Here is a 288358-nt window from a genome sequence, read left to right as displayed (position 1 = left end):
AATTACAGGTCAGGAATCTTGGGATACTGATAGACATCACTTATTTTGATCCTGCAAAATCACAGCCTTTAAACACTGCCTTTATCACCTGCGGAAACTAAGAGATCTCTGCATATATCAAGAAGACAAGTCTGATCACAGTGACCCAAAATGTCCTGGCTCAACTATTCTAGGGGGTCTTTTTACTAAGGTGTGCTGAAAAACGGCCTGCGGTAGCGTAGGCGCAGGGTTGGGGTGCATGCAGGTCCATTTTCAGCGTGCCTGTAAAACTAGCCTTTTTAAAATTTTTGTCAAAATTGGACATGTGGCAAAATCAAAATTGGTGCGCGCTCATTTTGGGTCTGAAACCTTATTGCCAGCCATTGACCTAGTGGTAAAGTCTCATGCAGTAACCGTGCGATAATGACCTATGAGCGTCAAATGCCACTTGGTGCGCGTCTGAAAAGAAAAATTCTTTTTCAGATGCGCGTATCTTACGTGTGCCAAAATTGAAATTACCGCAAGAGCCACGAGATAGCCAGGTGGTAACCCCATTTTGGCGCGCATTGGGCGCACGTAGACGCTTATGCGTCATAGTAAAAGGGCTCTTAAATGTCCTATATATTGGTAAAACCAAAAACAATTTGCACCAATGCCAATTAATTCAAAAAGCTACAGCACAACTAATAGAGGACTGTAAGTGGCACAAGCACATCACACCCTTCCTGCAAAAACTGAACTGGCTACCAGTACCCTATAGTGCCAAATTTAAAATTCTATCTATAATTTTCAAAGCCCTCAGACAAAATGGACCAAAGTATATAAAGATTAAAATTAGCCCTCTATACACCTTTGAGGTCTCTAAGGTCCTCTCAAGGAGGATCATTTTCTGTGCCCTCATAAAAAAAAAAAAATTGTACAATGTGATACCTTCAAATGAGCCTTCTCAGTAGTCCCCACACCTTGGAACTCACTCCTAAAGAGGCTATGCCTAACTCGACTATCTGAATTTCAGGAAGTAGGTGAAAGCCTGGCTCGTCTCCCAATTCTCTAATGCCTCTGGTGAATTATTATCCACGCAAGCTGCATGTAGACTAATTTCCTGTACAAATGCTGGCTAAATTGAAGGCAGATTTTTTTAAACCCGGGCTTGGGCTTCTTTCCTCCCCCCCCTCCCCCCCCCAATGAAGCCCTGCTTGCTGTGCAGTCAGTGTGCATGGTGGTACTGGTGCAAAGTGCTGGACAGAAGGCCTAAGCTGGCTCCTGCACTGCCTGTTGGCCATGGGAGGGGGGGGGGGGGGAATTATATTTGGAAATTCTTTTTCTGTACAAAGAATTTGACTAGTGGCAGGGTTGTTTTCTTTATCAAGGCTAACATTAATATTTAGGGGGTCTTATGTAATATATTTGAAACTGATATTTGTGTTCTCAAATTAGAACAAAATAATTGAAAGGAATAGTGAAAATGTATTAAGCATGTCTGATTTAAAAAAAAAAACAAACACAAAAAAACCCCTCGGCAGCCACAGCATGATTTCCCTATTTTATGCTACATTAATTTTTCAGTAGCAGAAACTGTGATACCACCAGACCATTTAGATGAGAAATGAGGCAAATCTTAGCATTGTTTTCAAAACGTGACTTCAATTCATGGCGTTTGCATGCAGCATTGAAATATGAGCACACCAGTAATGGAAGGAGAAAATTCAAGATTTTCCTGGTGTTCCAGCTGATGTTGTATGAGAAACCCAAGAATTCATTAACATTGTATGGACTGAAAGGGCAGAATATAAGTTCTGAAAATCAATTAAAGAACATTTTTGTCATAGAGCATCTGTATGACGCTGGGTCACTAGAAAAATATGTTTTGTTTTTATCCTTTGATTAGGTAGGTCAGGGGTTCCCTATGTAGGGGATCTTTAATAATCCAGCTTGTTTAGTTTTCCCAGTATGTCTATTGATGTTCTACTGCCCACTGCAATATTAAGGGCCCATTTTACTAAACTGCGCTAGTGATTCCCACACAGCAAATGTGACAAAGCCCATTCAAAGTCATATTTGCTGAGCCGGGAATCACTGACGAGGTTTAGTAAAAGGGGCAGGGGCCCTAAGGCTTTTGTTTTTTTCAGTGTAGACTCTTTGTTGTGTGAGTTTTGGTAGTTGGAGCTCTATTATTGTAGATTTGCTCTGTAGGATTTTGTATTACATCACAGTGTACCTGGTACTGTTACTGAGATCAACTCCAGAAGCGAAGCCAGGTTGACGGCGCGGGGGGAGCAAGAGTGGCGTGAGAGCAGACTTATGCCGGCGCTGGCGCAAATTTTGAATGCAACACATTGAGAAAAAAATAGGCGCCAGAGTTGGCAGAACTCCGTTTGGGGGAGCGGCCGCTTCCCTGGCATCCCCCCTGGCTACGCCACTGATCAACTCGGGAGATGGTGCTGGAAATGTTTTATTAAACGTTTAAACATTTCCAGCACCATCTCCCAAGCTGGCTTGCCTATTAGTCATCCTCTACTTCTGTTTGATTTGGTTTGCATATCGTGGAGGTTTTTTCCTGTTTGTTGTTCCTGGCTGTTACTGAGATGACACCACAATCAAGGTTTTTTTTTTTATATGCTGAATCTTATGGCTTAATGACCCATTTCTTCTCTGTACCTGTTGGGGGAGGAGTTTTGTATAATAATTTTATTTTGATGTTATAAACCATGTTGTGGTTCTTGGTTTTTTTCTTCTTTTTGTTCCTTGATGTGTGAGCATCTTGCATTTTTTTTGTTGTTTTGAAGAACATATAGTTACATTTAACACCATTCTCATTCAGTGTGCAATGTATGATATGTTTATATTAGAGTCCCAGGCTACATAATTATTATTATTATTACATTTGTATCCCACATTTTCCCACCTATTTGCAGGCTCGATGTGGCTTACATAATACCGTGAAGGCGTTCGCCCAGTCTGGTAGGGAGATAGGTACAAAGTGATGTTGTGGTAGAATAAGGTACTTGTGTTTCGGTACTATGGGGGTTGTACAGAGGAAGATTATATAGTGTCCAGTACAATCTTTGGTTTTGCTGTGTTGCAAAGATTAGGCATTTATGTTGGGTCGGTAGGGTATGCCTCTATGAACAGGTTGTTTTTTAGTGATTTCCTGAAATTTAGATGGTCGTATATTGTTTTCACGGCTTTTGGCAGTGCATTCCATAGTTGTGTGCTTATATAGGAGAAGCTGGATGCATAAGTTGCTTCGTATTTGAGTCCTTTGCAGTTTGGGTAGTGGAGGTTTAGGTATGTTCGTGATGATCCGGTTCTGTTTCTGGTTGGTAGATCTATGAGGTCTGTCATGTAGCCAGGGACTTCGCCGTAGATAATTTTGTGGACCAGGGTGCAGATTTTGAAGGTGATACATTCTTTGATTGGGAGCCAGTGCAATTTTTCCCAAAGGGGTTTGGCACTGTCGAATCGTGTTTTACCGAATATCAACCTGGCTGCTGTGTTTTGGGCGGTCTGGAGTTTCTTTGTGAGTTTTTCTTTGCATCCCGCATAGATTCCGCTACAATAGTATGCATGGCTTAGTACCATTGATTGTATTAAATTGTGAAATATATCCCTCGGGAAGAAAGGTTTTATATGTTTAAGTTTCCACATTCAATAGAAAATTTTCTTTCTTATGGAGTTTACTTGGCTCTCAAGAGTAAGGTTGTGGTCGATTATGACACCGAGTATTTTTAAGCTGTCTGAGATAGGGAGGGTGTGGTCTGGGGTGTTTATGGTTGTGAGTGTATACTTATTGTGTGGTGATGAAAGGATGAGGCAATGAGTTTTTTCAGTATTCAGTTTCAGTTGGAATGAGTTTGCCCATGAGTCCATGGTGTTCAAACTGAGCTTGATTTGATTAGTGATTTCTGTCAAATCGTGTTTGAAGGGAATGTAAATTGTGACATCATCTGCATAGATGAACGGGTTGAGGCCTTGATTGGCTAGGGATTTGGCCAATGGGATCATCATTATGTTGAAGAGTATTGGTGATAGTGGTGAATCTTGAGGTACTCCACAGGACACTTTCCACGGTGGTGATATGTTTGAGTTTGACTTGGTAGGTTCTGGTGGTTAGAAAACCCTTGATCCAGCTGAGTATGTTTCCACCAATCCCGAAGTGATCTAGGAGTCTTAGTAATATACTGTGGTTTACCATATCGAATGCGCTCGACATGTCGAATTGGAGGAGAAGTATGCTTTTGCCTGTAGCTATTTCCTGCTTGAATTTGGCCAGGAGAGTAACAAGCACAGTTTCAGTACTATGGAGGGAGCGGAATCCTGATTGTGACTCATGCAGTATTGAAAACTTGTCCAAATATTCAGTGAGCTGTTTGGTCACCAAACTCTCCATCAGCTTGACTACTAGTGGGATAGATGCAACTGGGCAGAAGTTGGCGAGATCGTTTGTTTTGTTCTTAGTATCTTTTGGTATTGGGGTGAGTAGGATGTTGCCATGTTCCTCGGGGAACAGACTTTCTTGGAGCATGTAGTTTATGTGGGATGTGAGGTCTACTATGAAGCGATCAAGGGCAGATTTAAGTAGATGGCTAGGGCAGGTGTCCAGTTTGCAGTGGGTACTGGAAAACCTACGAGACGCCTGTGAAACTGATTCAGCAGTGAGGTGGGCGAATTTTGAACAGATACGGTCTGCTGGGTATTCTCCAAAGGTTGGATCTAGGCTGTTGATGAAGTTTTCAATGTCGTTGCTGTGCTGAGGGAGTGAGTTGCGTAAGTTTGTTATTTTTTCATTGAAGTATTTGGAAAGATTGTCTGCGGATGGGATGTCTTTGTTGGTTGTGGTGATTGGTGTGGTATCAAGTAGCTTATTTATGATTTGAAATAGTTTCTTCATGTCTTTGTAATCCAGTTCTATTTTAGTTTTGTAATAGGACCTTTTTGTCTGCCTTATAGCATATTTGTACTTTCTTTGTGTTTGTTTCCAAGCGTTGAATGTGTGTTCATCTTTTATTTTTTTCCATGCACGTTCGAGTTTCCTGGATTGCGTTTTGAGTTTTTTTAGTTCATCATTGAACCATGGTATCGAGCTTTGTCTTCTAGATCTTCTTGTTCTTAATGGTGCTATTTCATCTAGTACGCTGCTGCATCTTGAGTCTCATATAGAGAGGTAGTGCATCGAGTCAGTTCGTGCTGTCCAGTCATTGTCATATATCTGTTGCCAGAATACTTTTGGGTCTATTTGGCCTCTTGTGCTGTAGGTTGTATGTTCCTGTGTGCGGTGTGATCCCTTCTTCCGCCAGTTTAGGGATAGGTTTAGTTTGTAGTGATTGGTCCAAGGTGTTTCTGTCCATTTGATGTCTGTTATTAGTAGGTTTTGATATGAGTGGCTTGCATGTGTGGCCATTTGAGATCCCATGAGTAGAGGAATTCCTTACATTCTCATGCGTTGGTAGAATTTGGATCTTCTAGGTGCAGGTTTATGTCACCTAGTATTAGAATGTTGGAGTTAGTTACACAGGTGTTTGAGATGAAGTCAGTGAAGTAGGACTGGCTTTCGTGCCAATTACCGGGTGGTCTGTAAAACAGGATGCGATTCAATTGATCAAGTAGGGATTTGTTGTGGATTCTGTTTGAGGCGATTTCAAGTTGGGGTGTTATGGACTCGGCTGTGATCTTGGTGGTGAAGTGGGAGCGGTAGATTAGACCTATACCTCCGCCTCTCTTTTCCTTTCTGGTCCAATGAGTGATTTTGTATCCTGGAGGGCAAAGATCGAGGATTAAACTGGTACAATTTTTTTCTGCATATAAATAGCATTTCACAGTTTGTTTGTATTTTAAATTATGAGGTCAATATTCAAATAGGACATACCACACTAGACATAAATATGAATCTGATTTCATAGACCATGGACATGCAATATTTATTAGATAGTATAAGTCCTGCACTTCAACATCCACAAGAAGACTTTTTTTCTGAATTTTCAAAGGCAAAGGCAGTTTACTTGCAGTGCCTAGCTGAAATCAGAAGTCATGCCTCAAGGCAAGAGCCTTTGAACTGGCAATCACTGTTTCTGGGAGGTGAAAGTGATGTTCCAAAGGAGAAATTATTTATTGTAGGGCTGAAGATATTCAGTAGAAGAACTACTGTGGCTTGGGCAAACAGATGGGCCCTTTTATTAAACTGCATAAGCCTCTACGTGCGCCTAATGCATGCCAAAATGGAGATACTGCCTGGCTACCATGTGACTCTTGCAGTAATTTCATTTTTGGCACGGGTCCAATATGCGCATCTGAAATATTTTCTGACACGCCTATCAGACGCTCGCCAAGTGGCATTTGGCTCACCTAGGTCATTACTGTCTGGTTACCATGTGAGACTTTACCCCTAGGTCAATGGCTGGCGGGAAGGTCTCAGACCCAAAATGGACAAATGCCAATTTTGATTTTGCCACACGTCCATTTTCAGAAAAAATAAAAAAAATCCTTTTTTACAGGTGCACTGAAAAATGGACCGGCGTGCACCCAAAACCTGCACCTACACTACCGCAAGCCATTTTTCAGTGCACCTTAGTAAAAGGACCCCAGAGTGAAAAAGAGGGTTCACCTTTAGGAGAAGATGGAGAAAGAGCAGCAAGTGCCTGCCGTGCAGAGTTAGGGAGAGATAAGAAGAAGCACTCACAAAACCAGAGGGCTTGGAGAGGGAACCAATATGGACAGAGCCTGAGACTAGGTCACAGTAAAGGCCACTCAAGGTCACTGACAGCAGCCCTTGATTGGAGAGAGATAGTCACGTGCATCTGCCAGGAGCCAACCTATCAAAGCATAGATTTTAACAAGGAGGTTTTAACTGAAAGGAGTCGGCGGGAGCGTGCTTGGCCCATTATCTGACCTGAAACCAGTAGCCGGAGCTTGATGCCATATTGAGTCACCCACGCAAACACTTATTAGAAACTAGTAAAAAAAGGCCCGTTTCCGAAACCAATGAAACAGGCGCTAGCATGTGGCTTTTTTTGTGTGTGTGTGTATGTGTCACAGAGTTATTTTGTGTGTGTGTGTGTGTATGTATGTGTGTGTGTGTGTGTGAGTGTGTGAGGGTGCGGTGTGTGTGCAGGTTGTTGATGTGTGTCTTTTTTTGTTTTGTTTTTTGCTTGGGGGTTGTGGGATGTGCTGTGCTGTGCTGTGCTGGCAAAGTGGGTTGGATTGGTGTGTGGCTTTGAGGGTGTGTTTCTGTTGTATTGTGTGTGTGTGGTTTTGTCTGTCAAGGAGGTTTGTGGAGGGGGGTCTTTCTGTTGGTGAAATGTAAATGTGGTTGTAGGGGGGTCAGCCTTTGCTGAGTGGTGGTTTTTTTTTCCAGGTTTTTTTTTTTTGTGTGTTGTGCTGAGGCAGCAGTGTTGTTTTAGATGGGCGGAAGGTAGAAGAGCACGTTCTTTGTCTGTTGGTATTTTTTGGCCATTTCAGGGCTGCTGTAGGGGAACGCTGGAAGAGAAATGTGCTATTGGAAGCAGTGCCATCTTTTTCCATTGGGCTGGGGTTCTGGGCATCCTGGAGGTGGGTGACGGCTTGCCTGAGGACGGGGATGGTTGTTTTAAGTTGGCGGAAGGGAGAAGAGCACGGTCTCGGGCCGTCGGGGGGTGATCCGGTATGTTTGGTCCATTTCAGGCCGGATGCAGGGGAATGCTGGAACATTTATGCGCAGCAGGAATCAGCGCCGTCTTTTTCCGGGTGCTCGGGGAATCCCCGAGGTGGGAGACAGCTTGCCTGAGGCTGAGGATGGTTGGGCACGTCCTTGGCCGCTTCGGCAAAAGGGGAAGAGGAAGGGGGTGGGGAGTTACCTGCAGCCGCTTGAGAAACCATGTATTCTTTGTTTGTTTTGTATTATTAGTTTGCATTTATGTTGAAGAAAGAGTGAATGCCTTTCAAATGATGGAGGTGGTGCGTCGGTGTGCGTTTGTTTTGTTAGTTTGGCAGCCAGTCTCCAGCGATTCCTAGGCAGGTAAGGAGTACTCCTCCCCCTTCCTTGGTCGCTGTTTACTGCTGGCTGGGTCGCAGGTAATCCTTCCAGCTGGGCCGCAGCTTGTCCTGTTTGCCCACATCCCAGATGGTGACGGGCACGTTGTTTTCCGGCTCCTCCGACTCCATGTCAAGCGATCCCAAATATAGTCTTTGCTATAGGCCCTCTGGCACTCTTCAGTACTGGCATTAGGCATTTAAAAATTTCTCCCCCCCCCCCGGTCTATTTTTGCACATACCCACAGCAGGAATATTCTTCTCTCGTTCCAGCGGTGGTTCTGTGCTCTCCGTGCTGCACAGATAATGAGCCATTCTGCTGGGGAATGCTCCTCCCTTATTGTCACGTAGTTTCCTCTGATTGGTCCATCTTACGTTGCCTAGTGTTGCCTGGGAACGGTGTTGTGATGGTCCTTTGTGTTTCAGAATGTTGAGGGTGTTTTTTCTGATTGGTCCGTCATGCGAGGGCGGGGCAGAGAGACATGGTCAGTGTTGTGGCTTCACCACCATGAATCCATGAACCCTTCAGGGAGTGACTGAGTGACTTCAGAACGTTGTCTTCAGAACGTTGAGGGTGAGTTTTATTATAGTAGATAAGGACTGCTTATGCGTAGCTTGGCATGGGCCAATAGTTTGCTTTACTTTGAGTGTATCAAGATGTTTATGTTTACGTTTATGATAAAAATTTAATATTCTGTCTAGCCAGTATAGATCACAGCGGTTTACAGTACAATAAAATTTAAATGGAGAGGAATGCCATTTAATTAAATAGAGAAGACCCAACCATATTCTCTTAAAAAATATATATACATATATATAGTAACATAGTAAATGACGGCAGATAAAGACCTGAAAGGTCCATCCAGTCTGCCCAATAAAATAAACTCATTTTACATGATTTGATTTGTCCCTGCCTTTCTCAAGTCACAGACCGTAATAAAAATATACAGAGTGCTACTGTCTTCACAAGAACAGAAATCTAACAAATTCTGAATTCCTCTTGTCCTATAATATTAAATGCCTGTCTAAAATAGAAACTTTCAAGCATGATCTTAAACTTTACTAAATCCATTTCTACACTCAGTTCTTTTGGAATAGTATTCCATGAGGAGGGTTCTGTACAGGAAAAAGCCCTTTCCCTTGCCCAGTCTCCCCTCACTTTAGTTCTAGCAGGTACTACAACCTTAAAATCTTGCGAAGACCTAAATACTCTTCCTGGAATATATGGAATAGTCAGATTATTTAAATATGATAGTTTCAAACCATAAAAGGTGTGGAGGGGCATAATTGAAAGGGGTTTTGGAGGGCTCACATTTACCACCACAAGTGTAACAGGTGGGGGGGGGGGATGGGCCTGGGTTCGCCTGCCTGAAGTGCACTGCACCCACTAAAACTGCTCCAAGGATCTACATATTGCTGTCATGGAGCTGGCATAGAGGCTGGCAAAAAATATTTAAAAAAAAATTTTTTGAGGGTGGGAGGGGTTAGTGACCACTGGGGGAGTAAGGGGAGGTCATCCCCAATTCCCTCCGGTGGTCATCTGGTCAGTTCGGGCACCTTTTTGTGGCTTGGTCGTAAGAAAAAAAGGACCAAGTAAAGTCGTCCAAGTGCTCGTCAGGGACGCCCTTTTTTTTCAATTATGGGTCAAGGATGTCCATGTGTTAGGCACGCCCAAGACCCTCCTTCGCTACACCTCTGACACCCCCCCCCCCCCCGGGAACTTTGGTCGTCCCCGCGACGGATCTTGCCAGGTATTTGTGACCTGGATTGGCCACTATTGGAAACAGGATACTGAGCTTGATGGACCTTTGGTCTGTCCCAGTGTGGAAATACTTATGTACTTATGTACTAGTGTTTACACATGTAAAGTACATGTGTATTTGGGACCATCTCTGGAGTGCTGTATGAAACCATATACATGTTAATTCCACCAAAAATGGTTACACAAAGGTACTCAAGCATTTGGTGCTATGCTCAACTTCCAAGTTCCTTTTGAAAATTGACTCCTATATAGCTTGGGAATATGTTGCTTTCTTTGTTTCTCGTGACAACCACCTGACTAGTGTTCTGAGTGAGGGGATTCCCTGTTTTCTAACTGGAGCTCTACAAGGTTCCCAGGTTTTGGGTGTCTTAGATCATCCTTTGCCTCAAGTATCAGATTGCTTTGAGCTGCCTCTGATATCCACATGATTCCTACCACAAGACTTTCCCCAAGATGGGGGTGTCAAAACAAGAAGCTGGCCAAGAGCACCACAACCCCTTAAGCTGTCCCTGTCGGAATCCCACAGACTATGGATTCTCTGACTCTGGAACTTGTGTTTAAATAAGATATTAAAAGTAAGCTCATGAACCGTGATTAGCTCAGCAGGGGAACCATTCCTTTGATCTCATCTGAACAGTGTTTTTGTCCTTTGCTTTATTTGTATTGAAAGTCTTAGGTACTGGTGACTTATAAGTTATAGGGCCTTTTACTTGAATATTCTGTAGGATACCATTGGCCAGATACCATGACACCTAATGACCATTTGGAGAATAACATCTAATATTGCTGACCTCAAGTGGTCAGATAAATATATTGCAGCTTTCTTTTGTTGCAGTTCATTCAAAGTGAAACTGATTTGGTTAATCACATTTCTTACTATCTATAGGAAATTCATATTGTGTAAATAAATATACCAATATTTTTTACACAGTGTAATATACTGTATATAAGGATACTGGATTTGATATATCACCTTTCTGTGGGTTCAACCAAAGTAGTTTACATATGTTATATGCAGGTACTTTCTATGGTCCTAGTGGGCTCATGATCTAAGTTTTATACCTGGGGCAATGGAGGGTTAAGTGACTTGTCAGGGTTCACAAGGTGCTGTGGTAGGAATTGAAACCAGCCCCCAGGTTCTCAGCCCACTGCACTAACCATTAGTCTACTCCTCCACTCTTGTACTGTATATGTTATACATTTTTCCCCCAGTACTTGCTGGGAAGGAGCAAGGTGGGTGGAGATATCATTGTTGATAATTGCGAAGAACAAACAGAGAGGCAAATGCCATTCATCAGCTACGGCTGTGCTTCTCAACCCAGACCTCGGGGTACACCCAGCCAGTCATGATTCCGGGATACCCAAAATGAATAAGCATGAGATAAATTTGTACGCACTGCCTCCTAGGTATGCAAATCTCTCTCATGCGTATTCATTGTGGATCTCCTGAAAACCGGAGTGGCTAGGTGTACTCTCACGACTAGGTTGAGAAGCACTGAGCTATGGAAGAGAACCCAAGACCTCTGGCACTGCTGACAGAACTACAGTGGTGGAAATAAGTATTTGATCCCTTGCTGATTTTGTAAGTTTGCCCACTGACAAAGACATGAGCAGCCCATAATTGAAGGGTAGGTTATTGGTAACAGTGAGAGATAGCACATCACAAATTAAATCCGGAAAATCACATTGTGGAAAGTATATGAATTTATTTGCATTCTGCAGAGGGAAATAAGTATTTGATCCCCCACCAACCAGTAAGAGATCTGGCCCCTACAGACCAGATAGATGCTCCAAATCAACTCGTTACCTGCATGACAGACAGCTGTCGGCAATGGTCACCTGTATGAAAGACACCTGTCCACAGACTCAGTGAATCAGTCAGACTCTAACCTCTACAAAATGGCCAAGAGCAAGGAGCTGTCTAAGGATGTCAGGGACAAGATCATACACCTGCACAAGGCTGGAATGGGCTACAAAACCATCAGTAAGACGCTGGGCGAGAAGGAGACAACTGTTGGTGCCATAGTAAGAAAATGGAAGAAGTACAAAATGACTGTCAATCGACAAAGATCTGGGGCTCCACGCAAAATCTCACCTCGTGGGGTATCCTTGATCATGAGGAAGGTTAGAAATCAGCCTACAACTACAAGGGGGGAACTTGTCAATGATCTCAAGGCAGCTGGGACCACTGTCACCACGAAAACCATTGGTAACACATTACGACATAACGGATTGCAATCCTGCAGTGCCCGCAAGGTCCCCCTGCTCCGGAAGGCACATGTGACGGCCCGTCTGAAGTTTGCCAGTGAACACCTGGATGATGCCGAGAGTGATTGGGAGAAGGTGCTGTGGTCAGATGAGACAAAAATTGAGCTCTTTGGCATGAACTCAACTCGCCGTGTTTGGAGGAAGAGAAATGCTGCCTATGACCCAAAGAACACCGTCCCCACTGTCAAGCATGGAGGTGGAAATGTTATGTTTTGAGGGTGTTTCTCTGCTAAGGGCACAGGACTACTTCACCGCATCAATGGGAGAATGGATGGGGCCATGTACCGTACAATTCTGAGTGACAACCTCCTTCTCTCCGCCAGGGCCTTAAAAATGGGTCGTGGCTGGGTCTTCCAGCACGACAATGACCCAAAACATACAGCCAAGGCAACAAAGGAGTGGCTCAGGAAGAAGCACATTAGGGTCATGGAGTGGCCTAGCCAGTCACCAGACCTTAATCCCATTGAAAACTTATGGAGGGAGCTGAAGCTGCGAGTTGCCAAGCGACAGCCCAGAACTCTTAATGATTTAGAGATGATCTGCAAAGAGGAGTGGACCAAAATTCCTCCTGACATGTGTGCAAACCTCATCATCAACTACAGAAGACGTCTGACCGCTGTGCTTGCCAACAAGGGTTTTGCCACCAAGTATTAGGTCTTGTTTGCCAGAGGGATTAAATACTTATTTCCCTCTGCAGAATGCAAATAAATTCATATACTTTCCACAATGTGATTTTCCGGATTTAATTTGTGATGTGCTATCTCTCACTGTTACCAATAACCTACCCTTCAATTATGGGCTGCTCATGTCTTTGTCAGTGGGCAAACTTACAAAATCAGCAAGGGATCAAATACTTATTTCCACCACTGTAGATAAATCTTCCCATTTCAACCCCCCCCCCCCCCCCACCCTCCATGGCAAATTAAATTTTGTCTGGCCAACATCCAGTTAAGTAGAGCTTGAGGCCTTAGGGGGCTGTGGTTAAAGTTTAACTGGACAGTCATCACTGTCTGGCTATTAGGCTAAACTTAGCTATACAAGTCTAGCTGCCAGCAGAAACCATCCTATGTTTATCAGATATCTTTATCAGGTTTGCCATTGTCTGGGTATGTTCAGTAGCACTTAAGTGTAATATTAACTGGATAAAGGATATTTGCATTTCTTTCCACAGATCTGTGCCAAATCTTTCAGATTACACACATATCTTTTAAGAAAGCTTTCACCCTCCTCAGCCAAAGTACCCCAAGAATGAACTGAGCCCACAGAAACAGTGACACACAGTGAAACTAGTTTCAAAAGAGTTTAAAATGCTTATTGATTAACTTATGAGTGTACAGGTTTCAGGACCAAGCAGGAAATATCTTACGTTAGTTATAGGCAGTGTGTTTTTTCTAGCGAAAAAGGTGCCGGTACTCAAATGCCAGGCCACCCATCAGGGTTGGGGTGATCACTGAGGGACCCACCCCACAATATCCAGGCCCCCTGCAACCAGTCACAGAATCTATGGCAAGGCAGAATTTGTTTGTAGAGCCTGAGCTCTTTCATTAAATCTTGGGGACCATGGGTCAATTTTAGGAGACAACGGAAAAGGTTACAGTACTCAGTACCCCCTCAAAAAAGCCCTGGTTATAAGCTATCAGTACAATACAAATTGAAGGAAAACATGCACACACAGCAGTGAGGGCAGACCAAAGGTTTTCAGTATTCATTTGATGAAGGCCAACTGGTGTAACCTTGGCTGGTGCTTTGCATGTTGAGGATTTCACACCTCACATTCATTTTCTGAAAACCTTTTTGGAACATAGAGGGCAATATTCAATCCATAACAATTTTTTAAACGCCAGCCACTGCAGGCTTTTTATACCCAGATATTCAATGTTGGGTATAATGTACCCTCCAGCAGTTATCCAGGTACTGGAAATACTGGTACCCAGATAACTGGATAATGTTCATTACCCATTCTTGCCATCAAGTTGCCTACATCTCCTCAAAGACAACCAATTTGTGAATTCCTTCTGCTTCCATGGCAAAATGTGCTTCCACTAGAGACTGTACCTTATTTTGCCTTGTCCCATCTCTCTGGAACGCTCTCCCCAAGTCACATCACGTAGAATCATCCTTCAAAAAATTTAGAATGGCTCTGAAGATCCACCTTTTCCAAGAGGCCTTCAGTGAAGGGCTTGGTTGAGATGTTTCCACCAGGATAACAACTTTCTATACAATAGCAATGGCAGATTGTTTCAACCTTTTTTTTGCTTTATCTGTTAGCTCTATGATTAATAGATTTCCTTTTACTCTGTCCTTTCATGTTATGATATCCCTTTCCTTTTCTAATTATAATTGATTGTAAACTGTTCTGTTATGTGCTCATGAAGAGTGGTATGTCAAATTTAATAAACCATAAACATCGCAGACTGAAAATGGCCCCTAACTGGTGTTGAGGGCAAGCCGGCCGTGGTGCTGATAGTCCCTTCGCCCACAACAAAAGCTCACGAAACAGCTCTTTCAGAATCAAGCAACACCAATTTTATTATACTTTTTTCAAAACAAGCACAGAGCAATCAGTGGAGTTAGCCCAGCAGTATCCAAGGTAGTACATTCACTACTACAGCAGGCAGTCCCCTTCTCTTTATAGACATTACATTCACCAACATCTGGAACAGCTTTTTCAGGTCTAGTTTCCCTTCTCTCAAGGGCTACCATGCCTCATGCCAACTTTAAGCTCCTGCCTAATTCCCTTTACTTTCTGGGAACCCTCCTCCTTCCTTAGGCAGCAAACAAACACACGATTCCACTTGCCCTTGTCTTTCAAACACACAGTCCAAAGTTAACCTTGAGCACTGCTCCTGCTATCAGTTCAACTTTCCCAACAATCAAATGTCTCAAAACATTTCAAGGAAAACCTTCTTGGACAATACCTTCATGTGATCATACCCTGGCCACTCTGTTCCAGGCTGGGTCTCTCCCCACACTTTTCATCAGGCTAGGCTTAGCCACATTCCTAGGTTCTCCCCTGCCTTTTAGGGAATATTTGACTGATCCAGCTTGTGCTCTGGGGTCCTCACTGTCCCAGGTTAGGTAGCCCGCTTACTTTCTCACTAGCCAGCTCTTAGGAAATTCCTTCCTTCCTCTCTCCCTGTTTGTCTGCAAAAACCCTTTTCTAAGGCTGAGGAGGACTGCCAGCAACATCTAGAACCCCACCCTTCTCCTGTCTCAGGGAGATGACATCATCAGCCCTCTCACTTTCTAAGAGCATAGGGCTAGACTACATTCAGCTGAGCTGGTGTTAGCAGTATTGTAGGGGACAGTCCTTGAGACAGCCCTTGTCAGGCGAAGCATGATCATATCGGATGTAGGTCCCCTTGTGTCTGAAAGAAGCTAAAAATCTTTAAACTAAGTATTTGTGGTAATCACTTAATGGCCAAGGCGATAGAAGCGCTCGTTTAAAGTGATACTATTATATTTAAAGTTTTCAAAAGTTATACTAATCAGTAAAATTTACTATATCCTTTACACTGATGAGGAGCTGGGTGCTATAAATCTCACAACCATTGAAGTAGGTCAGCGAGTTGCACCGCTGAGGTGTTTTGGATTAAACATCTTTATTTGTTGAAGATAGGACATATTTGGATTATTGGGTGTGGTATATGAGTCCTATAATTATTCTTTAGCCTTTATTATTTTAACATTTACACATTGAATGCGTGCATAAATGAGAACACACAGATGCTCACTTTCAAAGCACATAGACATCTCAAAATGCTCCAAAAAATGTCTATCTGCCCAAAACATCCAAGTAGCAATTTTGGAAAGGCAGAAAAAAAAAAGGTCAAACACTGCAGATCATGTTGGGGCAGGTAAGAGGCATGTTTTGGGCAGGACTAGGGAGGAGATAATCGAACAGGAAGAAATATCCAAGTCTTAAATTTAAGACGTCCTAAGTTAGACCTGTTTCAATCACATCCAGGATGAATAAAAGTTGCTCTGATTGAACATCTGATCACTGTAGGGATTAAGGCATGACCCCTCTATAATTCCCCAATGGTTACTCTCTCCCTTCTTCTCCTCTCCCTTTCCCCCTGAAAGTGAAACTGGAAATGAAAACCAGGCACTATGACAGCCAGGGCCGGCGCTAGGGTTTCTGGTGCCCTCCTGCAACCTATTAGTTGGCACCTCCTACCCATCCAGGGATGGGATCACTATGGGGTCCTTTTACAAAGGCACGCTGAAAAATGGCTTGCGGTAGTGTAGGTGCGGGTTTTGGGTGCGCGCCGATCCATTTTTCAGCTTGCCTGTAAAAAAGGCCTTTTTAAAATTTTTGCCGAAAGTGGACATGTGGCAAAATGAAAATTGCTGCGTATCTATTTTGGTTCTGAGACCTTACTGCCAGCCATTGACCTAGTGGTAAAGACTCATTTGGTAACTGGGCGGTAATGACCTACACGTGTCAAATGCCACTTTGCATCCTCCCCTCCCATCCATGTCCAGCGATTCTCTCCCGTGCCCTTCCTTCCCATCCATGTCCAGTGATTCTCCTTTGCCCCTATCCTCCCCTCCCATCCATGTCCAGTGACTCACCCCAGCCCACACCTGCCCTCCTTTTCAGTCCCCGAGTTTGAGTTCCAACCCCAGCCCCACCTGCCCGCCCTCTTCTCCCACAACATCCCCCTGGAGGTGAGCCTGCTGCTTTCACTGCCGCTGCCACTTCAACTTGAGGTAAAATAAAAGATTTAAACGCAGGGCAGCAGGAACGAAAGGGGGAGATGAGGTTGGGCAGGTGGGGACCTAGAGCTGCCTGCTGCTGGGGCTGGAACTGTGAGCCACCAGCAGCGGTAAGCATGGCTTGTGGCACCCTCCAGAGGTCGGCGCCCCCCCTGCCATGCTTCCCGCACTTACTGGGTTGCACTGGCTCTGATGACAGCCTCAGGTGTTAAAGGCATTCTGACCAAAGCAGGAAGTAAGTTTGTGGAGTAACCTAGTGGTTAGTGTAGTGGAATTTAAACCAAGGGACTCTGGTTGAGATCTCACTGTAACTCAAATTTTTTTTTTTAATTGTGAGCCCTCCAGAAACAGAAATATACCTTCTGTACCTAAATAGATAGGCCTTGAAGTGGTGTACATTCAGGTACAGACAGCAGGTATTTTCCTATTCCTGGAGGGCTCACAATTACAAAATAAGGTGGGATTTGAACCCGTATCCCTTGGTTTATACACCACTACACTAACTACTAGGCTACCTTTCTGCTCTGCATAGCCATCTGTATGGCTGTTTTTCTCTAACTGATGCTAGGCAGATATCTCTGTCCTTGGTTTTCTTGCTGTTCATAAGTTGGATATTTTATTTTGGAAAATGGCTATTCATTATGGACATTCTCGCACAAAAACGTCTATTTCACAGCCATTTTAGAACAGAAAATCTGATTGTTTTACTGTTTGAAACTAGCTGTAAGATCGATGTTTTTTTGGACATTATGAGCAGGTCATCCTGATTCTGACTTAGATGATTTTTTGAAAGTGTCCTTCACATATTTGAATATTAAACTTTGTGCCATTGGTGTACGTGGATAGATGTAATGAAGGACATTTTGTTCACAAGCCATTTCCTGAGGTAGACTATTTCAAAAAATGACCATCCTACTTGTGTGTAAAGTATATACTGGCTTGTTCCTTGAGTTTCTGTGGCCTGCTTCTCTTGTCCCCACAAAGCTGTAGCTCTAGATGATTACTTACTCTGCCTTTTGGTTAAGGTGGCCTTGCCTGAAGCACTCTAATAATCATCTTTGGTGAGAAATTCCATTTGCCATCACTCTCTCTTGTCTATCACTCAGCTGGTATCTATTTTAGTCCACATGTATACCCTGGAGGAAAGGAGAAACAGGGGTGATATGATACAGACGTTCAAATATTTGAAAGGTATTAATCCGCAAACAAACCTTTTCCGGAGATGGGAAGACGGTAGAACTAAAGGACATGAAATGAGATTGAAGGGGGGGGCAGACTCAAGAAAAATGTCAGGAAGTATTTTTTCACGGAGAGAGTGGTTGATGCTTGGAATGCTCTCCCGCGGGAGGTGGTGGAGAGGAAAACGGTAAAGGAATTCAAACATGCTTGGGATAAACATAAAGGAATCCTGTGCAGAAGGAATGGATCCTCAGAAGCTTAGCCGAGATTGGGTGGTAGAGCCAGTGGTGGGAGACGGGGCTGGTGGTTGGGAGGCGGGGCTAGTGCTGGGCAGACTTCTACGGTGTGTGCCCTGAAAATGACAGATGCAAATCAAGGTAAGGTATACACAAAAAGTAGCACATATGAGTTTATCTTGGGCAGACTGGATGGACCATGCAGGTCTTTTTCTGCTGTCATCTGCTATGTTACTAATTACTATGTTACCACCTTGGGACCCTCTCTAAGGCTGCTTCCGCAAACGACTAAAGACTTATCTCTTTGAGAAAATTTATTGCAAGGATCAAAACACATGAAGTCCATACACACTAACAGAAATGCATCAATACACTTTCTTCTAAATTCTCTTACCCCGAATATTCCACCCACATATAAAATTACTTTACCTTAAGGTTTTCGTGCTATTGTCCTATCGCCCTATCTTTTCCCCACTGTAACATTCCATAGTTTCTACGCTCTAAATGTTGTTTTGACTTGACTTTGTCTTCCCACAACTCCTCATAATGTAACCCATAATTGTACTGTAACACATTGTATTTCCATCATTCACAATGTATTGTAAGCCACATTGAGCCCGCAAATAGGTGGGAAAATGTGGGATACAAATGCAATAAAATAAATAAATAAATACATACATTTATGAGTGGAGGAGCAGGTTGCAGACCTGGGAAACTGGGTCTGATTCCCACTGCTGCCTGACAGCTGGCAGTGGGTTGAGATCCTAGGGAACCAGGTTCAATTCACTCTGCAGCTCCATGTGACTGTGGGCAAATCACTTAGCTCTCCATTGCCCCAGGTACAATATATAACTTAGATTGTGAGCCCATTAGGGAGAGTGCAAAGCACCTGTAATAGAAATTGTAAACTGCATAGTTCTTCAGGGATCACTTGCAGTATATCAATTGCTGAAATTAAAAACCTCCTGTGCAGGCCAGTATCAAAAGCTGGTGTACCATTAACCTTTTTAAATAATAAATGCATGTAGAAAATGGTTAATAAATCCTTTCACAGAATTATTGAAGGCTAAGGGCCCTGTTTACTAAGATACGTTAGTGTTTTTAGCCCGCCTAACTTAGTGTGTGCACTAACCATATTGGCGCCTATAGGGATTTTGTAGGCACGTACGTGGTTAACGTACATACATGGTTAATGCATGTTAAAAACATTAACGCGTCTATAGCGCTGCTTAGTAAAGAGGGCCCTAAGTGGGGTAAGTTGAATTTGCATTTGAGAATGACCTTTCTATATGCGGCTTTCTACATGCGGTCACTTTTGGTCTTGGGGTATTTACATGCTGGGTAATTTAACATTTAATCTGATATATCTTAAACTGGTAGAATACTTGGCATTGCACAGGTAAAATAGAGTAAAAGTTATGATGAATCAATTCTGTCAAATTATATTAATACAGTATATTTTATTGGAAATACTTTCCAATTGTATGGAAATCTTTTGGAACAAACAGACCTTTAAAATATTTATAAGTAACATACATCTTTATTATAATCATTCATTTCCTGCTGAGGTGGAGAAAAACACTTGCCTTCACCTGCAGCTGAAAACAGCATGACTGAAGAAGCTGCTGTGCAAAGCTCATTTTTGAAGCGTTTTTGCCTACGAAGCGAAACACAAAGCTAATTTATAAACCAACGCAGAACTGCTTCCAACAGCACATTCACCGTGAGGCTGACTCTTCTTGTGCATGAGTCGTCACACAGTAAACACACTGCTGCTGTTGCCCTGCCAGACACTTGACCGATACTCATGCTTCAGAGCCCTGTGTGTTCCAAACAAATTGTGAAAAGCAATACAGAAAACAAAATTTAAAAAAAAACCCACCAATGGATGTTGGAGTTTATCCTCTTAATGTATTGCCTAAAAGCTACTGGATCTTGGGCTTTATTCTTTCTGATGCTAACCTTTACGCTTTACTCACCATGCTGGGCATCCCTGCTCTGTTTCCTCCCTACCCACCTCTACCACATTTAGGCACCTGCACCTTTAGTAAGTGGCAGTAAGCCCGGCAGTAGTTCCCACCCCCAGCGCATGCCATTTCTGGTGCTACAAAAATATTTTCTGTTTTTGTAGTGCCGGTGTTTACCGGACGGTAATTGAGCAGTACTACGCACTGCTGGGTTAGCATAGGAGCCCTTGTTACTACCTCAATATGAGGTGGAAAATGCTCTCCCCTGAAATGGCAGCATGGTAAGTGGTTCACTCACTGCACGGCCAGTTCTTTATAAAAAAAAAGAGACAGATTTTATACCCACTACAGTAAACGGGAGACTCAGCGTGCATCAAAACCCCTTTTACCGTAGCATAGTAAAAGGACCCCTCAGGCATAAAAATGTCTTAAGTGCGTGTGTTAGTGGTTTACCATGGGGAGGGAATGCCTTGGGAGCCTGGGCTCCCGAACTTTGGGCTTAGGACCCCTCCAAATGTGCAGCACCCGTTGAATGGCTGGCAGGGATGCCGAAGTCCCACCAGCCTAAGAAATTGGGCTGCCAAGCCACCCCACTCCTCCTTTTGCTGCTAAGGTGGAATCTAACATCAGGTAATTATGACTTGGATTATTTTTTCCCAATGTGAATCACTTTGCATTTGTCATATGGATGCCCAGTCTTCCAATTTTCTAAGGACTTCCTGCAGTTTTTCGCAGTCTGCGTGCATTTTAACAACTTTGAATAGTTTTGTGTCATCTGCAAAATTTAATCACCTCATCTATCATTACCATTTCTAGATCATTTAGAAAATATGTTAAATAGCACTGGTCCCAGTACAGATCCCTGGGGCACTCCACTATTCACCCTCCTCCACTGAGAGAATTAGCCATTTAACCCTACCCTCTGTTTTCTATCCATTAACCAGTTCGTAATCCACAACAGAACATTAACTTCTATCCCATGATGTTTTAAATTTCTTAGGAGTCTCTCATGAGAGACTTTGTTAAAAGCTTTCTGAAAATCTAGAAACACTGCATCAGTGAGCTTCCCTTTATCCTACTACTACTACTACTACTACTTAACATTTCTAGAGCGCTACTAGGGTTACGCAGCGCTGTACAATTTAACAAAGAGAGACAGTCCCTGCTCAAAGAGCTTACAATCTAATAGACAAGTGAACGGTCGGTCCGATAGGGGCAGTCAAATTGGGGCAGTCTGGATTCACTGAACGGTAAGGGTTAGGTGCCAAACGCAGCATTGAAGAGGTGGGCATTAAGCAAAGACTTGAAGACGGGCAGGGAGGGGGCTTGGCGTATCCACGTGTTTATTCACAACTTCAAAGAAATGAAGCAAATTGAGGCAAGACTTCCCTTAACTGAATCCATGTTCACTGTGACAGAGTCATAGTAACATAGTAACATAGTAGATGACGGCAGAAAAAGACCTGCACGGTCCATCCAGTCTGCCCAACAAGATAACTCATATTTGCTGCTTTTTTGTGTATACCCTACTTTGATTTGTACCTGTGCTCTTCAGGGCACAGACCTTGTAAGTCTGCCCCGTACTATCCCCGCCTCCCAACCACCAGCCCCACCTCCCAACCACCGGCTCTGGCACAGGCATAGACCGTATAAGTCTGCCCAGCACTATCCTCACCTCCCCACCACCAGCCCCTCCTCCCAACCACCGGCTCTGGCACAGACCATACAAGTCTGTCCAGCACTATCCCTGCCTTCCAACCACCAGTCCCGTTTCCCACCACCGGCTCTGGGGCAGACTTATACGGTCTGTGCCAGAGCCGGTGGTTGGGAGGAGGGGCTGGTGGTTGGGAGGTGGGGATAGTGCTGGGCAGACTTATACGGTCTGTGCCCTGAAGAGCACAGGTACAAATCAAAGTAGGGTATACACAAAAAAGCAGCAAATATGAGTTATCTTGTTGGGCAGACTGGATGGACCGTGCAGGTCTTTTTCTGCCGTCATCTACTATGTTACTATGTTACTATGACTCTGTCCCATTAAACCATGTTAAGAACATAAGAAACATGTCTAGCCCAGTATCCTGCTTCCAGCAGTGGCCAAGGAAATCTGTTGCTTCTAGAAACACTGCCATGTAATGGATTGTTTATCAGTATTTCTTGATACAGAGATCCTTTTAGGGGGGAGCTTTCATTTCTCTGCACCCATTGATCAGGAGGGGAGGGGCATCTGTAGCAGTGAGTGTTGAGGATTTTGATTTGGGGCAAAGATGCCCATACTGGAGAGAATGGGATGTGGTGAGCAGGGGTGATATGGACTATATTGTAGAGACACAGAGATACATCTGTATTTTCTGACATATTGTGTCATATTGTAAAAATGCTGCCATTAATCATTTTTTATTTATTTGTTACATTTGTTTCCCACATTTTCCCACCTATTTGCAGGCTCAATGTGGCTTACATTGTACAGTAGAGGCGATCGTCAATACCGGTATGAACAAATACAAAGTTAGGTTAATGGCAGGGTAATGATCAAGTGTGAGAGGCACATTGGGGGTTATAAGGAATAAGGGTTAGGTTATGTCCGGTACAAACTTATATCTTGTTGTGTTGCGGGGTTAAGGCATTTAGGTTGGATCGTTAGGGTATGCCTTTTCGAATAAGTAAGTCTTTAGGAGTTTCTGGAAGTTTAGGTGGTCATATGTTGTTTTCACGGCGATTGGTAGTGCCTTCCACAGTTGTGTGCTTAAATAAGAGAAGCTGGATGCATAGGTTGATTTGTATTTCAATCCTTTGCAGCTTGGGTGGTGGAGATTTAGGTATGTTCGTGTTGATCTTGTTGTAGGTCTATAAGGTCTGTCATGTATCCCGGGGCATTGCCGTAGATGATTTTATGAACCAGGGTGCAGATTTTGAACGCGATACGTTCTTTGATTGGGACCACTGTAGTTTTTCTTGTAGAGGTTTGGTGCTTTCAAATCTAGGTGTTCTTATTTATTTATTTATTTATTTATTTATTTATTGGAATATATTAACCACCTTTATGAAGACATTCACTCAAGGCGATATACAGCAGGTACAGTTTAACATAAAACTTACAATTTTGTTACCAGCATTACAATAGTAAAATAGCCAGATGTAAGCATAAGTACAATCAATGAGGTACATTTGGAAACAGCAAATTGAATTCTAGTAATAGGACTAACATGAAACAATATCAGAAATATACACATTTAAAAGCACTGCAGAACAATCATATAACAGAAATATGATAATGCCAGTACAATACAAACAGTATCATAACAGACAGCAAGGAAGAATACTGAAAGACACTATTGACAAAATATGCACATGCATACTGCCTACTTGATAAATGCCCCAAATTACATGATAAAAACCCACTAGACTGGTTCATTGAGTACCTCATCAAACACATCAGATACATGTTTGACAGAGGTCAATTTCCAACAGACAAAGGCGACATAGTATTCATACTTATCTCCAAAAACACTACCAGCAACATCAGTAATATCACAAATTACAGACCAGTAGCCTCAATAACACTACTGACCAAAACAATGGAAGGTCAACACAGCAACTAACGGAATACTTGGACAAAATTCTCAATTCTTCATAAATCCCAATCAGGTTTCACAGGGCCGGTCTTAGCAAGTGCGGGGCCCTATGCAGACCAATTTGATGGGGCCCCACCCTAGTCCCGCCCCCTAGCTCCGCCCCCTCCCTAGCTCCAGGGCCGGCCACCCCTCCCTCCAAGCTCCCAGACCGCTCCCTCCGAGCTCCAAGGCCCCCAGCTCCAGGGCCTCCCTCCCTCCCTCCCAGTCATTTTTTAACATCCCCCTCCAAAATCCAGTACTAGGTATGCTGAGAATACAGAACACTCAGGACCTATAGAGCAATTCTACCATACCATAAGCAGAGATTTCTACTAAATCACACAAAGAAAAGGAAAACATCTTAAAACACTACAGTGAGCACTAGAGCATCAATTCACCTATTGTAAAATGAAACCAGACAGAATAGTACAGATCGTCGTCGATCCTGCACAGTCAATGCCAAGTGAAAGCCATGTCTTTTTCATAAACACAGATACACCCTAATCCACTATATAATAAGTAGTAATATTAAAACTTTCTATTTAGACAAAAATTAAACTGAACCCCCAAGATGCCAGACTCTGCATACAATGCAACACCACAGAAACAGAAAATGTCCCCTAGTACTGTGCAAAATATAAAGACAGCAGATGTAAATTTGAAAAAAAAAACTAACAAATACCAATCACCACTTTTTCAAATTAACAAATAGAAATAAAACAAATATAGAAAATAAAATAATACCATTTTATTGGACTAATAGATTTAGCTTTCAGAGGCCAAAACATCCTTCCTCAGGTCAATATAGTATAGTACTATACTACTGTAACTGTTACAGTATCCTATCCTGACCTGAGGAAGGGGGTTTTGTTCTCCGAAAGTTAGACAACATGTATTAAAAATGTATTAAAATTAGTCCAATCAAAAGATTACCTTGTTTACATGTTCTATATTATAAACATTTATTAACACATCTACAATACTACTTTATCCTAAAGCAAAAAAATAAAAATATATATTTTATTTACAGTTTGTTGTCTCAGGTTTCTCCTTTCCTCATCTTCTTTTCACTGTCTTCCTTCCATCCAGCATCTGTCTTCGGTCTCTTTCTGCCATCCAGTGTCTGCCCTCTCTGCTGTCACCTCCATCCAATGTCTACCCTCTCTCCCTGCCCCTTCCATCCACATCTGCCCTCTATCTCTGCCCCTTCCATGATCCATCCACCATCTGCCCCTGTCTGCCCTCTCTCTCCCCCCCATCCATTCACTGTCTGCCCTTTCTATCCCTTCCATCCACTGTCAGCCCTCTCTCTCTCTGCCCCTTCAATCCACCATTTGCCCTCCCTCTGTCATCCATCCAGGGTTTGCCCTCCCTCTCGCTCCCCCATCCAGGATCTGCCCCTCTCTCCGCCCCTTTTTTTCAGCCCCCAGTTCCAGCCCCACTATCCCACCAGTCCCGAGCTTCAGCCCCCCAGCCACTTCTCCCTGTCCCCTTTTCAGCCCCCAGTCCCCAGTTTCAGCCTCCAGTCCCAGTACTAGCCCCCTTATCCCACCTACCCTCCTTTTCAGCCCCCAGTTCCAGCCCCCTTCATCCACATGCCTTGTATTAGGGCCCCCTTTTCAGAACCATTCTCCCACCTGACCCACGCATGCCCCATTTTCCCACCAGCCCCAGGCCCCATATGGCCCCTTCTCAGACCCCAGTGACAGTCCCCTTCTCCCATCCAAGAACCCCAGTCCCCTCCCCACCCGTCCCCTTCAACCATCCAAGAACCCCCTTCCCGCCCCCTTCTCCCATCCGTGATCCCCTCCCCAACCCCAGTCCCCTTCAACCATCCAATAACCCCCTCCCCACCCCCTTCTCCCATCCGTGAATACCCCTCCCACCTCAGTCCCCTTATCCCATTCAAGAACCCCAGTCCCCTCCCCACCTATCCTCTTCTCCCATCTGAGAATCCCCTCCCCAACCCCAGTCCCCTTCAACCATCCCCCTCCCCACCCCTTCTCCCATCCGTGAATACCCCTCCCACCTCAGTCCCCTTATCCCATTCAAGAACCCCAGTCCCCTCCCCACCCGTCCCCTTCTCCCATCCGAGAATCCCCTCCCCAACCCCAGTCCCCTTCAACTATCCAAGAACCCCCTCTCCACCCCTTCTCCCATCCGTGAACCCCCTCTCCACCTCCCCATTTGAGAACCCCCACCCTACCCTTCCCCCACCTGAGAACCCCCACCCCCCACCCTTCTCCCATCTGAGTCCCTCCCCCCCTCCCCGACCCACCTACCAGCTGAGCTCCATTCTACCGCCCACCACCCTCACTGCCTTTAAAAAAACAATTTGGAAGCGTCGGAGAGAAAGTGACAGGCAGCGCCTCGCGTCTGCCCTGCTACTAAAAATCTCTTTGATGTTGTTCGGGCCTTCCCCACATTGAGTCCCGCCCGCCCTCACGGTAATTGGAAGTTACCTCAGAGGAGGGCGGGACTCAATGTGGGAAGGCCCAATGACGTCGAACAGATTTTAGTAGCAGGGCGGGCAGACGCGAGGCGCTGCCTTTCACTTTCGGCGCTTCCAAATTGCGTTTTTAAAGGCAGGAGACAGGAGAGCAGCGACTCGGAGCACCCCCCCCACCCGCTGACATCGGGGGGGGGGGGCGGACCGCCCCCACCATGCCGCCGTCGTGCATCGGATTCGTTGAGAGGGAGGAGGGAGGACAGAAGGACGGACTGGAGCTCGGGCGGGCGGGGTGACCTGAGGCGCGCGCGGGGCCCCTCTGAGCGCGGGGCCCTATGCGGCCGCCTCGGTCTCCTCGCCTTAAGACCGGCCCTGAGGTTTCAGACCACAATACAGCACTGAAATGGTCATAACCACCTTGATAACAAAATTCAAAAGCATAATATGCCAAGGACAAAACGTATTACTACTACAATTTGACATGTCAAGTGCATTCGACCTAGTAGACCACACCATACTAATGACACTGCTCAACAACATAGGAATCAACAGTACAGTAGCAACATGGTTCAATGCCTTCCTAAAGACCAGATCCTACATTGTAAAGATGTCCAACCAAACATCAGGGTACCATAGGGATCGCCAATATCACCAATACTGTTCAAAATAATGATGGTGCTACTCAGAAAAAAACTGGAATTAATGGGTTTCAACCCATTTATATATGCAGATGACATCACCATCTTCATGCCTTTCCAAAACAATATCACAAACATACAGGACAAAATAAAGAAAGGATTGGACCTCATTGAAGAATGGGCAACAACTTTCAAACTCAAAGTGAACAGAGAAAAAAACAAATTCCTAGTACTATCCAGCCCACACAACCCCACATCCTACCAAAAATTCACAATCAACCAACAAACATACCACATCGAAACACAACTTAAAATATTAGGAATCATTCTCGACAAACACCTAACACTGGACAATCAAATATCAGCAGTAACATCAAAATGCTTCAGAAAACTATGGAAACTGAGAAGAATAAGAGACTATTTCCCTAGACAATCTTTCCAGATACTGGTCCAATCAACGATACTATCACAACTAGACTACTGCAATGCAGCATACGTAGGATGCAAGGAAAACACACTAAAATCACTGCAAACAGTCCAGAACACGGCAGCAAGACTGATTTTCAAGAAATCAAAATATTTTATTTTTATTACATTTGTACCCTGCGCTTTCCCACTCATGGCAGGCTCAATGTGGCTTACATACAGGTACTTGTTTGTACCTGGGGCAATGGAGGGTTAAGTGGCTTGCCCAGAGTCACAAGGAGCTGCCTGTGCCTGCAGTGGGAATTGAACCCAGTTCCCCAGAACCAAAGTCCACCACTCTAACCACTAGGCCACTCCATGAAAGAGCAACCCCACTGCTTGAAACAATACATTGACTACCAGTCAAGGCAAGAATATTTTTCAAAGCGAGCACCCTAATCTTCAAGATACTTTTTGTAATTGCACCCAAATATATGCTTAACATGATTGAACTATCCTCAAGAAATGCCAGCCCAGAAAACAGAAACTACCTACTCCTACATCTACAAAACTATCTAAACAACAGGATTTAGCTACCTGGGATCCAAATGGTCGAACTCAATACCAAAAACCATAAAAAGAATCACAAATCTCCTCCAATTCAGAAAAGAAATGAAAACCTACCTCTTCAAAAAATTCTACAACTAATCATAAAGATATCATTGCCTTCCTTTCAAATCTACCTCTTCAAAAACTATATGAATAAATATCATCAAAACTCTACAACTGAACACAAAAGCTACCTCTACCCTTTCCACTTCAAATGTATCTTTTCAAAAACTCTATGAATAACCACACGAACTATATATGCTCTGTCCACATTGCACAACACTATTGTAACTCCACCAAAATGTAAATTGTAAACCACTTTGAAATGAAACTTGTGTTGGGATAATAGTGGGATACAAGAATGCATAAACAAAAATAAATAAAATAGATATAATACCATGTCAGCTTCCAAACAATGGAACACTTAATAAGCACACATTAGAACATTTGAGTAACATAGATATGATGTTAATGTTGTTCCTAAAATACAATGAGACATCCTATTATGTAGCCAGGGGCCAAGTGCAGATATATAGATGGGGACAAGATGACTAGTACAAAGTCAATTGGGATAAATAGATGAGTGGCTAAAGTAAAGGAAAATTCTATGTACAGTTAAGCAAGATATGAGGGACTAGTCTAAGTTACAGGGTGTGCGACAAGCTAGTCTAGGTTCAGAGTGAATGTAAGATCAGACACCATATGTATCAAAGGCTTAGGAGAAGAGCCAGGCTTTCACATGCTTTCAGGAGTAGAGGTAGTCTCGAGTTAGATGTAGCCCCTCTGTAAGTAAGTTCCAGAATGTGGGGGCAACTGCTCATAGTAGTAACTGCCTCCACCTAAAATTGGTACCTACTAGGTATGTGGATAGGGTCAAGCAACACATGATCAATATGTCAGGCAATCAAGGACATGGTCATACGCAGGGCTCAGCTTAAGGCAAAGAGTCAACTGCTTGTTTCTTCTAGGGGTCACAGGGGCTATTTTGAGGTCAGACCCCCAACGGACAGGAGGATTCCAGGTAGCCTGGGGGGGGGGGGCTACAAAGTGGGGGGCTAAAGCTGAACCTATCATTTACTTTGGGGGGGGGGGGAAGGAGGAGGGATTGGGACAGGGGGCACCAAAACTCCTCTTGTTGCTACCTGGAAGTTAACCAGGCACCAGCCAATATTTAGACCGGTGCCCGGTTAGCTCTGCGGTAAAGTTAGGACAGCCATTTTGCTGTCCTAAAGTTATCCACTTAGCTGGTTAGTGGACTAAATTATTCTGCTAACCAATTAAATACCGGCTCTTCCCAGACTCCACCTGTTGGCCACCTTGGCACTAAGCAGACAGTATAGGGGCCGTTAGTGATGATATTCAGTGGCACTGTTCAGTTAAACTGCTGCTGAATATCAGCATGTAGGCGGCCTCTCCTGCCCAGTTAAATCACTTTGAATATTGGGCAGTCAGATATTTGGGCGACCTATATAGAATTATCGTCAAAATGCTAACACTAAGAACTGAGAGGGTCTTTTACTAAGGCGCACTCACGTTTTTTGGCATGTGCTAAAATTGTGGGTGTGCTAAACATTAGAGACGCCAATGCTTTCCTATGAGCGTCTCTAACGTTTAGCGCTCCCACAATTTTAGCGTGTGCTAAAAATGTGAGCGCGCCTTAGTAAAAGACACCCTCAGTGTATTGAATCAAGGATGGACCTCAATAAAGCACCTGTCCATGTTATTAATCTCTATAGATATTTGTTCTCCAGTGTTTAAAACTAAAATATTTCTGGGATATAATGAGATCCAATTCAGATACTCCAGCTGTAATGTGGATGATGTAATCTATTTTTTCCAGGCTTTAAGAAAGAAATGAGTCAGTCCAGGGTTTTATAAACTCTTGTTCCAAAACATTTGGGGAGTTTCTTATTACTAAACATTAAAAATAAATAAATACAACATTTTGAAACAGAAGCTTAAAAACCGAAACAACTTATTCCATATCATGTCAAGCTAGGTGAACGTTCTGACTGTAGGTCATTGGACTTTTATGTCTTTTTCCCACCATCATTGCAGCACATTGGGAACTATCAGGCTTATTTTCGAAAGTGATCACCGGCCATCTTCCGACATAAATTGGGAGATGGCCAGCGATCTCGCAAAAGCAGCGAAATCGGTATAATCGAAAGTGGCATTTTTGACACCATCGCCGCTTTCCTGTCACCGCGCCGGCAAAAGTTCAAGGGGGCGTGTCAGCGGCAAAGTGAAGGCAGGACATGGGCGGGCATGGGCGTGGCTACCAGATGGCTGGCTTTTGCGGATAATGGAAAAAAAACAGCGTTAAGCAGTATTTCACCGGGTTTACTTGGTCCTTTAATTTTCACAACCAAGCCTCAAAAAGGTGCCCCAATTGACCAGATGACCACTGGAGGGAATGGGGGATGACCTCCCCATACTCCCCCAGTGGTCACCAACACCCTCCCACACTAAAAAAATAAAAATAAAAACCTTTTTGCCAGCCTGTATGTCAGCCTCAAATGTCATACCCAGCTCCCTGACAGCAGTATGCAAGTCTCTGGAGCAGTTTTTAATAGGTGCAGTGCACTTCAGGCAGGCAGAACCAGGTCCATCCCCCCCACCTACCTGTTACACATGTGGTGCTAAGTGTTGAGCCCTCCAACCCCCCCCCCCCAAAACCCACTGTACCCACATGTAGGTGCCCCCCTTCACCCATAAGGGCTATGGTAATGGTGTAGAGTAGAGTTGTGGAGAGTGGGTTTGGGGGGGATTTGGGGGTCTCAGCACCCAAGGTAAGGGAGCTATGCACCTGGGAGCTACTTGTGTATTTTTGTAACATTTTTAGAAGTGCCCCCTAGGGTGCCCGGTTGGTGTCCTGGCATGTCATGGGGACCAGTGCACTACAAATGTTGGCTCCTCCCATGACCAAATGCCTTGGATTTCGCCGGGTTTGAGATAGCTGGCATTTTTTTCCATTATCGCTGAAAAACAAAACTGGCAATCTCAAACCCGGCCATCTTTTTCAAAAATATGGTTCCGGCCAGCTGTTGCGCGGCCACCAAAATAGATCGCCGGCGACCTATTTCGCTGGCGACGTTCGATTATGCCCCTCTATGTCTACAGGGTGATAAATTCCCTCCTAGCCAATGTCCTAGCCTGCAAATGTTTTTGCAGAAGGACACTACATGGATGTAAAACCTGCAAATTGTCCCAGTCAAGAGGATACACACATATGAAAGCATTCACACAATGGCTCCTTCATACACATGGAGAGGCATAATCGAACGGGACGCCCAAGTTTTCCTGAGGGCGTCCTCGCAGGACATCCCCGCAAAGGGGCGGGGAAACCCATATTATCAAAACAAGATGGGCGTCCATCTTTCGTTTTGATAATACAGTTGGGGACACCCAAATCTCAACATTTAGGTCAACCTTAGAGATGGTCGTCCCCGGTTTTCGGCGATAATGGAAACCGAGGATGCCCATCTCAGAAACGACCAAATGCAAGCCCTTTGGTCATGGGAGGAGCCAGCATTCATAGTATACTGGTCCTCCTGACATGCCAGGACACCAACCGGGCACCCTAGGGGGCACTGCCGTGGACTAACTGATGCACTAACTAAACAGAAAAAGCCCTTCCCTTACCGATCCCTTAGCGATTCGGAAAGGAATGGGCATGCATGAAGGAAATCGCATGCAAATGAGCTGCTCACTGTAAGCTCCCCAAAACCCACTACCCCTAACTGTACACCACTACCATAGCCCATACAGGTGAAGGGAGCACCAATTGGGTACAGTGGGTTTCTGGTGAGTGTTGGAGGGCTCACAGTTTCCTCCACAAGTGTAACAGGTAGGGGGAAGTAGAGGCCTGGGTCCACCTGTCTACAGTGCACTACACCACTACTAGACTACTCCAGGGACCTGCATGCTATTCTAATGGACCTGAGTATAACATCTAAGGCTGGCATAGACGCTGGCAAGTAATATTTTTAATCAGATTTTTTTAGGGTGGGAGGGGGTTAGTGACCACTGGGAGAGTTAGGGGAGGTGATCCCTGATTCCCTCCAGTGATCATTTGGGGCACCTATTTGTGTGGAGGGGAGTAGTAGCCTAGTGGCTAGTGCAGTGGATATTGATCCTAGGGTAGTAGGTTCAATTCCCACTGCAGCTATTTGTTATAAAAGCAGGTCTAGCTCAAAACGTCTAAATTTTAGTCCTGGATGTTTTTGTTTAGTTATGGCTGAAAAAGTCTAAGTCTTAGGAACGCCCAAGTCCGCCTTGAACACACCCCCTTGAGATTTAGATGCACTTCTGATGGACTTCAGAGAAAAACATCTAAAAAGAGGTTTCGAAAATACTGATTTGGACGTTTTTGTGAGAAAAACATCCAAATGAAGGCTTATGTTGCTTTTTGGACGTTTTTCTCTTTTGAAAATGAGCCTGATAGTCACTTTATACTCTGATCCGCATGTGAGATTTTGATAAATTGGGAACTTATGGCCTTCTTTCCGATTCAACGTGGTACAAGGCATGGATGTCCCTTGTCCCCCTATTATTTGTATTAAGCATAGAGCCCCTGATTCACCAGATTGCTTCAGATGCTTCAATTTTAGGTGTGGGCTTGAATGGACATGAAATTGAAAACCTTAGCCTTTGGGGGGGGGGGGGGGGGGGGGAAACAGAGATTGTCAATAGAAGTTCTACAGAAACCTAAATTACACAGGGGGATTGGGCTGTTTAGTATCAGATACTTGACAATTGCCAGTAGCATACGCCATACCTTTGATTGGCTTAGAGGTACAAATCACTTTTCTGTCCCTTCCTTGGAGAGGGGCTTTTTCTGGGATTCATATGAGTCATCTACTACACAGTACACATCCCCTGCCAACAGGAATTTTTAAGCACTATCCTATTTACGAGGCAGGTAGAAGGCGTTGGCTTTGTCATCACTTTCATTTTTCGGATTCAGTGACTCCTTATATGATAATCTGTGATAACCCAGCATTTCCCCCGGGACAGGGCCCTGGTATATTTTCTCAGTGGAAAGTAAAGGGTATCAAATATGTATATCATGTGCTAACTGAGGAGGGCAAGATTAAATCCCTTTCTGTCCTACAATAGGCATATAAATTGCCCCCCACTCGTTACTATGCATATCAACAATTACACCACTATCAGGCTTGTTTTCGAAAGAGAAGGGCGCCCATCTTCCGACACAAATCAGGAGATGGGCGTCCTTCTCTCAGGGTCACCCAAATCGGCATAATCGAAAGCCGATTTTGGGCGTCCTCAACTGCTTCCAGTCGCGGCGACAACCAAAGTTCACGGGGGCATGTCGGCACCGTAGCGAAGGCGGGACTGGGGCATGATTAAGAGATGGGCGTCCTCGGCCGATAATAGAAAAAAGAAGGGCATCCCTGACGAGCACTTGGCCGACTTTACTTGGTCTATTTTTTTCTTGCGACCAAGCCGTGAAAAGGTGCCCGAACTGACCAGATGACCACCGGAGGGAATCAGGAATGACCTCCCCTTACTCCTCCAGTGGTCACCAACCCCCTCCCACCCTCAAAAAAAACTTTAAAAAAATTTTTTGCCAGCCTGTATGCCAGCCTCAAATGTCATACCCAGCTCCATGACAGCAGTATGCAGATCCCTGGAGCAGTTTTAGTGGGTGCAGTGCACTTCAGCCAGGCGGACCCAGGCCCATCCCCCCCCCCTACCTGTTAAACTTGTGGTGGTAAGTGTGAGCCCTCCAAAACCCACCCGAAACCCACTGTACCCACATGTAGGTGCCCCCACCCCTTAGGGCTATGGTAATGGTGTACAGTTGTGGGGAGTGGGTTTTGGGGGGCTCAGCACCCAAGGTAAGGGAGCTATGCACCTGGGAGCAATTGGTGAAGTCCACTGCAGTGCACCCTAGGGTGCCCGGTTGGTGTCCTGGCATGTCAGGGGGACCAGTGCACTATGAATTCTGGCTCCTCCAACGACCAAAGGGCTTGGATTTGATCATTTTTCAGATGGGCGTCCTCGGTTTCCATTATAGCCGAAAACTGGGGACGACCATCTCAACATTTAGGTCGACCATCTCTAAGGTCGACCTAAATGTTGAAATTTTGGCATTCCCGACCGTATTATCAAAATGAAAGATGGACGCCCATCTTGTTTTAATAATACGGGTTTCCCTGTCCCTTCGCGGGGTCGTCCTGCGAGGACGCCCTCATGAAAACTTGGGTGCCCCATTCAATTATGCCCCTCCACGTCTCAACATTACAATGGACTGATCTGACTGAAGATGTTGAGACGTGGAGGGGCATAATTGAATGGGGTGCTCACTTTGGGCCCGCAACAGAAGGTTCCCCTAACCTTCCATCACCCCTTTCTCCAGGACACTACAGCAGATATCAACTACATATCATTGGCTAGCCGCTGGTCTAGAGATCTACAGAGCATAGTTTCCTCCCAGTTGTTGCAGAACTACATTGTGAACTTACATAAATAAGTAGATAACCTGCAGCACAGAGACACTCTGTACAAATCTGTGATGCGGTTGCATGTGTACCCAGTGGGAGCAAGGCAGAGAGGAATAGGCTCACGAAGGGCCTGCTTGAAATGTACACCGGGCAATGCTTCCTTAGGGCATATGTACTGGCACTGTCCCCAGGTGCAGTTCTTCTTGAAGACCATATTTAGAGAACTTCATCTGTGGTGGTCTTGTGACATAGACTTTTATCTGCTGCTCCTTTTTGGCTAATATGTCCCAGGCAACCCTGTCCCAAGAGGGCTTAAATGCTTTTTGTGTACCACTCTGCTATTTGGACTTAAAACCATATTATTTGCTTGGCTATAGCCAGATCCTCTTGCACCTCCATGTTGGAGGGCTTACATGCTCGAACATCTAGGAATGGAGCATAAGGCAATCTGAGATTTAAATAGCACTGTGGGACAGACCTTTGTAGAAAAATGGGAACCATTCTGGCTTACTCTGCCCCATCAGGTGCACAGCAGACTTTTGAACTTTTAAGAGACTATTAAGATAGTCCTGCTATGTTCCATAACTTTCCTGTTGCATTTTCAGCTTCTCCTAGGAATGCTTTAATGGGAAGGGAAGGGGAGAGGGATGAGAGGTAATTCATGCCTGTTCTTGTATCTGATTTGTTGCTTACTGTATTGTATTATAATTCTTCCTAACAAAAATGATTGCAACTTAAAACTACACATTATTACATGTAAGTCCACTTCAAAGGAGACCACAATGGAAGTCAAGAGAAAAAACAGGTTTCAAGTTACTCCAAATAACCACAGGTATGAAGAAATAAACAACTAACCTTTAATCAAAGTGCCTGCTTAAGGGCCTCTTTTATCAAGCCGTGTTAGCGTTTCCTGTGTCGCAATGCCGACGGAGCCCATTCACAGTGAAAGGGCTTTGTTGGCATTACCGCACCGGAAACCACTACCGCGACTTGATACAAGAGGCCCTAAATCTAATTATAGCAACATTAATCCATTTTCTGAACATTAAATTTATCTATTAGAAAATGCCCTAAATATATATTTCAGTCTAAACAATTTCAGTTTTTTGACCCCAAGCAATTAGAGGAATTCTTGCTTAGTAGAGAGGAAGTTCAGGTGGTGGTATAGTCCCATATGTATACTGTTTAACAGCTTTTGAGAGAAGGTTCCGTGACAAGTGCTTCATGAAAAATACTAATATGTTTAAATATTTCCTTTAGATTAATTAAGTAATCTTACATCTTGTTTTGATTTTCTTAATATTGAGGTCGATAAATAGTTGAAATTTACTAGTTTTATTATATGTTTAAAAAACTTATTTCTAATTTGTGTATTATCATTCATGAAGGTGAAATTATGTATGTTAAAGCTTAATAAAAATGGGAAATTAAAAAAAAAAAAAAAAAAGAAAATGCCCTAAATGAGTAGGATCTAAAAAAATAGGAGTTGTTTCCATATGTTACCAGACATTTACAAGGAAATTTCAAGGAAAAGGAGGCGCCCGCTGCCAAAAATTTAGGCCTCATCTGGGTCTGTCTGGAAACATCAAGAAACATCATTATTGTTTGACCACAAAACAGCTAACCTTTATTTTTTTTTAGGGGGGGGGGGGGGTAGGAAATAAGTCTTCAATGCCAACATCTTTTGCGCCTGTGTTTGAAATGAAGCCAGCAAGGTTGCTCTCTTTATTATATTATCATGAGAGGATTCCAATAACTTAGACAAATCTAAGCTATAATGTAAATTAAGTGAGTCATAGGGCCCCTCCTGATTGGCTATCTTAGATGCCCTAGGCAAGTAATACAAATTACTAATTGACAAATTCTCCCGAGAGCTTGCACACTTCCTTGATATATATCTAGATAATGAGTCACTGGAAAATTCAAAAGTCTTAAATTACCACTCTAACAACTCTATTTGCATATCCTATATAATAAAACGCACCTCCAACATTCTGAAGCCGAGAAAGTGAAGCCTTCAAGCCTTGAAGCATTCCTGCAACGTTCAGGAACTATGTGTCGTCAATTGAGGAGATGGAGCCTTACAGAGCGCATGAATGCTTCAAGGCTTGAAGGCTTCACTTTCTCACACACACACACTCACTCTCTGTCTCTCACATACACTCTCACACATTCTCTCTCTCTCTCTCTCTCTCTCTCTCTCTCACACAGACTCACACACACACACACTCTGTCTCTCACACACTCTTTCTCTCTCTCACACAGACTCACACACACACTCTGTCTCTCACACACTCTCTCTCTGATACAAACACACACACACACTCTCTCTGTCTGTCTGTCTGTCTGTCTCTCTCTCTCTCTCTCTCTCTCACTCATTCTCTCTCACATACACACTCCATCTCTCACCCACACTCTCTCTCTCTCAAACATACACACTCCGAGGAAAGGGGGGCATGGAACACGCTTCCTCCCTCCCTCATTCATGCCACTTTCAAATAACTATTGATCCAACACCTTTGTACACTTATAGGGTTGTGCCGCTGTTAAATATGCCATCCCCCACCAAATGTCTTAACATCCCTTTCCATTGCTCTAAGGATAGAATCTGCTGTGATTTCCAAAACCAGGCAAGCATCCGTCGTGCAGCTACATTTGTACAGGTTTACTAAAAATGCATCCAATCTCACTGCCCATCACCAGAGATGAAAGCTTGTACTCAAGGCTCTACAATCCCCATCTGCCAAAATAATTCCTCTTGTGGAGACTCCAGGATCTCTCTACTTCTAGAAGACCCTGCAATAGGGTTGCCCCAATCAACGTCTGGCATATTAAAATCACCTTTCAGTAGTACTTTCCCTTTCACAGCTATATTTTGAACATCTTCAATAAAATCTCTGTCCTGTTCGTGTAGTAGGCCTGTATATCACACTAATGTAAATACATTTTCTATTCTCTTTTTCCATATTGATCCACGGTGCCTCTTCCTTACCCTGTAGGCCCTACAATTGTGTGGCTTTAATATTATCTTTAACATATACACAGCTCAGAGTAAACTGACTGCCTACCTAACCGTAACTCAGGAATGAGCAAACAACAACAAACTTTGCCTGAACCCAAATATAACAGAGATTCTTTGGGTACCAAACACAAGTGGACAAATACCAAACTTCAAAATACCTTTTGGGAAGTATGAACCCCACCCCCCCAAACACACACACACCTAAAATCACAGGTCAGGAATCTTGGGATACTGCTACACTCATCACTTACTCTGATCCCACAAATTCAAACAACCTTCAAAAATTGTCTCTATCGCCTACGGCAACTACAAAATCTCTCTCCATATATTGAAAAGACGAGTCTGACCACAGTGGTCCATGCCATGATAACATTACGACTAGACTACTGTAATGCCCTGTACACTGGCCAAACCAAAAACAGTTTGTATCAGCTCCAACTAATTCAGAATGCTTCAGCATGACTGATAGAAGACTATAAGTGGTGTGACAACATCACACCCTTCCTGCAAAAGCTACATTGGCTACTCTATGTTTGATTTTCAAGGTCCTCAGACAAAATGGACCAGAATACTTAAAGAATAAGTTAGCCCTTTATATACCTTTAAGACGTCTAAGGTTCTCTCAAGGATCATCACTATCTGTACCCTCATCAAAAGAAATTGTACAATGTGATACCCACCAGCGAACCTTCTCAAGAGTAGCCCCCATACTCTAGAATCTACTCCCAGAGAAGCTATGTATAACTCAAGACTACCTCTACTTCAGGAAGCAGGTGAAAGCCTGGCTCTTCTCCCAAGCCTTTAATACATAGGGTGACTGACTATACACTCGTTCTGCATCTGGACTAGCTTGCTACACACACTGTAACTTAGATCTTGCTTAACTATACAACAAACTTGCCTTGAGTTTTGCTAACCACCAAATTATCCCAACCGACTCTGTACCATGTATCTTGTTCCCATCATATATCTGCTTTTGGTCCCTCAGCTATATGGTAAGCCATATTGTAGAAACTCTCTAGCATCATATCTGTTAGTTAAATGTTCTAATGCATACTTATTAGGTGTATCATTAGTATTATACTAACATTTTATTATATCTCTGGTATTTGAATTCCAGTACTGTTAAATGTGTACATTTTTGATACTACTTCATGGTAGTTCTATTATTAGGTTTCAATTTACTGTTTTCAAGTTTACCTCTTTTATTGTATTTATGTTTATTCTTGATTATTTTACTATTGTTATGCTGTTAACAAAATTGTAAGTTTTATGTTAAACTGTACCTGCTGTACACCGCCTTGGGTGAATCTCTTCATAAAGGCAGTTAATAAATCCCAATAAATAAAATATAATGCTACTCCCCATCTCTTTCTTTCTTTCCTGAACAGATTATAGCCTGGTATTACTATATCCCAGTCATAGTTCCTACAGCAATACTGTTTGACCTGTGGAGAACTCTCTGCGGAGTCCCCAGTGGTTCAAAGAATGCTGCTATAGGAGCTGTGAGACTGCAAAAGAAAGCTGCAATCCTATGCGCAGAAAGAAACAAGGGTTTAGCATAGCACCAGGTAAATATAGAGGGGAGCGGAGGGGAAGAAAAGCCAGGAGCAAGAGCAGAGCCTAATATCCTTGGGAGGTGACAGCCAGACTTGGGGTATCAATCAGCAGTGACGTACCAAGGGAGGGGCGGTGGGGGTGGTCCGCCCCGGGTGCACACCGCTGGGGGGTGCCGCGCGTCTGTCGGCAATGCTCGTTCCCTGCTCCCTCTGCCCCGGAACAGGTTACTTCCTGTTCCGGGGCAGAGGGAGCAGGGAACGAGCATTGCCGACAGGCGCGCGGCACCCCCCCCCCCCAGCAGGTAAAGATGCACCCGGGGGGGTGTCATTTCGCCAGGGGGAGGTGTCCGTCATTTTGCCGGGGGTGGGGGGGTCGCAACGGCAATCCACCCCGGGTGTCAGCCACCCTAGGAACGCCACTGTCAATCAGCAAAAACATTGGTTGGGACAGGGACACGGTGCCATGTTGCCACTGCTGCCACTCTCCAAACACTTCCCCCACCCCACCTCCAATTCTAGTGACTAGCACTAAGACCCCAATGCTCAAAAGTTAACGCGGGCACTAGAAACCATTAGCACCATACTAACACCTGCACTTACTTGCACAGAATGTTCAAAGGCCTGGAGCGTGGGAACAAATGAGTGCACAGACGAACAACACAGGTAGCATGCTAATGTAGTCAAGCTCATGTTAATGAGGTCATTTTGTATTCCTCCCCAATGCTCAGAAAAGACCATCTGAAACAAAACTGCCTTACCGCTGCAAAAAAATAACACCAGGTTGGAGCAGGCGTTAGGCTGCTGGAAGAGAGGATTTGTCATGATTCTTATGCTTCTCTCATTTATCCTTCTGCGAAATCTGCTGGTTTTGATTGCTTTTTGAAGCAGAAGGAAGTCTGTGCAAGCCCTTAAGCACTGGTCGTGAGAAACAGCAGACCCAAGTGAAAGCACACATTGGCGTCTGTTTCCTATGTCGAAATATAAGCGTTCAAGCTAAAAAAATAATTTAAAATGCTAATACTTAGCCTGCAGAAAACAGACCCCAATATGTGCTTCACGGGTTTTACTAGGCGCATGCACACAGGAGCCAAACTAACCATTGACGTCTTCTATACATGTGCCAACCACAATCCTCCCGCTGAATTCCCTAATGCTCAATGCTATGAGCACGCCTATATTTGCATCTCATTAGCATTGAGCCTTAGGGCGTTGTTCTTCTGCGCTGTTCTGGTGGTATTTTTACAGTGCTATTAAGAACAGGGCTGGAATTTTGAGCATCGGGGTCTAAGAATCATTGGCTCTTATAGATTCAGGAAGAACCATTGCAGTAAGCCCAGCAGGGGTGCAATAGCAGCATGTTTTATACCTCCTCCCCATTCTAAGATGGGATGGTCCTGCTGCCAGGAGCATACTAGGATATTAGGAGGAAGCGCAAAGGGTCCCCTACATGTAAAAACCAAAAGCAGACTTCTGTTGTTTAAAGGGCCACCACTTGTGTTTAGAAAGATGAATACAATTGCTATTTTATACATACATATATGGGCCCCAGACTGGATGTGTTGAAGCACACAAGATTTTGAAAGAAGAATTCTGACTTTATACATGGCTATCTATTTAGTACTCTTATACTGCCTTTTTCCCTAAAAAAAAGGGGTTATGAAGCAATTTAGGTCATAACACACAATACATCAATACAGCATATTATAACAAATATAATAAAAATGAAAAATCCTTCACTACCGTCCTATAACTTGATTAATTTGGAAGTCTTGACACAACAGTTTTGCTTAGTTCCAAGCAGGGCCGCCAACTGAGACTGAGCCAGGGCAGGGGCAATGGTAGGACCGCCCCACCACTGCAACTCCACATACCTTGGCTAGCGGGCATAGGCGTAATTTGACTGTTTCATTTGGGAGGGCAAAGAATGGGCGGAGCATATTAGCATATCATTTGCATATATACATATGCAAATGAATATGCTAATATGGAGGAAGGAATTGAAATTTACAGGCAAAATATCACAGATGCACATTTCAAAAAGCTGACACATTTCGATTAATAAATTATGAATAAAATACTTTATCTACCTTTGTTGTCTGATCATTTAGTTTTTCTATTCGCTTTGGTCCCAGTGTCTTCTTTCCAGTAGGCTTCCCTCTGCTCCCCACCCTCCCAGTCCCATCCATCTCTTGCTCCTTCCCTCTGCTCCCCACCCTCCCAGTCCCATCCATCTCTTGCTCCTTCCCTCTGCTCCCCACCCCTCCCAGTCCCAACCATCTCTTGCTCCTTCCCTCTGCTCCCCACCCCTCCCAGTCTCATCCATCTCTTGCTCCTTCCCTCTGCTCCCCACCCCTCCCAGTCCCATCCATCTCTTGCTCCTTCCCTCTGCTCCCCACCCCTCCCAGTACCATCCATCTTCCCTCTGCTCCCCACCCCTCCCAGTTCCATCCATCTTCCTTCTACTGCCCCCCCCCCCGCGAGGTCCAAGATCGTGACTCCGTTTACCCCCTCTCTTCCTCCCTCCCTCCCTCTGGCGCAGGCAACAGTCTTCAGCTTTTTCAGCGTTCCTGGCAGCGGTAGCGACGTACACGCTGCCTTCAGTCTGCCCCGGAAGCTTTCTCTTCAAGTTCCTGTTCCCACCTATGCGGGAACAGGAACTTGAAGAGAAGACTTTGGGGCAGAGCCAAAGGCAGTGTGTACATCGCTACCGCTGCCAGGAACGCTGAAAAAGACTGCTGCCTGCGCCGGAGGGAGGGAGGAAGAGAGAGGGGTAGACGGACACGCTCCTCTCCGTCCGCTTGGCTTCCCTGCCCTCTCTGTCTGCGTCCCGCCTTCCTCTGACGTCAGAGGAAGGCAGAACGCAGACAGAGAGGGCAGGGAAGCCAAGCGGATGGAGAGGAGCGCATGCCTGCATGTGTTTTTTTGTTTTTAAACTAATGGTGCGGCGGCGCCTCATCGTCATTTGGGGGGGGCATTGCCCCCCCTCGCCCCCCCCAGTCTACGCCTATGCTAGCGGGGGTCCTCAGGCCCCACCAGCAGAAGAAATCTTCCTCCAGCGCTGTTCTTCACTCCGCCACATTGCCTACCCTGCCCCTGCAGCTGCTTCTGCTTTTCCCCTCACGTCGCGCATGCTCAATTTCATCAAAACCGAGCATGTGCAGTGTGAGGGAAAAAGCAGCCGCAGGGCAAGCAATGTGGCAAGTGAAGAACAGCATTGTAGGAAGACTTCTGCTGGCGGGCCCTGGGGACTCCCGCCAGCCATTGGAGCCGACTCTGTGGGTGCTGTGGGTGCTTGAGCACCCCCAATATTGAGAAAATTCCTTATATGTGTCCAGGGAGGGGTTATTTTCATTGGGCTTAGCACCCCCAATAATTTTGAAAAGTTGGCTCCTATGCCGCCAGCCAAACCAGAGGCCCCAGCCTGAAGCCCTGCGTCTGCTGAGTCTGCTCCTCCCTTGCCTCTAAGGAGGGCCCGGTGCCGGAGTTTTCTCTCTCCTGCTCCTGTTGGGACACAATCACCTGGGTCCCGCCAGGAGCAGGAGAGAGAGAGATACCCCAGCACCAGGCGGCCAGGCCCCCTTGGAGGCCAGGCCCAGGGAAGTGTCCCCCCCCCCCCCACACACACACACACACACCCCACAGTGACCCTGGTTCAAAGTGAAATCTGCTTTTGCAATCCTTGCCTAATAATTCCTGTGTAGAGATGTCAGGAGATCACTTTTCCTATGGCACCCAACAGCACTTCACCTAGCCCTCCAGCACCCGGCATTCCAGGCCCAGAATGCACAGCCCTATGATTACAAAGCACCGTCTCTACTAAGTATGTCAAAGGACGATCGTGGCCAGTGCATGAAAGGCAGCTGTGACAAGAGTGAAAGCCTATGACAGTCTGTGACAGGGTGGGATAAGATGGCAGGACTTCCAGCACTGGCCACTCCAACCTTTCAGCACTCCATAAAGCCCAGCAGCTCTGCAGTGGCTGTTGTGCCAACCCCTCCCCTCCTCCCCCCCCCCGCCCCCATGTTCGCAACCCTGTAGTGGATTAGTGGAGGACCAGGTTGGTGTTCCGAGCTGAAGGTACTGCCTGCAACTGTGCTGTGATTTTAATAGAGACCAAAAGGGTTCTGAAAAAAATTGAGGATTAGCTTCTGCATTTCCCATGCAGGAAATGAAGCTCTGGGGCATCTGTGCTATATTTGCACTGTGATATCAGTAGTTCAGATTGCTTCCAGTAACTAAGAAATACTAATGTGTCATTGCTTTGCATAATGAAACCGGAAGAGTTTGTCTGATTAGTTACAAGAAAAGAGAAGAGATGCGGACTTTGTTTCTTTTTGTAATCCCAGAAGCAGATACTCAGCTCTGTCAGTTTCACTTTCACTATTTCTGCTTGCTTTTGAGCAAGTGCTCTGTATAATTTGTTTTATCCCAGCTCTTGCCATTCTGAAGGGTGCAATTCAGCGGTGTTGGTGGGTAGTGTTGTGTTCAGTTTTGGGCATGGAGGGACTGCTACTGAATAATTAAGGGCATGCTTCCCCAGGACATATTATTTCATTCCTTTAAATAGCAAGCCTGATTTGTTTTTAAAACCTTAGAGAAAGGCACAGGCTTTACCACTGATCCAGTGAAATCTGGAGGGAATGCCTCAACTTTCAGAGTAGTAACCCACTTCTTTACCCACATCATTTGTCTTCTTAACCGCTAACAGAGTTAGCCCATAAGTGCTGTAAAGTGTAAGGGTCACGTATTTGATATACTGCCTTTTTGCGGTTTTACATGTGTTTTGTCCCTTGTGAGCTAACAATCTGATATTTTATAACTGGAGCAATGGAAGGTTGAGTGGCTTTGCCCAGGGTCACAAGGAGCCGCAGTGGGAATCAACCCCCAGGTTCTCAGCCCACTGATCTAACTATTTGACATTTTTGTCTTAGGAAAACCTCAAAATCATCTTCAAAGAGATGACATATTGTAGGATGGAGACAGCAATGGCCTCCTGAGTATGCAGCTCCTCCAGTTCCACTGTGTCTAAGGTGCCTTTTGTTATTGATGAAATTCAATTGTTAGAACATGAAATGTGCCATTGATGGGTTGGCCCCAGGGCCTGTCTAGCCCAGCTGCCTGTCTACTACTACTACTACTTAACATTTCTAAAGCGCTACTAGGGTTACGCAGCGCTGTACAATTTAACATAGAAGGACAGTCCCTGCTCAAAGAGCTTACAATCTAAAGGACACAATCTAAAGGACTGTCTCCGCCAGTCATCACTTTGGGTAATTAAGAAGTAGAGAGGTGTGGTAGCCCTAGTCCACTTTTAAAGGTAATCAATAGAAATAAAGCAAAATAAAACATAGAAAAGAAAATAAGATTATACCTTTTTTATTGGACATAACAATACATTTCTTGATTAGCTTTCGAAGGTTGCCCTTCTTCGTCAGATCTGACAAAGAAGGGCAACCTTCAAAAGCTAATCAAGAAATGTATTAAGTTATGATTAAAAAAAAAGGTAATTAAGAAGTAACCAACAAATCTTAATGGGGAAATTCTTTTTGTGTTGCTCACTCACATAAGAAAAGATGGTGATTTCTTAAGTTTCACAAAAAAATTAAGTCTAGTGACACAAAACAATTACTTATAGTTTCATAGAAACAATGTGTAAGGAGGTAGGTTATTACAAAAAAAAAAGAAAATGAAAGTGTGGTGTACAGGATCATTCTTTCTCATGCTCTGTACAAAGAATTTGGCATAAGCTGTTGCCTTTCTTGGGGAACATACTTAATAAGTCTCTAATACCTTCTCCACTGGGTGTATTATTTGGGAAATTGGAACACTGTGGCCCTATTTCTAAGGCGGGATGTTTCCTATTATATAAGGCTAGGTGGTGTGGAAAAAATGTATTATGCAAAACTGGATTCATGATTATCCACCGTCTTTTTGGTAGTGAACAATGTGTTTCATGCTTTAATGCTATTTGAGGCACATGATGCAAGTCTAACTCTTAAATGTCAAAGATGGTTCTGGTTGATCTGGGGATATACAAGCTCTTCCATCACATGCCCATACTCTGCTCCTTAATAACTTATATTTGTGAACATAGGTTCTTTGTGCATGTCCCTTTTGTGATTTTGTTTTGGGAGGAGGGGGATTAGTGCTGGGATGGAAGGAGGGGAAAGGGAAGATGGGTAGGTGGGGAGCGTTAGGTTGTTTCCTTGGAGGTAGGGGGGATATAAGAGTCAAAGCTTCCTACTTCCTCGTTTTATTGTATTTCAGTTCTGTTGAAATGTTTTGTCTTTTATCTAACTTCTTGGAAATGTGTGCAGTTTTCCTACTGCTATTTTGCATTGTTCCCTGAATAATTTAATGAAAAGATTATACATAAAAAAGAAAATGAAAATATGGAACATGTTCAATAATAGAAATCATCAGTAGGGTCATACAACCATGCACAGTCCAATGGTGGTGGCCAGTCAGAACCATTTATATAATATTTGTACCCAGTCCATCTGCTGATTGATAAGGCAGATTCATGGGGCTACAGAATAATTCTTGCCTTTGAATCTCCCCCTCATTCCCTCCCTGAATCCCCTGGACCCTTTCAATCTCCAAGACCCTGCACAACTGCTCACTCAGTGCCAGTTGATCCATTTCTCAGTGAAGGGGTTCTTGTAAACAACTCCAGAGCACACACTTCCCATTACATTAATGCATGCTTTCCCACTCATGGCAGGCTCAACATGGCTTACATGGGGCAATGGAGGGTTAAGTGACTTGCCCAGAGTCACAAGGAGCTGCCTGTGCCTGAAGTGGGAATTGAACTCAGTTCCTCAGGACCAAAGTCCACCACCCTAACCACTAGGCCACACAACAGGGCTTGTTGTGTGTAAATACCTATACATAGTTAATTGCGGATCACACATCAAAGAAAAATACTGAGACATAACTTCAGGAATCATATTGTGTCATAAATCAATCAACATAGTCATAATTATGAAAAAAAACACATTATAAATATACCTAATTATACCAGATATTCGTGAAACAAGGTTGTTTTAAGAACTTTATGAAATAACTGGTAATTCCTGAGTATACACATTTCTAAAGGTAGAGAGTTCCACAAGGAAGCAATGAAGAGAAGAGTTAAACATCTTAAATCTTATTGAATAGACTGCTGGAAAATTTAATTACATACGATTGCATGTTGTCATATTAGTAATCAAAGTACCATGCAGAAGCTGGCCAAGATCTTATAAATACAGTGGTGCATCACCATAGATCATTTTAAACACAACTGTAAGTAACTTAAACCTGACCCTGGCTTCAACCGGTAGCCAATTTAGCCTAATAAGTAAAGGAGTGGCTGGTGTAAATCTACCTATCGAAAAAAAATTAGCTGTGCCACTGTATTTTCAATAAGTTGCAATCATATTTCAAGCATCTTTGGGCAACCATTATATATGATGTTACAATAGTCTAGGGTTAAAGCCTGTACTAGTAATCTAAACTTATCTCAATCAAAATAGTTTTGGATTGTTCTCAGTATCCTTAATGTATGAAATGATTTCTTAGAGATTTTACATGTTGAGAAAATGTTAATAGACTATTTCTACTCTTAAAACTCTAAAACAGAAATCAAATCAAAAAGTATTTGTTCCAAGAGAAAACTGTAGAGGAAACTTAGCAGAATCAAACAAGCCTAGCCAGAGGAATTTAGTTTTTTCTAGAGTCAACCCGAGTCTATAAGTTCAAAATCCAGTCCTCTATAACTTGTATACAAATTCCCAACTCTCTCAATGTGTTCCTCCAATCCCCTTTTACTGGAAGAAACAGAGTGATGTGGAAGGGCATTTTCGAAAGGGACATCCAAGTTGCGATTTGGACGTCCTTGCAAAACAGCGAAATCCAGGAGCGGGAAAACCCGTATTTTGGAAACAAGATGGACGTCCACCTTTCGTTTCAAAAATACCATCAGGGACGTTCAAATCCTTAAATTGGGATGTCCCTAGATTTGGTCGTCCCTAGACATGGACGTTTCAGTGATTTTCGAAACCAAAGACATCCATGTCAAAAATGACCAAATGCAAGCCATTTGGTCGTGGGAGGAGCCAGCATTTGTAGTGCACTGGTCCCCCTGACATGCCAGGACACCAACCGGGCACCCTAGGAGGCACTGCAGTGAACTTCATAAATTGATCCCAGGTACATAGCTCCCTTACCTTGTGTGTTGAGCCCCCCAATCCCCCCCCCCAAAACTCACTGCCCCCAACTGTACACCACTACCATAGTCCTTATGGGTGAAGGGGGGCACCTAGATGTGGGTACAGTGGGTTTGTGGTGGGTTTTGGAGGGCTCGCTGTTTCCCCCACAAATGTAATAGGTAGGGGGGGTATGGGCCTGGGTCCACCTGTCTGAAGTGCACTGCAGTACCCACTAAAACTGCTCCAGGGACCTGCATGCGCTGTCATCGACCTGAGTATGACATCTAAGGCTGGCATGACATATTTTGAAAGATGTTTTCTGAGGGTGGGAGGGGGTTGGTGACCACTGGGGGAGTAAGGGGAGGTCATCCCCTATTCTCTCCAGTGGTCATCTGGTCATTTTGGGCACCTTTTTGTGCCTTAGTCGTAAGAAAAACAGGTCTGGGTGAAAACGTCCGTCAGGGACATCCTTGTTTTTGTCGATTATGGGTCAAAGACATCCAAGTGTTAGGCACGCCCAAGTCCCGCCTTCGCTACACCTATGACATGCCCCCTTGAACTTTGGACATCCTTGCGACGGACTGCAGTTGAAGACGTCCTAAATCGAGCTTCGATTATTCCGATTTGGACGTCCTTGGGAGAAAGACATCCATCTTCTGATTTATGTCGAAAGATGGATGCCCTTCTCTTTCGAAAATGAGCCCAATCGTCAGCATAGACAAAGAATGGTATCTTTATCGTATCTAACATCAAACCCAGAGGTTGGAGTAACAATTGAATAATGATGGATGGGGACTCCTGGGGAACTCCACATCCTAGGGTCCAGCCCATAGATGAGTTACCTGCATTTGCACTCTATAATGACGAGTGGTTAAAAACCTTCTAAACCAGCTCAAAACATTATCATCTATCCCTATATCAGTCAACCTGGACAACAGAATATCATGGTCGACCAGGTTGAACACAGTAGATAGGTTGAATTGAACTACAATTACATTTTGACCACGGATAAGCAACATTTTACCATGGGCAATAATAGAGGTAATCACTGTTTCAGTGCCATAATTTTTGCAAAAACCTGACTGAGATGGATCCAATTACTCGTATAACATTTTTGAAACATATTTTCCATTATTTTTACAAATAGCAGGATCGAGGCAATAGGTCGATATTGCTGACCACTTGCAAATCTCCACTAGAATTTTTAGAATTGGTGTTAAGTGCAATCCCTCCCCTTAGTGAAAGGAGAATGTCAATGGTGACAAAAAACGTCATTAGCAGACTTCATTATGGACCTGGATCAAGACAGCATGTAACTTCACTTTACTGGACAAACTCAGAGCAACCACTTGCAAGCCTTTGGTCTACAGTACCTTCTTCAAAGTAAACTTCAAACAATATTTATTGTTCTTCAAGATGTTTAGTTAAAAGCATTCTTCTTCCTGTTAGGAATTCTCTTTTCATGGTCTATAGTACAGTTGTGCTCTCTATACACTGAACACTCCTCTCTTCATCGGTCAGGAGAGGATTCCTCTCTTCCAAGACCTCAGCTGAGTTAATTCTCACCCTTTAGCTTTGCTCCAGTCCCACTCTTCTGGGCTCATTGATGAATACAAGGTGGCAGAAATAGTTCCTTGTGGAAAATCCTCCAACCTTTAACATTTGCCCTGGATTCTGCTGTCCAGGCTAATACCAACAGACTTCCCTCCACTGGGAGTTCTATTCTGCCCTGGCAACTGCTCAGCATAATCCTTGTTTTTCCTTTACTCATAGATCAGTGGTTCTCACACCAGTCCTTGGGACATGCCTAGCCAGTCAGATGTTCAGGATACCCACAATGAATATACATGAGATAAATTTCCAAGCACTACTTCTACTGTATACAGATCTATCTTATGCATATTTCTTATGGATATCCTGACAACCTGACTAGCTAGGTGTGTCCTCACAAAGACTGAGGTAGTTCTCTGGAGCCCACCTTTTACAGGGCTTGAGGCTTTCCATTCTTCAGAGCTCAGCTTGCTGTTGGGGGAGACAGAAAAAAAAAACCATAAAAAGACATTTTCCCTCCAAAACAGGGGCCTTAAATGACTTAAGGAATCTCCAAACTCCTCCCCCAGGCATATCCTAGTTGGTGCCCTGGTGAAGCAATCACAGGGCCTAAATCCCTTACATTGCTTCCAGGCCAGTTCCACCCATGAATGGGCAAGAAAGAGAAAATTCTTCTCTATATTGCAAGGGTTTTAGAGACCTTGGGTCACATGTCCGTTTATTTTATTTATTCTATTTATTTAGTGCATTTGATATACCACTGCGGCCTTCACATAGGCATACAGCGGTTAACAAGTACAATTTTCTATACAGGTTCTAGTACTGTCCCCTAATGGCTCACAATCTAAATATATATAGTGCTTGTAGCAATGGAGGGCTAAGTGACTATAATTTAGAAAAAATTATAGCTTCACTGTCACTTATCTGCACAGAAGTCGACAAGGGTGACTGGCCAGTCCAGAGCCCACATTTAACGGTGGAGAGGGGGAAGTGAGCAGTTCCCCACCTCAAATATCGGTCTGGGCGGCTGTGGCACGCTTTCTCACCCAGGTCACTGGTAAGAGGAGTGGGTTGTGTGTGTGTGTGTGGGGGGGGGGATGGGGGGGGGGGGGGAGAGCTGTGTGGAAGCAGCAGGACTGCTGCAGTTTTTTCTGAAAGCTGCGGGTCATGGGATATTGGGTGGTTTTTGCCAGGTTGGGTGGTTTTCCCATGGGGCTTCATTCTGAACTAAAAGATTTGCCATTTTCTGCTGGCCCTGACCGCAGCTCCACTCCTCCACGTGGCCTGCCCTGCCGGCTGGAGGAGGCAAGGGGCAGGACAACGGCATTGGCTGTGGTGGCGGCTCCCTTCCTCCTGATCTGCTCTCAGTCAGAGTGAGGCGAACAGATTATCAGGGGACACGCCCGTGGCCGTAACCAGAGGAAGATGGAGGCAGCCGGTCCCAGACTCAGGAGTAGAGAGCTGCATGGGAACGGGGTTTGCGGAAATCCCGTGGAACCCGTGGGATTCCTGCAGGAACGGAAGCAGTTCTGTGGGGTTTCCGCAGGGACGGAAGCAGTTCTGCGGGGTTCCCGTGGAAGTATAAGCTACACTTGCACCAGCCTCTCATCTACCGAGTACCAAGTTCTTTGAGTGCTGTCTCCTCCTCCTCCTCTTCTTCCTTGCTTTAACAGCACAAATGTGGAAAGTATTCCATTAAGAAGGTGATAGAGACACAAATGATGATGGAATTCAAAAAGGCGAGGGATGAATTGATATTGAGTCTTTATTTGCTGTCACTTACTTTGTTACAATTAATCCTCTTTGCTCCCGGGCTGATGTGCAGACCTCAGCTTTGACACAGGCATGAGCATCTGATGTCACCTGACCTACTGGTATGTGCATGTGGTGAACTCTCAGCACACAGTGCCAGTAAATCAGAGACAAATCTTACATGTGCACACCAGAGTGTTCCAAGTTTCAACTTCCATTACTTCCTTTCCTATAGTGCTGTGGCTTAAATCCAGAGAGAGACTGAGGGAGCTGACTGGAATTTTCTTTTATGTACCATTAAATTCTTACAATGATGGGTGGGGATGGGTTAAATTCTTGCGGGGACGGGTGGGGATGGGTTGGGATGAGTTAAATTTTTGTGGGGATGGATGGGGATGGGTAAGATTCCAGTGGGGACGGGTAAGATTCCAGCAGGGACAGGCGGAGATGGGTAAGATTTCTGTCCCCCTGCAACTCTCTACTCAGGATGAGGCAGAAGAAAGGAAGCCTGAGTCAGTCACTGGGGAGTGGAAGGGACAGAGCAGAGCCATGATGAGCTGCTGCAACCACGTTGTGCTTTGTTGGTAGCATTTTTATTTAATCTCATATTTTGAAACTTGCCAGCTTGTGCAGCATAGGGATGCACGCAGAGGACATATAGTAGTAATTTGTTATAAATTGTTATCAGTGTGGCATTTGGAGGGGTTGGTTATAGGGATACCCTAGCACTTTTTTTTCTCCTAATACAGACATGTTATGAGAGTCAGGTCCTCAACAATCAGTTTCTATTTATTTAGTTATTTACAACATTTATTTACAGCTGTGGTTACTTTATTAATATTCATATCGAACTCATTAATATTCATATTGACCTCATTAATATTTATATTAATATTGGGCTGGAAAAAGTTTTGCAACAAAATCTTCCCCATGTCTTTGTGCAGAGATTGGGGTGGGGGAGGGGAAGAAGGACTGAGAGACGCCAGCACGGAGACGTCCATTAGATTGTGTAAGCTCCTTTGAGCAGGGAATGTCCTTCTTTGTTAAATTGTACAGCGCTGCGTAACCCTAGTAGCGCTTTAGAAATGTTAAGTAGTAGTAAGCAGTAGACGATCCTTACTGCGGATAGTGCATGGGTGTCCCCACCCCCACCCCAAAAATCGGCCGTGAATGATTTAGTCGGTTCAGTTCCCGCGTCACAGGCCAATTCTGGCAGGAAAGGCTCTCTCTTCCGATCGCAGCGGGTGATTGAGGGGGATGGAAGGGTTTTCCCGACATGAGCTGTGTCAGTGACTCCTTTGTTTCCCTGTATATACTGTGGCTCACACGGAGTTCCCTGGCTGTCAGCTCTTCGGGGAAGGGGGTGCGGCAGGGGTTATTTCCGGGAGGAAAGGGAAGGCGGGGTTTTATTTAACAGGAATGGGCTGTCAGGAAGGAATCAGCGGGTTCTCGTCCCGTCCCTCTGCCTCCGCTGCTCAGTGTCACAAGTTCAGAGACTACGACGTGGACGTGCTGAGATCGGCTTGTTGGTAGGTACTCGGGTTACGGAGGGAGAGCACAGGAAGTGCCTTGGGGCTCCCCGAAGGCCTGGGCTGGGGCACACTTTGCTCCTGGTGTGTGCGATCGGGTTTTTTTTTCCTCAGTAGACAGGATCCGGCCAACAAATCCGGGATCGATACGATGGATGGATGGCTGCGACAAGGACCTGGGAAAGAGCTACCAGGGTTCGGGCAGAAGTGTTTATACTCACAGGATCTCTGCTGCCCGGTGCTGCCAAAGCCACTAACCCCCCTGAATTGAAGCTGCTAAACAGTGGTTCCCAAACCTGGTCCTGGAGGCACCCCAGCCAGACAGGTGTTCAGGATAGGCACAGTGAATATTCATGAGCGAGATTTGCATGCACTGCCTTCACTGCATACAGGTCTCTCACTTGACTATTCATTGTGGGTATCCTGAAAACCTGACTGGCTGGGGTGCCTCCAGGACCAGTTTGGGAACCGCTGCGCTAAAAAATAAAAAGCCTGGTAATGTGGATGGGAAAGATGGAAATGACAAGTTCTTTTATAGTATTTATTTATTTATTGTATTTGTACCCCACATTTTCCCACCTTTTTGCAGGCTCAATGTGGCTTACAGAGTATGGAAATGAGTACGTCATTACATGATTTAAGAAAACAGTCGATCATAAGCTGAGGTGAAAGAGGAATTTAGGTAGAAGGTGTTAGGTAAGGTCGTGTGAGAAGTGTTTTGGTGTACTTGGGTGGTTTAAGGAATGATTTGTTTCATTGAGGGTGACTTTTGTAGGCTCTGTTGAAGAGATGTATGAGCATGATATCGTGTCAGCTCTAGACACCTGTTATTTTAAGTTGAAATGTACCTTTCTTTATCCAATGTATGCTGAAAGCTGATACTTTACATTCTGAATATTAATTTTTGCTGATGAAAAATTCCAAATAAGTCGAAAGGGAACAATATGAAATTGCACGATATGTCCGTGTTGATAACTAAGCGCATAACGACAGAAAGACATATTTTAAAAGACCAGGTAGGGAAGCTGAATAGTGATGGGGTCACGATTGTTTTCTGTTCTGTCTTTATGAGCTTTTGAGGGATTTTATTTATTTATTTATTTATTACATTTGTAGCCCACGTAATTGCTTACATAGTACCGGAGAGGCGTTTGCAGACTCCGGTGTGAACAAATACAAAGTTATGTTATGGTAAGATAAAGTTCATGTGGCACAGCCACATTAGGGACTCGTTCAACAGTAGAGTTGTGTTATGTCCGTCACATAATTTGGTTTTGTTGTGTTGCCGGGATCTGTCATTTAAGTTGGATCGGTAGGTTATGCCTTTTTAAAGAGGTTAGTTTTGAGTGATTTCCGGAAGTTTAGGTGGCTGTACATCGTTTCAAGGCTTTAGGTAATGCGTTCCACAGTTGTGTGCATATGTAGGAAAAACTGGATGCGTAAGTTGATTTGTAATTAAGTCCTTTGCAGCTTGGGTAGTGCAGGTTTAGATATGTTCGTGTTGCCCATTATTCCCTGGATTCTATAAACGGTGACTAAATTTGCACGTGCAAAACCAATAATTGGTGTCAGGGGCAGGCTGACAGTAATCTGGGGATGGGACAAGAGCCTGAATGTGAAAGCTACTTTTTATGACATGAACCCTGTGTCTATGACCATCAAGTTCACAGAGCAAAACTTGTGCTGCAGAAAACCTTGCAGGTTTTGCATATGTTGCTCAGCTTGTGGGACAATTTCTGGTGTACAGTGGTTGGTTTATGCTGCAGCGGACAGATGAATATGAGAAAACCCCATTTTCCAAACCACACACCACCAGCTTGGACTAATGAATATCATTTTAATAATGTGGGGGTGTTGCGAAGTGGCCTGTGCCTATTTTTAAATGAAAAAGTAGTTTATTTATTTGCTGAAGCACTTGAAATATTCTTAAAGGGAAAGGGACTTGATACACAGCCTTTCTGTGGTTTCAAAGTGGTTTACATATTATATACAGGCACTTATTTTGTACCTGGAGCAATGGAGGGGTTAAGTGACTTGCCCAGAATTACAAGGAGCAGCAATGGGAATCTAACCCAGGAACCCAGCTCCCCAGCGTCATAGTCCACTGCACTTACCACTAGGCTACTCCTCCACCAAGTACGTAGTGCTTTGTCACTTGATTATTTTTAAAAAATACTCCTAATTTATAAAATTGTTTATTTGTCATACTTCATGTAATTTTCTGTCATGAATTATACTTTTAAAAGTGCTATTTACATTAAGATAATATATGATGCTGCCTGTATACATAGACGACAAAAGAATCTCCAAGGGTGAGACTGACGTCGGTGCTGGGCAAAATGGTAGAGACTATTATAAAGAACAAAATTACAGACCATATTCAAAAGCATGGATTAATGAGACAAAGCCAACATGGATTTAGTGAAGGGAAATTTTGACTCACCAATCTACTACATTTCTTTGAAGGGGTGAACAACATGTGGATAAAGGGGAGCTGGTTGATATTGTGTATCTGGATTTTCAAAAGGCGTTTGACAAAGTACCTCATGAAAGACTCCAGAGGAAATGGGAGAGTCATGGGATAGGAGGTAGTGTTCTATTGTGGATTAAAAACTGGTTAAAAGATAGAAAACGGAGAGTAGGGTTAAATGGCCAGTATTCTCAATGGAGAAGGGTAGTTAGTGGGGTTCCCCAGGGGTCTGTGTTAGGACTGCTGCTTTTTAACATATTTGTCCCTTTAGATTGTAAGCTCTTTGAGCAGGGCCTGTCCTTTTATGTTAAATTGTACAGCGCTACGTAACCCTAGCAGCGCTATAGAAATGTTAAGTAGTAGTAGTATTAGTAAATGACCTAGAGATGGGAGTAACTAGTGAGGTAATTAAATTTGCTGATAACACAAAGTTATTCAAGTCATTAAATCGCGGGACGATTGTGAAAAATTACAAGAGGACCTTACGAGACTGGGGTGACTGGGCATCTAAATGGCAGACGACGTTTAATTTGAGCAAGTGCAAGGTGATGCATGTGGGAAAGAAGAACTCGAATTATAGTTACGTCATGCAAGGTTCTACATTAGGAGTCACAGACCAGGAAAAGGGATCTAGGCATTGTCGATGATACGTTGAAACCCCCTGCTCAGTGTGCCTGCGGCGGCTAAGAAGCAAATAGAAGGTTAGATATTATTAGGAAAGGATTGGAAAACAAAAATGAGGACGTTATAATGCCCTAGTATAGCTTCATGGTGTGAACCGCACCTCGAATATTGTGTTCAATTCTGGTCACCGCATCTCAAAAAAGATATAGTGAAATTAGAAAAGGTACAGAGACGGGTGACAAAATTGATAAAGGGATGGGAACAACTTCCCTATGAAGAAAGGCTGAAGCAGCTAGAGCTCTTCAGTTTGGAGAAAGACGCCTGAGGGGAGACATGATAGAGGTCTATAAAATAAGGAGTGGAGTGGAACGGTAGACGTGAATTGTTTGTTAACTCTTCCAAAAATACTAGGACTAGGGGACATGGAATGAAGCTACAAAGTATAAATATAAAACGAATTGAAGAAAAATTTGCCTTCACTCAATGTGTAATTAAACTCTGGAATTCTTTGCCAGAGAATGTGGTAAAGGCAGTTAGCTTAGCAGGGTTTAAAAAAGGTCTGGACAGCATCCTAAAGGAAAAGTTCATAGACCATTATTAAATTGACTTGGAGAAAATCCACTGCTTATTTCTGGGATGAACAGCATAAAATGTATTGAACTTTTTGGGATCTTGCCAGGTATTTGTGACCTGGATTGGCCACTGTTGGAAACAGGGTGCTGGGCTTGAGGGAACATTTGGTCTGTCCCAGTGGGGCAGTACTTATGTTTATTGTAAGTAGCCTCTAACTTTCTGTCTTTATTACATTGTCTAATTTCTTTTTAAACTAAACTGTTTGCCTTACCATATCTTGTGACATTAAATTCCAGAACTCAACTATTTAAGTGACGAGGCAGTTCCTTGTTGTTTATATTTCAACATTCTGACTAAGAGTTTCGTTCGGTGACCCTTGTTCACATATTATGAGACACTGGATAATGTGTACTTATTTATCTTCCTTTCATGGCTTAGTATACTTCTGTGTGGTCTCCCTTTTCCAAACTGAAGAGACCACATTTTTTTTGATTCTGTCTGTGTACTGAATTTGTTCTGTAATCTATATCCTCAGGGCCTAGATGCATCAACCAAACGTTAAAAATCTAAATCGTAAAAGTGCTTAACGAATTTCAAACAACGAAGAATGCACAAAAAAAACAGCTCAGAAATGTTCGGTGCGGTATTGAAAAGTACAATGTATCAAGCGTTCGTAATCCCCGTCGTTAATTTTGCCCCTTAAGCATGCACAGAGCAGCCACAAACGTATTAAACCTACGTAGGTTGCTTAGGTCAGACTGGGGCGTGCGAGGGGGGGATCCCGACCTGCAAGCTTTTAGCTGTCTGATCTAGCAGAAGAGTGCAGTTGAAGATAACTCTAAAAAGAACGACCCTCGTAAATCCCCTTTTGTAACAAAAGACCTCTTTGCAGCTTGTTTACAGTACTGGGAAAATTGGCTTCAGGGGATAGCAGAGAGTGTTAATTTTCAAAGCTGTGGGAGAAGGGGAGAGACAGGATTTTTAAGCTGCAGGGAGAAGCAGTATGTTTTGTTTTGTAATGATGCAGGGGAAAGCAGAGACCCACGTGTTTGTGTTTGTATCTCACTTTTCTTTTTAAACATGCTGGCTTGGATTTTTATGGTGCAGGGGGCAGCGGAAGATGATAGCTCAGGCCTTAACGACAGGTATGAGCGCACAGTAAAATTTCTGACGGTAAATGATTCGTTGCAATCATCGGTATGGTTAGTGCATTCTGAATTGTCCGCATTTCAATGGTAGTTTCTCCTTGCATTCCATTTTCGTTAGCTCCTTGCTTCGTAGGAAAAAGGCCTTTAATGCATGCAACGGTTAGGAATTTCCTTCGTTAAAGGGTTGTTAGAGGGGTTGTTAAGGTTTAGTGCATCTAGCCCTCTGTCCTTTTTTTCCTGCCTCCTTTCTATCTCTGCTAGGTATTCCATGTCCTTCTGTGATGAGGATCAGGTTGGCGTACAAATGCCTGCCCAGTATAGAATAGGATCAATTATGCACATAACATAATTAGCTAATTAGCACTAAATTGGCACTTCACTGGAGATAAGTACCAATAATTAGCATTAACAGGCAAGAAACGCTACAGGAATGGTATGGGATTTGCGTTACAAGACGTATGAGGAGAGACTTGCTGACCTGAACATGTATACCCTGGAGGAAAGGAGAAACAGGGGTGATATGATACAGACATTCAAATATTCGAAAGGTATTAATCCGCAAACGAACCTTTTCCGTAGATGGGAAGGCGATAGAACTAGAGGACATGAAATGAGATTGAAGGGGGGGGCAGACTCAAGAAAAATGTCAGGAAGTATTTTTTCACAGAGAGAGTGGTGGATACTTGGAATGCCCTCCCGCGGGAGGTGGTGGAGATGAAAACGGTAACGGAGTTCAAACATGCGTGGGATAAACATAAAGGAATCCTGTTCAGAAGGAATGGATCCTCAGAAGCTTAGCCGAGATTGGGTGGCAGAGCCGGTGGTGGGAGGCGAGGCTGGTGTTTTGGAGGCGGGGCTAGTGCTGGGCAGACTTCTACGGTCTGTGCCTTGAAAATGGCAGATACAAATCAAGGTAAGGTATACACAAAAAGTAGCACATATGAGTTTATCTTGTTGGGCAGACTGGATGGACCGTGCAGGTCTTTTTCTGCCATCATCTACTATGTTACTCACGTTACTATGTTACTAATTAACAGTTGCACACATAACTAACTTATGCCTTTATTCTGTAAACTAGTACCTAACTTCTCTTGTGCACAATTCTATAGGGGGGCGTGGCCAAGGGTGGGGCATGGGCAGGGCATTGGTGTTCCTAGGATTTAGGTGCAGAGTTATAGAATACTGACAGTGGTTAGGCATGAACATTTACACAGCAGGCGTTAATGCTCGCGTCTAAAGTTAGGTGTGAAAAACAACTTAAGCTAGTATTCTAAGAGCAGTGTTTCCCAAGTCCGGACCTAGAGTATCCCTTTTCCAGTCAGGTTTTCAGGATACCCACAATGATTATGCATGAAAGAGATTTGCATATAATGGAGTTCATGCATATTCATTGTGGATATCCTGAAAACCTGACTGGCAAGGGGTACTCCAGGACCACTCTTGGGAAACACGAATTTGCGCTTAGTACACATCATCCCAGAGCCTATTTGTCTCAGTAATTCTTAAAGTAATGTGGCTGTCAGGGGCGTAGCCAGACTTTGGCGGGAGGGAGGTCCAGGAGCCCGAGGTGAGGGGGCACATTTTAGCTCCCTCTCCCCCCCCCCCCCACATACACACACACCATTTTTGACCCCCCCCCCCCCTGCCGCCACTGCTGCCACCACCATCCTTGACCCCCCGGCACCAACCTTTCGACTCTCCCCACCGTCGCCAACACTCCCCCGCCGCCTGTTACGTGCAGGACTTCAGACTCACAGAAACAGAAGCCTTGCAAATCAGCAACGCGGCCGCACCGGAGAAGAGGACCTTGGGCTGGTGGGGGTTGGGGACCCCCGCCAGCAAAGGTACCCGGCGATGGCAGCGGGGGGGGGGGGGGGGGCAGGACCAAATCTACGGGGGCCCATGCCCCTGTGGGCCTCACTAGCTACGCCCCTGGTGGCTGCCAATGGTTAATCCACTTTAAGTTAACAAATAGAATTAAAGGCATTCCCTAACTTAAATACATTTTGACAAGCTTTCCAAGGCAAAACTTTCTTAAGGTCTGGTATGAGCAAAAAGATGAATAATGTCTAAATATATATAGGAAACATGAAAAACATTCCAGTGAGAGTGTCGAGGGAAAAGTAGTGCGTGAGGGGGATGAAGTGAGAAACAGGGAGAGGTAGTGTGTCACATCCCCTCCCCACCTATCCCTGGAGTCCATCATTGGAATGCTTATCATGTCTGTCCTGTCTGTCTGTGCTGTCTCTCTCTCTGGATCTATGTGTATGTGTGTGTATATGTATAGTATACAATACAGTTTGGTCATCAGACCTTCACTAATCTGACCATCAGGCATTCTAAACAGACCCCCTGGTGACATCATTGCAGCTTTTTACACTTTCCTGACATCCAATCCACTGGAAGGGGCAGACCTACTCTGTTTGATTTGCTCCTGTTTTCACTGCAACACTTAGAAATGATTGCCTTTGCTGGCTACAGAGATCCTGCTTTCACTACAGCACTTGAAATACACATTTTCAATGTATTCCATGTTATCCCGACCTTTCGTTTATCTGACAATGGGGCTGGTCCTGGTTATGTCCAATATCGAGACTGTACTTATTAAATATAGATGTGTGTGTGTGTGTATGTGTTCATGTATATATCACCTTATTTATTTTTTTGTGTTTTATTTCTACTTATTATCAATATTGCACATTATTTGGACTGTTGTTGTCTGAGAATTATCCACAGGAATCCAGATCTCTTTTGAGTGGTAAAGTCCCTACATTTTCCATTTGCAGTTATCTGTTGTGAAACTCATCTGCCACTTTATTGCCTCCTCGCCCATTTTTATGAGGTTCCTCCTGTAGCTTTGTCTTCTGAAAACAGTCCCAGCCTGTTGTGGCACAGATAAGATAAGTTGTGGGGGCCAGGAACAAGATTCTTAAATTCCCTTACCTCTTAATTGTTCTGTCCTGTTTTGTCTGTCCTATTTAGATTGTAAGCTCTTGAGCAGGGACTGTCTTTTCTTGTTTGGTGTACAGCGCTGCGTATGCCTTGTAGCGCTATAGAAGTGATAAGTAGTAGTAAATCAGTTGGGGGGGAAAGGGGTCTAAGTAGGGTTCTGGGGGGAAAGGGAGGAAAGAATGGAGGTCTGTGGGAAGGAAAATAACAATCTTAAATAATGAGTCTGGGAGCCCCCACCCCCACCCCCAGAGCTGCTTGAGGTCCTATGCAACTGCTCAACTTGTCATGCTTACACTGGCGCTGATGAAAACTGATCACTTAGTCATACGCTTTTGCAACCTCAACTAGTTTAGACCCTGAAATGAATTTTACCTTGTCCCATGATTTTTAAATTGAAATAAGATAATTTTACAAGAAATCTTCTTGTTACAAAAAAAAAAGTAAACATAAGTAAATGAAGCAAACATTAAAAAACAAAGAAATGCAATATACTATAGCAGCCAGGGCCAGTCTTAGCAATTGCGGGGCCCTGTGCAGACCAGTTCAGTGGGTCCCCTGCCCCTACCTAGCCCCACCCGTTGTTGACAAGATGTGCTTTAAAATTTTTATTTCAAATAAAAGACAAATCAAGCAAAACTTGTACAGAAAACTAATTCAAAATAGCACAATTGTGTCATAGGAAACCTTTGGGTTTAAAAGCAAAACCATATGCATGAAGGACTGGATAAGTGAATTAAAACAAATGCCCTTAATAGTTAATACTTTGTAGCAATAATGATTGAATATTCACATAGGAAGCAGCCTGAGCCAAAGTTTATTTTCCACTGAACATAATTAACATTGTATGAACTTGGCGGCTAATAGTGTGCTGTACTGGACAATTGGCATATTTAGACTGACTCTGGACAGTTCTGCATGAAGGAAACCCTTCCTCATTATTCAATACTTCTGTGTGAAATAGTAATTTTAAAAAGGCAAATGTGTTTTTTATAATATACCACTGCATTCCACAAAGCAAAAGGAGCAAGTTCCATATGCCATCTTTTTCTTTTGGTGTAGGCACAGGGAAAAAAAAGATGTTAAATGCTCCCAGGTCTCAACCTAATTAATGATTTTAAAAAAAACTGTACTTATCCATATATAAACACCTCACGTTCTATTGTCTGACGTCACTGAAGCCAAGGTTGTAAGTTCGAAGCTCTGAAGCCACGAAAAACACAGTCTTGGGGCCCCGCCCTCGCGTCAAAATTATGACGTTGAGGGCGGAGCAATTCACTCACATCGACGGCGGCCAGGGCGGCGCAATGGCGTCTGATGACAAAGGTGCGTTGGGTGGGGGGGCCAGAGTCACACATCGACGGCGACCACGGCGGCACAATGGCGTCACTAACAACGAAGGTGCATTGGGGGGGGGGGGGCCAGAGGAAAGCCTTTCTAGCGCCCGTTTCATTGGCTCCAGACGGGCCTTTTTTACTAGTAAATAATAGTCTAATTGTTAAGCACGTGATACTCATAATATCTGTTTTGGTGGCCCTTTACTAGGTGAAAACATCAGAATAGAGTGAGTCCCTATAACCAGCCCCTCCAAATGACACAATGATTACAGTTTAGAACTAATTAGATGAAACCAATACTTCCTGGCCCTGATTTTGACTCCTCTCACTCCAGAAATGTAATACGTATGTACTCTGTTCTCCAATTCTAACTTTCAGCTCTGTAAGACTTATGGCTCTATGTTGCCCAGTGCTTCTGTTCTCCCAGTGACCTGGCCCTCCACAATTTAGATTCAGGCCCCTCAAAATTGTGACACCATCTGTTGCTGTGGTGGGGGGAGGGGAGTAGCACAACAGCAGCCCATGGAAAGTGCTACTGACTGGTAGGCCACTGGTGAAGGACCTTCTTTGATGCTCAGAAGCAAACGGGGGCGTAGAGGCCATGAACAACAGACTAGCACCTGCATTCATGAGCACGAACACTCAGGCTGTAGCGTGGGAAACAACAAGCACGCCAAAGATTAGTGCAAATAGCATGCCAAGTAGTCAAACGGAGGTTAATGAGGTCATTTCCTGTTCCTCCCAGAGCAGGCATTAGGGTGTTTGAAGGGAGGATTTTCATGTGTCTTTCTTTAAATTCTGCCATTTTATTCTTTAATTTTGAAGCAGAAGGAAGCCCGTACAAGCCCCTAAGCACCAGTAATGAGAAACAAATGCACGTGAGTCTGAGCATACCTGAAAGTGAAAGCTCACATTCTTGCATGTTCTCTGCATTTAAATATAAGCACTCCAAGTAAAAATAAAATGAAAAGCTTGTATTTAAAGATGCAGAAAACAGATGCCAATGTGTACTTCCATGTTCGGGTTTGTCTGGCACAGGAGCTGGGCGTACTGTGAAACTCTTCTGTCCATGCACCAAGAATGTCCCCCCTCCTTGCTTTCACCTTTAATAGTGATATGATTTGCATGCCATTTCGTTTGAGCATTTGCAAGCTAATCTTCGGTACTGATCGGCAGTATAGTTTCTGCGTTGTTGGCTTATTGCAGGAGTCTGAGCATCAGCGAGACTTGGGGACCTGCCGCTGAGGTAGTGTGGGTCACAGAGGAGCAGCATGGAGAGCAGTGCAGGGGGGGTTTCCCCCCCCCCCCCCCCCACCCCCCCCCCCCCCCCCCCCCCCCCCCCCCCCCCCCCCCCCCCCCCCCCCCCCCCCCCCCCCCCCCCCCCCACCCCACACACACACTTTGGGCTCAGGGGCCCTCCCTCCACCAGATTCAAGGTCTGGCTTATGGACTGTATCTCCCATTTTTTAGTTCAAACATTCATGATTCTGCTGCACAACTTCTATTCCGCCAGTGTCGCTGTGTTCATATTAGCCCTCTCCTCAAGTCACTTCATCGGCTCCCTATCCATTCCGCATACAGTTAAAATCCTCTTATTGACTTACAAGTGCATTCACTCTGCAGCTCCTAAGTACCTGTCCACTCTTATCTCTCTCTACACTCCTCCCCCGTAACTCCATTCACTGGGTAAATCTCTCTTATCTGCATCCTTCTCCTCCACTGGGTTCCTCTTATCTTGCTGCACCATATGCCTGTAATAAACTTCCTGAGCCGGTATGTCAAGCTCCATCTCTGGCCATCTTCAAATCTAGGCTAAAAGCCTACCTTTTTGATGCTGCTTTTAACTCCTAACCTTTACTCACTTGTTCAGTACCCATGTTTTATTATTCCCACCTTAGTAAGTCCCTTATCTCTTATAACATAGGCAACCGAGACCCTTGGGCCCTGGGTATTAGTAACAATGCATAATAATCATTGAGAAACATGGACATTTCTTAAACATGGCAAAACTTGGCCGCAGCTTTAATTTAAATTCAAACAGCTTTATAACATAAATCCCCAGGTATACCCAAGCCAATCAGCTCATGGTTTAGTAGCCAACCCAGTCCGCCGTCACAGCAAGACTGACCAATCGTAAACCGAGCTCCCCGCCGTGCAGCAAGGGATCTCAACCGTAAGCGTAGCTATCCCAGCTGTCTAGCTTACACTATCAGGCTTGGGTACCCCGCCAAAGCTGTGACAATTTTTAAACAGTACAAATTCCTATTCACTTGGGGGGGGGGGGGGGCGGGATGCTGGCTGGTGCTCGGGACGCCGAAGAGGCCGTCCGAGCTCAGCCCAGGGGTTTTAAACCCCCCTCCTTTGTGCCAGCCCCTCACAGCATGGACTACCTGCGAGGCGGGGTCCTGACCTCTCCCCCTCGCTCGCTCCCCGCTGGTTAGGGCATGCGGGCCCATTGGTGCACGGCGCCATGTTAATGTCGGCTCCGTGCACCGGGGGGGGCACTTCACCTCGCTTTTTGTCCTGTTTGTCTGTCCCTAATTAGATTATAGCTCTGTTGAGTAGAGACTGTCTCTTTCATCTCCAGTGTACAGTGCTGCATACATCTAGTAGCACTATAAAAATTCTAAGTAGTAGTAGTATTATTACTCTCCAGCTTCCTTCCTATTCAAACTGTGGGCTGTTAGCAGTTAGCAGGTTAGCAGGTCTGAAAACAGGATCTCCTGATCTATCCCTCTTCTTCTTTAGGACACTTGCAGCCTTATTTTGAAAGTGTTGGGCCCCCATATTTCGACCCAAATCGGGAGATGGGCGCCTTTCTCTGGTGGGCGCCCAAATCGGTATAATCGAAAGCCGATTTTGGGCACCTTCAACTGCAATCTGTTGCGGGAATGAACAAAGTGATGGGGGTGTGTCGGCAGTGTGGTGAAGGCGGGACTGGGGCGTGTTTATCGGCCGAGCAGAGATGGGTGCCCTCGGCTGATAATGGAAAAAAGAAAAGCGTTTTTAGCGAGAAGTTGGGTCACTTTTTCTGCACCCTTTTTTCTCACGAACAAGCCTCCCAAAAGTGCCCCAACTGCCCAGATGACCACCGGAGGGAATCGGGGATGACCTCCCTGACTCCCCCAGTGGTCACTAACCCCCTCCCACTAAAAAAAAAGAACTTTAAAAACTTTTTTTGCCAGCCTGTATGCCAGCCTCAAATGTCATACCCAGCTCCATCACAGCAATATGCAGGTCCCTGGAGCAGTTGTTAGTGGGTGCAGTGGACTTCAGCCAGATGGACCCAGGCCCATCCCCCCCTACCTGTTACACTTGTGGTGGTAAATGGGAGCCCTCCAAACCGCCCCCAAAACCCACTGTACCCACATCTGGGTGCCCCCTTTCAGCCATAAGGGCTATGGTAATGGTGTAGAGTTGTGGGCAGTGAGTTTTGGGGGGGATTTGAGGGGCTCAGCACCCAAAGGAAGGGAGCTATGGACTTGGGAGGTATTTTACTTTTTATTTTAAATTGTTACAAGTGCCCCCTAAGGTGCCCGGTTGGTGTCCTGGCATGTGAGGGGGACCACTGCACTACGAATCCTGGCCCCTCTCACGACCCAATGCCTTGGATTTGTTCATTTTTGAGCTGGGCGCCTTTGGTTTCCATTATCGCTGAAAAAACGAAACTGCCCAGCTCAAATCCGCACACATCCAATGCATTTGCCCGACATAAACCATATTATCGAAAAAAAAGATGGGCACCCATTTCTTTCGAAAATACGGTCTGTCCCGCCCCTTCACATATCCGTTCTCGGACATAGACGCCCATGGAGATGGGCATTCACGTTCGATTATGCCCCTCTTGGTGCCTCAGGGGACAACTCTGTGCTAAGCTGGATACCCCTGATTTTTCTTACTGTCATGTGAAAAACCTCTGTAAACCCTAGAGGACAAGGCAAGTTCAGTCCTTGAGAGCCCCAGACAGGTCAGGTTTTCAGGATATCCACAATGAGTGTGCATGAAATAGATTTGCATGCACTACCTCCCTGGTATGCAAATCTATCTCATTCATGTTTATTAAAGAAGTAGACCAGATTTCTTTGGATGGAAACATCAGTAACATTATTTGATAGAAATGATGGTATATTTGGAGTGAGTCCATGGGTATAAGTTCTGTAACCTGTGAAACAAAGTGGACAGTTCCTATAGGTTTGAGTGTGGAATGAATGGTGTGGATGTGGTGACAGCGGATCATAGGCCCCGGTATAAGAGGCTTGGACAGGCTAAGTCTCCCCTGCTGTGCTCTGAGAGGTTTAAATTGTTGATTTACCTTCATCCTCACAGCAGGAGCTGCAGTGAAAGCCCTCTAGCCTTGTCCTGTTGTAGAAATTGGTTTATGGTTTGTTTACCTTACTGCTGGGAGAGGGGGGAGGGGGGAGGGGGAGGGGGGAGGGGGGAGGGTTGGCTGGAGGTGTCAGGGAGATATTTAAGGAGGATGACTTCCTGACATGCACTGAGGACAGATAGCAGCAGAATCAGAAAAACAAAGTCACCAGACAACAAAGGTAGAAAAGATCATTTTATTTTCATTATAGTGTTTGGAATATGTCCACTTTGAGAATCAGGTGCTCAATATTAAAAGTTTATATTTATTTACTTATTTATGGCATTTTATCCCACATTAAACATGAATTAGGGTGTTTTGTGGCTCTTCATGAGAATTGTGATGATATGATCCCTTGTTTCATATTGTTGACGGTCTGCATTTTCTGTATGGGTGGTATATTGGTGTATTAGGTTCTGCCCAGTGTAATATGTATGGTACAGTAAGATTCTGAGTGTGTTTTGCACAAAGTTGTGCATAGTGTTTGCAGTTGAGCGATTGTGGTTAGTATATGCTTTGAGCAACCACTTTATTCTTTGACATATGATACATATCTAATATCTACATTTAATAAAAGGTATTAATTGTGACTTATTTTTATTTATTTATTTTTTCTGTGTGTTATCAGACAATTATGGATTTAAGCTCTACCCCTGGCCCCACCCCTAACCCCACCCCCTTTAGTCTCCTCAAACAGTTGGGCCACCGACCGCCTATGGCGAGGATATATATTGAATTTTATAGAAACATAAGAATTTTATTGTGTTATGATGTGTTTTCAATAAAGAAACATAATTTTATTTGTAAAGCATTGTAGCTACTTTGGACTGGTATATGCATATTTATTGTGGATATCATTAAAAAAAAAACTGACCTGCCCAGGGCTCTCAAGGACTTGAACTGCCTACCCTTGCCCTAGGGGACAGTTGTAGACCAGACTGGCAACCCCTGTGCTTTCTCTTTCTCCCTTTTGCTTCTAGAGCCCCAGAGAGGGAAACCTTCCCTGGGTAGATTTAATACCTTTCTATCTGGACTCCCTCCAGAGAGGAAAAAGCCTAAATCTCTCCCATACCTTTAGGTTTTTTTACTTTCCTCCAAAAGCTAAGGTATTGTTACTATTGGGCTGCTTCCCCAGAATAGACCAGCTCCTTATTAATTTTCAGCTGGCAGAATGTTCCTCCTGCAACTTCCTAGGAAGACACATCGTTAACTCCTATTCCTGGTAGAAACACTGGAAGTCTCTATATAAGACTTTATAATTATGCATTATACATGTTTAATTATAACAAGGCACCAGTGCTGAACCTTTTTTTTCCCCTGTGGTTGCAATCACAAACCACAGAAATTCCTCCCACCCACTTTTTCTCTTGCCAACTACTATTATATCAACCTTTCAAATCACACAGACTTTCCAGAGTTTGACAAAGTGACGCTTGTTTTTCTACCTGCTCTAAGCCTTCCCCCTCAGTAGGGGAATAATAACTTGCCTACTTCATCTTTTTCTCACCAGCACTTGCTAGTAAATGCAGGGTGCAAGATAAGAGAATATTATCTGATATCTTCTGTGGTTTACTTGGTGCGAGAGAGCAAAAGAGTGGTTGTGAACACAGATAGATGTTTTAGAATGATTTCTTATTTCTTGTATTTTTTAGATGTGTTTTGCTTAAAGCAAGAGCACCTATTCCAAGGTTTGGTCCATCTGCCTATCTGTCCTTCCATGGTCTGCACATGTGCAGAAGGACCCAGAGGGAGACAGAGCAGAAAAATAGGCAAGGAGCCTGTGTCCCACCACTTGAAAAATGAAAGTGCTGGTGGCGATGTCCGGGCCCTGCCATTCAAAGCAAAGGCCTGACAGGCAGGGCCGGATGTAAAGTGGGAGCACTATTAGGCAAGGGGGAGCATCCTTCCCTCCCATCCCCATTCCCATCTTTCTTTCAGTATTTATCCCCTCCTGAGTAGACTCCTCACCTTTGCAACTTGGCTTAGCCATCAGTGGGCTCATGCAGCAGAATTCAGATCACAGTGTGCAAGCCCACCACCAGTGACAGGGACCTGCAACACTCCGCCCCTTCCCTCATGGGCTTCCTGTTACCATGACAACTAGTCACAGTAGCTGAGCTGGTCTAAATCCTCCAGGTTGAAAAATCAAGCTGTTTCTGTTCTATATAGTGAATTTGAAGAAAAGGTCTAAACTTGATGAACACAGAGTTGCCAAAACAACTCTGCAAGAAAAGTTTTCAAAGGTTCAGATTGGGGGAAGGCTATAAGAAAAATGCATTGTATTTGGATATCCCATGGTGCACTGTCACATCCATAAAGTAGAAACAGCTGGTACTTGACACTGCCTCAATCAGGCCAGACATCTGTGGTTTAAGGAAACTACTTCAGAAGGTTAATGTACACAGTATTCCACAAGAGGTCTCACCAGATAGAATGTAACATGGAATGCAAGGTAAGTGAGGCAGGGGGGCACTAATGTTTGGGAGGTACAAGGTAGGAATGGAGACTCTCCTGCCATGTTCCTGCTTACCATGTTCAGGCCCATGCTTCAGCCCTGCCACACCCTGCTCCCTCCAATAAAAAGTCATCAAAGGGGACTGAACATGGCACCAGATGGCAAACCTCTTCCATTTAAAATTGTAGGACCTTCTATTAGAATCTCTCGTGGAAGCAAGGATAATCTGACGTTCACTGTCAGGTGCATTCAGAGAAACCAAGATTACTCTTTCAATACCCAAGCTGTGAGGACAAAGGGACACAATGTTGGGATACAACAGAGTTTCCCGAGCCTGTGTGATCAGTGTTGGAGAATTTCCTAGTGGCATGGAACTAATCATGGAAAGTTGATGGGTCTTATATATTTAGGTACAGTAGGTATTTTTCTGTTTCTGGAAGGCCCATGATTATTATTATTTTTTTTTTATGTAAATGTGGAACTTGAACCCCGGCGAAAGGACACCCCCCCCCCCCCCCGGGTGCATTTTTACCTGCTGAGGGGGTGCCACGCACCTGTCGGCTTTGCTCGTTCCATGCTCCCTCTGCCCCGGAACAGGAAGTAACCTGTTCCGGGGCAGAGGGAGCACGGAACGAGTGGAGCTGACAGGCGCGCGGCACCCCCCCCCCAGCGGCGTGCACCTGGGGCGGACCGCCCCACCGCCCCCCCTTGATACGCCACTGCTGCTTTGTTCAGAATTGCCATAATACCTGAAGCTGACATAGAGCCTGGTTTTCCTTTCCAGTTTCACTTTCAGGGGAGAGAGAAGGGGCCAGCAACGAGGATTAAGGAGCAGTTATACCTTAATTCTTGTTGCTGTCCCCTTCCCTTTCCCCTCCAATTGCTGTTCAATTGGAGCAACATTTTGTAACTTGGACATAACTGAAACAGTCTAGATAAATACATCCTTCTTTTTAGACATGGACATTTCTTCTCATTTGAAAATCCCTGTTGGTCGTCCTACTTTTGAGACCTCCCTAGTCTCACCTAAAACACACCCACAACACGCCCCCTCGCTATTTGGATGAACTGCAGTGCGAAACATCCAAATTCTGACTTTCCAGAATCAGGATTTGGACATTTTTAGCAGATGGACTTTTTTTTAAAGGCATTTTAAGGCATCCATCTACTTTGAAAATGAGCACCATGGAGGGGCATAATCGAACGTGGCCAGCCATCTCTAAGGTCGGCCATCTCAGAAGGGTGGGAGGGGGTTGGTAACCACTGGGGAATAAGGGAAGGTCATCCCCGATTCCCTGGGGTACCTTTTTGAGGCTTGGTCGTGAATAAAAAGGGACCAAGTGAAGCCGGCGAAATGCTCGTCATCACCGTTTTTCTTTTTTCCATTATCAGTCGAAGCCGGCCATCTCTTAACACGCTCATGTCCCGCCTTCGGTACACTGCTGACACGCCCCCCCTTGAACTGTCACCGGCTCCGCGATGGAAAGCAGTTGAAGCTGGCCAAAATTTGCTTTCGATTATACCGATTTGGCCGGTTCTGAGAGATGGCCGGCCATCTCCGATTTGTGTCGGAAGATGGCCGGCCTTCTCTTTTGAAAATGAGCTGGATAGTAAGTCAAGGGCTGAAGGGGTAGAATACAATATTTGCAGTGGTGTTTCCAGTTATGAATGGTGTCTCATAAATATCATAGGTTGCTCAGAGCATGCATTATTTTCCAAGATTTGTTCCCTTTTCCCACTAGTGAATGGAGTTGCATAGCCTTCTCCTGAGGGAGAATGTTTGCTAACTCTTTATTTTGTGCACAATGTTTACAAGTCAGTGCTCATAAATAGTTAGCAATCTGAAAGAATTTCTTTCCAGAAGACTCCAATGTCCAGGCTTCTCTGCCTTTGGAGCTCTTGGCCCTTTCGTGAATGGATTCAAGAAGAAGTGAGAAAAGAATGCCAGAAAAGCTGAGAGAGGCAAAGATTTAAAAAAAAAAAAATCAGGATGGCAAAGGGACATGCTGAGAGATAAAATGGCTAATGTGCAAAGTGAGGTGACAAGACTTTTTACAGGTATACTGGGAAGAGGAGGAAGACCAGAGGTAGAACTGCAAGACTCAAAGGTGCTGAGGACTGATGTGTGGAGAGTGACAAAAAAAAAAGTAGAATACTAAGCAAATATTTCTGTTCCAGGCTCACAGAAGAAATCTTGGAAAAGGACTTCAGATAATTGTTTAAAAAGCATATAGGAATGGACTAGGTACCACACCATTCGCAGAAGAAAGCATTTATGAAAATCTTGCAAAACTAAAAGTGGACGAAAGCCAGGATACTGAGAAGACTACAAGAGGTTCTGGCTTCTCCTTTACAGGATGACTTTTAATAAATCCTTGGAGAGGGGGAGAGGGGATAAGTTCCACAGGACTGGGCTAATATGCAAAATTAGTAACAGAGACGAGGTGGGAAACTACAGGCTAGTAACCCTTACCGTGGTGGTGGGAAAAGTAATGGAGATGCTGCTTAAGGAAAGATAATGAATTTTCTAGAATCCAGCAGATCTTGCCAAACAAATCTGGTTGATTCTTTGACTGGATGACCAGAAAACTAGATTGATAGCATGCACTGGATGTGGTCTACTTAAATTTCAGCTAAACCTTTGATACTGTTCCTCACAGAGGAACCCAGGGATGGGTGCCAAGATGATGAACTGGATCAGAAATTGGTTGACTGACAGATAACAGAGGGTGGTAAATGGAATTCATTCAGAGGAAAGATAGGTGAGTAGGGGAGCGCCTCAGGAATTAGTCCAGGGATATTGCCAAAGGATTAGCAGAATTCCCTCTTTGCAGATGACATGAAGATTGCAACTGAGTGAACACCCCAAAGTGAGTAAGACAGCATGAGATGCAATCTGAGAAATATGGTCTAATGCTTGACAGTTAATGATTCATTTTGGGTGCAGAAATCCAAAGGAGCTATTTACAATAGGAGGGCAGAGGCCAATGTGTATGAACCAGGAGAAGGGACATCAGAGTGATAGTGTGTGAGGATCTCAAGGTGGCAAGGTATAACCTACATAAGAACATAAGTAATGCCACACTGGGAAAAGACCAAGGGTCCATCGAGCCCAGCATCCTGTCCACGACAGCAGCCAATCCAGACCAAAGGCACCTGGCAAGCTTCCCAAACGTACAAACATTCTATACATGTTATTCCTAGAATTGTGGATTTTTCCCAAGTCCATTTAGTAGCGGTTTATGGACTTGTTCTTTAGGAAACCGTCTAACCCCTTTTTAAACTCTGCCAAGCTAACCGCCTTCACCACGTTCTCCGGCAACGAATTCCAGCGTTAATTATGCGTTGGGTGAAGAAAATTTTTCTCCGATTGTTTTAAATTTACTACACTGTAGTTTCATCGCATGCCCCCTAGTCCTAGTATTTTGGAAAGCGTGAACAGACGCTTCACATCCACCTGTTCCACTCCACTCATTATTTTATATACCTCTATCATGTCTCCCCTCAGCCGTCTCTTCTCCAAGCTGAAAAGCCCTAGCCTCCTTACGTTAAGTGAATAAATACAACCTTAGGCTAGTATTCTATAATGGCATTTCTGCGCAGAGCTGCCACGGTAGAATTGATGCTTAGTGCCCAAATGGTTGGCGCCTAATCTGAGGAGACATTTCTTGAATTTATCCCTTTGTGCCTATATCATGCACTCTTAAAGAAAGCATGCACTATGTGCAGATAGTGCACACTATTACCTGAAGAACATTAGTTTGAAATGACTGCCCATCCTTAATTGACAAGTGCCTTGCAGTCGTGATTGTAAGGTCTAACTTGTTGAAGATTTTAAGGTTTTAGGAAAAGTTGAGTGGTATGGGAAAGGAAATGGGGCTTGATATACCGCCTTTCTGAGGTTTTTTGCAACTACATTCAAAGCGGTTTACACTTCAGGCACAGGCAGCTTCTTGTGACTCTGGGCAAGTCACTTAACCCTCCATTGCCCCGTGTAAGCCGCATTGAGCCTGCCATGAGTGGGAAAGCGCGGGGTACAAATGTAACAAAAAATAAAAAAATAAATAAAAAAATATATTCAGGTACTTATTTTGTACCGGGGCAATGGAGGGTTAAGTGACTTGCCCAGAGTCACAAGGAGCTGCAGTGGGAATCAAACTCAGTTCCCCAGGATCAAAGTCTACTGCCTAACCACTAGGCTACTCCTCCACATAGAGAATGTATAATGGAGCATTGAGTGGATGGTGTTAGGTGGTGGCATAGGGGACTGGGTGGCTGGGGTTGTAGGAATTATTATGTAATGGGTATTATTGTATTTTTATATACATCACTTCAGGTCTGATAGAGACAGTAACAAGTGTAAACAAGTAAACAAATAAAAGAAATAAATTACATTGAGAAGGTTAATGGTCAGGTCCCAAACGCTGCAAACAGCAATTGTAAGTATCCTTTATGAATATGTTCTAGCTGCACTGGGTATACTTTTTAAATGCACTGAGAGCTTTTTTGGGGGGGGGGGGGGGGGGTCATGTCACTGAAAAATACAGCTGCAGCAAAATCAAACCACTCGATTTGAAAAAAAGGTTTCTACCAGGGTACTGGGAACCGTACAACAGTGTCAGGACTCAAAAAAAAAACAGCAGAAATTTGTTAAGCAGGAAAAACATGAAGTCTTGATAGGGTTCCTCAGTAACATGTGTATGCGTCAATATTCTACCTGAGCAACTCTGTAAATATTCATGTATCTTGCAGAGAGCATATTTGCAAAGTGAGTGTACGCATGAGCAGAGCCAGGACCCAGTATGGATGGGGCTCACACACGCACATTATCAGCATTTAAGTGCAACATTTACACCAGCTCTATGGCGTCTGTAAGTGCACAAGCTAGTATCTGTATAAGAATTCTTATGTTTTTCTATACATTTTTACTGGATTCCATCACTATGTTTTTCAATAAGCTGTTTCTAACATTATGCTTAACAGTTCATAACTGCACTTATCTTTCACATCGGCACCACTTTATCAACTTCCTGTTGATAAAGTGTTGCCGATGTGAAAGATAAGTGCAGTTATGAACTGTTAAGCATAATGTTAGAAACAGCTTATTGAAAAACATAGTGATGGGAATCCAGTAAAAATGTATAGAAAAACTAAGAATTTCTTATACAGATGAAAAGTGAATGTGGGTTGATCTATGAAGATTTGCGCCTCAACCATTTTTCCTGGATGGATAAAAGAACATTGAAAGTTGTGTTCATATGGTGAGAGCAGCATTAGTATCTGATGATCCCCGAAGAAATATTGCTACAAAGTATTACATTGTTTAAATTGATATATAAAGAAGAGGAATAAAGATAACAAGAGTAGTTGAAAGATTATGGTGGTTTGGGACAAGGACTATAGTATATTGTTTTGAAAGTCCCCACACATGAAATTGTGGTCTATTCAATTGAATAGTTCTAGAATAAGCAGCATAAATGTATTGTACCATAGGCGCCTGGAATAAGAGGCTTGGAGAGGCTAAGCCTACCCCCCCTGCTGCAGCAGAATGATCAGCTGTGGATTCCAGCTGCTCTGAGGGGATTAATTTGTTGATTTACCTCAATCCTCACAGCAGAAGCTGCAGTGAAAGCCCTGTAGCAGTTGTAGAAATTGGTTTATGGTTTTGTTTGTTTACCTTACTGCTGTGAAAGCAGGGGGGGTTGGCTGGAGGTGTCCTGGGTTGCCAGGGAGATATTTACGAGGATGACTTCCTGACCTGCACTGAGGACAGATAGCAGCAGAATCGGATACTGGGCCAGCATGATCAGAAAAAGTCACCAGACAACAAAGGTGGAAAAGATCATTTTATTTTCATTTTAGTGTTTGGAATATGTCCACTTTGAGAATCAGGTGCTCAACATTAAAAGTTTATATTTGTTTACTTATTTATGGCATTTTATCCCACATTAAACATGAATGAGGGTGTTTTGTGGCTCTACATGAGAATTGTGATGATATGATCCCTTGTTTCATATTGTTGACAGTCTGCATTTTCCGTATGGGTGGTATATTGGTGTATTAGGTCTGCCCAGTGTAATATTTATGGTACAGTAAGGTTCTGAGTGTGTTTTTGGACAAAGTTGTGCATAGTGTTTGCAGTGAGCGATTGTGGGTAGAATATGCTTTGAGCAACCACTTTATTCTTTGACATATGATACATATGTAATATCTAAATTTAATAAAAGGTATTAATTGTGACTTTTATTTTTATTTATTTTTTCTGCGTTTTATCAGACAAATATGGATTTAAGCTCCACCCCTGGCCCCACCCCTAACCCCGCCCCTTTAGCCTCCCCAAACAGTTGGGCCACCGACCCGCCTATGTATTGTACTGTTTTGGAATCTTGCCAGGTACTTGTGACCTAGATTGGCCACTGTTTGGTCGGTCTGTCCCAGTATGGCAATACTTATGTATAAGCATAGGCTGCTATCAGGTTCCTTTCAGCATCTATATATAGGTGCTGATTTCTAGAATTGCTGTTTAAATGGAGACTAGAGGAATAGCACAAAATTATTGGGGGCTCTCAGGATTCCCTCCTACATTTGCTCTTTAGTGGTATCTCCTGAAAGTTTACAGCTTGATAAGTGATTATCCTCAGAATATTCACAGTAAGTGCCTCAGGCTTGTGATCCGAGGGAAAGAGGGGGGTGCTGCGGGACCCAAGCAAGAGATAGGTAGGGTTCAAGGGTTGTGCTTCTGCTGGCTCTTTTTAATGTAGCCAGAGTTGTGGAAAGTGCAGTCCCGTGTAATAACAATATATCACCTTCCACCCTAAGAGTTCACATATGACTAATTTTCACATTACATACTCCTACATAGGAATTTCCATTCTTTGGTTGTTGAACTCCCACACCTATACTGTTGATATCTTTCGCTGTCAGCAGAACCCAGGGACCATTCTTACTTCGTGCTTGCTTAGATTTGTTTCTTTTCAAAAGAATTTTAATCTGATAAGACAGAAGGCAAGATTATACCTATTTATGAATAACATCTTTATCACTATCAGCACACAAGATACACCTCCAAGTTTGGAGTGGCTATATGTGCTGCTTTGACATGCAAATTACTCATGAAATTGTCTACGTTGTGACCAAGAAATTGTCTTATAATAAAATAATCTAACATTAATAAAACAGGTGATACGTATTATTACTCCCATATTATAACTAATCATTCAAAAGTGATTCATTTTTTAAAGCTGTACACTTAGATACTAGATTGTCAAAAAAATGTGATATGTGGAGGTAATATCAGAATACATTCAGTAATTACATATTTATGTTGTTTTAGGTTCCAATGGGAAAATGGAGAAGACTGTTCTTATCCTTACATTTCTCTCCTACTGGTGTTCGATAAACGGTAAGAACCTAGATATTGTAGGCTTCTGTGCCAGCAAGCTTGCAGTATAGTATATTTTCATTTTGATTGTATATTTATTTCATTTCAAACTACTAGCAGGGCTGCAGAAATCTTGTGGCTATAGCCAAACTACAACTTGAAAAGTAGTACTCCAGCTTATCATCAAAGAGTTAAAGCATGAGAAAATCCTAGAATTTGCACCAACTACCGTAGGTGTAAGCCCTACCAGACTGGGGACCTTGCTGATGCCATTTTCTGCTGTGTGGCAGATCAGGGGCACAACTTCAATGAGCAGACACTGGCTTGAAGTTTGACTTACTTGGAATTTGTTCTGGGTTCCAGGTCAGGACCAGGAAAACTGGGAGGCTGTTGGCACCAAAAATCCACTTTATCTACATCTCCCTTCCCAGTAGGTCAGCCCGGGCTAGATATTGCTGTGTACCAAGGATTTACTGAAAGTCTTAATAGGTTATTGGTAAAACTTAAACAATGTCAGAGTAGAAAAATAATTACAGTCACTCAGGCTTCTCTGGGGCTCTCTTCTATATCTGGAGAGCCCCTTCTCTTTTACCCCTGTCCCAGAATAGCTCATGAAGCTGATCTGAACTCAGGTGAGATCACAGATGCAATACCTTGGCAGCTCCTGTCCCTCTGCATGCTCTTTTCAGGATCAGGGGCTCCTTGCTGCTTCTTCATGTTCCAGAGATGTTTACTTTCTCTCACACCTTCACTCTTCGGTTAGCAGTGGTATGCTGACTCTTCCAATCATACCTCGCTCTTCCTCAGGGGTGTTGTCCCCTACATACACCTTTGTGATACAGTGGCTTGGTCACCCAAAGAGAGGTGAGACCCTTTGGCCTTAGTATTTATACTAGTTTCAAATTCCTTTCTAGAGGTGTCCTCTCACTATTACCTCACTGGTGCAGTATCTTCCCTGTTCTGGAAACTGCAAGTACTCTAACTGAGCCACTAGAGGTCTCTGCATTGTAAACAAGGCAGAGCTTCAGGGGTCTGATGTCCAGTGAAAATATGGTTGCTTGGGTTTAAGTACAGTTTCAGTCCAAAAATACAGGCGCATAGAATCAGCATAAATTTTACTAAATTTAGGCAGCCAAAATATCAGATATTCATGCTCACATTGGCTGGTGTTTAACAAAATGCTGACTGCTAGTGACTCAATACTGAGCCTTTAATCATTATCCACAGAGCTACTGTAACCAGTATTAAAAATATATATTTTTTTAATTTTACCAGTCAGGGAGTGTCCTGGAGCTCTAGGAAGGTGTTCCTTGTTGGGGAGTCTGACCCGTGGTGTTCTTGGCTGCCCTAGAGATAGAGAAAGGCCAACTGAGCTATCCTGGAAAGTCTCTGGATGTGTTGGAGCCTAGTTTTGGCCCAAAGAATGCTGCAAATGCACAGTGACATCGGTAGTGATGTCACACCTGCATGCGCAAGAGGGCAAAGAGACCCGATAGCTCGGAGGTACTCCAGAGCTTGGGGAGCACTGTACCACCACCGATTTTAAATAAAATAATGTGGGGGGACATTTGTTTGACCCATAAAGGGTTTGTTTGATGTTGGGCTTGCAATCATGATGCGACTGGAAATTCATGCATGCGCGAATTGCACGTGAATGGTGTACCTTTAATTAAATTGGCCTCAGGGGTTGCTAGGAGAGTAAGGGGGTGCCAGAAAGCCCACAGATGACCCCTAATGGAATGTAAATTTGTACATGCGCAGTGAGGTTGAAGAGACCTGCACTGATACCTGTCATTAAAAATCACTGTTTAAAAGTTATATGAAGTGCTTGCAACGTTATAAAATTAAAGAATTCAGGTGTGTAAAGCTAGCAGATTTCTACTAAAGCTTTATTTAAGTCCTGTTTTTATCAAAATGCTACAAATTTAAAGTGTTCCATTTGGGGTTTTGATGGTCTTAAATGATACAGATTATAACATAAATCAAACTACCCTATCTCTTCTAGGAGTGAAATTAGAGAGGTGTTCTCCATTAAGCAACCACAACCAGGCCAACAGCCAGTCAATCTCCAGATGATTTCTCTGTCAAATAGTTGAAATCTTCATTAGGGCCATAGATTCCTCTCACATAGTCAAGTATGCTTTTCTCTGTATTAGGATTCTTTCACTTGACCTCTTTCTTTCTTCTGCACAAGAGCATGCTCAGTGGTCATTTTACATCTGCATCCTGAAAATGGCAAGGACATATCAAGATCAAGAATAGATATGTAGTATCATATCATACCTTATGCTATGTTTATCTTGTTGGGCAGACTGGATGGACCGTACAGGTCTTTATCTGCCATTAACTACTATGTTACTGTGTTAGATAGTGAGTGGTCTCCATCAATAAACGTCATCAGATGAAGCTATGCTGAGAAAATTAAATCAATAAGCTATTACTGGTTTTGTTGAATGTGTACATGTGAGGATTTCATTAATTTAGTCATGGACTTTTGATTTCAGCCTTATTCACAGTAGAGATCGCAAGATCTGTCTATGTCACACAGTATGGCAGTACGGTGAACATGACCTGCACATTTCCGGTGGCTGGCGGCTTAAGGATGAAAGACTTAAAGGTCTATTGGCATCAAATATCTTCCTCACAAATGGTGGAGAAAGAAATATATGCAGTGGACAGTGGGAAGGAGAACCTCACCCTGCAAGACGTCAGCTACAGAGGAAGAGCAACGCTGCTGAAGGACGAACTGTACAAGGGACAAGCTGTGCTCGAGATCAGCAATGTGAAGCTCACAGACGCAGGAACCTATCGCTGCCTTATCATCTATGGAGGAGCAGACTACAAACAAGTCACTCTGCAAGTGCAAGGTAGGGAACTGGGATAGGATTAATTAAATAAATATTTTGTAGGATCTTGATGCTTTGTTGTTAAGACCCAGGCAAGCAAGAATGACTGACTTTGCTCAAGAGAGCAAAAGGACTAGAACCACAAATGTGCCGTGGATCAGTGGTGACTGAAAAATATTAGCAGCTGCGTGGATAGTATGTAGTTAGTGCATGAGAGAGTGCTGGTGGGTCTGTTCAGTCTGCAAACTTCATAGTAAGCCTTCTTCAACCACTACACTAAAATTGGAATGAAACAGGAAAATTAAACTATGTGTAGCAGGGCACTATAGTGTGTCTTGCTATGTAGTGGCAGGAGGAACATTATGAGTCCCTGCTCCAGAGCAGTGCCAGTCACACTAATGAAAGAGTGGAGGAGCCAAGATCTTCCTCCCCAAAGGAGTCCAGTACGGGAGGATCTGGTCCTTTCTTCCTCTAGAGAAGGTCCAATAGGAAGAAAGGTGTAGTGTGCAGAGTGGTGGGTTTCCCAGAACTATCAAGGCCTTAGCCTTCTACCCATGAGGCTAAGGGGAAGAAGTGAGGTGAAGGGAGAATTAAAGTGTGGAGATGGGTTGTAATCCTGAAAATCCAGCTGAACCCTGGGTATAGTGTTCCTTGAGAAAGGAAGAATCATCAGGGAGATCTTATCTTAACCTCCAAGAGAAGTAAGGAGACTGAAGCTGCAACCAGTTCCATATCTGAACTGGGGAAAGGATTGCAATACAGAAGTGGTGTGAGTACATACTGGAAGCTTGTGAGATAGAAGGTAGGACCCAAGTCCTGAGTGCATCGTACTTACCTAGTCCAGAGAGGTTAAATATGGGGAGCATGTGAAAAGGAGCAAAGAACATTTAAGTCCCAGAGAGGAAAGACTTTATCTAAGAACTAAAAATCTGCACAGTCTGCAAAGGGAGAGAAAGAAAGAGAGAGAAACACAAACAGATAGAGGAGTTGGATGGTGGAGACCAAGGTACTTCCTATGCCCTAAAGCATATTTAGATCTGAGAGCAGTTAGGAAGCAAGTGGGATTGCTGAAGTCCCTAAAGGGAAAAAGGCACTAAAAAAAGAGGGTTGAAAACCCTGCAGCCAGTGAAGGTGTCTATGAGATGCAGGAGACTAGAAGAGAGAGCACACCTCAGAGGAGACTATCAGGCTCATTTTCAAAAGAGAAAAATGACCAAAAAGTGACTTAAAGTCTGCATTTGGACATTTATCTCACAAAAACATCCAAATCAGTATTTTCAAAACCTCTTTTTAGATGTTTTTCTCTGAAGTCTGTCCGAAGGATGTCTAAATCTCAAGGGGGCATGCCAGGGGCGTGCTCAAGTCGGGACTTGGGCGTTCCTAAGACTTGGACGTCTGTCAGCCATAATGGAACAAAACAAAGACGTCCAAGACTAAGATGTTTTGAGCTAGACCTGTTTTTATAACAAATAGCTGCAGTGGGAATTGAACCCATTTCCCCAGGATCAAGGCCTGCTGCACTAACCACTAGGCTGCACCTCTACTGCAAGTGGTGTCCGAAGTGACCAGATGACCACTGGAGGGAATCAAGGATCACCTCCCCTTACTCCTCCCCCAGTGGTCACTAACCCCCTCCCACCCTAAAAAAATGTGATTAAAAATATTACTTGCAAGCCTCTATGCCAGCCTTAGATGTTATACTCAGGTCCATTAGAATAGCATGCAGGTCCCTGGAGTAGTCTAGTAGTGGTGCAGTGCACTGCAGACAGGTGGACCCAGGCTTCTACCTCCCCCTACTTGTTATACTTGTGGAGGAAACTGTGAGCCCTCCAAAACCCACCAGAAACCCACTGTACCCACATATTAGTGCTCCCTTCACCTGTAAGGGCTATGGTAGTGGTGTACAGTTGGGGGGTAGTGGGTTTTGGGGGGCTCAGCAGACAAGGTAAGGGAGCAATGGTGAGATGTGTACCTGGGAGCATTTTATAAAGTTCACTGCAGTGCCCCCAAGCATGCCCTATTGCTTTCCTGGGATGTCACTTTTCCACTATTCTACCTGATGCCAAGCTTTCTATAACATCTGAGCCTTGTGTCTATTGTTTATCTTTAGATTTGGGCTTTGAATTCAGATCTATAGATGAAAAGGAGGTCTCATTACATATATCTAAATACCAGAGTGCTATTTTTCCATAATTCATAGCAAGAGTGTACATTCCCTAATTACCTGTCCCAGTGTAAATGAAGCTTTTACCTCCTCAGTACATGTAAATGGTTTCATCCCTGTGTGCATTCTCTGATGCCATGTGAGGCTGTCTTTCCAACCAAAGCTTTTAGCACACTCAGGACATGTAAATGGTTTTACTCCTGTGTGTATTCTCTGGTGCATTGTGAGGTTTACCTTTTGACCAAAGCTTTTACCAGACTCTATACTTGCAAATGGTTTCTCTCCCGTGTGGACTTTCTGATGCACTTTGAGATTTACATTACAACCAAAGCTTTTACCACACTTAGGTGAATGGTTTCACTTTATTGTGGATTTTCTTGTGTATTTTGTACATTTTGCATTTGGATGTATTTGTTTGAAAATGGACCAAAAAATAAAACATCCAAATCACAAAACATTTTTCCAAACAGCATTTTCAAAAGGAAAAGATAGACTTTTTTTTGTAGAAAGTGACCTTTCCTGTTCTGATTTTGGACGTTTTACAAAAAAACATCCAAATTCAGACTTAGATGTCATATCTATAAATGCCCCTTCTGCATTTGACTTGCCCAAAGTCATAAGGAGCAGCAGTGGGAATTGAACCCATGTTGCCAGGATCAAAGCCCGCTGCACTAACCATTACGCCACTCCTCCTCTGTTTTGGATGTCTTGCATTTAGACATGTTTTGTTCGAAAATGGACCAAAAAAAGGACATCCAAATCACAAAACATCCAACTCACAAGACGCCAATAGCATTTTCGAACACAAAAGATAGACATCTATTTTTTTTTTACAAAATGACATTCTTTCCTGCTCAGAATTTGGATGTTTTTGTAAAACGTCCAAATTCTGATGTATTCTATCGAAAATGCCCCTCCATGTACTGTAAATACTTTGCATACATTTGATACCTTTTGCAACTATCTTACTGTAGTATGCTGCCAAAATGTGCTTTACTTTACTTACGGACTTCAACAATCTGAATTGCCTCCTAAGCAGCAAGACCTTAGAGAGAGAGGAAATAGAACTCAACCAAGTTCTTATCAACTTACCTGTTCTGGGCCCCTGCTCCAGAAAGGTACCAATCGAATCTGAATAGGGGTGGTTTATTCTGAGAAAGTGCCCAATAGCATTGAACCTTGAGATTTTGGAGGGTAGTGTAAAACTCTGAGTTCAGGGAGGAGTTTTGTCTTTCTCCCCATCAGTGGGTCCAGTAAGGAGAAGTTGTGAAGCCTCATTGAGTGGATACCCCATTCTGGGGCCCACAAGAGCCTTAGGTCCCTGCTCAAGGGCTAAGGAGAAGGAGAAATCAGCACAGGGGTTACCAGTCTGGTTCATAGCTGTTCCCTGATGCACAGAGTGCCATAAATAAGGAGTGATAGATCATAGAAGAGATCTGATCCTGATCTTCTGAAAGAGAGAGTAATGGAGTGAAACTGCTGTCAAAAGACAATCCTTACAGGGAAAGGACCTGAAATCTGGAAGCAGTGGATCTGGTTAGTGCTGATACCTTAAAAAGACAGGAAAAAGAACTCAACCAAGGTCTTATCAATTTACCTGTTCTAAAGTGAAAACAAGCACTAGGGAACATAGAGCCACAAGGGAGAGAGGCAAGATATAAGTATGTATGGAGCATAGAGGAACGTTTTGGCACCAAGAGAGAGAGAGAGAGGAGAGATATGTCGTTCTTAACCACTGCCCAAAAGACCAAAAGTAGAGAGGATAAAGATACCATATAGGAGGGTAAGGATTGTTGCATCCATCCAGTAAGATGCTTGAGTCTGAAGCAGAGACGAGAGTACTACACATCGGAGATCAAGAGTAACCAATCCATTAAGACTTTTTATAACTAACTTTGTTCTTATGAATTATTTGTCTTAATGTTTTTTTTATCCCTTCTTTTGTATATACACTTACATTATCAGAGAGCCCAATAAATGAGAATTTTATTGTAATTAAAAACAGTCCTAGTTACCTTTTTGCCTTTGAATGTACTGTGCTTATCTATTATTAACTATTACCTCTTGTGCATTGAGAGAGCATGCAAATTATCTAATACATATTCATTGTGGTATCCTGAAAACCTGATTGGCTAGGTGTGTCCCGAGAATGGGTTTGAGAACCCCTGTCCTAGATAGATAGATAGATAGATAGAATTTACAAAGTTTAATATTTCAAAGTATTATGTCCAGTTATGCATTTTTATAGTATTTTGCTGGGAGGGGTTGTTGAGATGATCATGTGTTTTAATTATCAAAGTCTTTGGAGAGGAGGACAGTTCAGGTGGGCTAGAGATCTGAAAGTTAATCAGAGGGAGTGAGGTTGAGGGGTCTCCTGGAGCACCTTGCACTGGCCCTGAAAGTACAGTGCACTCCGGATAAGGGCAAGGCCTTGGGACTGAAGTTTAACTTTCACATATTTGATGTGATTCTTTCTGGATTGTGTCTCAGTTATCACACATGTTACTATTTACACAGCCAGTACAGCACCATTTATGCATTAGTAGGACAATAAACAATTTTGTAAAAACTTCAGTTAGCTAATCACACATAAATGTAGTCAAGACAGCATAGCACCATTTATTAATTAATAGAACAGTAGTGACAGCGACACACCAAGAGGACAGCAAATAGTCTGGGCAGTTGAATGACCTTCCTGTGCAAATAAACAGAGTAGGGTGTCCTCCGACAGCGATGTTTAGCTGAGACACTGTCGTTTTTCCTTTACCATTTGGACCCTGAAGCAGCATTGCTCAATTAAGCCGGAGCGAAATGCTGGCCACCGTAGGTCTGGGGGACTGCCTAGAGCGAGATATGTGACTGCAGGATATTTATTTTTTATTTGTTGCATTTGTATCCCACCTTATCCCACCTCTTAGATGATTGTATTCAAGCTAAGTACTTTATTTTGAAGCTTTGTGCTGAACTGAGCATGTTATGTGCCTGCAGAGCAGATAACTACATTACTTTGAAGCTTGGAGCTGGGTACACATTTGGAAATATTAATCCTTGCATGTTTTTTGCATTTTTGAAGTTTAACATGGAAGGATATAGGAAGGTTTTTAAGCCAATGATGAGGAACAGATCATATTGACCGAAGTACAGGTCATTTTGATCGACTGTAGCTCTTTAGACCCATTGGTCAGGAGCTCCTTGAGGCTTTTTCCTTCCATTAAATATAACAAGCTTTTCTTTTCACATATACTTTCCATTATTGTGGGTCACCTGTGTTGTTTGTGGTTAAGATTTTGGATTTTTTGACTCCACATCCACCTTGTTTGCTGTTCAAATAAACGGGACCAGTCAAATGTGTTCATGTACGTGGAACATGTGCTTACAGCTGGTGTGCTTAACCAAAGCGATTGCCCATTAAAATCAATGGTAGAAAAACCCATTAAAATCAATGGTCATCAACTGGAACACCACCCCAGGTAGCACCCCACACTACGATACTACATCAATAATGAAAAACTAACATTCCACGGTAAACATTAAACAGTTAACTTGCTTCTTTACAACTTTTTTTTTAAGAACCCTCCCAACTCCTTCCCCCTTATCCCCCCACCCCCTGTCTCCAGGATTCACGCATCTCCAGATGTACATCCACCTAGTAATCCAATAAACCCAAGGAGGAACTCAACGCACCTATCACACTTTGTGTAGTCAGTTTGGACTTATTTTCTTCAGGGGCTTCTGTTCTGGCACCAATAAAGATATTAAAAAAAAATCAACGGTAGAAAAATGAGACCGAAACTCTGTAGTGCAGATAAGCAGAGTATGCATATACCCGACATGCGCATAAGTGGAGTGTATTGTACTTAAAATTTTGGTGATGGTGGTGATGATGCTGATGGAGGTGGGAGGCTGTAATTCACAGTTAGCTCTGAATGAAGACCTGTGATGCGATTTAATCCTAGCTGGGGCAGATTCCAATTGTGTTGGAAGGACAAAGTAGCTGCACGATACTGTCAAATCAAAATAAGCAAGGAAATTTCAGGTCCAGTATAATGTCACATTATGGGCCCTGTTTACTAAGGTGCAGTAGTGTTTTTAGCATGTGCTAAAAAATACCACGTGCTAACCGTGTAGACGCCCATAGGAATATTATGAGTGTCTACACGGTTAGCGCACGCTAAAAATGCTAATGCACCTATAGCGCAGCTTAGTAACCAGGATCCTATATTTGGATTTTGTAGCAATTAATTGGGAGTATTGCCTTATACACGGACAAAGGAAGTACAAGAGTTATGTTTCTTTGTTCTTTTCTTCCAGTTCCATTTAGAAAAATAAACATATCAATCTCGGGGCAAGAAAAAAGAGAGTTAATATGCCAGTCAGAGGGCTACCCTAAACCTGAGGTCATGTGGCAACATGAAGGGCAGGACCTCAGTGACAAGGCCAACACAACCTACAGGATTAATCCTGAGCAACTGTACGAAGTGACCAGTGTGCTGAGAGTCAACACAACAGTAAACGCCACCTATCGTTGTATATTTTGGAACAAAGAACTCCAGGAAAATTCATCGGAGAGTTTCAGCTTCTCAGGTACGTCTTTTCAACCTACAGGAAAGATTTAGAAGAGAAAATTGATCCCATAAAGTGATAGATCTCATAGGGACATGTCTTGACGTTTTTGTGTGTCAAACCAAGATATATTTTATTTCATCATGTAGTCTAATATTAACCAAATGTTAATCAATGAACATGGAAATATCTACAAAAATTAACATATTAATTTTATAATATAAGATTTGCCTCTTAAAAATCTGATTTAAGTATTAAGCAGCACAGAAATCACATATAATTAAATGAATAAAGTTACCTTATCCGTTTAATTTTATGCATATATTTGGCAATCCTATTTGCCCAGAGACATACAAATTTAAATGGATATGTTATTCATTTAAAAAATTCTACCAGCTGTTTGTGTGATCCAGCTTGGATGAATAACTTATCCAGTGTGTGACTGAATATTGTCACTTGCTGGATAACTTTTAGTCACGCCTCCAGTCCATCCCAATTCATGCCCTGATAAAATGGATAGCTTAATATACATGAAGACAATAGCACACAATATTTGCCTATTAACATGCATTAAATGGCAGTATAGTGTTGTATTACCATAATGTGCATAGTTTAGGTCATAATGATGTTTGCAAAACATACAAATGCATGCAAAGCACCTCATTATTATGTAAATTGAATAATGCAGTTGGCATGATTTTTTTTCTGCCCTTAAGCTTTGGGCTGCTAACCCAGGACCCAATGCTCCTGGGCACTATCTTAAAGGAGCCAGAACTTTTTAAAAATTAATAGTGCTTTCCTCTTAAATACACCTCCCCAGAGATTGCCCCCTCCCCCCCCCCAGTGGCCATATTTTGAACCTAGTGCCAGCAGAGGCAGGATCACTCCTGCTCTGGAAATTCTAGACCATCAGGGATTCTAAGAGGTAGGCATTGGGGGGGGGGGGCTATGGGGGTGTCTAAGGGGGGTGTCTTTTCAGAAGGAAGTTCTCTATGGGGGACTCTTGGGAGTACTTTTTGGTGGGGTGTCAGGGTGAGGGGTGAGGAGAAGGAAACACTCTTCATTGTTGAGAAGCTATGGCCTTTTTAAGAAGGTTCCCCAGTAGCATCAGGCCATGAGTTAACAGCCTAATGCTCCTGGGGAAGATGAATAATGTAGCTTAAGTTGCGTTATTCATGTATGGCAGAAATCAGTAACCGGAAGTACTGAGATACAACAGATTAGTGACTCTAGTGGTAAACTAAGGTGCAGTAAAACACCAGCTTTTATCACACGTTAGAAGCCTTCTCTATGATTAACATAAATGGTCAAAATTATCCTTTTAAGTGCCTGAATTCTTTTAAAAAATCACTTAAGTGGTTGGCACCTGCTACCAAATGCATAAGTGCTTTTGAATATTGACCTCTTTGTTTTTGAAAAATTTTATAGCATGGGTTTTGTGTTCTCATTTGCAAGCACTGAACCTTGCGGCACACCGCTGGTAAGATCCTGTTCCTCAGAATGAGCTCCATTTACAACTACCCTCTGTTGCCTTCCACTTAACCAGTTCCTAATCCAGTCAGTTACTTTAGGGCCCTCATGGGCCGATGATCAGAAGCAAACAGAGGCGCTAGAGGCTGTTAGCGCCATACTAGCACCTGCGTTTGCTACCCATCGGATCTCCAGCCCCCCCCCCCCAAACCTGTGTCGGGGAGTCAGGGGGGACCGGAGGTCCACCGGACCTCCAGCCCCCTTTTCGCCTTGCTTGGAGCAGGGGTAGATGGGGTCTGGTGGTCCCGTGGATCTCCAGCCCTTGTGTTTGACAGGTCTGGGTTTTTGACAGCCCAGACCTGTCAAACAAGTGTGGGAGGATGCGCTCAGGCACAATCCTCCCGCACTTCTACCCCATGATCAGAGAGAATTGTGTGCTTAAATTTGCAAGCAATTATCTCTGATCATAGGTGCGGTAAAGCCCCGGGCTGTTCCAGCACTATTTTTAGAGCGCAGTTTGGAACAGCGCGGGGCTTTTGATCATCTGCCCATCAGTTAATTTATTAGTCATCTATCAGGAACTGTGTCAAAGGCTTTTCTAAAATCTAAATACAGCATATATAGTGCTCTCTCTTGATTCAACTTTCGTTACTGAATCAAAGAAATTAATCAGATTTGTCTGACAAGACTTGCCTCTAGTGAAACCATGTTGCCTCGGGTCCTGTGATCCACTGGATTCCAAAAACATTGCTATTCTCTGTTTTAAAAGCGTTTCCATTAATTTGCTTACTACAGAAGTCAGATTTACCAGCCTGTAGTTCCCAACCTCTTCCTTCCACTTTTGTGGAGAGGGACCACATCTGCTCTCCAATCCTATTATTAGGAAAGGTATGGAAAACAGGTGTGAGGATGTTATAATGCCATTATATCGCTCCATGGTGCGACCGCACCTTGAGTATTGTGTTCAGTTCTGGTCGCCGCATCTCAAGAAAGATATAGTAGAACTGGAAAAGGTGCAGCAAAGGGCGACTAAAATGATAACGGGGATGGGACGACTTCCCTATGAAGAAAGACTAAGGTGGCTAGGGCTTTTCAGCTTGGAGAAGAGACGGCTGAGGGGAGACATGATAGAGGTATATAAAATAATGAGTGGAGTGGAACAGGTGGATGTGAAGCGTCTATTCACGCTTTCCAAAAATACTAGGACTAGGGGGCATGCGATGAAACTACAGTGTAGTAAATTTAAAACAAATTCGAGATACCTTTTCTTCACCCAACGCGTAATTAAACTCTGGAATTTGTTGCCGGAGAACGTGGTGAAGGCGGTTAGCTTGGCAGAGTTTAAAAAGGGGTTAGACAGTTTCCTAAAGGACAAGTCCATAAACCGCTACTAAATGGACTTGGGAAAAATCCACAATTCCAGGAATAACATGTATAGAATGTTTGTACGTTTGAGAAGCTTGCCAGGTGCCCTTGGCCTGGATTGGCCGCTGTCGTGGACAGGATGCTGGGTTCGATGGACCCTTGGTCTTTTCCCAGTGTGGCATTACTTATGTACTTATGTAATCCCCTGGGACCACTCCCGACTCTAGGGAAGCATTGAAAAGGTCAGCCAGCGGACCTGCTAGAACTTCCCTAAGTTCCTTCAGTACCCTTGGTTGTATGCCATCCGGTCCCATCGCTTTGTCCACCTTTAGTTTAGCCAGCTCTTCATGAACACAGTCCTCTGAAAATCATTCAGGGACTACTACCCCTCTGTTCCTATATGTGTTTGTCTTCTGTGGTTCTGCTTCTGGCCCTTCAGCTGTGAACATAGTACAGAAATACTTGTTAAGCAATTTCACCTTATCTTTATCAGCGTCTACATATTCCTCCCCTTCATCTTTGAGTCTCACAATGCCACTTTTGCACTTCCTCTTATCACTAATGTATCTAAAAAAAATGTCTTGTCCCCCCCATTTTACCATATTGGCTATTTTTTCTTCCATTTGCATCTTTGCTTTGGGAGAATCTCTGCAACTTTAGTTGAAGGGTAATAGTACATAAAATCTTCAGTGCATGCAAATCTCTCTCATGAATATTCATTGTGGGTATCCTGAAAACCTGACTGGCTGGGGTGCCTCCATGCAGTGGCATAACTAGGTGGGGCCACAGGGGCCTGGGCCCCCCCCCCCAAATTTTGTCCGGGCTTCTGGTTTCACTTAAAGGAGCGTGCAGGACGTGAAGAGGAAAAAAGAGCAGAGCAGGGAACGTGGCGGCGCCGGAGACCGGTGCTGAAGAAGGCTTCAGCTGGCAGGGGTTGGGGACTCCCACCAGCAAAGGTATTTGCTGCTGTGGGGTGCGGAAGGGCAGTGGGGGGAGCGGTGAGGCAGTGGGGGGGAAGGCATTGAGGCAGCAGACTAAAATGTGCCCCCAACCTCGGGCTCTGGCCCCCTCCCACTGCGAGGTCTGGCTACGCCCCTGCCTCCAAGACCAGGTTTGGGAACCACTGGTGTAGGTGATAATTTCAGATCTATGTACATTATTCTGAAGGGAAAAAGTACCCATCAGTAAAGCAGGCCCAAATCTGGGGGCAATAATCACAGCAAGGTTATGAGGTCAGTTCTGCTTTGATTACTAGTGCCATCTTTGTGAGTAAAAGGTACCCATAGGGTATGCACCAATGCAAGCTGTTAGATCATTGTCCGTTTAGATAGCAGTTCTATAAGTGGGCACCTCCTCGTAGATGCCTTGATGCTGCACAGGGAGTGCCTTTTCCATAATGGCATCTGGTCACCCAGATTGTAACTCAGCGTCCGTATACCTTACATTTAGGATCCAGCATTTACATCAGCCTTAGAGCTGGCATAACTGAGTGTGCCCAAATGCGGCAAGAGAGTGTAACTGACAGCATTCTATATGTTTTTATGTGTACTTGGGAAACATGCCCATGTCCCAACCAAGCTCTGCCCATGGGCACGCCCCCTGTGCATTTGTGCACTCTAAGCGCCTAACTTCAGGCACCTAGTTATACAATCGCCCTTTTTAGTTTTTTTTAGATATGACAAAATCCTTTCAGCTTTCATCATAAAATGGAGTGGGCAGGTACAAAAAAAAAAACCTCTGGGTAATGAAAGATAGTCAGGGTCCTGGTTTCTGTGGTCACAAAATCTGTTTCTTCCCATGGAATTTGCCAGCCCTTATGGAATAGTGGATGCTTCAATGTTAATTGCTATTCTGTATAAATAAAGGGGAAACTGGAGTTGCACTGCCAGTTTGTATTAAATCAAATGCTCTCTCAACCCCTGCCCCCACCTCCAAAGCTAATAATTCCCTCTGCTTTGCTAAAGTGAGTTCCACTGCGACTGTTCAGAAGACTAAATTAACTTGGACAGATTAGAGCAAGTTCATGTCTTTTGCACAGCTGTCACATGGGAGCTTCAGCCCAGGGCCGCCGAAAGCCAAAGCCGGGCCCGGGACAAGGCCGCCCCCGGGCCCCCCACCCCCACCCGAGGTCATCGTCGCCGCCGGGCCCCCCCCTCCACCCGCTACCGGACCCTGAACTAACCTTAAACGCCTCCTTCCTTTCCTTTCACCACCTTCGCAGCAAGCAGCAGCAGGGCAGACCTCTCCTTCCTTCCGTGCTCCGCCCTCGCGGACGTTACGTCAGGCGAGGGCGGGACACGGAAGGAAGGAGTGGCCTACCCTGCTGCTGCTTGCCGCAAAGGTGGTAAAAGGAAAGGAAGGAGGCGTTTAAGGTTAGTTAGTTCAGGAGCGACGGCGGGCGGGCCTGACTGCGGTGGCGCAGGGCCCGGGGACTTTTGTCCCCCCATCCCCCCCTCTCGGCGGCCCTGCTTCAGCCCTGTGGTTGGTATTTTTTTCACCTCTGGTCACCTGTTCATTTGTTTTTAGCTGAGCAATAGGCTGTGAAACAGAGGTGCTACACTTATGTGAAAAGCACACTGTGTGAAGAAACCAACAAGCTTTCTAATCAATGTTTGTTTGTTTTCCTTTAGACAAAGACAACTTGAAATCCCCTGGGATCTCAGAGCAGAAAGCCTATTACGGAACAATGCTGGCAGGATGTGTTCTTGCTGTATTTTCCCTGGCACTTCTTATATGGATGCAAAGAAATGGTAAAGTGTGAGCTTTACTTTTATTTTCATGAATAAAAACCTGCAGAGGCCACCTTCACACACATTTCTGCTTCCATAGGAGATGTATAGAGTCTGGCCTCACTGCTGCTTATGGTTCCACATTTATCCTGAAATAACTAATCCCACTTAGGCAATGGTTTAACCACCTTGGATTCATTATTCCAAGAACTCATTAAAACAGCATATGACATTAAAAAAAAAAGCTCAACAAAAACAAAACAGGATCTGCTATGAACAGGACAAAAGTTTTAAAAAAGGGGGAGGAGTAGTGTGATCAATATGACTCTTCCAAAAACCAGGAGATGTCATGAAGGTGTAAGAGTCTTTAATCAATGTTAAAACAGGACTCAACATGGCAAAGTGCCCGCATCAGGAGTCTAAAACACAACAAATAGGAAAACAATAAATACAATCTTATAGAAATGTGGAACAAATTACAATCATATAAAAAAATACAATCATATACAGTGAAACCTCGGTTTTCGTTGACTTCAGTTATCGTCGGTTTCGGTTTTCGTAGATTTTTTCAGTGAAAAATTTGTCTCGGATTTCATTGGTTGCCTCGGTTTTCACTACTAATTTTGCAAAAACAAAGGGCGACCCACGCGTTCTCCTGCTCATTGTGGCGTTGTTTCTCATTGTGTGAGCATCACCCCGCATGTCTAACGCAACGCACGCAAGATAAAATCACATGTGCTCAAATCTCATTTTCCCTGTTAAGTGTTTCCCTTGCTAATAAGTTATCCCTTTCCCTTTAGCTCCATCATGGGACTATATTTATTCTCTATAAAATGTGTTTTTGGTATGTATTTTGGAGTATCTAGAACGAATGAATTGGATTTACATTGATTCTTATGGAAATAATTGCCTCGGTTTTCGTCTGTTTCGGTTTTCATTGATTCTTTTCGGATGGATTATCAACGAAAACCGAGGTATCACTGTATATATAAAAAAATATACAAAATATAAAAAAGGGGATACAATCATATAAAAAAAAACATATAATAGAACATGATATTGAAAACAACCACATGAGATATGGAGGGAGAAACACTGATATCCAACATATATTGGAGAACGTTACATCTAATGATTAACATGGTATAAAAATTCAAACAGGACATGATATCATGTATGGATAACGTTACACAGTGCATTTTTGGTAGCGAAAAAGGTGCCGGTATTCAAATGCCAGGCCACCCTTCAGGGGGTGGGGTGATCACTAAGGGACCCACCCCACAATAGCCAGGACCCCTGCAACCACTCACAGAATCTATGACAAGGCAGAATTAGTGTGTAGAGCTTGAGGTCTTTCATTAAAACTTGGGGACCATGGGTCAATTTTAGCAGACAATGGAAAAGGTGCTGGTACTCAGTACCCCCAAGTACCCCCTCAAAAAAAAAAGCCCTGACGTTACATAAATGTGTGCTTGTATATAATGGTTTAACTTAAGGAGACCACTATTTACATGGTGTGGGGATTAAAACATAATCCACTAATTAAATAGTAGCCATTTTATTTTGATGCCGAAATAATATCTAAGATGCAAACCTCTTCCCTGATGAAGAAAATTCGAAACCTGGCCAAGTTGGCGGAGGTTTGAAGTTGGAGAATCAATGTTACATACAGCTATTTAAAAGCTAAGTTATATTTATATTTATTTGATTTATTTGATTTATTTGATTTGCAGTTCATTATTTGAGAAGTTTGAACTTACTATATAAAGACTTTTAGATTTGGTTAATTAAAAAGTAATAAGAAAACGGGTGGAATTATGACGAGTTAAACAGCACCATCACTATATTGAAAAATGATTGGATGGTTGCGCTGTTAAAAATTTTGAATATCCCCGAAAAAAGATACTGTGAAAAATATTGGTTATAGTTAAAAATGATTTAAACACTAGGTGTTAGGGACTATTTAATTAGTGTATATAATGGTTAGCATAATATGAAAAAATAAAAAAAAGCTCCACAAGGCCCATTCAGTCTGCCCAAACTGAGCTTGCCTTTGCAGTACCACAGATTAGATCTCTTTGCAATATCAGCGACTTGGGGAGGGATCTAGCAAAACTTGGAGTGGTCTAGAATTTAACAGCTGAAATTTAATGCTAAAGAATTCAGGGCCATGTATTTGGACTGTAAAAACTCAAGGGAGCAGTACAGTAAAGGAGATGAAGTACTTCTATGCACCAAAGAAGAGCGAGACTTGGGGGAAATAAGGTGGCTAAACAAGTAGAAAAGTTGATGGCAAAAGCCAGAAAGATTCTTGGATACACAGGGAGAGAAATGGCCAGCAGGAAAAAGGTGGTGAGACCCCATGTAGAGTACTGTGTACAATCCTGGAAACTGCACCTTCAAAACAATACAAACAGGATGGAATTGGTCCAAAGGGTGGCTACTAAAATGGTCAGTGTTGCCAGAGAATGTAGTAAAAGCAGTTAGCTTAGTGGGGATTAAAAAAGGTTTGGATGGCTTCCTAAAGGAAAAGTCCATAGACCATTATTAAAATGGACTTGGGGGGGAAAGCCACTGCTTATTTCTAGGATAAGCAACATAAAATGCATTGTACGTTTTTGGGATCTGCCAGGTTCTTGTGACCTGGATTGGCCACTGTTGGAAACAGGATGTTGGACTTGATAGACCTTCAGTCTGTCCCAGTATAGTAATACTTATGTACTTATATCATAAAGCATATGGGACTAACTTCTACAGTGGGGGAAATAAGTATTTGATCCCTTGCTGATTTTGTAAGTTTGCCCACTGACAAAGACATGAGCAGCCCATAATTGAAGGGTAGGTTATTGGTAACAGTGAGAGATAGCACATCACAAATTAAATCCGGAAAATCACATTGTGGAAAGTATATGAATTTATTTGCATTCTGCAGAGGGAAATAAGTATTTGATCCCCCACCAACCAGTAAGAGATCTGGCCCCTACAGACCAGGTAGATGCTCCAAATCAACTCGTTACCTGCATGACAGACAGCTGTCGGCAGTGGTCACCTGTATGAAAGACACCTGTCCACAGACTCAGTGAATCAGTCAGACTCTAACCTCTACAAAATGGCCAAGAGCAAGGAGCTGTCTAAGGATGTCAGGGACAAGATCATACACCTGCACAAGGCTGGAATGGGCTACAAAACCATCAGTAAGACGCTGGGCGAGAAGGAGACAACTGTTGGTGCCATAGTAAGAAAATGGAAGAAGTACAAAATGACTGTCAATCGACAAAGATCTGGGGCTCCACGCAAAATCTCACCTCGTGGGGTATCCTTGATCATGAGGAAGGTTAGAAATCAGCCTACAACTACAAGGGGGGAACTTGTCAATGATCTCAAGGCAGCTGGGACCACTGTCACCACGAAAACCATTGGTAACACATTACGACATAACGGATTGCAATCCTGCAGTGCCCGCAAGGTCCCCCTGCTCCGGAAGGCACATGTGACGGCCCGTCTGAAGTTTGCCAGTGAACACCTGGATGATGCCGAGAGTGATTGGGAGAAGGTGCTGTGGTCAGATGAGACAAAAATTGAGCTCTTTGGCATGAACTCAACTCGCCGTGTTTGGAGGAAGAGAAATGCTGCCTATGACCCAAAGAACACCGTCCCCACTGTCAAGCATGGAGGTGGAAATGTTATGTTTTGGGGGTGTTTCTCTGCTAAGGGCACAGGACTACTTCACCGCATCAATGGGAGAATGGATGGGGCCATGTACCGTACAATTCTGAGTGACAACCTCCTTCCCTCCACCAGGGCCTTAAAAATGGGTCGTGGCTGGGTCTTCCAGCACGACAATGACCCAAAACATACAGCCAAGGCAACAAAGGAGTGGCTCAGGAAGAAGCACATTAGGGTCATGGAGTGGCCTAGCCAGTCACCAGACCTTAATCCCATTGAAAACTTATGGAGGGAGCTGAAGCTGCGAGTTGCCAAGCGACAGCCCAGAACTCTTAATGATTTAGAGATGATCTGCAAAGAGGAGTGGACCAAAATTCCTCCTGACATGTGTGCAAACCTCATCATCAACTACAGAAGACGTCTGACCGCTGTGCTTGCCAACAAGGGTTTTGCCACCAAGTATTAGGTCTTGTTTGCCAGAGGGATTAAATACTTATTTCCCTCTGCAGAATGCAAATAAATTCATATACTTTCCACAATGTGATTTTCCGGATTTAATTTGTGATGTGCTATCTCTCACTGTTACCAATAACCTACCCTTCAATTATGGGCTGCTCATGTCTTTGTCAGTGGGCAAACTTACAAAATCAGCAAGGGATCAAATACTTATTTCCCCCACTGTATATATGGTGCCGAAAACCCCCACTCAGTTCTATTCTATAAACTGTGCTTAAAGATAGGCGTGGTTTATAGAAAAGCACTTATGCCCAGGAACTGTGACTGTATTTACACCAATGGAAATGTAGTGCGAATGCTCACATCTAAATTAGGCATGGATCCCACCTTATTCAATAATTATGCACGTAACTTAAAGGAGCACCCCCGATCTACTCATGACCCTCCCATATCCGCATCCCTTTTTTGACTTGTGTGTAAAATTTGAGCATGTATCCTGCGCCTAAATTTATGCATGTACATTTTAATTAATTCTAATTAGTGCCAATAATTGCTTGTTAAAAAGCCAATTATTGACGCTAATTAACTTCTTATTCAATTAAATTGTGTGTGCAAATCAGGGACAGACTTAAAAATCTCAGTATATATACTTTGGAAGAAAGGCAGGAGACGGCAAATGTGTTTTTGTCTTCTTTGTTGGAAAGGGCCCTGTTTCAATGACCAGTGGTGACTGAGGTGGGATGGTCAGATCATGTTGTCCTTACTTCTATAATGCAGGCACAGCAAACAGGAAGAAACCTCTACAAAACAGCAGCACAAGCAGGAAGGAGTAGAGGCTGGCCAAAGGACAAACCGCCACAGGAAATGTTGTTTAATCACACTTTATTCAAAGGTCTGTTTGAAGCACCAGCCAAAGGACCCGACACTGGCTGAGTTTTGCCTGCCTCAGGGGTCGCAGTCAAACTGTGTGAGCACAAGAAGTGTATAGTAGCTGGTACAAAAAATATTTGTACTGGCAACCTCTTGCTAGTTTCTAGTGCTGTATTGTAACCAGACAGGGAAAAGATTGAACTGCTCCTGCTGGCTTTTCTTGTGAGTACAAGTATCTCTGCACCAGGGGCACAGCCAGACCTTACGGTGGGAGGGGGCCAGAGCCCGAGGTTGGGGGCACATTTTTAGTGCCACCCCGCCACCCCCCTCGCCTCGCAAACAAATACCTTTGCTGGCAGGGGTCCCCAACCCCCACCAGCTGAAGCCTTCTTCAGGGTCGGTGTCCGGCGCAGCCGCGTTCCTGCACTACTCTTCTTTCTTTTTGCTCCGCCTGTCCTGTGCACGCTGACGCTCCTCAGTTTCAAGTAAAGGAGTGTCAGCGTGCACAGGACAGGAGGAGCAAGAAGAAGAGTAGGGCAGGAATGCGGCTGCGCCGGAGACGGGCGCCGAAGAAGGCTTCAGCTGGCGGAGGTTGAGGACCCCCGCCAGCCAAACCAGGGGCCCGGATGAAATTTGCGGGGGCCCAGGCCCCCGTGGCCCCTCAAAGCTACGCCCCTGCTCTGCACCAGCTGCTATACACCTCTTGTGCCCACAGAGTTTGACTGCGACCCTTGAGGCAGGCGGTTTTCACAGCTGAAACACAGCCAGTGTCAGGTCCTTTGACTGGTGCTTTGAATAGTTCTTTGAATAAAGTATGATTAAACAACATCTCCTGTGGTGGTTCGTCCTTTTGCCAGCCTCTACTCCTTCCTTCCTGCTTGTGTTACTTTCAAAATGTCATTGGGGGATAATAATGATTTTAAAACTAAACATATACCTCTGGTGCAAACCCATCCTTTGTTTGAGCTTACTGATTTGAAAGATAAGTGGATTTCAATTTTGTGTTTTAATGAGGATTTGACAGTGAAGGAAGCTGCTGATGTTTGGCATGGCCCACTGAGAGAAGCTTGAGATACTATAGTGCCAATATGGGAATTAAAAATTAGAGGGGAAGGGTAAATCTAAGAAAAAAGTTGCAGAAATCAGAAAGGGCATGGAGGAAAACATGAAATGTTGATGATTATGAGTCGTATAAGGTGAAATTGTTGGAATATCTGACTGTGATAATGTGAGAAATACTTATTATAGAGAGAGGATAAGAAATGCAATGATTAGACCAAAGCATTTGTTTCATACTGTGAAATATTTGACAAAGGGTAATGATGGTAATGATTGTGAAGGTCTGGGGGCTGAGGAATTTGCACAATATTTACTGCTAATCATTTTTTACTACTTGTCGTTTCTATAGTGCTATCAGACATACGCAATGCTGTACACGTTATATGCAGGTACTTTCTCTGTCCCTAGAGGGCTCACAACCTAAGTTTTTGTACCTGGATCAATGGTTGGTGAATAAGATGGTGATTTTGGAAATCAAAATTGGAGTTGGGAATGAGGAATTGTGAAATTTCAGTGGTACAGATAACTGATTCCTGTTGGGTGAAATTTCAAATGGTGACCGACATGAAGGTTGAAGCTATTGTGTGAACTCTGACACCAGCTGAATTTGTTGTGGATCCTTGCTCTTCTCTTGTTATTAGGGTAACTTGCAGGGCCTATAGCGCCAACAATGAGATTCATTGTGAATGCATCAGACTGCTCAGGGATTTTCTCCATAGTATTAGTTATCAATAGAAATCAAACAAAATAAAACATGGAAAAGAAAATAAGATGATACCTTTTTTATTGGACATAACTTAATACATTTCTTGATTAGCTTTCGAAGGTTGCCCTTCTTCGTCAGATCGGAAATAAGCAAATGTCTGTCAGCTACCACATTTGCTTATTTCCGATCTGACGAAGAAGGGCAACCTTCGAAAGCTAATCAAGAAATGTATTAAGTTATGTCCAATAAAAAAGGTATCATCTTATTTTCTTTTCCATGTTTTATTTTGTTTGATTTCTATTGATAACCTTTAAGAGTGGACTAACACGGTTACCACACCTCTCTCCATAGTATTAAAATTAGCTACAGTAAAGCCATCATTAAAAAAAATATTACATTACATCAGGGGTTCACAACCCAGTCTTTGGGGACACAAGCCAGCCAGTCATGTTTTCAGGACACCCGCAATGAATATGCAAGAGATAAATTTGCATACAATGGAGGCAGTGTATGTAAATTTATCTCATGCATATTTAGGGTGGATATCTTGAAAACCAGACTGGCTTGGTGTGTCCCGAGGACTGGATTGAAAACCCTTGCATTAAATCAAGGATTGGCAGGAAGTTATAGGCCAGTTTCAGTGATGCCCATGGTAGGTACAGTGATTGAGAAAGTAGTTTTGAAACAGTTGGGGGATTATGTGGATACCAGGCAAATACTGGATCTGTTTCAGTACAGTTTTAGGAAAGCCCACAGTGTGAAGACACTGTTACTTTCAACAATGGATGAGATGAGAAGAGGAATGGATTATAATAATCCTTATTGCCTAGTAACGCTTGATGTCTCTCTTTGGCTGTTGATATTGAAATGCATTTGTCTAGATTAGGTGAAATGGGTATATGTGGGGCTGTGTATGATTGGCTTGTGTCTTATTTGAATGGTAGTCTTATGCAGGTGAAGGTTAATGGGATTGTATCTTCTGTGTATCTGGTCCAAATGGGAGTGCCATGGCGGTCCAGTTTACTTGCTCTCCTTTTCAATATTTATATGTCTTCACTGGGAAAATTATTCCAAGAATTACAAGTGAGTTACAGAATGTTGCTATTCAGGGTTTTTCCCGTTAAAGGATTGAAGTGATGATACTTTTGGAAAATTGAAATTTTGTTTAGATAGAGTGGGTCATTGGATATGAGAGAAAAGGTTGGCACTGAATTTGTCAAAAACTGAAATTATGGTGGTGGGCAGGCAGGTAAACTTGCCCTCTCCTGTTGTTCGTTTGCTGGGAGATGTATCTGTTCCTCTGAAGATGTAGTTAAAGAGTCTGTGTGTATTTTTAGGCTCCCACTTATCGACACAAGAACAGATAAGGCAGGTGGTAAGATCTTCCTTTTTTCAGTTTCGCATGATTAGTAAACTAAGACAGACACATTCCCCCAAATTCTATATCTGTGTCCTGTGGTGGTTGTTGGTGAGCCCTTAGGTTCCCGGAGGCCTGGTAAGACCTCCAAGGACCGCCGTGCACCCCGAATCTTCACCCGCGGCGACCGCCGTTCACCGAGGGTTGAGCCCTCAGCTGCAGGCGGTCAGCAGGACTGCTGGAACCGCGGGGTGACGGTCGGCCTGGCTGGTAGTCAGCAACTCAGTCTCTAGAGGGCAGCTAGCAAGGACGGCTAGCGCAGGAAAGGACACAGTCTCTGCAAGGGCTAGCAGGGAGGGCTAGCTGGAAGAGGAACGCAGTCTCTGAAGGTGGCTAGCAAGGACGGCTTGCTGAAGGAGACACAGCCTCTGAAGGTGGCTAGCAAGGACGGCTAGCTGAAGAAGACACAGTCTCTGAAGGTGGCTAGCAAGGACGGCTAGCTGAAGAAGACACAGTCTCTGAAGGTGGCTAGCAAGGACGGCTAGCTGAAGAAGACACAGTCTCTGAAGGTGGCTAGCAAGGACGGCTAGCTGAAGAGGACACAGTCTCTGAAGGTGGCTAGCAAGGACGGCTAGCTGAAGAAGACACAGTCTCTGAAGGTGGCTAGCAAGGATGGCTAGCTGAAGAAGACACAGTCTCTGAAGGTGGCTAGCAAGGACGGCTAGCTGAAGAAGACACAGTCTCCGATCCACTGTGTGGGCTTCTGACGAACGAAACGGAAGCACTGGACTCCTTCCGTTTCGTGGTTTAAATCCCCCGCCCGTCCTTCCCCTGCCAGCAGCTGGAGCCAATCCCCCTGGCCCAGGCAGGCACAGGAGGCCTGGATTGGCCAGCCTGCTCGGCGGGCGGGGTCTCCTTATCGATGCGCCAATCCAGCGCGAGTAGGCGGGGCTGGCTCGCGGGTCCTCTCCAGCGAGGAGGACGACGCCGCCAGCGCCGCCATCTTGGCCGGCGTATCTCCTTCTCCGAGGCCGGCGCTTGCCCCAGCGGATCGCCGGCCTCGGAGCGGCCCGCGGCAGCGCCAGCCCCGTCGGCGGCTCGTCCTCGCCGCCCCGGATCCCGCGGCCTCCGTTGGTCCTCGCCCCCTACTGCGGGCCGGCAGGTAAGAGCCCGGGACGGGACAATCTGTTGCCTTAATTTGTGCATGCTAATCTTGGTACTTAACAACCAATTAGTGACACTAATTGGCTTTAATTAGAACTTACGCGCACAACTTTCTAGGTGTGTTCTACAATGCAGTGTGCATAAATTCTAATACGTGCAGCCAAAAAGGGGGCATGGCCATGGGCATAGAATGGAATGGGTGAGTTGTGGGCATTTCAAAAAACTATGCACACTATTATGGAATAAACACAATCTGCGCCTAACTTAGGCTCAGATATTTAGGCCTGATTTTAGATGGCCTAAATGGGTGCGCCAAAATGTTAGTCACAAGAACAGCTTGTGAACATATTCTATAAACATCTATCTTTAAGCGTAGTTTATAGAATCATGCTAACCGTGTGATTTTTCGGTGCTAATTTTTACGGCACCATTTATAGAATTTGGTCCTTTATGCTTATTATTTTAGAATGGTCGTACAAGATCTGATATTGACAAAAAATTGATTATTGTATGCTGTACTTGGGTATTGCCAAGGCACTTTGCAAAGCTTTAAATTCAGGGGCAAGGATGATAATGGGAAGTGCCAAATTTGATCATATAATATCAGTGTTCAAGCAGTTGCATTGGTTATCAAGTTTTATATAAGATACTGTACAAAATTTCGACCTTAGTTTATCAAACTTTACATCAAGCTGTCCTCTGGCCTCTGCGCCAGTTAAGATCTGAAAATGCGAGACAACTTTCTGTAGCAGTACTGAAAAATATAAATTATGCAGATACTAAAGTAAATGCCTTTTCAGTGGAATAAGCTCCCTGGGTACAAACCTCCTGCACTTTAAGAAATTATTGAAGACCCATCTTTTTTTGCAAGCTTTTCTCAATATGTAATATGTGATGGTGTATAATTAAGAAACTAATGATCTATCTTTTTTCTGAATCATATCCTAGTATGTAAATGCTCTTGTGGGTTTGATATTATGTGCTTGTTGGTGTGATATTATGTGAATGTATTCAGGTTTTGTTTTTATTTGTTTAGTTATGTTGTGGGATTTTATGCCTATTTTTAATATGAGCCACTTACATATAAGCAGGTTATACATTTTATAAATAAATACCTTCATGGCATAAATGCACAGGAGGTGAGTTTCTTTTCACTGAAAGGAAGCTGTTGAATGAGTGGGCATAGGATGAAGGTGAAAAGAGAGTAAGACTCCGGAGTAATCTAAGGAAATACATCTTTACAGAAAGGGTGGTGGATGTGTGGAACAGCCTCCTTGTGAAGATGATGGAGACAAAGACTGTATCTGAATTCAAGAAAGCTTAGGTCAAGCACATAGGACCTCTAAGGGAGAGGAAGGGATAGCAGATGGTATGGATAGGCAGACTAGACAGGCCATATTGTCTTTACCTGAAGTCATTTTCTTGTTTCTATGTTTACATCTTCACAACCAAAGACCCTGTATGCTTATGTCTGTACTTTCTAGGGGCATGCCCAGAAACATTTTTTCATTTTGCTTTGTTTGTTTGTTTTAGGGAGGGCCATTTCTTGTTTGTTTGATATTTGTTTAAAATGACATAAAATACATTAAAAATGGTATCAAGTCCAGCATCTCCCCTCACCTGCCTGCTCAACCAAAATCTTCATATTCCCTCCCCCTTTATTAATTCGCTTCACCTCATCTTCCTCAGCCACAGCTCACAGAATCCAAAGAGGCCAGAAGGGATCTCCATTTGCCCCTGCCTCACTGGTGCCCTAATACAAATGACAATGGCCTGAGTTGAGCCAGAACAATTTTGAGGTACAGCACTGGTGCAGCATGAGCAACTAGGGATCAGTCCTGCCCCATCTGGACTCCCCAGGCTCCAGCTATCAGTAAGAGGCGAGGAGGCAAGAGGTCTGGTTGGATGGATGCCAGTTCAGGGGGGTTTGAAGGATGGATTCTGGGGCTTTTTTTTAAATTTGTGGGAGAGGGCTGGGGCTTTCTGCATTGTTAAATGTTACAAAAGAAATAAAACTAACAAAAACAAACTTCTGTTTGTTTATTTTCCTTTTTTTCATTTAGAAAATGAAAGGAAAGAAAGCAGGAAATGCTATTGCCATTTCGTATTTCATTATACTGGTAGAATATCCCTAGTGCTTCCCCGAATTCTGTTATTTCTCCACACATGAAATGAAAGTTGTCATACCTTACAAGATCCCCACACAGTAATCTCACACAGAAGGGGAGTCATATTAGACAAATAAGACCTTATGCTCCCAGCTGAGCAAAAACACCGACGGGGGTGAGGGGCAATATTCAGCTGGCGAGAGGCAGCCTGCATAAGTGCCGTGGTCAGTGCTGACCCCAGATATTCAATGCTGAGCCATTTCCGGTGACTGGCATTGAATATCTAGGGGTTTTGGGCTGGTGCTAACGTAAAAGGCTAAGCAAATATTCAGTGCTGGCCTGTTAAAGTTAGTAGCAGGCAAAGATAGGACTGCTATTTACGTGGTCCGATTTGCCCGCTAAACTTAGCTGGTCAGCGCTGAATATTGACGGCTATTGCGTGATATAGCTAGTTAACTTTTTGGTGCTGACTGAATATTCAGCAGAGATAACCAGTTATCCTGTGCTGAATAGTCACGGTTAGACGCAGAAACACTGTTTAACTGGTCAGCAGCCGTTTCTGGCTGGTTAAATAGCTTTGAATAGCAGGGGTTGATCTTTACCCACCTTCTCTGAAGCAAGTGCATATGAGTCAAAGGACCCGACACTGGCTGTGTTTTGCCTGCCTCAGGGGTCGCAATCAAATTCTGTGGGCACAAGAGGTGTATAGTAGCTGGTACAGAAATACTTGTACTGACATCCCCTTTCTAGTTTCTAGTGCTGTATTGTAACCAGACAGGGAAATAATTGGACTGCTCCTGCAGGCTTTTTGTGTGAGTACAAGCATCTCTGCACCAGCTGCAATACACCTCCAGTGCCCACAGAGTTTCAGTGCGACTCCTGAGGCAGGCGGTTTTCACCGCTGAAACACGGCCAGTGTCAGGTCCTTTGATTGGTGCTTTGAATTACACACATCATAATTCTGCCCCTGTTCCACCCAAACTGTGCCCCAGGATCAGCTACCAGTGGCTTGCATTGGAGTATGTGCTATTTTGTCACTGTACATATACTACAGGGTGATTTTTAAAGAAGCCTTTTCCTGCTCGTAAACCAGCCTTTACATGCAGAAAAACTTCCATTTCCTGCATGACCAGCGGCGTGTGTATGAACATGCAGGCTGGTAAAATGACACATACATATGCACTATTCCCCTGATTTCTGTGCAAATTTAGACATATTCACCGATTTGTGTGTGTAATTTAATCAAATAATAAGCCAATGAGTGCCAATAATTTGCTTATTAACAAGCAGTTTTTGGCTTCTAAAGTGTAAAGTTAGGCACAGGATCCATGCCTAAAACTTACTTGCGTTCCTAAAAAGGGGGAGCAGAAATGGGAGGATGATGGGTGTTTTGAGTGCAGAATTGGGGTGTGGCTTCAAGTTATGTGCATGACAGAATAATGGTGCTACGTGTGTAGATTTAGGCGTAGGCGTTGGCATTGACACTATGTTTTCATTGGTATAAATGGTCATGCATAAATTTACATGCGACTCTCCACTTAAGCGTGTATTCTCTAAACCGCGATGAACATTAGGGGCAGCTTATAGAATACCATTTAAGCAGGGTTTTTCGTGTCAATTGTGCAGGCGCCATTTATAGAATTTACCCCTATGTGTAGGCATTCTTACGTGTGAACTGGAGGTGGAATTGGGATGGAGGTGCAGTGGACATGCGCTTGTATAAAATACAAGAGCACTCAGAGAACATGCATGCCTTTATATCTGTCTCAGAACAGATGCAAATTTGTGTATGAGCATTTGTGCTGTACTGGAGCGATTCTAGGTGCCTCACTTATAAACTCACTAGAGGGGCATTATCGAGAGGGACGCTGAAAAAGTTTTGCTGAGGACGTCCTCGCAAAACGTCCCGATAGAGGGGCGGGGAAACCCGTATTATCGAAACAAGAGGGACGTCCATCTTTCGTTTCGATTATACTGTTGGGGATGCCCAAATCCTGAAATTTAGGTGGTCCTTATTGATGGTTGTCCCTAGACTTGGTCGTTTCTGATTTTCGGCGATAATGGAAACCAAGGACGCCCATCTCAGAAACTACCAAATGTAAGTCCTTTGGTCGTGGGAGGAGCAAGCATTCATAGTGCACTGGTCCCCCTGACATGCCAGGACACCAACAGGGCACCCTATGGGGCACTGCAGTGGACTTCATAAATTGCTCCCAGGTACATAGCTCCCTTACCTTGTGTGCTGAGCCCGCAAAAACCCACTACCCCCACTGTACACTACTACCATAGCCCTTACGGGTGAAGGGGAGCACCTAGATGTGGGTACAGTGGGTTTTTTACTTTTGCTTTTAAGCACACGAGAGGGCTCTCCATTGAGCTGCGTTTTCGCGATTGCTGTGAACGGTGATTTTCTTTATATCATACGCTGGGGCACTGAATTTGATTTCAAGTACATCTCATTGTGTCCCCTTCCTGACCCGTGAAGCAGGCGCTGTTTAGTGCCGAAACACGGCCCGTGTTGGGTCATCAATAAAGAACCTTTATTGTCTCAGTCTTGAAGGCCCAGTGTTGCTCTTTTTTTGTCTGGGTTTTTGAGGGCTCACATTTACCACCACAAGCGTAACAGGTAGGGGGGGATGGGCCTGGGTCCGCCTGCCTGAAGTGCACTGCACCCACTAAAACTGCTCCAGGGACCTGTATACTGCTGTGATGGACCTGAGTATGACATTTGAGGCTGGCATGACATATTTTGAAATATGTTTTTTGAGGGTAGGAGGGGGTTAGTGACCACTGGGGGAGTAAGGGGAGGTCATCTGGTCAGTTCGGGCACCTTTTTGTGCCTTGGTCGTAAGAAAAACAGGACCAGGTAAAGTCGTCCAAGTGCTCGTCAGGGACGGCCTTTTTTTCCATTGTGGGTCGAGGACGTCCATGTGTTAGGTACGCCCAAATCTCGCCATCACTATGCCCTGACACGCCCCGGGAACTTTGGCCATCCATGTGACGGAAAACAGTTGGGGACATCCAAAATCAGCTTTCGATTATACCGATTTGGGCGACCCTGTGAGAAGGACGCCCATCTTCCGATTTGTGTCGAAAGATGGGCGTCCTTCTCTTTCAAAAATGAGCCTGACAGTGTCTTTGCTGCCCTTATAAAATAGACATTTTTTTAAAACTTTGACATGTTTCATCTAAGGAGTGGCCTGGTGTGTGCAAATTTATTTTCGTGTGAACAAGTTTTAAAAACCAACAATTTTTGTGCACCAATATTAGCAATATATTCCTGTATATAGCACAAAATAAAACATTTTTGTGAGCAACCATGTAAAATCTGTGATTGATGCTCCTAAAATGTATGAGCAATCACTCATGCTCTCCGCTTAGAGAGAACATTGATAAGCAACCTTTTATAAAATTACCCCCCACACACACATTGATAAAATTTATGATGTGTCCTAGTTTGACTCATTGGAACACTGCCTTCAGTACACATCACCCCCCTCTTATTCACTTTAAGCAACAAAGAGAGCTACAAAAAGAATAAGAGGAAAGTGATGTTAGGCAACTGATGTAAATATAATCCCACAGTTGTTTTGTTAATAGTTGAGGTTTTATTATTTGTTCTTTTTTTAATCCTCTGAAGCTTCTAGAGATCATGAAAAGTCAGGATCATGAAAGACGCACAGGACTTTGTTAAAACTTGAAAAGACGCATTACAACCCTGTGATGACTTGTTCCTATCATTTCAGCAAACAAAGCACATTGTTCCAGTTCTGGAGGCCTTTTTGTGCTTTGCTGCTTTGTCTTATGTACTTTTGGACCCTCTCTTGTTTGCTGTCTTGTTCCTGTCGTTTGCCATTTTGGAAATAGTGGCATTGTTTTTGTTTTTAAATAGGGCACTGTAGAAAACCTACCACGTTATATAAAGACAGAAAAAAAACCACAGGCTGCTTTGTATGCGAGAGAAATCCCTCAAACCACATCTGGAAAGTTATAAGGAACTTCTGCTTACACCTTACCCACAGCATAGAAAAGGAGAATACAAGTAAGTGCCATCCTGCACTGGCAACACAGTCAGAAAGAGAAAACAGAGTTGAGTTGGGTGGATTTGCTCTTATTTTGAAGAAAACAGCATTCACAGTCTTTACATTCCCTTTTGCAGCTGAAGATCACAACATTAAGATACCCATAGAGCGAGAACTGAAAATGCCATGTAAGTACTTCACTTGCTCGACTGTGTGTGCTTTTGGGGAAACGGCTTCAATTCATAACTTGGTACTTCTGAAACTAGAGCAAATGATTGGCCATCAAACCTGCTATGGGATTTCTTCTGCTAGGTTGACATTGCAGTGTCACTCTGAAGAAGGGCCCTGCAGTCACATGCATCATCTCCTTTGCATAGCTCATATGTTGGTTCAGTGAAATGTAGCACAGCCCATTGGAGCCGACTCTGTGGGTGCTGTGGGTGCTTGAGCACCCCCAATATTGAGAAAATTCCTTGTATGTGTCCAGGGAGGGGTTATTTCCATTGGGCTTAGCACCCCCAATAATTTTGAAAAGTTGGCTCCTATGGCACAGCCTACAAAGGATTCAGTCTAACCTGATAAATTACTGTGTACAAATGAAACCAATTTTGTCTGCTCCACGACTGCCATCTTGTACCTGTTCAAAAGGCAGTTCTATAACTAGGTGCCCGTGGTTTTGTGCCCCTTTTAAACGCAAATGTAAGGTTGAGAAAACAACAAGGCAAGCAGTCCACAGAATCCAATATGGAGAATAGAAGAGAAGCAGAGCACATGAAAAACAGTCTTTATTTCCCTCTTTTAACTCCAAGGGAGAAACATATAAGCTAATCTGTCACAGCAAGGTTGTTTGATTTACCACAAGCTAACCCAGGTTGGAGATACTGATGAGTACATTTTTCCTTCATCCACCATTTTCATCCTCTACTTATAGGTTCTGGTGTGTATGTCTTTATGAATAAGGGCCCCTTTTACCAAGCTGCAGCAAAAGGGAGTCTGCGCTGGTGTCAGCCCTTGCTTTTGATGCACGCCGAGGCCCCCTCTTACCACAGCTGGTAAAAGGGTAGTCTTTCTTCTCTGCAGGAAATGGCCATGCAGCAAGTAAAGAACTTGCCGTGCGGCCATTTCGGGGGGGGGGGGGGGGGAGCCCTTACCAGTAGCGTAGCCAGAGTTTAATTTTTAGATGGGCCTGGAGGTGGACTGGGTGGGCACAGGCCTCGCATTTCCTCTCCACCCGCTACCACTCCCCCCGCCCGCCGCCGCTGCCACATTTCCTCTCCATCCACTACCCCCCCCCCCCATGACAGCCCCCTGCACATGGTCAGTTCTGGTCATTTTTACTGACCTGAAGCGCCATTCTCCCTCCAGCACCGGTGATTTCCATAGCTAGCCTTCTGCCAGCGCGCGTCATCGGAGCCTCTTCTCAGGCGCGTCCCGCCTACTCTGCAACTTCCTGTTTTCCGCAAAGGTGGGACGCAGGAAGTTGCAGAGTAGGCGGGATGCGCCTGAGAAGAGGCCCTGACAACGCGCGCTGGCAGAAGGCTGGCTATGGTAATCGCTGGTGCTGGAGGAAGAAAGGTGCTTCAGGGCAGTAAAAGTGAGCAGACCACGTGGATGGGGAGAGCAGGCAGAAGAGGCTGGGTGGGCCTGGAGCAAAAGTGGCTGGGCCTGGGCCCATCCAGGCCCACCCGTGGCTTCGCCCCTGGCCCTTATTGCCACCCATTGAGGTGGTGGTAAGGGTTCCCATGCCAACCTGGTGGCAGCCAGGCAGCAAGTGGCACTGACACCCCCTGCATTACAAAAATAAATATATTTTTGTAATGCCAGATATGATGGCGTGCTGGGGATGGGAAGTACCGCTGGGCTGCTGCGGTAGCCCAGCAGTATTTCCACTTTGTAAAAGGGGTCCTAAGTGTTGTTTTTTCCCTTTTTTGCTAGTTTCTTTTTTTTTTCATCAGTTTGATGAGATTTCACACCAGCTGGGTAAGCCACCCTCTCTTTTAATGTTATCCTTATGCTTTTATAAACTAATGTTTAAAAATGACATACATTTTGATATAATTTTTTAGCTCTTGTCTATCTTATTATAAGGAGGTTTACTGCTATTTTTATATGTTATTTATAAGTATGTTTTCATGTTCTTGTTAATAGATTTATACTTTTATGTGTATGTTTTTTTTTACTAACATTAACTGTATGGATGTTTACAGTATTCATCTGCCCCTGAAGCAGCCATTTGGCAAAAAACGGCCATGTTGGGCAACCTTGTTTAGACCTGGGACTTAAAAGTGGCAAATAAAGACTGTGGGGCTGATATTCAGCCGGCGGTGGTCAGCACAGTTAAAGGCCGCTGCCAGCACTGAACCTGGAAATTCAATGGCGCATCATATGCGGCGATCGGTACTGAATTTATGGGTTCATTTTTGGCCGCTGGAACTTAAACAGTTAAGCCGATATTCAGCACTAACCAGTTAAGTTCCTAGTGGTTAAAGATAGGACTGCTATTTATGTGGTCTTGTTTAACCGTTAAACCCAGTGCTGAATATCGACACTGACCAGCTATATCGTATGGTCTGCTCTTCTATTCTCTACAAGCAAATGTAGGGAAAATTAGCACTTATGCATACAAGTATCCTAAGTGCTATGCCATAAGACCATGTATAAGTGCTATATTGCAAAACTGTAAAGTGAATATACACATGGGTGATACTCCCAGTTATACACATAGGGCTTGATATTCAGCTGGCAGCAATCAGTGTTGTGCTGACCCCTACTGACATTAAAACCCGAAATTGAATACCAGGCCATATTCAGGTACCAGAACTGAATTTCCAGGTTCCCAGAGCCAGCTAATGCATAGCCAGTTAAGTGCGATATTCAGCACTTAACTGGCTATGGGACACTATATTTATTTATTTATTTATAACATTTGTATCCCACATTTTGTCACCTATTTGCAGGCTCAATGTGGCTTACATAATTCCGTAAGTGGTGATTACCAGTTCCGGATAGGAGAAATACATAGTTAGGGTAAAGGGACAGATTAGGTTAGGTTACAAGAGGAAAGTTCGTCCTATGATAAGAGCTAAAGGTAATAGGTTAAACTTCATTCATGACAAAAAAAACTGGAACAATTAGGATCATTAAACTGGAAATCAAGATAATTAGCAAAAACAGTTGAGATATAAAGAATACATGTTGTAAAGTTGCGTTTTGTTAATTTGAATTTATGATGAGTTGTTATTGTATGCTTTCTTAAATAAATAAGTTTTCAATAGTTTACGGAAGGTCACTATGTCGTGTGTTATTTTTATGGATTTTGGTAATTCATTCCAAATTTGCGTGCATATGTAAGAGAAGCTGGATGCATATGTTAATTTATATTTCAGTCCCTTACAGTTTGGGTAGTGGAGATTCAGGAATGTTCGTGATGAGCTGGTAGAGTTCCTGGTTATAAAGTAGGACTGACTTTTACGTGGTCCTATTTATGCAGTTTAAATATCAACTGGTCAAGTGTCGACTCCACCCCCCAAACGCCCCCAAAATAACCAGTTTTCAGTTCAGCACTAACCGGTTATTTTCAGTAGCATTAACTGGTTAAGTGCTGCTGAAAATTAGTGGTTAGCTCTGAACAGGTGATTTAACCGGCCAGGATCCATTTGCCACATAAAAACGCTGGCTGGCTAAATTGCTTTGATTATCGACCCCATAATTTACAGAATACTGTAAGTTGCACATGTTCTAGCCACATTTAGGTGCCCGTACATACGCCAGCCATATGGCTACTGCAAGCGCATAAATGTAAGGAGAACCAACACACGGTTACGCTAATATTCTGTAACGACACCTGGCCGACTGGCTGTCATTATAGAATAGACTTTTATCATGCATTATTAGGGCACCCAGGTATAGAACTGCCCCCTTTTGTCTGGAAGCCCACTCTTCCCTGTTATCCCATTCTACACCATTAAGGATACATTCCAGCTTCCAAACATAGACCTCTTGTAGGATATCACTTTTTATCTAAGACAGCATTTCTCTTCCTCTTTGGTTCTCCACCATCCTGAGTAGACAAGTTTGCTTAATCCAAACCCTGTACCCTCCCAAGGGTCTTTCCACCCAACTTTTTAATAATTGAAACACCCATCAGAATTAGTGAATAGAGTATACAGCACTCAGTGTGTGTTCTCCACCTTCTCCTCATCCTAGAACAGGCTGTCTAAATTTAAGCACCAGGGACTAGATTCTATATATCACACCTTCATGACCCCCATACCCTGCCAGACCAGGTATGTGGGATTGCGGCGGGTGTGGACAGCAGCATGGAGGTGGGGCAAAATGGGCCCCCCACTTTGGGATCAGGCTCCCCCCCCCCCCAATCGAGGTCTGCCTACGCCTCTGCCTCCTGGTGCCTAAATGGAGGAACCCAGTTGTACAATTACCCCTATACGTGTATTCAAATATTTTAGAACATACGCACATTCATTGCAGTTCTGCCCATTGCTCTGCCCAAGCTGTGGCCTCAGGAATTCAGCTGGCATATAAGTCTGTGCTCTTTTGTCCACATGCTTATTTATATGCACGTATAGTACTGTACAATTTTATAAAAGGCTTTTCCACAAATAAAGCAGACTTTATAACAGGTAATAATGTGACCCGATCAGGATTGTACTAAGCCAGAGTGGTGTCCAGTGTAACAGCCTCTGGCACCCCTCCCCCACTTCATTATCTTCAATCAGAGGCGGCAGTGGGCTGGGAACAACTTTTGTCCCCCTTCGTATCTGCGCCCTGTTGCACAACCCTTGGTACAGCTCTGGATCTTATAATTCTTGTATTATATAGTATACTCTTGCTACACAGCAATCTGTCATTTTAGTTCTAGCAGTGGACAAGTACATCGACTCCAGGTCTTCTGTTTCCTGGCACAGGGTGGGTGCACTGCTGAGGTGGCACGTTGTTGGTTACTAGAAAGTTCCTACAGTGACGCCAGGCCTACGGCTGGTGTAACTGTGGACAGCTAAATTTTAGGCATGCCGATGCTGGGCTATGCCAATATTCTTTAATGGAATCTGGCCGCCCAGATGCCACAGTATAATCGGCTCTCACCATGTGGCTTCAGAGTGCCCAAAAGGAGGCACCCATTTATAGAGTTCCCTCATTAACGTCCTTCCATTTCTTTCAGCTACAATTTATCTCCTCCTCCCAGTGCCTGGTGTGTGAAAGATTTATGTTGATTCTCTTGCTACAATTTATTCATGTCTTGATTTTGTTTTCTGTGATAGTTTGACTGCACCTCTCACTGTGCCGGCATTTAACAGTGCAATATTGTACGTTTTCAGACTACCTAGTATAAATGTGAAAAGGGCAGACTTTTTTTTATAGTGATTTCAAAGAAAGAGTGGGATGGAAGGAAGGGAGAAGGTTTTTATTACAGTCGAAGAATACAAACACCACTTTTATTCTTTCAGTATCAATGGATATTACAGACGCCAGTGAGAGGTTATACATTCCTTCTGAAGAAAACAGAGCATGTGAGTACACAATGTGACAAGCAAACATCATTTTTCCATGTATATGAGAACAAACAGTTCAGTTCAGTTTGTTTATATTTATTCCTGGACTTGATATACTGCCTGGACTTCAAACAAGGTTAAAGCGGTTTACATTAAAAAAATATAAAAGAATCAGGAAAGGCAGAAAGAGACTCCATTAAAACAGGAAAGAACACAATTGGACAGATCACACGCATACAAGAGAAAAAAAAACAACTAAAAAAATGACAAAATACATAATGCATTCTGTGTTCCCATACAGCCCTCAAGTTGAAGAATAATCAATCCAATGGCAGATTGAAAGCGAGTTTAAAGAAGTAGCTTTTCAGGAGTGACTTGTACATAGGCAAGGACAGTTCAGATTTGATGTACAGTGGGAGGTTGTTCCAAAGGCTGGGGGTAGAAAAAAAGAATGCAGAAGATCTATTGGACTCATAGTGGGCCTGCCTAGGGGAGAGGGGAACGAAGGGAATGAGCGGGGATATACAGAATAATTATTGAACAAAGATAGGGAGGACAGCCAATATGAAGAGCCTTATGGGCAAGAACAAATGTTTTAAACCAAGATTGATAGGCTAGAAAACGCCAGTGCAATTGTAAAAATAAAGGAGTAACATGGTCAAATTCCTTGGTTTTCGTTAGGAGGTGGGCAGCTGAGTTTTACAAGATGTGGAGTCGGCGGAGGAGGGATTGGGAGATGCCTGCATAGACAGTATTATAGTAGTCTAGCCAAGAAATAATGAAAGTATGAATGAGTGTGTGCATCGAGGCAGAATCTAAATACTTATTAATGGAATGAAGCCGACGTAATCAAAAGAAGCCTCTTTTTACAAGTTGGGACACCTGGGGTTCAAATGAGAGACGTGAATTGATAATTATTCCCAAATAAGGTAAAGCAGAGACTGGAGACACAGGAAGATTAAAAAAGTAAGGGGGATTGAAGATTGAGGGTGAAACCCAGTCACCCAACAGACAGTGTTTTTGGATGTGTTTAGTACAAGCTTGTATGAGAAAAATCAGTTTGAAAGCACTTGTAGGGCTGAGTGCAATGGCCTAGATCAAGAGAAGAGAAAGAAGTAGGGTAAATTAGTAGTATGTCATCTGTAGAAAAGGAAAATTGATGTTATGGTCTTGAAGTAGAGTTGCCAGAGGATTAAGGAAAATATTGAAAAGTAAAGGAGAGAGAACAGAACCCTGAGGGACCCCACATTGAAGAGGGAATTCCCTGGAAAGGGATGAGCAAACTGATACAGAAAAGGACCTTCCTGACAAAAAAAAGATGTGAACCAAGCAAGTACAATGTCCTAAATACCAATAGCTCGTAGATGCATAAGAAGTAGAGAGTGATCGACCAAGTCAAAAGCTGCTGAAAGATCAAGAGAAACAAGGAGAGCCTTATTCCCTTTGTCTAGAATAGAATGGAGCTCACTAAGAAGACATGTTACCGTGGTTTCGGTGCTATGATTAAACCGGAAAACAGTTTGTCTATGATGGAGAGTCAACAAGTCAGTAACAAGATAATAACTGTTTGAACACAAGTTTTTCTGTTATCTTAGAGACTATGTTAAGATTAGAAATGGGCCCATAGTGAGAGGGCACCATAGAATCATTAGATTAATTTTTCCAGAGTGGTGTCACAATAGCTGTTTTCCAAGAAATTGGGATAGCTCCCGTAGCCATACTGGTTAAGACCAAATGAAAGAACAGAGAGGACAGGCCATGTTGAGGCAGTTTTAGCCAGCTAGAAGGAAGCAGATCCAGAAGACAAGTTGTGAGATGCATATGACCCAGCAAATTTGAAAGGGAAATGAGAGATGAAAATTTAAACAAGTCCCAGATTATACTCAGTACAGAGGAATCAGGTGTCATCAAAGAGGGAGAGGTCTTGGGTGGGTTTGTTGATCAATGGTAAACTGAGAAACCTTGTCCAGGATATACTTGCCAAAGGCATAAGCAGACAGAAACAGGAAAGGGTTGGGGTTTGAGCCAAGTTGGTGCTCAGTGAGATACAAAACAGTATGAAATAGATCCCTAGCAGGGCACTTAGAATCCCTAAGAAGAGCAAGATAGTAATTATGTTTGGCTAGTTGAATTTCCAAATGATAATGGGACAAAGCCAATTTAAATGCCTGGAAAGAGGTGGCGGAATGATAGCGATGTCAGCGATGCTCAGTTTTCTAGATGGAGAGCTTTTTAGTCTAAATACCACTTTACCAACTAGATCCAACAATTCCCACTATGAATTTCTATCATTTTGAAATAAAATATATTTATTTACTATTTTGTTCTATTTTTAACATGTATTTTATATTGATATACTTACACTTTTTGTTTTGGGGGAAAAGACCTCAGTGGCTTTAATGGCCCGACTTTCTAAGCATATTAAAAAGCCTCTCAATTTCACCACCTTCACTGGTCAACCCCCCCCCCCCTACTTATCTTTAGTTGACCGTATTTATATTGTATCATTTATTATTTACAATACTTTATAACTTTCATAATACTTTCATTATATTTTTCTAACACAACACAACGATGCACTTATCTTTTTCCTAAGGCTCTATGGAGCCGTCCGTTTTGCCACTCTGGGCTTCATCAGGAACCTACGTAAAACCCCTTTTATTTAAAGGGTACTGAACCGTGCTTTGCCTTATCACCTACAAAATAAAAACGCAAATAAACAACATAGTAAGATCTATTTAAAAAACTTCTCTGGTGACCACGCAACATATGATTACAAATTCTTACCTTACTGCACATCGAAGCCTTTTTTTTTTACCAGCGGACGGTATAGCAGGATAAACATAGCGCTAAACGGAAGTGTTATGTGAATGAAGGTACTTCCAGGATTAGGGGTATGCTTCTTTTAATAGCGCTGGCGCCATGTTTTCCTTCCTATACCGTCTGCTAGTACTAAAGGCTGTGGTGCGCAGTAAGGTGAGAAGTTGTAATCATATCCTTAGTGTGGTTGCCAGAGAAGCTTTTTGTTGTTTATTTGCGTTTTTATTTTGTAGGTAATAGGCAAAGTACAGTTCAGTGCCCTTTAAATAAAAGGGGTTTTGCATAGGATCCTGACGAAGCCCAGAGTGGTGAAACACACTGCTCCATAGAGCCTAGAGCCTTAGGAACAAGATAAGCGCATTGTTGCCTATGTGTTATCAAAATATAATGAAAGTATTATGAAAGTTATAAAGTATTGTAAATAATAAATGATACAATATAAAAAAGATCAACTGAGGATAAGTAGGAGGGGTTTTGACCACTGAAGGTGGTGAAATTGTGAGGCTTTTTAATGTGCCTACAAAGTCAGGCCATTAAAGCCACTGAGATCTTTGCCCTCAAAACAAAAAGTGTAAGCATATTAATATAAAATACATGTTAAGAATATAAACAAATAGTAAATGAATATATTTTATTTCAAAATGATAGAAATTCATAGTGGAAATAGTTGGATCTAGTTGGTAAAATGGTATTTAGTACTTTTGATGTATATCTGTATTTCCACGCGGGGCCATGATGATCAAATCCCATGCACTATTCTGAACAGCACTGGAAAATTAGTGCTGGAACAGTGCAGGGGATTAAAGCCCTCATGATCAAAACTAGTAGCATGCAAATTTATGCACTCTATTGGTTTTGATCATCCTGTGGGAGGACTGTGCCTGGGCACGCACCCAAAGCACAATCCTCCCTCAGGAGTTGTTTGACAGGTTCGGGCTATGAAAACTAAAAAAAAACCTGGACCTGGCTAACAGGACGTCCACCCCCCCCCCCCCCCAACTGCCCCGACATCCGACAAGTTTCTCTGGTGTCTTCTTCCCCCACCCCTGGACACGGGGGGCTGGATGTCTGGTGGATCTCCAGCCTCCCAACCCCCCCACTGACACAAGGGCACAGGGGGCAAGGGAGCCACTTATTCAATCAGACAACATGGTGGCCAGGTCAGAGTGAAGAAGTGGTTCTTCACAGGAGTTACAATTCTGTGTCGTATCACAGTACCATTCTGCTAGCTTTAACTATGGGCACTGGAAAACTCAGTGGCAGTCTTCACAGCGCAGTGCTGGGAAAGAGGTGCATGGCTCCGCATGAAGTTTCTGAAATGCAGGAGCAAGTGCAGACAAATGCAAATGTAAAATCTCCTCCTGTCCCCCTCCTCATCATGGAAAAAAACAATATAGACACAGGCAAACTAGGAGCTATCATATAGCATGTGTATGATCAACTGCATTAACAGATTCAGTAGCTATGAAAGTCAGGAGTCCAGTTTCAAAGCATCCTTCTGCCCTCTTTAAATTCAACTAGGAGGGCCCTGATGCCCTGAACCAAAAATGATACTGCTTGGCTTCCACTCTTACTGTAGGTTCATGCAGGTTTCTTCATTGTGTGCTCTCTTGATCAGTCATTTTTCTTTTTTGTCTCACATTGTAGACCCACCAAGAGCCCCTGTTAATAAAGTTGAGGTTGATGTGCACCACGGACAGGGTGAGTAAAAAGCAGTAAATTATGTGGGTACTGGAGCTTGGTAGAGGAGTTACTCTTACCTGCCTGTACGTGGTCTGCACTGGATTTGAAAATAACCCACCAGCTCTTGGAATTGTGTACATCCGATGCAAAGAAATTATGGGGTAACAATTGTACATGTACAGTCATGGAATATAGGAATTTAGAAAAAAAAAAAAAAACCACTGTCAGAATATGTGGCCAAAATTTATCTCTAAAACTTGAGAAGGGACTGTGGCATTTTGGGTGCGGGGACAAACGTTATGCTAATAGCGGCAATATTTAGCTGCTTCCAAATAATTTATCTGTTTAAGTCTGACCTCAAAACTAGCAGTTCTAACTTTAAAAGAATAACTTTATATCTATATAAAGTGATACTGGTAAAGATATATACAAGATAGGGCTAAATTCTATATATGGCACTGATAGACATTAGCAAGTAGCACTATTCTCAGAGTTGGGTGCCATTTATAGAATAGTGTTTGGCATCGGCATCTGTGCCTAATTTTGGGTGCGAGGATTTACACCAACTGAAACCTGGCGCAAATTCTCACACCTAAATTAGGCTCAGATCTCCCTTATACTGTAACACTGCGCACTAATTCAAGGAACACCCCTAATCCACCCATGCTCCTCCCATCCTCTAAACAGCAGCAGAGGCCTTGCTTGTGAGTACACTAGGACACTTCGCTGCATGTATTGTGCTGGGTCACCTCTTCCTTTCCAGGCAGTTTGGCACATTGATGGCATCAGTACAGCTCTGTCATATCTTGTGGTTTATCGATCGTAGGCTAAACCAGAAGTTGAACTAATGGAGCCCCCCTTTCCTGAATATGTATGCACAAGACAAAATACCAATGTCCATCCTCTTGGCCTTCCCCTGGCATCATGGGGAACATAAGGTACATGGATTCTTCCAAAAGTGCCATAAGTTGATCTTCGCAGACCCCCATAAGGTATCCTGCACATCAAGTGTGGATCAGACACAAAACATTAAGGTGACAATTCCATAAAATGGCGCCTCATTTTAGGCACCGCAGTGGGGCACACTTAGGGGCTCTTTTACTAAAGGGTTAGTGTGCGGCAACGGGCTTGCCAGGCTACCTCAGGAGTAGTTTCCACCCCCAGCGAGGGCCATTTCCATTTTTGTAGCGCCAGTGCTTACCCGGTGGTAATCGGATAGTGCTATGCGTTGCCCAGTTACCACCAGGATAATGTGGGAGCCCTTACCATCATCTCAATGGATGTCAGTAAGTGCTTCCCCCCCAAAATGGCCACATGGCTAGCGGTTGACTTACTGCACGGCCATTTCTTTTTGAGGAAAAAAAGACGGCCTTTTATTCACTGTGGTAAGAGGGGGCCTCAGTGCACATCAAAAACACGTACTGATGATAGCGTAGGTCCCCTTTTACCGCAGCTTAGTAAAAGGACCCCTCAGTCTCAATTCTATAAAGTGCACTAACTGACCAGCTGACCACTGGAGGGATTATGCAATGATCCCTCTTTAAGTCCCCCAGTGGTCACTGACGCACTCCCACTTCTCTAAGATGTGATAGTGACAGTACATACCAGGCTTTATGACATCTTCAGAAATTATGGCCATTCCTATTAGAGCAGCAAGCTGGTCCCAGGAGTAGGCTAGTGGTCAGTGCAGTGAACTGTAGAGAAAGAGACCAAGGCCCATATCCCACTCTTAGTACGCTTGTGATGGAAATTGTGAGCCCTCCATAAACCACAAACTACCCACTATACTTGTATATAGGAGACACTTCCAGGCTTGAGGGCTATTGCAGTGGTGTCCAGTTACATGCAGTAGGCTTTTTGGAATTCCTGGAGGGCTCACAATACAAAATAAGGGTGTAAAGTGGGATTTGTACCGAGGACCTTTTATGTGAAGTCCATTGCAGTGCTCGCTAGGCTGCCTCACTGATCTGCTGGGATGTTTGTGTGGTCAGTCTACTAAGAATTTTGGCCCCCAGACATCCCTATGGCTTGTTTTTGTGCATTTTTTTAATGGTACCTAGAAAAAGATGCACTGAGCAAAAATATTCTAGAAAATAGCAATTTTTGAAACAAAAAGTTAGTTGTTTTTCTGGTTCGAAAATTACCATGTTCTGGATGAGATTTCTAGATATTTTCAGCAAAATGTCTACAATTTGACTTGAATGTCATATCGAAAATGCTCACCCACGTATGTTTATAACCCCCCCCCCCCCCCCCCCCCCCAATGTCACTCAAATACTCCTGTACAAATTTGCACCTGCTTGGAATAATGTGTAAACATGTGACGTCTACACAGTATGCAGAGACACATACAACAGCTTTTTCTATTGTGGGGCCTGCTCTGTGGAATGGGCTGCCTGGATATCTAAGATTAGGTGGGAGTGTGGAGCAGTTTCAGAAAAGCTTGAAAACATATTTCTTTGTTAAAGTGTGGGGCTGAACCTGTCATTTGTTGGGCTGATGATGAACAGTTTGCTCTTATTTTCTGTCTTTATTTATGTTTTTATTGTACTCCGCTTAGTTGTAAGCGGATTAAAATTTTTAAAATAAAAGCATGTCTCTCATTCACCCGACTCTCCCTGTTTCTCACCTAACCTACCCTTCCCTCTTCCTGTCATTGGAATGCTTTTGTGTTTCACATATATTCTGATATTTATTTATTAGAATTTTTTTGTTAACATTTGCTCATTCCCAATCTGAAGAAAGGGTTACCTTCAAAAGCTAGTCAAAAGATATATTAAGTTAGTCCAATTTAAAAAAGCTATCATCTTATTTTCTTTTCTATGTTTTGATTTATTTCTATTTATTACCTAAATAAATAAATACCTGTATATCTTATAAAATATGCTCCTACATTCCAACTCTGCTCTTGCTCTGTTCAAACTACACTTCCAGGATTGCCTATATACGGATGTGTATGTATATGTGCTTAAACTGCTATTCAGTTTTATAAAGCCCTTTGCCTGTGTAACACAGGTTTACGCATGGAAAACCTTTATGGAATTACCCCCAAGGGTTCTATCATCACAAACTGTCTGGAATTTGAAATTTTCTGCCCAGTGTGTGGCGGCAGCCAAAAAAGCATTGAAAATAAGGCCAAGAATATTACAATGCCTCTGTGTCACTGAGTATTGAGTTCAATTCTGGTCACTGTATCCCAAAAAAGATAAAGTGGAATTAGAAAATGTTCAAAGAAGAGCAGCCAAAATGATAAAGGGGATGGAACTCCTCTCATAGAAGGAAAGGCTAAAGAGGTTAGGGCTCTTAAGCTTGGCAACGAGATGGCTAAGTGGGAATATGATAGAGGCAGTGTGTTTTTTCTAGCAAAAAAGGTGCCGGTACTCAAATGCTTGGCCACCCTTCAGGGATGAGGTGATCACTGAGGGACCCATCCCACAATAGCCAGGTCCCCTGCAATCATTCATAGAATCTATGACAAGGCAGAATTGGTACGTAGAGCCTGAGCTCGTTCATTAAAACTTGGAGTCATGGGCCAATTTTAACAGACAATGGAAAAGGTGCTGGTACTCAGTACTCCCAAGTACCCCCTCAAAAAAGCCCTGGATAGCGGTCTACAAAATCCTGAGTGGTGTAGAATGGGTAAAAGTTAGGCCTGAACATTTAACCCGTTAACGCGATTAACGCATTAAATGTTTAACTTGTGTTTAAATTTTTAACGCAAGTTAAGAGATCACTTAGCCAAGTTTCTCTCCTGTTTTTTGTTTTCTTCCGGGACCTTACATCTCACTCTGGTAGACCCCCTGTCTTCTGCACACTCCAAGCCTCTCTCTGTAACAGGAAGTTCTGTCAGAGGGGGTGGAACTTCCTGTTACAGAGGCTTTGGGTGAGGCAGGGAGAAGGAGTCGCTGCGAGCAAGCATGAGGAGGAGCTGCTGAATTCGTGCCAGTGGTGTGAGGAGCTACCAGGTGAGAGAGAAAGGGGTGGGGGCCAACCTGACCATCGACCGCCAAGGGGCCGACCCGACCGCCGACAGCTGACTGCTGATTCAACCGCCAACCATAGCAGGAGAAAGAGGGGAAAAAAAGAGAGATGTGGGCATACAGAAGCTTTGGGTAAGGCAGGGAGAAGGAGCCTGCGCCATGAGAAGGTGCCAGGTGAGACCCTGCAATATATTGATTGGGGGGGGGGGGCAGACCGCAGCAGTAGAAAAAGGAAAAAGGAGAGAGATGTAGATGGGGGGCCAACCACAGTGGGAGAAAGAAGAAAAGAGATGTAGTCAGGGGAGGGGGGCCATAGCAAAAGAGAGAGAGAGTGAGAGAGATGGAGGAATGGAAGAATTAAAGAAGGGAATGATGGCCATAGCAGGAAAGGAAGAAAATGGTAGCAATACCAGTCTCTGCTGGGCTTGTGGTGATCAGAAATGGAGATGGTGCCAGGAGAGAGATTGGGAAAAGGGAGATGGTACCAGGGGAGAGGAAGGGAGGACAGGAGATGTTCAAAGTCCACCGTATAGTAATGGTATTTCTATCAACCAAAGTAAATACAATACAGGAGTAAAATTGTTAGTATACCTATCAACGATAACCAATTACATTAAAAAGTTTTCAAAAAATTTTTCTTCATTGATTTTGTGAATTTTAGAAGAGACTGGTTACATCAAAAGCTACATTGTGGATTACAATTGCTTTGTTGGTTTGGATTTTCCAAAAGGGTTTTTTGATGGCGATTTGAGATTGCCTGAGGAAATCATTGGACTAATCAACACAGGAATATTTTACTATTCTCCGACTTTTCCTTGAATGAGCAATAACTTTGCATTCTTCCATATGAATCATTAATTATCTCATGGACTATTAACATTTATATGAAGTTCATTTGCTTTATATATTGAATTGATTGAGCTGGGAAAACCAAAAGTTTGGTCGGAGTATAATAAGAGTAGATAAGAACTAGAGGGCAGTAAATAAGAACTAGAGGGCATGATATGAGATTGAAGAGGGGCAAACTCAAGAAAAATGCCAGGAAGTAGTGGATGCTTGGAATGCTCTCCCATGGGAGGTGGTAGAGAGGAAAACGGTAACGGAATTCAAACATGCGTGGGATAAACATAAAGGAATCCTATTCCGAGGGAATGGATCCTCAGAAGCTTAGCCGAGATTGGGTGGCAGAGCCGGTGGTGGGAGGGGGAGCTGGTTGGGAGGCGGGGATAGTGCTGGGCAGACTTATATGGTTTGTGCCCTGAAAATGACAGATACAAATCAAGGTAAGGTATACACAAAAAGTAGCACATATGAGTTTATCTTGTTGGGCAGACTGGATGGACCATGCAGGTCTTTTTCTGCCGTCATCTACTATGTTACTATGTTATAATGGCTTAAAGATGTAGCTAAGCTGTTATAGAATAGTAGAGCACAACCGCATTGGAGTGACAAAAATTAGGCACACCTGCTCATGACAGGTCGATGCCCGCAGGATAGCTATAACTCCTTAATCAGTTCCCCGCAGTCATACAGAGATCCAGAATCCACTTAGATGTATGCATAGCAAAAGTGGACGTTTGCTCACAGTGCAGGTGCCTATAGCACTACTTTCACATGCAGACCTCTAGTTATGCTGCTGTTTTGTGAATATTGTAACCAGGTACCTTTCTTGTGCAGCCAAGGATAGAACAATCTCCTCCAGCCACAGGCTCCCAGTACAATGAAGAAATAGATGTCCACCAGTAACTTCAATCTTAAAGGACTTTTATTCCATGCAGGTTTCTAGTACACAGTTCCAACAGCAGCATTCACCTTCAATCTTAAGCACATATAAGCCACCTGAAAGAGTGTGGCAAATAGTCCCCTTTAAGCATCAGGCTATCAGCACATACCAGGATTCAATACAGGCTTACAGTCTCCAAGCAACAGTTTCTACCTTCTATCCTCTTTACCTTCAGGAGAGTTCAATACTTTAGGGACTCCCTCTACCCAAGGGTTTTCCCCTGCATCAGCTTCACAGTGAATTCAATACTTTTGGGACTTCCTCTCACCCAAGGAATTTCAGCCTGCTTCAGTACTTTAGGGACCTCCCTGCCCAAGGGTTTTCAGCCTGCAACTGCATCTCTCCTTCTGCTTCTCTCTCCTGAACTGAACTGCTGGGACTCCTTCCCACCTGCCTAATCAATCCCTGGCTTCAGCTACCCCCACCAATCATTCTCCTTCCATTAGCTTCCCCACACCCATACCAGCTGAGTTGAGCATTAAACTAATGAGACCAATGATGAGCTCCTGCACACAGGCTTTCCTAACTCTCTTTCCGCCTAGTGGCAGCCACTCTACACAACCTGCCAGCCTACACCCATGTCTTCCCCGATTGCAGCTAGGAGTCCAGTCCAGGTTCTTCATCTCACCCTCTGGCTCCTTGCCTGCATTGCCTTCTGGGACTCGTATTTCAGACTGAAACTGCCTTAACCCAACTATCCTGGATGTGACTTTATCACAATATTTATTTCTAAAATGGCTGTTCAAAGTTGTGCATGGTGCCAAATATACACTCTTCACACTGTTCCTCCTCCTTATCCCTATAAAACGCTGGTGGGCGAAGGATGACTGGGAGCTGAGCACTGGTGGGGATTGGGGATGGAGGATCACTGAGGTAAAGATGGGGGGGGGGGGTAGAGAATGGGATTCGTGCGCTCTGTTTTCTCCTTCCCCTCCTCTCTGTCCTTGTAATCCTGTTCCATCATCCCCAGCTCCAAAGTCTCATCTCCCAAGATGGCCACTAATTCCTCCTACCTGGAACACTGCCCTTTCCATCAACTCTTCTCCTCTCTTTTAATGACCAGTAAGGCACAGGCCTCCTCTTCAGGCTAAAATCCTGTGCCGTGGAGGATGGAGGCAGACTAGCTGCAGTGCTTGCTTTTCTCAGCCTTCTTGGATATAAAGGGAAAATTCAAAAAAACAGCCTTCTCGGGAGCGGGACAAAGGAAGTATTTCTTCAGGCTTTCCTCACTCACCTTTGTCTTTTCCTTTTTCATTGCAACCCTCCCCACCCCTCTTGAAACATACCTCAGTCATTCCAATCCTCTTAACTCAGTCCTCACAGCTACTTCAATCCCCACTTTTCTGTGATATGCCCCCACTCTCTGTGTGCCACAAGGTTTGGGCCGGTTCTTGTTAACATTTTCGTAAGCGATATTACTGAAGGGCTGCCTGCTAAGGTTTGACTCTTTGTGGATGATACCAAAATCTTCAATAGGCCAGACATCCCTGATTGTGTGGATAATATGAGGAGAGGCCTAACAAAGCCTGAAGAATGGTTCAGAATTTGGCAGCTAAGATCTAATGCCATAAAATATGCAAGATCAAATTGTGTGGACACCTCTTTATGGGGCCCTTTTACTAAGCTGCGGTAAGGCCACTGCATGGGTAGTGCATGCCAAATCAACCCTATTACTGGGGTAGTGCAGGCACCCTGCAGTAGTTTTGAAGTAGGTGCATGCAGTTTCTCACACTAGAAAGGTGTAGTAGCCGTGTTAGTCCACTTTTAAAGGTAATCAATAGAAATCAAACAAAATAAAACAGACTGTCAATGAAATGCTTGGATGTTTCACTTATATATACTGTCATCTACCACATTTGCTTATTTCCGATCTGACGAAGAAGGGCAACCTTCGAAAGCTAATCAAGAAATGTATTAAGTTATGTCCAATAAAAAAGGTATCATCTTATTTTCTTTTCCATGTTTTATTTTGTCTGATTTCTATTGATTCACACTAGAAAATAATTTTCTATTTTCTACTGTGGGGGGCGATTCCAGCAGTAAATGGCAGTGCAGCCACGTTGCTGCATGCTTCCTGATAACCGCATGAGTAGCGCGTGAGCTCTTAACGACAAATAAATAGGTGGTGATAAGGGCTTAGGTAGTAAATAGCTGCGCAGTACTTTTAATATTAGTGCATTGCCATTTACGGCCTGAATTAAAAAAGGCCTTTTAACCCGCCATGGTAAAAAATGGCCCAGCATGCGCCAATTTCACATGCCCAAACTAGCGCAGGCCACTTTTTACTGCAGCTTATGTGCAGGGATATCACATTAACTGTATACATACAAATCCCAGCAACAAGTTTTCAAATTTTTAAATCACTTCTTCCAACATGTCACTGTTTATTCAATCATTTTTGTATTCAAAAGTTTTTGTAGACCTTCAGAATATGGCAGACTCGTCATTGGTCTTGTTTTTATAGGTTTTCTTCAGTGTCTATAATTCAAAGCTGTGTACTTAGCTTTAGTAATGCTGATGTTTCTCGGACTTGCTGTAGACATGGCCAAGTTTTGAATATTCTTCAACGGGGCAGTCCGCTATGATAGAAAATAGATACAGTTAAGAAATAACCTCCAAGGGAGAAAATGATCTTCCAAGCAGTGACAAACACTCACATCATTATACCAGCAACCTTCTTTACCAGCAGCTAAGATGGCAGCGGCGTCTATCCGCCGTTCTTAAATGCACAAAATTTTATTTATCACATGATCATCATGACAAAATACTATTGGTTAACACAGTCCTGAACTTAGATCAAACAAGAGACCACCATTCCAGTTCTGCATTCAGCCCATCCAGCTTATAATCGAACGAGAAAAACGCCCAAGTTCCGACCTAAATCGGGAGATGGGCGTCTTTCTCACAAAAACAAATAAAGCGGTATAATCGAAAGCCGAACTTTGGACGCTTTCAACTGCACTCCGTCGCGGATGCGGACAAAGTGGACGGGGGCGTGTCGGAGGCGTGGTGAAGGTGGAACTGGGGTGTGGTTATCACCCGAACAGAGATGGGCGCCTTTCGCCGATAATGGATGCGTTTGTAGCTAGAATTTAGGGCACTTTTCCTGGACCCTGTTTTTTCACGAATAAGGCCCCAAAAAGTGCCCTAAATGACCAGATGACCCCCAGAGGGAGTCGGGGATGACCTCCCCTGACTCCCCCAGTGGTCACTAACCCCCTCCCACCACAAAAAATGATGTTTCACAACTTTTTATTTTCACCCTCAAATGTCATACCCTCCTCCCAAGCAGCAGTATGCAGGTCCCTGGAGCAGTTGTTAGGGGGTGCAGTGGACGTCAGGCAGGTGGACCCAGGCCCATCCCCCCCCTACCTGTTACAATTGTGCTGCTTAATGCTTAGTCGTCCAACCCCCCCAAACCCACTGTACCCACATGTAGGTGCCCCCCTTCACCCCTTAGGGCTATAGTAATGGTGTAGACTTGTGGGCAGTGGGTTTTGAGGGGGATTTGGGGGGCTCAACACCCAAGGGAAGGGTGCTGTGCACCTGGGAGCTCTTTTACCTTTTTTTTGTTTTTGTAAAAGTGCCCCCTAGGGTGCCCGGTTGGTGTCCTGGCATGTGAGGGGGACCAGTGCACTACGAATGCTGGCTCCTCCCATGACCAAAGGGCTTGTATTTGGTCGTTTTTGAGATGGGCGTCGTCGGTTTCCATTATCAGCGAAAACTGAGGTCGTCCATCTCTAAGGTTGACCATCTCAACATTTAGGTCGACCATCTCTTAGGTCGACCTAAATTCTGAGATTTGGGCATCCCCGACCGTATTATCAAAACGAAAGATGGACGCCCATCTTGTTTCGATAATACGGGATACCCCGCCCCTTCGCGGGGACATCCTCAGAGATGGGCGCCCTTAGAGATGGGTGTCCCTGTTCGAAAATGCCCCTCCATATGGAAAATCCATCGCTGTTCTTTGTAGTTAAAAGTTTTTTGGCATTGCTGAACAACTTGTTTGATCTAAGTTACATGTTTATTAAAAAAAAAAATGCAGGATCATGCATTTGGGTTGCAAAATCCAAGGATTTTTCAGCCTCCAAAATCTTTAAAATCAGCGAGTCAGACACTTCTGGATGTTTCTTCTTTTCACAAGGTACATCTAAAGGAATATCATGCAACTATCTTTTTTATTATTGTATTGGGTCAAAACTTTGGACTGCACTACCACAAGAACTGAGAACATTTCAAGGCACTGGAAAGTTCAAAAAGATCTGAAAACTTTTATTTTTCAACAAGCTTTCGGGGCAGATTGGTTTTTGTTAAGTATGCTGGACTGATGTGGGAAAAAAAGGGACCAAGTGAAGCTGGCGAAATGCTCGTCAAGGTCGGCTTTCTTTTTCCATTATCGGGCGAAGCCGGCTATCTCGTGACCACGCCCCCATCCCGCCTTCGCTACCCTACCGACACGCCCCCTTGAAGTTTGGCCGGCTCCGCGACGGAAAGCAGTTGGCACCGGCCAAAATCGGCTTTCGATTATACCGATTTGGCCGGGTTCAGGAGATCGCCGGCCATCTCCCGATTTGTGTCTGAAGATGGCTGGCGATCTCCTTCGAAAATAAGCAGGATAGTAACATAGTAGATGACAGCAGAAAAAGACCTGCACGGTCCATCCAGTCTGCCCAACAAGACAAACTCATATGTGCTACCTTTTGTGTATACCTGACCTTGATTTGTTTCTGCCATTTTCAGGGCACAGACTGTAGAAGTCTGCCCAGCACAAGCCCCGCCTCCCAATCACCAGCCCCGCCTCCCACCACTGGCTCTGCCACCCAATCTCGGCTAAGCTTCTGAGGATCCATTTCTTCTGAACAGGATTCCTTTATGTTTATCCCACGCATGTTTGAATTCCGTTACCGTTTTCATCCCCACCAGCATGCACCTATATAAGGCCTAGGTCCTTACCACCACCCATTAACTTAGCAGTAAGGGCTCACGCGCTACCCGTGCAGTAACCATGCAGCACGTGACAATGTGGGCACACTGCCGGTTATTATTTTCTACCGTGGGATTCGGTGTGCATCAAAATTATAATTACCACCGGGCACATGCACTACCTATGCATTAGCCCTTCTGCGCCTTTGTAAAAGGGCCCCTTAGATTTTTCAAAACAACGTGCGTTCATTTTATGCTGCAAACCACACCAACTGTGGCCAGAGTTTAGCTGTAGCTGTGTCAAAGTGCCTCGTTAAATCAGCTAGAGATCGCACTGAAACGTTCAGCATCACCAGGTATCCCACAACATGGCTGCGGATAGCTCTTCCTGTTGTAAACCTAAAGTATTGACGTAGGGGCTCTTTTGAAGAGTGTTGTTGGATTTTTATATATGGTCTCTTCTTTTCTCTAAGAAATCGTTTTGGTATTTATTACAAACCACTTACGGCCATGGAATGAATATTGGGCCCAGTATTTCTTTCTAATAATTTATGTGCCTTTTACAAAACAGGCTCTCAGACATAGTCCCAACTCATATACAGATCCTCTTGTACAAATTTACAACTGCTCCAAGGCAGGTCTCATTGTTTTTATGTAATCTTTGTGTGTCCATGTATATTATAAAGTACTGTACATGTGTACCTCACGACTCTGTCCCAGCTCTGCTCGAAAATCACTCCTAAGAACACTTGCACATGCATTGCATAAAAATTAAGGTACTATCACCTGGTATGCCTGTTTTCTATATGTGTATATCCCTGTGTAATTTTATAAACATGTTTTGTATAGAAAAAATGCTTTATTAATATAACCCCCTGAGTGATCTCATAATTTTTTATTCTCATTTGATATCCATATTTCACTTTTGACTTTCTCAGCTGCAGTGGTGTTCCTAGGCTGGCTGACACCCGGGGCGGATCGCTGATGCCCCTCCCGGTGAAATTACACCCCCCCCCCAGGTGTAGTGCGAACCCCCCCCCCCCCCCCCGGGGTGCATTTTTACCTGCTGGGGGGGGGGGGGGTGCCGCGCGCCTGTTGGCTCCGAGTCCACTCGTTCCCTGCTGCTCCCTCTGCCCCGGAACAGGAAGTAACCTGTTCCGCGCAGAGGGAGCAGCAGGGAGGGAATGAGCGGACTCGGCCAACAGGCGCGTGGCACCCCCCCCAGCGGCGTGCACCCTGTGGTAGTTTCAAAGTTGGCACACACTGTTTCCCACGGTGGAAAATACTTTTCTATTTTCTACCACGGAGGGCTTTCCTGGCAGTAATCAACAGTGCAGACACATTGGCACGCGCTGTAGTGCATGAGCCCTTACCGCTAGGTCAATGGGTGACGGTAAGGGCTCAGGAGGTAAACAGCCATGCAATACTTTTAATTTTAGTACACGACCATTTACTGCCCCCCCTTTTTACAGCCGCAGCATGGCCCAGTGCACGCCAAAAGACTGTACCCACACTACCGCAGGCCACTTTTTACTGCTGCTTAGAAAAAGGGCCCCTAAATTACAATAAACAGTGAATTTATCAAATCAATGTCACAGGAATGAAGCTGCTTTCCATTCTACCTAATTTTATTACTATTAATTATATAAACCACCTTGCTACATCACAAGAAAAGCAGTATACCAAATTCATTAAACCATAAACTAAGTACATAGCAAATTACAGCCAACATAAAGGTTTTTATGAAATAAAACAAGTTGCCTTACAGACCTATAAATTGGACATTACACGATGTGATACCCGCAAGTGAGCCTTCTCCGAAGTATCCCCCACACTCTGGAATGCATTGCCTGAAAGGCTCTACTTAACACAAGACTATCTCTATTTCAGGAAGCAGGTGAAAACTTGGCTCTTCAACCAGGCCTTTAATGGACGAAGTAACTAACTTGTTAGTCTCACTCACACACACAAGGAGTGACTGAGGCTGCACATACTGCAGCAGGACATGTTTATCCACTCCTACCCTAGCTGAACCATCTCTCTGACCTCATGTGCAACTTTCTTCAAATCAGTCACCTTACTTTCTAACTCTTCCTACTTTCTTACCTATCTATATAGAGTTACATTTTTGCTTTACCCTTCACTATCAATTATAATGTTCTATTACGTATTTTGTAAGCAGTATACCATGCCATACTTTGTATTGTTTTTGAATATTTTTACTGCTGTAATTGCCTATTGCTCATGTTTGATCTATTCTTACCATACACTGCCTTGAGTGAATTCCTTCAAAAAGGCAGTAAATAAATCCTAATAAATAAATACATAACGGTTCCCCTCCCCAGATCAAGTAAGTTCATCTCTATTTTCTCACAATGTATAATAATACAAGTCTGACATTTGTTCAAAACACCACACCTTAGTCTTTCCCTTGAAGGTCAGGTAACTGTTTTCATTTCTAATGTCTGATAGGATGGAATTCAAAATTTTAGGAGCAAAGCAACTAAAAGCCATATGCATGATAAGGAAAGTAATGCTAACATTTACTTCATTGCCTTCAGAAAGTAGACTAAAAATGGTTTTAAAAAAATAGAAAATGTACTGGGAGAGGTGAAACGTTAAAACAACGTACTGGCCTTCATGGTTTTCTGTGTATTTCATTTTTGCTTGTGTTTGACATATTTTTGTCATCTTTTCCAGAAATGGACGTGAAGGAGATGTGAGAGAGCTGATGGAAAAATGCAAATATGACCCCTGAAGAGCTAAGGATTGTAAATTAACAGCTTAGTTACAGTCCAACTTACAAGTTCAAGAAATGGCTTATCAGTGCAATACATTTGTACTTCCACTGAGTTCAGCAAGGCAAGTTGCACAGATTCTGGCATCACCGGAAAGCAGGTTGTGAAAATGTATCTACGCCTTCTGGAATTATTTCACCAGAGTGAAATCAGTTCTTGCCTACATTACAGAGACTAATCTTCAAACGTGCTCATTATGGAAAGACTAGCAAACGCACATGAGCCAGCTGGAGAATTCTATACAAATGGAATAGAGGACACAGAGAAAAATGCCTTCTTGAAATTGTCATGCTTCTGCGTTTTGACTTAATGTCAGCAGAGTACAGCTGCTATTCTGATCTGCAAATAAATAAATAAGCCTGCAGTATGCACCAAAATACTCCAATAGACAAGTTAGATGGCCTGCTGGCAGGCCACTGTTAAAAATGAAAATTGCAAACAGGGAAAAAAACCTCTACGCCAGAAAAAAAAAAACAAGTAGGAGAAAGTAGAGGCTGATCAAAGGTCAAATCCCGCACCAGAAATGTAATAAAAGACTACTTTATTGATGTAAAATGGATATTTAATTAAATTTTTAAAAAGATGAATTATTTTTCTATTAAAGAATTGTGTAATACATATTGATATTATTTTCTATAATAATTTTGCTTGCTCCTGAATAAAAATGGTACTACTGGGTAGGTCAATTCCCAGCGCAGGTCCTTCACTGTTTGGGTTGGCCAGGGCTGGGAATGCAGGACAGGCAAGAGATGCAGTCAGTCTCAGTCATTATATGATGGTGACACCTAGTAGCCATATTCCATATTGCAGGAGGAGTCATTGTTACAATAACTAAAAAGCAATTTGGGGCAGGATATAATATAGAGGGAAAAAATCCCCAGGTACATTTGAATGAATGCTTATGGTGGTAGATCTCAACCCCAGTTGTGACTGAGATGGTAGCCTGAAGGAGCAGGAGGAAACTGGTTATAAAGAACTGTGGTACTACAGTTATTCATCATCATACCAGTTGGCCCATCCAGTTCATCTGGCTATTCCTGTCTACTGTGCTTTAGCTACACATATATCTTAGTTATCAGCCATACAAGCTTGAATATTTGCAGTAGATCAGTCACTCATCGAGTCAATTTTGCCATCCATTTTTGATACTCTAGCACAGGGGTTTCTGAGATCATTTCAAGGAGTCCACATGATACAGAGAAGAGAAAAGATCACGTTGCTATAATCCAGGTGAGCAGAATACAGTAGCTGTTGTAAAAGAAGGAACAGCAGTGAATGTGAAGATGGAAGTTGCCATGGGTGATGGTAGAAGCAGCAGATGTGGTTGTGGGATCAGAGGCTTCCATGCAGACTGGAAGCAGAAGCAGTCATGGTGGTGGGACTAGGAGTGACAGCAGTGACAGTGTGATCAGAAGCACATGTGGAGGCCAGAAGCAGGAACTCCAGGACCAGCATCAGCCTGTAAGGTCTGAGAACAGCTGTGCAGCACTAGTAAGTGAGAAGAGAGAGAGATACTAATGGTGACAAGCTGAAGGGAAAGAGACAGTTCACGGGACCGGTGGAGGAAGGGGGAGAGAGAGAGAGAGGAAGGAAAGAAAGATAAAGAGAGCTAGAAGGGACAGGCTTGGGGCTGGGGATAGGGCTCCAGGAGGGGTGGAGGGGATTATCAGGGGGTCCCTAGACTTTTGGGAGGTTAATAAGGGATCCACATAACAAAAAACCTGCTCTAGCTTTCTGGTTGATTAGTATAGATATTTCCGTACTTAACTAACATAGTAACATAGAGGCATATTTTCAAAGCACTTAGCCTTCCAAAGTTCCATAGGTTTCTATATTCTTCATATACCTGATTAGTTCAACGCAGATTACATACCAAGAAAATTTTGAATAACCCAGAGAATTACAGTAAAACAGAGACTTCCTATAATAATACAGTAAAATAGAAATTTCTGTTGATAACAAAAAGGCTCAGATAACTTAGCCAAGATAAGTTGTTTCCTAACCTTGGATAGAGCCTCAGGTATCTAAGGTCTCTAGGTAAACTTTTCCAGATACTTGTTACCAGATAAGTGAAATGGCTTTAGATGATGGAAAGTGTAATATTCTAAGTGAAAGAAGATCTAAAAATTCTTAGATACTTAATGCCTTTAGATGATAGGTTCTCTTAGCATAGAGAGTATCTTAATAGTAGGGCAGAACACCAACAAAAGCATATGCTGTAGACCAGAACCATACAAAAGTTTTGAATACCGTTATACAGATCTTTTGTCAGCAAAGGAGTAGGTCTATCATATTTTCCTGCCGAATAGACCAACCTGACCACCATATTTTGTAAAGTCTGCAGTTTCCTCAAAAGTGATACATTACAACCAGCGTATACAGGGGTGTGCTGGTAAATTTTTAACAACAGGCTCTTTCTCCAGACGTAGCCAGTTCTGCAGTTGGAAGGGCCAGGGGTGGCCGGGTTGGGGGGGGAGCAACACTTGCCTCTCTCTCCTCCCTCCCTTCGTGTGGGCACTCTAGGCATACCTTTGCTGGCAACCAATAAATGGACTGCCACCACTCCCAACGTCTTGCTCTGAGCAGCATGCTGAAACGTCTCACACATGCTGGAGAAGTCCCAGCCTGCTGCTCAGAGCTGGAAACAAGGAGCGGGGAGAAGCAGTCCATTTACTTGACTGGCAGGGCTCATCATCCCCACCAGCAAAGTAAAAGAGAATTCAGCAGGGGGCCCAAGCCCACATTTTAGAAGCCAGTTGTTAAAGTAGCCATGGAGGGCCCTACTTTAACAACCAGCTCCCAAAATTCTTAAAAACTTAACAACCGGCTCTTGCAAGCCTGTAAGAGCCTGCTCCAGCACACCACTGAGCGTATAAAAGATTGCAGTTGGCTTAAAACTAAAGACAGAACTAGTAGTTTAAATTGAAGACATTTGCAGCAATTACAAACACGTCTCAAACATAAGAAACATTTTTTTGAAAGCTGTGTTGATGTTAATATTTAGGTTTTGATAGAGGGCAGTATGAAAGGGCAGATAAGAAATAAAAAAAATTTCATTTTCTCAAGATTCAGCTTTAGCAGATAGGTGCTTATCCATTTTTCAACTATATTAACACAAAATTCTGCTCCAGATCTAACATCAAAAATGGGGTCAGGAATAGGAAGAACTAGAGTTACATCATCAGCATAGATAAAATATTTAATTCCATATTTATCTAGCTCTCTTCCAAGTGAGAAAAGTGCCACATTGAATAGAACAGGTGATAATGGGGAACCTTGAGGAACACCACAACCATTAGTCCAGGGTAACGAAAAAGAATTATTCATTTTTTCTGTATAAATTCTAGAAGCCAAAAAGCCTCTAAACTATTAAAAAAAAACAGTACCTGCAATGCTAGTTTCCTCGAGTAAATAAAGGAGAAACTGATGATCCATGACATCGAATGCAGCTGCCAAGTCAAATAGGATTAAAAGAGTTTGGCAACCTTTACTCAGCCAAGTTCAAAACTCAGTAACCAAAGTTCCCATAAATGTTTCAGTATGGTAATCTCTAAAGCCAGATTGAGAATAGTGTAAAATGTGATGTATATGTAAATATTGAGTTAGTTGAGAAGTAACCACAGCCTCCATAATTTTAACAAATAACAGAATGGAGGTTACCAGCTGGTAGTTGGACACTTCAGATAATTTCTCTGACAGATATTTTGGAATAGGAATTAAAATGATGTGACCTAGGAAGTCAGGGCATCTCTCTTCTATTGGCTAGCTGGCTTCTCCCTACTACAGCCAGAAACGAGGGCACTGACACTAACAAATTCAGGTAGATTTAATCTGCTGAATCTCTCATGATGTTACATGTACAAGAGTAGAGTTTGCAAGTACACAGATAGATTATAAAATGCATTAATTTATGAATGTGCTTAAATTAGGTGCGGACATTTGCACTGGCTTTTGCTTCTTATTTGGCAACTTGACCCCTAGTAGCAGTACTGTTGAGACTACCCCTAGGAGTCAATGGCACCATTTCAAATCCAGTGCCAAACAGGACAGAGAGGCTGGAGATTGTTCCTGCTTGTAGTCCCTAGACACCATGGAAACCCCTTGGTAGGTCCTGGGTTGTCTGGGGCTTCGGGAGAGATGCCTTTGACAAAGGAGGGGCTTGACTAGGGGTATCTGCATACCAATACATTTATACCATTCCCTTTATGAAGGCTTTCAGGAGCATCTGGCTGTTTGTTACAGCCCAATGCCCTGGGGAGGAAATATAACACTCACTGGAGTTCAACACAAGCTTCATGATTTGATTTGCATAATAATAAAATACAATGAAGTTGATCTTGTCTGTAAAGTGTAATTTTTCAGCCAAGAGTCAGAAGAAAGACATTTAACCCTGCAAAACTGCTTCATGATTCTTACTTAAAACATGTGTCAACAGGAGCCTAATATGTAAGATTTCAGGATGATTTTCTAAAAAGAAGAATCCTTAGCCTGCTTAGAGCATGAGTTTGCAACTCGAATCAGGAACCAACACAGGGAAATACCCAAGGAGAGAACATCCCTAGAGCTGTGTTTCCCAACCAATATGCCTTCAGACCCGATCAGGTGTGTCACAGAAAAAAAGTCACCACTTCCTGAAGAGCACATGGACTTTGCTCTCAACACCTCGCAGCAGGAAGAGATACCAGCAGTAATTCTTAAATATGCAGGAGCTCCTTTCTGCATGAGCACATATGGAGTCACCCATGACCCTCTCCTTCCTAGATACAGCATGAACCCCAGAGTGTAGGAATTAAAGGGCAGCAGGTAGGGCACAGATAACCAGGCTATGCTTGAACAACACATACACACCCTAATTCTATAATCTTACATACACATTTTCACACATAGCACACAAAATTGTGTGCATAGGTTATGGAATACTGGCAGTTAAATAGGTTAATTGGTAAAGTAAGTGCTAATTGATGCTAAAAAAAAATCAGTAATAATTGGAGATTATTGGCTCTAACTGGCACTGATATGCAGCTATACACATAACTGCACATAGTTGCTATTCTAGAAACTTAAAATGCAAAAGCTATAGCGCGTAAGTGCGAGGGGCATAGGTGGTTCAGGGGTGGGTAATGGGTGTGCCAAGTACTTATGTACTAATTCTAGAATACTGTCAATTACACGCACAACTGCAATATTTAGTCACTTTCATTTACACCAGCAATTGACATGGCATAAGTAGCTGTGCCCAAATCTTGGCACCTAAATATCGGCTTATGCTAGTATTCTATAATGGCAATTACGCACTTCACAATGTTGCATCCTACAGCCTAAATTTTGGCAGCCTTATCAGAATTATCCCCACAATGCAAACAGCATCTCCTGCTCTTCCTCCCCTTTAAGTCCTTCCAGCCTTTGCTGGGATTTCAGAACTTCCCTAGCTCCAGAATTAACTCTGCATTAGCCAGTTAGTATATAACTCGCTAGCTGGTTAACACTCTGATGCCCACTCTCCGTCCATATCATGTCCCTGTAACCAGGGAAAAAAAACTCACCTAAAGTGCAGGTGTAGAAAAAAGGTGCCGGTACTCATTATGGGCGGGATCACCACATATGGCTCCACCCCTATGATAGCCAAACCCCTTATACCAGCCATGGCTGTTACAGCTCCAGTATACCCAGTGCAAAATAAGACAGCAGATGTAAATTCTCAAATTAGACATATTCCAAACACTAAAATAAAATGATTTTTCTACCTTTGTTGTCTACCTTTGTTTTTCTATCCATATTGATCCCAGTCTCTGATTCTGCTGCTCTCTATCTGTTCTCTTAACTCCGTTTCCATGGCTTCCTTTCCATTGATTTCTTTACTTTCCTCCTTTCTTCTTCATTTCTTGCCCTACATCCATAAGTAAAAGCTGGGTCCTCCTCCGTGGAATTGACTGGAGGAGGTATACCGTGGATCCAGCTTTTGCCTATTTTCTCCATCCATGTGCAGTTTTTCTCCTCTCTTCCCTTTCCCTCATCTCCATCCATATGCATCTTCTTCTTTCTTTCTTTCCTCCCCTCCATCCATGTCCAGCAGTTCTCCTCTTTCCTCTCCTCCATCCATGTCCAGCATTTCTCCTCTCTTTTCCCTCCCCTGTATCCATATAAAGCAATAATTCTCTCTCCCCTCTCCTCTATCCAAGTCCAGCATTTCTCCTCTCTCCCCACCAACCCCTCCAACCATCCATGTCCAGCAATTCTCCTCTATCTCCTGCTCTCCTCTCCATCCATTTCCAGCATTTCTCCTCTCTTCCTTGCCCTCCCCTCCCATCCATGTGCATCTCCTTCCTCTTCCCTCCCCTCCATCCATGTCCAGCATGTCTCCTCTCTCCCCTGCCCTCCCCTCCCATGTCCAGCGATTCTCCTCTGCCCCATCCTCTCCTGCCATCCATGTCCAGCGATTCTCCTCCCCTCCAATCCATGTCTAGCAATTCTCTCTTCCCTGATCTCACCTTCCATCCATATCCAGCGATTCTCCTCTTCCCCTGCCCTCCCATCAGTGTCCAGCAATTCTCTCTTCCCTGCCCTCCTCTTCTATCCATGTCCAGCAATTCTCTCTTCCCTGCTCTCCCCTCCCATCGATGTCCAGCGATTCTTCTCTCTCCCCTCCCCTCCACGACCAGCAATTCTCTCCTCTCTGCTCTCCCCTCCATGTGCAGCAATTCTCTCTTCCCTGCCCTCCCCTCCCATTGATGTCCAACAATTCTCCTCTCTCCCCTGCCCTCCTCTCCCATCCATGTCCAGCGATTCTTCTTCCCCCCAGCCCATCCTCCTTCTCCACTGCCTGCCAGCAAGTGAAGTGATAAAGGCTGCCAGTGTCGGACTCAGCAGCGCGAACGGTACAGGCAACATTGGAGCCTCCCTCTGCGAGTCCCGCCTATGCGGAAACAGGAAGTTGAAACAAAGTAGGCGGGACTCGCAGAGGGAAGCTCTGATGCTGCCAGCCTCTCTCAATCGCTGCCTGCACCGTTTGTGCTGCTGAGTTTGTAAAAAAACAGTAAGTAGAGGAGTGAGAGGAAGGGTGCAGGACTCGCCGGGGGGGAAAAGGTGCCAGAACTAAAATAGCCCTGGTACCGGGTGGCTTTTGGGCTGCTCCAGAGCCGAGTGAGGCTGTCAGCTGCTGCTGAGGAGCAGGTTGAGGCTCCAGGAGCTGTTTGGTGCTCCTGGGTCTTGTGGGGGGCGGATCCATGAGTTCTGGTGCTAACCCAAAAGTGTTCGAGGTAGGAGCACCTTGGGAGCAGCAGGGCCTGGCCCACTGAAGAAGAGAGGCTGGCAGCTGCAGGCTGATTTCTCCAGTAGCCGTAGCACTCATTAGTGCTCCGTGCCAGCCGCGCAGGGAGGAGCAGGAGTGAGCCAGTATAGCGCATGCATGGAAAGCTGCACATGCATGATTGAGAGCAGAGCTGGCCCTGAGATCAGAGGGAATGCATGCAGAGTGTGTGTCATTGTTTTGGTGAGCCTGGGAGTGCAGTGGCAGTATCAGGAAGGCAGAGAGCTACTGGTAGTGGCTGGGTATTACAGGGGGCCCTGGCAAGGTAAGCTGGAGGCTCTGGAAGGGGGCTGCAGAGTCACAACCATAGGTGTAGACCGGGGGGCGAGGGGGGGCAATGCCCCCCCAAACGACGACAACTGGAATGGCGACTTTTACCCGAAGTCGCAGCGACGAACGGGCAGGCAGCGCTGCGGTAGTAAAAGCAACAAGGAGGCAGGTTCGACTCCGTCCGTCACTTCCCTGCCCTCTGCGTCCCGCCTTCCTGTGATGTCATTTCCTTTCGGGTGGGACACTGAGAGGGCAGGGAAGTGACGGACGGAGTCGAACCTGCCTCCTTGATGCTTTTACTACAGCAGCGCTGCCTGCCCGTTCGTCGTTGCGGGAGCTGCTTATGGTGTTGCTGGGCTGTGAGCTGATCGGGGTATGGCTTGTGGTCAGGAGGCTGGCGGGGCGCTGTCGCCTAGAGGACTGCTTCAGTAAGTGTGATGCGAGCGGATCCCTGGTGTAAGTAGATTCTCGCATGTTAGTGAGCGGAGGAGGCAGGTGAATAATGGAGGATACCGGAGTTTTTGGTGGCTAGAGAAAAAAAAACAAAAGAAGGCCTTCCTATATAGGAGGGAGTAGCAGAATGCCAGGTATATTAGATCTTTCTTGCTGTGTTTTTACTCTTTCCTCCATATTAGCATATTCATTTGCATATATATATATATATATGCAAATGAATATGCTAATATGCTCCGCCCCATCCTTTGCCCCCCCCAAATGAAACAGTCAAACTACGCCACAACTCATGGCAGATTGTAGCTTAGCGGGGGGGGGGGGGGGGGTGTAACATGAAAAGAACCTATGGGGCTGCACAGAAACTTGTTTGGCAGTATTTGGTTGGGCACAAACTGAGGCACAGACTAGCAGCATTTTCTGAGGTGTTGCTGATCACAGTGGAGACATGCATGCAGAAGAGAAGCAAGCATGGAATTTTGCATAGGCTGCATTTGGCCAGCAGCCACGTGCATGAGGGAAACAAGCAGCAGTTTTTTTGTTTGTTTTTTTTAAATCATTTATTTATAATTTTTTTCATTTTACAAGGATCACTTGCAAAACAGTAAAACAGAGATGATTGTACATTAAAACAATATTAGAAGAAGAAAATCTCAACAAGATAAATGGATTTTATACAATCTTTCTCTTTCTTAGACCACAAAATAAATAGGGAGAGTGAAACAAGACAAGGAGATCAATTTAAACAACAGCAAAGAAAATGTGGTATTAACCCGATTATCCCCAGTTATTATTTATCTAAATCATTATTCCACATTGATCATCTGGTTGGTTTCTTCAAGACCATAACGGTGCATAGTCCATCAATTTCATTGGAAACATACTTATTGTCCAATATTAGTGAAAGTAATACACCTGATTTCATTTTTTTTTCCCCTTTTAAAACCAGAAATTGTTTAACAATACAAACCCTTGAATCTCCAATCCAATTCCCGCTGATTAAAGTAATCCCAGTTTCACAGGCTTCACTCCTTTTGAATTAATATATTAAGAGGAATCATTTCAGAGGAAAAAAAACATTAGGAGTCATACCCGGAACTCTGGGAAAACAACAATCTCGATATTAATCATCTGTAACAATATTCATTTTGTTCAAATTTTTCTGGTCTTTTATCATTTTCAAATCTTAACCATTTCCTACTTCAGTAGAACTTCATTTGCTGTATATTCTCAAAGGATTTGATTAGATTATCCATGTGGCTCATTAACAAGACTATATCTAAAGCAAAGTCATTCTCTACCACCGTCAGGTCCTGGAGCACCCTCCAGATGACATTCAATGCAACCTCCACGGGAGCCAAAAACTCCAAGCTGATAACTCTTAAGGGTTTAGGAGTAGCACCGCCGACACGGGTTCAGCTGTAAACAACTTCCGTTTCAGCATACACTCCTGACTCACTCCTCCACTCCTTTGGGCATGGTGGTTAAATGATTTTTGAGCGATGAAGTTGTTTCCAGGTCCAAGAGCATCGACGCTCCTTCGTCGGCGCTAATCAAAGGACTCATCAACCCAGTCATCTATGGGCAGCTCGTCACACAGCGGTCCCACACTTGCTGCACAGGGGACAAAACGCTGGTCATCGGCGGCTGACCCCCCCATTGTCCCCTTCCTCTGTTAAGGCAACTGCAATGCAGAGAGGAAATTTCAAGTGAACAAAAACTGAACTTCAGAGGACAGCTGGGCCGTTGAGTGTACGAGCTTCAGGTCACCATCTTTCCCCTCTCCCTAATTTGGGACACTCTTTGTCTGGTTTCTCCTCAGAGGCCTGTCTGATATGGGTAACCCTTCAGCATAGCCCTCTGAGTCATTGAAACACGGAAGCCCCTCCACCACTTACAAGGTGGTGTCCCTTCGGAGGGGACAAGCAGCAGTTTTAAAAATGCTAAAAGTGTGAGAATAAATGTGTATGTATGATTGGAGATATGGGAAACATTTTTATGTGTTTACATTTGAATCTGGCATGAGGGTGCCTGAGCAACCGTGTGGCTGCTGTGACATTGTTGTTTACAGTGTGTGCTTTGGAGTCAGTTGCAGACCCATGCTGGTGAGTGAGTGGGCTTTAGAAAGAGTTCTTTTGGGTTAGAATTGATTAGCAGTAGCTGAAATTTGACGGAGTTTGCCTGAGCTTTGTTGGAGAAAGCTGCTTGTGTAAGAAATATCTGTTTTAAAGCACGTTTTCCTGATACTCTAAAAATGGGACAAGCTGAAAGAAGCATGGAGAAGCCCTTGTTGAGGAAGCAGTGGTCAGGAAAAAGTTCTCCTGCTTAGATTTACCACCAAAGCTTGTTTGAAATAGGCTTTGAATGTTTTAAAGGCAAATTGGGAGCTTTGAGTGGAGAAGCCTGTTGAAATAGGTTCCTGCTTTAGGAACAGGATTCAGCTTTACTTATGCTGGCTATAGTTGTTTACCAGCTTAGGAGAATTTTCTCTGGATTTCACTAATTTTCCTGAATTCCTCCTGTAAAGGTGTTTTCAAGTCTCTGGCTGCTAGGCAGTGTTGCACTGCTTTGAGGAAGCCTGCCTGTTTGTGTTAGCTGCCAAGCACCGCTTTAAAGAAGTAGAACCCAAGGCAGTGTAAAATTGAGCCAAGGTTCTGGATTTTAAAAGCTGCGCTGGAGAGGCTTGTCTGGTGCTGGCAGGGACTGGTGGCAGCCATTGATTGAGACTTGATTTGCTTTGATGACTGTACTGGCAACAACTGCCATTAAGGAGGTTGGGATTCTAGCCAGAGACTCTTATGTTTTATTTTCTTTGGGCTAGCTGAGAGAAGAGGACATTTCTCTGGGTAAGTGAACATTATTTTGCTCTGTGCTTTGGTGATTGAAAGATTGGGGTTTAAAAGAGGAATTGTAGGTGTATTGATAAAGACAGTTTGAATTTTAAAAAGCAAACTTTATTAAATAGTCTCCATAGTATTTTTTATTTATTTATTGCATTTGTATCCCACATTTTCCCACCTATTTGCAGGCTCAATGTGGCTTACAGAGTTTGTTATGACATAGTCCTTCCATGATATCAGATACACTTAGTATTGTATAGAGATTAAGTAAGAGAAGAGAAAAGGAAGGTGTTAGGCAGGATAGTATGGAAGGTGGACTATAATAATTAGAGAATTGGTGAGGTAGTTTGTGAGGTTATGGGTTCTCTTTGTAGGCCTTGTTGAAGAGATGTGTCGTCAAAGATTTGCGGAAGTTGGTTATTTCATCAGTAGCTTTCAGGGCTGTAGGTAATGCATTCCACAGCTGCCTGCTCATGTAAGAGAAGGTGGTGGCGTGTATCAGCTTGTATTTTAGTCCTTTACAGCTGGGAAAGTGCAGGTTGAGAAATTTGCAGGATGATCTTATGGCGTTCCTGGGGGGCAAGTCCACGAGGTTTAGCATGTAGATCGGGGCGTCTGCATGAATGATTTTGTGTACAATCGTGCAGATCTTGAACGCAATGCGTTCCTTGAGTGGGAGCCAGTGAAGTTTCTCTCTTAGAGGTTTTGCACTTTCGTATTTGTTTTTTCCAAATATGAGTCTGGCGGCAGTATTCTGGGCTGTTTGGAGTTTTTTTATAGTCTGTTCTTTGCAGCCAGCGTACAGTGCGTTGCAGTAGTCCAGATGACTTATTACCATTGACTGTACTAGGGTACGGAATATGTATCTCGGGAAGTATAAAACCCTTTTCCCCATAGTTTTAAAAACTTGAACTTTCTGCCACAGCCTACAGCATTAACAGCCTCTAGAAGGCACAGCAGGGCCTAGTTCAGTCTTCATACCCACCCACCCCTAGCACATCTCTTCATTTATACTCTTAACTTATAGTCAGTTATTCTAATTAGGATAACAAGAGGGTAGTTTTCATTGCAGAGTTTTAATTTAATTTAATTACTTTCTGAGAAGCAAACACTAAATAAATCACACAATATACTATATAATCTTAAGGTTCTGTATATTAATCTAATATCCCTACTACCTTAGCAAGTTTTAATTAAACAACTCAATAATACTAACATGCAGACAGCAGTCCAGCAGCAAGAGGGGTGCTATCCAGTCTTTTGCATTGAGTGTCACATGTTTGATTATCTTCCTGTTGGTGAGAGGTTATACGTATATGCTTGATGCAAAGAGCTCCTAGATCTCAGATAAAGAGTTGTTCTCTTGAGGCTAGAGTAGCAGACTTGGAGAAGCTGAGGGAGACTGAGAGGTACATAGAGGAGGCCTACAGGGACATTGTAGAGACGTCACACCCCCGGTCTGGCAGCTCCTGTGCTACCTTGGAGGAGAGAGGTCTCCTAAAAGGAGAACATCACCCTGGTGAAGTAATCCTGTAGCCAAGACCTGCCCAACGAGGGATGCAATATCCTCTTGCACTGTGGATGTGTCTCCAGGAGCTTCTCCCTAGGAGGGAAGGGTTAGGACAGCTTTTGTAGTTGGTAATTCAATCATTAGGCATGAAGGTAGCTGGGTGGCTGGTGGACGTGAAGATCACCTGGTCAGTTGCCTTTCTGGTGCAAAGGTGGTGGACCTCACTCATCACCTAGATAGGATTTTAGATAATGCTGGGGAGAAACCAGCTGTCTTGGTATGTGTGTGTACCAATGGCATAGGAAAATGTGGGAAGGAGGTTCTGGAAGCCAAATTTAGGTTCTTAAGTAGATAGCTGAAATTCAGATTCTTCAGGGTAGCATTTTCAGAAATGCTGCCCGTTCCACACGCAGGACCCAAGAGGCAGGCAGAGCTCCAAAGTCTCAACGTGTGGTGCAAGGAAGAGGGATTTAGATTTGTTAGAAACTGGGTAACATTCTGGGAAACAGGGAGCCTGTTCTAAAAGGATGGACTCCACCTTAATCAGGAAGGAACCAGGCTGCTGGTGCTAACATTTACAGTTTATTACATATGCTTTACTGCTAGGCTTTACACAAAGAAAGATCACAGTAGTTTACAATAATAAAACCAAAACCATTAAAATCAAATCAGAAAAGAACTACAAGAGCAGATAGAAAAGTCACAATCAAACAAGACAACCTAAAATACACCTAAATAGATACCCAGAGCCTCATCCAAGTCAAGTCTCTATGCAAGCAAAATGCTAAGATAAAGTAATGAGCCTTAAGCAAACACTTAAATTACTGTAAGGATTTCTCAGCTCGAAGGAAGCCCATTCCACAAAGATGGCGCCAAATGAAAATAAGCTCCCTTTCTTGTTGCCATTAAATGAGTTCAGCTACTGGTGGAACAGTCAACAATAACCTATCTTGAGAGCGCAATGTCCTATGTGGCGCTTATGTCTGGATCAATCCAGCAAGAGTTAGGGGGACCCTTTCATAATACACTCTGATCAGGAACTGGTTGACGGACAGATGCCAGAGGGTGGTGGTTAATGGAATTCGCTCGGATGAGGGAAATGTGAGTAGTGGAGTGCCTCAGGGATTGGTGCTGGGGTCTATTCTGTTCAATATATTTGTGAGTGACATTGCCGAAGGATTAGAAGGTAAAGTTTGCCTTTTTGCGGATGATACTAAGATTTGTAACAGAGTGGACACCCGGGAGGGAGTGGAAAACATGAAAAAGGATCTGCAGAAGCTAGAAGAATGGACTAAGGTTTGGCAATTAAAATTCAATGCGAAGAAATGCAAAGTGATGCACTTAGGGAGTAGAAATCCACGGGAGACGTATGTGTTAGGTGGTGAGAGTCTGATATGTACAGACAGGGAGAGGAATCTTGGGGTGACAGTATCTTGAGGATCTGAAGGTGACAAGGTGGTGGCCGTAGCTAGAAGGTTGCTAGGCTGTATAGAGAGAGGTGTGACCAGCAGAGGAAAGGAGGTGTTGATGCCCCTGTATAAGTCTTTGGTGAGGCCCCACCTGGAGTATTGTGTTCAGTTTTGGAGGCCGTATCTTGCTAAGGATGTAAAAAGAATTGAAGCGGTGCAAAGAAAAGCTACAAAAATGGTATGGGATTTGCGTTACAAGACGTATGAGGAGAGACTTGCTGACCTGAACATGTATACCCTGGAGGAAAGGAGAAACAGGGGTGATATGATACAGACGTTCAAATATTTGAAAGGTATTAATCTGCAAATGAACCTTTTCCATAGATCGGAAGGCGGTAGAACTAGAGGACATGAAATGAGATTGAAGGGGGGCAGACTCAAGAAAAATGTCAGGAAGTATTTTTTCACGGAGAGAGTGGTGGATACTTGGAATGCCCTCCCATGGGAGGTGGTGGAGATGAAAAAGTTAACGGAGTTCAAAAATGGGATAAACATAAAGGAATCCTGTTCAGAAGGAATGGATCCTCAGAAGCTTAGCGGAGATTGGGTGGCAGAGCCGGTGGTGGGAGGCGGGGCTAGTGCTGGGCAGACTTCTACGGTCTGTGCCCTGGAAATGGCAGATGCAAATCAAGGTCAGGCATACACATAAAGTAGCACATGTGAGTTTATCTTGTTGGGCAGACTGGATGGACCATACAGGTCTTTCTCTGCCGTCATCTACTATGTTACAATGTTTACAAATCCTAAACTGCACTGGTAACCAATGGTAATGCAAATATAATGGTGTGTGACATATTCAAATCAACAAGCTCTTCCCAACAACCATATGGCCGTATTTTGTAGAGTTTGTAACTTTTTCAAGTTTATGCAAGTAACCCTTGCCAATATTGCATTAGCATAATCAACATGAGTCATAAACCGCATGGAACAAAATTAAAAAAACTTCTTCCATTCCACATAACTCCTAATGGCCCTCAACTTGTGCAGCATATCATACCCATGACCAGGGGCGTAGCCAGACCTCGCAGTGTGAGGGGGCCAGAGCCCAAGGTGGGGGGGGGGCACATTTTGGTCCACTGCCACCCCCTCCACCTTGCCGCTCCCCCAATTGCTAACTGCAAGCTGCAGCAAATACCTTGGCTGGCGGGGGTCCCCAACCCGCACCAGCTGAAGCCTTCTCCAGCGCCTCCTCACATCCTGCACGCTCCTTTTAGTGAAACTGAGCGTGCTAGACATGAGGGGAAGAGAGAGCAGGGCAGGCAACTTGGTGGCGCTAGAGATCGGAGCTGGACAAGACTTCAGCTGGTGGGGGTTGGGGACCCCCACCAGCAAAACCAAGGGCCCAGAGGAAATTTGGGGGGCCCAGGCCCCCGTGGCCCAACATACAGTGGTGGAAATAAGTATTTGATCCCTTGCTGATTTTGTAAGTTTGCCCACTGACAAAGACATGAGCAGCCCATAATTGAAGGGTAGGTTATTGGTAACAGTGAGAGATAGCACATCACAAATTAAATCCGGAAAATCACATTGTGGAAAGTATATGAATTTATTTGCATTCTGCAGAGGGAAATAAGTATTTGATCCCCCACCAACCAGTAAGAGATCTGGCCCCTACAGACCAGGTAGATGCTCCAAATCAACTCGTTACCTGCATGACAGACAGCTGTCGGCAATGGTCACCTGTATGAAAGACACCTGTCCACAGACTCAGTGAATCAGTCAGACTCTAACCTCTACAAAATGGCCAAGAGCAAGGAGCTGTCTAAGGATGTCAGGGACAAGATCATACACCTGCACAAGGCTGGAATGGGCTACAAAACCATCAGTAAGACGCTGGGCGAGAAGGAGACAACTGTTGGTGCCATAGTAAGAAAATGGAAGAAGTACAAAATGACTGTCAATCGACAAAGATCTGGGGCTCCACGCAAAATCTCACCTCGTGGGGTATCCTTGATCATGAGGAAGGTTAGAAATCAGCCTACAACTACAAGGGGGACCTTGTCAATGATCTCAAGGCAGCTGGGACCACTGTCACCACGAAAACCATTGGTAACACATTACGACATAACGGATTGCAATCCTGCAGTGCCCGCAAGGTCCCCCTGCTCCGGAAGGCACATGTGACGGCCCGTCTGAAGTTTGCCAGTGAACACCTGGATGATGCCGAGAGTGATTGGGAGAAGGTGCTGTGGTCAGATGAGACAAAAATTGAGCTCTTTGGCATGAACTCAACTCGCCGTGTTTGGAGGAAGAGAAATGCTGCCTATGACCCAAAGAACACCATCCCCACTGTCAAGCATGGAGGTGGAAATGTTATGTTTTGGGGGTGTTTCTCTGCTAAGGGCACAGGACTACTTCACCGCATCAATGGGAGAATGGATGGGGCCATGTACCGTACAATTCTGAGTGACAACCTCCTTCCCTCCGCCAGGGCCTTAAAAATGGGTCGTGGCTGGGTCTTCCAGCACGACAATGACCCAAAACATACAGCCAAGGCAACAAAGGAGTGGCTCAGGAAGAAGCACATTAGGGTCATGGAGTGGCCTAGCCAGTCACCAGACCTTAATCCCATTGAAAACTTATGGAGGGAGCTGAAGCTGCGAGTTGCCAAGCGACAGCCCAGAACTCTTAATGATTTAGAGATGATCTGCAAAGAGGAGTGGACCAAAATTCCTCCTGACATGTGTGCAAACCTCATCATCAACTACAGAAGACGTCTGACCGCTGTGCTTGCCAACAAGGGTTTTGCCACCAAGTATTAGGTCTTGTTTGCCAGAGGGATTAAATACTTATTTCCCTCTGCAGAATGCAAATAAATTCATATACTTTCCACAATGTGATTTTCCGGATTTAATTTGTGATGTGCTATCTCTCACTGTTACCAATAACCTACCCTTCAATTATGGGCTGCTCATGTCTTTGTCAGTGGGCAAACTTACAAAATCAGCAAGGGATCAAATACTTATTTCCACCACTGTAGCTACACCACTGCCCATGACGAACTACCATATTAATTTGAGTATTGTCTTGGCTAATGGTGACAGTCTCTTTTCTTTATTTTTGGATAGTTAAATAAGTAATGAACATAAAGAATCAGTTTCATGCCTTGTATCTATTTGTTAGGATCAGGGAAAAGTAGAAAGAACAAATGGAACACTAAAGGTAAGGTTGCTAGGCTACATGAAATTGGATTAAATTGGGTTTAGAGCCTGCCATCAGCTGGTCTGAGCATAATAAGTACATCTAGTTAAAGTGTTCTTTTTCCAAGACTGCAGCAGGAGGAAGGGAAAAGAGAGGAGGATTCAGTCCTTTGTCTGAAATGTGTAATGGCACAAACATCAGCCTTTAACTTGCTGGATACCCTGTATTATTGTTTCAAGTGAAGTTTTTACGTGTGTAAGAGATGAATGGTACAGTTGGAGTTGTTTTTTTCAATGTTGCTTTTCTACGAATAAATAACAGAAGATTGCTACACTGACTGACAAGAGAGCTCATTTGAGAGTCTATAGGATGCTGGCACTTCTCCACAGTGTCATGGCCGCCTTAAAACCTCTAGCCTTATGCAAGGGGTAAGTGACATGGAAGGGGTGGAGTCTGGACGGTATGACCCAGGAAGTATAAAAGGCCAGGTCAGAGCTAAGTTAAAGGGGCGCAGAGGAAAACAGCAGTGGAAGCAGAGAAACTGCAACCACTGTGTTCAGGTAGGCCAAGCTCAGTTTGGAACCTTGAAGAGTTTGTGTCTTGACCTCGCAGGTTGCAGACCAGCCTTGTGTGCCTGTTTGAAACTGTGTTGGTAATTCTGGATCCAGGGACCAAGCCAGAGACTAGTAAGAATTGCTGCTGAGGAAAAGACATTTATGTATGTTGTGGCCCTGCAGGAGCGAGCAGGCCACCCAAAGGCGCTGTTGTGCTTACAGAATTAGCTTTGGATATTGTTTTCTCCCCTCCTGTGAAGTAAACAAGAGCTCTTCCTGGACACTCTGGTGTAATAATAAAATGTGTGGGAAGAGGACAGAACAGATAACTGGTGGCTACTAAGCTTTCAAGGTACTTTCCAGTGGCTGCCTATCAGTATTTATGTACTGAGGCAAGGAATGTGCCAATAAAATAGTTTAGATGATGATCAGGCATAATGTCTTCTTTCTATTCTTGTATTATGTGTCCACCATGGTGGCCATTAGATTATCTGTGGCATTCTCGGCCGCTGCCTGTGACTTTGAGGTTTATTTTCGACCGGCACACTGTGTTTGACAGAGATAGTTGCAGCAGCGTATTGCACACGGTATGGTGTTTGTTTGCCTCCCATTTATTTTCCGGATGGTTTTGAAGTTAGGATATTTTATTATTCTTTGACTATTCGTGTTATCTTACCTTCGCTTGCACTGCCCTTATATTCCGGTTGATACTGTCATGTGATTTTATAGAGTTCATAGGTTTTAGATATTTTCTTATTATAACAGTCCTCTTTTATTGTTTTATTTATTAATTTTTATTTTTTCATATTCTTTTTTATTTGTAGCACTTTGCATTGTGACATTGGCTTATTCACGCATATTTCTATTTTTTATTGCACCGCCTTTTCCTTTTGGCACCAAACGTGCAATGTCAGCTTTTGCACCATCTAGTTTTGCCGTCGGTGCTCTACGTATTTCATCCGTTGCTTTTATTCAGGCTTCATGTCATGGTGTATCAGAGTCTAATATTGTGATTTATCTTTTATTTATATTTTGGTTGTGTTTTGTGCTCGTTTTTAAAGGTATGTTTCATCATTTACTTTTTTCCTATCCATGTTGTCTAACTAGGATGTGAATGACCTATGTGACAACACAGTGCGTTATCATTATATAAGTGAATGTCCAATTCTACATTTTTTCCAAATCCTTTTTTTCATGTACATATTATTAATATAGCGTATCTGTTTTGTTTAAAAAGTATAGTTCACACGTTAAACACTAAATGTCTAACGGTTTGTGCCATACATAAATGTTAGGATGCTTTCACCCCCTTTTTTGCAGTTCCCCATCTTGTGTGTCTTTTTTTCATAATTACCATGATTTGCCTTTTGCCTGTTTTTTCTTTATTTTTTATTCTTTTTGTATTATATATACATATTGAATCTTATCATTTTTATTTTTTGTTTTTTTTTCATTTTCTATTTATTTTTGGTTTTTATCATTATTATCATTTTCATTATTTTTTAATATGTTGTAGATTCACCTACACTTCGTTATGAGCTTTTTTGAAGTCCTTATCTAGATTATTCAGGTGCCATATGTGACTAAATTAGTTGGGTACTTCTCAAATGTTCTCAATGCATGTAGAGTGTATATGTGGCATTTTGCTTTCTGCATGTGGTTATTTATATGTGATATCCACTCATGTGTGGCATCTTGGTTTCTGTATCCTATATTTTATATGTGACATCCTTTTTTACATCCATAATATATGCGACCATATCCTTTTTATGTTGATTTTATGGACATGATGGATTTATTTATTTATACATTTGTTCTAGATATCTCTGTTACTACTACTACTACTACTACTACTACTTAACATTTCTAGAGCGCTACTAGGGTTATGCAGCGCTGTACAAAATACACAAAGAAGGACGGTCCCTGCTCAAAGGCGCTTACAATCTCTGTTAACTTATAGTTGACTATAAGTCATCTGCTTCATAAGCTAATTATTTATACATTTGTTCTAGATATCTCTGAGTCATCTGCTTTACAAGTTATTTTGCATCAAAGACCAATAGGTACATTCCTTGCAATATACATTTAATATTGTATTTTTATGTAGATTATATCATCTCGGTACAATGTTCTCATGTTTCAAATATGTATCTGTTTTATATATATGGTTTTATGAGATGAATGTACACTTTTTTATTTTTATTCTTATGTTTATTTTATAGACCCCTGACGCAGGCCTTTACGGCCGAAACACGTTTCTTGTCAGGTTGTTTTTATTGATTTGAATAAAGACCTTGTTTAGGAAGACATCAACTGTGAGAGGACTTTTTTGGATCCACTGTTTGTGCATTTGAGGCTATAGTACCTGCAAGAAAGATGAAGTCAGGTTAGCAGGAAGTCACATCAGGGGAAAACCTAGAGACGCAATAAACCCTTAAATAATTACAGCAGGGACTGTGCTCTAACTTGTGCCTAGCAAAGAACAAACAGAGCTTACATAAGTACATAAGTATTGCCATACTGGGAAAGACCAAAGGTCCATCAAGCCCAGCATCCTGTTTCCAACAGTGGCCAATCCAGGTCATAAATACCTGGCAAGATCCCAAAAAAGTACAAGACATTTTATACTGCTTATCCCAGAAATAGTGGATTTTCCCGAAGTCCATTTAATAATGGTCTATGGGCTTTTCCTTTAGGAAGCCGTCCAAACCTTTTTTAAACTCCACTAAGCCAACCGCCTTTACCACATTCTCTGGCAACGAATTCCAGAGTTTAACTACATGTTGAGTGAAGAAAAAGTTTCTCTGATTCGTTTTAAATTTACTACATTGTAGCTTCATCGCATGCCCCCTAGTCCTAGTATGTTTGGAAAGCGTAAACAGACGCTTCACATCTACCTGTTCAACTCCACTCATTATTTTATAGACCTCTATCATTTCTCCAAGCTGAAGAGCCCTAGCCGCTTTAGCCTTCCTCATAGGGAAGTCGTCCCATCCCCTTTATCATTTTCATCGCCCTTCTCTGCACCTTTTCTAATTCCACTATATCTTTTTTGAGATGCGGCAACCAGAATTGAACACAATATTCGAGGTGCGGTCGCACCATGGAGCAATACAAAGGCATTATAACATCCTCATTTTTTTCCATTCTTTTCCTAATAATACCTAACATTCTATTTGCTTTCTTAGCCACAGCAGCACACTGAGCAGAAGGTTTCAACATATCATCAACAACGACACCCTTTCTTGGTCTGTGACTCCTAACGTGGAACCTTGCATGACGTAGCTATAATTTGGGTTCCTCTTTCCCACATGCATCACTTTGCACTTGCTCACATTAAACGTCATCTGCCATTTAGACACCCAGTCTTCTAAGGTCCTCTTGTAACTTTTCACAATCCTCCCGTGATTTAACAACTTTGAATAACTTTGTGTCATCAGCAAATTTAATTACCTCACTAGTTACTCCCATCTCTAGCTCATTTATAAATATGTTAAAAAGCAGCGGTCCCAGCACAGACCCTTGGGGAACCCCACTAACTACCCTTCTCCATTGAGAATACTGACCATTTAACCCTACTCTCTGTTTTCTATCTTTTATCCAGTTTTTAATCCACAATAGAACACTACCTCCTATCCCATGACTCTCCAATTTCCTCTGGAGTCTTTCATGAGGTACTTTGTCAAACGCTTTCTGAAAATCCAGGTACACGATATCAACTGGCTCACCTTTATCCACATGTTTGTACCCCTTCAAAGAAATGTAGTAGATTGGTGAGGCAAGATTTCCGTTCACTAAATCCATGTTGACTTTGTCTCATTAATCCATGCTTTTGAATATGCTCTGTAATTTTGTTCTTAATAATAGTCTATCATTTTGCTCGGCACCGACATCAGACTCACCAGTCTATAATTTCCTGGATCTCCTCTGGAACCTTTTTTAAAAATCGGCGTTACAATGGCCACCCTCCAATCTTCCGGTACCACACTCGATTTTAAGGATAAATTACATATCTCTAACAATAGCTCTGCAAGCTCATTTTTCAGTTCTATCAGTACTCTGGGATGAATACCATCCGGTCCAGGAGATTTGCTACTCTTCAGTTTGTAGAACTGCCCCATTACATCCTCCAGGTTTACAGAGAATTCATTAAGTTTCTCCAACTCGTCAGCTTCGAATACCATTTCCGGCACCAGTATCCCACCCAAATCTTCCTCGGTGAAGACCGAAGCAAAGAATTCATTTAATCTCTCCGCTATGGCTTTGTCTTCCCTGATCGCCCCTTTTACTCCTCAATCATCTAGCAGTCCAACCAATTCTTTTGCTGGCTTCCTGCTTTTAATATACCTAAAACAAATTTTACTATGTGTTTTTGCCTCCAACGCAATCTTTTTTTTTTAAGTCCCTTTTAGCCTTCCTTATCAGCGCTTTGCATTTGACTTGACATTCCTTATGCTGTTTCTTATTATTTTCAGTCGGTTCCTTCTTCCATTTTCTGAAGGATTTTCTTTTAGCTCTAATAGCTTCCTTCACCTCACTTTTTAACCACACTGGCTGTTGTTTGGTCTTCCAACTTCCTTTTTTAATATGTGGAATATATTTGGCCTGGGCTTCCTCATACCTGGCTCCTCTTAAGCAAACAGAGGTGCAAATCAAGAATTAGAATGGTATCGTATCTGAAAAAATCAGTTATTTGCACTATGGGTGAATGGAATGATAAAGCACATTCTAAAGATACTTTCCAGACCCTTTGAAAAACACTATCATTTGCCCATTGTTATAAAAGTCATCTCTTGACCTGTGAAAAATGAAGCATTGTAGACCACTTTTGCATCTATTGTTTGTTTGTAGGTAAGATTATAGAGAAAGTGTCTCAGCACAGCTGTTAGATTTCACAGTAGAAAATGAACATATATCAGTCAAGTTTTACATAACATTGAAGGGCTGATGTAGAAAGCCATGGCAAGCCTAGTCATGGGATTCTGTGCATGAATTAAAGGCAGAGCAATGCAAAGAGGAGTTGAGTGTGGGTGCTAACTCATGTAGAAGATAGGGCCACAGATTATTCTGTGGCAGGCAGAGAAGGGAGCAGTGGCTTTTGCTACATGGACAATGTAAGAAATTTTTCACCAGGTCCAGGGCAGTGTAGAAGTGCTACTGGAGTGGATTTAGTGATAGATTTTAAAATTTAACTGCCAGTTTTGTCTACTTCTGCAGCCACAAGTGCCTGCAAGTTTAAAAGACTGACGGGAAGCTGTTACAAACAGAAATCTTAGATCTGCTAACCTCTCATTTTAATGCCCTGATAGGTCAACAGACACTAACCGGTGTTTTGAATCAAGCCCAAATTATAGTATTATCCAAACTAGGGAAGGACTTGACAACTCCAAAATCCTATACACCCATCTCCCTCCTTTGCTGCGAGACCAAGTTCTTAGCGAAAGTGCTAGAGAATCACCTGGCTGGAGTTTTATTTGGGCTGGTGGTGGGGTTTGTCCATGGCTGTCACTCCTCCAAGAACATCAGGCTTATATACTAGCCTCCCTGAAAGTGGTTCACTGCCAAGCGACACCCTCTTTGCTCATGAGTTTCAACGAGGAGAAGGCATTCAATAAGGTGTCCTAGAAATGTATGTATGGTGTTATTGAGGGCTACATTTTTAGGGGGAGGATCCTCAATGCAATTCAGGCCCTATATCACTCTCCGAGGGCCTTTGTGATGGCGAATGGGGTTCACAATGAGTTCTTCCCAATTAGGTGGGGGACCCGCCAGGGTTGTCCTCTGTCTCCCTTACACTCTGTGTTAAAGTTAGACACCCCCCCTTCTTATTATGGAGATAGAGGTCAACCCAGAAATTCAGGGGGTACATTTGGGACCTCATGAATTTAAGGTCGCTGCGTTTGCAGATGACCTCTTGGTGCTTTTGGCGAACCTGATGAGCTCCCTCTGGACCCTTTTGGAATCAATGGATGAATTTGGTGATTTCTTGGGCTTTAAGTTAAACAAACACAAATCGGAGGCTCTGCCCACAGATGCCTCCCTGATTGCTGCCTGAGGGGACAGGTTTCCTCTCCGGTGGCTACAGATCACTTTTTGTTTTAATCTCGGAATCCAACTTTCGCCAGATCCCCAGCAATTTTATCTCAACAATATACCAGAGCTTCTAAACTTTATCAGGCGTAGGTTGGAGAGCTGGAGGGCCCTGCCCCTATCGATTAGCGGAAGAATTAATCAAGATTATTATCTTCTCTAAGTGACTTTAAGTAGATATTGCCTATTCTTTTTCTCTGTAAAGATCTTAAGGTGCTCAATAGATTGTTAATCAAATTTAGCTGGGGGAACAAAAAATTTAAATTGCAAGTGAGTAAATTATATGGTCCCTGGAGAATTGGGGGGGGGGGGGCTGGGTCTCCCTGATCGTAAATGGTACACACAGGCATGCCTTTTATGCCACTTAAGAGACTGGTTCCTCCAGATATCCACTTTCACCCCCTTGGTCATGGAACAGGCTCTGGCTGAGCCCTTCCATTTGTTCTATATGCTACATGCCCACCCCCAGGCAGTTTCTGAACACATAGGACACAGTGTTTTAATATATCAATCTAACAAGGCTTGGAGAAGACTCATGCAACCTTTGGGATACTGACCTTCTTCCGATTGTGGGTAATATGACCTTTCAACCGGGTATGGACAATATGATCTTCCAGAGATGGAGTCAGTCAGGCTACCACTTTCTTTATCAAATTTTCCAGGAAGATGGTACCCTATGACCCAGGGCAGATTTTCTGAGGGGGGGGGGGCGAGGGAGCATGGAACACAATCGTTGGCATATAAACAGCTGGAACATTATATGGCCTCCTTATGAGCAGACAATTTTACTAGAGGGGTATTTGGGAACCTTATGGAGTTTTTCCAGGTGGAGACCATAGAACACCAGTACATCTCTATGCTACATAAGCAAATTTAAGCCCTTTTACCCTCAAAGAATTACTTAGAGACACGTAGGTGCTGGAATCATGATTTGGGCATAATTGCTCAGGAAACTTTCAGAATGTGGTACTCTAATTAAAGGTGAGCAATTGTTACTGATTAAAGCTTGTATTCTAACAAAATATTTTTTGATAGGATCCATATATATATATAGTCTCTAAGTCCCCAAGGACAAAGCCTAATTTTAAATTTGCTATAAAGCTATTTAGATGAGTGTTCATCTGTGATACCATTGTTGTAGAGTATTGAACTTATATCAAGGACAGTTAGGGAGAAAGGGTAATTTTGGGTTTGGGAGAAGGGGGATTCAAGTTAGAGGAGGGTACTGATTTGATATAATTCAAAACCTGTTTTATATGTTTCCTTTGTTATATTCTTTACACTTAATAAAAATTGTTTGAACATAAAATAATAGCATGACCCAGTGCATATGTGTTTAAGCAAGAACACTTGCTTACACCATCCACAGAGCTGGTATAAACCTCACACCTAGAATCGGAAGAGACACACATAAATGAGTCATTCCCATGCTCCACCCAGATGCTGCTCATGTGAATGCCCATCTATAAAATTCACACTATTGAAGATATTAACATATTTAGAGAACAGTATGGCTGGAATTTTGGAAGTTATGTGTGCATTTGCCATCTAAATTAGGTTATATAGGCTATATTTATGTATTTATTTATATATAAATGTTAGTACCTTTTATATAGAATTACTTCCCTGTGCTTTGATTGCTATTTTAAACTGTGATGTTGATGGAATGTTATACGAATTTTGTAAATTGCCACAAGCGCTAAGGATGATCTGATTAATGAATTTAATAAAATAAAATAGGAAGACTGTTGGAGGAAGAAAAAATTGATGTTTAAGTTAGATTACATTGTCCTTGTACTAATAAGGAACTTGCCTCTAAAGTGCAGTTGCAATCTGTGGACACATTGTTTCCTTAGAAATTCAGTTCAGATTTCTTTGAAAAGGAAAAACTCATTTCAGCGTTTAATTTTTTTTTTAATGTTGATTCTGCACATCTTTCAATCTGGTTTCAGGCCAGACCATGGCAACAAGATAGTTTAGTGGCTCTGATCTTCATTTACAACCAGATAAAGGTAATGGCTCTTTCTTCCTTCTTTTTGGGGAAATAATTTCGGATTTAGCTCATGCCTTGTAGTTGGTTGTAGTTTGAGGTGAGTTAAATTCAGGTACAGTAAGTATTTTCTTGTCCCCAGAGAACTTACAAGCTAGCCCTCCCCCCCCCCCCCTGTTTACTAAACCACCTAGCAGCTGCAATGCTAGTGCATCTTAGTAAACAGAGGGGTAAGATTTAAGCTCTTTGAGCAGGGACTGTCTTTCTTCTATGTTTGTACAGTGCTGCGTACGCTTTGTAGCGCTATAGAAATGCTATATAGTAGTAGTAGTAGTAGGGTAAGTTTGTACTAAGGCAAAGTAGGGTTAAGAGACTTGACCAAGATCACAAAGAGCCACAGTGGAATTTAAACCTGGCGTCCTCTACCTGCCACTTGTCTGTGATACAGATCCCACAATTTTGATCAGCAAGTTGTCTGATGTAGTTATTGGTGAGACTGTTCTCTCCCTCTTCATGGCTTCTGTTGTACAGAGTTCCCCAAGGTTCCATCCTTTCACCAATACTATTTATTACCTTTGGGGAAGATTAGCAGGGCTGGATTTTCAGCTGACATAGCACCTGTATTAATTTCAGCACCTCCACCAGCGTTTAAAATAATAAGTATACTCAGCACCGCTATCATTATAGATAGTGGTACTGAACAGACAGGTAGTGCCATCAGAATGTCAACACGATCACTTTAAGAGGCTCATTTAGGGTCATGGATTTGAAATGCTGCCTTTCTTTACTTTAGTCAGAAACTGAGTGCCAGATATTCAGAGGGGTTTATACCTTTATTAGCATTCAGGAAATCTATACACACCTTGTTCATAAATTTTCACTGGCACTGTACATAACAGTAATATTATAAAAGATGTACACTCAAATGGTGGCAGTAAAATGTATACATTTATTCTAAAAAGATACCAGCAAAAATATCCCAAAGCTACTATATTTCATTTGAAGAACTGGACCATCAGATAGCAAACACGGTAGCCTTTGATTTTATTTATTTACGGTTCACTTCTACCCCACATTTTCCCATATTCTCAAACAGTACCAGAATACGTCCCAATCTTTATAGGTCCAGTTATGCTTAAATGTTATGTTCAAATAGTTAGTTTAAATTCATTCAACCATTTAATGTTCATTTCCACTTCTTTTTTCACTCAAAGAATAGTTAAGCTCTAGAACTCACTGCTGGAGGATGTGGTAGCAGCAGTTATCGTATCTGGGTTTAAAAAAAAGGTTTGGACAAGTTCCTGGAGGAATATGAAATGGACATGGAGGAAACCACTGCTTACCCTGGGATTGGTAGCATGGAATGTTGCTACTAATTGGGTTTCTGCCAGGTACTTGTGACCTGGATTGATCACTGTTGGAAGCAGGAATACTGGGCTAGATGGTCCATTGGTCTGACCCAGCATGGCTATTCCTGATTTCTTACACTTTAAGTTCATGCTGACCTCCTTCCAATCTGCTCTTTTACGTGCCAAACAGGATTATTATATCCAACTGACCAACTCTCTTGGCTCTAATCCTCGACTTCTCTTCACCACATTGAACTCTCTCCTCAAGGTGCCCCCTCCCCCAACTCCCCCTTCATTATCTCCTCAGACCCTTGCTGAATTCTTTCACAACAAGGTTCAAAAGATAAACCTTGCTTTCTCTACCTCACCACCTCTCCCTCCACTAGTCCATTCCCCTCTCTCTCCTTCCCCTCATTCCCTTTCCTCCTTTCCTGAAGTTACTATTAAGGAAACTACACTTCTCCTTTCTTCCTCAAAATGTACCACCTGTTCCTCTGATCCCATTCCCACCACCCACCTTCTTAATGCCATCTCTCCTGCTCTTATTCCTTTTATCTGTCACATTCTCAACCTCTCACTTTCCACTGCGACTGTCCCTGCTGCCTTTAAACATGCTGTGGTCACACCTCTCCTTAAGAAGCCTTCACTCGACCCTACTTGTCCCTCTAATTACCGACCCATCTCCCTCCTTCCTTTTCTCTCCAAATTACTTGAGCGTGCTGTTCACCGCCGCTGCCTGAGTTTCTCTCCTCACATGCTATTCTTGACCCACTACAATCTGGTTTTCGCCCTCTCCACTCAACCGAAACTGCGCTTACTAAAGTCTCCAATGACCTATTACTGGCTAAATCCAGAGGTCAATATTCCATCCTCATTCTTCTTGATCTTTCCGCTGCTTTTGACACTGTCGATCACAGCATACTTCTCGATACCCCATCCTCACTTGGATTCCAGGGCTCTGTCCTTTCCTGGTTCTCTTCCTACCTCTCCCTCCGCACCTTTAGTGTTCACTCTGGTGAATCCTCTTCTACTTCTATCCCTCTGCCTGTCGGCGTACCTCAGGGTTCTGTTCTTGGTCCCCTCCTCTTTTCTATCTACACTTCTTCCCTTGGTTCATTAATCTCATCCCATGGCTTTTCCTACCATCTCTATGCTGATGACTCCCAAATCTACCTTTCTACCCCTGATATCTCACCTTGCATCCAAACCAAAGTTTCAGCGTGCTTGTCTGACATTGCTGTCTGGATGTCTCAACGCCACCTGAAATTAAATATGACCAAAACCGAGCTTCTCATTTCCCCCCCCCCCCCCCCCCAAACCCACCTCCTCGCTCCCCCCATTTTCTATTTCTGTTGATGGCTCTCTCATTCTCCCTGTCTCCTCAGCTCGAAACCTTGGGATCATCTTTGACTCTTCTCTCTCCTTCTCTGCTCATATCCAGCAGATTGCCAAGACCTGTCGTTTCTTTCTTTACAACATCCATAAAATCCACCCCTTTCTTTCCGAGCACTCTACCAAAACCCTCATCCACACCCTTGTCACCTCTCGTTTAGACTACTGCAATCTGCTTCTTGCTGGCCTCCCACTTAGTCACCTCTCCCCTCTCCAGTCGGTTCAAAACTCTGCTGCCCATCTCGTCTTCCGCCAGGGTCGCTTTACTCATACTACCCCTCTCCTCAAGACCCTTCACTGGCTCCCTATCTGTTTTCGCATCCTGTTCAAACTTCTTCTACTAACCTATAAATGTACTCACTCTGCTGCTCCCCAGTATCTCTCCACACTCCTCCTTCCCTACACCCCTTCCCGTGCACTCCGCTCCATGGATAAATCCTTCCTATCTGTTCCCTTCTCCACTACTGCCAACTCCAGACTTTGCGCCTTCTGTCTCGCTGCACCCTAGGCCTGGAATAAACTTTCTGAGCCCCTACGTCTTGCCCCATCCTTGGCCACCTTTAAATCTAGACTGAAAGCCCACCTCTTTAACATTGCTTTTGACGCGTAACCACTTGTAACCACTCGCCTCCACCTACCCTCCTCTCTTCCTTCCCGTTCACATTAATTGATTTGATTTGCTTACTTTATTTATTTTTTGTCTATTAGATTGTAAGCTCTTTGAGCAGGGACTGTCTTTCTTCTATGTTTGTGCAGCGCTGCGTACGCCTTGTAGCGCTATAGAAATGCTAAATAGTAGTAGTAGTAGTAGTAGTATATATCAATCTTCTTAAAATTTTTCTACAAATATCATTTATACAAGCAAGGAGCACTTAGCTTTGGCATAGCAGGCAACCTCCCTGAACACGATCATGTTTTGCCAGCAACCAATCGCTGACCTGCAAAGGGTAAATCAAAAAAGCAGCTAGGGATTCACTAATTCAACTGAAGGCCCTGAGGGGAGCTCAGGAGATGGAGTCCCATCTCTGTTGTCATACCAGCAACCAGTCTCTAACCCAGTAAACAAAACAAGAAAAAAGTTAAATAAAGTTTTTAAAAAAGCATGTGCTGAGGGAAGGTGATTTATTGAATACCCTGAAGGTTCTGAGCACATGCCACTTGCAGTATCCAAAGGAATAGCTCAGTTTCAAGTATTGTGGCTTGTCCTACTGTTGTCACAAGAGACCAGTTTAGTATCCAAGTATTTTTCAACCTTCTCTGGAGATGGGAAGGTTAATGGCTTCACAGCATGCAAGAGCTTGAGTCGCGCTGGATACAATAAGTCATAGCGGAAATTGTGGTCCTTAAGCTGACGTTTAACTTCCATAAAGCCCTGACACTTCTTCTAAAGTGATAAAAGTCCTCAAATATTAAAACATTTTACTATTTTATGCTTCCTCACTGCCTTCGATATTTTTCACTTGTCGCTGAAATTGTGACGTCTCAAGATCACGGAGCAGGGCGTGAAAATTTGGTGCACCCTGTTTATCTTCAGCCTCTTACCTTTAATCTCAAGATCCATCAGGTCAAACATCCATTTTGCAACAAGGTCAATGGCATTAGCACTCTCTGCTTTCTCTGGGAGCCCAACGATCCTCAGATTGTTATGCCGGGACCAGTTTTCTTTGTTCTCTTGTCCCTCTTCTAAAGTCTTGCACCTTCTCTCCAACTGAGCAATTTTACTGCCATAGATGATAAATGCATTCTCTAGGCCACTAACATGTGACTCCACACCATCCAATCTCTCTTTCTGCTTTCAGAGCGAGAAGACCAGCTCAGTCACTTTATCAATAACTTTTCCCAGCTTTGCATCAATACTTTTAATAAGCTTGTCAGAAAATCTATTCAGTACTTGCTGGATTGAGCCTGCTCTCAGTTTTCTGCTGTCCATTGCTTCCTCTCCTCCTGAAAGAGGATCCTCCAATGGGCTCCTCGCAACCTGCTCACAATTACTACGAGCATCTCCTATCATTTTAGTCTTTTATGTATTTTCAGTCCATAATTTAGGAATCGATTTCTTTGCTAGAGCATTAGATTTTGCAGATAACAATAAAATTTGAGGTACCGCTGAATAAAATAACAAATTTGGAAGGGGTCACCCAGACTGCCTATACCCCACTGCTACCTGTGCTAGCACATCACATGACTTTCTCAATCTGGATTTTGAGATGTTAATCTCTGTCTCTTGGGTCAGAGCATATATATTGGTATTATGTGGCTTGGCTGTGTATAATGGACTGTTTTGTATGTGAAGGGTAGAAGCCAGAGTTGTGGAGGTAGCTGCATTTGTATATAGCCATTATTGATGGAAACTGTGGTGTCTATAAAGTTACCTTTTTCTGTGGAGTAGTCAATTTTGAATCTGATTGTGGAGGAGTGGCCTAGTGGTTAGAGTGCTGGACTTTGGTCCTGGGGAACTGGGTTTGATTCCCACTGCAGACACAGGCAGCTCCTTGTGACTCTGGGCAAGTCACTTAACCCTCCATTGCCCTAGGTACAAATAAGTACCTGTATATAATATGTAAGCTGCATTGAGCCTGCCAGGAGTGGAAAAGTGCAGGGTACAAATGTAATTAAAATAAAATTGAAGAAAAGGATGCATTAAAAGAATTGTACAATTATTGAGAGTCTCATTTTGCTCAGTCCAAATCATAAACATGCCATCAATATACCAGTAGTAATATATTTTAGGGGTTTAGTCAGATATGTATTCAAAAATATTCTCTTCTAGTTCTGCCATAAAGGAGGTACCATCCTGGTACCAATAGCAATGTCCATGTTTCACAGATATAATTACTGAAGCGTTGTGAGGGGGTGTATGTTCCATCACAAGGCAGGGTGAACCTCCAACATCAAAGAAGTAACAGCACTACATTGTACAAAAAAATAATTTGGTCTAGTCCCCACTAACAGTTAGGATGAACATCTGGAACCCTGCTTGTGTGGTTGTAGCTAGACAGGGAAGGCTACATGGGAGGTGGTGGAGGAGGACTAACCCGTCCAGAAGTTGTTAGTTAATTCCCTGAGTGTTGAGAGTAATAGAGCACTCAGAAATTGAATTGCAACCTAATTAGCATATGATTTCCATAGGTGAACAAACTGAGAGGGGCCAGGGTAGGAGTAGTTGTGCCTACCGGACTGCTCTGAGTCCAGAGGTGGGTGGAACTTCTGAGGGTCTTGGCCTTACCCTGAGCAAAGAGTAGGGCCTTAATCAGCACCTGACAGCAGGGGAGCACAGGAGATTAGAGATTGATCTCTGTGTTGGATTATTGGTGTAGATGGACCTTTTGCTGAAGATTACTGTGGACTAGCCTGTCGGCTGGCTTATCGGACCTTTTGCTGAGGATTATCATGGACTAACCTTTTAGCTGGATTATTGGTGGTAGGCGGGCTGTGGAGGATACTCAACCTATACCTTCGGGTAGGCAGTGGAAGATTTTTGGATACTTGGTCTACATCTTCGGGTAGGTGGCGGAAAGTTGCAGGATAATTGGCCTACACCTTCGGGTAGGTGACGGAAGGTTGCAGGATACTCAGCCTACACTTTTGGGTAGGCGATGGAAGGTTGCAGGATACTCAGCCTACACTTTTGGGTAGGCGATGGAAGGTTGCAGGATACTCGGCCTACACCTTTGGGTAGGCAGTGGAAGGCTGTTGGATACTCAGCCTATACCTTCGGCTAGGCAGTGGTATCACAAGTGTAAATAGTTGTGAATTAGAATTCATTTGTACTTTATTTATTTATTTATTTATTTGTTTATTTCACGTTTGCATCCCACATTTTCCCAACTCATTTGGTTTCAATGTGGCTTACAATAAGATCAGAGGAAAAAATTCTGAAAGTTAAAGTAGAAAGCCTAGGACACTAAAGGAGAAGTGTGAATTGTGAGTTACAATGAAGATAGTAGGACATATGGTCACTAACAGATGTATATTGGCTCAAGACTATTGCAATGTGTAAGGGAAGCTATAAATTATTTGCTGTCAACGTGAAAAGATTTCCTGAAAAAGAAGGCTTTCAGCTGTTTTCGAAATTGAATATAGTTGCTTATAAATCATAATTCTTTTGGTAGAGAGTTCCAGTTCTTTGTACTTAGAAAGGAGAAATCAAATTAGTATTCTGATTTTTATCTTATTCCTAGGCATGTAGGGAAGTGGAGGACATGGTTGTTATGTGCTCTGCTGACGGCATACATCGATTAGATTGGACATGTATTCTAGAGCAAGGCCATAAGTAATTCTTTGGACCAATGTACTTATCTTAAAAAGGATTGTAGCTCTAATTGGGAGCCAGTTAAGTTTTTGAATTAGTGGATTGGCACTTTTGTAACATGACTTCCTGTAAATCAGTCTTGTGGCCGTGTCGTGGGCTGTTTTTGATCGAGTTAGTAGTTGTTCTCTGCAGCCAGCATAAACTCCATTACAGTAATCGATGTCTGCTAGGACCATTGATTGGACTAATAGTTGGAAGATCACGCTAGGGAAGTAATCGTTTGAGCTTCCTCATTGTTTGGAACATTTTTGATGTGGTGGATGAGATTTGTTAATTAAATGAGTGTGCAGTCTAGGGCAATTCCTAGTAGTTTCAGATTTCAGTTATTGGGTAAATGGCTCCATCTATTTTTATGTTTACAAAGATGTCTTTGCAGTGAAAGGACGTTAACACCAGGAATTGTTTTTTTTTTCTGTGTTAAGCTTGAGTTTGAATGAGGTTGCCCATGTTTCTAAGATGTGTAGACCAGATTTAATTTTGTCTGCGATGTCCTCTAGTTTGGTGTCGAATGGGATGTAAATTGACATTATTATTATTTTATTATTTGCTACATTTGTATCCCACATTTTCCCACCTATTTGCAGGCTCAATGTGGCTTACATAGTACCGTAGGCATTCGCCAAGAACGGTAGGGGAACAAATACAATGTGATACTGTGGTCGGTGTATAGGAAAGGCTTGAAGCCATTTTTTTGCTAATATATGTGCAAGTGGTATCATTATAATGTTGAACAGGGTAGGTAAGATTGGTGATCCTTAGGGAACATCACATACTGCTTTTCAAACGGGAGAAAATTTTTCTTCACCCAACGTGTAATTAAACTCTGGAATTCGTTGCCGGAGAAAGTGGTGAAGGCGGTTAGCTTAGCAGAGTTTATAAAGGGGTTGGACGGTTTCCTAAAGGACAAGTCCATAAACCGCTACTAAACGAACTTGGAGAAATCCGGGATTCCAGGAATGGCATGTGTGGAGTGTTTGTACGTTTGGGAAGCTTGCCAGGTGCCCTTGGCCTGGATTGGCCGCTGTCGTGGACGGGATGCTGGGCTCGATGGACCCTTGGTCTTTTCCCAGTGTGGCATTGCTTATGTACTTATGATAGGGTAGTACCCATCTTTACGTGATAGGTTCTGGATGTCAGAAATCTGTCAAACCATCGAAGTACTTCTCCGATTCCGATTTTATCCAACAGCTTTAGTAGAAACAAGTAGTTAACCATGTCAAATGCGCTTGACATGTCAAACTATAAGAGAAGGATTTTCTTGCCTTTGCTGATCTCGTTTCTGAGGTTTGCTATAAGGGTGACTAGCACTGTTTCAGGGCTAAAGTTGGGGTGGATGCCTGATTGGGATTTGTGCAGTATGTTGTATTTATTTAAGACGGTTAACTTAGCGGACTTCAAAAAAAGGTTGGACGGCTTCCTGGAGGATATAGAATGTTATTGAATGGACGAGGGAATAATACACTATTTCTAGGATGGGCGGGACAAATTGCTTGTTCTTTTGACCGCTGTTGGTGACAGGGTGCTGGGCTCGATGGACCTTTGGTCTGTCCCAGCATGGCGATGCTCATGTACTTATGTAAGTATTCCATTAGTTGAGTGGTGACTAGTCCTTCCATGAGCTTCATTATGAGAAGAATGGAGGCTACTGGTCTGTTGTAATAGCTTCTGGTGTGTATTGGTGGTCCAGGGTAGATGTTTTTAGGAATTTATCACATGCAACTAAGCCATCTGCATGGGAATGTTGCTGTATAGTGATTCTACATCCATTGTGACCAGAAGGGCACCAGGTGGTAGCTGCTTGACGTTTTTTAATTTGTTTAGAAAGTCTGTGTGTCTTGTTTGTCTTGTGCACCACGGGTTTAAAAATCTCCTCTATGAGTCCAGATATTTTCTCTGTGATTGTGTCAATACCAGATACAATCAGTCTGCCAGGGTTTCCAGGTTTATAGATTTTAGGTAGCATGTAGAATGATGGATGGTTTGATATGAGTTTCTTTAGATGTGGCTGTACTTGCTTTGGAAGTGCCTTGATAAAAGTTTTCAACTGTTTTGTATAATTAATATAATTTAGTATGTGCTTTTATAGCCCGTGCTTTCAGCCAAAGACTGTATAGAACGGAGTACAATAAGTGAAATAAATAAACATAAATATAAATTACAACACATAACAAGGCAACCTTTTCCATACCCTTTCACAACCCCAAAGACCCATAATATTGCCCAAAAACCCAAGTTTTCAATCTGCAACAAAACTGTGTGTAATCCAACAAATGTTTCACCTCTGCAGGGAGTTGGTTCCACAAAATTGGCACATCATACAAGAAACATTGTGACCAGGTCCGTAACAATCGAAATTCCTTAGAAGAGGGAGTCTTTCCTGCGTGGGTTCCTCAGTCAGTTCCCTATAGTATGTATTGACTGAGAGCTGTCTGTGTCCTATCTATGTTTGTGTGTCTATAATCTCTAAAAAGCCTCCTTTGTCTGCAGGTTTGATGATAATGTTTTGGTTATTTTTTTTAGTTTTTTTTATGGCTGCTCATTCTACTGGAGAGAGGTTGTATAGAATTTTCTTTGTTTGCTGGAAAGCTGTGATTTCACACTATGTCTGAAACTCTCTATGTACTTGTTTAAATTATTGTTTTATCTATCTTATGGGTGAAATATGTGTTCTATTATTTAAAATTGTATTTCAGTCTGTTGGGGGGGTCTCTCTTTTGTGGAAATGCTTTCAGGCAGAGTTTCCTAAAAAAACAATTATTCAAGATCTGAGAATAGTTGGATTTCATCTTGTTTACTCAAAGAACAAAATGAAAGTTCTTTAGACAGTTCTGAGATTTCATGCTGTGTTAATTGGTAGTTAGAGAGGTTTATTATCCCTGTTAGATTTGCACTTCCATCAGTGTGGTCTGTGGGAATTTGCCTGCAGGGGATCTGCTGTATTTTATGATTTCCTGGTTTGTCTGAATTCTTGATTTTAATATTCCTGGGATGGATTGGAAAATGGGTCCAGCATGTTTGTCTTCTTCATCAGGTGTTGCGCTGGTGATGACCTGAGATGAGATGCAATTCTCTCTGTGATTGTAGAGGACTGAAGTCAGCTTTCTTTGCTTCTCTGGATATCAATGTATTGTTTTCTCACTTGAATTTCATACAATTCTTTCTTCAGTTGGCTCCTTCAAAAGGTAGGGATTTTGTCTCTGTATGTTCTTTATGAGTTCTTCTCTCCGTTGTTAGCATTTTCTTTTTTGTAGAGGTGACATACAAGTTCATTTTCAATATCTGACTAGTATGTTTGCAGTGTTTTTTCTGCATAGCCAAAGGATTTTTGATCTTGAGTCCAGAGATGCGAAGGCGGTAGAATGAGAGGACATGAAATGAGATTGAAGGGGGCAGACTCAAAAAAAATGTCAGGGAGTATTTTTTCACGGAGAGAGTAGTGGATGCTTGGAATGCCCTCCCGCGGGAGGTGGTGGAAAGGAAAACGGTAACGGAATTCAATCGTGTGGGATAAACATAAAGGAATCCTGTTCAGAAGGAATGGATCCTCAGGAGCTTAGTCGAGATCGGGTGGCAGAGCCGGTGGTGGGAGGCAGGGCTGGTGGTTGGGAGGCGGGGATAATGCTGGGCAGACTTATACGGTCTGTGCCAGAGCCGGTGGTGGGAGGCAGGGATAGTGCTGGGCAGACTTATACGGTCTGCGCCAGAGCTGGTGGTGGGAGACGGGACTGGTGGTTGGAAGGCGGGGATAATGCTGGGCAGACTTATACGGTCTGTGATAGAGCCGGTGGTGGGAGGCAGGGATAGTGCTGGGCAGACTTATATGGCCTGTGCCAGAGCCGGTGGTGGGAGACGGGACTGGTGGTTGGGAGGCGAGGATAATGCTGGGCAGACTTATACGGTCTGTGCCAGAGCCGGTGGTGGGAGGCGGGGCTTGTGGTTGGGAGGCGGGGATAGTGCTGGACAGACTTATATGGTATACACAAAAAGTAGCACATATGAGTTATCTTGTTGGGCAGACTGGATGGACCGTGCAGGTCTTTTACTGCCGTCATCTACTATATTACTTTGTTACTATGTTACTATGTCCTTTTTCCTTAGGAAAAATGCTTAGTCAACAAATATTACTTTCAGTGTCCACTATGTGGCATTATTCCCTCATAAGCTGCAAGGAGCTCTGCTGTTTGATATTACTTTCACTTTGGAGAGCTAGAAAACCTTTCAGCAAGATATTTGGAAATATTTGCAGAAGGGTTTTGTGAGGGATTTTTTTTTTTTACAGGTTCTCAAGTGAAGAATATAGAGGGAATCTAGCTGCTTAGTTTAAGGGTGACTTTCAGAATTATACCCACAGTATTAATACATAGAAGTGAAACTCAGCAGTGTAATTCCTAGCAATCCTTCCCCGGTACTTCCAGTTTCAGTCTGAATCAGACAATTGTTGGCTTCAGAGGACGAAGAGGAGAGCAGCATGGTATAGTAGCTGTCAGGTACGTGCTTTATATGAAATGCTTTGTACAGACTCTGACAGTCTTGAGTGGGTTGCACATTTGGAATCTCTTCCAGGCTATCATGACATTGATTCTTCTCTGACTATGCATCCCTAACAGCACTCGAGAACTGTTAAAGCAAAAGAGCTGAGAAGTCCTAAACTCCCCTGAAATAGATTATAGAAAAGGAAGGTCAAAAAGAGTGAGTGTGGTAAATCTGAGGGGTGGGCGATATGTGGAGTACAGTGGGAAAAAGCAGAGAAAAATGTACCACTTCTCTATTCAGGGGATATATATATATATATATATATATATATATATATACAGTGGGGGAAATAAGTATTTGATCCCTTGCTGATTTTGTAAGTTTGCCCACTGACAAAGACATGAGCAGCCCATAATTGAAGGGTAGGTTATTGGTAACAGTGAGAGATAGCACATCACAAATTAAATCCGGAAAATCACATTGTGGAAAGTATATGAATTTATTTGCATTCTGCAGAGGGAAATAAGTATTTAATCCCTCTGGCAAACAAGACCTAATACTTGGTGGCAAAACCCTTGTTGGCAAGCACAGCGGTCAGACGTCTTCTGTAGTTGATGATGAGGTTTGCACACATGTCAGGAGGAATTTTGGTCCACTCCTCTTTGCAGATCATCTCTAAATCATTAAGAGTTCTGGGCTGTCGCTTGGCAACTCGCAGCTTCAGCTCCCTCCATAAGTTTTCAATGGGATTAAGGTCTGGTGACTGGCTAGGCCACTCCATGACCCTAATGTGCTTCTTCCTGAGCCACTCCTTTGTTGCCTTGGCTGTATGTTTTGGGTCATTGTCGTGCTGGAAGACCCAGCCACGACCCATTTTTAAGGCCCTGGCGGAGGGAAGGAGGTTGTCACTCAGAATTGTACGGTACATGGCCCCATCCATTCTCCCATTGATGCGGTGAAGTAGTCCTGTGCCCTTAGCAGAGAAACACCCCCAAAACATAACATTTCCACCTCCATGCTTGACAGTGGGGACGGTGTTCTTTGGGTCATAGGCAGCATTTCTCTTCCTCCAAACACGGCGAGTTGAGTTCATGCCAAAGAGCTCAATGTTTGTCTCATCTGACCACAGCACCTTCTCCCAATCACTCTCGGCATCATCCAGGTGTTCACTGGCAAACTTCAGACGGGCCGTCACATGTGCCTTCCGGAGCAGGGGGACCTTGTGGGCACTGCAGGATTGCAATCCGTTATGTCGTAATGTGTTACCAATGGTTTTCGTGGTGACAGTGGTCCCAGCTGCCTTGAGATCATTGACAAGTTCCCCCCTTGTAGTTGTGGGCTGATTTCTAACCTTCCTCATGATCAAGGATACCCCACGAGGTGAGATTTTGCGTGGAGCCCCAGATCTTTGTCGATTGACAGTCATTTTGTACTTCTTCTATTTTCTTACTATGGCACCAACAGTTGTCTCCTTCTCGCCCAGCGTCTTACTGATGGTTTTGTAGCCCATTCCAGCCTTGTGCAGGTGTATGATCTTGTCCCTGACATCCTTAGACAGCTCCTTGCTCTTGGCCATTTTGTAGAGGTTAGAGTCTGACTGATTCACTGAGTCTGTGGACAGGTGTCTTTCATACAGGTGACCATTGCCGACAGCTGTCTGTCATGCAGGTAACGAGTTGATTTGGAGCATCTACCTGGTCTGTAGGGGCCAGATCTCTTACTGGTTGGTGGGGGATCAAATACTTATTTCCCTCTGCAGAATGCAAATAAATTCATATACTTTCCACAATGTGATTTTCCGGATTTAATTTGTGATGTGCTATCTCTCACTGTTACCAATAACCTACCCTTCAATTATGGGCTGCTCATGTCTTTGTCAGTGGGCAAACTTACAAAATCAGCAAGGGATCAAATACTTATTTCCCCCACTGTATATATATATATATATATATATATATATATATATATATTGCACTATGTAACAGGAAAATGTATATATTCCTCCGTATTGAAGAAATTATTTAGCAGTCAGGGAGAACAGGTTTCTGCTGTGACATACAGTTTGATCTGCTCCGAGAATGTTCTGCTAATGTTTGCATGGTCTTTAACAAAGTGTTCCCAGCAGGCAACGTTAGGATTATCGCAGTAATGTATTTTAATAGCTGTTTTTAAAAGAAATGATTAACTATATCCCTTGCTAGTTCCAAGTATGGTACTGTGTTACTCAGGTATCTTTTGACGTGTAGCACTGGGTATAGGTTCTTGGTATCTTCTGTCATATGTGGCACTGCTCATGGGCTACAGGTGTTTCTTGGCACAGGGTGCAGTTACTTGTTCTACCTGTCATGCATGGATGTGGGCCCTTGGTTTCTTTTCTCATGTGTGACACTAGCGCTTAAAGACAGGAGCACACTCAATAAGAAGCAGAGCTGTAAAAGCAATTATTACAAATTATAATGAGGGAGGGAGAGGGAAACACTGGGAGCAAATGAGAATCGTAGGAAAGAGAAAACCAAAGGAGAAGAGATGTAGAGGGGCATAATCGAACAGAAACGCCTATCTCCATGGGCGTTTATCTCCGAGAACGGGTCCGTGAAGGGGCGGACCCAACCGTATTTTCGAAACAAATAGACGTCCATGTTTTATTCGCCAAGTTGTGAGCTGGGCGTTTTTGCTTTTCAGCGATAATGGACAATGAAATCGCCCAGCTCAAAAACGAATAAATCCAAGGCATTTGTTCGTGGGAGGGGCCAGGAGTCGTAGTGCACTGGTCCCCCTAACATGCCAGGACACCAACCAGGCACCCTAGGGGGCACTTTTACAAAAACAAAACAAAAGGTAAAAGAGCTCCCAGGTGCATAGCACCCTTCCATTGTGTGTAGAGCCCCCCAAATCCCCCTCAAAACCCACTGCCCACAAGTCTACACCATTACTATACTGTAGCCCTAAGGGGTGAAGGGGGGCACCTACATGTGGGTACAGTGGGTTCGGGGGGGGTTGGACGACTAAGCATTAAGCAGCACAATTGTAACAGGTAGGGGGGGGATGGGCCTGGGTCCACCTGCCTGAAGTCCACTGCACCCCCTAACAACTGCTCCAGGGACCTGCATACTGCTGCCAGGGAGGTGGGTACGACATTTGAGGGTGAAAATAAAAAGTTGTGAAACATCATTTTTTGTGGTGGGAGGGGGTTTATGACCACTGGGGGAGTCAAGGGAGGTCATCCCCGATTCCCTCCAGTGGTCATCTGGTCATTTAGGGCACTTTTTGGGGCCTTATTCGTGGAAAAACAGGGTCCAGGAAAAGTGCCCTAAATTCTAGCTAAAAACGCATACCATTATCTGTGAAATGCGCCCATCTCTGTTCGGCAGAGAACCACGCCCCAGTTCCGCCTTCGCCACACCTCTGACACGCCCCCATCAACTTTGTCCGCATCCGCGACGGAGTGCAGTTGAAAACGTCCAAAATCGGCTTTCGATTATACCGCTTTATTCGTTTTTGTGAGATAAACGTCCATCTCCCGATTTAGGTCGGAACTTGGGCGTTTTTCTCGTTCGATTATAAGCTGGAAAGCGAGGGGAGGGGACCCCAAATCCTATCCATGCAGAGACCCACTAGATCCAAACCGAGATATCACTCAGTGATATCAAGCGAATTCCCACCCACCAATTCCCCCCCCCCGCCGCGAGACAATTCTCCCCCCCCAGGGACAATTACCACTGAAGAGGGACAATTACCACCAAGGACTTGCCCCCCCCCCCCCCCCCCCCGTCATTTCCCACCCTCCCTAGCCTTCTTTTTTACTGACCATAGTTTCTGTCTTGTATCGAGTCCATAAGTTCTGGCAGTGCTTTTTGTTTTTTTATATAATCAATACAATCCAGATTAAATCTTCTTTAGATCTTTTAGGTCTTCAGTATAATAGAGTCCTTTTTTTAAAAAAGCTCCTAATATAGATACTTCAAAATCATAGCATATATTTATCCCAGAACCTCAGTGATGTTAATCGCTATCCATTTAGGTTACAGCGATTTCAATAACATCAAGTTCTTCACTGGTTCTTTTTCTAATTTCTTAATTTATATATATGAATGTAACTTTAGCATTACTTATCTTTTTAATTATTCATACTTGTCGGACCCAGGGGATCATCTGCCCATGCACGTTTCGCCCATAATGGGCTGTCTCAAGGACATTCCCCTGCAATATAAATCGAGATAAATTAGCAATCACCCCGGACTTCAGAATTAAACCTACATCCAGAGAATAGTTAAACCAAACTCACCCCGTGTTTCTTATAGCGTCAGCTCAGCAAAAGTTATCAGCAAAGATGGCGCCGGCTTTTTTTAAAAAGCCATTAAATAAACGCTACAGCATGACGTTCATAAGCCCCGCCCCCCAAGGCGTTCCACCAGCAGCAAAGGACCAATCCTATAATGCTACTGGTGGGAAACCGGGTGCCATTCAAATCAGAGATGTCCACTCAATTTCAGCATTCAACCCCTTCGGTGTAACTGTTTGAAGCATAAATATATTAAATTGCTCTCTATAGTTCAGCAATTTCTTAATTGACCCACCCTCCTCCCGATCATCTAAACATTCAACAATCCTCCATCTTATATCCTCCCATGTATGATGTTTCTGAAGCCAATGATCTACCAGTGGAGCTTGCAGATTTTGAGTTTGAATTCTTGATTTATGCTCATTAAGGCATATTTTAATGGATCTTGAACTCCTACCAATATATATGGCATCTGGAACAAGGTGAGAGGAGCATACGGATTTTGAATTCTGTTTTTGTATAAGGTGGCTGCTGCTTCATCTAAGGCTGAAAGGTTTCGCCTCACCCTATGCCTGGAACAACCTTCCTGAGCCCTTACGTCAAGCCCCCTCCCTGCCCATCTTCAAGTCTCTGCTTAAAGCCCACCTCTTCAATGCTGCCTTCGGCACCTAACTCTTACCTTCAGGATATCCAGACTGCCCCAATTTGACTGCCCCTATCGAATTGACTACTCACTTGTCCTTTAGATTGTAAGCTCTTTGAGCAGGGCCTGTCCTTTTATGTTAAATTGTACAGCGCTGCGTAACCCTAGTAGCGCTTTAGAAATGTTAAGCAGTAAGTAGTAATAGTAGCATACCAGGTTTGGTAATTGAGTTTGGAGCTGTAGTGTTTGCATTGCTTAGCAGTACTCCTGATATTATGGACTCTAAGATGTATTGTGGCTATGTGTGTGGGTGTGTCAGTGTGTGTGTATATTTGTGTGTATGTCTTTGTATATGTTTTTATACAATAAAAAGGGCTTTCATACAGGGCCACCGAGGGGGGGAGCATGGGGGGCAAAATTCCTCGGACCTGGCCTCCAAGGGGGGCCCGCTGCCAGAGTCTCTCTCATTCTGTGTCCTGCTCCTGACGGGCCCCGAGTGTTTGCCCGACAGGAGCAGGAGAGAGAAAACTCCGGCGCTGGGCCCCCCTCCAGCGCTGCTCTTCGCTCCGCCTCTACCGCTGTGCCGAGCGGCTGCCTTCCCCCTCAGGCGCATGCTCAGTTTTGAAACCGAACATGTGCGATGAGAGAAAAAAGCAGCCACAGGGGCGGGGCAGGCATGGAGTGAAGAGCAGCGCTGGATTCTTCCGCTGGCAGGGCCTCGGAATCCCCACCAGCCCCAAGGTATCTCAGTTGTGGCAGCAGCAATCCTGGGGGAGGGAGGGGGCAACTGCGGCAATGATCTAGGGGGGTGGCGGTAGCGGCCCTGCTTTCACAAAATAGTGTGACCACATATGTACATAAAAGTATGTGCGTGGAAAGTGTGTGCCTATTTTTATGCGCTCTGTATATGAGCATTCCTGGGGGTATTGTCTGAACAGAGTGGAGGCAGAGTTGCCCATATACAATTCTGGAGACCACACGTTCAAAGGATATGAGCCTGATGAAGTTAGTCTAGAGGGTAGCTACTAAAGTGGGCAATTGGCTTTGCCATAAACCATATGGAAACAGACTTAAAGATCAAATCATGTAAACCCTGGAGAATAGAAGGAAAAGGGAAGGTAGTATAAAGACTGATAACACCTCCAGGGTGTGAATGCTTAGGAGGCAGGTCTCCCTTAAGGAGACTGTAGAACGAGGGATCATGATAGGAAGGTGAAAAGGTATATACTTTGGAGGTGGAGGAGATGAGGGCAGTATTAGAATTTGAGAAAATAGGGGACGAGCACAAAGGAGTTCTGATGTCCCGTTTTTGTTTACTGGGTCTGTAGGAAGGAGTACTGATCCTGCCCATATCACAAATCTAGTTTCACAAATGATTCACGCTGCCAGACTTACTACAGCACTTACTTGGATGGAATCCACTAATGTCAATCACTGCAAGAAACATTTACCTGTCATTGCTTCAGCAGAGAGAAATCCCTGTACCTTAAAGAGAGATGTTTGATAAAATGTGGGTTTGAGTCAGTTTCTTCAAGTGCAGGATCAGAAAGCTGGATCAGAGAAGATGTTAGGTACATTGCACTTAAATTTCTGCCAGACCTTGGACACAATTTCACTAAAATGTGTCTCATAAACAGAGCGACCTTGAGTAGGGCAGAGGAAAGGATCGCAAAGGAGAGTGTAGTGTGTGAATGCTGGGTGGGTCATACGGTCTTTGTCGTCCCTCATCTTTTTTATGTTTTTCTTTTATCCCTTTTCTCATGCTGTGACTCATGAGTGCAAATGTGCAGCTCTTCATGTTGCTGTTGCTGTAATCTGTACTGGGACGTGTATTCTCTCTGGTGCTTGATTAAATACTAAAAGAAAAGTTCAAATTGTGTAACCTCTGATTACATCTCAGGAGGTCTCAGTGAGGTCTTGTGACACTGTGATCTGCCATTTCCCATCTATGATTAACTGGAAATGAGCTGTGTGTGAGGAGAAAAAAAAAATCTATTGCCACCAAGTCTTCAATTAAACTAATTCTGGATGTTTTCCTGTTGAAAACTGCACACAGGGGCTTTCTAAAAAATGACAGCGGAAGTCTTTTGACTTCCCAAAGCATTTTTTTGATTTTCTTTAGAAGCTGAAGCCATTCTTTTAACTTCTAGAAAACAAGACACGCATCCAAATTTGGATATTATGCCGTAGCAGGATAAGTATGTGGGAAGCTGTTTTGGACAGGAGTATTTTATACACATTTCAGAAGGGATTTCTCGGAGGATGCAGCTCTGGATAAAGAGGGAAGCAAGCAATCAGTCACAAACATTTATACAACAATGGTGCCAGAAAAATTGGAGAAGTTAGTCTGAAATGACCCTAAAGTTAGAGAATGACACAGGGACAAACTTCAATACTGTTAATGATATTAATCAAACTGTTTTGATTAATATCATTAACAGTATTGAAGTTTTCCTCCCCCTGTTCAGTATCCTCCTTCCCCTTTCTCCCCCCAGTGAAGAATTTCTTTAATACCTCATTCAACAATATTTCTGACCCATTCTTTTAGCCAGAGTCTCTGGCTAAAAGAATGGGTCAGAAATATTGTACAGTTGTACAGAATATTGTTTCTTTTTATACTTTAATAAAATGACTTAAATATAAAATCCTAACTATTCAAGGCTTCTGCGGATGGGATTATACAGAGCTTCCGGGCATGGGGCAGGGACGGAGTGGGGATGGGGACAGAGTTTGTCCCCGTGTCATTCTCTAACTTTAGGGTCATTTCAGACTAACTTCTCCAATTTTTCTGGCACCATTGTTCTATAAATGTTTGTGACTGACTGCTTGCTTCCCTCTTTAGCCAGAGCTGCATCCTCTGGGAAATCCCTTCTGAAATGTGTATAAAATACTCCTGTCCAAAACAGCTTCCCACATTCTTATCCTGCTACGGCATCATATCCAAATTTGGATGCACTTTTTGTTTTCTAGAAGTTAAAAGAATGGCTTCAGCTTCTAAAGAAAATCAAAAAAATATTTTGGGAACATAAAACATGGAAATTTAATATGAATTCATATTACATTTTCATGTTTTATAGACAAAGCAACTTTAAAAGTATTAAATAGCATGATGTTTCATAATAAAATGAGTTCAGAAAGAGAGGGGAATAGGTGGTGAATAAAAGCTCTATGTTAAGTTGTAGATTTAATGGGATTTTTTTTATTCCATGTGATATATTTGTAATGTTCATAACGAAAACAAAGAAATCCTTCATGAAAGTGATGCAGAAAATAGATTTCTACTTTAGTATCAATTACCATAATTTTACAGCTTGACTTCTACAACCAACATTATTTACCCTTCTACAGAGGGTGCTATTACCCACATGCCATGCCCTAAATGGTAGTCAGCAAGAATCTCACAAACGTTCTCCCTCACAGCTAAGCCTGTTATGCTCACCCAAACTCTGCTTCCGTTCTTCTAAGGCATCTTCTGTTGCAAACAGAGTACTCTTGACTTTTGGAAAGAGAAAAAAAGAGCCTATGTTCTGTGCCTTCTCCTTCCTTTGTTCTTCCCTCCCTTACCTTCCTCTCCATCGCAACGCAAGGAGATTCCCCATAGGCCAGCTCTGGGGCCTTCCCTCCTCTGCTGACTCAAGCCTTCTGATGTAACCATAATATACTGTTAAGACTCCTAGACTACTTCGGGATTGGTGGAAACATACTCAGCTGGATCAAGGGCTTCCTAACCACCAGAACATACCAAGTGAAATCTAACTCAAACATATCACTACCGTGGAAAGCAGATTGCGGAGTACCTCAAGGATCACCACCATCACCGATCCTCTTCAACTTAATGATGACCCCGCTAGCAAAGTCCCTATCCACCCAAGGCTTCAACCCATTCATCTATGCAGACGACATTACAATATACATTCCTTTCAAACATGACCTGACAGAAATCAGCAACGAAATCAATCACAGCATGAACACCATGACCTCTTGGGTAAATGCGTTCCAACTAAAACTCAACACAGAAAAAACACATTGCCTCATCCTCTCATACCTACATAACACGAACAAACCCACAAATTTAAATACACCAGATCACACCCTCCCTATATCAGATAGCCTGAAAATCCTCGGGGTTGCATTGGACCGTAACCTTACACTCGAGAGCCAAGTGAACTCTACAACCAAGAAAATGTTCCACTCAATGTGGAAACTCAAACGCATGAAACCATTCTTCCCGAGGGAAATATTTCGCAACGCTCATAAAGAAACTTTAGACCACTCAAAACACAGCAGCCAGACTCATATTTGGCAAAACACAATTCGAAAGCGCCAAACCCCTCTGAGAAAAATTGCACTGGCTCCCAATCAAAGAACGTATTGCTTTCAAGATCTGCACCCTGGTCCACAAAATTATTTACGGTGAAGCCCCAAGATAAATGACCGACCTCATAGACTTACCAACCAGAAACACAGTCGCATCAACATGGACATTCCTAAATCTCCACTACCCAAGCTGTAAAGGACTCAAATACAAATCACCCCATGCATCCAGCTTCTCCTACATAAGCATACAACTGTGGAATGCATTACCAAAAACTGTGAAAACAACGTATGACCACCTCAACTTCCGGAAGCTACTAATGACCAACCTGTTCAATAAGGCATACCCTACCAACCCAACTTAAGTGCCTGAACCCTGCAACACAACGTAACTAAAGCTCATAATGAACACTACATCATTTTCCTTCTCTGATTCACAATCCAGCTTATTTTCGAAGGAGATCGCCGGCCATCTTCCGACACAAATCGGGAGATGGCCGGCGATCTCCTGAACCCAGCCAAATCAGTATAATGGAAAGCCGATTTTGGCCGGCGCCAACTGTTTTCTGTCGCAGAGCCGGCCAAACTTCAAGGGGGCGTGTTGGTAGGGTACCGAAGGCAGGACGGGGACGTGGTATGAGATGACCGGCTTTGCCTGATAATGAAAAAAAGAAAGCCTTTCAGGACCAAGCTTCAAAAAGGTGCCCCAACTGACCAAATGACCACCGGAGGGAATCGGGGATGACCTCCCCTTACTCCCCCAGTGGTCACCAACCCCCTCCTACCAAAAAAATATATATATATATATTTTTTCCCAGCCTCTATGCCAGCCTGAAATGTCATGCCCAGCTCCCTGGCAGCAGTATGCAGGTCCATAGAGCAGTTTTTTGTGGGTGCAGTGCACTTCAAGCAGGTGGACCCAGGCCCATCCACCCCCCTACCTGTTACACTTGGGGTGGTAAATGGGAGCCCTCCAACCCCCCCCCCCAAAACCCACTGTATCCAAATGTAGGTGCCCCCCTTCACCCATAAGGGCTATGGTAGTGGTGTAGAGTTGTGGGGGACCAGTGCACTATAAATGCTGGCCCTTCCCATGACCAAATGCCTTGGATTTGGCCGGGTTTGAGATGGCCGGCATCGGTTTCCATTATCGGCGAAAACCGATGCTGGCCATCTCAAACCCGGCCATCTCTGACATTTGGCCGGCCCGAACCATATCGAAACGAAAGATGTCCGGCCATCTTTTTCGATAATATGGTTCGGGACTGCTCTTTGCTGCGCCGGCCAAATAGATGGCTGGCGATCTATTTGGCCGGCGCCGTTCGATTATGCCCCTCTATATGTGTTTAACATATGAACCTCATTCGACTGTAACATCACTTTGTACTTGTTTCTCTACCGGAGTTGGCAAACGCCTTCACGGTACTATGTAAGCCACATTGAGCCTGCAAATAGGTGGGAAAATGTGGGATACAAATGCAACAAATAAATAAATATATGCAGATGATATACTAGTACTACTTAACATTTCTAGAGCGCTACTAGGGTTACGCAGCGCTGTACAGTTTAACAAAAAGGACAGTCCCTGCTCAAAAGAGCTTACAATCTAATGGGTGAAATGTCAAGTGTCAAGTGGGGGCAGTCTAGATTTCCTGAATAGAGGTATGGTGGTTAGGTGCCGAAGGCAACATTGAAGAGGTGGGCTTTGAGCAAGGCTTTGAAGATGGGCAGGGAGGGGGCCTGGCATATGGGCTCAGGGAATTTATTCCAGGCATGGGGTGAGGCGAGGCAGAAAGGGCGGAGCCTGGAGTTGGTGGTGGTGGTGAAGGGTACTGAAAGGAGGGATTTGTCTTGAGAGCGGAGGCGGTTATTCTCTCTTTATCACTGGAAGATATTACAGATCTCTTGGGGGTAAACCTTTCCTTGCCAATTGTTTAAAATTGGGCTGGTACCCAGTGGCGTTCCTAGGGGGGCTGACACCTGGGGCGGATCGCCGATGCGCCCCGCCCCCCGGGTGCAGCGCCCCCCCCCCCCCCCCCCCCCCCACCCCCGGAACAGTGTGACGCCCCCCTCCCCGGCGAAAGAACCCCCGATCCCCCGGCGAAAGAACCCCCCCCCCGGGTGCACGCCGCTGGGGGGGGGTGCCGTGCACCTGCTGGCTCTTCGTTTTCATGCTCCCTCTGCTCCGGAACAGGAAGTAACCTGTTCTGGGGCAAAGGGAGCATGAAAACAAAGAGCCGACAGGCGCGCGGCACCCCCCCCAGCGGTGTGCACCCGGGGCGGAGCACCCCCACCGCCCCCCCCCCCCGGTACGCCACTGCTGGTACCCACAAATTGAAACTTAATAAAGATAAAACAAAATTTATGTGGATAGGATCAGCTAGGCAAATAATGACTAACGCTAAGGGGGTCTTTAACTAAGGTGCACTAGCATTTTTAAGTTGTGCTAAAAATCAGCTGGTGCTAAACACTGTGACGCCCGTAGGAATATAATGAGTGTCTCAGCATTTAGCACCAGCTGATTTTTAGCACAACTTAAAAATGCTAGCGCACCTTAGTAAAAGAGCTCCTAAGTTAGTTATTGATAATATAAGTTATAGCCTTGAGACATCAGTTCAAATATTGGGAATTCAAGTGGACAGTATGTTTACTATGAAAAATCATGTTAACTTACTAATCAGAAATTCTTTTTTGACACCGCGTAAATTAAGACATATTAGAAAGTGATTTGAGTCTTTCATCTTTCGTCTTTTAGTACAAATATTGATTTTATCAAGGCTAGATTATTGTGATGTATCCTATTTGAGCTGCACTGTATCTCTTGTTACAAACAGTGCAAAACGCTGCGGTGCGTTTGATTTATGCAATATCAAAACTTGAAAGTGTGGCCCCTTTATATTGTGAACTTCACTGGTTACCAATCGTAGCTTGTATAAAGTTCAAACTGGTCACATTGATTCATAAGGTTTTATATTGAGAGGCTCCACAATATTTACTGCCATATATCTGCCTTGCCCATAGTTCAAAGGCTTATTCTTTAAGTAAATTGTATATATTACAGTTTCCTAGCGATAGAAATATAAAATCTTCTAAACAATTAACATCATCTGCAGCCTATCAAGCATCTTTAATTTGGAATGCTCTCCCTCAAGCAATAAGATCGATTAAGTACTATTTGATATTTAGAAAAGTATTAAAAACGTATTTACTTAGAAAGTTTGTACCAGATAAATATGATTGACCATATGATTGAAGTTATGTTTTTATCTTGTAAATCTGTTATTGTCATTATGGATCTTAATTTTCTAGGGTTGCCTAAGGTGATCCACTATAAACCAAATAGGTATTTGTGGAATACAAATGTTTTGCTGTTACATAATGTAAAGTTAATGACTACAGTAGACAAGGGCACATACTATATATTAAAACACATGGTAATGAAGGTATTCTTCTGCAATGCACAGAAGTAAATAGGCAATTTTAATGCATGCACAGCGCGAGAAAATTACTGCCAGGTTCGGGGCAGTGTAGAAGGGTTGGTTGACAGAATTGAATGCCAGTCTTTGAAATCTAAACACCTCATTTTGCCTTTTTCTGCAACCTGGTCAGTTCCTGCAACTTTAACACACAATCGTACCATTTTACAATTGTACAAGAACCCTATTACCCCAACCCATAACCTGACCATTGAGGTAATGCAGATCTACCGGTCCTAAAGGAATCAGGGTCTAACCGATAACCAAATGCTTACTCAAAGTAAAAGGCTTTCATCAGAGTTTTAAATTTGGAAAGCAATAATTCTGATCAGAGATAAGGGGGCAGTCTATTCCAGAATGAGGGGGATAAAAAGCAATAGGCTGACCTCCGGGTCGATTCATAGTGAGCATTCCTGGGGGATGGAAGAACTAACTGGTGAGAATTAAGAGATCGAAGTGCTCACGTGAGGGTGTAGAGAATGGTGGCAGAAGAAAGATATGTGTCTTGTTGTAAGTAATATTTTTATGAGCGCTTAGGGCCCGATTCTATACAGTGGTGGAAATAAGTATTTGATCCCTTGCTGATTTTGTAAGTTTGCCCACTGACAAAGACATGAGCAGCCCATAATTGAAGGGTAGGTTATTGGTAACAGTGAGAGATAGCACATCACAAATTAAATCCGGAAAATCACATTGTGGAAAGTATATGAATTTATTTGCATTCTGCAGAGGGAAATAAGTATTTGATCCCCCACCAACCAGTAAGAGATCTGGCCCCTACAGACCAGGTAGATGCTCCAAATCAACTCGTTACCTGCATGACAGACAGCTGTCGGCAATGGTCACCTGTATGAAAGACACCTGTCTACAGACTCAGTGAATCAGTCAGACTCTAACCTCTACAAAATGGCCAAGAGCAAGGAGCTGTCTAAGGATGTCAGGGACAAGATCATACACCTGCACAAGGCTGGAATGGGCTACAAAACCATCAGTAAGACGCTGGGCGAGAAGGAGACAACTGTTGGTGCCATAGTAAGAAAATGGAAGAAGTACAAAATGACTGTCAATCGACAAAGATCTGGGGCTCCACGCAAAATCTCACCTCGTGGGGTATCCTTGATCATGAGGAAGGTTAGAAATCAGCCTACAACTACAAGGGGGGAACTTGTCAATGATCTCAAGGCAGCTGGGACCACTGTCACCACGAAAACCATTGGTAACACATTACGACATAACGGATTGCAATCCTGCAGTGCCCGCAAGGTCCCCCTGCTCCGGAAGGCACATGTGACAGCCCGTCTGAAGTTTGCCAGTGAACACCTGGATGATGCCGAGAGTGATTGGGAGAAGGTGCTGTGGTCAGATGAGACAAAAATTGAGCTCTTTGGCATGAACTCAACTCGCCGTGTTTGGAGGAAGAGAAATGCTGCCTATGACCCAAAGAACACCGTCCCCACTGTCAAGCATGGAGGTGGAAATGTTATGTTTTGGGGGTGTTTCTCTGCTAAGGGCACAGGACTACTTCACCGCATCAATGGGAGAATGGATGGGGCCATGTACCGTACAATTCTGAGTGACAACCTCCTTCCCTCCGCCAGGGCCTTAAAAATGGGTCGTGGCTGGGTCTTCCAGCACGACAATGACCCAAAACATACAGCCAAGGCAACAAAGGAGTGGCTCAGGAAGAAGCACATTAGGGTCATGGAGTGGCCTAGCCAGTCACCAGACCTTAATCCCATTGAAAACTTATGGAGGGAGCTGAAGCTGCGAGTTGCCAAGCGACAGCCCAGAACTCTTAATGATTTAGAGATGATCTGCAAAGAGGAGTGGACCAAAATTCCTCCTGACATGTGTGCAAACCTCATCATCAACTACAGAAGACGTCTGACCGCTGTGCTTGCCAACAAGGGTTTTGCCACCAAGTATTAGGTCTTGTTTGCCAGAGGGATTAAATACTTATTTCCCTCTGCAGAATGCAAATAAATTCATATACTTTCCACAATGTGATTTTCCGGATTTAATTTGTGATGTGCTATCTCTCACTGTTACCAATAACCTACCCTTCAATTATGGGCTGCTCATGTCTTTGTCAGTGGGCAAACTTACAAAATCAGCAAGGGATCAAATACTTATTTCCACCACTGTATATGGCACCTAAAATTAACGCGCGTTAGGCAATCACGCCTATGCGGATTCTAAATACCGTGCATAAATCTATGCATGGTATTTAGATTATACTTCTAAATACCACGCATAGATTTAATACACATAGGCTTAGTTCATGTGACTGAATCTACACGTGTCCATTTACGCCAACAAAAAGCTGGTGTAAATGCGCGCACTGGCCCATATTTTGTAACAATGTGCATCGATTTTGGAATGCCCATAAAATACCCATTTTTATTCCCCCCTAACCACACCTCTTTTTGCCTGCACATGTTAGAATTTAGACGCAGTACATTACAGAATACGCTTAGAGATGTATGTGCGTAAATTTACAATTTTTGCCAATTGGTGCTCCTTATTGCTTATTAAGAGCTGTTAACGCTTAACAGCTTGTTAAAACAATTAATCTACGGTCTGTGCCCTGAAGAGCACAGGTACAAATCAAAGTAGGGTATACACAAAAAGTAGCACATATGAGTTATCTTGTTGGGCAGACTGGATGGACCGTGCAGGTCTTTTTCTGCCGTCATCTACTATGTTACTATCCAGCTTATAATCAAAAGAGAAAAACGCCTATATTGCGACCCAAATCGGGAGATAGACGTTTATCTCACAAAAACGAATAAAGCGGTATAATCGAAAGCCGAATTTGGACGTTTTCAACTGCACTCCGTCGCGGATGCGGACAAAGTTGATGGGGGCGTGTCGAAGGCGTGGTGAAGGCGGAACTGGGGCGTGGTTATCGGCCGATCAGAGATGGGCGCCTTTCGCCAATAATGGAAAAAAATATGCGTTTTTAGCGAGAATTTAGGGCACTTTTCCTGGACCCTGTTTTTCCACGAATAGGGCCCCAAAAAGTGCCCTAAATGATCAGATGACCACTGGAGGGAGTCGGGGATGACCTCCCCTGACTCCCCCCAGTGGTCACAAACCCCCTCCCACCACAAAAATATGCCGTTTCACAACTTTTTATGTTCACCCTCAAATGTCATACCCACCTCCCTGGCAGCAGTATGCAGGTCACTGGAGCAGTTATTAGGGGATGCAGTGGACGTCAGGCAGGTAGACCCAGGCCCATCCCCCCCCCTCCTGTTACACTTGTGCTGGTAAATGGGAGCCCTCCACACCGCCCACCAAACCCACTGTACCCACATGTAGGTGCCCCCCTTCACCCCTTAGGGCTATAGTAATGGTGTAGACTTGTGGGTGGTGGGTTTTGAGGGGGATTTGGGGGGCTCAACACCCAAGGGAAGGGTGCTATGCACCTGGGAGCTCTTTTACCTTTTTTTATGTTTTTGTAAAAGTGCCCCCTAAGGTGCCCGGTTGGTGTCCTGGCATGTGAGGGGGACCAGTGCACTACGACTCCTGGCCCCTCCCACGAACAAATGCCTTGGATTTATTCGCTTTTGAGCTGGGCGCTTTCATTTTCCATTATCGCTGAAAAACAAAAACGCCCAGCTCACAAATTGTCGAATAAAACATGGACATCTATTTTTTCCCAAAATACGGTTCGGTCCGCCCCTTCACGGACCCGTTCTCGGAGATAAACGCCCATGGAGATAGACGTTTTCATTCGATTATGCCCCTCTAAGCCTCCCCAGCCCAGCTGTGAACTTCCCCGTGGCCACGCCTATCTCTAAATGCAGCCTGAGACAAGACTCGACGAAATCTTCTGTTGAGTAGCGCAGCAGCAGCCAGGAACGAGACCTGCCGTCGCTACTCTCCACCCACAGCCAGCATAACATAAGAAAAAAAAGAAGCGCGGGGCCGCAGCAGCCTTCAGACATGCGCTGTCAGCTCTGCTGGTCTCTGCCCCATGACGTCAATTTCCCGTTCCGGGGTCAGAGGACCGGCAGAACCGACAGCGCATGTCTGAAGGCTGCTGCGGCCCCGCGCTTCTTTTTCTTCTTCTGTCAGTGCTGCTGTTAAGAGGCCCGGGCTGGAGGGAGAGAAAAGAACATGGCCACTGGCTGGAAACGGTAGGAGGAGAGAGAGGGAGAGCAGGGGAGAGCCAGAGAGCGATAGGGAGAGAAAGAGGGGACATGGAAAAGAGCAGGGGAGAGCCAGGGACATGGAAAAAAGCAGGGGAGAGCCAGAAAGAGATGGGGAGAGAAAGAGGGGCCATGGAAAAGAGCAGGGGAGAGCCAGGGACATGGAAAAAAGCAGGGGAGAGCCAGAAAGAGATGGGGAGAGAAAGAGGGGCCATGGAAAAGAGCAGGGGAGAGCCAGGGACAAATCATCAGAAAGGGTTTTAGAGCCTAAATCATGACACTACCTCGTGAAGGATCTGCATAAAAGGAGCTCATTGTGAACACTTTCCACCCTAAAAGGGTGTTTTGTGGCTCTACATGAGAATTGTGATATTATGATCCCTTGTTTCATATTGTTGACGGTATGGGTGGTATATTGGTTTATTAGGGTCTGCCCAGTGTTATGGTACAGTAAGGTTTATGAGTGTGTTTTTGCACAAATTTGTGCATAGTGTTTTGCAGTTGAGCAATTGTGGTTAGTACATGCTTTGAGCAACCACTTTATTCTTTGACATATGATACATATTTAATATCTAAATTTAATAAAAGGTATTAATTGTGACTTATTTTTTACTTATTTTTTTTCTATGTTGTCAGACAATTATGGATGTAAGCCCCACCCCTAACCCCGCCCCCTTTAGCCTCCTAAACAGTTGGGCCACCGACCGCCTATGCCTCCATTTACACCAATGAAAATGTGGCATAGATTCTGGTGCATAGATTTAAGTGCAGAGGACCATATTCTAAAACAGCGTGTGTAAGTTTTGAAACCCCCACAAAATGCCCGTAACCATGCACCTTTTTTACCTGCATGCATTAAAACGTAGGCACAGTGCGTTACAGAATACCCTTAGGGAGTTGTGCACATAAATTCTAATTATTGCCAATTAGTGCTCATTATTGCTTGTTAAATGCTGCTAAGAATGCTGATTGGCTTGTCATGCACGCACTACGCCAAGTTCCTAACCCCCTTTAGTAGACATACCCCATGTGTTTAATAAAAAACTTTATACTACACAAAACCAACAGCCTGTTGCAAAAATTACAACATTGAACTGCCTTGTTTGCCAGCATTGAAAGTACCACATGGAAATCAGAATAGCACATGCAAAATTGTGCACTACAGTACATGAGCCGGTGTTTGTGATTGAAACGGCAAAACAGAAACACCCTGGGATGCAAAGAATAAGCATGCAAATCATAAAAAGGAAAGAGAAAAGTGTTTACAGTTTTGCATGATATTTATTTATTAGGGGGATTTTTATAAGTACTTTGGAAATGTTCTGGGACAGTCTGATCTGAAACTTAGAAGACATAATACAAGCAAAATACCTTATGCAATATCTTACAAAACATTCTGAGGCCATAGTGTCAGGCACATGTTTTCAGCAAATGACTTTTTGTAAATGGAGGAAAGTAGTAAAACAAAGAAGTGATCAGCCCAGTGCTAAGAAGACTTGGGCACTACCTTCAGAAAAATGTTACAAATCAACCTCGATATTTTTGTGACTTTCCAGCCTTGCCTTCAAACATCCTACAGCTGATTTACTGGTGGAGACATTTCATTTCCTGGTTTTTCTGATTGTTGCACAAGTTCTTCCTGCTTTCTGGAAGTATGATATGAAGTGCTGCTTAGTCCGCCAACTCCCATAACTTAGGTTCAAAGCAGATAAAATGAAAGAAAAAACATTAATTAAAGACATGATTTCTGGAACAAAAAGATCTTCAAATTTTTTCAAAAAAGACAGATCAGTGGACATAGTCCTAAGTTCAATAGGCAGAGAACACTAATACGAGCTGCCTGATAAGGAAAAGATGCCTGCAAAGACTTTTTTTATATTTAACCCCTGAATCACAGAAAATAAAGAAAGCGGAAATCTTCAGCTCGAGAAGAGGTAGGAGACAGAGGAAAGGAGAATAAGCTAATCAAATATTCTGGACATGTACCTTCAAACATTTTTAAAACCCAGCAAGCCAACTTAAAAGAAATATGAGCATTCATATAGGCAACCAATGCAACTTAACCAAGCAGGGAGTAGCATGATCAAACCTGTTTTCTCCCAACATAGTAACATAGTAAGTGACAGCAGATAAAGACCTGAATGGTCCATCCAGTCTGCCCAACAGTCACAAGCACTATCTTTGCTGCCATATTTTGTAAAACTTGTCATCTAGAGATTAGTTTTAAAAAAACCCAATAAAGACCATTGCAGTAATCCAAATAGGACAGAATCATTGACTGGACCAAGATAGAGAAATTTTTTTCAGTAAAAAGCAAACGAATGTTTCTAAATTGACGCAGTTTTAAAAAAAAGAGTCTTAACTACGGCATTAATCTGGGATCTCAAAGATAAGGAGGTATCCAAATAGACACCAAGTATCTTACAAATGTTGTCCTCGTTCAACATTAAACCAGCGGACATGAAGCTACACCTTCAGGTGGCTGAAGCTTATTTCTGCTTAGAATTACAGGGCCAGATTTTAAGGTTCTGGGAAATGGAACCAGCACTGCTGGAGGGCCTTCACCTCGGACATCATTTCCTTCTACAGTCTCCGTTACACTCCAACCTGTACCAGAAATCAAATTCCTTCCCTACAGGGCCGGTCTTAGCAATTGTGGAGCCCTGTGCAGACCAGTTTGGTGGGGTCCCCCAGCCCCTTGCCTAGCCCCACCCCTTGCTCAACTCTGCCCCATCCTCAATCCCACCCCTGCCTAGCCCTGCCTCTGATGACTCACTTCTACCCTCTGTACTCACCATCCTCTTCTCACTCATCTTTCCCGAGGACCCTGATGGTCTCTCCCACATGGTTCCACCATGCCAATCATCTTCTCTCCTTCTTCTTTCCTACAGTCTTCTACCCCAACATTTCCTCTCTCTCATTCTCCACCCACACTTGCAGCCCATCTCCCTGTCCTGCCCACCCTTCTCTCTCCTCCACCCCTATAGTCCAGCATTTCCATGTCTCCCTCTCCTTCCCCTCCACATCTATGGTCCAACACTCCCTGTCCCCTCCACCCCTATGATCTAACAATTCCCTCTCCCCTCTCCACCCCTAAAGTCAAACAATTCTCTCTTCCCTCTCCCTTCCCCTCCACCCCAAATTGGGGTCCATCAACTCCCTGTCTCCTCCCCCCATCCTTCTCCCTTATGATCCAGCACTTGATTGTCCCCCCTCCCTTTCCCTCCACCCTTATGGTCCAGCACTTCTTATCTCATATCTCCCCTTCCCCCTTATAGCCCAGTACTTCTGTGTTCCCCCAGCACCTCTCCCTTTCATCCCCTTCAATCCAGCACCTGCCCCCCCCCCCCCCTTCCAGGTTCCCTGTCCCCAGGCTTCCCTTGCTTTATTGTACAGTACACCTAAGTCCCTCATCTCACCAAGCATAATGATCCAGCACAAGTTACAGGGTAAAACCTTTAGTCAGAAAAGAGTAAGAGACATTAAACCTAATACAGGAAACAGAGATAAAAGTATCTCAGTTTATGATATAATCCTTATCAAACTGTGCAGTTTGATTCCTTTATATCCGGGCTAGAAGCAACTGAATAATTAATCCAACTAGGAAGGACAAGTGTCCTCAAAAGCTCATGCCTCAATAAATTGGTTAGTCAATAAGGTGCCACCGGCCTCTGTTTTGCTTCACCTGACTAATACGGTTACCCCTTTTAAAGTATAATTCCACAGTTAACTATTATGCAATATACACTTCAAGTTTCTCACAGAAACAAGCCAGCAAAATCAAAGCCCTTCAAATAGTCAAAGGCTGTTAAGTCACAGTCTAAGTGATTTGGCTAAAAAAAAGAAAGCAGCCTTTGAACCTTGATTTCTCACATGGGTGCACACTTCAACTTAGTTAACTGTCTCTATTCCAGGTTTTCCAATGCTGTTTGCTAGTCAAGAGAGTTTAAACAACTTGGAATCTCTGCAGTACAGTTTCAGTTAGCAGAATAAATCAAACTTATATGTGAATTCCTGGGATTCTCTCCCTGTCTTTTGGATTTCAAAAGCTACCACTAGCAAATCTTCAATGCAGCTCCTTGTAACTCCAGGTAGAACGGGCCTCAGTTGATAGGTGCCTTTTCCCTGCTAACAGCAAGATAACTGGGACCATCTTTGGCCTTTGGACCCTTCTACTAAAGTGCATGCATCTCCCGGCAAAGGATATATTGAGGTGGTCAGAGCAGAGTGAACGGAACCATTTTCTATGACTGTCTTTGTCAGCAGTCTGGAGAAAGAAGGAGTCTTTGGCTGGATAAGGCAGTGTACCATGTCTCACAAAGCAGTGAAGAAGTGAAAGACAAAGTGGCAAGGAGCCCCTGATCCTGGAAAAGAAGGAGAGGATACAGAAGATGTTTATGTTTATTGGTTTGCTTAATATACCACCACATCTAAATAAAAGTTTGCAGGGGTTAACAAAATGAGTAAATAATAATCCAAATAAAATAGAAAAAGGAATGCCAAACGTAAATAGGACAGACTCAATCAACCAGGAACACCTCGCAACAACAAAACTGAATCATTGTCTCTGCACAGGGAAACTAAGCATCTGCCGTTAGCTCACTGGAAGCGAGAAGCCAAAAGCCAGAGTTTAAAAAGTTGGTTTTAAGAAGGAACTTAAAATGCAATAATCAGAGTTCCGAGAGAAGAATGGGAGAGGTCATTCCATAATTTAGGAGCCAAAAAGTAAAAAGCTGAGTGATGAGTATCTTAATAATATGGGCCTGCTTAGGGGAAGAAGAACTAGACGGTGGGAGTCAAGGAAGCGAAGACTGCAGGTGGGAGTGAGGAGAGGTAGGGTGGAAAGCCAGAGTGTAGGGCTTTGTGCGTGATGGAAATAATTTTTAAACTATGAACAAAGTTTCATAGGGAGCCAGTGGAGAGAGGACAAGAGCAGAGTAACGGAATCGAATCTGCGGGCTTTGCAAAGGAAGCAGACAGCAGTATTTTGGAGGGTCTGTAATTGTCAAAGTTGGGAGGAGGGAGACCAGCATAACCACAGTGCAGTACTCCAAATGTGATATGACAAACACATAAATTAAGGTATGGATCTGTGACAAGGAGAGCCTGGAGCTGCCACGGTACTGCACCTGTGATCACATCTGAGTTTACACTCCAATTCTATGGGGTATTCAGGAGAAGGAGTTAGAAAGGAGGGGTTCTAAACCGAAAAGAGATTGTCCAAGTGTCTTAGTGACTGTAAGTGTTTAATAATTTCCTACTCTGCCATTACTTGATTTTTGATGACTACTCCCTAAGACTTTCAGAAAATCCTTGACTCCTCACAATATTGGACCTGGACTAAGTTATTGGAAAGGGGAAAGTATGAAGAGAATGGATTTTGGTGTCAACAGCCTCCTAGCTTTAAGAATCCCAAACTGGAACCATGAACAAATTTCCAGAGTTAAACATGCAAACAAGTGTTACCTCCCAGAAGTTGTACCCCAGTCTGCCATACAACCAGAGACAGCAATTGTAAGGGCCTCAGCCCGATAAGAGTTACAAATGTGGTAACCATCCAAAGAAGGGCCAGGACTGGCATCTAAAGGATCCAGACTTTTATTTTGTTTTGTTTTTGAACAGAGATAATGTAGTTTTTAACTGTGCTGACTTGATACTATGGAGTTCACCCAGACCTCAGTGGGACAAATCAGAAGAGGTTCAAGTACACGAGGAGATATTAGGGAGTTGAATCACAGCATTTTTAAGAAAGTTTGTGTCGCGTTCTCGAGGACCTTGGCATACTGTCAGGCTTCTTCCCCGGGAGCACTGGGTTTGTGAGTCCTTGGATCACTACCGTGGAGCGGCGGTGGCAGGCAAGGTCACCTTCAAGGTAGAGACGAGGCAAGACTGGACTGGAACCCCGTACTGGAGTTCTGCACAGGAATACACAGGACTGGAACGCACTGAACGGGTGCGCACTGGACTGGAACCCACTGGACTGGTACACACTGGAGTGGAGCCCACTAGATTGGAACACACTGGAGCAGAGCCCACTGGACTGGAACCCACGGGAGCGGAACCCGCTGGACAGGAACACGCTGGATCTAGGCTTCACCTACACTTAGCCACCGTTCCCCGAGGGTTGAGCCCGAGGGTTCGGGCGGCCGGCAGGGCTTACAGGAAGACCAGAACTGGAACTAGCAGGCAGGGACAACAGGAGTCAGGATACAGAAGTGCCCCCAGGCACCTAGGCGAAAGCAAGGCAGACAGGCAGGGAATGTCCGGGTTCCGGCAATAGTCAGGTCTGACCGCAGGCAGAGAATATCCGGGTCCAGGCAGTAGTCAGGTCAGACAGTACTGGCAACAGACAGGACTAGGGCTGAAGCTCCAGAAGCAAAAGAAAACACACACGGGAAAACCAGAAAGCTAAACACAAGAAGACTAGTAAAGCTGTACAAGCTAACAGGAAAGCTATGCCCAAGCTAACCAGTCACAAGCTAGAAACTCACACTAAGCAAAACACAGGAAAACTAGGAAAGCTGTACACAAGCTAACAAGCGAAGCTGTGCCCAAGGTAACTAGTTATACACTAGGAACTCACACTGAGCAAACACAGGAGAACTAGTAAAGCTGTACACAGGCTAAAAAGCAAAGCTGTGCCCAAGCTAACTAGTCATACGCTAGGAACTCACACTGAACTGGACAATGTAGCAGTGCACAGAGCACTCTAACATACCAGGGACCTTAGACAATGCAAAAGCAAAGGCTGCAGTCTCTAAGTGCTTAATAAAGCCCTTCAACACCAGAGGCGCAGCTGCAGCAGTCTCTAAGTAACTACGGAGGCTGTTCAGGCACAAACCACAGAGCAGGCAGAAAGCACAGTGAAACACAGAGAGGCTTCCCACATCCAAGTGTAATGTAGTGAAGCAATTAGAGTCATGCTGGAAGCAGCCAGCACAGAGAGAGAGAGAGAGAGAGCTAACCCAGGCAACACCCACAGGTGCAGTATAGTGAAGCAATTAATGTCATGCTGCTGGATGCAGCCAGCACAGAGAGCCAGAGCTAGCTCAGAAAGGACAGACAGAAGAAACAGGAGCCAGCTAGGAAGCTGACCCCCAGGAACAAGGTAAGTCTGAGGGTGGTCATGGCCACAGACGTGACAGTTTGGCAAATGTTGTAGCCTTACGTTTAAGAAATCACTCATATCACATTTGGTGAATTCAAAACTGGGCATTGTTTTCCACTGTGGGCTCAGGACATCATACCTAAATGGACATGTGCACATCTGTATAAGGAGTTCACACTGAAGAAAATTAATTCAGAGACATATGTCAAGGCCCACCGAATTAGAAATGGACCATGGCATGGACGACTGGCACCATTGCAAGGAGGACCCAAACGTGTGAGGGAGACAAGAGTGAGTGGTCCATGAAAGACCTATCAGACAGTGTGAGACACATTGCCAGACAATCAAATACCAATATTCTAGCAGGTAATGGTAGGGAAATAAATACATCCAGAACTATGTCTCACCAACTGCAGCTCAGACTCGTTTTATCCCTCGAGAGAGGAATCCCCATGGTAAGAGCCAGTGTCACAGATGGTACCATGAGGAAAATCCTCTGCCAGTGATTCTAAATTGTTGCTACTACAGTATAAGGAATCCTTTTTGAATCAGATGAATCATTAGACTTCCAACAGGAAGCTGAACACTTGCCTGCAGTAAGGCAATGGGGTAAGTTGAGAAACAGATAATATGTGTCAATAGATGCTGCTCCAGTCATCTAGTGGCATGCGGGATGAGTACTGGGGAGGGACTCTTTCTTTCTCCCCCTTAAAAATCTTCATCAGTTCCTAGGAGGGAGCCAGCACCATTGTGCCACCCCTGAGCAAAGCTCCCAAGACAGTGGGGCCCACTCAAACCAAGGAGAGGCCTCCAGTCCAGCAACCCCATGACCCACCCAGGGATACAGGATCAGCAGCAAGAAGTGAACCAAGTGAGGTTCACAGGGTCTCCTGACTGCTAGTGGTGGAGAATCCCAACTTCCCTTGAATCCTACCCACCATTTGTGAGAAAAAGAGAGCAACACCCCTATGAGCTGCAGACAAGGGAAACCCACATAGCAATGGATTTATGAGGAGCTTAAAGGGGTCCAGGTCATCTGGTCCCTCCAAAGTCACTCCCTCAGCTTCACAACTGTTCTGGTTAGACTGAGTCAAGGCCTGGGAAATCAGCAACACAACCCCATCCCTTGGCTGGTCTATCTCCAGAGTGGAACAGAGAAAGAAGATGAGGTTCATGGAAAGGGCCCCTAAAACACCCAAGCTGCTTTGGGACTCATGAACTGAATCAGGGAATTCAAAGCAGTTCTCCAAAAACAGTACAAATGAACGATTTATCCAACGTCAAGTGTGGAAATCTCTATATCAGTCTTGCTATCATAAATGTAGTGGAACTGAAGAGGGATGCCTGGACAACCAAATAAAGCCAGATTCCACCTGTAATATGTTCGGACCAAATAAAGTCATGGTGAAGGTTCTATTCAAAGACTGGCAAATAGAAATGTAACTCCAGAATGAGCTTGTTGTAGATGTCAGATCCCAAGTGGTATAGGAGGTAATTCTGTAACAGTGCATCTATTTATAGGCACATATTCCATAAAGGAAATGAGATGCCTACTTTCCTTCATATAGGGGGTATGCAATGAAGCTACTAAGTAGTGAATTTAAAACAAGCCAGAGGAAAATATTTCTTCACTCAACATGTAATCAAACTCTGGAATTTGTTTCCAGAGAATGTGGTCAAAGCAGCTAGCTTAGCAGGGTTTAAAAAAGGTTTGGATAATTTCCTAAAACAAAAGTCCACAAACCATTATTAAGGTGAACTTGGGAAAATTCACTGCTTATTTATGGGATAATTCAATTTAACAGACCACTATCTTATGTGTGGGGACTTCTCGAACATTATCATCTATTCCCTGTCCGAAACATCTAATTGTCTCATATATATAATATTCATTATTTCTTTAATTCACTTCAATCGCATAACTTTCTCTAATGAGCAATTCTCTGTCAATGTAACCACCACTTTTAAAAAGATTTTTTACTTCGAGGATCATCAGATAATCCTGCTGCTCTCACCATACGAGCAGTCTTCGATTTTTAGTGTCCACCAAGGGAAATGGTTGAGGCACAAATCGTCATAGATCAACCCACATCACTATTTTTTTATTACTGTACTATTTTGTTTTTTTTGTTCTTTCATTTTTTTTCATTTTCTAAATTAAATTGAAGAAATCATAGCAGCACTTTGCTTTTACATCGGCAGCATTTTAACCAACAGGAGAACCTCTGCCAGGTTCTCCTGTTGCCGATCTGACAAGGGAGGGAGAGTAGCTCTGGAGGTCCTACACAAAAAAAGTTCTTTCTTATTTATTTATTACAGAAGTTTGTTGTACTGCCTTAGTTAAGAACATCTATGTGGTCTTTAAAAACAAATGTAAAAGAATGGAAATAAATACGGAAAGACACCAGCAAAAACACAAACAGAAGGGTAAGAAATCCAAGCCAGTAAAAAGAGGAGGAGACACACAAAAAAATAACATCAATGCATCAAATTTACACACCTCAATAAGCCACAGGGTCCTTTTATTAAACTACGGTACAAAGGTGCCTGTGCTAGCGTCAGCTTGTGTTTTTGATGCGCGCTGAGGCCTTCTTTTACCACAGCAGGAAAAAGCTGTCCATTTTTTTGGAAAAAAGAAATGGCTGTGTGTTAAGTGAGCCACTTGACGCACGGCCATTTTGTTGGGAAACCCTTACCACCACTCATTGAGATGGCGGTAAGGGCTCCTGCGCTAACCGGCAGGATTACTGCAGGTTACATTCTAGTGCTACAAAGCTAGGATATATTTTTGTAGTGCTAGACATGGCGCACGCTTGGGATGGGAACTACTGCTGGGCTCCTGTGGTAGTTCCGGATTGGCACATGGTAAGCCCGTGGTGGGATTACCTCTGCTTAGTAAAAGGGCCCCCAAATCTTTAGTCCTCAAATCTTTAGTCCTCACTGAAAAAATAACCTAAACAGCCATTGCCAGAGGATGTGGTCAAGGTAACTAATATAACAAGGTTTAAAAGAGATTTAGACAAGTTCCTGGTGGGAAAGTTCATTAAAAAAATTATTATACACGTAAGCTTGGGAGGGCTAACGCTTATTCCTAAAATGAGCTATGAGAAACTGATCTACCAAGAATGGAATGTAGGGCATGATGGACCTTCATCTGACTCAGCATGACTTATCTTTTTACATTCTTATGTTTTCCCGCTTTCCTCATCCTAAGTGGTCTAGTCATTAATTAATGTATCTGTATGTTAATGACTGCATGAAACCACATGCCAGATGAACTGATCGCTCTTCTGCTAAAACTGAGAGCACTTGAATGTTTATATTATGCAAATGGGAGACGTGAGCTAATATGCTCATTTCCCCCTTATTTTGCAGCCAAAATCCCACAAAACTTCCCATGACTGCACAAACGTTTGCTCCAGCTGATGAGGTGATGCAGAGGGGTTAGTATATAAGAGAAATATCAAAAAAATAAAATTTTTCTCTACTGACCAGTTCTTAAGAATAGGAAATATAAGCAATACTATTAGAGGGTTTTAGGGTAGCAAAGAACCCCATAATCTTAAATATTCACAAGGTGATCTTTTTCCATGATGATTATATAATTGAGCAAATCTACCATAAGGTACATAGAAGAAGGTGACGTCTCTTCCCCTTTGTTTGTGTGTATCTCTGTCTTTGCTGGTAAGCTTCCTTGGGGGGGGGGGGGAGTTTCTCTATTCTCGCCTCGAAAAGAAAGTTGAAAATGAGCACAAGATCAAAACTCATGTGCAATAACATCAGTTGACTTTCATATGACCAATTTAATCATTTTTCAGTGAATTCTCATGTGCCTACAATGAGGTACGTACTTTTCCTGTTAAAATTGCCCTACCTTGCTTTTCCTTTTACTTGTTTGCAACGAAGAGTAATATACCATTCACCTTAATTTCCATGCAGAATTTTAATTTTATGATTTGTTGCTTTCCATTCACATTATTTCGATAACCTAGTTAGTCCGGTTTGTTGAACATTATCCCCCAGATTCTATATATGGCGCTCAAAGTTGTGTGCGCAATGTTAGTAATGAGCCAATTAGCACTATTAATTGGGTGCTAACAATTATTTGTGCTAATTAGCAACAATTTGAATTTATGTGTGCATCTTGCTAGGCGCTATTCTATAAAGACGCGCGTGTAAATCTTTTAGCGCACTACTGAAGAGGGGCATGGCTATGGAAGGGGCATGGGCAGAACAGGGACATTCACTAAGGTGCCCTTTTGCTAAGCCACGGTAAAAAGTGGCGTGCACTAGTGTGTCATACAAAAACTTCTTGGTATCCAGTCAGAATTCAGTAACTATTCTTCCAGCAAATATATATCAAAATCTTTTTACTTAGTTTTCCATTGACTGTTGATATATTTTTCATAGACTAATTAGTATCGGCCTGCTTATCCAACATTGCTGCCTGGATGTCCAACCGCCACCTGAAACTGAACATGGCCAAGACCGAGCTTATCGTCTTTCCACCAAAACCCACTTCTCCTCTTCCTCCACTCTCTATCTCAGTTGACAACACCCTCATCCTCCCCGTCTCATCTGCCCGCAACCTCGGAGTCATCTTTGACTCTTCCCTCTCCTTCTCTGCGCATATCCAGCAGATAGCCAAGACCAGTTGCTTCTTTCTCTTTAACATCAGCAAAATTCGCCCTTTCCTCTCTGAGCATACCACCCGAACTCTCGTCCACTCTCTCATTACCTCTCACCTTGACTACTGCAACCTACTACTCACTGGCCTCCCACTTAACCATCTATCCCCCCTTCAATCCGTTCAGAACTCTGCTGCACGTCTTATATTCTGCCTGGACCGATATGCTCATATCACCCCTCTCCTCAAGTCACTTCACTGGCTCCCGATCAGGTACCGCATACAGTTCAAGCTTCTCCTTCTAACCTACAAATGCACTCAGTCCACAGCCGCTCATTACCTCTCTACCCTCATCTCCCCTTACGTTCCCACCCGAAACCTCCGCTCACAGGACAAATCCTTCCTCTCAGTACCCTTCTCCACCACCGCCACCTCCAGGCTGCGCCTTTTCTGCCTCGCCTCACCCTATGCTTGGAATAAACTTCCTGAGCCCATTCGCCAAGCCCCCTCCCTGCCCATCTTCAAATCTTTGCTCAAAGCCCACCTCTTCAATGTCGCCTTCGGCACCTAACCTTTATGCCTCTATTCAGGAAATCTAGACTGGCCCAATTTGACTGCCCCATTTGACTGACTGTACATTTGTCCTTTAGATTGTAAGCTCCTTGAGCAGGGACTGTCCTTCTCTGTTAAAATGTACAGCGCTGCGTAACCCTAGTAGCGCTCTAGAAATGTTAAGTAGTAGTAGTAGTAGTGACCTCAGTGATGTTCACCACCAACCACCCAACATCGCCAAATAAAACCCGTTGGGTGGTTGGCAGTGAACATCACTGAGGTCACTAATTAGTCTATGAAAAATATATCAACAGTCAATGGGAAACTAAGTAAAAAGATTTTGATATATATTTGCTGGAAGAATAGTTACTGAATTCTGACTGGATACCAAGAAGTTTTTGTATGATATATTGGTTTGGTTCTAGTTTAAATAATTTAAATCTAGCCAATAGTCGAGTACTGCACTAGTGTGGGCATTGTGAAATTAGTGCATGCAGGGCCTTTTTTTTTACTGTGGTGGGTAAAAAGGCCCATTTTTAATGCGACAATAAATGGCTGTGCGCAAATATTAAAAGTAGCATGCGGTTATGTACTGCCCGATCCCTTACCACCACCTATTTACTTGGCATTAAGGCTCACGTGCTACTCATGCGGTAATCAGGCAGCACGTGGCAATTTGGCCGCACTGCCAATTACCGCCAGAAATGCCCCCTGTGGTAGAAAATTATTTTCTACCGCGGGAAACAACATGCTCCAACTTCGAAAATACCGCTGGGTGCCTGCACTACCCCGCTGGTAGTGTTGATTTGGCACATGCTACCCACACATTAGCCCTACTGCAGCTTAGTAAAAGGGCCCCTAAAGGTGCATGCAGTATTATAGAATTCAAGGGATCTGAACCTAATTTATGTGCGAGGATTTACACGAGACTTCAGTTGGTCTAAACCCTTGCACACAAGAGTTGGGCACGGATCCTGGCACTGCGTGCTATTCTATAAACAGTTCCCAACTTGAAGCATCGCTTATAGAGTAGCGCTTAGTGCTCAGTTTTTTTTGGCGCCGTTTACTGAATCTAGTCGTATAGGGTTATTTTTATATGGTATTTTCTACATGTAGAAAAGGGCACTTATAAAATTGCACAGCTGAATACGTGTGTATAAGTTTGCACACTGACAAGGTGGCATGTACTTATATGTGCACCATTCATGGGCATTTCTCGGGGAAGAACACAGGTGGAATTGTAAAATCAAACATATAAATTGCGAGTGACCGTACTCACCCGCAAATGCGCAGTAGAGACTTTCCCTCTCTGTCCCGCCCCTGCGTCAATACGTGATGACAGGGGCGGGACAGAGAAGGAAACTTAGTGAAGGGGAGGGAGGGAACCGCCGAGGTCGCTACCGCTCCCCCCCCAACCGGAGTCACCGCCGCCGACCCCCTCCACCCGACCTGGGCCCTCTCTTCGCAATTCAACTTACAGCGCTGAAAACGCAGCAGGCAGATCAGCTGAGCTGCCGTTGGCCTTCCTTCCCTGCCTCTGTCCCGCCCTCGCCGACGTTACGTCACAAGAGGGCGGGACACAGGCAGAGAAGGAAGGCCAACAGCAGTTTAGCCGATCTGCCTGCTGCGGTTTCGGCGCTGTAAGTTGAATCGCGAAGAGAGGGCCGGGCCGGTGACTCCGGGGGGGGAGGGGCGGCGGCGACCTGGCGAGGAGGGTAGCTGGAAATCTCACCCGTTTTAACGGGCATAACGGCTAGTATGTGCATATTTTATGAAATGCACAAGTATATACATAGGGCCCAATATTCAGCCCACATAAGTGCTGTGATCGGTGCTAGCCCCCAATATTCAATTCCCAACCATTTTCAGTAACTGGCGTTGAATACCCAGGGGGTTTTTTTGGGGCCAGCTCAAACTTAACCAGGTAATTGAATATTCAGTGCTGGCCAGTTAAGTTTATTGTGGCCAAAGATAGCACTGTTATATAGGCGGTCCAATTTGGTCGCTAAACTTAGCCGGCCAGCGCTTGAATATTCGCAGATAGCCAGCTGTTATGCATTAATTGTGAATATTCAGCGGAGATAACTGGCTATGTCCCACTGAATATTACTGGTTAGCCAGCTAAATACTATTTAACAGGCAAGGAGGCATTTGCTGGCCAGTTAAATAGGCTGAATATCGGCCGGATAGAGTACTCGTAGTCACTTCAGCCATCTTTGTAGCAAGAATATATTTGTGTTGAAATATTTGTGTGCTACTTGTGGTCATTGTAGAAGCCTATTATATAATTGGCATGGGGCCGGATTCAGTAAACTGCGCTCAAAAATTAGCACCGGAAAAAAATAAATGTTTAACACTATTCTGTAAAGGTCAGTCTGGGCTAAGCGCCCTCTGCAGAATAGCGCATTGCGCCAATTGCTGTGTTTGGGCACCAGGACTTACACTGGCTGAAACCAGGTATAATTCCTGGTGCCCAATTTAGGCGTACATTCCCCATATTCTATAACAGTGCGCTCATTTTGAATGCCTCTGACCCACCCATGCCTCTCCATGGCCATGCCCCCCTTTGGACTGTGCGCTATGGGATTTAGGCACCCAGAGTTATAGAATAGTGCACAGCCAGATACATGCACAAATCCTAATTGGTGCCAATTAACATCAGTAATTGATTGTTACTGCTCTGTTATTGCCGTTAATTGACGTATTAACCAATTAAGTTGCATGCATGTATCAGGATTGCGCCCAAATTTAGGCATTTATAAAATCTGTGGGATGGAGGGGCTTTACACAATAGAGATAAATCTGCTTTTTTGGTCTTTGCTGATAAGCAGTGGCATAGCTATGGGTGGGCACAGTCCCATCCATTCTTGGCTCAAACCCATCCAAGACAATTCAGCAGTGACCGCCTTGCTCCCCTCTCTCCCTCATCCAGATCCGGCGTTTGCCTCCATTCATCTACTTATGGACTGGCAGCTACCTCCCCCCCTTTCTAAACCTCTCCCTTTCTGGTATACCTCATCAACTTCACAGGTGGGGGCGATGTGCATCTGCTGCCTGTGTTTACCCTACAGGCTTCCCTCTGCTGCATCCCTCCAGAGAGAAACAGGAAGCAATGTCAGTAAGGGTGGGACGCTTCAGAGGGAAGTCTGTGGAGCAGGCATAGGGTGTGGATGCATGTCGCTGCCTGCCACCGTCTGTGAAGCAGTGGTGTAGCTACAGGGGATCACGGGGGCCTGGGCCCCAAAATTGGCTCTGGGGCCCCTGGTTTGGCTGGTGGAGGTCCCCAACCCCTGCCAAATGAAGCATTTGTCTCGTGCTGGTCTCACCACATTGCTTACCCTGCTGTTCTCAGTTGTGCCATGCAAGCTTATTTTAGTGAAACTGAGCATGTGTTCGCGCCGCTCAATTTCATTAAAACAAGCATGCACAGCGCGACTCAGAACAGAGCAGGGCAGGCAATGAGAGACCAGCACAGGACAAAACACTTCAGCTGGTGGGGTTTTTTTTTTTTTGTTACATTTTGTACCCCGCGCTTTCCCACTCATGGCAGGCTCTATGCGGCGGGCAATGGAGGGTTAAGTGACTTGCCCAGAGTCACAAGGAGCTGCCTGTGACGGGAATTGAACTCAGTTCCTCAATTCCCCAGGACTAAAGTCCACCACCCTAACCACTAGGCCACTCCTCCAGCCAGCCAAGGTACCATCATGTGGTGGCAGGGGGCAGTGATGGCGGGAGGGGCAGTGGCAGCGGGGAGGCAGGTCAAAATGTGCCCCCCCCCCCCGTCATGGTCTGGCTACATCCCTGCCATGAAGTAGCTGAGGTACATCAGGGGGTGTGGCTGTGGCAGCGGAAGCAAATGCCAGATCTGGGGGCAAAGGAGAGTGAGCAAGATGCAGGATAAGGGGGTGGGGGTAGTTTGGAAAGGCCGGGGCTCATAAGTGCCCAGTTATAAAATGACCCTCTTAGAGGGCAATCTTCAAATTGCTCTTCCCCTTTGCAGGGAAAACTACCCACATTGTTTCACCTACTTTTTCCTGTACTAAAAAGGCACATTTCTGGGAGCAGAGGAAGGCACGGCTGGCTAGCTCTGTGCAGGTGGGTTCAGCCACTGAGTTTTCCTTTGAAAATGAGCTTGCAGTCCTATGAACTGCAAATACTCTTTGCTCAAAATGTCCCTTGTTACTCCCTATTCTAGTAGGGTAGACCCATGGCAGGAAGGTGCTAAAGATTTTTGGCTGTCTTTGCCATGCAGTCCAGCTCTAGAAATCACTCATTAGTTGCATCATAGTTCATTTTGGTTTCAGAGTCTTCATTCTGAGTCATTCATACACATTTTCTTTTTGAGCTAATTGTATTAAATATTTTGTCATTTAAGAGAAATCATGCTTCTGAAAAAAATAAGAGAAGAAACATATCAGACACACGTGTTTATTGTATAGAGGAAATGCTGCAGGAATTATATCCATCCCGAGGTTACGTCCAACATATGAAAAGACAGAACAAAAAAGGGAAAGGATTATCCCCTGAAGAGGAGGAAAAATCCAGGGAATCCAAAATAGTAGGATGATAAGAGCTAGCAGTCAGCATGTGAGAACTATGCATATTTATTTATTTATTTATTTATTTATTGCATTTGTATCCCATATTATCCCACCTCTTTGCAGGCTCAATGTGGCTTACAATATATCATGGGTACTGGAAATAGAAGTGAATATACATTAGGTTTACAGAGGGTTTGTGTTACATGGTGGTGAAATACATGATGGTGTTAAAACAAAAGACATTATAAGACAGTTCTAGAAGTTTTAAAGATTATACAGTTACACATGTTGATCTTTGTGATATATCTTGTCGAAGAGATAGGTTTTTAATAGTTTGCGGAAATTGGTCAGTTCATAGACCGTTTTCAAGTTGCGTGGCAGCGCATTCCAGAGCTGCGTGCTCGTAAAGGAAAAGGTAGATGCATGCATTGATTTGTATTTCAAACCCTTACACTTGGGAGGATGAAGAATGAGGGGTGTACGGGAAGATATTTTTGCGTTTCTAGGTGGTAGTTCTATTAGATCTGACATGTAGGCTGGGGCGTTATCAGATATACCTAAAATAGTAGAATCGGACATTCAGTCAAATTCTTCTATTCTTCTGCTCTCACATACAGGAAAAAATTGACCAAGTTCCCAAAATATATATAGAAAGTGCTGCGATTTGACTCTAACAGGGGATCCAGCAAGTCAAAACGAACTCTTACAGAAATAACCTCCTTCTTCAAATTCACAATTGTTTTCCCTTTTCATGTGCGCAGTACATGAAACATTTGGGTATAGGCAGACTCAAACTCCAAAAAACAGGCTTCTGTTTTTTTGTTTTTTTTTTCTCAAGGTTACTCTCCATACTCAGTCCCTATCAGATATCCATACCAAAGAAAGAGCAAAGGCAGTGCAACTCTTTGGAATAATAATTTAGTGTGCCTTTATCTTCTTTACCCATAATGATGGTTTTTCAGGAGATCATACATCTTCCCCCAATGGCCGGGCAATTACTTAGTAATAAGCAATAAGGTTTCATGGTGAAATGCCATCCACCTGTGGAAAATTCACTGAATTAAAATACAGCATGTGTTTCCATTGCAACTTAAGATACAGCACCTAGAAATACTATCCCAGATGTATTCATGTACAACATGTATTCTCTGTATCTCAACTGTCTTGCTAATTATCTTGATTTCCAGTTTAATGATCCTAATTGTTCAAGTTTTTTTGTCATGAATGCAGTTTAACCTATTACCTTTAGCTCTTATCATAGGACGAACTTTCCTCTTGTAACCTAACCTAATTTGTCCCTTTACCCCAACTATGTATTTCTCCTATCCAGAACTGGTAATCACCACTTACGGAATTATGTAAGCCACATTGAGCCTGCAAATAGGTGAGAAAATGTGGGATACAAATGTTATAAATAAATAAATAAATAAATAAGCAGTTTTCTTATAGACACAAAGTAGGATTAGTCTCTTAGGGGCCCTTTCAAGAAGGTGCAGTAGGCCTAATGTGGGACTACCGTACGCTAAAAGAGCATGACCTTGGGATGTGCTGAGACATCCCATGCTAGTTTTCCGCTTAGTGTGCGCTAATCCCACACTGGAAAATATTTTTTATTTTCCAGCATGGGAGGCGTGCCCATGCAAGGCCGCCAAGAGACACAGCCAAGCCTGAGACAGAACTGGACCGCAGTGTGCCGCCCCACTTCCACTCATGCTGCCACTCTCTCCCGCCTACCCTCCCCCTTACCTTTCTGTCTGTGCCTCCAAAGGGGGGGGGGGCGGGCCCAGCGCTGGAAAGCCTCTTCCTGCCTGCCTGTTCCCACAGTCTGTCCTCTCCTGCTCCTGCCCATGCTGGGAGTCGAGACCCAGATGGTTGCGTTAATGCAGTCATCCGGGTCCGGGGTGGCATGCAGGAGCAGGAGAGGACAGACCTGGAAGCAGGCAGGAAGAAGCTTGGCGGCGCTGGGCCCAGGGAATTTTTCCCCTCCTGGTCCCATCTCTCGGTGGCCCTGTGCCCATGGGCGGAAAGAAGTCATGCTTGCACAAATCAGGTGGCACGGGCACATTACCACGCACTACCTAATTAGTACAGGAATAGCGCAGAAGCATTTAATACCTCCTAAATAGGTGGTGGTAAGGGTTCCCGCGGTAATGGCCATGACAAAAAAACAATATGGCAAGGCGGCCATTTCAGCACCATGCTATAAGTGGCCACAACACGTGAAAAACCCACATGCTGACAACAGCGCAGCCACTTTTTAGCATGGCTTGGTAAAAAGGAGTCCTTAGTACAGGGATTGGCAGTTCTCAGCATGCCTGCCACTCTGTGGCACTGAAACACCAGATGACATACTGGTTCCCAACCAGAATAGATGCTGCATCCCAAGGATTTTTTAAAGTTCTCACAGTGTTCTGGGTTGGCACAGAGAGCTGCACATTTTTCTTAAAGCTTATGGTTCCAAAATCTACACTAGCTGGGTACCTGCATGCAGGATGGAGGGAGGCAGGATTCCTCGCTGCACCATTCAGAGGGGCCCAATGACGATGGTGGCTTTTTGGCATTCTACCAACAAGCTTTGATGATGCCCATATGGGAAGATCTGAATTGCTGTTTAAGCTCAGCTCTGCTCCTCAGGGTGGCTGGTACTTTAGAGACAGTGTTCACAGCCCCTAGGGTAGCGAAACAGAGAAACAAAGCATCAGCCATCACACAACAGTGGTACTTAGGGGTAATTTCATAGCAGGGCACCCATGTGAAATATCTACAAACGTAAGGAGTGTGTATGAACAACTTGAAGAGAGTGTGTATGAACAACTTGAAAATCTAAAGGTGGACAAAGCCATGGGACCGGACGGGATCCATCCCAGGATAATGAGGGAGCTTAGAGAGGTTCTGGTGGGTCCTCTTAAAGATTTGTTTAATAAATCCTTGGAGACGGGAGAGGTTCCGTGGGATTGGAGAACAGCGGATGTGATCCCTCTTCACAAAAGTGGTGATATGGAAGAAGCTGGAAACTACAGGCCGGTAAGCCTCACTTCGGTTACTGGAAAAGTAATGGAAGGGATGCTGAAGGAAAGGATAGTGAATTTCCTGGAAGCCAATAAGTTGCAAGATCCGAGACAACATGGGTTTACCAAAGGGAAATCGTGCCAAACGAATCTCATTGAATTCTTTGATTGGGTGACAGGAGAATTGAATCAGGGACGAGCTATGGATGTAATCTACTTAGATTTCAGCAAAGCTTTTGACACGGTTCCCCACAGGAGGCTCTTGAGTAAACTTGACAGGCTGAAGATAGGACCCAGCGTGTTGAACTGGATTAGGAACTGGTTGACGGACAGATGCCAGAGGGTGGTGGTTAATGGAATTCGCTCGGATGAGGGAAAGGTGAGTAGTGGAGTGCCTCAGGGATCGGTGCTGGGGCCGATTCTGTACAATATATTTGTGAGTGACATTGCCGAAGGGTTAGAAGGTAAAGTTTGCATTTTTGCAGATGATACTAAGATTTGTAACAGAGTGGACACCCGGGAGGGAGTGGAAAACATGAAAAAGGATCTGCAGAAGCTAGAAGAATGGTCTAAGTTTTGGCAATTAAAATTCAATGCGAAGAAATGCAAAGTGATGCAGTTACGGACTAGAAATCCACGGGAGACATATGTGTTAGGCAGTGAGAGTCTGATATGTACGGACGGGGAGAGGGATCTTGGGGTGATAGTATCTGAGGATCTGAAGGCAACGAAACAGTGTGACAAGGCGGTGGCCGTAGCTAGAAGGTTGCTAGGCTGTATAGAGAGAGGTGTGACCAGCAGAAGAAAGGAGGTGTTGATGCCCCTGTAAGTTGTTGGTGAGGCTCCACCTGGAGTATTGTGTTCAGTTTTAGAGGCCGTATCTTGCTAAGGATGTAAAAAGAATTGAAGCTCTGCAAAGAAAAGCTACGAGAATAGTATGGGATTTGCGTTACATGACATATGAGGAGAGACTTGCTGACCTGAACATGTATACCCTGGAGGAAAGGAAAAACAGGGGTGATATGATACAGACGTTCAAATATTTGAAAGGTATTAATCCGCAAACAAACCTTCTCCGTAGATGGGAAGGCGGTAGAACTAGAGGACATGAAATGAGATTGAAGGGGGGCAGACTGAAGAAAAATGTCAGGATGTATTTTTTCACGGGAAGAATGGTGGATATTTAGAATGCCCTCCCGCGGGAGGTAGTGGAGATGAAAACGGTAATGGAATTCAAAAATGTGTGGGATAAACATAAAGGAATCCTGTTTAGAAGGAATGGATCCTCAGAAGCTTAGCAGAGATTGGGTGGCAGAGCGGGGCTAGTGCTGGGCAGACTTCTATGGTCTGTGCCCTGAAAATGGCAGTTGCAAATCAAGGTCATGTATACACATAAAGTAGCACATATGAGTTTATCTTGTGGGCAGACTGGTTGGACCGTACAGGTCTTTTTCTGCCGTCATCTACTATGTTACTCACGTGTCTATTTTAGAATGGCCTTTAAAAAATAAGCTTGGAAAATGACTCCCAATAGTGCACAAATGATACCACTCTGAAGAAGGTGTAGATGTGTGAAAGCAAGTACACATTTTATAAAACACGGGTGTAAAATCACAGCTCCGCCCTAGATCTGCCCAAATGACACCCCCAGGTATATCTATATACATATTGCATAGAAGTAGACACAGTATTGTGTTGCACTCCTTTTACCTGTATGTGCCCTCACATCATTTGATAACAGTATTTTGCTTTCTAAAATTAGTCCCTAACCCCCTAATTCTATAAAAGTTGCCAAACTTGGATGTGCCTAATTTCACACGCAATTTAATCGAATAATGAGCCAATTACTGCCAATATTTGGCTTTTTAACCAGCAATTATTAGCACTAATTAGATTTAATTAGCATGTACATGCGTAAATTTAGGCACGGGATCGGCGCCTAAAATTTACATGCGATCTAAAAAAGGGGGCACAGAAATGGGAGGGTCATGGGCGTAATGGGGGCATTCCTAAAACTAACAGAATACATTTAACAAATCTAGAATACATTTGCACCACGTTTCAGTGAGTACAAATAGCTACACCTAAAGTTAGGCACGATTCCCAGGCATAAGCCCTATTCTATAAACTGCATCTAACTTTAAGCGTGGCTAATAGAATAGCGTTTTTTGGGGGGGCGCTGATTTTTTTTGGCACCATAAGTACATAAGTATTGCCATACTGGGAAAGACCAAAGGTCCATCAAGCCCAGCATCCTGTTTCCAACAGTGGCCAATCCAGGTTACAAATACCTGGCAAGATCCCAAAAAAGTACAAAACATTTTATATTGCTTATCCCAGAAATAGTGGATTTACCCCAAGTCCATTTAATAATGGTCTATGGACTTTTCCTTTAGGAAGTGGTCCAAACCTTTTTAAAACTCCGCTAAGCTAACCGCTTTTACCACATTCTCTGGCAACAAATTCCAGAGTTTAATTACACGTTGAGTGAAGAAACATTTTCTCCGATTCGTTTTAAATTTACTACATTGTAGCTTCATCGCATGCCCCCTAGTCCTAGTATTTTAGGAAAGCGTAAACAGACGCATCACATCTACCTGTTCAACTCCACTCATTATTTTATAGACCTCCTTCATATCTCCCCTCAGCCGCCTTTTCTCCAAGGTGAAGAGCCCTAGCTGCTTTAGCCTTTCCTCATAGGGAAGTTGTCCCATCCCCTTTATCATTTTCGTCGCCCTTCTCTGCACCTTTTCTAATTCCACTATATCTTTTTTGAGATGCGGTGACCAGAATTGAACACAATATTCAAGGTGCGGTCGCACCATGGAGCGATACAAAGGCATTATAACATCCTCATTTTTGTTTTCCATTCCTTTCCTAATAATACCTAACATTCTATTTACTTTCTTAGCCGCAGCATCACACTGAGCAGAAGGTTTCAACGCAGCATCAGCGATGACACCTAGATCCCTTTCTTGGTCCGTGACTCCTAACGTGGAACCTTGCATGACGTAGCAATAATTAGGGTTCCTCTTTCCCACATGCATCACTTTGCACTTGCTCACATTAAATGTCATCTGCCATTTAAACACCCAGTCTCCCAGTCTCATAAGGTCCTCTTGTAATTTTTCACAATCCCCCCGCGATTTAACGACTTTGAATAACTTTGTGTCGTCAGCAAATTTAATTACCTCACTAGTTACTCCCATCTCTAGGGGCAAGATGCACAAAGTCCTCGTTAGAGCCGTTCCGTACTGAATTCCATAACGAATCGGTACGGAATGGTTATACACAAAAGAAAGGGAATGCAAATGAGCTGCTCGTTGCAGCTCACTTGCATTCACTAACCCTTCGTTAAAACCGTCGGTAATCGGCCCGTAAAGCATGCGCAGAGCAGCCAAGCGTTATGCTAGCTGCTCTGCGCATGCCACAAATGTGAAAAACAAACAAACACGTCCTTTATGGACGGCCTTGCCCCCCCCCCCCCCCCCCCCCCCCCGCCTGAGGTCGCCGCTGCTCCCCACTCCCCCCTGCATTAAAAAATCAAAACTTTAGGCAGCCCCGGCCCCCCTCCCTTCCTCGCTTCCTCTTGTTCTCCTCAGCTCCACCTCCCGCCATCCTCCGCCCCCATGCCCCGCCCCCGCCGCCCCCCTGAGGTCATCGCCGCCACCCCCCCCTGTCTTACCGGGCCCTCACAGCACCTCTCACCTCTGTGTGAAGTCGCTGCACAGCACGGGGAAGAACAGCTGATCGCATCGCATCTTCGGACGTCCCTCCATTCCTCCTGGTCCCGCCCTCGTCTGACATAAGTAACCTACGTAGGCTTCCTGCTTTTAATATACCTAAGAAAATTTTACTATGTGTTTTTGCCTCCAACACAATCTTTTTTTCGAAGTCCCTCTTAGCCTTCCTTATCAGCACTTTGCATTTGACTTGACATTCCTTATACTGTTTCTTATTATTTTCAGTCGGTTCCTTCTTCCATTTTCTGAAGGATTTTCTTTTAGCTCTAATAGCTTCCTTCACCTCACTTTTTAACCACGTCGGCTGTCATTTGGTCTTCCGTCCTCCTTTTTTTAATACCCTGAATATATTTGACCTGGGCTTTCAGGATGGTGTTTTTGAACAGCATCCACACCTGATGTAAATTTCTGACCCTCACAGCCGCTCCTCTAAGTTTTTTTTTCACCTCATTTTATCATATATAGAATCTAGCACTAAGTATCCAGATTCAGGCTAGATGCACACTAGGCTCTAGAGAAAACCATGATCTTGGATCCTATGCCTATCTCTGTAGCTGTAATGGCTGGGCTAGACATAAGGACATAAGATGAGCCATACTGGGTCAGACCAATGGTCCATCTAGCCCAGTATCCTGCTTCCAACAGTGGCTAATCCAGGTCACAAGTATCTGGCAGAAACCCAATTAGTAGCAACATCCCATGCTACCAATCCCAGGGCAAGCAGTGGCTTCTCCTATGTCCATCTCAATAACAGACTATGGACTTTTCCTACAGGAACTTGTCCAAACCTTTTTTAAACCCAGATACACTAACCGCTGTTACCACATCCTCCGGCAGTGAGTTCCAGAGCCTAACTATTCTTTGAGCCTGAAAATGGGTGTCTGAACTTAATTATTTGGTACAAGTGATATATTGCCTATTTTCAGAACAGATCTAGGCGATGACCTATGGCACCATTGCCCAATAGAAGCTGGGTCGATAAAATGAAAGAATATTCTTGCTAATGTATTCATTTTAGTGTTTAAAGGTTTTTAAATAAATGAAGCAATATGAAAACAGAATTCAGCAGGTACCAGTTGGAAAATGTGAGATTTAGATGCAGCTTGGTCAGAAGAAATCCTTCTGGTTTGAAGGCAACTTTATATCCCACAACACCTGTTATTTGTAGTGCTGATGGTGCAGTCCTGATATCAGTGGCGTAGCTAAGGGTGGGCCTGGGTGGGCACAGGCCCACCCATTCTTGCCTCAGGCCCACCCAGTCAGCAGCCTATGAGGCCCCCAAAACTCTTCAGTGGCAGCACCTCACTACGCTCTCTCCCTCTTCACTTGTGGCCTGGCATCTGCCCGTCTCTCTACCCCCATCCCAGTCAACCTCAGAGCTACTGCTGGCAGCATCCTGCGCCGGCCCTGCAGGCTTCTCTCTATCATGTCCTGCCCTCAATGATGTCACTTCTTGTTTTTGGGGTGGGAATGTGGTAGAGAGAAGCCTGCAGGGCTGGCGCACGATGCCTATAGGAATTGCGATGGACAATGGCTCTGAGGTAGGACCGGGGGAGGGGGTTCAGAGAGAAACGGGCAGATATTGGGTCATTTAAAAAAAACCCCACTATATTGTATGTATATACAGGGGTAGCATTGGGGGTGAGAAGGGCCCACCCAGGTTAACTCTGTTCCCACTCAAAATGGCAGGTCTGCCTACGTCCCTGCCTGATGTTGCTCTGGAGTGGGAGTGCCTGACTGAGGAAATGAAGGAATAACATTGTAGCAGCTGACATAACATTGGAGCTCTGTAAAGTTGTGGTGTCAACAGCACCAGGTTAGGGGCAATTTATGATCTGATTCACTTTCAGTTCCACTCCTTCAGCTGAGGCTGAGGTGGCTGACAGTGTATGAATTTGAATCTGTGCTTGCGTTTCAGGTCCTGGTGACAAAATGTTCACATTCCAAGTCCTGCTTCTGCTGGAAAGCATAGTTCACCTGGTGATAGGTAAGATGATATCTTTACATGTTAATTAAGGTTCCTGTTAACTTTCAGTAGCTGAAATAGGCGACTGAATCAAAAGGAGGAAGCAATCAATCAGGGCCTTGATTGCTGTTTCTTTAACTCACTATTCTTTCTAAGAAATGGAATGCTGGAAAAAAAATTATGTAAAAGAATTGATGTCCATCTGCAAAAAAGGGATGGAAATATATTTTGTATGCAGGAAGATGTGACTACCTCAGAAGAGCTTAAAAACCAGAACATTAGTATTTTCAGGTAGCTCCAAAACAAATTCCCATTGCTCTCTATGAGAAACAGTAGAGATATCTAAAGAAGTTTCCAAGTTATTCACCTCTTGAGAGGACTTTTCCAAATTTTTCCGAGGAGTCAAATAATATATTTTAGCCACAGGTAGAACAAGTTCAGCTGTAATTTTCAAATGTTCAGTTAGATATCTCTTAAACATTCTTGGTGTCACAACAGCAAATTTTGAAAAATTAATCAGTCTTAATTAGAACTCTACACAGTATTTTCCAAATTTTCAATTTTATATAAAAGCAGACAAATCCTTAAGCATAGCAGACTCCGTAGCTGGAATACATTGAATCTTAACATTCTGTTTTTGCAGCACAGATTGAACCTTGGAAATATATTTTAATGAATAGAGACTCTACAAGGTGCCCTGTTTTGGCACTGCAAGTGCCTTCCTCAGGAGTCTGAATGTTATGTATGGAAAAGTTGGCAAACAAAGCGTACTACATAGAGTCATTGGTAAGTAAAGTGCTGGTCCAGTTTTTACAGTTTGTTATACTGATTGTTACATTTGTACCCCGCGCTTTCCCACTCATGGCAGGCTCAATGCGGCTTACATGGGGCAATGGACGGTTAAGTGACTTGCCCAGAGTATACCCCAAAGGTCTTTTTTAAGACCAGCACTTCACTTACCAGTGACTATGTAGCAGAGGTGTAGCCAGACAACAGATTTTGGGTGGATCTAGGCAAGAATTGGGTGGGCACCAAGTGTTCTTCCCCCCCCCCCCCCCCCCCCCCCCCCAAAAAAATAAATTTATCTCAGCTGGTGGGAAAACGCTTCTTTCTACCTTGGCAGCAGGCTTGCACTGAAAACTGAGAATGCGCATGTGCCGGTGTCATGGAGAGTAGCGTTTTCGTTACCATTGTTACAAGAAATTCTACCCACTTCTCCAGCAATTAATATGTTGGAAGAAATGAGTTATTTTGGGGAAAATAGCTCGAGAGCAACTTGCTGTATTTATAAGTTTTAGGATATTAATTTCTCCACCAATCACCAAAGGTGATAATTGCAATAAATTAAATAGATTAAGTATATATAGCTTCAATATACTCAGAACACAAAGAGACCGTATTTTTAGATTCAAAAAAGATTGATTTAATATACAATTTCACACGAGAGGTAGGTTTTTAAGAGGAATCTTTACAGGTAATCTGTGCATAAAATAGAACAAAGTAGCAGCTAGATCAACTTACAAGTCCTTGTTACAAGCATGCTGTGGTCCAGCTGATTGATGAGCACATGTTTCAGGAGCAAGGCATCAGCAGATCCCAAGAGAGCAGCAGGTTCCAAGAGGAGGAGGCAGGTTTCCAAGAGGAGCAGGTTCCAAGAGAGGCAGGTTCCAAGAGAAGCAGGTTTCAAGAGCAGCAGGTTTCAAGAGAGCGAGCTGGGCTGTTTCCAGGCCTTTTATAATGTTAGCAGAGAAGCATGGTGTGTGCATGTCTTGGATATTTTGCAAGGCATTATGGTTAATGTAGTCTCATGTCTGCACACGACCCCTGAGTTGGTCCCATGTCTTATGACATCACGAGACTTACAGTCTGGAGTTTGCTGGCAAATGTCTTTTGATGTCCTGTTCAGTCTCTGGGGCAGATACACATTACAAGTCCTTCCTTTCTGCACATGTCTGGAAGCTGATGGGAGGGGCAGGTATACCTTTGACAAGCAAATGTCCTGTTTATGCTTCCTCTGAGTATTCAGGTGTCCACCTTAGTCCATCTTTTGTTAGGTGGGAGGGCAGAGGAAGCTCTTTTGTGTTTGTTAAGTGTTTGTAGTTAACTTATTCCTGCTCTCAGAAGCTCCCAGAAAAAAGGAATGGAGAGAGAGAGGCTTGAAATAAAACTATTCTCTCTGCTGCTGTGTCAAATATATATTTTTAAAAGATACACAAATATATTGCTGTATATATATCCAGCAAATATGCTACATATTTCAGTAATAAACTGATACCGTTACACCATCAGGGGAAAATCTTCAGCTGGCGGAGCTTGGGATTCCCACCAGTTACCACTAAACATGTGCTACTGTTGGGTGGGCCCACCCAAGCCCACCTGTGGCTACGCCACTGCTATGTAAAATGCCTTGTTTGCCAACTTTTCCTTAGAGTCGCTATTCATTAAAATATATTTCCAACTTTGAACGTCTCCGGTTTGTTCATTGAAGAGCCTGGTTCCATTCCCACTCCTTTTTTGCTTCTGAGATTTATCCGTGGGACATTGCTGTTCTTTATCCACTCCGGTGGATTTATTCAAATCTTACTGCAATACGGGAGGCAGACTAACCACCCATGGTCCATCCCTGTTGACAGGTTCTTACTCTTCCACTCATACTATACCTCCAAACACCAGCAACCATGCTTTCTGGATTGGACGCAATGGATTCCTCTGGCATGAAAGGCCTTTCCCTTTCTATCACAGTCAAACTGACCAAAAGCACTAAACCAACGTAAGCAAGGGATCCTGATCCAACTTCATCTTCAGGCAAAGGTGCAGAAATTTGTGTTTTCAGGCTAAGGGCCCTGTTTACTAAGGCACGTTAGCATTTTTAACATGCCTACAATTAGCGCGCGCGCTAACCATGTAGGCACCTATAGGGATATTGTAGGCCCATACATGGTTAACGTGTGTAAATGGTTAATGCATGTTAAAATCATTAATGCGCCTATAGTGCAGCTTAGTAAACAGGGCCCTAAGTGAGGTGTCAGTGCCAAGGTCTGACGTTGGGTCTAGAGAAAGGCATGAGGACAGGAACACATGGTAAGTCATGATAAATCCACAGTAACAGAAAAATTACCATGGAAGCAAAACGTTTTACTGCCCTATGGAAATAGTAAAAGCTCTTCCACAGTAAAAAAAAAAAGCATGATTAATTCTGATTACCCCTCCTGCTGGTCCAACACCTCGCTCCTTTCTCTTTGCTCCCACCCCTGTCCTGCAGGCCCATCATTTCTGTGTCTTCCTCCCTCCACCTCCTGCCGCGATGCCTCTACTTTACATTACTGAGCTGCCCTACAGTGATTCCCACTGTTCTGCTCTGGGCTTTCCCTCTGCTGGGTCTCACCATTTGATGCAACTTCCTGCTTTGCGAAGGTGGAACCTGGCAGAGGGTAGGCCCCGGAGCAGGCCTGTGGGAATTGCTGTCAGGTGGCTCAATAATATAAGGCTGAAGCACCATGGCAGGAGAGAGAGGAAAAAGACAACAGGCTGGACCTGTGGGTGGAGGGTGCTGGAGGAAAGAGTGCTGGACACAGAGGAGGGGGGAAGACTAGGAAAAGTAGAGAGGTACTGGATCCACTGGGCAGGGACTGGGGCTGGAGGTAAGGAAGAGAAGTATTGGATGGGGGGGCTGGAGGGGGGATAGAGGCCGCTGTTTTGTCCCTACAGCTGGACCCATGGGGAGTGGAGGCTGGAGAGAAGGGTAAGTGGTGCTGAACCCACAGAAGGGGGCTGGAGGGAAGTAAGAGAGATAATGGACCTGTGAGGGAGCTGGAGAGAAGGGAGAGAGGTACTGGATCTCTGAGGGGGCAGGGGGGCTGTAGAGAAGGGAGAGAAATGCTGGACCTACAGGGGGAGAGGGAAAAGAAGGGAAGGGAAAGAGATGCCAAACCAAGGAGATGAAGGAAGAGAGAGTCAAATACTGAACATACAGTGAATGGAGAAAGGGAGGGCAGGTAAGCCAGATGCTAGAGGGGGGACTCGGGGGAGGAAAGAAAGAGGGAGAGCTGGAGGGGGTGGCGTTAGAGAGGAAAGAGACATAATAATGTGGGGGAGAAGAGAGGGAAGAAGCTGGACACAGGGAGATATACAGAAACAGAGGGGAGATGATGGGCATGGAGGAGAGCATATGGACAGGGACACAAAGGGAAGGTGCTGCAAGGGGATGGTATAGGGTCACAGAGGGGCAATGCCGGACATGGGAGGGGATATATGCACAGAGAGGAAAGATGCTAGACATGGGGGTGGGGGAATAGGAACACAGAAGGGAGATGCTGGACTTGGGGGGACACAGAGGAGTGATGCTGGATACAGGGGGAGAGGATAGGGATATAAAGTAGTGATGATGGATGCAACGATATGAACACAGGGGAGATGCTTTGCTTCATACATTCCTGAGTGACTATTGGCTTTTTCCTAGGTTCTAGTTTAAAAGCTGCTCTATCTTCTTTATAAATTTGGTATTAGCAGCCTGTTTCTACTATAGCTAAGCCCATTCAGTTGTGTAACTGAAACTCCAACTTTGCTAGACAAATTCAACTCAACAGTTGCCATACAGTGCCTTCTGTGAAGTATTCTCTAGACAATATTTACAGGTTCTTTAAGTGTAGTTTAAATACACAGTTTCTTCCATAATTATTCTAACAGATTCTCCTCTCATGTTTGTTTGCTCTCTCTTTCTCACATTGAAATTCCTCTGTAGTTTTTGAAGGACACTTCTTTCCACAACCCACTACTATCTTAGCTCCTCATGAGTTCCACCTTTCCAGGTTAGCTCCAACCTTGTACCACTGGGCTCCTCACTGTATTTGGTAGCAGGACTTATTCATGAGGGAAACACTCCTAGTCTCTCTTGTTCCCCTGGATCCCTTGGGTCCAGGGTAGCACCAACCCCTCCCCCCCCCCCCCCTTTCACTGGGAGTTCTTTCTGTGCCCTGGCACTTGTGCAGGTTAATCCCTGTTTTTCCTTTGCCCTTTGACTGCTCTAGTTCTAAGAGGCCCACCCTTTCAGGACCTGAAGTTCTCCATCCTTCTTGGGAGGCAGAAAACAGGAGTAAAAGGACACTTCCCCTCCAAAGTTTGGGCCTTAAATAACCTAAAGAACCCACCTAATTCCTCTCCTGGGCACATCCCAGGTAGGTTCCCAGCTAGAACAATCTTAGGTGTCCTCCTGTCCTTAGCAAAATATAAAACTATAAGAAATGCATATTCCTAAAGCTAGCATATTATAATCAATACAAAATAAAATACTAGTTTATACCTTTGCTGGATCTGACCATTTTATTTTTCTGACTGGGTTGTACCTCCTCTCTTATCTTCAGACTGTGTCTCATTAGGGCCTAAGCCATGGTAAATGTTGAGTCCCCTTTCACAATTTTGGTAATGGCCTTATCAAGTTCTTATTGCAGCACTGGAAGATATATCAAAGGGTCTTTGAGCAGTAGAATTATGATTTTAAGGAATGACTTGCTGCAGAACAAATGGCTTAAGCTGCCATCTTGAAAGCCCTCCAGGCCATCACCCCCTTCCCTCTCCTTCCTCCCTTTACCTTTAGACTAGATGCAAGTCTCAGACATCAGGCACAAGTCCAAGTTCTTCTAGTTCTGGAACTTTGCCCTCTTAGACTCAGCTCTCAGAAGTTTCTTTTCATTCCTCCAATTCTCTCTGTTTTCTCTCCTGAGGCTTCCTCTGACCACCTACTCCTGACACACAGTGGCTTAGCCAGACAAAGACAACTAAACCTTTGTGGTACAATGATTTAACCAGTCAAAGAAACAAATGTTGTTGTGGGCCGCATTATTCATATGATCACAAATCCGTCCCCTAAAGGCAGGGACTTCTGCTGCTCTTACCTCATTCCTCCCAGACCTGGAAAGTTCCCCATTATATACCTTAGGCACTAAAATATCACAGTAGAAGGCACAACAAAAGCAACCCCACCAAAAGGATTGTTAGAAGGGGGGAAGGGATGGGAGGGGGCCTATAAGCGTGATTTACTGCCACCCCATCCTGTTATTACTACCAGATGCATGTAGTTCAGTGCTCCCAAATAGGGAGGACATTTTGGATATTGCCTACAGGCGTCAGTCCTCCTCACCTGGAAATGATCTGTCTGCTGCTCATTTCCTAATTCAAAAATAAACCAAAACTAAAACAAAGTACAAAATGGGGGAGGGGAGGGGAGGGGTAACAATGCACTTTCAAGTGTCAATATTTCTGCAGAAAAAAAAGAGCAGACCCAGATGAGATACACTCTGTACTGTGGAATCTGCTGATGCAGTTGGATGTATTTCTTCTAATAATAGTGCTGCTCAGAAAGTCCCTTTTTATGGTGACAGCTAAAGTATTTTGCCTCTTTATGAAAGTCATTAACTCAGCTGTTTTATCAGTACAACATAAGCATTTGATGCCAAAAACAAAGGGCCAGATTTACAGCTGGCCTGTAGTTTGATTAAGTTAAATGCCAGTGTTTATCTTAATCTGTAAATTCAATGGCCTCTATCCATCTGTTTAGTTTAGGAGTGTTATTTAGCTGCTAATGGACAATTTGTGATGCTACATCCGACCCACAATTATACAAAACAAATATTATCGGGCCATTGAGTGATTTAAATGGAGCAGCATTTTAGAAAGGACATACAAACAGGAATTGAGACATCCAGATTGGGATATCTCAGGTTCTACCAGTAATTTCGTACAGGATCCACCAGTGAAGAACCTGTTCTAAAATACATTGAGGAATGGCCATTTTTGTGCCGGGTACATGCAGTGGGAGCATCCATTTTAGAATATAAGCATATAAAATATTAGATAAAATATTTATATGCCAGCACATAGACATGTATGCTCTGAAAAAGCACAACCCCCCCCCCCCCCCCCCCAAAAGGTAAAGGAACCCCTACGCACAGAGCAACCAAATGCAAAAGTAGGGGTGGACCAAGAAGACTTGCAGCTGGATGGGTAGTGTATTAATCTTTATTTGCACCACTCATGTATTAGACCCAACACAGGGCCGTCATTTGAACGTACACACCTGTCTGCCTCAGGGGTCACTCGCTTAACACACGATGAATTGATAATGAGTCAGTGCAAAATAGAAAAAGCAACATACACATGTATGTGAAGGAACATAAAAATTTTAGAAACATAAACATTTATTTTTCCTGAAGCTGTCACACAGCCTGGTATCTCTTATCAATTTCACTTAGGTGGGGGGGTGGGAGTGCGGTATCAACCACTGGGGAATAAGAGGGCAACCTTCCCTAATCCCTCCAGTGGAACGCTGCTCAATTCGAGCACTTTCCTGAAATCTAGACCTCCCGGGGTAGCAGCTGTAAATCCCAATGTTGATCTTTTGGGACACAGACATACATTTCCCTTCTGAAATGGGAGCGTACACGTTTATTTGTTAGGCCTACCCTAGTGCTACCCCAAAACATACCCAGATCACACCCCCTTTCTGATATGTACATTTTAGATGCAATATATCCCAACTTTGTAAACTCAGTATTTAGACGTTTATCCACTATAAACATTTAAATACTGGGTTGTACAAGGCATACCACAAAGACCAACAAATGTGAACCTCTCCACATATATCCAGAATAGACTTATTATATCTGCTTGTTAGACTACTATCATGTCTTATCATAATCATGTCACCCAAGATCCATCTGTAATACTAAATATCTATCTTATCATGTATTTCCACTATTCATGATGTATTGTCTTATTCAACGAGACCTATAAAAAGAATCCTTCATAAAAGACTTACCATCAAATCTGTATTAGAACTAATCAACACTGAATTCCTTAATTTGGCTACTTTAATTTCACTGTTATTATTTAACGCTATACTTTATCCTACATTTTACATATCTGATATGTATTAATTATTTCTTTACTTCCAATTTTCTTGATATCTTATGTACCTTAATTGTAATAACACTCTGTTCTTCTCATTCCGTTAATGGCAATTGTCATTGCGGCATAATGTAAGCCACATTGAGCCTGCAAAGAGGTGGGAAAATGTGGGATAAAAATGCAATAAATAAATAAATAAATAAATAAATCATGAAGTAGCCCTTCTAAAATGAGCACCATAATTTCTAAAAATCTACAGATATGGGAGTTGCATTGGCCGTTCCTCTTGGCTATTTAGAGTCCTACTGCTTTCTAATGTGATGAGTGAGCAGTCACAGTATTCCATCCAGCATGTTGCAAACAGAATAAAGGGCATCCAGGTTATCCAACTGGATTGTGTGGCACTGATAATCTGTGTATTTTCATGTAGTGTTTTTGGCAATGTCAAAAGCATGGCTTGTTTTCAAATAGTGCAATGCTGTAATGCAAACATAATACTCTGATGGTAATGAGTTTTCTCATTATGTAGGCATAACTGTATTTATCACAGGCCATGAAAAACATAGGACTCCTAAAATGGAGTAAAGGGAGGTGATTAGAGGACTCTTTTGAAATCATTTAGAAGTAATTTCATGAACATTTTATGCATGTAAAAACTTGCTTTAAGCACCCATAAGGGTCTTTATAAAATTCCCCACATATTATACATGTAAAAGTATACCTGGTTACAGAGAAGCACATATAAGGGAAAGGGAATGGGATCTGATATACCGCCTTTCTGTGATTACAGTCAAAGTGGTTTACATATTATACACAGATACTTATTTTATACCTGGGGCAATGGAAGGTTAAGGGGGTCTTTTGCAAAGGCGTGCTAGTGTTTTTAGCACATGCTAAACGCAAGAGACACCCATAGGCAGGGGTGTGCTGGTAAATTTTTAACAACAGGCTCTTTCTCCGGACGTAGCCAGCTCTGCAGTTGGAAGGGCTAGGGGTGGGCGGGGGGGGGGGGGGTGGGAGCAACACTTGCCTCTCTCTCCTCTCTCCCTTCTTGCGGGCACGCTAGGCATACCTTTGCTGGCAGCCACTAAATGGACTGCCACCACTCCCAACATCTTGCTCTGAGCAGCATGCTGGAACTTCTCTCACATGCTCGAGAAGTCCCAGCCTGCTGCCCAGAGCTGGAAACAAGGAGCGGGGAGCAGCAGTAGTCTATTTACTTGGCTGACAGGGCTCAGCATCCCCACCAGCAAAGTTAAAGATAATTCAGCAGGGGGCCCAAGCCCACATTTTGGGAGCCAGTTGTTAAAGTAGCCATGGAGGGCCCTACTTTAACAACCGGCTCCCAAAATTCTTAAAAACTTAACAACTGGCTCTTGCGAGCCTGTGAGAGCGTGCTCCAGCACACCACTGCCCATAGGACTATATGGGCATTTCTTATGTTTAGCACATGCATATTTAATGCGTGAGCTAAAAACACTAGCATGTTTTTGTAAAAGGGGCCCTAAGCATAGGAGCCAACTTTTCAAAATGATTGGGGGTGCTGAATTTTTTTTTTTTTTTTACAGGTGGTGCATTCCCCTGCCCCCCTCCCCACTCCCCTATCCCTCCCTCTGAGTTCCAAGCCTCCCTCCCTGCCTCCGAGTTCCAGCCCCCCCTCTCACTCTCCCAGTTCCAGGCCAGGCCCCCTCTCCTCCCCCTCCGAGTTCCAGGCCTGCCTCCCTCCCTGCCTCTGAGTTTCAGGCTCCCCCCTCACCCTCCCACCCAATTCCAGGCCCCCCTTCTCACCCTCCTAGTTCCAGATCCCCCTCCCCCCCAGTTCCAGGCCCCCTCCCCCTCCCTCCCAGTTCCAGGGTGGCCCCCCCCATCTCCCTCCCTCCTTCCGAATTTAAAAGTCACTCATCTTACCCCCTGGTTGGAGGAGTTACATCTGCAGCAGCAGCAGCCCAGGAAAAAGCGTGCAGGCAGGAGACTCAGAGCTGTTCCGTCTGCTCTCTCTCAGCTCTGGTCCCGCCCTTGCGTAAATAGGAAATGAGGGCAGGACCAGAGCTCAGAGAGACCAAACGGAATAGCTCTGAGTCTCCTGCCTGCACGCTTTTCCTGGGCTGCTGCTGCAGATGTAACTCCTCCGACGAGGAGGTAAGATGAGTTACTTTTAAATTTCGGAGGGAAGGGGGACGCCCTGCAGGGAACTTCCGATGGGTGACTATTGGGGGTGCTCGAGCACCCACAGCACCCACGGAGTCGGCTCCTATGACCCTAAGTGACTTGTCGAGGGTCACAAGGAGGTGCTGTGGGAATCAAACACAGTTCCCTTGTTTCAAAGTCCACTGCACTAACCATTAGGCTACTCCTAATCAATGTAGGTGTGTTCTACGGTGGAATTTGGGAAGAGTGCAGGTAGAATTGCAATTTACATAGTAACATAGTAAATGACGGCAGATAAAGACCTGTTCAGTCCATCCAGTCTGCCCAACAAGATAAACTCATTTACATGATATATGATACTTTATATGTATACCCGAGTTTGATTTGTCCTTGCCTTTCTCAGGGCACAGACCATAGAAGTCTACCCAGCACTGTTCTTGTACTAAGTTCTGAAGCTAACATCGAAGCCCCTTAAAATTTACACTCCAGTCCATCCCTATCTATTCAGTCACAATCAGGGCATAGACCATAGAAGTCTGCCCAGCTCCCATTTTGTTTTCCAATTACCAGCATTGCCTCCCAATCTCCGCTAAGATTCCGTGGAACCATTCCTTCTAAACAGGATTCCTTTGTGTTTATCCCACGCATGTTTGAATTCCATTACCGTTTTCATCTCCACCATCTCCCACGGGAGGGCATGCCACATATCCACCACCCTCACTTTCTAAAATATGTACATATTTTATGCACTATTCCACCTGTCCCTAAGAGGAAATGTCCACTGCTCCAGTCTAACTGCGATTATGGCTGCTTTTCCTCAGCATTTTACATAGGTGCCTAAGTGTCCTTCTAAAATAGACTAGAAATCAGGGCCAGAACTAGGGGGTAGCAAATGGGTTGGCTGCCCCAGGTGTTAGTCATCGAGGGATGTCTTTTCCCTAACTCCTCCTTCCTGCCTTCCCTCAGTTCTCTACCCTCCCTATCCTCCCAGAATGAACAGGCTGTCATGTGTTACCCGTACTCAATCCTCTTCCAACCATGCATCTCTGCGGGCTGGCAGCAGAAGACATGTTTAATCTGACCTGCTGTCTTTTGTTGCAGTTTTCATCCTGAACATTGAGGTGGCGGTAAGGGCTCCTGCACTAGCCTGGTGGTAACTGGGTAGTATTCAGCACTACCCGATTAGTGCCTACAGAAATATTTTTTGAATATTTCCACTAGCACCAGAAATTCTGCGTGCTGGGGTGGAACTACCGCTGGCACCCGCGCTGTGCCAATGATAGTTCCAGATTGGTGTGCTGTGAGCCCATGTTGGGCTTACTAAGTTGGGGGAAGGAAGGAACTGGGGTGGGAATAGAGCAAAAGAGGGGGACAGGATCAAGTTAGAAGGTAAGAATTAAGTCAAGAGAGAGGATCTGTACTATTTTGTGCCATGCTTCCCACTCTTCTCCCCAACAGTAAATGCACACTTAATTTACTGTAAGTTTTATGTCAAGCTGTACCTGCTGTACACGCCTTGGATAGATTTCTTCATAAAACCAGTTCATAAAAATTCCAATCAATGCATAAATAAAGTTCTTGCTGCAGCAGACACTGCATACCACTGCAGTACACTGTGGCAATTCAGGGTGCTGTCAAATTGAGATGTCGGCATTGTACTGTATTTTCAGTAACTTGTGAAACAAAGCATCAAAATTGTATTAAGGTACTGAGGAACTTTAATCAAAGGGGAAAGATTTATGGAAACTTCTCTCTTGGCAAAGATCGCAGCCAACTAAGGATGTACATTTGTTTGAAACAATACAGAAAACATTTGCCATCTCGTTTCATATCATATTTACATGGAAATTACCGGGGGAAAAATATTGTGGATTTTTTTCAGTTCACATTATGTAGGGAAGATGGAATCTGTGGAGTTGCAAGTTCAACAGGTTATCAATAGAAATCAAACAAAATAAAACATGGAAAAGAAAATAAGATGATACCTTTTTTATTGGACATAACTTAATACATTTCTTGATTAGCTTTCGAAGGTTGCCCTTCTTTGTCAGATCGGAAATAAGCAAATGTGCTAGCTGACAGTGTATATAAGTGAAAACATTCAAGCATTACTATGACAGTCTGACAGGGTGGGAGGATGGGGGTGGGTAGGAGGTATGCATGGGGACATCAAAGCACATCATTGATATTCTAACAGGATGGGTGTGGATAGGTGAGGGGTGGGGTGATCAACAGAGACATACAGCTTTATGGTTTATAATGGGCTAGGAACCCCAGATCCTTGTTAAATCCTTTCTGTTGGGTGTTAAAATATTCAATCATTCTGACTTCAAAGGTCTTACGTTCTTGTATGGTTTTAAAGTTACCTTTCAGGATTCTCACTGTGAAGTCACTGGTACAGTGTCCTGGTCCTGTAAAATGCTGACTTTTTCACTTATATACACTGTCAGCTAGCACATTTGCTTATTTCCGATCTGACAAAGAAGGGCAACCTTCGAAAGCTAATCAAGAAATGTATTAAGTTATATCCAATAAAAAAGGTATCATCTTATTTTCTTTTCCATGTTTTCTTTTGTTTGATTTCTATTGATAACCTTAAGAGTGGACTAACATGGCTACCACACTCCTCTACTTAAGTTCAACAGGTGAAATCAACAGTCTATTGTTGTACAAGATAAAATGGCTTTGTATCGGAAAATTGAGAACTTTGAAAATTATACAAAAAGCTTGAACTTGAGCTTATTAAACTTTCCAAAGGTTTTGACATCTACAGATATTTATACATTTCTGAAGGATATTTTTGGATATGTGGAGACTGCTTAACTCCCTTGAGTACAATATATTTGATTCCACGTTCAGTTAAGAAGCGTACTAGCTCTTTAGAGAAACCTAATCAAGGAGATATTTCCTGTGCCAGTTTAAATTTAACTAACATTCTGGAAACTTCAGCAGAGGAGGTAATTTCTCCAGCTACTTTTTTGGTTTAGTTTATATTTCAACGGGATAAGGAAGCACTTTTGTGTCATTTCTTTAGATTAAAGGACTGTAACTTTATGGGGGGGGGAAGTATCTATTTTTCCTGATGTTTCTCATTGGACTGAAACTCAACGGAAGAACCTTTTGATTTATCGTTCCAAGGTTCTGCCAATCGGTGCAGTATTTCAATTATGTTGTCCTTGTAAATGTATAATTTCCTTGAATAATGTGAAATATGTTTTATTTGAGCCCTTTGGGCTGTGTCCATTTGACCTTCAGAGGGTTATATATCAACCAAAACAGGATTAAGAGATTTAAGGTATAGGTCTCACATTTTCTTTCTTTGGACCCCTTTACTATCACAAGTACATATTGTGGCACAGTATGCTACTTACAATGTCAACACAATGCACATTAAAACAACTCAATAGACAGCATAGGGTGTAAGTCGAGGTGGAGCATATATATGCACATAAATATCAAAATTTCACCTAAGCACTATCCCTCAGATAATAATATAATAATAATCATAGAATTTTGTTATCCGCTTGTACCTATTCAGTTCTAAGCAGGTTACAATATAAAAGAGAATTACATAATTTGACAAAAGCATACATAAAATAGATTGATTATCATTGCATTAATTAAAATATCCTAACCAGCCCCTGAGCTGGATGAGTCACATTTCTAAAATAAGGTTGTTTTAATCCTTCTCCTAAAATTCATGTAATTGAGCGCTGATCCCAGATCTGTGCGCAAACTAGTTAATGAGGTGTTAATGGGTACTAATTAGGAGACTTTACACACAGATCTGCCCATGCACTATTCTAGAACAATGGGTCACAGAATTGTCTCGTGTGCAACTCAAAAGGTGATGTGGCCAGGGGAGGGACATGGATGGGTCTGGGGCATTCCCAAAATTTAGAGACTGCTATAGAATAGGGTCTTTTATGTGTCCAAGTGCCAGTATTTATACCAGGTTTCAGCAGGCATCAGTTCTTGTGCCTAATTGCCAATGCACATACATACTCGATTATACTAATCCTATATAACAATTTGTACCGTCAATGTTCCAAGCCTGGCTGGGTTCGTAACATCCTGATGTCAGCAAGCCTCCAGCGTTCCATTCACTCTCGCTGTCCCGCCCTCGTGTAAAGACAAAATTACGTCAGAGGGTGGAACAGTGAGAGGGAAGGGAACGCTAGAGGCGAGATGACGTCAGGATGTTACAAACGCAAGCAAGTGAAGGCAACGGAACGCTAGAGGGCAGGACGGAATCGCGGGACATTGAGGTGAGGGGAGAGCATGGCAGAGGAGAATCGATGGACATGAATGGGATGGGAGGAGAGGAGAGAATCGCGGGACATGGATGGGAGGGCAGGGCAGAGGAGAATCACTAGGGAGGGCAGAATCATGGGACACGGATGGGAGGGCAGGGCTCAGGACAATCACAGGACATGGAGGGGAGGACAGAATCATGGGACATCAAGGGGAGGGCAGGACAGAGGAGAATCGATGGACATGGATGGGATGGGAGAAGAGGAGAATTGTGGGCCACGGATGGGAGGGCAGGGCACAGGACAATCGCTGGACATGGAGGGGAGGACAGAATCGCAGGACATCAAGGGGAAGGCAGGGCAGAGGAGAATCGATGGACATGGATGGGATGGGAGGAGAGGAGAGAATTGTGGTACACGGATGGGAGGGCAGGGAAGAGGAGAATCGCTGGACATGGAGGGGAGGTCAGAATCGCAGGACACAGAGGGGAGGGGAGGGAAGAATCGCTGGACAGGGAGGGTAGGGCAAGGAAGAGAGGAAAAATCGCTTAGACGAGAGCCTTCCTAGGGCCCGTTTCATTTTTGACAAAACGGGCTTGGTTCCACTAGTGTTGTATAAAGGAAAGTAGACACATTGTTCTAGAACCATCTCCTTTGTAGTCTGCCTGTGTTTGCATGTTTACTTTAAGCACATACTTATGAAAGGGTTGGACCACGTCAGTATAATGTTGTATTTCCCATTTATAGCTTTATTCACGATACAGGTCCCCAGATCTGTCTATGTCGTGCAGTATGACAGTACGGTGAACATGACCTGCACATTTCCCGTGGCTGGCGGCTTAAGGATGAAAGACTTAAAGGTCTATTGGCATCAAATATCTTCCTCACAAATGGTGGAGAAAGAAATATATGCAGTGGACAGTGGGAAGGAGAACCTCACCCTGCAAGACGTCAGCTATAGAGGAAGAGCAACGCTGCTGAAGGACGAACTGTACAAGGGACAAGCTGTGCTCGAGATCAGCAATGTGAAGCTCACAGACGCAGGAACCTATCGCTGCCTTATCATCTATGGAGGAGCAGACTACAAACAAGTCTCTCTGCAAGTGCAAGGTGAGATGCCTCAAAAAAAGTACAAATATTTCATTCTGCACCAAAAGCTGAAAATTCATTTAAATCTAGGCACCTAAAATTTAGGAACATAGGCTCAGCTTTTCTTCAGACTTGATCCTTTTGTCTCTGCCTATCATTCGGCCTCCATGAGCTACATTTATATGGCAGCAGAAAAGGAAGGTACTGATAGCCCAGGAGAAGTACAGAGTTTTAAAGGAAAGCCAACAGAATATATGAGTAGAGCTGACAATACCTCTAGGTGGCTTTTGCATATTGTAAAAGTATTACTTTTAAAACAGATAGGAGGAAATACTTTTTCACTCAACGAATAGTTAAGCTCTGGAACTCTTTGCCGGAGGATGTGGTGACAGTGGTTAGCGTATCTGGGTTTAAAAAAGGTTTGGACAAGTTCCTGGAGGAAAAGTCCATAGTCTGCTATTTAGACATGGGGAAGCAACTGCTTGGCCTGGGTTTTGCCCTGGGTTTTGTAGCATGGAATGTTGCCACGATTTGGGTTTTTGCCAGGTACTTGTGACCTGGCTTGGCCACTGTTCAAAACAGGATACTGGGCTAGATGGACCATTGGTCTGACCCAGTATGGCTACTCTTATGTTCTTATGTACTTTTATTTTCTGAGGAAAAGCCATTAGCAATTCCCATCGTTACGCGTTCATTAAAGGTATCCCCTACCCTAACTGCATTATGGCTTGTTAACAATTTGTCTGAGCACTGAGCAGTGATAGAATGAGAAAGTTCAGTGTGGGAGCATAAAAATAGTGGGGATAATAAAGAACGTTTGTATGCTCTCATATTTACAGCGTCCTTCACAAAGATAACTACTTGGACAGAGAGAACTCCATTTTCTGCAACAGACGTGTCTCTGAGCTGCCAGTCTGAAGGGTTCCCCCTTCCAGAGGTATTCTGGCTGAGCAATGGCTTGAACAGCAACTTGTCTCCTTCCACATCCCACACAATGACTGCAGATGGACTGTACAATGTAACCAGCACTCTCCAGATCAAGCCCAGCTCCAGTCAAAACTACAGCTGCGTGTTCTGGAATAGAGAACTCGAGGAGAGGACTATGAAACTCTTCCATTTAGGTAACAGCTGACCCATGACTTCACTTTCACTTCTTCACGTGGCACTCGAGGAAGAGGGCGCTGAGGGGCTGATGCAGAAAGGCTCACAATAGAGTGTGTTGTTTCTACCATTATGCAAAAGGCTCATTGCATGCAGATTTCATGTGGCAAACCTGCAGCAAGAGTGGTGGGAGTATGCTGGACGCAAGCACACGAGGTTTTGTGGTAAGCTCGGCTTCTTGTATGCATCTTCAAACTCAAAGCAAAAGTGTCGGCACACATCAGCACTTGTTTTTCTGCGCCTAAATATGAGCCTTGCAAAAATTGTTTGCACATGAAAATTATGAGAGGCTCATATTTAGGAGTAGAAGAACAGATACCGATGATGTGCTTTCACTTTATCCTCTGGGAAAAATTTTTGCATTGTACACACATAAAAAGTGGGCAGTGTACCCTACGTTGCACTGAGTAATTAGCTCATTAGCATACATTTTTAGGCAACTTGTGCTGTGTCTTCCCACGTGAGCTAACACCCACACACAATTCCTTTGTTCATCGATCAGCGTGTACAACCCATGTTCAGCCTGCGGTTGCTTTCTGCATCAGCCTCTGAGTGACCATTAGGAAAAATGCCTTACCATTGCATGTCACAGTATTGATTTGCTCTGAATGAAATTCAGCAACTACAGCTTTTATGGCTGGGGTTGTGGGGAGCTAAGCGGTTTGAATCTTTATGGTGTTCCAGTGAAAAAACACAGGCACCTCCAGATAATCAGTGTTTGTGTGTGTGTACATGTGTGCGCACACATTTCGTCTCTTATACTTTAGAGTTAATTTTATAAGGGGGTACCAACTTGTCTTTTAAAATACTCCACATAAGTGGCAGGTGTGGACATTTTACACCAGCCTTGTACAGGTGTAAATATCCATGCCAACATTTTTCAAGTACTCAAATAAATTATAGTGTTTTTTTACAATTATGTGCATAAACCCTCCCATGTGCACATCCACGACTGATAGAAGACTGCAAGCGGCTTGACCACTTAACACCCTTACAGCAAAAACTACTGGTTACCAGCAGAGACGTAGTTAGGTGGGTCGCCAGGGGAGCAACCGCTCCCCCAAATGGACTTCTGATAATGCCAACACCTATTTTTCATGCAATCTGTCACGTGAAAAATATGCACCGGCACTGTTGGAAATCCACTCTCCATTCCCCCTGACACCTCAACCTGGCTACGCTTCTGATTACCAGTACCTTACAGGGCTAAATTTACAACTCTTATGATTTTCAAGGTCCTTTGATTTTCAAGGTCCTGAGACAAAATGGGTCAGAGTACTTAAAGAATAAGTTAGCTCTTGACATACCTTTGAGAAGGTCTTCTCAAGAAGCATCACTATCTGTACCCTCATCAGAAAAAATTGTTCAATGTGATACCTAGAGGTCTATAAAATAATGAGTGGAGTGGAACGGGTAGACGTGAAGCGTCTGTTTACGCTTTCCAAAAATACTAGGACTAGGGGGCATGCGATGAAGCTACAAAGTAGTAAATTTACAATGAATCTGAGAAAAATTTTCTTCACTCAACGTGTAATTCAACTCTGGAATTCGTTGCCAGAAAATGTGGTAAAGGCGGTTAGCTTAGCAGAGTTTAAAAAAGGGTTGGACAGCTTCCTAAAGGAAAAGTCCATATACCGTTATTAAATTGGACTTGAGGAAAATCCACTATTTCTGGGATAAGCAGCATAAAATGTTTTGTACTTTTTTGGGGATCTTGCCAGGTATTTGCGACCTGCATTGGCCACTGATGGAAAAAGGATGCTGGACTTGATGGACCTTTGGTCTGTCCCAGTATGGCAATACTTATGTACTTATGACCTTCTCAGAAGTAACCTCCATACCCTGGAACTTAGTCTAACTCAATGCTACCTTTGCTTGGTAGCCACTCAGCCCCTGGGCTAGCTTACTGCACACCTTGTCCCTTAGACCTGATCCTCATATCTTACTCTACTGTACATATAATTTACCTCCAGTTTGGCCACCCATCTATTTATCCTATTACTTTGAACTATCCATCTTGTCCCATCTATATATCTTGGCTATATATTAAGAATTGTAAGAACAGCATTAGCATCATATCTATGTTATTTTAATGTTGTAATTAGTTTCTATTTTAGTATTTCACTGGTATTCTGCATATATCATGAGCATTATGCATATATCATGTTTTTCCATGCTGTCTACTATGGTATCATTTGCATTCTGCTGACGATTATCATATTTCTGTTATATGATTGTTCTAATGTGCTGTTAAATGTATGTATTTCTGATATTGTTTCATGGTAGACCTATTACAAGGTTTCAATTTGCTATCTCCAAGTTTGTTTCTTTGATTGTATTTTTGTTTATATTTGGTCATTTGTCCTATTATTATGCTCTTAACAAAATTGTAAGTTTTATAGTAAATGTACGTACTATACACCACCTTGGGTGAATCTCTTCATAAAAGTGGTTAGTAAATCCCAATAAATAAATACATACATTTATTTTTTATTAAGATTTATTTACCACCTTTTTGAAGGATTCACTAAAGGCAGTGTACAGTAAGAATAAATCAAACATAAGCAATAGTCAATTACAGTAGTAAAAGTAGTCAAATAACAATACGAAGTATAGCATACTATACTACTTACAATGTCAACACAGTGCATAATAAAACATTTTAATAGACTGCATAGGGTATAAGCAAAGATGGAACATATAGATAGGTAAGAGAGTAAGAGGAATTAGAAAATAAGGGGACATATTTAAAGAAAGTTGCATATGAGGTCAGAGAGGTGATTAAATATTTTCTCAGCTAGGGTAGGAGTGGATGTGTGTGTGTGTGTGTGTGTGTGTGTGTGTGTGTGTGTGTGTGTGTGTGTGTGTGTGTGTGTGTGTGTGTGTGTGTGTGTGTGTGTGTGTGTGTGTGTGTGTGTGTGTGTGTGTGTGTGTGTGTGTGTGTGTGTGTGTGTGTGTGTGTGTGTGTGTGTGTGTGTGTGTGTGTGTGTGTGTGTGTGTGTGTGTGTGTGTGTGTGTGTGTGTGTGTGTGTGTGTGTGTGTGTGTGTGTGTGTGTGTGTGTGTGTGTGTGTGTGTGTGTGTGTGTGTATATGTGTGTGTGTGTGTGTTACTAACAAGTTAGTTACTTCTTCCATTAAAGGCCTAGTTGAAGAGCCAAGCTTTCACCTGCTTCCTGAAGTACAGGTAGTCTTGTGTTAAGCGGAGCCTTTCAAGAAGTGCATTCCAGAGTGTGGGGGCTACTCTGCAGAAGGCTCACTTGTGGGTATCACATCGTGTGATGTCTTTTGGAGAGGGTGTGGTTAGGGATACTCCTTGGGAGGACCTTAGTGTCCTTGGAGGTGTGTAGAGGGTGATCCTATACTTCAAGTACTGAGGGACATTTCCTTTAAGGGCCTTGAAGATCAGGCACACTTTTAAATTTAGCCCTGTATTATACTGGTAGCCAGTGAAGTTTTTACAAAAATGGTGTGATGCAACCTTCTATTAGTCTTGCTGCAGCATTCTGAATCAACTGGAGCTGCTGCAGGCCCTTTGTAGACAGACCAGCGTAGAGTGCATAAATAAATGTAAAAGACTATGTGTGTAAAAAGGCCTTTACATACAAGGCCTTTACATACAAAAAAATTCCTTTATCAAATTAAATCCTAAAAGGACAGTAAGGTGCATGACTGCTGTTCTCCCTGGAACAATTAACAGCCCACTTCCAATCCTGAGATTGTGGCAGACTGATAAAACCTAGAGCTATTCTCTAGTACAGTTCAGTACACAGAGGAAGGTCGATCTTGAGAATCCCTGTGCTGGAGTTTGATTTGTCGTCTGTTAAGAGGCATTTGTCAAACTCTCACACCTTCTTCTTGGTGGCTCAGGTAATGATACATTTCCTTTCTAGTTTTTGTAGTTATAATTTTGCTCCCTATGGCCTCCAACCTCCCAAATCCCAAGGTAACTCTTCAGAGTTCTTTTCATTAAAGGTGTCTCTTTTTGTCATTTATTTATTTAGGGCCCTTTTACTAAAGGGAATTAAGCCCTTAGGGGTCCTTTTACCAAGCTGCGATAAAAAGGGCCCTGCGCTAGCGACCGGGGCCCTTTTTGCCGCATGCTGCGGCCCTTTTCACTGCAACGGGTAAAAGACCAAGAAAATGGCATGGTCATGCGGTAAAATTTAACATACTGTGTGGCCATGCAGGGAGAGCAGTTAGCACCACCCATTGAGGTGGCGTTAAGAGCTTCTGCGCTAACCTGGCAGTAACTGAGTAGTACGTGGCGCTGCCCGATTACCACTGGGATGGCCCTGTGCTGTGTGCACCGTGGCTGGAACTACCACCAGCACCCGTGTTCGGCTGGCAGTAGTTCCAGATTAGCATGCAGTAAATCCGTGTTAGGTTTACCGCTGCTCTGTAAAAGGGTCCCTTAATGCGCGGTTACTGTGCTTAAGAGGCTACCACAGAAACAGGTTAAAGAGTTTTTAGGTATATTAAGGATGGCATTCAGCCCACGGGAGGCAGCCTACATAAGTGCCGCAGTCAGTGTTGACCCCGGATATTCAGTGCTAGGCAATTTTCCAGTGACTGGCATTAAATATGCGGGGGGAGGGGAGGAGGGGGGTTGTTTGGCCAGCTCAAACTTAACTGGCTATGTCAATATTCAGTTCTGGCTGGTTAAGTTTATAGCGGACAAAGATAGGACTGCTAGGGGTCCTTTTACTAAGGTGCGCCAAAGAATGGCCTGCGGTAGTGTAGGCGAGTGTTTTGGCTGCGTGCAGATCCATTTTTCAGCGCACCTGTAAAAATGTCTTTTTTAAATTTTGACCAAAAATGGATGTGCGGCAAAATGAAAATTGACGCGTGTCCATTTTGGCTCTGAGACCTTACCGCCAGGCATTCACTTAGCGGTAAGGTCTCACGCGTTAACCGGGACGGTAATGGTCTATGCGCGTAAATGAATGGTAGAAATAAAATAATGAGACAAACATTACAAAGCTAGATCAAGGATCTTGAAAACCAACGTGGGAGAAATAATTTGGAATATCAGAGGGTGCAGAATGTGGCTGGTTAAGCAACAGATTTCGAAACCAAAGCTGGCAGGAAGTGCATCACTAAATCTACTTCAGGTGAAAGTTTGGCTCTTCTTCCAAGCTTTTAATGGAAATAGCAACTAATTAGCTAGTCATTCACACACAAAGACTGAGGGCTCCTTTTACAAAGGCGCAGCAAGTCTACCGCAGGCTTGCCACGTGGGTATCCAGCACTGCTGCTGAGCTACCGCAGGAGCCTGATGGTAGTGCCGCCACCCCCACCACGCGCCATTTCCAGCATGTCAAAATTATTTTAATTTTTTTTCAGAGTTTCCAAGTTTCTTTATTATGTACTAGCCCACTCTAAGAAGGCCGTCAGGGCAGTTTACAATCTAAAAAGGAAGAGACAGTGAGAAAGGGAAAACAGAAAATCAAGGATGATGACTTGACACAAAAAGGAAAGTGAGGGGAGAACTACAATCCAGTTGAACCTGGAGATAGAAGAAATGCCAAGAGGGTAAGGAGACCCTGGCAAAAGAATTAAGAGAAAACAGAGGAAAGCAGAAACTAGAGACTGGGACCAACACAAGTAGAAAAATATTGACCAGACCACAAAGACAGAAACAAAAAAGAATTTATATTCTGATTATGTAACATAATAACATAGTAAGTGATGGCAGATAAAGAGCTGAACGGTCCATCCAGTCTGCCCACCTGTCACACTCATTATCAGTTAATGATTAAATCAACGAGTGTGATATAAAATACTTGATCATGGTGTTTCTTTGGTGTTCCTGGGACATAAATCATAGAAGTCTGTCCAGCCCTGTCCTTATGTTCTAACTACTGGAGTTGCTGTTAAAGCCCACTCCAGTCTATCTGTCTTGTCATTTGCCGGGCACAGACCATAAAAGTCTGCCCAGCACTGTCCTCAGGTTCCAGCCACTGAAGTTGCTGTCAAAGCCCTTTCCAGCCCATCCTAAACTGTATTGCCATATACGGGACACAGACCATACAAATCTGCCCAGCATCGGCCATAGTTCATCACAGCCAGAGTCGCCATCTAAGCGTCACTTGACACAACCACACACATGCAGCCATTTAAGTTTAGGTTTCTTATACCATCCATTTTCTAATTAGAGATCCTCTGTTTTTATCCCACTCCATTTTGAATTCTGTCACTGTTTTTGTTTCTACCACCTCCCTCGGGGAGGAAGGTAATAGATAAGAATGTCAGTTTTTTGGAATGTACTTTTGCCAAAGCTGGTGTTAGGCATGGCTTGGGCCCACAAAAAAACCCTCACTGATTGGCCTTTGGTCTCATTCTTTGAGATAGGCTACCCTTGGCGTCTCTGCAATAGCTACCTTCCACCGATGCAACAGTTCTAGCTGTGCCCTCCTCGTGTAGGGTAATTTATGTGCACACTTGATGACATCACATTGTAGCGATGCCATCAGCCAGATATGGCAATGTGACCTCTTCAACATGCACATGTGATAAGGTCATATTGCTGCATCAGAACATTAATGTCACTACAATATGACATCATCAAGTATGCATATAACTTACCCCACATGAGGTGGACACCACTGAAACTTGCATTAGCAGTAAAGTAGGTATGATCTGGGCTGCCTAATATCTCTTTATCCATGGTCACCAGGGCAGAAGGCATATGTACTGTAACATTGTCTGTACCTTCTCTCCCTCTGCCACTCAGAAGAAAGAGCTAGCTAGCCAGAAAAAGCTACTAAACCTCACTCCATAGGGAAATGCAGGGAGAGGAGAGTGGGGGTGGGAAGGGAAGAGAAGGAAAAAGCTGGAGTGGAGGCGGGGCCAGGGAGGAGGTCCAGTGTACCTGCTTGCCTAGGGCCCACTGAAGGGTTAATCCTGCCCTGAATGCATTGTTTTAGTCAGGAAAAGTACAGTCCCAACAGAAAAAGGAGGTACAAGTATGTGAAGGTACCTTTTCTGTAAACAATTTTCAAAGTGGAAGTAACAAATGCATAATCTGTTCATAAAAAGTACCGGCAGACTGTGCAACAATACGGGAATTGTGCAGATTGCCCTTTCAATATAGATATGATTTTAAATGAAATGCTGCTTACACATAGCTGAAACCTTAAAATCAGCTGGCTGATAGAAGTTCTGAAATTGCATGGCAGCTGAGTAATGTGGATTTATGGTCATATGAAATGAAAACACAGTAGTAGTGAGTGAAATGTAAAGTCCTGTAACCTCAGATGTTCATTCTGTGCTCTCCACACATTGCCCCACCTTTTCCCACAGTATATTGCTTTGTTTTAAATATTCCTGGTAACCCAGGGGGGAACAATTTTTAAAAGGGAAATTTTTCAGTATACAGCACCTCACTGGCAGGTGTCAGCTGTTGAGATTATCTGCATCTGCCTGGCACTCTGTCTCTCTCTTCACTCACAGGTGGGGCTGTCTGTCTCTGCTTCTCTCAGGAAAGGCTGTTTCTTGCCCTCTCTCTGAGTGGGCACCCTGACTGACTGATCCTCCCTTTCTAATGATAAATTCTTTTTGGCAGGCTGGATGAGCTAGCTGGCTGGCTTTGTCTCTAAAGATGAAGAGAGCAAAGTAACTCAAACATTATACAAAGATTCTCTTCTGTCTTAAATAAATGTTAGTTAGGGATACCATACAAACAAGGACAACATCCACTCTGACCACCCTCCCCCACCACCCTGGTGCTGTGAACACCAGGAAACAACAAAGCAGAAAAGGGAAAATGAGCTTAAAAAAATAAAAGGAATGGACTAAAATACTGTTCTGAATATCAGGCACTGAGACAAGGACAGATGGAAAAGGATACCAGGACCTCAGAAATAAAAACTCTGAAGAGTCAAAGTACCTTAAAAAGGAGCTCCAAATTTCCTGGAATTTCTGCAGACACTAATCTCCAGTCAATTTTTTCCATGGCAACTATTGCCCAGATCTTTTAAAAATACTACAATTTAGAAGAAGAGAACACCCTTTTCTATTATTTAGATAATTTACTTCTAGCTGCTAAGAATAAGCAGATAAAATTTTTAGGCTGCACCCAACTCATGGGTGGGCCTGCCCTGGACTGGCCTGGGACCCATCCAATTTTGCCTCAGGCACACTCAAGCAAAAAGATGCACCAATCCTGTAGATAGCGGTGATCCCCAAGCCCCGCTAGGTGAAAAACACTGGAACCACCCCAAATCAAGTAAAGCAGGGCAGTAGCAGGTTGAGCTGCCAGCAAAGTTTGAGCATACTCAGTTCATGTGCATGCTCACGATACCGGCATCAGTGGGTAGTACCGCTCTGCTTTATCGGACTCAGGGTGAATCTAAATTTCTTCAGCTGGCAGGGCTTGGGGATCTCCACCAGCTAAGGTATTTTTAATTTTTTTGGAGGAGAGGGAAGAAGAAAGGGGATGCAGAGGAAATGGAGTGCTGTGCCCACCCATATTAAACGTTGGCCTCCCCTAAAAATTTGGTTCTGGATACCCATCTGGCACCCATTGAGAGTCGATTCCTAAAATTAAGCCCAAAAGTGTATGAGTCCCTATGTTAACTTTAAGTCTAAATGCTTTGAAAATACACCTCTAAATGGACCTCCTTCCAAAACATCTGGATTTTAGGCAGGGCAGGATTAAAGCACATTCAAACTAAGGCATGTGCCTAGGGCCCAAATATTTAAGAAAGGCCCTCTCAGAGTTGCTATTCAGTGTCTTCCAAGATAGATTTCTGTTCTGATAAGTCAGCTGCTGGCAGAAAGAACCCATAGAGAGCAGGTGCAGATGGGAGTACAGCCATAGAAGCCCTGCCTATTTGCTGCCCTGGGGTAATATTGTAAAATCATATAGGTGCATATGTTGCCTTTGTAAAATATCTATCAAAAATACTCCCATATATAACATATGTGGAAGAAGTAACTACGGTAACTTATTAGTCTCACTCACACACACAAGGAGTGACTTGGGCTGCACACACTCCTACCCTAGCTGAGATAATATTTGACCATCTCTCTGACCCCATATGCAACTTTTTTAAATCAGCCACTTTATTTTCTAACTCTCTCTACTCGCTTACCTATCTATCTATATGTTACATCTTTGCTTTACCCTTCACTATCAATTAAAATGTTCTATTACATATTGTGTTGACATTGTAAGTAGTATACTGTGCCATACTTTGTATTGTTATTTGAATATTTTTATTGCTGTAATTGCCTATAGCTCATGTTTGATCAATTCATACTGTACACCGCCTCGAGTAAATTCCTTCAAAAAGGCGGTAAATAAAAAAACCTAATAAATAAATATGACTTAATAATAGAACCTCTCTCATAGGACTTCACATATAGTGATTATATACTTCATCCTGCAGATAATACACTGTAAGATGCAGACTTGTTCAGTTCTCAAAGTTTAATCATTGGTCCAATGTTCATTTCAAATAAATGTTATTTCATTATCACTTTCAGCAACTGTACATTTCATTAAAAATCATTCCAACTCATAATTTCTAAAATGATTTTCTCCTCCTGCTTCAGGGAAAAACCATTTTAATTTGACAGATCCACATAGTCCAGCTAGTTAACTGTGATTTCTTCACTGCAATCTTTACTCAAGTTCCAGTTTTCCTCATATATAAGTACATAAGTATTGCCATACTGGGTCAGACCAAAGGTCCATCAAGCCCAGCATCCTGTTTCCAACAGTGGCCAATCCAGGTCACAAGTACCTGGCAAGATCCCAGAACAGTACATTTGATGCTGCTTATTCTAGAAATAAGCAGTGGATTTTCCTTAGGTCCATTTTAATAATGGTCTATGGACTTTTCCATTAGGAAGCCAGCCAAACCTTTTTTAAACCCCGCTAAGCTAATCACTTTTACTACAGTCTCTGGCCATGAATTCCAGAATGTAATTATACACTGAGTGAAGAAATATTTTCTTCGATTTGTTTTAAATTTACTACTTTGTAACTTCATTGTGTGTCCCCTAGTCCTAGTATTTTTGGAAAAAGTAAACAAGTGATTCACATCTACCTGTTCCACTCCTCCTACCATTACCTCATACTGATCAGGAGGTGGAAATGCGGGGTAAACACAGGTCACAGCACAATACTTTAGTACAGCCACTAGAGGCCTTTACCATCCAAGCTAGGCAGAGCCTTAGGGGTCTTTACAAGTACATGTACTTAAATGGATTTTCAACCACTTGAAATGGCATAGGTTAAACCCAATTGTGCATAGTTAGAAAAAGAAACGACCAAGTGAAGGCATTCCAAATGTTTACAAAAGGCTTGCTGAATTCAAAGTCTTTTATAAAATACTAATATGGCCATGTGGTGATACATTTACTGTGTGGCAAGTTCAGCAGGAACACTCATTTTACAAAAGGACACAAAAAACAAAACAAAACAAAACAGCATCAATCAGAGTACTGAATGTGTAGGTGGTGATGCTTACAGGCACAAGCAACAATTTTGCATCTCTATGCTATCTCATACAGTTAAATGCTGCATTTTACAAAACTGATCATCCAGGGGAACCAATTAAAGAAGAAAACTCCAAAAATCTGTTTTCCCGTTTTGAGGTGGTTTTCAATACCAGAGACAAAAGCACTGTTGCCTCCCCTATCATTCCTCCCAAACTCTAGATCTGAACCAGCGTTTAGCTGTCTTGCATGCCTTGAAGCATAGGCTTCACATGATCAGACCTTTGCATGCCTCCCAATATATGTGCCACTGCATTTTCAAGTGTCTGCAACTGTTTCATGGAGCGTTGACATAGCCTACATTGCCATAATCCAAACACAAAGGCAACAGTGCATGAAGCACTGTAGCCTCATCAAAATAGTCTCGAATGGTACAAAGGTGATAAACAACAAAGAAAACTTTTCATCACTACACAGGAAACCTGGTGTGTAAAAGATAGTTGAAAATCAATGATTACCCCTAGGTACTTGAAAGAATCAAAAACTGGCACTGAATGGCCAAATAGGACAGGAGTTATTGTGAGTCTGAACATATGGCCAGAACACAGTAAGTCAAACAAGAAAAGAGCGGGTTTATATGAGTGGGAACACAGTAAGTTACACACAATAACATAGCAAATGATGGAAGGTAAAGACCCACATGGTCCATCCAGTCTGTCCAACAAGGTGGCCAGAGTCGTGCTGTGCCCATTTTTGTCACCTTCCTGTGAACCACCTCAAGTCTTATTATGTCCTTGGCCTCCAAAACTGGACACAGTACTCCAAGTGGGGCCTCACCAACAACTTGTTACAGTGGCATCAATATCTCCTTTCTTCTGCTGGTTATGCCTCTATGCAGCCTAGCATTCTTCGGGCAACATCCACTACCTTGTCACATTGTAAGTGGGGGGAGGGAGGAGGCAGAGAAAAAATTTGGTACCCACCCGCTTTGAGCTCAGACCCACCCAAAATTGGCTGTCTGGCTACACCACTGTGTGTTCCTCTTCTTGTGTTCTTTTGTATTTTATGAATGCCACCTCTTTTTCCTTTATTTTGTCAGCGACTTATTTGGTGAACCATATCGGGTTCTTGTTTACTCTCCTTATATAAAGATCTGTTGCTGATTTTATAGATCCTCTACCATTCCTATGTCCTTCCATCCCATCAGCTCTTCCTTCAGGTACTCCCCAATTTTAACAAAGTAAGCAAGCAGGATTTTGAGTTTTGTGTGTCCGCATTCTGCTATAGCTCTTACATCAAACCATATAGTGTGACGATCACTATTGACAAGGTGAGCACCCACCATGACGTTGGACACACTATCTTCATTTATGAGCACAAGATCTAGTGTCACCCCTCTCCTCATGGGTTCCATCACCATTTGTCTCAACAGTGCACTTTGAAAAGCATCCACAATCTTTCTACTTCTTTCTGATTCCACAGATGGGACCTTCCAATCTTTATCCAAGAAGTTGAAATTCCTCAGCATCAGCACCTCCCCCTTCATTCCCAACTTTTGGACATCTATGACCAATCTTTGTCCAACACACCTTAGTTTTATCTACATTAAGGATCAATGTTAGTCATTGTGAAATCACAGTGAGGCAAGCTACAGAGAAGTATGATCAGATCTGTCCATAAAACTCACCAACAGATTGTCATCTGCGTAGGCAAATACACTCATGCCAAATCCCTGAACAGTGAAGAGATCGGAATTGATACTACTAGGGCCAAGAGCCCTCACATGTAGAGCATAAGAACATAAGAAAAGCTATACTGGGTCAGGCCAATGGTCCATCTAGCCCAGTATCCTGCTTCCAACAGCGACAATACAGATCGCAAGTACCTGGCAGAAACCCAAATAGTAGCAACATTCCGTGCTACCAATCTCAGGGCAAGCAGTGGCCCATGTCTATCTCAATAGCAGACTATGGAATTTTCCTCCAGGGATTTGTCAAAACCTTTTTTAAGCCCAGATATGCTAACTGCTGTTACCACATCGTCTGGCAATAAGTTCCAGAGCTTAACTATTCGTTGAGTGAAAAAATATTTCCTCTTATTTATTTTTAAAGTATTTCCTTGTAACTTCATTGAGTGTCCCTTAGTCTTTGTACTTTCTGAAAGAATAAAAAAATCAGTTCACCTTTACTCGTTCTACAACACTTGGGATTTTGTAGACCTCAATAATATCTCCCCTCAGCCTTCTCTTCTCCAAGCTGAAGAGCCCTTTCCTCATATGAGAGGCGTTCCATTCCCTTTATCATTTTGGCTGCTCTTCTTTGAACCTTTTCTAATTATTTTATATCTTTTTTGAGATACAGCAACCAGAATTGAACACAATACTCAAGGTGAGATTGCACCATAGAGCGATACAGAGGTATTATAGTATTCTTGGTCTTATTTGCCATCCCTTTCCTAATAATTCCTAGCATCCTGTTTTCTTTTTTGGCTGCTGCACACTGAGCAGAAAATTTCAGCACATTGTCTACAATGACACGTAGATCTTTTTCTTGGGTGCTGACTCCCAAGGTGGATCGTAGCATCAGGTAACTATGATTTGGATTACTCTCCTCAATGTGCATCACTTTGCATTTATCCACATTAAATTTCATCTACCATTTGTATGCCCAGTCTTCCAGTTTCCTAAGGTCTCCCTGGAATTTTTCACAGTCTACATGTATTTTAACAACTTTGAATAGTTTTGCGTCATCTACAAACTTAGTCACCTCACTTATCGTTCTGATTTCCAGATCATTTATAAATATGTTAAATAGCACTGGTCCTAGTCCAGATCCCTCCTTGCAGCACTTTACTATTCACCCTCCTCCATTGAGAAAAATGGACATTTAATCCTACCCTCTGTTTTCTGTCCTATAACCAATTCCTAATCCACAACAGAACATTGCCTCCTATCCCATGACTCTTTCATTTTCTCAGGAATCTCTCATGAGGAACTTTGTCAAAAGCTGTCTGAAAATCAAGATAAACTACATCAGCCAGCTCACCTTTATCCACATGTTTATTCACGCCTTCAAAGGAATGAAGCAAATTGGTGAGGCAAGACTTTCCTTGGCTGAATCTATGCTGACTCTGTCCTTTAAACCATGTTTAGCTATGTGTTCCATTATTTTATTCTTTATAATAGCTTCCACTATTTTGCCCAGCACTGGCATCAGGCTTACCAGTCTGTAATTTCCTAGATCACCCCTGGAACCCTTTTTAAAAATCGGCGTTACATTGGCTACCCTCCAATCTTCAGGTACTATGAATGATTTTTTTTTTTTTTGAAAAATCATCTTTATTCAGTTTATAATAAAAAGAAGCATACATCAGTAAAGAAATAAAACAAAATATATATCCAAAAAGCAGTACCCCAACCCACCCACACCCACCCTGTACTAAGAGCTATAGTATTCACATAAAATAGAAAAAGACTGAAACATCCTATTACAAAGTCACACAGAAAGTGGTACCCATACTCAAGCGATCAACACTATAATATGGATGATTTTAACATGCCCCGCTGGGTTACGTATGCCTGCATGGTCACTTTGACACACACACATGCACGCAAATGCCGGTTGACTCATCTCTCCCCGTGCGTGTGTGACCACTCATGCACATGTGAACCAGTGGAGCTTCATGGGGCCTTTTCTCTATCTGTAGTAGCAGCAAAACCTCCTGACGGTGCACCTCTACTCCAGCTCAGCCCCGATTTGAAAGATTTACCCACATAATTCACTTTGAAAACAGATGAACAAACATTGCTTTCTTGTCCTTGACTATTATATTCACTGCGTTTTATTCTAGCAAAAAAGGTGCAGGTATTCAAATGCTAGGCCACTTTTCAGGGGTGGGGTGATCACTGAGGGACCCATCCCACAATTGCCAGGCCCCCTGCAACCAGTCACAGAATGTATGACAAGGCAGAATTGGTGTGTAGAGCCTGAGCTCTTTCATTAAAACTTTGGGTCCATAGGTCAATTTTAGCAGACAATGGAAAAGGTGCTGGTACTCAGTGCCCCCAAGTATCCCCTCAAAAAAAGCCCTGAATATATTTGTCCAGCCAAAATGCAAGATATTACATTTATAACACCCCCCCCCCTCTCTCCTAGTACATTGTTTTTCTTTTATTTCAAGCCCAAATAAAATGATTTTTTTATATATCCATGTAGAATCAAAATTAGTATTTAAAATTATATTTGTAAGCCTAAAATCTTTTGGTGTCCCCCGGAGCTTTCTCATGTCCACTTTGCAACCCTTTACAGGAAAACGTTTGGAGACCATTGACCTACGAAAAAGAGAAAGAGGTCAACGCCAAGCTATAAAACCATAAACAGACATATCATATATACATAGGCGTAGTTTGACTGTTTCATTTGGGGGGGCAAAAAAATGGGCGGAGCATATTAGCATATAATTTGCATATATACATATGCAAATGAATATGCTAATATGAAGGAAGGAAATGAAATTTACAGGCAAAATATCACAGATGCACATTTCAAAAAGCTGACACATTTCAATTAATAAATTATGAATAAAATAAACTTTTATTTACCTTTGTTGTCTGATCATGTAGTTTTTCTATTCGCTTTGATCCCAGTGTCTTCTGTTTTATGCAGTGTCTTCTTTCCAGTAGGCTTCCCTCTGCTCCCCACCCCTCCCAGTCCCAACCATCTCTTGCTCCTTCCCTCTGCTGTGCCTGACCTCTCCAAATCCCATCCATCTCCTGGTCCATCCCACTGCTCCCCACCCCTCGCAGTCCCATCCATCTCTTGCTCCTTCCCTCTGCTCCCCACCCCTCCCAGTCCCAACCATCTCTTGCTCCTTCCCGCTGCTCCCCACCCCTCCCAGTCCCATCCATCTCCTGCTCCTTCCCTCTGCTCACCTCCTTTCCCAGTCCAATCCAATTCCTGGTCCTTCCCTCTGCTCCCCACCCACCCCTCCCAGTCCCATCCATCTCCTGCTCCTTCCCTCTGCTCACCTCCTTTCCCAGTCCAATCCAATTCCTGGTCCTTCCCTCTGCTCCCCACCCACCCCTCCCAGTCCCATCCATCTCTTGCTCCTTCCCTCTGCTTCCCACCCCTCCCAGTCCCATCCATCTCCTGCTCCTTCCCACTGCTTCCCACCCTCCCAGTCCCATCCATCTCCTGCTCCTTCCCACTGCTTCCCACCCTCCCAGTCCCATCCATCTCCTGCTCCTTCCCACTGCTTCCCACCCTCCCAGTCCCATCCATCTCCTGCTCCTTCCCACTGCTTCCCACCCTCCCAGTCCCATTCAATTTCCCTCTGCTGCCCCCCCCCCCCCCGCGAGGTCCAGGATCGTGACTCCGTTTACCCCCTCTCTTCCTCCCTCCCCCCGGTGCAGGCAGCAGTCTTCTTCAACCTTTCTGTGCTCCTGGCAGCGGTAGCGACGTATACACGCTGCCTTCGGTCTGCCCCGGAAGCCTTCTCTTCAAGTTCCTGTTCCCACCTATGCGGGAACAGGAACTTGAAGAGAAGGCTTCGGGGCAGAGCTGAAGGCAGCGTGTACGTCGCTACCGCTGCCAGGAACAAGAAAGGCTTAGAGAAGATTGGTGCTGCCTGCGCCGGAGGGTAGGAAGAGAGGGGGTAGATAGACACGCTCGTCTCCGTCCGCTTCACTGCTTCCCTGCCCTCTCTGTCTGCGTCCCGCCTTCCTCTGATGTCATTTCCTTTCGGGCGGGACGCAGACAGAGAGGGCAGGGAAGCAGCGAAGCGGACGGAGACGAGCGCGTGCCTGCTTGTTTTTTTTTTTTTTTCATTCTAGCGCCAGTCCACGTCCTCGTCGTTTGGGGGGGCATTGCCCCCCCCCCCCCCCCCCCCAGTCTACGCCTATGCATATATATTATATATATATATATATATATATATATATATATATATATATACATATATACACTCACACATAAAGAGCAGAGGGCACACTAGTTTTAAGGCTAAAAATGAGGAATCAGAAAATAATGGAAATGATTTAAACATTTTGAAATATATCTCCCTGATATTTAGCCGGTGGCAGGCAGCGCTTTTGCTGTTCGTCACCGGCGTTAAACCCAGATATTCAGTGCCAGGCCATTTCTGGTAACCAGCATTGAATATATGGGAGGGGTTTTAACCACTAAAACTCTAACCGGCTATGCTGATGTTCAGTGCTAACTGGTTATCTTTTTAGCAGTTAAGGATAGGACAGATATTTATGCTGTCCTATTTGACCGCAAAACGTATCTGGTTAAGCGCTGAGGGGGAGATTCTATATATGGCCCCTGGAAAATTTGCACAGAAATAATTTTCGCCTAAGAGTATAAGATTTAGGCATGGTATATAGAATTCACTTAGTTGCGGAATGCTAGCTGTGATATATAGAATCCAGCAGTGAATATTGGCGCCTAACTGGATAAATTGCATGATATAGCAAATTGGACATAACATAATTAAGTGGCACTAAATTGGCAAATAATTGGTGATAAACACCAATAATTTCTTTTTCTCTTTTCTCTCTTTTGGATTGAATGAGTTTCTGTCCTATTGTATTTTTGGAGTTCCTTTCTTTTTATGTCTTACCCTGTGAACCGCTTAGCCCTGCCTCATCAGATAAAGCGGTATAGTAAATTATAAATAAATAAATTGCGTGTGTAACAGACTTATGCCCCTAGTCCATAAAGAGTGCTCCTAACTTTTCTCATGTGTTAATGCAAGGGGGGCATTAAAGGGATGGCATTTCATATACCATCTTTCTGTGGTTACAGTCAAAGCAGTTTACAGATTAAGTACAGGTACTAATTTGTGCCTGGGGTAATGGAGGGTTAGGTGACTTGCCCAGAGTCACAGGGAGCTGCAGTGAAAATTGAACACAATTCTGCAGGTTCTCAGACCACTACACTAACCGTTAGGCTACTCCTCCATAGGAGGGGGATGGGCATGTCAAGGCTTGCTGACTATTCTTGTGTGTACTTTAAAAAAAAATTTTTTTTAATGTATTTGGCTCACACCTTTTTTCAGAAGTAGCTTAAGGTGAGTTACATTCAGGTACACTGGATATTTCCCTGTCCCTGGAGGGTTCACAGTCTAAGTTAGTACCTTAGGCAAGGGAAGGTTAAGTGACTTGCCCAAGAACACAAGGATCAGCAGTGGGATTTGAACTGGGCACCTCTGGATGTCAATACTAGTGCTCTAACCACTAGGCTACTCCTCCAATTTAGAGAATAATTGCATTTACACACCCAACTGCCGCATTTATATAGCGCGCCTAGCGCTCCACATCAAAATTCAAGCGTATTCTGTAACAACGTGCATAACTTAATTGGATTAACAAGCCAATCAGCGTTATTAACATAATTTAACAAGCAATAATGAGCACTAATTGGCAATAATTATAATTTATGCACACAACTCACTAAGCGTAATCTGCGATGCACTGCACCTAAATTTTAATGTGAGCATGCAAAAGGGGTTATGGTTATGGGCAGGGAAATGGGCATTTCATGGGCATTCTGAAAGTTACATGTATTATAGAATATGGCCCTCTGCACCTAAATCTATGCACCGGGATTTACACCACATTTTCGTTGGTGTAAATGCAGGCACATAGTTTTAGGCGCTAGGTAGGATATCAACTAAGCGTATTCTATATACTGCGCCTAAATCTAGGCGCTGCTTATAGAATACGCTTAGGCAGAAATGTTTTCTGCCTGGATTTTCTAGGCGCCATATATAGAATCTGGCCCTTGGCGCATAACTGCTGACTTGCGCTAGTATTCTATAACGGATTTGGTGCGCAGCTTTGCCATTATAAAATGTTCTCTTAGCGCCCAGTTTTTTAGCGTCTAACTTTGAGTGACCTATTTAGAATTTATTCCTGTTTGTGCATATGAAGTTAATTGTTCTCTGCATTACTATTACTGTAACAGCCCTTAACATTACCATGTGCAATATATTTATTTTTTCCAGCTGATGAGGAGCCTTCAGATTTGCAACGATCTGTTCTGCTATTCATTGTTCCAATATGCCTAATCGCCATCATTTCTTCTTCTGCTGTGGTCTTCTTTTTAAAGAGGAAATCATTGTGTGCCTGCTCCAAAAAGAGTAAGTATCCACTGTTACTATAGTGCTAACAGATGTATGTAGTTCTTTACAGACACGTACTTCCATATTCTATATAGCACGCCTAGAGATCCGCACCATAATCCAAGGTGATTCTATAACAAAACGCGTAACTTAACAAGCTAATGAGTGCTGATAACAGCACATAACAAGCAATAACGAGCAGTAATTGGTGATAATTACAATTTATGCGCATAACTCTCTAAGCATATTCTGTAATGAAGTGCACTGAACTTCTTACGCATGCAGGCAAAAAGGGATGCTGTTATGGGCGCGGAAATGGGCATTCTGACATTTAAGCACATAGTTATAGAATATGGCCCAGTGCTCCTAAATCTACGCACCAGGATTTACGCCATGTTTTCATTGTTGTAAATGGGCACATGTAGTTTTAGGCGCTGAGATATCAACTAAGCATATTCTGTATACTGTGCCTAAATCTAGGTGCCGCTTATAGAACATGCTTAGTTGGCACTGATTTTCGTGTTGATTTTTTTAGGCACCATATATAGAATCTCCCCCATGTGGGAGGGGCGCTTGATGTGGTATACTTGGATTTCAGCAAAGCCTTTGACACGGTTCTGCACAGGCAACTGATAAATAAATTGAGTGCCCTCGGTGCGGGACCTAGAGTAACTGATTGGGTAAAAAATTGGTTGAATGGTAGGAGACAGAGGGTGGTGGTAAATGGAGCTTGCTCTGAAGAAAAGGATGTCGTCAGTGGAGTACTGCAGGGATCGGTCCTAGGGCCGGCTCTTTTTAATGTCTTTGTGAGCGATATTGCGGAAGGGCTGTCTGGTAAGGTTTGTCTCTTTGCGGATGATACTAAACTCTGCAACAGGGTGGACACCCTGGAGGATGTGAATGACATGAGGAAGGACCTAGCGAAGCTAGAGGAATGGATTGATACTTGGCAACTAAGGTTTAATCCCAAAAAATGCAGGGTCATGCACTTGGGTCGCAAAAATCCGAGGGAACGGTACAGTATAGGGGGTGTAGTGCTTCAGTATGCGAAGGAAGAGCGGGACGGGAGTGATTGTGTTGGACGACCTTAAAGCTTTCAAACAGGTAGAAAAAGTGACGGCCAAAGCCAGAAGGATGCTTGGGTGCATAAAGAGAGGCATGACCAGCAGGAAAAAGGAGGTGATAGTGCTGTTGTATAAGTCTCTGGTGAGGCCTCATTTGGAGTACTGCGTGCAGTTCTGGAGACCGCACCTATGGAAAGATATAAACAGGATGGAGTTGGTCCAGAGGGCGGCTATGAAATTAGTAAGCGGTCTTGAATGCAAAAATTATAGGGACAGGCTTATGAACCTCAACATGTATACACTGGAAGAGAGGAGGGAGAGAGGAGACATGATAGAAATGTTTAAATATCTCAAGGACATTTATGTACAGGAAGAGAGCCTTTTTCAAATGAAGGAGAGCTCTGGAATGAGGGGGCATACGACAAAGTTAAGAGGGAATAGGCTTAGGAGTAACCTAAAGAAGTATTATTTCACAGAAAAGGTGGTGGAGGCGTGGAATGGCCTCCCGGTGGAGGTGGTGGAGTCGAGGACTGTTCCAGAATTTAAAAAGGCATGGGATAAGTATGTGGGATCACTTAGGAACAGGAAGAATTAGGGGTTACAGAGGATGGGCAGACTGGATGGGTCATATGGCCTTTATCTGCCGTCATGTTTCTATGTTTCTAATACAGTGCTTGAAGTTAGAAACTAGGATGATGCACACCAAGGACTAGATTCAATATATGACACCTGAAAGTTCCACGTGGAAAAAAAAAAGTACGCCTAGGCGTATTCTGTAAAGTAAGCCTATAATTTATAGAATAGGCTTAAATTTCCACACAGTATATAGAATATGCCGAGCAACTTTCCACATGACCAAATTTAGTCGTGGCCATTTACACCAAGTTTTACTTGACGAAAATCCCGACACCTAAATTAGGCGCAGAGCAAGTGTATTCTATAATCACACGCATAGATTTTAGAAACACCCACGCCCCGCCCATGGCTATGCCCCCTTTTCAACTCTGCGACTTAGAATTTAAGTGCACCATGTTACAAAATATGCTTACTGAGTTGTGCGCGTAATTCTTAATTAATGCAAATTAGTTCTGATAATTGCTTGCTAACATCCAATTAACAGCACTGATTAGCTGGTTTACCAATTAAGTTATAGAATATACTTTGATTTCTGCATGGAAATTAAGGCGCCATATATAGAATCCTAGGGTAAGCGTGGATTCTGTAATAGCAGTTGTGCCAACTGGTTAGACAAGACTCGACACTGTCGGGTTTCGGTAAAAGTGCCTGCGTCAGGAGTCAGTAATCTGATTGTGTGTAACAGTGAGCCTCTACACACAAGTATCAGTGTAATTAGAACAACTGTGTTCTACTGTTGATATTAGAATGCTGTTTCCTCTGAGAAGCATCCGACGATCAGGAGTACAACAGTAGCAAAGCTTTGATGTTTTAAGACATTGACAGCTGTATGGAATGTCTCCCATTTTCTGTTGTTTTATGAATAAATTACAGTGTTATCTCGATTCTTTGGACACTTTGGCCCCCTTTTTGATCCTCACTTTTTTCTCCTTTGTGCATTTACCTGTGAGGATTCTGTTCTGTACCTTTTTTGGTTGTTTTTGCCCATATTTAAGCCGCCCTTCATTTTACACACAGTAGCAGTTACATGTGCCCATATAGAATACTGCTTAGATGTGTAACTCAAATTTCGCCGTGTAATGCATTTGTGTCTTCCAGCTTGAATAAAGGGGCTCCTCAGGTGAGAGCCAGAACTGCAAAACCATTTTCTTAGCCAATAGTATTGAGTTTTGTTTACATTTTTGTTTTGGCTTAGATAAATTTTGCTCTATGAGAATTTGAACAAATATAGACTGGCTGACCTATAGGCAACTGTGGGAAAGATTTCAGTGTAGAAACCCACAGGACACATGAAGGTAAGTATTTGTTTGGGTCATGGCTCACATGGAGTGGAGGAGTAGCCTAATGGTCATTGTGTCACTCTGAGAACCTAGGGAACTGGGTTCAATTTTCACTTCAGCTCCTTTTGACTCTGGGCAAGCCACTTAGGGGTCCTGACTTACTCTATTAATTACACATTTATGGGCAGATGATCAAAAGCCCTGCGCTATTCTAAACAGCGTCCTAAAAATAGCACTGGAACAGGGCAGGTTACCACACTTATGATCAGAGATAATTGCGTGCAAATTTAAGCACGCAATTCTCTCTGATCGTAGGGTAGAAGTGCAGGAGGATTGTGCCTGAGTATGCGCTCAGGTACAATCCTCCTGCACTTGACAATCCTCCTGCACTTGTTTGACAGATCTGGGCTGTAAAAAGCCCAGACCAGTCAAACACAGGGGCTGGAGGTCCATGGGGCCACCAGATCCAATCTACTCCTGCCCCGAGGCAAGTGAAACGGGGGCTGGAGCTCCGGCGGACCTCCAGTCCCCCTGACACAAGTTTGGGGGGCTGGAGATCTGGGGGGTCTCCAGCCCCCTCTAACCCACCCAGCATCCCTCAGATGTCCTTGGTAGCCCAGTGGGCCGTGGGTCAATCCCCCCCCAAACCTGGTGGTCTAGCAGCCCTTCCCCACCCCTACTTTCAGTTGGAGGAGGGAGGTGGCCTTATATGGTGTGAAGCCCAACCCAGCACATCCTAGGATGCACTGGGCAGGGCTGGTCGCCATCATTTTCCAGGCGGCGCCGTTGGAAGAGGAGGGAGGCTACCTTCCTCCTCCAACTGAAGGTAGGGGGGTAGGGAAGGACCACTAGACCATCACGTGGGGGGGATTGACCCGTAGCCCACTGGGCCACCAGGGACATTTGAGGGATGCTGGGGGGGTTAAGGGGGACTGGAGACCCACCGGATCGCCAGCCCCCCTGAAGCTGTGTCGGGAGGTCAGGGGGATCAGAGGTCCGCTGGACCTCCAGCCCCCTGTCGCTAGGGGGGGTTGGGTCGGGGGTCCTGTGGGGGGGCTGCTGCATTGGAGTGAATGTGGGCCTGCTAGCATTGTTGCCATTTAACTTCAATTATTGATTGTTAACACCTTGTTAATTAATTAATTTGCTTGTGCATATGTGTAACTTCTGGTGACCTATAAAGAATCCAGGGTCCAAGGGCAATTCTAAAAATTGGTGCCCAACGTTAGATGCCAAATATGTGCATAGATTATAGAATACAAACACTTATGAGTGGCATTGGTGCCAATAATAGTCATTTATGTGTATAAATGCTAGGTGCTGTTCTATACTACTACTTAACATTTCTAGAGCGCTACAAAGTATGTGCCAAAATCACTTACCCGAGGATTCTATATAGTGCGACTTAAGTTGTGTGTGTGAATCCAGTCGTATTCTGGATTTGCGCACACAACTTAATTAGTTAACAGCCCCATGAGCGCCAATAATTTCCACTTAACAAGCAATTATTGACACTAATCAGCATTAATTGGAATTTACATGCCGAACTAAGTGTATTGTATAATATGATACACGTAAATTCTAAGTCACATAGGTGAAAAGGGGGCGTGGAATGGGTGGCTCAAGGGCATTTTGAAAATCTATACACGTGGTTATAAAATACACCCGATCCGCTCTTAATTTAGGTGCTGTCATTTACACCAAGTTTTACTTGGTGTAAATGGCCGCTACTAAATTTGTCGTGAGGACGGACACTCGATGTATTCTATAAACCGTGCAGAAATTTAGGCATATTTCGTTTCAGCACCAATTTTTTAGTCATCATATATAGAGTCTAGTCCTTAGCATGTGACAGCGAGATGAGTCTACACAGTGAGTTTTTGTCTAGCGAAAAAGGTGCCGGTAATCAAATGCCAGGCCACCCTTCAGGGGTGGGGCGATCACTGAGGGACCCACCACACAATAGCCAGCCCCCCTGCAACCAGTCGCAAAATCTATGATAAGGCAGAATTGGTGTAGAGACTGAGCTCTTTCATTAAAACTTGGGGACCATGGGTCAATTTTAGCAGACAATGGAAAAGGTGCCAGTGCTCAGTACCCCCAAGTACCCCCTCAAACAAAAGCCCTGGGTCTACATGTGGGCGGAGTAAGGGCATCACCAAGCTCCATGCACAACTTATAAAATACTATCAGTTGTGCACATTGCATGTTACAAGTAGGCTTGCCAACTTAAACCTGCCATTAACATGACATAAATTTGCGTGCCTAGCTTTCAGTACACCAAAGGATCTTTGTGCTAGTATTTTATAACAGTTTAGGCATGCTCTGAGGCCATTATACAGTGGTCATTAAGCACACCTCATTGTGGCATCTACATGTTGGCGCCAAGTTATAGAATTGTGCCTTTAGACTGGTAACTGATCCTGCGTATCTGCACAATTAGATGTACTTCATTGTTATTGCCTGCTTTTTAAAATGTAAAGTGTCTTCACGGGCTATTGACTCAAAGGGCATGCTAGAAAATATTGTTTAAATACAGATAAATAGTAGACACGTGGGAATTTAATCTTATTCTGATATATTTGGATAACTCTGCCATTGGGCCCCACTGTTTAGCCTGATAGAAAGTCATCTATGCCCTGTGGGGACAACAATCTCTGAATATCGTCGTCTGACATAATCCACACACTGAAGTAGACAGAAATACATAATTGTGAGCTGCATACAGAAGAGACACAATTTATAAAACAAGCTTTCTTTTGTTTCCTCTCCCTCTTGTAAACTTCTCTCCCTCTCCCATTTCCTCCTTTTCTCTTAAGTTCCAGGCATTTACTCTTTGTACTGAGTGATTCTCAGTCTAGTCCTCAGGACACACCCAGTCAGACATATTCCCAGGCAGCGGCATACCTACCTTATATGGCACCCGTGGTGGAGCACCGGGCAGCGCACCCCCCCCCCCCACCCTCCACCAAGCAAGGGGGTGCGTGGCACAGGCGCGCTGTCGGCTCTGCCAGTCCCCTGCCCCCTCAGACGTCAATTTCCTGTTCCGGGGCAGAGGAACAGCAGAGCCGATAGCACACGCCTTCGAGCGCATCCCTTCGAGCGTCTGCTCCACACACTCCCACCGCTCTGCCCTAGGTATGCTAGAGTTCCCAGGTACAATAATATGCATGAGATAGATTTGCATGCAATGGAGGCAGTGCACATCTGTCTCATGCATGTTCATTTCAGATATCCTGAAAACCTGACAGTCTCAGTTCATTTTGAGTGTTGGGTTGAGAACCACTGTGATTGCAGTGCATATAAACTGTTTTATTGAACTACAGACATTTCCAAAAGGATGGATGCTCAACCTTCTTCTCTGCATATCTAAAATTTGAAATTGATCTTAAGATTGCCCTGTTTTTCAAATCTCACCTTTAAAAGAATGCCTACCACTTCATAGTAGTAGCGTGGTAACATAGTAGATGATGGCAGAAAAATACCTAGATGGTCCATCCTGTTTGCCCAACAAGAGAAACTCATATTTGCTACTTCATGTGTATACCTTACCTTGATTTGTATCTCCCATTTTCAGGGCACAGACCATAGAAGTCTGCCCAGCACTAGCCCTGCCTCCCACCACCGGCTCTGCCACCCAATCTCCGCTAAGCTTCTGAGGATCCATTCCTTCTGAACAGGATTCCTTTACGTTTATCCCACTCATGTTTGAATTCCGTTACCATTTTCATCTCTACCACCTCCCGTGGGAGGGCATTCCAAGTATCTACCACTCTCTCTGTGAAAAAATACTTCCTGACATTTTTCTTGAGTCTGCCCCCCCCCCCCCCCCTCCCCTTCAATCTCATTTCATGTCCTCTAGTTCTACCACCTTCCCATCTACGGAAAAGGTTTGTTTGCGGATTAATACCTTTCAGATATTTGAATGTCTGTATCATATCACCCGTTTCTCCTTTCCTCCAGGGTATACATGTTCAGGTCAGCAAGTCTCTCCTCATACATCTTGTAACACAAATCCCATACTATTCTTGTAGCTTTTCTTTGCACCGCTTCAATTCTTTTTACATCCATAGCAAGATACGGCCTCCAAAACTGAACACAATACTCCAGGTGGGGTCTCACCAACAACTTATACAGGGGCATTAAAACCTCTTTTCTTCTGCTGGTCACACCTCTCTCTATACAGCCTAGCAACCTTCTAGCTACGGCCACTGCCTTGTCACACTGTTTCGTCGCCTTCAGATCCTCAGATACTATCACCCCAAGATCCCTCTCCTCGTCCGTACATATCAGATTCTTACCGCCTAACACATACATCTCCCATGGATTTCTACTCCCTAAGTGCATCACTTTGCATTTCTTCACATTGAATTTTAATTGCCAAACCTTAGACCATTCTTCTAGCTTCTGCAGATCCTTTTTCATGTTTTCCACTCCCTCCCGGGGTGTCCACTCTGTTACAAATCTTAGTATCATCCGCAAAAAGGCAAACTTTACCTTCTAATCCTTCGGCAATGTCACTTACAAATATATTGAACAGAATCGGCTCCAGCACCGATCCCTGAGGCACTCCACTACTCACCTTTCCCTCCTCTGAGAAATTCCATTAACCACTATCCTCTGGCGTCTGTCCATCAACCAGTTCCTAATCCAGTTCAGCACGCCGGGTCCTATCTTCCGCATGTCAAGTTTATTCAAGAGCCTCCTGTGGGGAACCGTGTCAAAAGCTTTGCTGAAATCTAAGTAGATTATTAGGCGTATTTTCAAAGCACTTAGCCTTCCAAAGTTCCATAGAAACCTATGGAACTTTGGAAGGCTAAGTGCTTTGAAAATATGCCTCCAAGTCTATAGCACGTCCCTGATTCAATTCTCCGGTCACCCAGTCAAAGAATTCATTGAGATTCGTTTGGCACAAAACCATGTTGTCTCGGATCTTGCAACTTATTGTCTTCCAGGAAATTCACTATCCTTTCCTTCAGCATCGCTTCCATTACTTTTCCAATAACCGAAGTGAGGCTTATCAGCCTGTAGTTTCCAGGTTCTTCCCTATCACCACTTTTATGAAGAGGGACTACATCCGCCGTTTTCCAATCCCACAGAACATCTCCCGGCTCCAAGGATTTATTAAACAAATCTTTAAGAGGACCCGCCAGAATCTCTCTGAGCTCCCTCAATATCCTAGGGTGGATCCCTTCCGGTCCCAGGCCTTTGTCCACCTTTAGATTTTCAAGTTGTTCATACGCACTCTCTTCAGTGAACAGTGCTCTATCCACTCCATTCTCATTCGTGCTTTTGCCAGTCAATCGCGGTCCTTCTCCAGGATTTTCTTCTGTGAAAACAGAACAAAAGTATCTATTTAGCAAATTTGCTTTTTCTTCATCATTATCTACATAGTGGTTCACAGCATCTTTCAGTCTCACAATTCCCTTTTTAGTCTTCCTCCTTTCACTAATATACCTGAAGAAATTGTTGTCACCCCTCCTTACCTTTCTAGCCATTTGTTCTTCTGCTTGCGCTTTCGCCAGACGTATCTCTCTCTTGGCTTCTTTCAGTTTCATTCGGTATTCCTCTCCGTGTTCCTCTTCTTGAGTTTTTTTGTATTTCAGGAACGCCAACTCTTTAGCCTTTATTTTCTCAGCCACTTGCTTGGAGAACCATATCGGTTTCCTTTTTCTCTTGCTTTTATTTACTCTCCTTGCAGTTTCCTTTTTCTCTTGCTTTTATTTACTCTCCTTGCATAAAGGTTTGTGGCCATATTTATAGCTTCTTTCAGCCTGGACCACTGTCCTACCACATCTCGTTCGCCCTCCCAGCCCATCAGCTCCTTCCTCAGGTATTCCCCCATTTTACTAAAGTCAGCATGCTTGAAATCCAGGACTTTGAGTTTTGAGTGGCCGCCCTCCACTTCAGCTGTCATATCAAACCGAACTGTTTGATGGTCACTGCTGCCCAGGTGGGCACCCACTCGGATATTTGACACACTATCCCCATTTGTGAGCACCAGATCCAGCGTCACTCCCTCCCTCGTGGGTTCTGTCACCATTTGTCTGAGCAGAGCACTTTGAAAAGCATCCACGATCTCTCTATTTCTTTCCGATTCCGCAGATGGAACCTTCCAATCTACATCCAGCAGATTGAAATCTCCCAGCAACAGCACCTCTCTCTTCTTTCCCAACTTTTGAATATCTGCGATCAGATAAAAAAGCATGTTTCTGTGGGTTTTTTTTTCTTTTTTAGAGATGAATCAGGAAACTGTCACTGATGCTGTTTCAACAAAACACGAAGAAAGCTGTAAGTAAACATGTTACAATATTGTTTTCTAATTGCTCCATAGTTTTTGGCAGAACTTCCAGTTGAAAGCTAGAGTCATCTGCCAAGCTGTAGATAAAAAAATCCAAAAGGAAATCACTGTTGCTATTACCATTACCAGAAGGCTTTAGGACAGGCTGATTTAATCCTGGTTTTAAATTCCTGTCTGATATATAGATAGGGAATTGTGATCCTCCTTTTCTTAGGAAAGCTTCTTGACCTTACAAGTCAGTGCATGCCAAGAGAAAAGGCAGAACTGATTTAGCCCTGTCCCTGATAACCTGAAGCCGTTGGGTAACCCAAGCATATTTACTTAATACTGGTCAACTTTCAGATAGCATCTGATTTAGAAAACAACAAAAAATGCATAAAATATTGGGACTGTAGTGTGCAAAAGCTGATAGAGGACATGACCTCATTGCTTAAAATATAAACTTTTGTGAAGTAAAGGATTCTGACTTTGCAAAACCCTGTGTGTTCTTTTGATTTTGTAGCAAAGGTAAAAGGCATTATGTGGAGTGTGCATGCCCTGTTTATGAATGCTACAGTTTTGGGGGGGTGGTTTTAGTAGTTTTTATATACCACTTAGACCTAAGCGGTTTACAGTTTCATTTTACAGGTACTAGGTCTGTTCCTAGTGGGCTCACATTCTAAGTAGTATATTGTACCACTGTTGTACCTGGGGCAATGGAGGGTTAAGTAGGGTTACCATGTGGCTCCAGAAAAAGGAGGAAAGATTAAGCCAGTCTGGGTTTTACTTCCACTGCTTTCAATGGAAGCAAAACCCGGACTGGATCAATGTGTCCTCCTTTTTCTGGAGCCATATGGTAACCCTAGGTTTAAGTGACTTTCCCAGGGTCACACAGAGCTGCAGAGGGAATTGAACCTGGTTCCCCAGGATCTCAACCCACTGCCAACCATCAGGCAGCAGTGGGAACTGAACCCAGTTCCCCAGGTCAGCAACCCACTGCAGTGACCATTAGGCCACTCCTCTGTTCTGTGATAGATGCACTTCAAATGGGCTGACTCAAAAAGCTGGTGTAGAGACAGCTAAGGTTCTCCTGTTGAGCTGTGCTGGAACCAGAGTAAAGGAGTTCTGACCATTTTCTAACCCCAGGGTTTCTAAAACAGGGACTGTGTTTCCCTTCTTAATTGACAGGGTTGGAGGATACATCCCTTGGCGGGGAAAATCTTGCTGGTATAAATACCCAGCCCAAAGGGAGGGGATGCTTCCATGTCTTTGGTTCCACATCCTTAGTGGTTCCACATCCTCGGGCACCTCTCAACAAGGGGATCAGGATTTTGGCTCAGTCTCTTAACCCCAGTGCAAGAGGATAGAATTTAGCTATTAACCTCCTAGCTGCCTATGCTTACCTAGTGAGAGAAAGGTCACCGACTAGCACAGTCTCTGACTCCCAAGTACTGAGAGTGGGAACCAACCACAGAGCCTGAAAAGCTGCTGGAGTGCTTCAGGTTGTCACCACAACAGGGAATCGGTCCATTGCTGCCACCTCCTACAGAAAGAAGTAAGGGATAAAGGAAATTTGATGCTAACACAATCCAGTTTCAGAAGGAGAAAGCTAGGACTAGGGAGAATTCCAGATGATCAGCCATTATAATCGCCTTGAGTGAATTCCTTCAAAAAGGCGGTAAATCAATCCAAATAAATAAATAAAGCCTCTAATACCAGACACCCCTCTGGGTAAAAAGCCAGAGTAATTACAAATAGAAAGGAGAATATAAAAGACTGTATCTTTTGATATTTATCTTATTTACCCCTGTCTGATGAATGCAACTCATTTAAATAGTCCCAGTTATCTGATCTCCAAGTTCAAGTAAACGCTTCACAGTTTAGAACTAATATTCATAACAATCCATTTACTTCTACCTCCTAGTATCATCCATTATCCTTTCCTTTTAATGTTTTTGGTCTCATGCATTACACCAATGGTCTCTAATTGTTCTCATACCTCACACTAACATTATCAGCTTTTGTTTCACCTAGAATGGAAACTGCACTGAACCCTGGAAAGGGGATATTAGCAGTACACAAGAATTGATTTGATTTGATGTGTTGAATGTTTAATGACTGGGAGAGATGTGCTGAGTGTGTGGCCCTGTCTCTCAAAACCTAAGTCCTAATTTACTTGTAGTGGTATTCCCTGATGCTCAGCCACCTAGGGTTACATTTGCAATGAAAGCTGTGGACATGGTAATATGTAGCACTGTAGTATAAATCCGTTGCCAGAGAATTTCTGGTAATGTAACTTAGATACTAGCATTTTCCTTGCAGTTAGATGAATATTGTGAACAAATAAGTGAAATATCTGCATACTTTGTAGAGCACTTTTACATGAAACAGTGTTAAACGAGGGAGGTATGTTCTGAATGCAATAATGTGGCAGGGCTTTTGCTGAGCTTTACTAAGATGTGCTGAAAAATGGCTTGCGGTAGTGTAGGTGCGGGTTTTGGGCACGCGCCAATCCATTTTTCATGGCGCCTGTAAAAAAGGCCTTTTTTTATTTTTGTCAAAAAATGGATGTGCGGCAAAATGAAAATTGTCATGCGTCTATTTTGGGTCTGAGACCTTACTGCCAGCCATTGACCTAGCAGTAAAGTCTCACACGGTAGCCAGGCGGTAATGACCTACGCGCACCAGAAAATAAAATATTTTTCAAAAATGAAATTACTACAAGGGCCACGTGGTAGCCATGCGGTAACTCGATTTTGGAACGTGTTGGGCTCGTGTAGACGCTTATGCGGCTTAGTAAAAGGGCCCCCAAGTTGTTTCTACAGATTACATTTTGGTGGGTCAGATTACTGAGTTTGGTAAATAACATCAGGGTTAGTATGTTTATTCTTGTGAAGAGTACCCTGGAATTTTTCATGTCTACAGAATAGTGGGGAGTTTGGTTTAATATTTCACCTGGAAGACATTGCTCTTAACAGCATCTTCGGGCTTAGGTTTGGTATTGGCAGGTAGGAGGACTGCCCCCCAGTGATTCATTTGCACTATTTCCATCAGCTCACGGGGATCCTTGGGGGTCTGCTGTCCATCCAGGTACTGGTTAGGTTCAGCCCTGCTTGACTTCTGAAATCTTACAGAATACAGCTGAATGAGGCTGCCGCATGGTGAACTCAATGCTGTTTAATTAGAACATAAGAACATAGCCATACTGGGTCAGACCAGTGGTCCATCTAGCCCAGTACCCTTTCTCCAAACAGTGGCCAAACCAGGTCACAAGTACCAGGCAGAAAAAGAAATCGTGGCAACATTCCATGCTACAAATCCCAGGGCAAGCAGTTGCTTTCCCCATGTCTCTCTCAATAGCAGACTATGGACTTTTCCTCCAGGAACTTGTCCAAACCTTTTTTAAACCCAGGTATACTAACCGCTGTGACCACATCCTCTGGCAAAGAGTTCCGAGCTTGATTGTAGAGGAGGAAGCCTAGGCAGATTTTCTTTGTTTACTGCAAGAGGATTACTTTCACAGCCATTCTTAATACAGAATCTGTGTTCAGAATTTTTATGTGGCGCATTAGAAGTAAAGGTAACATAAAGGTTGTGGGCAGTAACCCATTTAGCAGACTAACTAAGGGGGTATTTTACATAGGTGCACTGGCATTTTTAGGGATACATGGGCATCTTTAGCATTTAGTGCGCGCCTATTTTTAATGCAAGCTAAGAACGCCAGCGTGCCTAGGTAAAAGACCTCCTAAATGCAGTGGTGACCTGCTGTCAAGAGCTGTCAATGTAGAGATCCACTAAAGGACAATAATTTCAGAGGACTGATAGGGACAAGGCTTTTTTTTGCTTTTGGTTTCACTTCTGCTTTTGCAGTGGATCAGAATGTATTTACAGTTTTCTGTAAGTCACATGACAGTTGCTTAGGTTTGTCAGCATCATTTACTTCTGAGCAATTTACTGTTTGCACAATGACTGACTTTAACCTCAACAAATCCTGTGGGGGGTTTTTTTTTTCATAACAGATGAGTAGTAATCTCAGAATGACCAGGCTAGAGGAATGAGTGTGGCAAATTTTCAGCAGCAAAGTATCCACAAGTAACCAGAAAAATTTAATGCAACTTGGTAAAAGCCTTTAAAGCAGAAAAAAAGTGAAAGGCATTATTTAGCCCATATCTTGGCTAAGGTGAAGGAAGCTGATTACAGTTCATTGCTGTTCCACAGAGTCTTTTTATAAAGTAAGTCTAACTTTGTGTATCTGCTTCTATTTCAGTACAACTTAAATGATATTTATTTATTGGGATTTATTAAGCACTTTTATGAAGAGATTCACCCAAGGCAGTGTAGTAATCTTTTCTTTTTCTCACTTTTATACCCATGAGTATGTGTCCCACCACTTCTTCTACTCTCTGCCCCTTCCCCTCATGGCTCAGAGAACCCTGGCCAACCCAATGGTTGAGAAGGGTCTCTTCTGAAGTCCATTCTCTGTATTGGAAGGGATAGTATAGTTCTCAGAACATAGGACTGAGAAACAGGGAAGCCATGTCTCAAATCCTGCTTCTCCTACTGACACACTTTTGTAACCTTGGACAGGTCACTTAACCCTCCATTGCCTCAAATAGATATATGGGGTAATTTATTTATTTGTTGCATTTGTATCCCACATTTTCCCACCTATTTGCAGGCTCAATGTGGCTTACAATTTCCGTCATGGCTTTTGCCATTCCAGAGAAAAAGATACAATTAGTATTACATGGAAGACATGGATGACATAATAAAATTAAACAGTCAGGTAAAAATAGAAAACTTTCAATTAGTATTACATAGGGAACATGGTGACACAATGAGATTAAACAATCAGGTAAGAAAGAGAAAACATTCAGAATAGCAAGTAAGTGGTAATGCGTTACAGTACTTATTATGGATCATTGTGGTATGCCTTATTAAAGAGATGAGTCTTCAGTGATTTACGAAAGTTTATTAGGTTGTAAACTGTTTTCAGGTCAAATGGCAGTGCTTTCCACAGCTGCGAACTCATGTATGGGAAGCTGTACGCATGTATTAATCTGTATTTTAGTCCTTTACAACTGGTGAAGTGAATATTTAGGAATGTGCTTATCTTTTAGCATTCCTGGGTGGCAGGTCAATAAGGTCTAACATGTAGGCCGGGGCATCTCCGTGAATGATTTTATGAACCAGAGTTCATATTTTGAACGTAATACGTTCTTTAAGAGGAAGCCAGTGTAACTTTTCTCTTAGGGGTTTGGCACTTTCATATTTTGTTTTTCCAAATATAAGTCTGGCTGCAGTGTTTTGGGCTGTTTGAAGTTTCTTGATGATTTGTTCTTTACAGCCAGCAAAAAGTGCATTGCTGTAGTCTAAATGACTTAGTACCATTGATTGTACCAGGTTGCGAAAGATTCCCCTTGGGAAGAAAGGTTTTATTCTTTTGAGTTTCCACATTGAATGGAACATCTTCCTTGTTGTATTCTTCACATGGTTTTCAAGTGTGAGATTTCGATCAATGGTAATTCCAAGAATTTTCAGGGTGTCTGAAACGGGAAGAGTAAAGTTTGGTGTAGATATAATGGTGAATTTATTTGCATTATATTGTGATGTAAGTATAAGACGTGGATGGGCATAATTGAACAAAAACGTCTATCTCCTTGGGCGTTTATCTCCGAGAACGGGTCCATGAAGGGGCGGACCGAACCGTATTTTCGAAAAAAATAGACGTCCATGTTTTATTCGACAATTTGTGAGCTGGGCGTTTTTGTTTTTCAGTGATAATGGAAAATGAAAGCGCCCAGCTCAAAAACGAATAAATCCAAGGCATTTGTTCGTGGGAGGGGCCAGGAGTCGTAGTGCACTGGTCCCCCTCACATGCCAGGACACCAACCGGGCACCCTAGGGGGCACTTTTACAAAAACAAAAAAAAAGGTAAAAGAGCTCCCAGGTGCATAGCACCCTTCCCTTGGGTGTTGAGCCCCCCAAATCCCCCTCAAAACCCACCACCCACAAGTCTACACCATTACTATAGCCCTAAGGGGTGAAGGGGGGCTCCTACATGTGGGTACAGTGGGTTTGGGGGGCGGTTTGGAGGGCTCCCATTTACCAGCACAAGTGTAACAGGTGGGGGGGGGGATGGGCCTGGGTCCACCTGCCTGAAGTCCACTGCACCCCCTAATAACTGCTCCAGTGACCTGCATACTGCTGTCAGGGAGGTGGGTATGACATTTGAGGGTGAAAATAAAAAGTTGTGAAACGGCATATTTTGTGGTGGGAGGGGGTTTGTGACCACTGGGGGAGTCAGGGGAGGTCATCCCCGATTCCCTCCAGTGGTCATCTGGTCATTTAGGGCACTTTTTGGGGCCTTATTCGTGGAAAAACAGGGTCCAGGAAAAGTGCCCTAAATTCTCGCTAAAAACGCATATTTTTCTTCCATTATCGGTGAAAGGCGCCCATCTCTGATCGCCCGATAACCACTCCCCAGTTCTGCCTTCACCATGCCTTCGACACGCCCCCATCAACTTTGTCCGCATCCGCGACGGAGTGCAGTTGAAAACGTCCAAATTCGGCTTTCGATTATACCGCTTTATTCGTTTTTGTGAGATAAACATCTATCTCCCGATTTGGGTCGCAATATAGGCGTTTTTCTTTTTCAGTTATAAGCTGGATAGTGTGTTTTCTGCAATAAGTTTTAATTGAAATGCATCCGCCCATGAATGCATGATTTGGAAGCTGTGGTTGATGTCATTGGTGATTTCTTTTAAATCATGTTTAAACGGGATATAGATCATGACGTCATCTGCGTATATGTATGGATTAAGGCCCTGATTGGATAACGATTTGGCCAGGGGTGTCATCATTAGGTTGAAAAGGATCGGCGAGAGTGGAGATCCTTGGGGGAATCCGCATTCAGGTATCCAAGAAGCTGACATATTCGAATTAGTTTCACTTGATATGTTCTTGTAGTTAGGAAGCCTCTAAACCAATTAAGAACGTTACCTCCGACTCCAAAGTATTCTAGGATATATAATAATATTTTATGGCTTACCATGTCGAATGCACTGGACATGTCAAACTGTAGGAGAAGTATATTGTTGCCTGTAGCGATTTATTTATAAGAGTAATTAGTACTGTTTCGGTGCTGTGGTTAGACCAGAATCCTGATTGAGAGTCATGAAGAATTGAGAATTTATTTAAGTATTCGGTAAGTTGCTTGGTAACCATACCTTCCATTAGTTTGGTTACCAAAGGGATAGATGCTACTGGGCGATAGTTGGTTAAGTCACTTGTATTTTTCGTTGAGTCCTTAGGTAAAGGGGTGAGTAGAATATTTCCTTTATCCTTTGGAAAGAGTCCATTTTGTAGCATATAATTCAGATGCATTGTGAGGTCTAATATAAATTGTTGAGGTGCAGATTTTATAAGGTTGTTTGGGCATGTGTCTAGTTTGCAGTAGGACTTGGCGAACCTGTTAATCGCTTGGAAGATGGTATCATCCAAGAGTGTGTCAAAGTTAGTCTAGGTTCAGTCAGCTGGGTGTTCACCAGAGCTTGGGTCTAGACAATTAAGGAACTTTACATAATCGATGGTAAGTCGTAACTTTACAATTTTCTCTTTGAAGTATTTCACAAGATTGTCTGCTGATGGTATGTCTACGTTGCTTGAAGTAACCGGTGTAGTATCTAGTAGTTTGCTCACAAGTTAAAAAATTCCATTAATGCAAATTCCATTATATGCAAATCTCTTTCATGCATATTTATTTTATTATTTATTTATTGCATTTGTATCCCACATTTTCTCACCTCTTTGCAGGCTCAATGTGGCTTACAATACATCATGAATAGTGGAAGCATATAGGAAAAGATACATTTAGCATTATAGAAGGATTTTGGGTAACATGATAATGATAGAACATAATAGTATTTTAACAAGTAAACATGATCATGATAAAACATTTTAGTATTTTACATGCAAAAAATTGTAAGACAGTTCTGGATATTTGTATTGGGTTCATATTTGTTGGTCTTTGTGGTATGCCTTGCTAAAGAGATGGGTCTTTAGTAGTTTGTGGAAGTTAGTTCATAGAGCGTTTTTAAGTTGCGCGGTAGTGCGTTCCAGAATTGTGTGCTCAGGTAGGAAAAGGTTGACACATGCGTTAGTTTGTATTTTAGACCTTTACAGTTGGGGAAGTGAAGATTAAGGAATGTGCGGGATGATTTTTTGGCATTTCTGGGTAGTAGGTCTATCAGGTCTGACATGTAGGCTGGAGTGACTTCGTAGATGATTTTGTGAACTAGGGTACATATTTTGAACGTGATGTGTTCTTTGAGTGGGAGCCAGTGTAGCGGATATCCTGAAAACCTGACTGGCAAGGGGTACTCCAGGATAGGACTTGGGAAACACTGGCCTAGATGACCAGTCCAGCCAGTCTGACAGGAGTAGAATCTAAGCTTGGATCCATGACGTGAGCAATGGGGTCTGCTCCTTCTATCTGTACTGTATGTACATTTTTTTTAACTTTAATTTTGTATTCAATTTCAGTGGAATACATTTAAGATGACAGTAATACAAAATGCTCATTCCAAATCCATATTATCCCCTGCCCCCCTTTCCCTCCCCCCTCCCACTCACCCACATACAAAGTAAACAGAAAGCAATCCTGAAAGGCCCAACTTACATAGTACACAACAGTGGCAGTATGAAAATAAACTGTGCTGTTGTTTAACCCAGTAAGTTCCATTGCACTGCAGTTGCTCTTCATGATAAACAATAGTCTATTCTTCTAAAAGTCAGAGACATGGTCAGAGCTGCACAACGCTCCACACCTTAGTGTATTCATATCCATGTCCACGAATTTCCAAAGTTAGCTTGCCCTATAGTTGGAGTTCTCTTACAATTCCTTGCCATAGAGCCAATGAGGGGTCTAATTCATCTTTCTAAAATCTGGCAATTCCCATTCTCACAGCCAGTATGAGCAGGTGAGACACCCCCTGGGTGGTCCTGCATTGATGAACCAATTTGATAACAACCCTAATAAGCATGCTTGTTTATTCAAAATCCAATCCTCACCAGTCAAAGCTCATATTTTGTTCCATACCCCTCGCCAATACTTGTGAATTTTTGGGCAATCCCACCTTTCTGTCCGGGATAATAGAGAACCATGGGGCATCAGAGTTTGAAACCTGCCCCCTCCAATCTTTCTCTAAGAGGAGTAAAATAGCTCGTAGACCAGTGGCGTAGCCATAGGTGGGCCCAGGTGGGCAGGGGCCCAGCCAGTTTCACTTCAGGTCCACTCAGTGGCAGCACACATCATTAGTGTAGCTGGCGGGAATCCCCAGGCCCCACCAGCTGAAGAGTCTTCTCTACAGTTTCCTCCCTTGTCAGTCTCATCCCCAGAGCAGTCAGCAGCACATCTCCAGCCGCAAACGCCAGCAGTCACCCCTCCTGCACATGCTCAGTTCAATTGGAACTGCCGCTCATTCGTCCTTGGAGGATACTAGTTGAACTGTGCATGCATGGGAGGGAGGCAGTGCTGGTGTCGGCGGCTGCAAATGGGCTGCTGTTAGCTGTGAGGATGGGACAGCTTGGGATTCTTCAACTGGCGGGGCCCGGGAATCCCCGTCAGCCAAGGTTTTTATTTTTAATCCTGCAGGGGCGGGCGAGGAAGCATAGCAGACAGAGAGGAAATGCAAGTCATGCCCACCTGGTTCACCCCCTGACCCACCCAATAACTGAGGTCTGGCTACGCTACTGCCATAGACCATGGATTGTAGTCCTTAAGTGCACTGAAAGAGTGAGTCCTACCTGCCATCTGATAAACCCTTTTCACCTGGTCTCATGTATCCCACAAAGGTTGAAGGATCATCATCCACAGTGTTTTTATTCTTCTCCACCATGTTAAGGTAAGAGTTTGCCACCAGTCTAAGGCTTGGATTTGTTTAGTAAGTTTGTCATAATCAGGGCTTTTTTTGAGGGGGTACTGAGTACCGGGACCTTTTCCACTGTCTGCTAAACTTGACCCATGGTTCTCGTATTTTAATGAAAGAGCTCAGGTTCTACATACAAATTCTGCTTTGTCATAGATTCTATGACTGGTTGCAGGGGTCCTGGCTATTGTAGGGTGGGTCCCTCAATGATCACTCCACCCCTGAAGGGTGGCCTGGCATTTGAGTACCGGCACCTTTTTTGCTAGACAAAATGCACTGGTCATAATTAAGAAAGAACAAGTCTTTGGTGTTATTAGATATGGTGATACCTAAGTATCTGAACCCCCTATTCGTTACTCTAAAGAGAAAAGTAGGAAAATCTGTCATCTTGTCAATATTAACTTTAAAACAATCCTCAACCATTATAGTGAATACAAAAATTCTTGAAAAATTCTATTCAGGAGGAAAGACCTCAGAAAATCATTCATTAGTATTAACTTCCGCTCCCAGTTAAAACAATAATCATTGGTCAAAAAACTCTTTTCAGTGAATTATGTGTCCAAAAATGATATTTTATATATAAATGTATACAAATAATATAACTCACATGGGGTCCTTTTACTAAAATGCGCAGAAAATGGGCTGCGCTAGTGTAGGTGTGTGTTTTGGTCATGTGCAGATCTATTCTTCAGTGCACTTTCAAAAAGGTCTTTTTAAAATTTTTGCTGAAAATAAAAATTGACGCACGTCCATTTTGAGTCTGAGACCTTACCACAATCCATTGACTTAGCGATAAAGTCTCACATGGTAACCGTGCGGTAATCGTCTACTTGTGTACAATGACAATTACCGCCCGGCGTGCATAGCAGACGCGTGTAAAAAACAAATTACTGCCCAGGCCACACGGTAGCCAGGCATTAATTCCAAATTGATGCACGTATGCACCTACGCGGCTTAGTAAAAGGGCCCCTCAATTTCCAATGTATTCCCAATAATTCACTCAGGACTTATCTTTTTTGTTATCTTTTTTGTAGTTCATAAGCAGGGTCAAAAAACGATAGCAAGCAGTGCTGTAAGTTTCCACAGACACAGGTACAAGAGCGGAACAGTGCAGTTCCCAACGGGGACCCATTTCAGGCTTCTTCTGGAGACCTCACTGCACGAATATCTGCAAATGAATATCAAATCAATGTAGGAAAAATAAATTTAAAATTTCAAGAGCTTTGTCTGAGTGAAGAACATAATTAAGTGCTATCTGATTGCGAATGTTCTACAGGAAAAGGAGAAGAGTGGGAACAGAATCAGGCTCTTCAAAAACAGACCAAAGATGCTCAAATGCGAATGTTCTACAAACATCAAAGATGTCTTCAAAGAAAGAGCCAATCACACTACAGTGACATCATATAGTACTCAACACTTTTAAAGGAATGCTGCCCATTGCAGCACCCTATTGAGTCCAAAAGGCTCATACGACTTCAAGCGAAAAATCCAACATAGTTCTAGTTGAAGTAGTTGCTTGTCAGTATCCCCGCCACAGATCATGGGGCACACTCATCATTTACCCAACATAGAAAAGATCCAAAATCATGCTGAAACTGCCTGCAATGAGAAACCAAAGGCGCCCCCAATTTGTTCTGAATGATACAAGATTTATGTTCACTCAAGTGAATTGAGAGCTTACGCACAGTTTTTCCCACATATAATCTGTTGCAGGGACATTTAATGCATACACAACACGGTCAGTTTTACAATCAGTGTTAGATCTTAGTTTATATATTTTACCATCCACAAGATTTGTGAAATCAACACAGTACGTTATGTCGCAATTAAGACAACTCCCACATTTCACATGAAACAGACAAAGGAGTCCGATGCACTGGAGATTTACAAATAAGTAAAACAGTTGGACTCAGCATTTCTTTTAGATTTTGACATCTGGAATTTGTAATTAGAAAATACAGGGTGTGACTTCATGATGTCCCAATTCTTATGAATTATATTAGCCATCCCCCTCCCATCTTATAACATAGGACAAAAATCTCACAAGGATCCTCCTGTTTGGAAAAATGTTTAAAAGCCAACAGCAGATCCCGGTTATTACATTTTGGCTCTGGTATAAGGTTTCTTCAGGACCCGTTTAGGGTAACCCTGTTGAAACAAATCAACAGCCAAGTTCTTAGCCTGGTATTTATAATGATAAATACTACTGCAAATTCTATGGTACCTCAAAAACTGAGAGTACGGTAGACTTTTTTTCAAAGTCCGGGGATGACCCTGCTTATGAACTACAAAAAAGATCAATGCTGAGTGAATTATTGGGAATAATGTGAGTTATATTATTTTGTCACATTTATATATAAAATATCAATTTTGGACACTAAATTCACTGAAAGGGGGTTTTTAACCAATGATTATTGTTTTAACTGTGAGCAGAAGTGAATACTGATGAAATGATTGACGATACTGGTCGTGTTGCTGCCACAGTTTTCTGAGGTCTTTTCCTCCTGAATAGAATTTTTCAAGAATTTTTGTATTCACTATAATGGTTGAGGATTGTTTTACCTGTATATTATGTTGAGTAAATTAGATCCTTTTTTGTCACTTTAACCTGCAATATTAACTTTAAAGCCAGATAGCTGGCCAAATTGTGATAATTCAGACAACATACAAGGTAATTACTTCGGCTGAATAGACCTAAAAATAAGAGCGTCATCCGCGTACAATAGAATTTTATGATGTCTTCCCTGAACTTCTATAGGGGCTATAAGAACCAAGGATCTAATTCTAGTTGCCAGAGGTTCTATTGTAAATAAGAATGGGGACATAGGACAACCTTGCCTAATCCATCTAGTGCGTGGGAATTCCTATGATCTATAACCATTAACCAGGATAGCACTTTTTGGTTCTGCATAAAGGGATTTCATCCACATACTAAAGTTCCCTCTCTGTTCCATTTGGTTCATAACTTCAAATAAGCATGGCCATTCCACCCTATCAAACACTTTTCCTGCATCAATAGCTGCACAGAGGGCTTTTTCACATCTTTTAGCAATAATATTAATTAAATCAGTGGCCCATCTAACATTATCTCCTAGTTGCCTTCTTTGAACAAACCCAGTTTGATCACTATGAATCAATGTGTGGAGAATTCTATCCAATCTGTTGCTAGGATCTTTGCAAAAATTTTCATATCATTATTTAACAGTACTATTAGTCTATAGATAGCACATGACGATGGATCTTTTCCCGGAATCAGGAGGATAACCATATTTGCCTTATACATAGATTTGGGAAGTGGGGCATCTTGTAATACATCATTAAAAGGTTAGCAAGAACCCCTGATACTTCATGATTCATTACTCTATAGTAATCTGTTGGAAACCCATCTTCTCATGCGGCTTAACCTGACAGAAGACCCTGGTTCATTTGAACTACTTCTTACTCTAAATATGGGGGAATTCAAGGTAACACGAACTTTCTCACCTATCTTGGGGAGACTCAATTCTTTCAGATAGGTCTGAATTTCTTCTCTGGGACAAGTAAGTTCCAAGGTGTATAATTGTTCATAAAAACACCTACACTCTTAAGCCATTCGTCTTCATGAGAAGTTTTACCCTCCCCCATTTTAGAGATGATTCTGTTAAGCCACTTACGAGTTTGTTGCCTTTTCAGCTGCCATGCTAATAATTTCCCCAATATATTACCATCTTCTAAATAATTTCCTTTGGTCCTCTGCATCCGATATTCTATCTGACTAATATCTAGTTTGGAATCTGGTGTTTAAGGGTTTTTATTTGTTTCAGAAGCAGTAGTAAAGGGTGTCTCTCATGCAACATTTGAAGAAATGCTAAACTTTCAACAAGGGCCTGCCTTTTTTGCATTCACGTTCTCCGAGCTCTGGAGGCTAGTTGACTTATTAATATACCTCTCATGTATGCCTTCCCTGCATCCCATATTCCACCCAAGGAAACTTCCCCTGTATCATTCAATGTCAGATATTCTCTTCATTTTTCTATCATAACCTTTTGAGTAGCAGGGTTATTCAATGGTCGAACATTAGCCATTCTACAATGTTGTTTTACCCTTCCCCTTCCTTACCCCCACCTCTCCTGTAAACATAGCACGATCAAAGATATTAATCAGATGAATACATAAGTTAGACCACAGGCCCACAGATTTCTTATCTACAAAGAAGAAATTGATCCTAGAATAACAGATGTGTCTGCCTGAGTAATATGTGAATTGCTTCTCTAGCAGATTGTGAACTCTCCAAGCACTCTCCAAGGCATATATTTGAAGGTATCTTTTTAAATGATTCCCCTACCTAATCTCATCCCCACCCTTTCTTTTTGATCTGTCTAATTTCCCAAGAGTCAAATTCATATCCCTCCCTAATAATGTACTTATTTATTTATTAAGATTTATTTACCGCCTTTTTGAAGGAATTCACTCAAGACGGTGTACAGTAAGAATAGATCAAACATAAGCAATAGACAATTACAGCAGTAAAAATATTCAAATAACAATACAAAGTATGGCATAGTATACTACTTACAATGTCAACACAATACGTAATAGAACATTTTAATTGACAGTGTAGAATATAAGCAAAGATGGAACATATCGATAGGTAAGAGAGAAAGAGGAGTTAGAAAGTAAGGTGACTAATTTAAAGAAAGGTGCACATGAGGTCAGAGAGATGGTTAAATATTATCTCAACAGACAGAAGACAGAAACCTATTGAGTATCTTAACCAGTGATACCTTAAAAAACCTAATGTGAATGGTGGTGAGCAATATAGCTAGCTGTATATTTGCTCAGAACTGGGTGCTTGAGTTACACACCACTATCCGCATCATAGCACCGCATGCCCTCCCTCCCTACCTGAATAGTACTAATGATCAAATCTAATACCTAAAAAAAGTACCGGTACTTAGCTTGGGAGTGCTGGGTGCCGTCCGTGTAGAGTGCGCTGCAACTATATGCTTCAACTCAATTCATGATTCAATTTTTCTTTTTTTGCTGGTGTAAAAGTGCAGAGTGATAATAAATCATAGTGAGTGTTTCCACATTTCCTCTTTTCATGCTTTCAACATGTGTTCACACGTTTCGCCTTCTGGCGTCCTCAGGAGAACGGAATCTACAATATAAAATCCATAACAATCATAGATGAATCGCTCCTTATTATTGAATCTCAACCTGTAAGCCCTAAATCAATAAACATCTCAGTTATATCTTACTTAGCGTAGAGCCCGCCGAATGAAAAAGTCAGCAGTCCCGACTCAGATCGACTGAAACGCCGGTGCATGCGCAGTAGTCCTTATATGATTGATTGTCTAATTATGGCTTCGTTGTGTTGCTGAGTTCAGTTACTTAAGTTGGATCAGTAGTGTATGCCTTTTCGAACAGATCGGTCTTTAGTGATTTCCGGAAATTGAGGTGATCCTGCGTTGTCTTTATGGCTTTGGGTAATATTGTGTGCAACCCAATTTGTGAAATAGTAACAACAGAAATGCCACACCAAATCTAGCATCACTTTCAGCCAATCACCCTGTTTTTATTCCAATTTCTGGCACTTGTAGCCTATAAACAATATGCTACAAAACAGAATACTTTGAATTTTTGCCTACATTTGTGTAACGTTTCTAAGAAACAACACCTAGGAGCAGGGGTGGTGAATGCTGGGGAAAAGATGCAGCGTGTGTAAAAATGGATTTGGGTAATTTCTTTACAATAAAGATGTGATTCTTTAAAACATTGCAAGGATGAGGTGAATTGCATGACTGAGTTTGGGTGAAGCCATTAAGTGAAACTAAAAAAAAAAAAAAATGCACACACACAAAAAAACCCACACATTATTCCCAAGAGAGAACTCATATGATTAATGTGTCTGGTTGGTCAGTACTGCACTTAGAAAACATCCCCTTTTTCCCCATCAGTGCATGTGACAGCCATACATCTGTACCTGTTTAAAAAAGGAGATGCTTTAAAATAAGCCATTGAATCCAGCAAAATGTTTTTCAGCTGTGTTAATATTTCCTCCCTCTGAGTCATGACATGGTAGATTTCTGAAAGAGAAAAATGATGAAGCTCTGCTTTACTATGCTCCTCACTGCTCTCTAATCTAGAGGGGCTAGTGGCATTTAAGATTACTGTGTGCTCTTGTCCCACATACCTGTGAGAAGGATTGGAGGGAAAATGCAATTACTACTAGGGATATACCCAGTCAGATTCCTGGAATTTCTTTCAGAAGAAGGCAAAAAACACAGAATGTTTTGATCTTGGATTTTATATTGCAGAAACAACTTTGGTTTTATGATTAGGTTTTGAATTTGTTGGGGGGTAATATTCAGCTTATGGTAGGAAGCAGCCTGTAAGCCACTCACAGCTGCGGGCTGAACTAACTCTGGATGGCTCTTAGTATTGAATATCCAGGTATGTGCACTGACCCAGAAGTTAACTGGGCACAAAACTCAGCTCATAAAGGGGCCCTTTTACTAAACAGCAGTAAGCCCACTGCAGGCTTACCGTGCGCCAATCCAGAACTACCACTAGGCTACTGCAGGAGCCTGGTGGTAGTTCCCACCCTTAGTGTACGCCATTTCCGGTGCTACGAAAATATCTCCTAGTTTTTTCAGTGCCAGAACTTAACCGGCGGTAATCAGGCAGCATCACGTGCTACCCGGTTACTGCCGAGTTAGAGCTGGAGCCTTTACCCCCATCTCAGTGGGTGACGGTAAGGGCTTCCCACTGAAATGGCCATGTGGTAAGTGGTTCACTTTCCTCACAGCCATTTCTTTTTCCCAAAATTGGACAGCCTTTTACCCGCTGCAGTAAAAGGGGGCCTCAGCACACGTAAAAAAACACGCACTGATGCTAGCACAGGCCCCCTTTAACGCCACATTAGTACAAAGACCTCAAAGTTAGGGTAGCCTTTTTGCTGTCCTAACTTTATTTGCTCACTTAGCCATAACATAGCATAAACAGTATATCTAATAATCTGCTATTATCCTTGTAGTTCTATGCGGATAACATATAAAGATTCTGATCATCCCAGGAAATACAGATTTCAAACAATTGAGTTAAATCCAATACAATTGGCATTAAGCAATAAAACCAGGGGACAAAAACCCACCTCAATTAATCCTTAGATAAAACAAATGTTTGTAATAGATAAGTTTTAATCAAACTTCTACAATGTCCATAGTCTGGAGCAGAAAATAAAAAAGTTCAAAACCTCTTCATCCAATTTTGCTGCTTGAAAAGCAAATGAATTCTCCAACAGCTTAGGGGGGCCCTTTTACTAAGGCACGTAAGCGCCTACATGGGTCCAATGCACGTCAGTTTGGAACTACCGCTCAGCTACCGCGAGCCCTGGGCGATAATTCCATTTTTTACCTACGTCCGATATACGTGGCAGAAAATATATTTTTTTATTTTCTACCACATGGTGCTAACCAGGCGGCAATCAGCAGGGTACATGCGATGAAACTACAGTGTAGTAAATTTAAAACAAATCGGAGAAAATGTTTCTTCATCCAACGCGTAATTAAACTCTGGAATTCATTGCCGGAGAACGTGGTGAAGGCGGTTAGCTTAGCAGAGTTTAAAAAGGGGTTGAACGGTTTCCTAAAGGACAAGTCCATAAACCACTACTAAATGGACTTGGGAAAAATCCACAATGCCAGGAATAACATGTATAGAATGTTTGTACGTTTGGGACGCTTGCATGTGCCCTTGGCCTGGATTGGCCGCTGTCGTGGACAGGATGCTGGGCGCGATGGACCCTTGGTCTTTTCCCAGTGTGACATTATTTATGTACTTATGATTACCACCTGGTTAACGCATGAGACCTTACCGCTAAGTCAACTGGTGGTGGTAAGGTCTCAGGCACAAAATTTTTATTTTTCTGCACGTCCATTTTCGGCCCCCCCAAAAAAGGCCTTTTTTGTAGGTGTGCTGAAAAATGGACCTGCACCCATCCAATACGCATGTCTACACCAGTGCAGGCCACATTTTGGTGCACCTTAGTGAAAGGACCCCTAAGTTTCTTTTTGCCCTTTAATGATGGGTAGGCAAACAAATTAATAGCTCTTGTAGCTCTCAATGAAATTGAGAATTCAAAGTGATTCATGAAATATAATGGCACAAGTCTAAAAACAACCTTATATATTAAACAAAAAAATGAATAATATTCTAGCATGTATAGGAAGCCAGTGGAGCTTCATATACATGGCAAACAGACTGTTCAATTTCTTCAGAGAGAAAATCAAACACAAGTCCATATTTTGTATAATTTGGAAGTTTTTTTGTACCTGCATAGTGCAGCCCAGATAAATAATATTACATTAATCTAATAAACTCAGTATTAATGACTGAACAATTAAGCAAAAGTGTTCTTGATCAACATACTTTCTAATGTGACAAAGATTATGCATCAGAAAGAAAGAACATCGAGACAATATTAACCTGAATTTGAAAAGTGAACTGGGAGTCCAGGTGTATGCCCAAAATTCTTACAAGTTTCAAGTTTTATTTAGATTTACTAATCCGCCAGTCAGGAATACCATCTAGGCAGCTTACAATATAATCAATGTCAGAGTCAGAAAATCTATAAACTATTTGATTTACTGGACTGGTTAAGTTGTGACTCCATCCAAACTTTGGCCCATCTGCCCCTAATTTAGGGGCTCTTTTACTAAGCTGCATAAGCGCCTACGCGCACCCAATGCACAGCAATTCCAAGTTACCGCTCAGCTACTGCATGGCCCGTTCGGTAATTTCATTTTTTATGCACGCCCATACATGTGCCAGAAAATATTTTTATTTTCTGGCATGTGGGCGATAATTGCTATTTTATGTGCATAAACCATTTGTCATGGAATATGGGATGGTGACCCCTTGGGCTGCAGCCAGGCTGCAGCAGACAAGTTCTCTGGGGAGGCAAAGAGCAGAGTCGAACCAGGCACTGAATACAAACAAGATACCAGACATGGCAAATAGACAGAGCACACTCAAGACAAGGTGGCTAAAGCTAAAACCAGAAACATAACTTAACAAAAGCAGGAACCAAGGAAGGACACTCATATGGGCCGCAAGGTCGAACTGGAACCCACTCATACCAGAGGGAAGGGGAAAGAAACAGAACGGAATCTCTTGAGCAAGTACTACTCAAGCAGTGCACACACAATGCACTAAACAGAGCCACAAGCAAGGGATCAAAAGACCCTACACACAGCAACAAAGAAACTGAAGGGGAAAGGACAACCTTACTTAGATTCACATAGTAGAAACCACAAATAAAAGATAAGAAAACCACACAGGGAGGCAGCACAGGGCTATGCTTAGAACCACAGCTATAAACGAATAGTCCTAACCAAGTCACACAGAAATCACACAGAGATGTAGCTCAGGGCTAAGCTAGTAGTCCCAGCTAAAGGAAAGAGCTGTCCACTCGTGCCACACAGAGAGGCAGCTCAAGTCTGAGCTAGTAGTGACAGCTAAACAGAAGAACCACCCACTCAAACACAAACAGAACCAAACAGAGAGGAAGTCAGGGCTGTGCTAGTAGACACAGCTAAATGAAAGAACAGCCCACTCGTGCCACACAGAGAGACCACTCAAGGCTGTGCTAGTAGTCACAGTTAAACGAAAGAGCAACCCACTCAAACACAAACAGAAGCCAAACAGAGAGGATGCTCAGGGCTTAGCTAGTAGACACAGCTAAACGAAAGAACATCCCATTCATGCCACACAGAGAGACCACTCAAGGTTGCGCTAGTAGTCACAGCTAAACGAAAGAGCAACCCACTCAAACACAAACAGAAACCTCACAAAGAGGACTCAAACAGAAATCACACTTGGAAAACTCAAAACAAGGTCACACAAAGGAACACTCACGGCTATACCACACAGCACTCAAGGATAAGGGAAGCCATTCATGAAGGAACACTCTAAGCTGTACCCTCAGGGAAGAGGGAAACCACTCAAAGAAATATTCAAGGGTGTGCCACCAGGCACTCAAGTAAAAAGGGAAGCCACTCATAGGAATACACAAGGCTGGCCACACAGCACTCAAGGGTAAAGGGAAGCCACTCACAAGAATACACAAGGTTGTGCCACACAGCACTAAAGGGGAAAGAGAAGTCACTCATAAGAATGCACAAGGCAGTGCCACACAGCGCTCAAGGATAAAGGGAAGCCACTCATAGGAATACACAAGGCAGTGCCACAGCGTCAAATAACAGACACTAGAGACAAAGGGAAAAGCAAGCAAAAAGGGAAAGCTGCCTTTACATACACAAATCAGATAAGGAGCAATGCTCACAAAAGCCAGCAAGCAAACACAGTAGACAAAGAGTTTAAGCAGGCTAAAGGGAAGGGCTGCTTCTAATACACAAGTCAGAAAGAAGCAGGGCTTACAAGAGCAAAATAACAAACACCGCAGTCAAAGGTTTAAAGCAAACAAAAGGTAAAACAAACAATGTTCTTACCAGAGCTCAGCTAGCACCCACAGCCGGGTAGGGAAAGGAAAGGCAGGCAGAGACAGAGCAGACAGAGCACACATAGCTGCACAGAAGGAAAGTAATCAAGGAAAGCAGCTGGCAACAACCGGCTCTCTGAACAGTGAAAGGTAAAAAGGGAAACCACACAGGAAAACAGATCAGGCTATGCTGGAGAGCCTAGTTAACAAGGAAATAATCCATTCAGGTTCAAACCAGAACCACACACACAGAAAAACAGAACAGGGCTTTGCTTGGGAGCAAAAATGACAGGCAAATAATCCATACTGATTCAAACCAAAACCACACAGGACTCAAGGCTGTGCCCAGAGGCACAACTAACAAGACCACCAGTTTGCTCAGAATCAAACAACGGTACAACAAGAAAAGGGAAAAATAGACCTGTTGCAAAGGCCACACAGGAAAGCTCCCTGGGTCCTTATAAAGGAGTAGGCTGATGATGTCACAAGTAGGAAATAAAGCAGAAGCAGGGAGACCAAAGCGAGGCTTGGCTTCAGAGACACCAAAGCGAGGCTTGGCTAACAGGAAGAACAGAAACAGCAAAAAACACAGACTGGAGAGGTCACAGAGCTAGATACAGAGAAACAGTTGGTCTGGACATAAGGGCACGGCCACAACCACGACACCATTACCGCCCGGTTACCGCATGAGACCTTACTGCTAGGTCAGTGACTGGCAGTATGGTCTCAGACCTAATATGGACATGCAGCAATTTTCATTTTGCCGCATGTCCATTTCCTGCAAAAAATTTAAAAAGGCATTTTTTTACAGGTGCGCTGAAAAATGATTCTGCGCGTGCCCAAAACACGCATCTACACTACCGCAGGCCATTTTTCAGCACACCTTAGTAAAAGGGCCCCTTGGTTAGGGAATGGTCGGTTAGTGGAGATATTCAGCAGCCCTACCCAGTTAAGTGCCACTGAATATCAGTGGCCAGCCAGCTCAGCGGGGTTTAACCAGGCAAGAGCCTCTCCTGCCTTGGTTAAACCCCTTATAATATCAGTCCCATGTGTTTTAAGTTCCAGGATAGGAAATAGGCTGCAGACTTCCTGAATTTCTGCCTGGGTTGTATATATGCCTAGAATGATGTCACTGAGGATGCAGTTTACTTGTGGGGAATGCAGAGAGATGCAGGATCATGTCCAAAGACTCACTGTGGAGCCTCATTTACATAAAGCAATAGTAGCTGTAAAGTAGGGCTGAATAGTGGAGCCATGTGCAAAAAACAGTCACTTAGTGGTAGGGCTGGCCCTGATTATACCTACTGCAAAAAGAGAGGAATTAGCCAGCCACAATGTCCAAGGAGACCAAAGTTTATTTTTCAAACAAGAATTGCTGACACACTAACCCAACATAGGCCATATTTTGACATGCACCATCTTTGTCAGGGGTTCTTAATAAAAATAAATTTTAAAAACATATGAACATTATGCATAAAGAAAGAAGTTATATAAAAATATACAAAATATGCAAAAATATTCAAAATAACAGAAAGTCAGAAAACTGATGCTAAAAGAAGAGACAACCAATCTGGAACTACCGCCGGACTACCTCACGAAGACGGTGCATGTCGAAACATGGCCCTTGTTGGGTTGGTGTGCAAGCAATTCTTGTTTGAAGAATAAACTTTGGTCTCCTTGGACACTGTGGCTGGCTTATTCCTCTGTTTTTGCAGTAGGTATAGTCAGGGCCAGCCCTACCACTAAGTGACTGTTTGTTTTTTGCACATGGCCCCACTATTCAGCCCTACTTTATTGATTTATGTAAATGAGGCTCCACAATGAGTCTTTGCTCATGGCCCTTTTTGCAGTTTGTGTGGTTTGTGGAATTTTGAGTCCTTTGGTATTTGCTCCTGACTATACCTACTCTGTGTCTGCCTGGAATAATGTCATTTTGGGTATACTTTATCAACTCTGTATTATGACTGGAATAATTTCTTTGGAACTGCACTGTACCTGTCTGCTGGAAATAGTGTCAGTGGGGGTACCACAATTATTCTGTCTGGTAGCATGTCTTACTGATGAATTTATAGCCATTCCAAAAACTCATCTGTAACACATCAATATTAAATCAATAGGCATATAAGGGCATTTTACAGGTAATTAGCTTTACCAAATTGTCAGTGCACCCATACTTCTGATGACAAAGGCAGCAAATCCTTAATTTTCCTTTTCACTGGGCTTATACCAGAAATGATTTAAAAGATATGGAGAAACCTTTAGAGTAGAAAGATCATAGTAGGCCTCCTTGTCTGTCTCAGAATAAATGTTCTTTTTTCCTCCTTCACCTTGAACTCTTATTGGGTGTAGAAACAGGCGAACACATATCACCACTTGTTGTGACAAGCGTTGACAAAATCTACTGGTGGAGTTGGAATCCGAGTGTAATCCTCCATGGTACAAATAATGGGAAGACTGGAATAAAGATCAGTGGTCATAGTATAGGACTGAATATTGGCCTTCCCAAAATCTTCAGAAACAGAGTTACACAAATGAGGCCACTTCGCTGGTCTAAAGATCACCTTCCTCCCATGCATCCACATGCTCAGTAAAGCTTGAGGCATGCAGGATCCTTGGGGCAGACTTTGCACTCCAGCAGCAAATACTTCACAGACCTGTGGCTTGCGCCTGGCAGCAGGTTATGATGGGGCATCTGTTACAGCCTTGCCCTTGCCTTTCCAGAGTTGGCGGGATAACTCTGGAATGAGTCATACCCTGCTGGCCTCTTCAGGGTCTTTTAACTGCTAACTGCTTCACCACTCCCTGTCTGCAGAAAGTACACACAGGGTTGAAACATGTCTTCTGTAACACACAAACTGCCTCCATGGCTTTCAGCGATTTCTCTTCTTTCAGTATGCTTGACTATTCGAACGCGTATTCAGTGTAAAATTATTAGTTTGATCTATAAATCTTTATATGGTTTAAACTCTGAGGATGTCGGGGAACTGTTGGTAATATCCTCCCAGGATCATAATCTCTGTTTCTCTAGAACTTTATGTTTGGGTTATTATCCCTCAGTTAAAAACTTGTGCTATAAGTCTATTCATGGAAGTCTATTTTCAGTCCAAGGAGTGAGGCTTTGGAGTTCGTTGTCTATAGATATTAAACAAGTGCTATCATATTTTCATTTCCAAAAAATTAAAAAACTTATTTGTATGAGTATTAACTGTTCTTTTGGATGTTCGGTTCTTAAGCTTTTATATGAAGCAAGATATGTATCTGGCATACTAACAGACTCATTTTCGAAAGAGAAGGACGCCCATCTTTCAACACAAATCGGAAGATGGACGTCCTCACAGGGTCATCCAAATCGGTATAATTGAAAGCTGATTTTGGACGTCTCCAACTGCTTTCCATCGCAGGGATAGCCAAAGTTCAAGGGTGCATATCAGAGGCGTAGCGAAGGCAGGACTTGGGCATGCCTAACACATGGACGTCCTCGACCCATAATGGAAAAAAAAGGGCGTCCCTGATGAGCACTTGGACGACTTTACCTGGTCCTGTTTTTCTTACGACCAAGGCACAAAAAGGTGGCCGAAATGACCAGATGTCCACCGGAGAGAATCGGGGATGACCTCCCCTTACTCCCCCAGTGGTCACTAACCCCTCCCACCCTCAAAAAACATCTTTAAAAATATGTCATGCCAGCCTCTATGCCAGCCTCAGATGTCATACTCAGCTCCATCACAGCAGTATGCAGGTCCCTGGAGCAGTTTTAGTGGGTGCAGTGCACTTCAGGCAGGCAGATCCAGGCCCATCCCCCTCCCTACCTGTTACGTTTGTGGAGGAAACAGCGAGCCCTCCAAAACCCACCAGAAACCCACTGTACCCACATCTAGGTGCCCCCCTTCACCTGTAAGGGATATGGTAGTGGTGTACAGTTGTGGGTAGTAGGTTTTAAAGGGGGGGGGGTTGGGGGGCTCAGCACACAAGGTAAGGCAGCTATGTTCCTGGGAGCATTTTATGAAGTCCACTGCAGTGCCCCCTAGGGTGCCCGGTTGGTGTCCTGGCATGTGAGGGGGACCAGTGCAGTAGAAATGCTGGCTCCTCCCATGACCAAAGGGCTTGCATTTGGTCGTTTCTAAGATGGGCGTCCTTGGTTTCCATTATCGCAGAAAATCAGAAACAACCAAGTCTAGGGACGACCATCTCTAAGGACGACCTAAATTTCAAGATTTGGGCGTCCCCGACCGTATTATCGAAACGAAAGATGGACATCCATCTTGTTTCAATAATACGGGTTTCCCTGCCCCTCCATCGGGATGTTTTGCAAGGACGTCCTCAACAAAACTTGGGCGTCCCTTTCGATTATGCCCCTTCACATAAATGGTTTTAGCAATTTATAATCCTGTTTCTGTATGAACAATTTCTTCAATATGTACACCACAGTGAATTCCTTTATGTAATATTGAGCGGTATATAAGATACAGATAGTATAGTATAGTATAGTATAGTTGTGACATTTATGGACTTCTCAGACAACATAGGTCTTTGGGCCTCCATGGTATGAGCTCAATATAGATCCTCACTACTGCCTCTTCTTCACAGATCACATTTTATTCCATTAAACTGTTTTCTTATGACTTATTTATATGTAAAAAAAAATGTTTAATTTTTTTTTTAAACAAGACATCTTAAAATCGGGACCAACATGCACCATGTTTCACTAATCACTGCTTCAGGGCATGGCCCACTATAAACAGAAATAACAAATATTTCTTCTTTAATCACGATATCAAAATATATCATATAGAGCTGTACCAAACAGCATATTTTACTATTCGGCTGAATACAAATAATGGACATTGAGCTTTAACATAACAAATAATAAAAGAAGCAATGTGAAATAATTAATAATTAATGTGTATTAATTTGCAGGCTGGCAGTTTGCCTCCCTCTACACAGCAACTTGACTCCTGTGACCACCCGCTGCCTTCAATCCCCTGCAACCCTGCACTAGTGTACAATTACAGTCCATCTGTTCCTCCAAACCTGGTGTGCTGGAACCCCCTGACTCTCCTTCCTCTAAGCACTCCATTAACTCTGCTTCTCTGGCAGTTTGTTGGTTTGATCTCTCCCCTTCCTCCCAGGTGGGAGGAATCTTGTACTGATTTTTAACCCAAGGAAATTGAGCTTTTTCATCACTGCTCCCCCTTCTGGCCCTTGTCTGCCATAGCAGCTGCTCTTTCCAGTCTTTACCTCTCTCCCTTCCATGTGGAGTCCCTAACAGGTTTTTGATCCTACCACCCTGATTCCTTCTCTCAGGGTCTTGTGGGGAATGTAGGCTTGACCCATACCTTATCCTAATCTGCCTAGACTCCCCAGCCTCCTTTCACAAGTTAGGCCTGTCTGGCCTAAGGAAATCACCTGTACTTCACTATTGGTCTAGCTGACTATCCAGAGAGGATTCTCCCTTGCAGGCTTTGAACCACCCCTGGCTCCCTCTACACACTTCCTGTGCAAGGAGATTGTTCTTCTCCTTCCTTTTTATCCTCAAGGGCATTATAATTATTTCCCTCCAAAATTTAGTCAGGGAATTACCATCAAAGTTTAATAAACAAAAGGGCACATCCTACATAACACACACATTATTACTCAACATGAATAGAAGCAGGGCTCCAGAAACTTTCTCATTATACACATACGAGAAATTTTGCACTGCAGAACTATGCTATAAATATTGTCCAAATTCTGTGGCAACTAATTCCCTCTCCTCTCCTCTGTTTATTGTTTTATCCTTCATGTCCTTGGTGTGGTTTGGTTTGGTTTTTTAATTCTTTTGTTGCTAATGAATATCAAGCTCTTTTCACAATCCTTTATTTCTTTTGTTGTTGTTGTTTTGCATGTATATCAAAATGTATTTTAGTTTTTAGTATATTTGGGAGATAATTTTAGAAGGCTTGTTCACTATTGCTACAGTGGTGAAGAGAGCATCTCAAGTTCATTGCGCAGATGAAGAAACTGACTGGTATTAGACATCAGCAATTTTATACAGATGCTGAGGAACGGTCCTTGGGTCAATATTGGTTGGGAGGGGGAGGGAGAAAAGATGGATGGGAGGGAGAGGGGGATGGGTGATAGGGAGGGAAGAGGGGGCTAGGTAGGGCCTTTAGAATAGTTTGAGCCAATGTATCAGATGGTTATAAGAATGTTGTATTTGTTACTGAAATTTCAATACATCAAAAAAAAATTTTAATGGCTGTTCATGCTATATATGCATGTTTATTTCCCGACATCCTTATATGTATTATACAAAACACTCTGCGTTCAGCAAGCTTTTTGTAAAATACTTGGGGAAATTATGTACATCCCAATTTAGGCACCCTTTAGAGCAGGGGCTCTCAACCCAGTCCACGGGATACACCTAGCCAGTTGGCTTTTTGGGATACCCACAATGAAAATGCATGAGATAGATTTGAATACAATGGAGGTAGGGCATGCAAATCTATCTCATGGGAACAGCTTTTTAACCTTCCTAAAAGAACCTGCGCTATGGAAACCTGTACACACACTTAACTGAGCTGTGGAATGCAGTTTTCAGTTAGGCCAGTGCACCCAGGGAAATGGCTTTGAAAATCACCTATAATCATAATAGGGAAAGAGAAATGATATACTGCCTTTCTGAGGTTTTTGCAACTACATTCAAAGTGGTTTACATATATACGGGTACTTATTTTGTACCAGGGGCAATGGAGGGTTAAGTGACTTGCCCGGAGTCATAAGGAGCTGCAGTGGGAATTGAACTCAGTTCCCCAGGATCAAAGTCCACTGCACTAACCACTAGACTACTCCTCCCTAGAAAAGAAAGTTAGTAATCCATACACAAGAACATAAAAATAGCCGTACTGGGTCAGACCAGTGGTCCATCTAACCCAGTATCCTGCTTCCAACAGTATTTATTTATTTATTTATTTATTTATTTATTTATTTATTTATTTATTGGGATTTATTAATGGCCTTTATGAAGAGATTCACCCAAGGTGGTGTAGAACAAATACAGTTTAACATAAAACTTACAATTTTGTTAACAGCATAGCAACAGTAGCACCAGAATTCAAATACCAGAGATATAATGCAATGTTAGCATAATACTAATGATACATAGTAACATAGAGTAACATAGTAGATGACGGCAGAAAAAGACCTGCACGGTCCATCCAGTCTGCCCAACAAGATAAACTCATATGTGCTACTTTTTGTGTATACCTTACCTTGATTTGTACCTGTCCTTTTCAGGGCACAGACCGTATAAGTCTGCCCCGCACTATCCCCGCCTCCCAACCACCAGCCCCGCCTCCCACCACCGGTTCAGGCACAGACCGTATAAGTCTGCCCAGCACTATCCCCGCCCCCCAACCACCTGCCCCGCCTCCCACCACCGTTTCTGGCACAGACCGTATAAGTCTGCCCAGCACCATCCCCACCTCCCAACCACCAGTCCCGCCTCCCACCACCGGCTCTGGCACAGACCGTATAAGTCTGCCCAGCACCATCCCCGCCTCCCGCCACCGGCTCTGCCACCCAATCTCGGCTAAGCTCCTTAGGATCCATTCCTTCTGAACAGGATTCCTTTATGTTTATCCCACGCATGCTTGAATTCCATTACCGTTTTCATTTCCACCACCTAATAAGCATGCATTAGAACATTCAACTAACATAGATATGATACTAAAGATTTTACCATATACCTGAGGGATCGAGAGCAGATATATGATGGGAACAAGATGCGTGGTACAGAGTCAGTTGGGATAATTTGATGGTTAGCTAAACTCAAGGAAAGTGTTTTGTATAGTTAAGCAAGAGAGAAGGAAATGATCTGAGTTAAAGTGTGGCCAATCCAGGTCACAAGTACCTGGCAAAAACCCAAATAGTATCAATATTTCATGCTACCAATCCCAGGGCAAGCAGTGACTTCCCCCATGTCTGTCTCAATAGCAGACTGTGGACTTTTCCTCCAGGAACTTGTCCAAACCTTTTTTAAACCCAGATATGCTAACCGCTGTTACCACATCCTCTGGAAACGAGTTCCAGAGCACAACTATTTGTTGAGTGAAATATTTACTCTTATTTGTTTTAAAAGTATTTCCAAGTAATTTAACTGAGTGTCACCTCATCTCAAACTAACCGAATAATTTAGTGAGAATGGTATCCATAAACATATACTTGTAGGTGTCTTAAATAATCACATAAGTCGTCACTATTCATTCAATCTCATCTAATAGACATAGGAAGGGAAAGGCCTTAGTACTAATTGGAACACAATTAGCACCAGTCAGACTTTGTGCTTGAAAATGACCATCCACATTTCTGCTTCATTTTAATTGGTCCATGTTTCACTGACAACTTTGCTCTTTGAAAAAAAAAGTATTATTTTCTATAAGAATTTAATATAATTTCTCTAGAATTTTCATGTTTAACTTTCTTCGTGCCCTTTTACTAAAGTTTAGCACAAGCTTAGCATGCACTAACGGACATTAGTGCTAAGTGCTAAGAAGCCAATTATATCCTATGGGCTTCTTAGCATTTAATGTGCGTTAAATCTACTAACCTATAAATGTACTCACTCTGCTGCTCCCCAGTATCTCTCCACACTCGTCCTTCCCTACACCCCTTCCCGTGCACTCCGTTCCATGGATAAATCCCTTCTCCACTACTGCCAACTCCAGACTTCGCCCCTTCTGTCTCGCTGCACCCTACGCCTGGAATAGACTTCCTGAGCCCCTACGTCTTGCCCCATCCTTGACCATCTTTAAATCTAGATTGAAAGCCCACCTCTTTAACATTGCTTTTGACTCGTAACCACTTGTGTCCACTCGCCTCCACCTACCCTCCTCTCCTCTTTCCTCTACACATTAATTGATTTGTTTGCTTTATTTTTTGTCTACTAGATTGTAAGCTCTTTGAGCAGGGACTGTCTTTCTTCTATGTTTGTGCAGTGCTGCATACGCTTTGTAGCGCTATAGAAATGCTAAATAGTAGTAGTAGTAGTAGTAATTCTGTTAGTACACTCTAAGCTTTAGTAAAAGAGCCCCTTCATTTTCTATTTTTTTTCTATAGGGGCCCTTTCATTAAGCAGTGGTAAAAAGTGACCTGCGCTAATGTGGGCATATGAAATTGGCGCACGCTGGTCCATTTTTTATCAAGGCCGGGAGAAAAACCTTTTCTAATAGGACAGTAAATGGCCATGCGCTAAAATGAAAAGTAGTGCATGCCTATTTACTGTCTGACCCCTTAACGCCACCTATTTACTTGGCAGTAAGGACTAACGCGCTACTCCTGTGGTAATCAGGCAGCGCATGGCAATAAATTTTAAAGTCCACACTCTGATTCATAAGATCATATATGGAGAATCCCCTAACTACATGAATAGCCTCATCGACCTCCCAACCAGAAATAGATCATCGTCTTCTCATACTTACCTCAATTTACACCTTCCCAATTGCAAAGGTATTAAATACAAGACCTCCTATGCATCCAGTTTCTCCTTTTTGGGCAGCCAGCTTTGGAACGTTCTGCCAAGATCCATCCGAACAATCAAGGACCATCTACCATTCAAAAAAATGTTGAAGACCCATCTCTTCAAGAAAGCTTATCCTAATGACCCAACTTAACTTTTTAAGCCCACCCACATGATTCCTGCCCTGACGCTTATTATACCTTTGACCATGTCTCACAATCTCCTTATGCTCATTCCTCAATCTCTTCCTCTCCATCCTTCCTTCTCCTTACCCCTCCAAATCTCCTCTCCTTTTGCTCATCCTATCTTTGTTTACCTCTCCATGCTCAATTTACATATCCTCAAAACCCCACTACTACTATGTTTACTACAACTTGTAACATTCTCCTTCAAGACCTTGTAATTCTATTTACTATGTAAGCCGCATTTAACCTGCTATGTGTGGGAAAGCGCGGGGTACAAATGTAATTAATAATAATAATAATAATGTGGCCGCACTGCCAATTACTGCCAGAAACACCCCCTGTAGTAGAAAATAGAAAATTGTTTTCTACCACGGGAAACAGCGCACGCCAACTTCAAACCACCACAGAGCGCCTGCATTACCCCGGCGGTAGGGTTGATTTGGCTCGGGCTACCTGTGCATTAGCCCTATCGCATCTTAGTAAAAGGGCCTCATAGAGTGTAATTTTACTGTGGACTTGTAAATATATACAAAAACACATCATGAAGTCCAAAGTGATGGGCACAAACCACTGGCAAAGGTTATTTTCTACATAAACTGATAGTGGCAAAAATGTTATATCTGAAATATTTAAGCTCTTCTTAACCGACTTAAAGTTCTTCTGGAATGCAGCCCCGTGTTTTACAATCTGAGTTCTGTTTTGGTGTGCTCTAAAGAACACAGACAGGTTGTATTAACCAGCATTAAGGGGATAATGCAGGATTTGAGCCACTTTATGAGCATTAAAAGGCAAAATCCTATGTTATGTGCCCTTAATACATATTACTTTAACACATCGCATGCTACATAATAATGAGATACAAAGAGGGGCATAATCAAACGGGGCACCCAAGTTTTCCTGAGGACGTCCTCACAGGACTCCCGTGAAGGGGCGGGGAAACCCGTATTATCGAAACAAGATGGGCATCCATCTTTCGTTTCGATAATACGGTCGGGGACGCCCAAATTTCAACATTTAGGTCATCCTTAGAGATTGTTGTCCCTGATTTTTGGTGATAATGGAAACCGAGGACGCCCATCTCAGAAACGACCAAATGCAAGCCCTTTGGTCATGGGAGGAGCCAGCATTCGTAGTGCACTGGTCCCCCTCACATGCCAGGACACCAACCAGGCACCCTAGGGGGCACTGCAGAAAAAGCTCCCAGGTGCATAGCCCCCAACCCCCCCCCCCCAAAAAAAAAACCACTCTCCACAACTGTACACCACTACCATAGCCCTTAGGGATGAAGGGGGGCACCTAGATGTGGGTACAGTGGGTTTGTGGTAGGTTTTGGAGGGCTCACATTTACCACCACAAGTGTAACAAGTAGGGGGGGGATGGGCCTGGGTCCGCCTGTCTGACGTGCACTGCAGTACCCACTAAAACTGCTCCAGGGACCTGCATACTGCCGTCATAGAGCTGGGTATGATATTTGAGGCTGGCATAGAGGCTGGAAAAAAATATTTTAAAAATTTTTTTAGGGTGGGAGGGGGTTAGTGACCACTAGGGGAGTAAGGGGAGGTCATCCCCAATTCTCTCCGGTGGTCATCTGGTCATTTAGGGCACATTTTTGTGGCTTGCTTGTAAACAAAAAAGGGCCAAGTAAAGTTGCCCAAGTGCTCGTCAGGGACGCCCTTCTTTTTTCCATTATCGGCCAAGGACGTCCATGTGTTAAGCACGCTGCAGTCCCGCCTTCGTTATGCTTCCAACATGCCCCCATGAACTTTGGTCATCCCTGCAACGGAAATCAGTTGAGGACGCCCAAAATCGGCTTTCGATTATGCCAATTTGGGCGACCCTGGGAGAAGGCCGCCCATCTCCCGATTTGTGTCGAAAGATGGGCGCCCTTCGCTTTCGAAAATAAGCCTGAAAGAATGCTAATGTATGCAAAGCATCTCCTTATTATACAAATTGAATAACTAGCTTGGATTGAACTCTGCAAGCTGCATTATTCATGGAAAAATAATGCCAGCTGTGAGCTATTTTTCCTCCCTGGAAGCATCTTAAAAGGGGCAATGATAGAGGAAATACAGCGTGGACCCCCCTCCCCTAGTAAAGACCCCATGATGCTCCTGAAGACAGCCCCTGAACTTCTCCACAAAGACCCCCACACCCCTAATATAGACCCCAACCCCCATAGAAGATACCCCTGGATCTCCCAACCCCACTAAAACTCCCCAGGACCTACCAGGGTTTTCCGTGGTTTGTAGTGGGTGAGGCTCTATTGGGATCCAGGTTCAAAATAGCCCCAGTTGAGACTTAGTGGTAGACTCACAGTAATGCCACTAGGGGTCAAGCTGCAAGAAAAGAGTGCAGCTTGAACCTGAGTGATAGTACCATGAGACCACTAATAGGGGTGAATCAGCATCATTTTGAACCCAGTGCTCAACAGGACAGGAATGGCTGGATATTGCTTCTGTCCACCCAGGAGACAAAAGGGAAACACCTGATAGGTCCCATGGGAGTCTTCGGAGGGGGGGTACAGGGTCTCTTCTGAGGGATTGCAGGATCTAGAGGTATTTTCAGGGGGCTACTGTTCCCTGGATGACTGTTCCCATGGGATGGGAATTATGTTCTGAAGGTCCAGGAAGTGTCTTCAGGGAATGGTGGGGTCTTAGCTGGTGGGGGGGGGGGGGGGGGGGTGGGTAGCACTTCTTTGACCACCATTCCAATTAAGATGCACCCAGGGAGGAAAAATAATGCGGCTTGAGAGATTGATTCCAAGTTGCATTATTCATGTACCACAGGAGTTACTAACCTGCAATACTGAGTTACCACAGGTAAGTGACTCCCACAATAAATTAAGTTGCGGTAAAATACAATATTTTACCAAAACTTAGAAACTTAATTGGGCAGAATCTAGAAACACATGCTGAAGAAATAGCATAGGCTATGTACACTGCTCCAAAGCACAGGGTTTTTATCAAGTAGGTGGCAGATTTTGAGAGGTCTCCTCATTCCTCCATATTATTCATCAATCACCTATCAAAATGTTTTTAAATGCTTTCTGTTTTATATATTTAATCTTTTTTTGTTTTGATTTTTTAAGGTCAGCTGAACCCACCAACTTAGACTGAAATCTTCATCTCTGAAACTCAAGAGGCCATCAGGAAGAACATATCTGTCTATTAAAGCTGAATTTTGCACATTCCTTAACCCTATTCCTCAACTACAAATGTTATTCTAGCACTTTAGGTTTTTGCCAGATATATGTCTGTTACAAGTAGCTAAATATTCCAGACCAGCTTTGTTTTTTAATTTACACTTCAACCAAGTATTACTTGCTTCTCAGAGTTAAGTTCACTCAGTGGTCAGTGTGTGTGTCATACAGTAGCACCAAGTCAGGAATCTCTAAAGTGGGACCCACTTCAAACGATAATTCCTACCACAAGAAATAGGAGGCTGTGATTTTGAGCAGAGCACTTTTTAAAAAGTCATTGTTTTGTTGTTCTATAGCTACTATGATAGAACTTGATTTATAAATGTATTATAATAAACAAATTGATCTTAAAGGTAATCAAATTGGAATTCAACAGGAAGGAAAAGAGAGGGAGACAGTTGCTGATCAAGATCTTCGATTCTCTTCTATAACACAAACAAAAAAAAAACTTACACCAAGTGAAATATTTTAGGACGGATCCCGCATTTATGAAAAAATGCATGCACACCTCTATACTTCTTTGTTTCTAATTTTAATGCATTAACCTACATGTTCTCTCTTGTTTTGCTAGCATGGTATCTTTAATTTGGCCATGGGGGGGGGGATTTTCTTTTTGATGATGCACAACAACCATTAACCTGTTCAAACAGATATAAACAACATAATTCCAAACCCATATATCACAATGTTCAAACTAGTATTTTTGACAGCCTTTCTCTATCTTTTATTGCCTATTGGAGTGAAGGAGTGGCCTAGTGGTTAGAGCACCAGGCTTGGGTCTTGCAATCCAGAGGTGGCAAGTTCAAATCCAACTGCTGCTCCTTGTGATCTTGGGCAAGTTACTTAACCCCCCATTGCCTCAGATACAAACTTAGATTGTGAGCCCTCCTGGGACAGAGAAATATCCAGTGTACCTGAATGTAACTCACCTTGAGCTACTACTGAAAAAGGCATGAGCAAAAAATCCAAAAAAAATAAATAAATAAATACCTGTGTAGTCCTCTTCCCCACTCAGGAAGGTTTTTCCATGTGGATGATATTTACAACACATACTTAGATGTTGGCATAGTTTGGGTAAAGTAGAGATAGACTTGTGATATATGCACATCTACTATAATAAAACTCACCCTCAACGTTCTGAGGACACTGAAGTCAGTGAAGCCAAGCTCTGACTTCCTTCAAAAAGGTTCAAAGGTTTGTGGTGGTGAAGCCACCAAAATCGCTCCAGGCCCTGCCCTCGAGGGCGGAGCAATAGCAGAACAACAAAGGGGTTGGCAGGGAGGGAGGCAGGGAGGCGGGGTGGGAAATCGCTCCAGGCCCCGCCCTCGCGTCTAACGTCATGATGTTGGGGGCGGAGCAATGCCAGAACAACGAAGGGGTTGGCCAGGGAGGGAGGGGGGTGTTGGCGACGAAAACCTTGCTAGCGCCCGTTTCGTTTGCTCTGAAACGGGCTTCTTTTACTAGTATTTTATAAAATACATGGGTACATGCATTAAGCACCTGCATACATTTACACAAGCCAATGTACAACTACTACTACTTCTTATCATTTCTATAGCACTGGGGCTGGCTCTGGGTACCTATTGCATAAAGGCACATGAGGGAAATTCTATAACTGGACACCAACAATTAGGCACCTATTCTAAAGAAGAAAGAAGGCGCCTACTTTCCTTCATAGACTATTAACATAGGGGGTCTTTTACAAAGCCGCGGTAGCACTTTTAGTTTGCAGTAAAAATCAGCTGGCGGTAAACGCTGAGATGCCCATTATATTCCTATGGTCGTATCAGCATTTATCACCAGCTGATTTTTACCGCGAGCTAAAAATGCTAGCTTAGCTTTTTTTAAATAAAGACCCTAAACTGAAT

At 43.4% G+C, this 288358-nt stretch overlaps 2 protein-coding genes across 5 annotated transcripts; both read left to right on the top strand.

Annotated features, from left to right (window-relative positions):
* The first annotated feature begins 51812 nt into the window (after positions 1 to 51812).
* On the top strand, positions 51813 to 129188 carry LOC115462361 (programmed cell death 1 ligand 1-like). 2 transcript variants are annotated; one of them, XM_030192373.1, is made up of 11 exons: positions 51813 to 51904; positions 65374 to 65379; positions 75160 to 75228; positions 77712 to 78074; positions 84529 to 84801; positions 90246 to 90365; positions 105623 to 105772; positions 105890 to 105940; positions 111218 to 111280; positions 115730 to 115783; positions 129155 to 129188. In XM_030192373.1, the coding sequence occupies exons 3-11, from the start codon at positions 75174 to 75176 to the stop codon at positions 129175 to 129177; spliced, it is 1152 nt and encodes a 383-aa protein (XP_030048233.1). In that variant the 5' UTR covers positions 51813 to 51904; positions 65374 to 65379; positions 75160 to 75173; the 3' UTR covers positions 129178 to 129188. The 2 variants fall into 2 exon arrangements, with proteins under 2 accessions (XP_030048233.1, XP_030048232.1); XM_030192372.1 differs by lacking the exon at positions 65374 to 65379.
* A 36952-nt stretch (positions 129189 to 166140) lies between these two features.
* LOC115463366 (programmed cell death 1 ligand 2-like) lies at positions 166141 to 286842 on the top strand. 3 transcript variants are annotated; one of them, XM_030193796.1, is made up of 7 exons: positions 166141 to 166412; positions 208768 to 208836; positions 223866 to 224228; positions 225047 to 225328; positions 243822 to 243956; positions 253156 to 253209; positions 286380 to 286842. In XM_030193796.1, exons 2-7 carry the CDS (start codon positions 208782 to 208784, stop codon positions 286400 to 286402), a joined length of 912 nt encoding a protein of 303 aa, XP_030049656.1. In that variant the 5' UTR covers positions 166141 to 166412; positions 208768 to 208781; the 3' UTR covers positions 286403 to 286842. The 3 variants fall into 3 exon arrangements, with proteins under 3 accessions (XP_030049656.1, XP_030049657.1, XP_030049658.1); XM_030193797.1 differs by lacking the exon at positions 253156 to 253209; XM_030193798.1 differs by lacking the exons at positions 166141 to 166412; positions 208768 to 208836 and adding an exon at positions 219939 to 219992.
* Positions 286843 to 288358: the final 1516 nt, after the last annotated feature.

Source organism: Microcaecilia unicolor, chromosome 2 (genome assembly GCF_901765095.1).
Source record: "Microcaecilia unicolor chromosome 2, aMicUni1.1, whole genome shotgun sequence".
NCBI lineage: Eukaryota > Metazoa > Chordata > Amphibia > Gymnophiona > Siphonopidae > Microcaecilia > Microcaecilia unicolor.
Note: the sequence above shows the minus strand (reverse complement) of the source record. Positions and strands in the feature narration are given on the sequence as shown.

Bases quoted from the DNA above. Each gene is read 5' to 3' on its own strand.
- LOC115463366 (XM_030193796.1), top strand. From the start codon at position 208,782: ATGTTCACATTCCAAGTCCTGCTTCTGCTGGAAAGCATAGTTCACCTG. The intron at 208,837-223,865 runs GTAAGATGATAT...TCCCATTTATAG, and splicing joins CATAGTTCACCTGGTGATAG to CTTTATTCACGATACAGGTC. The intron at 224,229-225,046 runs GTGAGATGCCTC...TCATATTTACAG, and splicing joins AGTCTCTCTGCAAGTGCAAG to CGTCCTTCACAAAGATAACT.
- LOC115462361 (XM_030192372.1), top strand. From the start codon at position 75,174: ATGGAGAAGACTGTTCTTATCCTTACATTTCTCTCCTACTGGTGTTCG. The intron at 78,075-84,528 runs GTAGGGAACTGG...CTTTTCTTCCAG, and splicing joins AGTCACTCTGCAAGTGCAAG to TTCCATTTAGAAAAATAAAC. The intron at 105,773-105,889 runs GTAAGTGCCATC...TCCCTTTTGCAG, and splicing joins CATAGAAAAGGAGAATACAA to CTGAAGATCACAACATTAAG.